This window comes from Podarcis erhardii, assembly GCF_964252035.2.
Source record: "Podarcis erhardii genome assembly, chromosome: 7".
In the NCBI taxonomy this organism is placed as follows: domain Eukaryota; kingdom Metazoa; phylum Chordata; class Lepidosauria; order Squamata; family Lacertidae; genus Podarcis; species Podarcis erhardii.
This window is the reverse complement of record NC_138511.1, coordinates 88,406,565-88,667,308: the sequence shown is the minus strand read 5'-3', so window position 1 is coordinate 88,667,308 and position 260,744 is coordinate 88,406,565. Positions and strand designations below refer to the sequence as shown.

The following is a 260,744-nucleotide window of genomic DNA, read 5'->3' as shown; positions in this document are numbered from 1 at the left end:
CTGTCAAGGACAAAAAGAAAAATGCCTGGAATTTCCTTTCCTCTTGGAGCCAAGCCAGTCCAACGCCAATAATAAGCATGTGTGCATTTTTTAAAAAAGAACACAATAGAATAAGCTAATCGGGGAAACGGAGAGATAAATTTGCCCTCCGGGAGTGCCTTCTGCATTGAGCTGCGTTGCCAAAGCTGTGATTTTGAGGGAATGCAAGTTCAACTGAGCGAAGGGGAGGAAATGTCGGGTCCAGTTCTTTCTCTGCTAGGGAGTGTGTGTCTGGCCTTGGGTGAGTCACCCCTCTCGGCCTCAGTTTCCCCACTGTAAATGGTTCCCTGCTCCCCACGGCTGCATGCCTGTTCCGAGTGCGGAAGATGGAGGTTGGAAAGCACTTTCAAAAATTAAAAGAGATAAAACAGCAAAGGAGTGGTAGTTTTGTGCCTCGAGAGATCTCTGCGTGAAAGGATTTGCCCCAAGGTGTGGAGTGGTTCCTGTTTTTGAGGGTGAAACCACTCCTAGGAGACTGCTGGCTTTGGGGGTGCTTTGGGGCCCGGAAGGAGCAGCGTTCAGGGTCCGTGGGGTCCCTTAATAATTATTATTATTTTTTATTTATACCCCACCCTCCCCAGCCAAGGCTAACAGGGTGGCTAACAAGCAATAATAAAAACAAGTTGAATGAATACAACTTAAAAACAAAATTAAAATACATTAAAATATTAAAATATTAAAATATAGCCTCATTGCAGGAGAAAGGAAACGAAAAAAAGAGGGGGAGGGAATCAAATTGGCTCCAAGCCAAAGGCCAGGTGGAACGACACTGTCGTACAGGCCCTGCGGAAAGAAATCCGATCCCACAGGGCCCTGGTCTCAGGAGACAGAGCCTTCCACCAGGCCGGAGCCAGTGTTGAAAAGGCCCTGGCTCTGGTTAAGGCTAATCTGACTTCCTTAGGGCCCGTGACCACTAGGGTGTTGCTGTTTATGGACCTTGAGGCTCTCCGTGGAGCATACCGGGAGAGGCGGTCCCGTTGGTACAAGGGTCCTAGGCTGTGAAGGGCTCTAAAGGTCAAAACCAGCACCTTAAATCTGACCCTGTACTCCACCAGGAGCCAGTGCAGCTGGAGAAGCACTGGGTGAATATGCTCCCATGGCAGAGACCCTGTGAGGAGCCTCGCTGCAGCATTCTGCACCCGCTTTGACATAAACCACAGCTTGCCCCTCCCCCAATTCTATTTCCATCTCTCCCTCTCCTGCTCCACACCCCTTCCTGGGGAGGGTCTCTGGTTGTGGCAACGGGAAATGGGGCAGTCTTTGTGTCCTGCTCCCAAAATAGCTCCCCTTGTTGCACGCAGGCTAAGATTTCCAGGGTGACAGTTGTCTTCTGGTCCCTCCCTGCTGGGACCTTTGAACCCTCACAAATAGATCTCAGTCACGAAAGCTGTCTCGCTGTGCAGGATTTGGGGAAAGGCTTGTAGATTCTCATGCAAATTGGGCTGGGGGTCTTGCCTGTCATGCCTCTGTGTCTCTGCTGGGCAGTCTTCCAGCCCTCTTCTCTGTGGGTCACAGTCCCATTCTCATCTGTGCATGTGCAGATGAAAAACTAGGGGGCCAGGGGCCAAAGCAAAGGGGGTTGGGCTGGATGACCTCTTGGGGTCCCTTCCAATTCTGTGGTTCTGAGAAGTACATGGGGACAGGTGGGCTTCTTTCACCATGGGCTGGGGAGGGAGGAATCTAGTCCCCCCTGTTGCAGGAAACCGCCCCCCCCATCTTTCAGTTTGTACAAACTTACTCACACACAACATATGTGACGCTTCTGTTATAAATTCACAGAAAATCAACCATACATCGGATCTGCACCGTTCCACTTTTATTTTACTCCCATGAAGGAAGGACTACAAAATGGGGAATGTTTGATACAGGCCAGCCATAATCCCTTCACCATCCCAGCACATCCACAGGAGCCCTGCCCAGTTGCTATGCCAACCCTGATGGTCCTAGACAGAAGACCATCAAGATCACAAAGAACTTGCATATGGGAGTGGATTCAGCACAGGGACTGGAACAAAGGACAATGATCAGATCTTCCCTCAGGGGGCAGGAAACTGCGACTACCTTTTGTCTTCTGAAAATGACTCATGGGGAGGGGGAGAGAAGGGAACCAGCCAGGTGACAGGACACTCAGGTTACCACCACAACTCCTCCCTCAACACCTCCTTTCTGTAATGTATGCATGCTGTTTCTGGGGGTGGGCTTGACCTACAGGAGGGGAATTTCAAAAGTTTTTATAAGGTCTTGCACACCATTTTTCTGTGTCTTTCCTCTCACCTGCAAGTGAGGGGAGCACCCTGTTGCAACAGTTCAATAAAGGCCAAGCCTACAGGCTGCTGTTTTGCTCCAATTTACTCTGGTTGGTGTCTTTACTTTTTGTCCAAGGGAGCCCTCGGATTTTTCCAGTAACACCCCCCCCCCCATCATTCAGTTTGTACAAACTTACTCACACACAACATATGTGACACTTCTGTTATAAATTCACAGAAAATCAACCATACATCAGATCTGCACCGTTCCACTTTTATTTTACTCCCATGAAGGAATGTTTGATACAGGGCAGCCATAATCTCTCCAGTGTACCGACCCAGTTGGCATGCCAACCTTGATGGTCCCAGACAGAAGACCATCACACTCACAAAGGACCTGCATATGGGAGTGGATTCAGCACGGACTGGAACAAAGGACAGTGATCAGCTCTTCCCTCTGGGGGCAGGAAACTCTGTACTCATGGGGAGGGGGGAAAGGGGGAACCAGCCAGGTGACAAGACACTCAGGTTACCACCACAACTCCTCCCTCAACCCCTCCTCTTTGTGATGTAGTTATGATGTAGTCTTGGTGTAGCATGGGGGATTAGTAGCTAATAAAAGTTGCCTTTTGTTCTGGGCTTCCATCTTGTTCCATCTTGTGGCGACAGTCTTCAATAAAGACCAAGCCTCCTGGCTGCTGTTTTGCTCTGGTATTCCTGGCTGTTGTCCTTGTTTTTTGTCCAAGGGAGCCCTCAGATTTCTGCATTAACACCCCTAAACAATCAACACTTTGGTAAAGGCTAAGCCACAATCTTCTGAAGATTCATTCATTCATTCTCTCTCATTATGCAACCTTGAAATGAAATAAAGCTAAGACGCAACAGCACATCACTTGTAGTTATTTATGTCCCTTAAAAAAAAGAAAAACTTTTTTACATATAAAAATTTACAGAAACACATACATTCAAATACAGAGGAGCAGCTCCCTTCGAAGGACAGCCACAATCCTCTCCCAACCACCCAAAAAAAAAACCACAACCACACACAATCACACCCAGGGAGATCCTATCCGCTGGTTTCCGATTGTTAAAACTAACCCAAATTCAGCACCCAAAAAATAGGCAGCCTGGCCCTGCCAAAGCAATTTGGAGGGCAGTCGAACTCCACTATTTATTTCTGCAGTGATTGGGAAAGGTGTTCTCCCCCAAGCCCTTTGGTGCGTCAGGTTGTAAAAGCAGCAAACTGCTCCTGTTTGCCTTGGGCAGTTAGGTTATCTGGGTGCCAGGAAAGTTAACGGTCAAAGCAGTGGGAAGACATAAGTTTCTCTTTACTCCCCCAAACCCTGAAGAGAAACGCAAGTATTTTGCTTGACCGAGGCCCGCAAGCTGTGGCTCAGGTGTGGGTGGGGCTTATTTGGGGGAGGAGCAGAGGCAAGCTCCGCCTCCAACTCCCCCCACCCCACCCCGCTTTCCAGTCTCTCCCGACATTTGGGAAATGCGCACAGCCAGCACCATGTCCGTCACGCCAATAAATAAACTTAGCGGTGCAAAAACCAGCTGGCCCCTTCCAAAAGGCCCCTGGGGCTCTTCCAGTTCCGCCCCAGGCCCTGTATCCCCCTGGTTCCAGTAGCATATCTGGCTGAATAAATTAAACGGCAGAGTCCCGGGGGAGCCAAGGCGGCCCCCGTCTCGACGTGTCGGCTGCATCTTCCTGGCTCACTCCCCCAACATCCTCTCCAAGATGGCGATAAGGTTGTCCAGGCCCCAAAGGTATCCGTCCTCGCGGTTGCCTTCTTGCCAGGGCAGGCGGTGAGTCAGAGTCTGCTTCTCGGGCAGCGGCACCGTCTTGCCAAAGTCGATCATCCACACCCGCGCCAGACCCGTCTGGTCGTGGACGAAGAGAAGAGAGCTGCCCACTACCTGGGAGAGAGAAAGGAAGAGGAAAAAGAGAACATTAATGACTGTGCCTTTCGGCGCCTGCTAAAAGCACTCTTGCTTTGGCAAGCCTAACATCATAGCTGTCAACTTACAGATTTGAAAATAAGGGAGCAGCAGCCTCAAAAATAAGGGATCAGCAGCCAAAATAAGGGATCTTCCAAGGGGCACAGGTATGTTCAACTTCTGAGCCCCTCTGAGCCAAAGGCAGAAAGCCCAGCCAGCAGCCAAACGAAGCCTCAAGCGGTGGTTCCCACAGCACAGCAACCCGGCAAAGGGGATGCGGCAAGGAAAACCACCGTCACCTCTCCGCTGGGAAGCGCTGAGCAAAGGCGAGTCCTCAGTCAATGGGGCTGATTTGATTGGCACAAGGCATGCAAGCTCCACCCCCCAGTCGTTCTTAGACTTCTCATTGGGTGAGCAACACAGCCAAGCAACACAGTTAGAGCCGGCAGGCAGGGAGGGAGGGAGGGAGGGAGGGAGAGGAGCTGCTTCCTTTGAAACCTGGGAAATTTAAGGGACATCATCAAGAAGGGACAGCAGTGGGACATGGCGTTGGGATAATGGACTGTCCCGCCAAATGAGGGACAGTTGACAGCTATGCCTACCATCATTAATGTGACATACCGGTATATCGCAATGTTTCGCCGGTGAGATATTGCGACGATGAAAAGCAGATATTGGCCAACCCAAACGCTTAGAAATTGCTGGTGTGAATCTTTTTATTGCAACTCTGGGGTTTTTTTTTTAAGAGTTGCAATTCTTTCTTGCTTTTAGTTTTTTTGCAAACCACTTTGAGGGGTACAATCAAGCGGTGAATGGATTTCATAAAATATAGGAATCAGTGACCCACTGGAGGAGAATGGTTATGTAAGCTTTCAGAATATTTACAATTAGCCAAACTGACAGATACAATAAGAGGAAAACCAAAAAAGTAAAGTGAAAAAGGAATGGGAGTGCCTAAATGAACACCTTAAAAGCCAAGGTTCGAGGACAGAAATCTGGCTGACTTTGGAATAACCTTGTGAAGTGAAAGGATAAGAAAGAGGGGTTTATATCTAGATGTTAGGATAGAGATGATAAGGAAAACAGGAAGACACAATGAGAGGTAAATGAGGTGCTATGGGATTGGTGGAAGTCAATGTTTGTTTTCCTTTTTAGTGTTTATATTATTAATTTGTAAGATTTAGATTTGTTTTTTATATATGCTTGTTTTTGTGTTTTGTGTATTGTTATTTTTTGCTTTTGTTGTTGTTGTGTGGAAAATACCCCGCCCTCCCCAAAACGGGGCTCAGGGCGGCTAACACCAGATATAAAACAATTGCTTGAAATACAACTTAAAAAACAAGATTAAAATACAACATTAAAATGCAGCCTCATTTCAGAAGAAACTCAAACTTTTTGGGGGATGAAAACGTCAAGTCTTCACCAAGGCTAACTATCCAGATCCTTGAAAGTTAATTTTATTGCGTACTGTCCTAATGGACTGGGATCCATTTAAGCCTTTGTTTTTAGATTAAGGCTTGTTGGCATTGGATCAGATTGATGTGCCGTCTTCCTTGCGTATCCTGCACTTGCAAACCTCCTTTTACCTTGGAAAGCGAAAACGAGATGAAAAACCACCCCTGGCTCCTGAATGGCGGGGGAATGAGAGGCAGGACCCCGAAAGTCAAGCGCCCAAGACCCTGCAGCAACCCACCAGATGCCCTCAGAAGTTCCCCCTTGTTCCACGGAAAGAGACCCACCTCGTGCGTCTTGAAGAACTCGGACTGTTCGAGAGCCCGCCTGACTTCCTGCAGCCGCTCCAGGTAGCTTGTCTGGGGAAAGAAGGAGGAGAGACCTGAGAGGATATACGATGTTCCCTTCCCAAAGACACGACTGGGGCAGGTGCCAGGAATACCCTAGAGGAGATGGGCTGCCTTTTCCCAAAAGTACACAAAACAAATACCGCGAAAATCCCTGAAACGAGAAGTAATCGACTAGAAATATTACCTTGTGGAAATCAACTAAATAATAAAAAATCAAAAAGCTTGAGGGGAAAAACCTAAAATAAAACAAAGCCTTAACGGGATGCCAGCTACAAACCTTGTTTCACTGAACTATTCAGTTTCCTCAGAAGGAAATAGAAAAACCATGAACTTTAAAGGACCAAAATTCAAACAAGGATAGAACCCCCAAAATTCTGACGTATTATAATCCTAGCTTGGCCTAGGTAAAGCAAAGCGCAGTAATAAAGGATGGAAGACTCAAAAGTACAGTTTCTAATACTGAATTTACAAACCTAAATAGGAAGCTTTAAAGAAAGTCAAACTTGAAGAAGGCAAAGCACAATAATAAGGGGTTGAAGACTCAACTGTGAAAATTCTAGTGCTGCTTTTACAAAAAGGTTTAAAAACCTAAACTAAAAGTGGGCAGGGAACCGCGGAAATCTAAAAAAAGCGGCATGTCAAGGAAAAGCATGGAAAGTGTCAAATGGGGCCCTCTCCCTGCAAAGGGCTTAGTGCCCCGGGACAGAATCTGGACCCTCACCAGGACTCTCCTGTCTCGGTCCACGAAGTCCCAGAAGGCCTGTGTAACCTGGTCCGGGTGTCGAGTCTTCTTGAAGCTGGTGTTGCAGGTGCCGTCCGCTTTCTTGAAAAGATAAAAAGAGAGAAAGAATGTAAGGCTATCGGGAAATGAGGCAGCCTTAAAAGCCAGCGCTGTGTCGCCAGGATCCAACGATGATGAGAGCCAAAGGGACTTAGAGGCTCCACCTCTGTGCTTGTGTCTGGAGGCGGCTGGAAGATGAATGGCGGCTAACAGATTGAGGTTGAATCCTGACAAGACAGTAGTACTGTTTTCAGGGGACAGGGGGTGGGCTGGTGTGGAGGACTCCCTGGTCCTGAATGGGGTAGCTGTGCCCCTGAAGGACCAGGTGCGCAGCCTGGGAGTCATTCTGGACTCACAGCTGTCCATGGAAGCGCAGGTCAATTCTGTGTCCAGGGCAGCTGTCTACCAGCTCCATCTGGTACACAGGATGAGACCCTATCTGCCCGCAGACTGCCTCCCCAGAGTGGTGCATGCTCTGGTTATCTCCCACTTGGACTACTGCAATGCGCTCTACATGGGGCTACCTTTGAAGGTGACCTAGAAACTGCAATTAATCCAGAATGCGGCAGCTAGACTGGTAACTGGGAGCAGCTGCCGAGACCATGTAACTCTGGTCCTGAAAGACCTACATTGGCTCCCAGTATGTTTCTGAGCACAATTCAAAGTGTTGGTGCTGACCTTTAAAGCCCTAAATAGCCTCAAAGGCCCAGTATACCTGAAGGAGCGTCTCCACCCCCATCGTTCTGCCCAGACACTGAGGTCCAGCTCCGAGGGCCTTCTGGTGGTTCCCTCATTGTGAGAAGTGAGGTTACAGGGAACCAGACAGAGGGCCTTCTTGGTAGTGGCGCCTGCCCTGTGGAACGCCCTCCCATCAGAAGTCAAGGAAATAAGCAGCTATCCTACTTTTAAAAGACATCTAAAGGCAGCCCTGTTTAGGGAAGCTTTTAATGTTTAATGCATTTCTGTAATTTTAATACAGTATTTTGTTGGAAGCCGCCCAGAGTGGCTGGGGAAGCCCAGCCAGATGGGCGGCGTATAATTAACTAACTAACTAACTAACTAACTAACTAACTAATTTCCCGGTGGCTATGGAGAAATTATTTTTAAAAGGCTGTGAGGACAAAGCTGTGCCTGGTTTGTTTTGGGGCTGAATTTATTCAAGCGCAAAGGTTGGTGCATTACTACAAATAGCCCTGGCAGCTTCAGGAACGGGACCTTCCCTCCGTCACAGCCATTAGAGCGTAAGAAGAGGCCGCTGGATGAGGCCAATGGCCCACCTAGTCCTACATCCCGTCCTCACAGTGGCCAGATCCCCATAAGAACCCAGGAATCGTGATAGACTGCTCTTGGAGCTGGAGGCTCTGTAAGACAGGCTTTTCTTTTGGTCATACAGACCCTCCAGCTGCAGGAGCAGTCTATCTTCTCACAGGGCCTAACTAGATGCCCCAGGCAGGCCCCCAGCACCAGAGCAGTTGGAAGTGTGAAACAACACCAACAATAATAGATTGGCAAACACTCGTGATCGAGTATTTTCAATTAGCAAAGCTAAGACTGGAAAAGTCAGGGGAGCCCCGAATCAAAAAACATACAGAGAATGGAAATTATTCAAGGAGTATGTAAGATTATATTGTAAAAATGATATTAACCTAGCAGAACTGAATGATACTTGTGTGTATTAAACAAATGGAATAAAACATCTTAGAGGAATATATAGAAAAGGGCATAAAATAAACTGTGCGATAAAACCAAGACAATATAAAAAGTACAATGAAAACGATTGGAAGATTTCCTAGAAGACTTAATTGGCTAAGATATGATGCTGTATAAATGATTGGCTTTTTTAACCGATTTTTTTTTGTTATTATTAATTCTTTCTTTTTGTTTTTCTTTCCTTTTTCCTTTTCTTTTTTTATCTCTTTTCTTTTTCATTCTCGTGTTTAATTCCATTGTAATGTATGATTGTATTTTAAATCAATAGAGACAATACAGTGGTGCCTCGCAAGACGAAAAGAATCCGTTCCGCGAGTCTCTTCGTCTAGCGGTTTTTTCGTCTTGCGAAGCAAGCCCATTAGCGGCTTAGCGGCTTTTAACGGCTTAGCGGATAAGCGGCTTAGAAAAAGGGGGGGGGGGAAGGAAAAAAAAGTCGGAAAAACTCGCAAGACATTTTTGTCTTGCGAAGCGCCTCCAAAACGGAAAACCCTTTCATCTAGTGGGTTTTTCGTCTTGCGGGGCACCACTGTATATGAGTGCCTCTCCCTGCGGCCGCTCACCTTGATGCCTTCGATGCGGAAGCCCAGCGTGGTGGTGGAGCTGAGGGTTTCCCTCCACTGCATGTAGCGGGGCTTCAGGACGGCACTCTGCGCATGCTCTTCCGCCGTGGGAGCCGCTGGGTCCACGGCCACCATCTTGTCGTACATGTCTCTGCGCGGACAGGGCTGCTGCCTCGCCTTCTCCAGCTCCTCCTCGAGGTACGTCCTGCGCCGGGGGGAGAGAAGAGAAGCACAAGGTCAGGCACCCATCTTGACGCTGCTCCTCTGGCTCGGGGTCAGGCTGGATGACCTCCTGGTATCCCCTCCCCAGGTGGCTTGAAGGGCTCACCTGACTCCCATCTTGCAGTCCATGATGGAGGGCGCGTCAAAGCCAGACAGCAGGTCCTCCATCTGGATGTAGGTCTCCCCATCGCGCTCCACCACCCCATAATAGGCCGGGACGTAGGGCTGCAGCGCGTCGCACACCAGGCGCTCCAGGCATTGCTGCTCGCTGGGGCAGTACTTCTTCAGGATGCGGCCAAAATCGCCGGCCCTGAAGTTGCCTGCGGGGGAAAAGACACAAGCTATCAAGAAGAGTTGGGGGAAAAACATTGTTCTGAATATGTGTATATGTACGTAATATGTGTATATGTATGTAATGATTTGGGACGCGGGTGGCGCTGTGGGTTAAACCACAGAGCCTAGGACTTGCTGATCAAAAGGTCAGCGGTTCGAATCCCTGCGACGGGGTGAACTCCCGTTGCTCGGTCCCTGCTCCTGCCAACCTAGCAGTTCAAAAGCACGTCAAAGTGCAAGTAGATAAATAGGGAAGGTAAACGGCATTTCCGTGCACTGCTCTGGTTCGCCAGAAGCGGCTTAGTCATGCTGGACACATGACCCAGAAGCTGTACGTCGGCCCCCTTCGCCAGTAAAGCAATATGAGCACCACAACCCCAGAGTCGGCCACAACTGGATCTAATGGTCTGGGGTCCCTTTACCTTTAACTTGTCGGGGGGGGACTTGTCTTCCCTGCCCCCACCAGATTCCAAGGTCTGCCTGGAGACCTGGCCAAGATTGCACACATGCTCCCCCCACATGACCCCACCCCCACCCCAACCAGCCTCCTCCCCTCCAACCCCAGAGTTACCTGCATGGCCAGCCAGCTGGACCCAGGGGTAGCGCTTGCGGAAAGAAACCACACAGGGGGACCATTGCACCATGTTCCTCAGCTTCTTCCAGGGCTTGTTCTGCAGAGCAAAGGAAACGCACCGTGAGCCTTAGGTGAATTGGGGCCCTTTAGGGAAGAGAACTGTGACCCTTTCCACTTGGTCAAGAGCAAGAATTTTGTATCTGAAACGTCAGGCAAAACGCTCTGCTCCAACGCACCCTGTGCTGATTAAGCAGATGCCACGGCATAGTGGAGTGTGCAAAACTCAGGCAGGCTCTCACCCATTACAGAAACAGCTGCTCCAAGCCCCCGGGGTAGTCTCTCCTTCACTGGAGGTGTTAAACAGAGGTTGGGCTGGCCATCCGCCCGGGGTTCTTTAGCTGCAATGCATGTATTGCAGCGGGTTGGACTGGATGACCCCTGGGGTTCCCTTCTAACACTACAATTCTATGATTCTACACAAAGAGGAGAAAAATCTGCTGGATAGTGAAGATGTCCGGCTCATTTTGGACCTGGGGGTCTACCTTTTATCATTTATTTATTTATTTATTCCTGAAGGAGTGTCTCCACCCCCATCGTTCTACCCGGACACTGAAGTCCTCCTCCAAAGGCCTTCTGGCAGTTCCCTCCCTGAGAGAAGCCATGTTACAGGGAACCAGGCAGAGGGCCTTCTTGGTAGTGGCACCCGCCCTGTGGAACGCCCTCCCACCAGATGTCAAAGAGAACAACAACGACCAGACTTTTAGAAGACATCTGAAGGCAGCCCTGTTTAGGGAAGCTTTTAATGTTTGACACACTATTGTATTTTAATATTTTGTTGGAAGCCGCCCAGAGTGGCTGGGGAAACCCAGCCAGATGGGCGGAGTATAAATAAATTATTATTATTATTATTATTATTATTATTATTATTATTATTACCTCTGCCCCCAGAGTTTCTGTATGATGCCTCAGTGTAGAGGCAGGAAACAAATTCTGTCAAATCCACCTTAATCTTACAGGAAAGGAGGAATTTCACCCATTACACTCTTCTCCAAACAGTCAAACAGGCATCCGAATTACAGGTCTTTAGAAGCCTCCAGGAGGAGAGTAGTTTTTCATAGAATCACAGAGCTGGAAGAGACCCCCAAAGGTGCTCTAGTCCAACCCCCCGCAATCTAGGGATCTCCACTAAAGCATCCAGGATAGAGGGCCACCCAACCTCTGCTTAAAAACTTCCAAGGGAGTCTACAAGCTCCCCAAAGAACTCATATTTTAAAAATACATATATAATAAGAAGCGAAAAGAGAAAGACAGGGAACTTTGCATCTTGGGTTCCATCTGCTCTTCCCCAAATTCACCCCACTTTGAGGGGAGGCAGTGGGTCTGACAGGTTGAGATGGACGCAGCTGGGGCAGCCAGATAAGCAGAGCCGGAAGCAGAATGCGGCCACACCTCCACCAAATCAACCGGCATTTATTTCTCCAGCGCCGTCTGTGTGCAATGTACAAAACAAAGTTGAGATGGAGGTCTCTGCCCTGAGGGGCTTACAATCATCAGAACTAAAACAGTGGTGGCCACAGAGGAAGCTGTCTGAAGAAAGGCCAGATCAGACCGCTATTAGCAAAAAATTGGAAATCTCAAGAAATACCAACGGTAGAAGAATGGCAGATGAAGATGTTGGAGTTTCTGGATTTGGCTGACCTGACTGGAAAAATCTGCGAGCAAAAAGAGGAGGAATACCAAGAAGACTGGATGAAATTTAAAGACTATTTAGCTAAATATTGTAATATAAGATAATTGAGAAGGTTCTTGAAAGTACTAAACAGGCCTAGGATAACAATAAGAATGTGGCATAGTAATATGGATTTAAGACAATAAGAAAAGAGTTGAATATAGTTAACTGAAGGAACTAATTAATTAGAAAGATGTTTGAGAGAACTGTTACAAGGTGATATAACGAAATTCAGTTGGGGGGGGATTTGAGGAAGTCACTTAACAATGGAATTGAAAATGAATATAAGAAGGAATATGTGTTTTTATTTTTATTTTTTAGTATTGTGACGTGTTTTGTTTTGTGTGTTTTATATGTTATATTTGTTATAAATGTGTAAAATTAATAAAAAAAATTGGAAGAAAGGCCAGATCAGACTGCTTCAGGGGCTAGATCCAGCCCACAGCCGGCCTACCCTCCCTGCGTTCTCCGTTTACTTTTGAAACCTAATTAGACCCCATATTTCCAAAAGCAGAACTAGAATTCACGGGGGGGGGGAGAGAGGGGGGGCGCACACGCGCACACACACACACACACACAGCCTGCAGAGGAGTCATTGCTAAATTAGTTGGGGAAATTGTCCCAAGCTCAGTATTGATGTATGGAAGTGAGAGCTGGACCATCAAGAAGGCTGATCACCAAAGAATGGATGCTTTTGAATTCTGGTGCTGGAGGAGACTCTTGAGAGTCCCATGGACTGCAAGAAGATCAGACCTCTCCATTCTGAAGGAAATCAGCCCTGAGTGCTCACTGGAAGGACAGATCCTGAAGCTGAGGCTCCAAGACTTTGGCCACCTCATGAGAAGAGAAGACTCCCTGGAAAAGACCCTGATGTTGGGAAAGATGGAGGGCACAAGGAGAAGGGGATGACAGAGGACGAGATGGTTGGACAGTGTTCTCGAAGCTACCAGCATGAGTTTGACCCAACTGCGGGAGGCAGTGGAAGACAGGAGTGCCTGGCGTGCTCTGGGCCAGGGGGTCACGAAGAGTCGCACACGACTAAACGACTAAACAACAACAACAGTATTGTCCATGCAGCCAGGCTGTGGCTCTCCAGCGGTCATAAAATCACAGGAATGTAGAGCTGGAAGGGATCCCAAGGATCATCTAGCCCAACCCCTTGCAGTGCAGGAATCTCGGCTGGTCTTCTTCCCCAGCCTGGCTAAGAGACGCCAGCAGAGTTTGAAACCCCCCCCCCACCTTCAGTGGATCTCAAAGTGGGCAGTGGCAAACCCCACCCACCCCGGGGTGGAATGAGATTCCCTGGGGGTTCTCAGTTTTTTTAAAAATTAAATTTGCATACATCCAAAGATCACAGGGCGGTTCATGTCATAAAGAACAAAACGAGAACACAAAATACATAACAACCCAAGTAATTGAGCCAAATAGTTTTAAATGGATTTTGAATACATGCGCAATGAATCGTCACCGTTTTGTTTTGGATTTTATGGCATTCTTATCTTCCTAAGAAGCCCATGCAAATCACTGTTCTGAACAATGCTTTCCATAGGGTCAGGAAGGGCTCACAGGGGGTGAGTTTATAGAACCAAGGGGGTGGGGTGGGGGCCCCCCAAAAAAGTCTGGGAACCACTGGCATGATTGAAGCTGCAAAAAGCCGAAAGGGGCTGGTATAGGCATCCTGCACAAGCCTGGAGGCCACCACTAAAGGGGCCCTGCCTCTTTATTCCTGCTTTTGCAGGGGGTGGACTAGATGACTTTAGGGGACCCTTCTTCACTCGCAGCCCCCACCCCAGGCACTCCTACTTTCGTCCCCCACCCCACCCCACCCCACCGCAGCGATCTGCTGTGATCCGGGTCCATCCAGTTGCAACTCAGCTCAGCGGAAAAACCTCCCTCTTCCTCCCACATCTCTAACCACAGCATGACAGAGTTTCCACTGCGAGCAGGAGGCAGCAAGGGGGGGTTGCTCAATTTGCCACAGCTGAAAAACAAACAACTGCCTGGGGGGCAGGGAGTTGACACCTGCCAAAGGGCCAAGCCCAGGTGAGACAAGGAAGACTTGCTCGGGGTGGTAGTGAGTGGCATTCTGCACATGCTCAGAAGCACCCTTGGACTGCAAGAAGATCAAACCTCTCCATTCTGAAGGAAATCAGCCCTGAGTGATCACTGGAAGGACGGATCCTGAAGCTGAGGCTCCAATACTTTGGCCACCTGATGAGAAGAGAAGACTCCCTGGAAAAGACCCTGATGTTGGGAAAGATGGAGGGCACAAGGAGAAGGGGACGACAGAGGACGAGATGGTGGGACAGTGTTCCTGAGGCTACCAGCATGAGTTTGACCAAACTGCGGGAGGCAGTGGAAGACAGGAGGGCCTGGCGTGCTCTGGTCCAGGGGGTCACAAAGAGTCAGACACGACTAAACGACTAAACAACAACAAAGGAATGCCTTCCTTTGAGCAGTCCTGAATCTTCCAGTATTCCCCTTCTTACGACGGACTCGGTCCACTTTCTCCAGGCCATGACTAATTTTCCCACTTCTCTTTCCTCCTCTGACTTGCTCTTTCTCTCAGCTAAACAGCCCCAAACGTTGCTGCATCCTCTCTATCATTTTGGTTCCCTTGAGCTGACCCTCTTCCAGCTCAGTAACTTCCTTTTTCAGGTGGTGCCAGGCTCAAATCACGACACTTACGGACAGCGCATAGAGTGCTTTCTCTTTTGTCAACAAAGATCTAGTCGGAACCCACACAACTGGGACTTGGGGGAAAGTTTCCAGCTTTCAGGTTAATATGAGGAGGAGGATAGTAATTTTATTATTGATACCCAGCTCATCTGGCTGGGATTCAAAGCCTTTGGGCCTTCTTGCAAAAATGAGCTTTGGTAGGCGAGCAACGCAGCCACAGCCTGCCACCCTCGCCACTCCCCCCAAACCTGTTCCACGCCCAGGCTGCCCTTTTGCCCTCTCTCTCTCTGTCTTTCCAAGATCTGCTTCCAACTGCCCCCCAGGCAGGATGGGGGAAAAGCACGGGAAAGATCTTCATGGGAAATGGCAACAGCAGAAACCTCAGCCGTTCCACCTGCCCTGACAGGTTGGGTTGGTTGGCACGGGCCTGCGGGCGCAGCGCCCTGAGCGGCTGATGCCAAGTTTTCCACCTGCCTTTTGTAAACAGTCAGCGGTGAGAGTAGACCCTGTTCTCTCCCTCCCACCCCACAGAATCCCACAACTGCAGAGTGGGAAGGGACCTCAAGGGACATCAAGTCCAGCCCCCTACAGTGGAGGAAACGTCAGCAATGCATTTCTCACAGGGGAAACCGAGGCATGCCAGGAGGGTAGTAAGTAGTGATGCTCAGGTTCAGAGGCCTGCTAGGTTCATGCTCCAGTAGGAAGACCAGTCACCCCCCCCCAGCCAACATTTTGGCTCACCCCAAAACATCCACGACTATTAAAGGATGGAGAACAGAGGCGGCAGAAATGCGGACAGATTCACAGCGCTGAAATCTCCTTACATTTTTATTCCACCTTTTCTTCAAGGAGCTCAAAGTGCCACTCTCCATTTTTATTCTGTGAGCCGCCCTGAGATCTTACGATCTAACTAACAACAAAAACAACACAAACTTTATCCTCACAATAACCCCATAAGGTAGGTTAGAGAGACTGACCCTAATGAGAACCACTGAGAGTCGAGGGGGTGAGGGACGCACACAACACTTTTTTTACGCCCTCCCCGGCAAAACTCTTCGCTTGCACTTCACATTGGGGCGGGAGGGGGTGCTTGGATGCTCCACCCCTCCCTGAAGACTTGCATCCAGGATCCTGCCTGGCCGGAGCCACGGCGCTGAGCCCTCCTACTCCGAGTAGACTCCTCCAACTGCACCGGCACGACGGACTCCAACCAGATCCCTGGCACTTAAACCGGTCCCAGTAAAATCCTGCGCGTTGCTCCGAGTTAAGACTTCGCTGGGACCGAGCGACCCCGCCAGCAGCACAGCTGAGCCTCTAAGCGCGGCTGCAACGTGGTGAAAACCGCTTGCAAACACGATATTCCGCCTCCCTCCGAAGACCCCCCAAGGCGCTTTCCAACACAAAAACCCACGCGCATTTAAAAGGCTACCCCCTGGGCACGTGCAGAGCGCGCTCCACCGCACGCAGCTCCTTGCTTTCCAACCCCCACCCTCCCTGAACCCCAAAATTGCAGAGCAAAAGCCTCACCCTGCAGGCGCTCCGGTCCAGCTTTCTCATAGCCCCCGCGAGGCCCGCAGCCGCATCCAGACGTGCGCGCAGCTCGTGCGCCAGAGGGAGCGTCCGCATAGTCCTCTGCGGCCGGGCTGCGCGCGGGGCCCTTTTATGCTCTCCGCTCCTGCTCAACCCCGCCCCCTCCCGCGCAGGGCGGGGCATTTGGTGCTGATGATGCTGATCCCATCGCGTTGCCTGGCAACGGGGGGATCTTGCGGCCGATTTTTCCATGACAGCAAAAGCAGAGAGAGAGAGAGCGCGCGAGACGTTGCGCGCGCGTCCTGTACGCAAGGAGGCAGCGGCTGCGCAAAGGAAGCTGCCCAGGATGGGAGCGAAGAAGCCGGGGCAGAGCTGCACCCAAACACACAAATCATAGCTGTCAACTTTTCCCTTTTCTTGCGAGGAATCCTATTCGGAATAAGGGAATTTCCCTTTAAAAAAGGGAAACGTTGACAGCTATGCACACACTCCACTTAGCTTGCAATCCTTTGTGTGCCGCCTTTCCAGAGCTAAAGCCATGCTCAACGGCAACTTGCAACATAGAAAAAATTGACAATTTTTGGATGGCCAGGTTGAGATCCCTGCATCGTGCAGGTTGGACTAGATGACTCTCAGGGTCCCAGGGTCCCTTCCAACTCTACATTAATTCTAAGGTTCTAGGTAAAGGTAAAGGTAAAGGGACCCCTGTCTGTTAGGTCCAGTCGTGGCCGACTCTGGGGTTGTGGCGCTCATCTCTCTTTACTGGCTGAGGGAGCCGGCGTACAGCTTCCGGGTCATGTGGCCAGCAGGACTAAGCCGCTTCTGGTGAACCAGAGCAGCACACAGAAACACTGTTTACCTTTCCACCAGAGCGGTACCTATTTATCTACTTGCACTTTGATGTGCTTTTGAACTGCTAGGTTGGCAGGAGCAGGGACCGAGCAACGGGAGCTCACCCCATCGCGGGGATTCAAACAGCTGACCTTCTGATCGGCAAGCCCTAGGCTCTGTCTAAAAGGCTAAATGCAATTAATACTAGGACACTTCAAACAGAATCAAAATATAGAATATTTAATATTCAATCAACTATCCCAATTTTGTCATCTGTGAGCCCTCGCTTCCCAATTTGTTTCTGGTTTCATGGTTATTTTATGCATTGTGTTCTGCCGTTATTTTTAGTGGTTAAAAGGTAAAGGTAAAGGGACCCCTGACCATTAGGTCTAGTCGTGACCGACTCTGGGGTTGCGGCGCTCATCTCGCTTTATTGGCCGAGGGAGCCAGCGTACAGCTTCCAGGTCATGTGGTCAGCATGACTAAGCCGCTTCTGGCGAAACAGAGCAGCGCACGGAAACGCCGTTTACCTTGCCACCGGAGCAGTACCTATTTATCTACTTGCACTTTGACGTGCTTTCGAACTGATAGGTGGGCAGGAGCTGAGACTGAGCAACGGGAGCTCAACCCATCGCGGGGATTCGAACCGCTGACCTTCTGATCGGCAAGCCCTAGGCTCTGTGGTTTAACCCACAGCGTCACCCGCGTCCCTAGGATTCTAGGAGTCCCTTCCAACTCTAGGATTCTAGGAGACATCGTCACAAACATGACAAAAGCAGTTGGAAACAATATGAGCATCCAAAAAGTACACAACCCAGTTGGGGGGAAATCCACATAAATCCTGAGAGGATTGAAAATAAAGAGACCAAACATGGATATCAATAGCAGTAGCAATACCCCGTCCCCTTCACTCAAACTCCCTAATCAAAAGCCCAGTTCAACAGTCTGTTCAGCAAACTCAGCTTTTGCAACTGGAGTCAGTCAGGGCCTTCCCCAGGTGGGGAAAGGCCAGGAAGCAGGGAGCAGGTTTTCCCAGACGCCAAGCCAAAATGCAACTTGCTCAAAACTGAGGTTATAGGCGCAAACCTAGACAGCATCTTAAAAAGTAGAGACATCACCTTGCCAACAGGTGAGCTCACGTTGCTCGGTCTCTGCTCCTGCCAACCTAGCAGTTCGAAAGCATGTCAAAGCACAAGTAGATAAATAGGTACCGCTCCAGCGGGAAGGTAAACGGCAGAGCCTAGGACTTGCCGATCAGAAGGTTGGTGGTTCGAATCCCCGCGACGGGGTGAGCTCCCGTTGCTCGGTCCCTGCTCCTGCCCACCTAGCAGTTCGAAAGCACATTAAAGTGCAAGGTAAACGGCATTTAAGTGTGCTGCTCTGGTTCATGATGGCCACATGACCCGGAAGCTGTACGCCGGCTCCCTCGGCCAGTAAAGCGAGATGAGCGCAGCAACCCAAGAGTCGTCCGCGACTGGACCTAATGGTCAGGGGTCCCTTAACCTTGACCTTTACATAGCACTTTAAGCCGCCACAGCTTTCCCCAAATTGTCCTAGTTACAGATAGGTAGCCGTGTTGGTCTGCCATAGTCAAAACAAAACAAATTCCTTCCAGTAGCACCTTAAAGACCAACTAAGTCAGTTCTTGGTATGAGCTTTCATGTGCATGCACTTCTTGGTATCTGAAGAAGTGTGCATGCACATGAAAGCTCATACCAAGAACTGACTTAGTTGGTCTTTAAGGTGCTACTGGAAGGAATTTGTTTTGTTTTGCCCAAATTGTCCTGTGATCTGTAGCACCTGGTGGCCGCTAATCTTTTTTGCAAGGAGCCAGATTTTGTTGCAGACCAAGGTAGAGCCCCAAAGGGAGGGGAGGTTTGGTAGAGAGAAACCAAGTTGTCAAACTGAATCACATTAATTCTCAAGTATCACTGGCTGGAGGCAAGCACAGCTCACGCTGAAGTCACCATGAGAGCCCATTCTACACTCCTTTTCTTTCATTTTCAAAGCAGGAGGCAGCCTGGGAGCTCTCAACCTGGCAGAAAGATCTATTTTTAGCTTCAGTAGCACACATCCACACCTGAGGGGGGAATCCCAGGATCTTGCAATCATCTCAGCAACCAAAGAGATCCCGCTCATGGGTCTTAATTCATGCCAATGCTTAATCCGTCCACGCACCCTGCAATTTCCATGCCCATCCCAGTCCCCCTGAGGGCAGACGCTGGAGACAGTCCTCGAGCCCTCTGGGTCTTTCCCACAAACCCTCCTCTTTCTCTCTCACAGGCCCCCAAACCAGATCATCCATTGGTGGCACCTTGGGAAGGACCACAGCTCAGTGGCAGAACACCTGTTTCCTGCAGGAAGCCCCAGGTGCAGTCAGGTAGACCAGGAAATGTCCCCCATCTGAAATCTGGGAAAGCCCACCTGTGCGGGGAATACTGAGCTCAATGTCTGCGTAAGGCCTGGACAGGTTCATGAGTTTCCAACTCCTGCCCCACTGGTGACAGAGTGGCAGGGAGTGGACTTCTCCTTTGTTTAGAGCAGGGGTAGGCAATCTAAGGCCCATGGGCCAGATGCAGCCCAATTGCCTTCCCAATCCGACCCGCAAATGGTCCGGGAAGCCACTTGCTGGGGACCCCCTGAGAGGCCTGCGCCCTGGCACAATGCACCACTAAGCCCTATGGGAATGATGGCTCTGGCTGATATAGCAAAATTTGGGGTTGGCTTTTGCAGCCCAACTCTCCATCAAGGGATTCGGTGTCCTCCTAAGTTCGTTATCAGAGAAAACTGAGTGGTGGCATGATCCAGTGAATGTGAGGAATGTGTTTGTTTTCCTGTAGCAACCGAGTTCCTAGAGGCGAGGACCCAGAGCAAAGGCGTGCAAGAACCTTTGAAGACTTTTGAACCTGCCCAACTCTTTTGCCAAAGACCACCAGAAAGCATCCTGCATACAGACATCACAGAAAGAGGCCGTCTGCAACAGAAGTTTGGGTAAAACAAAATAAAAAAATTCCTTCCAGTAGCACCTTAATTTTTTTATTTTGTTTTGACTGAATTTTTTTATTTTGTTTTGACTGAATTTTTTTATTTTGTTTTGACTATGGCAGACCAACACGGCTACCTATCTGTAACAGAAATTTGGGTGTGTGCCTTGACACCTGATAATGGTCACTGGTTGCATTGCCTGGCCAGTTTGGCCATTCTTTTGAGACGGTAAATACTTTAGTTCTTGAATTCAGGGATTTCGCCCCCCCCCCCCCCCGCCCGCCTTTGTAATGCACACTGTATTTTGAATTGGAGCAGGAACCGGCAAGCCACTCCAGTATCCCTGCCAAGAAAACCCCATGGACAAAGACAACAGGAATATAAAAGTTATGATGCTGGAAGATGAGCCCCTCAGGTCGGAAGGCGTCCAACATGCTACTGAGTAAGAGCGGAGGACAAGTACAAGTAGATTCAGAGCTGATGAAGCGGCTGGGCCAAAGCTGAAAGGACGCTCAGTTGCGGATATGCCTGGAAGCGAAAGGAAAGTCCAATGCTGTAAAGAAAAATATTGCATAGGAAAGATTGAGGGCACAAGGAGAAGGGGACAACAGAGGACGAGATGGTGGGACAGTGTTCTCGAAGCTACCAGCATGAGTTTGACCAAACTGCGGGAGGCAGTGGAAGACAGGAGTGCCTGGCGTGCTCTGCTCCAGGGGGTCATGAAGAGGCGGACATGACTAAATGACTAAACAACAACAATTTTGAATATCTGCTCCAGCCTTTGCCAAGCTGGTGCCCTCCAGACATTTTGGACCACAACTCCCACCAGCCCCAGCCAGTTTAGAAAAACACGGCTGTCTAATCTGTGCCATGTCGATCTGAATATAATAAGCGGAGGCCGCAGGGATTCCCCCACCCGCCCCCGGCATCACAGTCTCTTTCTGACAGGGGAGGTGAATGGATCTCCCCAGATCACACACGGCCAGCTCATCCCCAGAATCACGTGCCCTTTCATTGACACAGACGTGCCGATATTTTCTCCGCCACCGCGAGTGAGATCTCAGGTTGGGGGCAGATGGAACATGAGATGTTTATTTCCAGTCCATGCTCAGAGAACCCCAGATTCTCATAAGACAGTCAGCAGAGGGAAAATGAAAGCTTTCAGCCTGCCTCAATTCTTCCCTTTGGGCCTTTGAAGTCTCATTTTCATGCATAGGAAACTCTGAACCCACAGGAATCTGCAAAAAGACAGCCCTCATTTTGTCAAATGCATTTTGTCAAATGCTTCTGGGTTGTTGTTTTTAAAGGGCTGCTGCCGTCGCTGCAGCCCTTTATAGCATCTAGATCAAGGGAAGTAATAGTGCCACTGTATTCTGCTCTGGTCAGACCTCACCTGGAGTACTGTGTCCAGTTCTGGGCACCACAGTTCAAGGACACTGACAAACTGGAACGTGTCCAGAGGAGGGCAACCAAAATGGTCAAAGGCCTGGAAACGATGCCTTATGAGGAACGGCTAAGGGAGCTGGGCATGTTTAGCCTGGAGAAGAGGAGGTTAAGGGGTGATGTGATAGCCATGTTCAAATATATAAAAGGAGGTCACATAGAGGAGGGAGAAAGGTTGTTTTCTGCTGCTCCAGAGAAGCAGACACGGAGCAATGGTTCCAAACTACAAGAAAGAAGATTCCACCTAAACATTAGGAAGAACTTCCTGACAGTAAGAGCTGTTTGACAGTGGAATTTGCTGCCAAGGAGTATGGTGGAGTCTCCTTCTTTGGAGGTCTTTAAGCAGAGGCTTGACAGTCATATGTCAGGAGTGCTCTGATGGTGTTTCCTGCTTGGCAGGTGGTTGGATCGATGGCCCTTGTGGTCTCTTCCAACTCTATGATTCTATGATTCTATGATTTTGTGGTTGCAAATTCCAAAAGTTCACCTCAACCTGAACTCAGACCTCCATGCTTGAGCCTCCCTGCCAGCCAGCAGCCTCCATCCATGAACCATGAGGAAAGTTTTATTCCTACAGGCCTCCAGGAACTGACAGCTTTTTGAGAAAAGGGCTTTTAACAAGCTGTGGTGCTTTATTTGCTATATTTTAATAGATTTGTTTTTTATATTGCTTTAACTTTATGAGTGTCTCCTTACCTTTTAATGATTGCCTTTTCTCTATTTTCTAATTTAATTTTCTGCACGTTTTAAAGCATCTTGATTTTACTGTTTTCTCTTTTTGTAAACCACTTTGGGGTTTGCCTGATTTTACAATCAAGCCACCTGGAGGTTTCACAGAACAAATTAATGAAATCTGTCTTTATGCATTTAAAGGTAAAGGGACTCCTGACCATTAGGCCCCCGGCGTGGCCGACTCTGGGGTTGCAGTGCTCATCTCGCTTTATTGGCCGAGGGAGCCGGTGTACAGCTTCCAGGTCATGTGGCCAGCATGACTAAGCCACTTCTGGCGAACCAGAGCAGCGCACGGAAACGCCGTTTACCTTCCCGCTGGAGCGGTACCTATTTATCTACTTGCACTTTGACGTGCTTTTGAACTGCTAGGTGGGCAGGAGCAGGGACTGAGCAATGGGAGCTCACCCCGTCGCGGGGATTCGAACCTCTGACCTTCTGATCGACAAGTCCTAGGCTATGTGGTTTAACCCACAGCGCCACCCGCATCCACTTTAAGCATTTAGCTTTATGCATTATAACCGTGTTGTTTCTAGTTTTGCGCAAGCTGCCTCGAGTCCCTGCTGCAGGAAAAGGGTTGAGATATAAATAGCTTTAGTTGTAATAATAGTAGTATTCGTGCCCCAAGCAACATCACCATCACAGGAAGAAACAAGAAGGAAACAATGCGATCCTTTTCACGCTTAAATGCGCAATTGAAAGGCGCTCCTGGATTCGGTTGGCATCCGCCAGTCTCGGGAGACCCAGATCGACGCAATGCCCAGTCTGGAAATGAGCGTAAGCAAAAAATCCCCCTCAATTCCCCGCAGCTCCTGCCCTAACAAGCCACAAAAGGGCAGCATCAGAGCCAGGAAGAAGACGGCAGCAACCTTCCTGGGAAAACAGGTATCTCCAGTCCCGGGTGAGCCATCTCCTTCAGGGTGAGTCAGCCCGCTGGCATCTCCGAGTTCCAGGCCACATCCAGCCCTGCCAGGCCTGGTTTCGGTGCCTCTGAGAGAAGCGTGAGTGAATCACCGGCAGGTTGGTGCTGCCTTTGGAAATGGGAATTATTTGTGCAGCAGGAAGTGAACACCTCCTTTGCAGAGCGAACAATTCCACCCGGATGCTGCTCACAGAAAGAGGCGCTGAGGCCACATTGTGACCCAGAAGCCCGGCCTGTTATCCCTGCTCCCCACATGTGGCGGTTTCGCGGTGGTGCGGAAATGGACTCTGCACATTCTCAGAGGCACTGCCGGGAACGTTAACAGCGTTAACCCTAAGCCGGTCAAGCCTCTAGGATGATCAGTAACTTCATCTAAGGAGCTTCTGCCAGGGTTGCTGGCCGCCGCAAGAACTTCTTTGGCACAGAAATGGAAGACACTGCAGACCTTGAAATCTCTCATTGCAAGAGAGGAAGATGCTATTGTAGAGGAAAGAACCCACAAACTGTGTGTTTCTAAGAAGAACCAGGACGTTTCCACACTGATCGGTGGAATTTCATTTATGATGTGTCAGATTCATATATACAATATCCTCTCCCACCCAACCCCCATCACAAAATATTGGGATCTGTTTTGCTGCTTTTACTTTACTCTGCCTATTTGGGAAATATACCCTCTGTCATTTGTGACTTTGTTGATGTTTCCGCTTTTGTTTGTCTATATCTTTTGACACAGGGATGCAGGTGGCGCTGTGGGTTAAACCACAGAGCCTAGGACTTGCTGATGAGAAGGTCGGTGGTTCGAATCCCTGTGACGGGGTGAGCTCCCGTTGCTCGGTCCCTGCTCCTGCCAACCTAGCAGTTCGAAAGCACACCTGTGCAAGTAGATCAATAGGTACCACTCCGGCAGGAAGGTAAATGGTGTTTCCGTGCGCTGCTCTGGTTCGCCAGAAGCGGCTTAGTCATGCCGGCTCCCTCGGCCAGTAAAGCGAGATGAGCGCCGCAACCCCAGAGTCGTCTATGACTGGACCTAATGGTCAGGGATCCCTTTACCTTTACCTTTTGGTTTTACGTTATGAAAAGAAGGAGAAACCAGAGGTCTTTGGCCTGTGCAAGATAGCAACCTATAGAATCGCAGAAGTGCAGAGGTGGAAGGTACCCAAAGGTCATTTAGTCCAACCCCGGCAATGCAGGACCCATTCTCCTATGGTAGCAGAGATCTGTGGTCAAATGAGCAGTTCTCAAAAATTTGCAGAATCCCAGCTAGGTTTTTGAACAATCCTTTGAGAAGCCATGCTCTCTAAGGCTAATCTCTCCCTCTCCCCTAAATGAGAAAAGCTCCAGTCTGTTGCTGCAAAAGATCACACACAAATGGACACTCATTCTGCAAGTGCCAAAGTTCAAAAAGTGTCATCAGGAAGGGAAACATTTTGCTTTGTACCCGGGCAAGAGCTGCCAGCTAATGTGGAAATGTTTTGGTGAGAGAGAGAGTAAAGGTGCAAGACTTCATGGTTCAGCCTTTTTTAAAAAAAAAAAAAGTTTCAGTGTTGTCAACTAGTTGTTGTTGTTTTAAAAAAGACACCAATACTTTCCTTGAACTCCAGCGAGGGCCGGGGAAACCCTCTCGGTTTGGCTCACCCAAAAGCGCTTTCGCTTCACAGGAGGAAAAATATATAAGGTTAAGAGTCAAGTTTCTGCCTTTTCTCCCCAAGACCTTTGTTACGAAAAACGTATGTTAAAAAAACAGGAAAGTGTGACTGTAAATTGCCAAGAAGCAGCACAAGGTCCAGGATTCAGAAAATAAAGGACTGGGGGTGTTGTTGTTGTTGTTGCTATTTTTTGCTTTGGCGTTCAGATCTCAGGTTGACAAAAATCACTTCGCATGTCAGTGGCTAACTGGGTCAGGGGAACAAATTATGAATTGAACAATACGAGATAAAGTCATGGGGAAGGGCTTGCTCCTTGTCTGGCCGCCTCCTGGGTTATAATTAGATTTGGTTAATTGCATTTCCCCCAACTTTCCAGACCAAGAGCCTCACACCATCCATCACATGACTCTGTCAGCTCCATCTCACCTGCAAAGGACGGAGGACAAGGTGTTTTTTTGCTGAAAGGCCCTTTGTGATAACACACAAACACCAGCACAGCATCTTCTCTGGTGGCTGGTTTTCAAGCAAAAATCTCCCTCAGTTCTTCCTGGAGAGGAAGCCAGCGAGGATTGAACCTTCGGGAGTTACTGGGTTGCTTTTGTTTTGCTTATGTATTTTGTGCTTTTATATTGTGGTTTTATCCTGTGAACTGCCCTGTGACCTGTGGGAATAGGGTGGTACACAAATTTATTATTATTATTACTATTGTTGTTGTTGTTAATCATATAGCTCAGTCAGTAGAGCATGAGGCTCTTCATCTCTGGGTTGTGGGTTCGAGCCCCACGTGGGGCAAAAGATGCCTGAGTTACACGGGGTTGGACTAGATGACCCTCAGGGTCCCTTCCAACTCTAGGGGACTGCAAAAATGACCCCATTGCATGCTAAAGAGATGCTCTCCCACGAACCTACCCCACAGGTTGTTGATGTGGCTACAATATTGCTTTTTTTAGGATGAAACAGCCAGCTGGTGTAGTGGTTAGAGTGCTGGACTGTGACCTGAGAAAGGTCAGGGTTCGAATTCACCCACTCAGCCCCCAAGCTCACTGGTTGAGCGTGGGGGCCAGTCCCTGCCTCTCAGCCTAACCCACCTCACAGGAAAGGATTAAATCATTGGGGGGGGGGTGATAGGAATTTTGAGGTCTTAGATATTAGTTTAATGTTCATAAGCACATACATAGATCAGCACAGGGAGACCAACCTGGAACCATTTTGATTCCCAAACTGAGCAAATGTTTTCTCTGCCTGGTCAAAGTGGAAAAGCCCCTCCCCATTGTCTTTTCCTTCACAAATCCTGTCTTAAGGGTATGTCTGTGTTTGAATAGGCTGTGAGCCTGTGACCTGGCCCAGGAACTAAGTATTTATCACTACAAAAGACTGGCCAGGCTACAGAGGCAATCCAATCAAGTAACCTGCCAGACAGGAGATAAACAAGGACAGGAGAAAAACAACATTCAAATGTCTGTTTTAGACCGCCTTTTCTGTGATGTAGGTGTGATGTATCTGAGGGGTGGTCTTAGGTTACACCCCTTCTTTGATGTATGTATGATGTTTCTGGGGGTGGTCTTGATCTACAGGGTGGCAATTTCAAAAGTCTTTATAAGGCCTTGCACACCATTTTTCATGGTCCCTCCTCTCTCCTGCGGGTGAGGGGAGCACCCGGTTGCAACACATCAATAAAGGCCAAGCCTACAGGCTGCTGTTTTGCTCCAAGTAATCCTGGTTGGTGTCTTTGTTTTTGTCCAAGAGAGCCCTCGGATTTTTCTGTTAACAGGGGAGAACGGTGTATGCCACTTTGAGCTCCTAGCAGAAACTGGTGGGATATAATAAATGCAACACATAAATATAATAAGTTTCAGGAATCCTTGCCACTGAGAAGCCAACCATTCATATTTCTATGAAGCAGGCAGGATCTGACCAGTGGGAAGGCTCCGTCCTACAAGTGTGTATGGGATGTGGGTAGCGCTGTGGGTTAAACCACAGAGCCTAGGACTTGCCAATCAAAAGGTCAGTGGTTTGAATCCCTGCAACATTGCTCGGTCCGTGCTCCTGCCAACCTAGCAGTTCGAAAGCACGTCAAAGTGCAAGTAGATAAATAGGTACTGCTCCGGCAGGAAGGTAAACGACATTTCCGTGCGCTGCTCTGGTTCGCCAGAAGTGGCTTCGTCATGCTGGCCACATGAAAGCGAGATGAGCGCCACAATCCCAGAGTCGGCCACGACTGGACCTAATGGTCAGGGGTCCCTTTACCTTATACCTTCCATAACGTTACAAAACTCCCATCAAAGCCTTCACCAACTTGGTATACCCTCTAGAAATTTGGGCTAAAAGTCCCAACTAGCATGGCTGATGGGCCAGGGCTGATGGGAGTTGTAGTCCAAAACATCTGGAGGGTGCATGGGCAGTTCATGAGTGAGTATGGAGCTAATTGGGGAAGTGCTATAGCTCAGTGGAAGAGACACGGATGGCGCTGTGGGTTAAACCACAGAGCCTAGGACTTGCCGATCAGAAGGTCGACAGTTCGAATCCCTGTGACAGCGTGAGCTCCCGTTGCTCGGTCCCTGCTCCTGCCAACCTAGCAGTTCGAAAGCATGTCAAAGTGCAAGTAGATAAATAGGTACCGCTCCGGCGGGAAGGTAAACGGTGTTTCCATGCACTGCTCTGGTTCGCCAGAAGTGGCTTAGTCCTGCTGGCCACATGACCCGGAACCTGTATGGTGACTCCCTCGGCCAATATAGCGAGATGGGCACCGCAACCCCAGAGTCGGGCACGACTGGACCTGATGGTCAGGGGTCCCTTTACCTTTACTTTACAAGTGTGCATATGGGGGAGTGCCCCAGAGCACAGCTTCAGCTAGCAGGGCCCGCCCCAACCCCATACAAGGCCCAAGAGGCCAAACAAAGGCCCTTGGCAGCACAGTGTGAGCCCTTGCGCCTGAGCGAGAGAAGCCCATAAGATGGGTGAGGACATTTTTCATGGGTTTCGGGGGGGGCAGAAGCCCCCACTGCAGGCACCTCGAGCAACAAGCTGGCCAGAGCAGCAAGAAGAAAAAGGACCCAGGTTCAGTCCTTGTCAGCTCCTGATAAGCCTGGCAAGAATGTCCCCAGTCAGAAACCCTGGCAAACTTTTGTTGCTGGCGGTCAGTGCTGACAATATTTAGCTGACCATATTTAGCTAGACAGTCACGAAATTAAAAGACGCCTGCTTCTTGGGAGAAAAGCAATGATAAACCTAGACAGCATCTTAAAAAGCAGAGACATCACCTTGCCAATAAAGGTCTGTATAGTTAAAGCCATGGTTTTCCCAGTAGTGATGTATGGAAGTGAGAGCTGGACCATAAAGAAGGCTGATCGCCGAAGAATGGATGCTTTTGAATTCTGGTGCTGGAGGAGACTCTTGAGAGTCCCATGGACTGCAAGAAGATCAAACCTCTCCATCCTGAAGGAAATCAGGCCTGAGTGCTCACTGGAAGGACGGATCCTGAAGCTGAGGCTCCAAGACTTTGGCCACCTCATGAGAAGAGAAGACTCCCTGGAAAAGACCCTGATGCTGGGAAAGATGGAGGGCCCAAGGAGAAGGGGACGACAGAGGACAAGGTTGTGGGACAGTGTTCTTGAAGCTACAATCATGAGTTTGACCAAACTGCGGGAGGCAGTGGAAGACAGGAGTGCCTGGTGTGCTCTGGTCCAGGGGGTCACGAAGAGTCGGACACAACTAAACAACAACAACAACATTTAGCTAGACGCACCAGCAGCCTGATTTGAGTATAATGCAGATTCCTCTCCTCTGCTCCACCTCCCACCATGCGCTGGGCCAACGGGAACATTTTTCAGGTGAGCCAGCGGCAATTGCAAACATTTGCCTACCGGTGTAATTTTCCCTTCCCTTTTGCAGCATGCAAAGCAAACCGAAACTCCGGTTTGAATGCATGTGTCTGTGTGTAGACTATGTGCCAGATGAACTGCATCCAAGAGTATTAAAAGAACTGGCAGATGTGATCTCAGAACCACTGGCACTCATATTTGAGAATTCCTGGAGAACAGGCGAAGTCCTGGCAGACTGGAGGAGGGCAAATGTTGTCCCTATTTTCAAAAAGGGGAAAAGAGAGGACCCAAATAATTACCACCCAGTCAGTCTGACATCAATACCAGGGAAGATTCTGGAGCAAATCATTAAGCAAACAGTCTGTGAGCACCTAGAAAGGAATGCTGTGATCACCAATAGTCAGCATGGATTTCTGAAAAATAAGTCATGTCAGACTAACCTGATCTCGTTTTTTGACAGAATTACAAGCCTGGTAGATGAAGGGAACGCAGTGGATGTAGTCTACCTTGATTTCAGCAAGGCATTTGACAAGGTGCCCCATGATATTCTTGTAAAGAAGCTGGTAAAATGCGGACTTGACTATGCTATCACTCAGTGGATTTGTAACTGGCTGACTGACCGAACCCAAAGGGTTCCTCAATGGTTCCTCTTCCATCAATGGTTCCTCTTCATCCTGGAGAAGAGTGACTAGTGGGGTGCCACAGGGTTCTGTCTTGGGCCCGGTCTTATTCAACATCTTTATCAACGACTTGGATGATGGACTCAAGGGCATCCTGATCAAATTTGCAGATGACACCAAACTGGGAGGGGTGGCTAACACCCCAGAGGACAGGATCACACTTCAAAACGACCTTGACAGATTAGAGAACTGGGCCAAAACAAACAAGATGAATTTTAACAGGGAGAAATGTAAAGTATTGCACTTGGGCAAAAAAAATGAGAGGCACAAATACAAGATGGGTGACACCTGGCTTGAGAGCAGTACATGTGAAAAGGATCTAGGAGTCTTGGTTGACCACAAACTTGACATGAGCCAACAGTGTGACGCGGCAGCTAAAAAAGCCAATGCAATTCTGGGCTGCATCAATAGGAGTATAGCATCTAGATCAAGGGAAGTAATAGTGCCACTGTATTCTGCTCTGGTCAGACCTCACCTGGAGTACTGTGTCCAGTTCTGGGCACCACAGTTCAAGAAGGACACTGACAAACTGGAACGTGTCCAGAGGAGGGCAACCAAAATGGTCAAAGGCCTGGAAACGATGCCTTATGAGGAACGGCTAAGGGAGCTGGGCATGTTTAGCCTGGAGAAGAGGAGGTTAAGGGGTGATATGATAGCCATGTTCAAATATATAAAAGGATGTCACATAGAGGAGGGAGAAAGGTTGTTTTCTGCTGCTCCAGAGAAGCGGACACGGAGCAATGGATCCAAACTACAAGAAAAAAGATTCCACCTAAACATTACGAAGAACTTCCTGACAGTAAGAGCTGTTCGACAGTGGAATTTGCTGCCAAGGAGTGTGGTAGAGTCTCCTTCTTTGGAGGTCATTAAGCAGAGGCTTGACAACCATATGTCAGGAGTGCTCTGATGGTGTTTCCTGCTTGGCAGGGGGTTGGACTCGATGGCCCTTGTGGTCTCTTCCAACTCTAGGATTCTATGATTCTATGTCAGAAGAGGCTGCAGCTGGATCAGGCCCAAGGGGGCCCATCTAGTCCTGTCTAATTGGGGCCAACCAGATGCCCATTTACTGCCTCTGACTGCGCAGGAAGGGCAGAGCCACCCTGGCTAGGGGCCATTGAGAGACCTCTCCTCCATGGGATTCATAGCACGATAGAGTTGGAAGGGACCCTACGAGTCATCTAGTCCACCCCTGCAATGCAGGGTCAGCAAAAGGGCTGCCGGGTCTCATCCTGTCCTCCTGGCCCACTTTGTAGAGCAGGGGTTGGCAAAAAAATTAGCAGCAGGCCGGTCCACAATCCCTTAGACCTTGTGGACGGCTGGAAAAGCGGCAATTGGGGGGGGCTGGAAGAAGAGGCCTCCTCCTCACTCCCCAGCCCCAGCGCTTGCCTACCCAGGTCGGCCTGATCCAGCCCAGGGGCCTTAGTTTGCCGACCCCTGTTGTAGATGGTCGTTTTCCAGGACAGTCACTCGCTAACCAAACCATACAGGTGGCCGGGGTATAAATAATAAATTCTTATTATTACTATAGGGCTATAAGACGCAGATGGTGCTGTGGTTTAAACCACAGAGCTTAGGACTTGCCGATCAGAAGGTCAGCGGTTGGAATCCCCGCGACGGGGTGATCTCCCTGCTCCTGCCAACCTAGCAGTTCGAAAGCATGTCAAAGTGCAAGTAGATAAATAGGTACCACTCCAGCGGGAAGGTAAACAGCATTTCCGTGCGCTGCTCTGGTTCAGCAGAAGCGGCTTAGTCATGCTGGCCACATGACCCGGAAGCTGTACGCCGGCTCCCTTGGCCTATAGAGCGAGATGAGCGCCGCAACTCCAGAGTCGTCCGCAATTGGACTTAATGGTCAGGGGTCCCTTTACCTTTACCTTATACTACCGCCAGAGCTAGCCCCTTTGGAATCAGTGGACTTGCCACCATGTAGACACGCATCTATCTATCATTTACTCCATGTACAGCCAGCGTGTACCTGATTCTCAACACTCATTCTGTTTCAACCTTACGACAACCCTCTGAGGTAGGTCAGGCTTGCAGAGAGAGGCCCTGGCCAAAGACGAGCGTCCCAGCTGAAGGAGGATTTGCATGTGGGTCTCTCTGGCCCTTGTCCAGCACCCTGGATCCCCATACAGGATTGCGGGGGGGGGGGGGGAAATGGGACAACGCTGAAGGCGTGCGACTTGTTGCAAGAGTTCAAAGTGCTTTGCATTATCTCGGTAAAACACGAGAGTCCTATAAGCCAGAGCAGCCCAATCTGCACCTTCCATATCTCAAAAATACAACTACAGCAAGGGGAAGTGTTAACGCATCCCTAGAACGTGCTTACTCGAAAGTAATCCCAACCGATTTCAAGGGGATGCAAGTTAGTCCATGGCAATTTAAGAAACAAAACCCAAGAGACCAGCTTCTGGATTGATGCCCTTGCGGATCTCTTCCATTTTTAGATATTCAGCCTCTTTCCCCGCCTGAAAAACGTGCAGAAATGAAGGAAGGAAGGAAGGAAGGAAGGAAGGAAGGAAGGAAGGAAAAAGAAAGAAAGAAAGAAAGAAAGAAAGAAAGAAAGAAAGAAAGAAAGAAAGAAAGAAAAGCTCCGCTGGGTCTTTCAAGCGCACGCGGAGTCCCCTCTGTAATAAGGGGAGAATCACAGACCTGTGGAGTTGTTCGGGACCCCGAGAGTCCATCTAGCCCTACCCGCTGCCACGCAGGTAATCCCAACTCAAAACCACAATTCTGGAAATCGGACCAAGCCAGGCGCATTGGCTTAGGACCGGACCGCCCTCTCGGGGCTGGCTCCCCAGAAAGCCCGCAAGAGGATGGGGACCCTTGCCCGGCAGGATGACCCCGGAGCGAGGAGGGGACGCCTCACCTGGACATCTGCGGACCCGCCGGTTCCTCCGCCGCTACTGGGACCGGGACAGGGGGGCGCCGAGGGCGTCGGGGGTGCCGTGGCAGCGGCGGTTCCCACGTCGAGGCGCATCGCGCGCTCCGTCCCTCCGGCCGCGGGGCTGCTGCGCCCCAGCTGCCCGGCTGGCTCCGCCGCCTGCGCTCCGCCCCGGGAGGTGGAGCCGCCGCCCTGGGCGCGCCCCGCGGGAGGAGCCCCGACGGCGGCCTCGCTTGCTCTCGCCGCCCGCCCCAGGTCTACCCTCGCAGCAACAACCCTGCGAGGATGGCCGGGAGCCCCAGTGGCGAGGGGGACGGGGGACAGGCGGCTGGCCCAAGCCAGCGCCCTCCCCGGCGGCGGAGGGGCTGCATCGGGCCAGCCTCCCGGTCACGCAGTAGCCAAATGCCCCCGAGAACCCAGGGAGGCAGGTAGACTGCGCCTGGCTTGGAGGCTTCATCAGGACGTAAGGAGAGCCTGTCAAAAAACCGAAGATCATGGCCACTGTTCCCATCACCTCCTGGCAAATAGAAGGGGAAGAAATGGAGGCAGTGAGAGATTTGACTTTCTTGGGCTCCATGATCACTGCAGATGTTGACCACAGTCACGAAATTAAAAGACTCCTGCTTCTTGGGAGAAAAGCAATGGCAAACCTCGACAGCATCTTAAAAAACAGAGACATCACCTTGCCAACAAAGGTCCGTATAGTTAAAGCCATGGTTTCCCCAGTAGTGATGTATGGAAGTGAGAGCTGGACCATCAAGAAGGCTGATCGCCGAAGAATGGATGCTTTTGAATTCTGGTGCTGGAGGAGACTCTTGAGAGTCCCATGGACTGCAAGAAGATCCAACCTCTCCATTCTGAAGGAAATCAGCCCTGAGTGATCACTGGAAGGACAGATCCTGAAGCTGAGGCTCCAGTACTTTGGCCACCTCATGAGAAGAGAAGACTCCCTGGAAAAGAGCCTGATGTTGGGAAAGATGGAGGGCACAAGGAGAAGGGGACGACAGAGGACGAGATGGTGGGACAGTGTTCTTGAAGCTACCAGCATGAGTTTGACCAAACTGCGGGAGGCAGTGGAAGACAGGAGTGCCTGGCGTGCTCTCTGGTCACGAAGAGTCAGACTAAACGACTAAACAACAACCATATACATATCCAGCATCTTGTTCTCGCCATGGCCTAATGGCCTAAAAACATAGGAAGTGAGATAGAGTGCCTCTGGACCTGGAGGTTCCATAATATCCTGGCTGGTGGATCAGGCCAGTGGTCCTCCCAGTGCAGCATCCTATACTCACAGTGGCCAGCCAGACATCCCGGGGGGGGGGGAGCCCACAAGCAGGATCCGACCACAAGGAACTCTCCCCAATTGGGATTCTCAGAAACTTAGGAAAGCTGCTTTGGTCACGGCAATCGCCTCTCCAACCTGTGCAGTCAAATGTGAAATGAAAGCAGCCATTTGCTGTCCTTATATTGTTCTGTTATGCGCCATTCGATTTATTGGGAATTTTTAAGAGAAATAACACAGCATGGTACCCAAAACACGAATCACCCACAGACATAACCCTGTCACATTTTTAAATAATTATTTTAAGTTGCTTTGTGTCTCATCGGAACCACTTGCCACCGCAGCCATCTTTGTGGGCCAGAGCCCAGCACATCAAGAGATATCTGGTGCCACAAGATCTCATGGGCTTCTACAGTTTGAAGGGACCAAGAGGGTCATCTAGTCCAACCCCCTGCAATGCAGGAATCATAGCTCAGTCTGAGCCACAAAAGGTCATGGCCCCTTTGCGAGCATCGTGAGGCTCTTAACTTTGCAGCCTGAACTTAACAGCGCTTAGCTTATTTTTTTACTTGCTGTTTTGTTAATGTTGTCACAGTTGTTTTATAGATCATAAATGCCGTATTGATTTGCTGATCAAATAATAATTAGACTTCCTGTAATTTTGATGTTCAGCTTACTTTTTAATTGCTGTTTTGTTAATAGATTGTTGTTGTTAATTCAATTTACCGGTATATACAGTACTGTCCTTTATCAGAAGATCCCAGGGTGGTGTGCAACATTAATTGTTTCATTGATGGTTTGCTAATTGATTTATGCTGTATTTGTGATGTCCTATTCTATTTTACTAGGTTGTTGTTATTTATTGTCTGTCAGCCGCTTTGAGATTCATGTGAGTGAAAAGCAACCTAGGAATCAAATCAAACTCTGAAATGACCAAAATACGGCATGAAAGAGACGGTGGTGACCTAATTATTGCTATTTATTTATTTTTTAAATGTATGCATCATTTGATGACTCGATGTGTCTTGTGGGGAGAAAAGGCAGATTTGGAAGCTGGTTGTTCTCTAAAAGTTCATAGTTCAAATCTCTGAACTTTAACAAGAACTTCATGGGAGGAAACTGGCTGGCATGTGTGGGTTACTCAACTCCCCGCTGGGGCGATTCGTCTTGCAATGACAAAAGAGAGCCTTTTTCTCAGCTTTGTGGCATTTGCTGACACATTCAAGAGGATGACGGAGGCAGGAGACATCCATCCGGCACACGACTCCAGAGGATGAGTGACATAACCCCCCCAGGGCAGAGTGAGTCACTCTGGGGCAGAATGCGGCCCTTGCCATTTATGGCTTCCGGAAAGCTTAGGAGTGACTAGCTCCCTGGTCATTAGGATGAGTACTGTCCACCTTTGAACCCAAGTCTTCCCGGTCCAGGTCAAACGCTCTGTGTGCTGCACCATGTACTCAGGCATTCTGTACATGCTCAGGGGCACTCTTTCTTTAAATAAATGGTTTTTGATAAAGTATACAAATTCCATAAAGAAGGCTGATCGCCGAAGAATGGATGCTTTTGAATTCTGGTGCTGGAGGAGATTCTTGAGAGTCCCATGGACTGCAAGAAGATCAAACCTCTCCATTCTGAAGGAAATCAGCCCTGAGTGCTCACTGGAAGGACAGATCCTGAAGCTGAGGCTCCAAGACTTTGGCCACCTCATGAGAAGAGAAGACGCCCTGGAAAAGACCCTGATGTTGGGAAAGATGGAGGGCGCAAGGAGAAGGGGACGACAGAGGACGAGATGGTGGGACAGTGTTCTCAAAGCTACAAACGTGAGTCTGACCCAACTGCGGGAGGCAGTGGAAGACAGGAGTGCCTGGCACACAACAACAATTGTGGAAAGAGGAAAGTTTCTCTCTCTCTCTCTCTCTGGCGTGCTCTGGTCCAGGGGGTCACGAAGAGTCGGACACGACTAAATGACTAAACAACAACAACAAATTCCAGTAAATGCCTCTTCCCTCATTCCCACCCCCTCCCTCCAGGGGAGAAAATCAAGGAAATACACCATGCCATTGTGGCAGATGTGACTTTGGTGTGTGCCAGCAGGCAGAGTGCCCAGTTGTGGACTCTCCTTCCTTTGAGGTTTTTAAGCAGAGGTCAGGTGGTCATCTGTCCTGGATGCTTTAGCTGCAGTGGCGTAGCGTGGGGGGTGCAGGGGGGGCCGGCCGCACCGGGCGCAACTTCTGGGGTTAGGGCAAATCCACGGGTTAGGGGGCGCAGATTACTTGCCTTGCGCCGGGTGCTGACAACCCACGCTACGCCACTGTTTAGCTGAGATTCCTTCATTGCAGGAGGTTGGACTAGATTACTCTTAGGGGTCCCTTCCAGCTCTACAATTCTATGAGTCATTCTGTTGCAGGAATTTATATATAGGTTGGGGGGGGGTTGCCCCTCCAGCAGATATCATGCACATGCAGCCCACTACCAAAACCAGCACAATCACTTTTGTGACTTTTGTTATTTGTCCCCACAAAACACTTCACAGTTTCTTCTGATCTATTCAAAGGGCCTTTGCTGCACGATACCAAATGTAACAACGGGACGCGGGTGGCGCTGTTGGTAAAACCTCAGTGCCTAGGACTTGCTGATCGTATGGTCGGCGGTTCGAATCCCCGCGGCAGGGTGAGCTCCCGTCGTTCGGTCCCAGCTCCTGCCCACCTAGCAGTTCGAAAGCACCCCTAAGTGCAAGTAGATAAATAGGTACCGCTTTCTAGCGGGAAGGTAAACGGCGTTTCCGTGTGCTGCGCTGGTGCTGGCTCGCCAGCTGCAGCTTCGTCACGCTGGCCACGTGACCCGAAAGTGTCTTCAGACGGCGCCGGCTCACGGCCTATAGAGCGAGATGAGCACGCAACCCTAGAGTTGGACACGACTGGCCCGTACGGGCAGGGGTACCTTTACCTTTTTACCTTACCAAATGTAACAATTCACTGATAAATGTTCCTATGTACTGGCTCACTGGGAAAACTTCAGAAATTCATATAAACATGTGAGCTCAGCTCCTCAGCAGCCCCTCTGCCTGAGTGATAATTCCTGGCATCCTGATACCTGAGTGCCAGACAGGTAGCCATTCCAGAAAGAACAAACCCAGATGAAGACAAAAGGGTGGGATTAACTTGGCTGGGAAACAGGGAAATGTAAATATCTTTTTTGTTACACTTGATGGGTGTTTGGTGGAGGGCAAGGAGAACCATGGGGCAGGGTCCAGGATGCTCAGATTACTGCCACCAGACCTCCCCTTTCATGATATAACCGTGATGTATGAGTGATGTAGTTTGGGGGGGGGGTAACACGGGGATTAGCAGCTAATAAAAGTTTGGGTTCTCTCTTGTTCGGGGCTTCCATCTTGTTCCACCTGGTGGCAGGTGGGAGTCCTGTTGCGACAGTCTTCAATAAAGACCAAGCCTACTGGCTGCTGTTTTGCTCTGGTATTCCTGGCTGGTGTCCTTGTTTTTTTGTCCAAGGGAGCCCTCAGATTTCTCTGTTAACAATTCTATGATTGAAAATGCAATGAAAGGGCACCAGATTTCGAGAAAGTCGTCATTGTCCCCAATACTGGCTAATGTATGCTTTGAGGCTTCTTGTCGGCCACTGTGAAAACAGGATGCTATACCAGATGGGACCCCTTAGGCCTGATCCTGCAGATGCTCTTCTTAGGTTTGCGTCCTTGCTCTGAATTTATTTCTGGGTGTTTAATACTGTAATAGGAATTTTATGGTCTTAGATATATGGTAATGTTCATAAGTGTACCAACCAAGCACATACATGGATCAGCACAGGAAGACCAACCTGGAACCATTTTGATTCCTAAACTGAGCAAATGTTTTCTCTACAAGGTCAAAATGGGAAACCTCCCCATTGTCTCTTTCCTCACAAATCCTGTCTTAAGGACACATTTAAGATATGAATAGGGTGTGAGCCTGTGACCTGGCCCAGGAACTAAGTATTTATCATTACAAAAGACTGGCCAGGCTCCCCAGGAAATCCAATCAAGTAATCTGCCAGACACGAGATAAACAAGGACAAGAGATAAACAACATTTAAATTTCTGTTTAGACCACCTTTTTTGTGATGTAGGTGTGATGTATCTGAGGGGTGGTCGTAGGTTACACCCCTTCTGTGATGTATGTATGCTGTTTCTGGGGGTGGTCTTGATCTACAGGGTGGCAATTTCAGAAGTCTTTATAAGGCCTTGCACACCATTTTTCTGGGTTCGTCCTCCCTCCTGCGTGTGGTGAGTGAGGACCCTGTTGCAACAGATCAATAAAGATCAAGCTTACTAGCTGCTTTGCTTCTCAATATTCTCTGGTTGGCCTCTGTTATTTTCTCCTACCAATAGGGAACCTATGTAAGGACTCTATATGGGCTCTTGGATACCCCATAAGGGGAAAGGGCAATTTTTGTTTACAACAATACCACAGAGGTTTCCGGCAGGCTTGGGGCTATTTCAGGCACAGCCTGTTGGAAATCAAAGTCATAAGGGTCTTTAAAAAAGTACAAGCAAATAAAACAGGGAGCCAGTTTGACCAAGATAGCTCTTGCAAGCTGCTGTAAGGGGAGGGGAAGCAGCAGAGCTGCTCTCCGCACCGCTCCCTGATTTTGCTCCTTGCCCCAGTGACGCTCGGCCAAGTGCAACATAAACCGCACACAGGAAGAGTCTTGAGAAACAGGCTCTTGTACACTTGCTTGGTGGAGAAAACATCTTCCTCTGCGCAGCAATTCCGTCTTTGTCCTGGCGCTCTCTCGAGCACACCCCTTGAGCATCTCTTCCTCTTATAAGATCCCTGCGAAAGGAAGAAGGAGCGGAAGAAACTGGGCGTCCTTCTCACCCACAAATTCCGGCAGGAGCAGAACCCAGGAGTCAGGGCTCGCTCCCAGCCTCGTCCAAGGCCCTGCGCCAAAAGCAGAAAAGCAGACCTCGGGCAAGGCTGCTCTTCGCTCTTTCCCTGGAGCCATGAGCAATTTCATTACATCTTAACCCACCTATTAGGGGCCATGGGGAAGCAGAGAATGAAAAAATCCTTCATGCGTTGACACAATGGCATTCCTGAAATTGCACTCCTCTCTGGGAAGGTAAAAAAGTAAATAACTTCTGGGAAATGATATATACTGATATGAAAAAGATGTTGAAATATACATTTTTAAAAAAAAAACCAGAAGCATTTTTACTTGGTATTTTAGGTCAGGGTTAGGCGCCTCAAATATCATAACAGCATTGCCTAAAATACAGTATGCCCAAAACAACAGAAAGGTGTTTTGTAAAGCAAAGGCTTAAATCAGCTGGGTGGAGTTGGTGGCAGTTTTAAGTCCGAAACCACAGGAAGCAGCAGGCTGTCAAAGGCTGATTTCGAAGCTTTTCTGCCGCTGCCAAACCCCTCCGCTCCCTTCTGTCAAATCTTGCCTCCCTTCCCTTATTCTGTTTGTGCATTGCGGATGTTTTCTGGATACATCAGAGTGGCTAGCCGGCAGCTCTGCAGAGGAACATCGGAAGTTGTCTTCTACTGAACCCATTATTTCATCTAGTTCATGATATAAGGTGCAATAAACATAAATCTGCCCTTATTCCCTTATGGGGGACGCGGGTGGCGCTGTGGGTTAAACCACAGAGCCTAGGACTTGCTGATCAGAAGGTCGGCAGTTCAAATACCTGCAACAGGGTGAGCTCCCATTGCTCGGTCCCTGCTCCTGTCAACCTAGCAGTTTGAAAGTACATCAAAAAGTGCAAGTAGATAAATAGATACCGCTCTGGCGGGAAGGTAAACGGCGTTTCTGTGTGCTGCTCTGGTTCGCCAGAAGCGGCTTAGTCATGCTGGCCACATGACCTGGAAGCTGTACGCCAGCTCCCTCGGCCAATAAAGCGAGATGAGCGCCGCAACCCCAGAGTTGGCCATGACTGGACCTAATGGTCAGGGGTCCCTTTACCTATTCCCTTATGGGGGACACAGGAGCCTTTATAGAGTCCTTTGTAGTGATATGGAAAGGGGGGCATGTCTTCACCCCTTCCGCCGGTCACCAGAGGGTCTGAGGCAATGACCTCAAGGGCACCCGGCCCCACATGGACCCCTCAGCCCCCACACCGTTGCACAAGCACCTATTTTCTTGCTTTTGGTGCCAATCTGCTCAATTTCTCTAGGACACCTCCCCTGTCCTCCATAATCCCTCAAGCGAGGTGTCACGTATGCTCAGGAAGACCCTAATCCCGTCAAATCACTCTGCCAAGCCTTTCCTCCGGGCAATGCCAGGTGGCAGACTGCATACATGGACCATTGTCTTCTCATCACCGGTACTCAGGATGTGCTTATCTGCGCATATCTCCAGCTCTGCATATTCCCCCCTCCCTCCTCCACATGTTAATCCGGTGTAACCCAACCTCTTCTTAATGTATTCATGATGTAACTGTGATGTATTTTGCACTGTATTCTGGGACATGGAGGGAAGTTTTAAAAGTTCATGTCACCCCTTTCTCACGGTTCAATCTCGCCTTGAACCTGTTGCGCAATAAACTTGGATCTTCTGCTGCTTGCTCCGGTCTCCGGCTGAGCTCATTTTCCTCCGCAGGGACCCGCGGACTTAGTCCGACGAGCTGGGTGGCAGAGCAGCCTCGCACCCAGATTTTACCGTAACAGTAGGTTCTCCACTGGTCGGAGAAAATAACAGAGGCCAACCAGAGAATATTGAGAAGCAAAGCAGCTCGTAAGCCTGATCTTTATTGAACTGTTGCAACAGGGTGCCCCCTTCTCACGCAGGAGAAGGAGGAGGACCCAGAACTCAGGTATGTCTCCCTTATATAGACATTTTAAATTGCCGGCCCTGCAGTCCAAGACCACCCACAGAAACATCATACCTACATCACAGGAGAGGCGGTCTACAACAAAAATCTGAGTGTGTTGTTTACCTCCTGTCTGGCAGGTTACCTGTTAATGGTCACTTGATTGGATACCCTGGGGAGCCTGGCCAGTCTTTTGTAATGACAAATACTTAGTTCCTGAGCCAGGTCACAGGCTCACCCTACTCATACACAGACATACACTTAAGACACGATTTGTGAATGAAAAGACAATGGGGAGGCTCCCCCACCTCGTCCCTCCTTGCAGAGAAAACATTTGGTCAGTTTGGAAGTGAAAATGGTTTCAGGGTGGTCCTGCTGTGCTGCTCCAGACATGTGGTCCACACATCTATGTATGTGCTTGGTTGGTACATTTATGAACATTATATATATATAAAACCTTTTTTTATTATTTCTATGGGTTGACACAATGACATTCCTGAAATTGCACTCCTCTCTTGCGGAGAATTAAAAAAGATCTATCTAAATGAAAGAAACTACATCTCTCGACTTGGGACGCATTGGGGTCTAGCCAAATGATGATAATTCCTACATTTTTAGATCCCTTTGTTCTGTTCAACTTCCACCCCATTTGCTTAGAAAGTGGCAAACAAAAGCAGACCTTGTTACAGATAGGTAGCCGTGTTGGTCTGCCATAGTCAAAACAAAACAAATTCCTTCCAGTAGCACCTTAAAGACCAACTGAGTCAGTTCTTGGTATGAGCTTTCGTGTGCATGCACACTTCTTCAGATACACTGAAACAGAAGTCACCAGACCCTTCTATATAGTGAGAAGGTGGGGAGGGGTATTACTCAGAAGGGTGGTGGGAATGGGTGATTGGCAGATAGCTGTGATGAGCCTGCTGACGACTCTTAACGACTGCAATAGGTCTTACAGGAAAAAGCAAGGGGTGAAAAGGTGAAAAATGGCTTTGTCATGTATAATGAGATAAGAATCCAATGTCTTTGTTCAGACCAGGTTTCTCCATGGTTTTGAGTTTGGTGATAAGTTGTAATTCAGCAGCTTCTCTTTCCAGTCTATTTCTGAAATTCCTTTGTAGTAAAACAGCTACTTTGAGATCTTGTATAGAATGTCCTGGGAGATTGAAGTGTTCTCCTACTGGTTTCTCTGTCTTGTGATTCCTGATGTCCGATTTATGTCCGTTTATTCTTTGGCGTAAGGTCTGGCCTGTTTGTCCAATATAGAGAGCTGAAGGACACTGTTGGCATTTGATGGCATACACAATGTTAGACGATGAGCAATTAAATAGTCCCGAGATGGTATGTGTGATGTTGTTGGGGCCAGTAATGGTGTTGTCCGGGTGTATGTGGCAGCAAAGTTGGCATCTGGGTTTATTGCAGGCTCTGGTGCCAGTGTCCGTGTTAAGTCTGGTTGTAGTATTATTGTGGGTTAGGAGTTGTTTAAGACTGGGCTGCCCTTTCTGGCTAGCACCTCTGAGGCAGAGAGAGAAAAGATAAACCCCAGCCCTGTTTCACTGGAGATCCTTCTGCATGAGCAGGGGGAGCACTGACCCTGAAGCTTTTTGCATGCAAAACACTTACTCTACTATCACACTATGCCCGACCCCAAGTCTTCGTTGTAATAATAATAATAATAATAATAATAATAATAATAATAATATATTTATACCCCGCCCATCTGGCTGGGTTTCCCCAGCCACTCTGGGCGGCTTCCAACAGAATATTAAAATACAATAATCTATTAAACATTAAAAGCTCCCCTAAACAGGGCTGCCTTGAGATGTCTTCTAAAAGGCTGGTAGTTGTTGTTTTTCTCTTTGACATCTGGTAGGAGGGCGTTCCACAGGGCAGGTGCCACTACCGAGAAGGCCCTGTGCCTGGTTCCCTGTAACTTGGCTTCTCGCAGGGAGGGAACCGCCAGAAGGTCCTCGGCGCTGGACCTCAGTGTCTGGGATGGACAATGGGGGTGGAGACGCTAATTCAGGTACACAGGACCGAGGCCGTTTAGGGCTTTAAAGGTCAACACCAACACTTTGAATTGTGCTCTGAAACGTACTGGGAGCCAGTGTAGGTCTTTCAAGACCAATGTTATATGGTCTTGGTGGCCGCTCCCAGTCACCAGTCTAGTTGCCGCATTCTGGATTACTTGTAGTTTCTGGGTCACCTTCAAAGGTAGCCCCACGTAGAGCGCATGGCAGTAGTCCAAGCGGGAGATAACCAGAGCATGCACCACTCTGGCGAGACAGTCTGCAGGCAGCTAGGGTCTCAGTCTGCGTAACAGGTGGAGCTGGTAAACAGCTGCCCTGGACACAGAATGGACCTGCGCCTCCATGGACAGCTGTGAGTCCAGAATGACTCCTAGGCTGCGCACCTGGTCCTTCAGGGGCACAGTTGCCCCATTCAGGACCAGGGAGTCCTCCACACCCGCCGGTTCTCTTCTCTCTCCCACTGTCCACCTAGAACTGTGTCTGCATTTTGAGCATACCCCCCAGCTCTGACCTCTTGCATGATCCTGCCCCTCTCCCCACCAGGGGAGCCTACAATTCTACTGCCCACCCCCCATTATTTCTCCTATCCGTTGGCACCTCAAATATCATAACAGCATTGCCTAAAATACAGTATGCCCGAAACAACAGAAAGGTGTTTTGTAAAGCAAAGGCTTAAATCAGCTGGCTGGGGTTGGTGGCAGTTTTAAGTCCCAAACCCACAGGAAGCGGCTGATTTCGAAGCTTCTCTGCCGCTGCCAAACCCCTCGGCTGCCTTCTGTCAAATCTCGCCTCCCTTCCCTTGTTCTGTTTGTGTATTGCTGATGCTGTCTGGATACATCAGAGTGGCCAGCCGGCAGCCCTGCAGAAGAACATCAGAAGTTGTCTTCTACTGAACCCAATATTCCATCTAGTTCATGATACAAGGTGTAATAAACGAAAATCTGCCCTTATTCCCTTATGGGGGACACAAGAACCCTTATAGAGTCCTTTGAAGGTTCTTCATCGGTCAGAGAAAAGAACAGAGGCCAGCCAGAGAATACTGAGAAGCAAAACAGCTTGTACGCCTGATCTTTATTGAACTGTTGCAACAGGGTGCCCCCTTCACACTTAGGAGGAGGAGGAGGAGGACCCAGAACCCAGGTGTGTCCACCCTTATATAGACATTTTAAATTGCCCACCCTGGAGTCCAAGACCACCCCCAGAAACATCATACCTACATCACAGAAAAGGTGGTCTACAACAGAAATCTGAGTGCATTGTTTACCTCCTGTCTGGCAGGTTACCTGTTAATGCTTACTTGATTGGATACCCTGGGGAGCCTGGCCAGTCTTTTGTAATGACAAATACATTATTCTCTGACAAACGTAGGGGACACGGGGTCCCTTGATGGGGAGTTGGGCTGTAATATTTCCTTTGAAATAAAGAAAATCAAGGTTTTATATATATATATATATATGTTCATAAATGTACCAACCAAGCACATACATAGATGTGTGGACCACATGTCTGGAGCAGCACAGGAAGACCGCCCTGAAAACCATTTTGACTCCCAAACTGACCAAATGTTTTCTCTGCAAGGAGGGACGAGGTGAGTGAACCTCCCCATTGTCTTTTTGCTCACAAATCCTGTCATAAGGGTATGTCTATGAATAGGGTGAGCCTGTGACCTGGCCCAGGAACTAAGTATTTGTCAGAGAAGAATGATTCCAAGCAAGGCAGGCTTTTATTTTCTGTTGCAACAGAGCCCCCTGCCCTGTGCTCTTGCAAGAAAAGGACCCAGAACAAAGGAGTGTGGCAACTTTTAAAGACTTAAGAATTTGCCCAACCCTTTAGCCAAAGGCCACCCAAAAGCATCATATCAGCATCACAGAAAGAGGAAGAAATGCAACAGAAATTGGAGTGTTGGCTTGTCTCCTGTTTGTCAGGATACCTGATAATGCTGGCTGATTGCATTATCCTGACCAGTCTGGACATTGTTTTGAAATGGTAATTACATCAGTTCTGGAATCCATTGTTACTAGCCCATTCATGTGAGAAGTTTATCTATTTATAGGATTTTGAAGGATTTGCAAGTGACAAGAATTCAGCCAGTCTATCTGAAAGGTTTTTCCGTAGTAAATCCTTCTACTGCAAAGGAAATATTTGGGGTCATTAATGCCCTTTTAAATGTGTTGTGGAAGGGGGAAATTATTGGGTTGCCTTTGTTTTTGTTATTTATTTGGTGTTTTTTATATTGTAATTTTATGTTGTGAGCTGCCTTGAGATCTACAAGTAGAGGGCGGTGTAGCAGCAACCCCCCCCCCATCATTCAGTTTGTACAAACTTCACACACACTCACACTCACACACTACATACGCTATGCTTCTGTTATAAATTCATAGAAAATCAACCGTACATCGGATTTGCACTGTTCCACTTTTATTTTACTCCATGAAGGAAGGACTACAAAATGGGGAAGGTTTGATACAGGGCAGCCATAATCCTTGAGCATACCAGTACATCCACAGGAGCCCTGCCCAGTTGCTATGCCAACCCTGATGGTCCTAGACAGAAGACCATCAAGATCACAAAGAACTTGCATATGGGAGTGGATTCAGCACAGGAACTGGAACAAAGGACAATAATCAGCTCTTCCCTCTGGGGGCAGGAAACTGCCAACTCCCCTCTGTACTCATGGGGAGGGGGAAAGGGGGAACCAGCCAGGTGACAAGACACTCAGGTTACCACCACAACTCCTCCCTCAACCCCTCCTTTCTGTGATGTATGTATCTGAGGGGTGGTCTTAGGTGATGCCCTTCTGTGATGTATGTATGATGTTTCTGGGGGTGGTCTTGATCTACAGGGTGGCAATTTCAAAAGTCTTTATAAGGTCTTGCACACCATTTTTCAGGGTCCCTCCTCTCTCCTGCAGGCGAAGGGAGCACCCTGTTGCAACAGTTCAATAAAGGCCAAGCCTACAGGTTGCTGTTTTGCTCCAAGTAATCCTGGTTGGTGTCTTTGTTTTTTCCGTTAACAGCGGTATACAAATGTAATTATTTGTTCAATAATATTATTAATAAACATAAGAGTCAAGATAGCTCTGGGACTGCTCTGTGAACTCAAATAAAGTGTCTATCTCCCCCCCCCCAGGAATATTTCAATATTTTGAAAAGTGAAGGATTGGTTTTCTCTGGAGCCTGTGTCCGCTAGGTGTTCACCTTAAAATCTGTGTAACATTCTCAGCGGTGCATACTCTGCACTGTCAATTTTTTCAGCACTCCCTGAATTGCTTGGTGATTGACCTTGAACCTGAAAACTTCTGCATGCAAGGAAGAGTCTTTGCCACTGAGCCACGGCCCTTGCCAGACATTTTACAGATGTTGTAGCGCCCCTAAGTCTCACCAGCCCTGGCCAGCAGGGCCAATGGTCAGGGATGGTGAGGGATTTGAAGTCTGATCTTTATTGAACAGTTGCAACAGGGTGCCCCCTTCACACACAGGAAAAGGAGGGGGACCCAGAACAAAGGTGTGCCTGCCCTCTATAGACATTTTAAATTGCCAGCCCTGGAGTCCAAGACCACCCCCAGAAACATCATACCTACATCACAGAAGGGGTGTAGCTCAAGACCACCCCCCAGACACGTCATACCTACATTACAGAAAGGGTGCGTTGTTTATCTCCTGTCTGGCAGGTTACCTGTTAACGCTCACTTGATTGGATACCCTGGGGAGCCTGGCCAGTCTTTTGTAATGATAAATACGTAGTTCCTGAGCCAGCTCACAGGCTCACCCTATTCATACACAGACATACCCTTAAGAAAGGATTTGTGAAGGAAAAGACAATGGGGAGGCCTTTCCATTTTCCATGACCTTGCAGAGAAAACATTTGGTCAGTTTGGGAGTCAAAATGCCTTCATGGCTGTTTTCCTGTGCTGCTTCAGACACGTGGTTTATATATTTATGTATGTGTTTGCTTGGTACATTTATGAACATTACACACACACACACACACACACACACACACACACACAATCTTAATTTTTTTATTTGAGGATGCAGCCCAGGGAACCAGGTTAGCCATCCCAGAAACACACAGATCATCACATCCCTTCTGGGGGCCTGTATCCTTATAGCACCACACCTTCTGGAATAAATGTTTAGGAATGAATGTCTTGTAATATAACCCCAGGAGGTTTTCGTTTGGTTTTGGAATTTTGGGACCTGACTTATCCAAGGCTGATGTTCACAAACTTGACCCAAATGTTTTATCCACAATATGTGCAGTCAGGAATTGTGAGCTGGGAAAATCCGAGGTCTTGTTAAATGCCTGGTGCTTTTCCCGATTCCCTGTGACTTGCTTCCTCCTGAGTCACTGATGGCAGCCTTGCGATTCCGCCCCTTCCAAATCTCCATCTGATACTTTCCATCTGCTTTGCATTCACGACCCCAGCTTTTTCCAGGATGCTGCTGAGGACATCTTACTCCCAAGCTGCTCAAGCGCTGGACCAAAATATCGGTTCCACTTCCAGCTCCTTTGTGCGCAGACGGGAAGTCCCTCGCGAGAGCGATGTCTTTCCGGATAAGCTTGAGAATGGCAGGAAATGTAGCTGTACCAGCACCTGGGTGGCAGAGGAGAAGGCAGCCAAAGCAGGCAGGCAGTGATACAGTGAACCATAGAATTGGAAGGGACCCCCAAGGGTCATCTAGTCCAACCCTCTGCGATGCAGGAAATCTGCCTGGAATCTGTCGCTGGATGGGCTCAAACCACCAACCTTCTGGTTAACAGAAGTCAAAGCAGTGGTGATCCACTGGGCTAGAGATTTTGGATATAATATCCAACTTTCATCTTGGGAAAAGTTACGGAAAGAGGAAATACAGTGGTGCCTCGCAAGACAAAATTAATTCGTTCCACGAGTCTCTTCGTCTTGCGGTTTTTTCGTCTTGCGAAGCACGGCCATTAGCGGCTTAGCGCTATTAGTGGCTTAGCGGCTATTAGCCGCTTAGCGGCTTAGAAAAAAGGGGGGGAAAGGGGAAAAACTCGCAAGAACTCGCAAGACGTTTTCGTCTTGCTAAGCAAGACCATAGGCAAATTCGTCTTGCGAAGCACCTCAAAAACGGAAAACTCTTTCGTCTAGCGAGTTCTTCGTCTTGCGAGGCATTTGTCTTGCGGGGCACCACTGTAAAGTTTACTGCATGCTGTTCGTTGAAGGAAAACTATATGAAAATGATGTATCGCTGGTATCTAACACAGAGTAAAATTGCGAAAATGTACAGAACTAGTTCAAATCTGTGTTGGAAATGTAAAGGGAAGGATGGTACTTTTTTATCATATGTGGTGGACGTGTGCTGGTAAAAGCTTTCTGAGATGAAGATGATGGATTTTTCGGAGCTAGCCGACCTGACTGGAAGAGTCCACGACCAGAAGGAGGAGGACCACCAAGAAGAATGGATGAAATTTAAAGAATATTTAGCTAAATATGCTAAGATAACTTAAATAGAATTATTTGCGAGTACCAAATAGGCCTAGGATTTAAATATGTGAGGTTGTAGAACATTATGGATAAAAGTCAATATGAAAAGAAAGAAAGATGTTAATAGGACTATGCAAATTTTATGTGAAATTAGTTTTGGAAAACTGCTACAATGATTTATATGGAAACTCAGCCAGGGAGATTCGAGGAAGTCACCTAATAATGTCAACAAAAATGGAATTTATATAGTTAGGGTATATGTTTGTTTGTTTGCTTGCTTGCTTGTTCTCTTTTTTGATTTTTTTTCTTCTTTTATGGCTGTTGATGTGTTTGCTTTAAACTTGGAAAATCAATAAAAAAATTTGAAAAACAAATAAAAGCTTTCTGGGAAATGATATATAATGAATTAAAGAAAAATTTTAAGAATACATTTGTTAAAAAATCAGAAGCTTTCCCGTTAGGTATAATAGGTGGTGGGATACCAAAAGAGGATAAAAGACTTTTTATGTATGCAAGGACGGCAGCGAGAATGCTTCTAGCCCAGAAATGGAAGGAAGAAGTACCAACAAAAGAATAAAACAAATTCCTTCCAGTAGCACCTTAAAGACCAACTAAGTCAGTTCTTGGTATGAGCTTTCGTGTGCATGCACACTTCTTCAGATACAACAAAAGAATGGCAGACATATGCGGAGCATGCGGAGATGGCAAAACTAACGGGGAAGATCAGAAACCAGGAAGATCAAGTATTTTTAAAAGACTGGAGTAAATTCTTCATTTATTAAAATCACTGGCAGGGATGTAATGACACTTGTAATGTGGAATTATTTATGGTAACTACAGATATATAACAGATGTATAAGGAAAAGATGCAGAAAACTTTATCTTAAATAGGGAACCCATGGAGGAAGGGAAGGAGGTCCGAAGGTTCAAAAGAACCTTTTATTTTAATGTTTGAAATAGTTAAAGTTAAAATGTATAAGATTATGTACAACCAATAAAAACCTTTTCTATCTATCTATCTGCAAGAAGATAAAACCTCTCCATTCTGAAGGAAATCAGCCCTGAGTGCTCACTGGAAGGACAGGTCCTGAAGCTGAGGCTCCAAGACTTTGGCCACCTCATGAGAAGAGAAGACTCCCTGGAAAAGACCCTGATGTTGGGAAAGAGCTCCCGTTGCTCGGTCCCTGCTCCTGCCAACCTAGCAGTTCGAAAGCACCTCAAAGTTGTTGTTGTTTAGTCGTTTAGTTGTGTCCGCCTCTTTGTGACCCCCTGGACCAGAGCACGCCAGGCACTCCTGTCTTCCACTGCCTCCCACAGTTTGGTCAAACTCATGCTGGCAGCTTCGAGAACACTGTCCCACCATCTCGTCCTCCGTCGTCCCCTTCTCCTTGTGCCCTCCATCTTTCCCAACATCAGGGTCTTTTTCAGGGAGTCTTCTCTTCTCATGAGGTGGCCAAAGTCTTGGAGCCTCAGCTTCAGGATCTGTCCTTCCAGTGAGCACTCAGGGCTGATTTCCTTCAGAATGGAGAGGTTTGATCTTCTTGCAGTCCATGGGACTCTCAAGAGTCTCCTCCAGCACCAGAATTCAAAAGCATCCATTCTTCGGCGATCAGCCTTCTTTATGGTCCAGCTCTCACTTCCACACATCACTACTGGGAAAACCATGGCTTTAACTATACGGACCTTTGTCGGCAAGATGATGTCTCTGCTTCTTAAGACGCTGTCTAGGTTTGCCATCGCCTTTCTCCCAAGGAGCAGGCGTCTTTTAATTTCGTGACTGCTGTCACCATCTGCAGTGATCATGGAGCCCAAGAAAGTAAAATCTCTCACTGCCTCCATTTCTTCCCCTTCTCTTTGCCAGGAGGTGATGGGCCCAGTGGCCATGATCTTCGTTTTTTGATGTTGAGCTTCAGACCATATTTTGCGCTCTCCTCTTTCACCTCAAAGTACAAGTAGATAAATAGGTACCGCTCCGGCGGGAAGGTGTTACGGAAGGGGGGGGGCATGTCTTATTCACCTTCTTCGCTACAATATATCTGCTCAATTTCTCTAGGACTCCATCACCCCTCCCCTGTCCTCCATAATCCCTCAAGGTGTCAAGACCCTAATCCGTTCAAATCTCTGATCAGTTTCCTCCAGGCAATGTCAGGTGGCAGGCTATGCATATTTGAGACCATTGTTTTCTCATCCCCAGGAAGTGTTTATCTGTGCATATCTCCAGCTCTGCATATTCCCCCCTCCCTCCTCCATATGCTGATCTGTGTAACCCCTCCACCTTCCTGAAGTGCTGATCTGTGTAACCCCTCCACCTTCCTGAAGTGCTGATCTGTGTAACCCCACCTTTCTGTGATGTATTCATGACGTGTTTTGCACTGTATTCTGGGACATGGAGGGAGTTTCAAAAACTCATGTCACCCCTTTCTCACTGTTCAATCTCGCCTTGAACCTGTTGCGCAATAAACTTGGATCTTCTGCAGTTTGCTCCTGTCTACGGCTGAGCTCATTTTCCTCCGCAGGGACCCACGGACTTAGTCCGATGAGCTGGGTGGCAGAGTAGCCTCGCACCCAGATTTTTGCCGTAACAAAGGTAAACAGCGTTTCCATCCGCTGCTCTGGTTTGCCAGAAGCGGCTTAGTCATGCTGGCCACATGACCCGGAAGCTGTACGCCGGCTCCCTTGGCCAATAAAGTGAGATGAGCCCGCAACCCCAGAGTCGGCCACGACTGGACCTAATGGTCAGGGGTCCCTTTAAAACCACAAAGGAGGCAGCAGTTGCAAGTTTCCAGCCTCTGTATCCACAGGGGGGCGCTGTCTTTCTCCAGGCAGCGGTTCTCAACCTGTGGGTCCCCAGATGTTGTTGGACTACAACTCCCATCATCCCTGAGCTCTGGCCTTGCTAGCTAGGGGTGAGGGGAGTTGTAGTTCAACAACATCTGGGGACCCACAGGTTGAGAAAGGCTGTTTCATGGACACATCCCCACTTTTGAAGTTTAAAAAGGAAGGGAAGGGGGCAGTGACAAACAATTCCTTCCTTGCACGTCCCCTTTGCCTCCTCCAGCACCCACCCACACCCAGCTCCACCCCATGTTGTGCCGCTGGGCCTGCCTAATCCTGCAAGGGTGCTGCACCCAGAAAAGGGTATTCGAACGCAAGACAGGAGATCCCTGGGGCCAAGCCCTCCTTCCTGGCCGATTCGAGGTAGGGCAGCGCCCCCTAGTGAAACCCAATGGCTCTATCTCAGTGGTTCTCAAGCTGTGGGTTCCCAGATGTTGTTGGACTACAACTCCCATCATCCTTGAGCTCTGGCCTTGCTAGCTAGGGGTGATGGGAGTTGTAGTTCAACAACATCTGGGGACCCGGTTTGACTTCAAACCGCCCCCCCTGCTCGTCCCTGTCTCTTGAGATCGACGGATGCCGACAGCAATACAAAGTCCTTCTTCCCACAGCGCCTAGTTAAACGGTGGAACTCCCTGCCCCATGAGCCAGCCAGGGTGGCTTTAAGAGCGGATTCGAAAGATTCACGGAGGAGGAGAGGGCCAGGGAGAGTGTTGCCCCTGTGCCCGGATCCTTCACGCGGGTTTCCCCGGAGAGATGTTTTGCAAGGCCACCTGGAGATCAGGAGGCTTCATCCGACAGGCTCCATCTCTTTCTAATATTGCCAACCCGCCCGGTGATCTTCGGGCGGGTGATAAATTAAAAAGCTAAGAATAGCAGCGCGGCCTCCCTCCTCCCGTGGCAGTGAGTTCCACCGGCGAACGGATTCCTCCTGAATGGGCGCGGGAACGAGGGCGGGGCGAGCGGGAGACAAATGAATGAATCAAAGCGGGCGGGGGCGGATCCTCGAGCCCTGATTGGCCGACGCCTTCCAGCGCCCGGGAAAGCACGCGGGGCCGCCGATTGGACGCCCGCCGCGCCCGTCCGGAAGGGAGGCGGGACTAGCCGGACCCGGAAGCAGATGCCGGTGGCCAGAGGAGGGGAGAGGCGAGCGGCCAGGGTCGGACCGCGGTGGGAACAGCCTCCTCCCCATACCCGGACCTGGTGACCTTTGACCCCGCTCTTTTTGGGGGGGGGAGGTCTCTCTCATTCACCCGAACCCCTCTCTCTTGGCGCCCTTTGACCTTTGCCCCCCCTCAGGGCCTTTTGGGTCCCCTCCTCTCTCCCCCCCCCCCGGGCCGAGATGCCTTGGAAGCGGGGGCTCCGGTTCCTGGGGAGCTGCTCTGCGGGGAGGGTGGCCCCTGAGGGGGTCAGGCTGGCACGACCCTCCTTCGGGACCCACAGCTCCGAGGGGAGACCTGACAGCTGCAGGAAGAGGAGGGTGAGTCAGTGGGGGGGGTGGAAGTGTGTGTGGGGGGAGAGTCCTTGGGCTGGGGCTCTGGGCACCAACCCACACGTCAGAAGGACCCTGCCGGGTCAGGGTCAAGGGTCCAGCAGCCGGTGCTCATTCATAAATGTGCAACAAGTCTAGCTCACCCTTGTGAGTGTGAAACTGCGCATCGGACTCTGTGATTGTGCTGATCTCAGCAGGGCAGAGGCCTCTGTGCGGCTGCTTTTATTTACAGTGGTACCTTGGGTTACATATGCTTCAGGTTACAGACTCCGCTAACCCAGAAATAGTGCTTCAGGTTAAGAACTTTGCTTCAGGATGAGAACAGAAATCATGCTCCAGCGGGGCGGCAGCAGCGGGAGGCCCCATTAGCTAAAGTGGTCCTTCAGGTTAAGAACAGTTTCAGGTTAAGAACGGACCTCCGGAACGAATTAAGTATTTAACCCAAGGTACCACTGTAATGTGTTGCACATGCAGCCCTCCTTCTTTCCTCCAAGGAGCTCTGTGAAGTTCTTCTCTCTACACCCTCGTTTCATCCCCACGACAACCCCAACCCTGCAAGGTGGGTTAGGCTCAGAAAAGGCAGTGGCTGTCCCCCAAGATCACACTCCCCCTCCATAGCCAAAGTGGGAATTCGAACCCCTGCCTCTCCCAGTCTGACACTTTAACCACTATGCCATCGCTGCCTCCCTGCTGGAAGAGGCTGACTCTGCCCAAAGGTGGCTGGAGAGCAGGGCTGAAATGGAGTTGAAACTCAAACACCTGCCCTTAACTCTTGGCTTCAGGGATGAAAATCAGCTCCAAGAGACGGACCCAACCGGTTAAGCATGTTGACGCCTGCAGCCAAAATGGAAATCGCTTGCCACTTAAACAGCATGTGTGTGCGTGCTCTGCTCTACACAACCTGGGGAGGTCACTGCTACTGGGAAGTGAGGGGTTCGGAGGAGGATGCTGTTATTGTGTATTAAATTTGTATACCATCCTTCATCCGTAGTTGTGTCCACATGGCACAAGTCCAATCCGCCTCCTGTAAAGGTAAAGGGACCCCTGACCGTTAGGTCCAGTCGTGGCCGACTCTGGGGTTGCGGCGCTCATCTCGCTTTATTGGCCGAGGGAGCCGGCGTACAGCTTCCGGGTCATGTGGCCAGCATGACTAAGCCGCTTCTGGTGAACCAGAGCAGCGCATGGAAATGCTGTTTACCTTCCTGCCGGAGCAGTACCTATTTATCTACTTGCACTTTGACGTGCTTTCGTACTGCTAGGTTGGCAGGAGCAGGGACCGAGCAACGGGAGTTCACCCCGTCGCAGGGATTCGAACCACCGACCTTCTGATCGGCAAGTCCTAGGCTCTGTGGTTCAACTCATGGCGCCACCCGCATCCCAATCTGCCTCCTGGTGAACACACAAAAGCCACTGTGCCTTGTGGAGCCCAGGATGTCCACCTCCACTGGGAACTGCTGTCCCAATATTATATATTTTTATAGATAGATAGATACATGTCTAGCACACAGGCAGGCTCAGTTTTCACTGCTGGGTAATGGCCTTGAAAGCTCAAGAAGCAGAAAACGAGGTCACCTTTTCCCTGGATGCTGAATTGCTCCATTACTTGACCTCTGCAATTTCCATTCTTGGGGGGGTGGGGGGTGGCGGCGTGTGGTACATGTGGGACTCCCTGCCCCATGTAGGCTGGTTTAACCTGCCATTGATAATAATAATAATTTATTATTTGTACCCCGCCCATCTGGCTGGGTTTCCTCAGCCACTCTGAGCGGCTTCCAACAAAGATTAAAAATACATAAAAATGTCGCACATTAAAAACTTCCCTGAACAGGGCTGCCTTCAGCTGTTTTCTAAATGTCAGGTGGTTGTTTATCTCTTTGACATCTGCTGGGAGGGCGTTCCACAGGGCAGGTGCCACTACCGAGAAGGCCCTCTGCCTGGTTCCCTGTAACTTGGCTTCTCGCAGGGAGGGAACTACCAGAAGGCCCTCGGCGCTGGACCTCAGTGTCCGGGCTGGACGATGGGCGTGGAGACGCTCCTTCAGGTATACTGGGCTGAGGCCGTTTGGGACTTTAAAGGTCAACATCAACACTTTGAATTGTGATCGGAAACGTACTGGGAGCCAATGTAGGTCTTTCAAGACCAGTGTTATGTGGTCTCGGCGGCAATGATGCTTTGCCCTCTGCCCCCTCAATATTGGGGGGGGGGCAGTGGCTGAGTACCCTGCTAAGGAATACAGTGGTGCCTCGCAAGACGAAAAGAATCCGTTCCGCGAGTCTCTTAGTCTTGCGGTTTTTTCGTCTTGCAAAGCAAGCCCATTAGCGGATTAGCGCTATTAGCGGTTTAGGGGCTTAGCGGATCAGCTGATAAGTGGCTTAGCGGCTTAGAAAAAGGGGGGGAGGAAAAAAACCCCGCAGGAACTCGCAAGACATTTTCGTCTTGCAAAGCAAGCCCATAGGAAATTCGTTTTGCGAAGCACCTCCAAAACGGAAAACCCTTTCGTCTAGCGGGTTTTCCGTCTTGCGAGGCATTCGTCTTGCGGGGCACCACTGTATTGAGGGGGCTAGTGAAAGCTCTGCCCCTGAGAGTTGGGGCACCTTTTCCCTGCGCTTTAGAAGAAATTGGGTTTTGGGGGCTGAGAGCTCTGTGTCCCGGACCCGGCAGGAAACAGCAATCTGCTTTCTGCTTTTAGCAGGAAACCGTGGCGCTCCCAGCATCTCCTTGGGAGGAGCAGGAAAACCTGCCTTGCCCGGGAAGGTGGTTCCTGCAGGGGGCAAACTCTTGTCACACCGCAAGCGCCACAGGATGGACTGCCGATCTTTCCGGTGACCAGCCGCTTCCCATGCCCACAGGGGCACCCGCGCTTTGGGGAGTCTCCAGCTTTGGTTGCCCCCGTCTGATTCATCAGAGTGCGCCCCTTCGAGGTCTCACGGTGGAGGACATCCAGAAAGCGAGGGAATCTCGGCCGAGGAAAGACCAGGAGAGCCTGGGCAAAATGAGGCAGAAGGTAAGGTCTGGGTCTCTTGGGGGGGGGGGAGTGGTGGCTTGAACCCTGAGCCCACCAGGATCCAGCAGGGATGCAACATTTGGCACAACGCTTAAGGTAGAAGTTTCCAAATGTTCCCTGTTTGTGACACACTTTTTCATTTTGCAAGACACCCACACGCTGCAGCCGACAAGCAAGTGTGTTGCGGCACACAGTTTGGAAAGCTCTGGCTTAAGGTGTATGCACAGGTAATGCTGCTAATTGCCTCTATCGGCTGGGGAAATAGTTCAGATCGCAACTGTAGAAACTTTATGCTTAAGAGCATAAAAATAAGCTGGTTGGTTGGACGTGCCAAGGTGGACCCATCTTGCCTTAACGTTCTGTTCCCAGATGTTTCTGGAGAGCTCGCAAGAGGGGGTGAGCCTTCCTTGTCCCCCAACATCTGGCTGGCTTAACTTTTCTGCTGTCTGCTTTGTTCCTCAGCTCAGCGAGAGAGCCCGTGAGCGGAAAGTACCAGTGACCCGCGTTGGACGCCTTGCGAATTTTGGAGGTGAGATCCTCCAGGCGGCAGCATTCACAGTTGAGGATTTGTTGCATCACAGAGAGGGAGGGAGAATGGCAGGGTGATGCGACTGAATTTTGCCTTTCGTTTGCCTGCTTTGCTGCCATTGGTTTGGCTGCTGTGATGTCACGGAATGTTTATAGACAGACACCAGTTGCTCAGAGGAAAGGGCCAGTCGTGGAACAATGTAAACGGCTGCAGGAGCGTGGAAGTTGAATGCACATCTACAAAAACTAACGCAGACAGGTCCTCGAATTGTAGCAAGTTCCCCCCTGAAAAAGAAGTATTAAACCATGACAATAAATCTTGTCATTTGGGAATTGTAGAGGGCTGAGAATGAATGGCTTGAAATGAATATTCCACTCACAAAATTACAATCCTAAGCATTTCTTGAGGACGATCCTAATGTAATTTATGTTTGCAGAGTAGACCTTCCTATGGGTTCCACATTGGTGGGGTGGGGAGGGGCAGTTGGAGCTGGTGGTGGGAGAGACTGGGCTGAGGGGGAGACTGGACTCATTCTACAGTGGTGCCCCGCAAGACGAATGCCTCGCAAGACGGAAAACTCGCTAGACGAAAGAGTTTTCCGTTTTGGAGGTGCTTCGCAAAACAAATTTCCTATGGGCTTGCTTCGCAAGATGAAAATGTCTTGCGAGTTCCTGCGGGGTTTTTTCCCTTTCCCCCCCTTTTTTCTAAGCCGCTAAGCCGCTTATCCGATAAGCCGCTAAAAGCCGCTAAACCGCTAATAGCGCTAATCCGCTAAGCCGTCAATGGGCTTGCTTCGCAAGACGAAAAAACCGCTAGACGAAGAGACTCGCGGAACGGATTCTTTTCGTCTTGCGAGGCACCACTGTATTCCACACACCCCCTGCCTGCGATTCATACAGTCCTTTCTCCCTTCCAGGTCTGGCTGTGGGCCTGGGCTTTGGAGCCTTGGTGGAAGTGGCGAGGAACTCCCTTAATGGGGAGCAAAAAATCAAGGGTAAGGAAGGTGCGAGAGAAGGGCCTGCCCCTGTGTACTCGTGCTCTCTTGCACATGTGTGTGCGAGGCCACAAGGGGCTGCTTTACAAGATTTTGAGGGCTGGGGTGTGCGGCTGGGGCTGGCCTTGCCTCAAAAAGTGGCTGGACTCTTTTTCTGCTCTCAAGGGAAGAGGATGCCAGACTAGCTGGGCCCCTTTGGCCTGACCCAGAATAATAATAATAATAATAATAATAATAATAATAATAATAATAATAATAATTTATTTATACCCTGCCCATCTGGCTAAGTTTCCCCAGCCACTCTGGGCGGCTCCCAGTCGAGTGTTAAAAACAATACAGCATTAAATATTAAAACTTCCCTAAACAGGGCTGCCTTCAGATGTCTTTTAAAGATAAGATAGCTGCTTATTTCCTTCACATCTGGTGGGAGGACGTTCCACAGGGCGGGAGCCACCACCGAGAAGGCCCTCTGCTTGGTTCCCTGTAACTTGGCTTCTTGCAATGAGGGAACCGCCAGAAGGCCCTTGGCGCTGAATCTTAGTGTCCGGGCTGAACGATGGGAGTGGAGACGCACATATTCTGCTCTCATGAGAGACCTGCTACCCCAGGCACAAGCGAATCTTTCTTCCCTCTCCCTCTGCAGACGCAAGCTTCCTGCTGGACTCAAACCCCTTCCTGTCGGAAGCAAACGCCGAGCGGATTGTGGACACCCTCTGCAAAATGCGTGGGGCTGCCCTCAAGATTGGCCAGATGTTGAGCATTCAAGGTATTGGGGGGGGAGAAGGGGGTGTTCCCATTTCCTGCCAGCATCTTCCCGTGGGGGGCTGCTCAGAATCGATGGGAGGGTTGATGGGGCTGCTGGCTGGTTGGCATTGGGAAAATTCCAAAGAGATCCATCCGTTGTCCCCCACCCCCCAAATCTGGAAGGTTATACAACAATAATAATAATAGTTTATGATTTATACCCCACCCATCTGGCTGGGTTTCCCCAGCCACTCTGGGCTGCTCCCAGCAGAATACTAAAAACATAATAAAACTTCCCTAATAGGACTGCTTTCAGATGTCTTCTAAAAGTCAGATAGTTGTTTATTTCCTTGACATCTGGTGGGAGGGTGTTCCACAGGGCGGGTGCCACCACCAAGAAGGCCCTCTGCCTGGTTCCCTGTAACCTTACTTCTCACAGTGAGGGAACCACCAGATGGCACTCGGAGCTGGACCTCAGTGTCTGGGCAGAACGATGGGGGTGGAGACGCTCCTTCAGATATACTGGTCCGAGGCCGTTTAGGGCTTTCAAGGTCAGCACCAACACTTTGAATTGTGCTCGGAAACGTACTGGGAGCCAGTGTAGGTCTTTCAAGACCAGTGTCATGTGGTTTCGGCGGCCGCTCCCAGTCACCAGTCTAGCTGCCGCATTCTGGATTAGTTGCAGTTTCCGGGTCACCTTTAAAGGTGGTCCCATGTAGAGTGCATTGCAGTAGTCCAAGCGGGAGATAACTAGATCATGCACCACTCTGGCGAGACAGTCTGCAGGCAGCTAGGGTCTCATCCTGCGTACCAGATGGAGCTGGCAGACAGCTGCCCTGGACACAGAATGGACCTGTGCCTCCATGGACAGCTGTGAGTCCAAAATGACTCCCAGGCTGCGCACCTGGTCCTTCAGGGGCAGAGCTGCCCCATTCAGGACCAGGGAGTCCCCCACACCCGTCAAAGGACTGCCCTCCCGAGCCAAAACCAAAGAGCCTCTCCAGGCCAGCCGGGTGGGTTGCAGCACCGCAAACGGTATTTAAAAAACAGTTTCTTTGGGACGCCCGCTTCTCCCCGCAGACAACAGCTTCATCAGCCCCCAGCTGCAGCAGATTTTCCAGCGCGTCCGACAAAGCGCCGACTTCATGCCGCCCTCTCAGATGATGGTGCGTTGCTGTGGGGTGGGCCAGGGGGCCGCGAGGGAAGCCGCCTTTGCCCTCCGCCTGTGGTTGGGTGGGAGGGTTGGCATGGATGCTCTGAGCAGGGAAGTCCGGCTCAGCTGCCACACTGAGACGCTGCCAGCGCAGGGAGATGCCCGCGGGGTTTGCCTCAGTCCAGGTGGCAGCCACTGATGTTGTGAATCAGCTCTCCAGCGTCTTGCTTCAGGGACTCTCTGCTCTTCCCCTTCCAGGGCGTCCTGGTGGAAGAACTGGGTGCTGACTGGCGGAACAGAGTCGCCTCCTTTGAGGAAACGCCCTTTGCGGCCGCCTCCATCGGCCAAGTGCACCTTGGGGTGCTGAAGGACGGGACCGAAGTGGCCATGAAGATCCAGGTAAACGTTGGCTCAGATGTGGAGACGTTGCCGGGATTTGAACCCAGGACTGTGCATGGAAGGAAGATGCTCTGGCCACGGGGTGAGGGCAGAGCCTGTAGGGAGAGACTTTGACTGCGAGGCAAGTCTCTGGTCTGCTGGGGTTGGAAGCCCTTGGCAGCGCAGCCGGTCTTGACGTTCCATCTCTCTCCTCTTCTCCTACAGTATCCAGGCATTGCTCAGAGCATCCGGAGTGACGTGGATAACCTGTTGGTGGTGCTCAAGATGAGCATGATGCTCCCAGAAGGTAAGGAGAATGCAAGGTGAGCCAAAGGGGGTCCATCTAGTTCCATCTTCTCTCTTCCTCTTCATCATCATCATCATCATCATCATCATGTTGTTGTTGTTTAGTCGTTTATTCATGTCCGCCTCTTCGTGACCCCCTGGCCCAGAGCACGCCAGGCACTCCTGTCTTCCACTGCCTCCCGCAGTTGGGTCAAACTCATGCTGGTAGCTTCGAGAACACTGTCCAACCATCTCGTCCTCTGTCCTCCCCTTCTCCTTCTGCCCTCCATCTCTCCCAACATCAGGGTCTTTTCCAGGGAGGCTTCTCTTCTCCTGAGGTGGCCAAAGTCTTGGAGCCTCAGCGTCAGGATCTGTCCTTCCAGTGAGCACTCAGGGCTGATTTCCTTCAGAATGGAGAGGTTTGATTTTCTTGCAGTCCATGGGACTCTCAAGAGTCTCCTCCAGCACCAGAATTCAAAAGCATCCATTCTTCGGCGATCAGCCTTCTTTATGGTCCAGCTCTCATTTCCATACATCACTACTGGGAAAACCATGGCTTTAACTAAACAGACCTTTGTTGGCAAGGTCATCATCATAAATTTTATTTATACCCTGCCCTCCCCAGCCAAGACCGGGTTCAGGGCTGCTAACACCAAATATAAAACAATTGATTGAAATACAGCTTAAAAACAAGATTAAAATACAACATTAAAATGCAGCCTCATTTCAGCGGAAACTCAATTTTGGGGGGATAAAAACGTCAAGTCTTCACCAAGGCTAACTACCCAGGCTGGTCCTACATGGGCCAGAAAAAAGCCAGGGGAGTCCCCAAATAGGAGTTCCAACACAGAAGGAAAGAAAGGGAAAAAGAAAGAGGGGGAGGGAATCAAATTGATTCCAAGCCAAAGGCCAGGTAGAACAACTCTGTCTTACAGGCCCTGCGGAAAGAAATCAGATTTTTTGAAAAACCGTTTTTATTTGAAATTTATAACAAAACCATATACAGTGGTGCCCCGCAAGACGAACGCCTCACACGACGGAAAACCTGCTAGACGAAAGGGTTTTCCGTTTTGGAGGCGCTTCGCAAAACGAATTTCCCTATGGGCTTGCTTCGCAAGACGAAAATGTCTTGCGAGTTCCTGCGGGTTCCCCCCCCCTTTTCTAAGCAGCTAAGCCGCTTATCAGCTGATCCGCTAAACTGATAAGCCGCTAAACCGCTAATAGCGCTAATCCGCTAAGCTGTCAATGGGCTTGCTTCGCAAGACGAAAAAACCGCTATACGAAGAGACTCACGGAACGGATTAATTTCGTCTTGCGAGGCACCACTGTACATATCCATATAGAGAGATTTATCTGAATCTTGAGACTTCCCCCCCCCCATCCCCTCCATAGGTCCTATTGTCAACATTTTCAACTGCATATTATTTCATAATCTATATTTTACATCTGTCCATAGTCTTTGTTACATTACAAGTGAGATTAAAATCCTGTTTTCATCTGCTTCCGGTGGTCTCCTAAATAAATTATAATTTCCCCCCATTCTTTCTTGGAAGTTTTTGTCTTCTTGGTCCCTGAGCTTTCCGGTCAGTTTTGCAATTTCAGCGTAGGCTAATAGCTTGGTTTGCTATTCCTCCCTGGTAGGGACTCAAATTCTTCTTTCCATCTCTGGGCTAGTAGCATCCGTGGTGCTGTTGTCGTGTACGTGAAGAGTTCCTTTGGGATGTCGGTGTCAGGGAAGAGTTAGAAGTTTTCAATTTATCAGAGGGAGCAAGCATTCCCCAAGGGGGGAAGGAGAGCAGTGAATCTAATAGAAGGGAGCGTTCAACATTTTGAGAGTGGCTGGTCACAGAGAAGCAGAGCTCAGAAGGTATCTGAAATAAGCGACTCTGAGGAATAATAGTTAAGAACTGTTTATAAGATTATTTTGTTAATACACAATAAAAAGTTATAAAAGAACAAGAAGCGTTTGTGTGGTGATCTGAAGAGGACAACAACCAGTTCTGACAGTCGGTACCTACAATTCCTAATAAGAAGGCTTCTGGATTCCCCCCCCCCCCCAAAAAAAAGCTATTTAAAACATGTTTTTCAGTTCATTGTATAATCATTTCCCAGAAAGCCTTTCTTATACCACCACCACATATGATAAAAGTTACCTTCTTTTCCTTTACATTTCCAGCAGGTATTTGTACTTGTTTTATACATTTTTGCTAGCTTACTAGGATTGCTAGGAGTCAAATACCACCGACACATCATTTTCATATAATTTTCTTTCAGCCTACAACATGGTGCAAATTTCAAATCTGTTTTCTATAACCTTTCCCAATCTGCAATCTGAATGTTATGCCTCAAATCCCTTGCCCAGTGTACCATTACAGAATTTACCTGTTCACTTTTTATATGACATTCCAAGAGCAATCTATACCTTTTCACATCTAGTCCGTCTTCTCACAAGGGCCTACCAGGTAGCAACCTGCACACAGGACCTGAGCGCCAGAGCCCTTTCCTCCTCCCTGAATCTGTCCAGTCCTCCTTGAGAGCTGCCCAGGTGGGTGGCTGGTCTTTTCCTCCTGCACCAGGGAGTTCCCCAGTTTTGTGCTCTCCTGGGTGAGCAGCCTCTGCCCGTCTTCTTCCTTGCAGGCCTCTTTGCTGACAACACCCTGCAGGTGCTTCAGAAGGAGCTGGAGTGGGAATGCGACTACCAGCGGGAGGCTCAGTGCGCCCGGAAGTTCAGGTACAAATGAATTTATTATTTCGGTCACAGCCCAGTTCCAGCCCACATACAATATCAAGGAAGTCATAAAACACAATACGGATACATTTGAATTTGCAATTAGGTATAACAGGGACAATACAGATGTAGCAACAGTTAAAAATATATATACAGTGGTGCCTCGCAAGACGAAAAGAATCCGTTCCGCGAGTCTCTTCGTCTTGCGGTTTTTTCGTCGTGCGAAGCAAGCCCATTAGCGGATTAGCGCTATTAGCGGCTTAGCGGATCAGCTGATAAGCGGCTTAGCGGATCAGCTGTTTAGCGGCTTAGCGGCTTAGAAAAGGGGGGGGGAGGAAAAAAAACCCGCAGGAACTCGCAAGACATTTTCGTCTTGCGAAGCAAGCCCATAGGGAAATTTGTTTTGCGAAGCACCTCCAAAACGGAAAACCCTTTCGTCTAGCGGGTTTTCCGTCTTGCGAGGCATTCGTCTTGCGGGGCACCACTGTATAAAAATTAAAACTTAGTCACTAACATGTAACCTAAAATTATCATTTAAGGCTTTACTCATTACGATAGCATAGCTTGTTCCCTACGTTTTATGGCAGTCGCACAGAATTTGGCTACCCTTAACGTGATCTCAGGATCCTTGTCCTCTACAAGGGATTTTAGACATTGAAGTACAGATTCGTTTGGAGATTTTTGCATAGCAGGGGTAATAAATACCGAGGGTATATTCCCGTAGAAACGGCATGAGAGACAGTTTCTACCTCCATCAATCCGCAGGGGCAGACGCGTTCCACGTATGGCTTACCCTCGAATCTGCCCTGCAGTAAGGCAGATGGCAGCACGTTGAATCTAGCGAGAGTAAATGACCGTCTGTATTTGGGCATTTGTAGGAAGTTCAGGTAGCTGAGAGCACACCCCTGGCCTGGCCTTGCTCCTCCCGGGAGACCCCCCCGCCGGCCTTTCAAGAGCCTTCCCTGCAAACCCTTCCCCTAACAAGGAAATGCCAGCACAGCTGCCCCAGTGGTCCTGCCCAGGGCTGCCAGCTCTTGGAATTGACTCAGGAAAGTGGGGATTTGCCTTGCCCTGCGAGTCAACCCTGGCTGGCAGCAACAGCACGACCTGGTTTCAAGAGTTCTTGCCAGGGACTGAACCCAGGGACTTCTGTCTCCATAGCGGGCGCTGTGCCACATTGAGCCACGGGAGTGGGCGGGAGCTGGGGCAGAGCCCACTATTACTCTTTATTTATTTAATTTATGTACCACCCTATACCCGAGGGACGCGGGTGGTGCTGTGGGTTAAACCACAGAGCCTAGGACTTGCCGATCAGAAGGTCGGCAGTTTGAATCCCTGCGACGGGGTGAGCTCCAGTTGCTCGGTCCCTGCTCCTGCCAACCTAGCAGTTTGAAAGCACGTCAAAGTGCAAGTAGATAAATAGGTACCACTCCGGCAGGAAGGTAAACGGCGTTTCCGTGCGCTGCTCTGGTTCGCCAGAAGCGGCTTAGTCCTGCTGGCCACATGACCTGGAAGCTGTCTGCGGACAAAACGCTGGCTCCCTCGGCCAATAAAGCAAGATGAGTGCTGCAACCCCAGAGTCAGCCACGAATGGACCTAATGGTCAGGGGTCCCTTTACCTTTACCCTGCACCCGGAGGTCTGAGGGCAATTCACGTAGAAACATCACAGTATATAAAATAAAATAAAAGTAATAACCCAATAGCACCTCCCCCAAAAGGAGGTGCCTTTTGGGACCCGGCTGGAGGACCCCTGTAGCCTCAGGACCAGCCACCCTTTTTTGGGGGGGCCTTGGTGTCTTGCGGCCCTCCCCCTTGGAAAGAGCCTCCTTGCTGAAGCATCTCTCCCCCCAGGCGCCTCCTGGAAGGAGACCCGTTCTTTGAGGTGCCCAAGGTGGTAGAGGAGCTGTCCACCCACAGGGTCCTGTCGATGGAGCTGGCGGGGGGCGTCCCGCTGGACCGCTGCCAGGATCTCAGCCAGGAGCTGCGGAATGAGGTGAGGTGGGGGCCAGGAATGCAGGGCTCTCCTTACGGAGAAAGCTTGGGTGGAGGAGAGGTCTCTGTGTCTGTGGATGGCGTTACCCCCCCAAAAGGAGCATCTCTATAGGAGACCTTCGTAGCATTTACACACACACCCGGCGGCTGCAGCCCCCTTTCCTGCCTGCCCAGGGAAGTCTACATAAATGCATAGCTGTCAACCGTCCCTTATTTGGCGGGAAAGTCCCTTATCCCAGCGCCGTGTCCCGCTGCTGTCCCTTACTGATGATGTCCCTTAAATTTCCCGGGTTTCAAAGGAAGCAGCTCCTCTCCCTCCCTCCTTGCCGGCCAGGGAGGAGGAAGGCTCCAACTGGGTTGCTTGGCTGCGTTGCTCACCCAATAAGGAGTCTAAGAACGACTGGGGGGGGGTGGAGCTTGCAAGCCTTGTGCCGATAAAATCAGCCGCATTGCCTGGGGACTCGCTTTTGCTCAGCGCTTCCCAGCGGAGAGGTGACGGTGGTTTTCCTTGCTGCATCCCCTTTGCTGGGTTTCTGCGCTGTGGGAATCACCGCTTGAGGCTTCGTTTGGCTGCTGGCTGAGCTTTCTGCCTTTGGCTCGGAGGGGCTCAGAAGTTTACCATACCTGTGCCCCTTGGAAAATCCCTTATTTTGGCTGCTGATCCCTTATTTTCGAGGCTGCTGGTCCCTTATTTTCAAATCTGTAAGTTGACAGCTATGCATTAATGCTGCCAAATGGCAAGCACCGTGCAATAGGATGATCTCAAGGCTGCAGATTTCTGGGCCAAGGCATTAAAGGAAACACCTCCAATCCCCGATCGAACCGTTGTTCCTTCTCTGTATTTGGCGCTTTGAAATTGATTTTCTGAAGCCAATAAAGAGATGGAAAAAAACAAAGAGCTCATCTCTCGCAGTGAGAATGTCTCTAGTGAGGTTCTGGGAAACGCTTTAGCTAGTCATTCTCTGGACTAGTGGCACTCAAGAGTCTGGCAGGTAGCCTGGCCGGAAAATAATAATAATCAGTCTCTAGTAGGATCTAGTAAAAGAGGAAGGGTTCTTGCAGTATGGTTTGATTTCACATCATTTATGAATGAGGAGGCAAACGGACGGATGGCCATTCCAGGTTACGCTAATGGGTTACATGAAAATAAGTCACAATTCGCCCATTCTCTTCCATTTTATTCTTGCCGTCTCTCCATTCTCGTGGTGCACACATGATAAGAATTAATATTAACGTTTTTGTTCAGTCCACCATGTGTTCAACATATTGGTAATATTTTTAAAGTATTTATTAATCCACAATATTCGTGTTCCGTGTCTGCCCTGATACCGCCTAATGCTTCTCTTCTGGTACCTTCTTTCTTTTCTTACTTTCTTCCTTTAAATTTTGCCTTTCCTTCCACTAAAAGTATCTAAAAAATAAAGGAGGGCTCCCTCTCTTCCTTCTCTCCGCAGATCTGTTCCCACATCCTTCGCCTGTGCCTCCGAGAGGTCTTTGAGTTCCGCTTCATGCAGACCGATCCAAACTGGTCCAATTTTTTCTATGATGCTGAGAGGCACAAGGTGGGAGTTTGGGCTGGATTCTTTGGGTGGGGGGAGATGTTTGCCAGGTGCGAAAGACTGCAGACGCGTCTAACCCCTCGTCTTCTTTCCTCGCAGGTGACCCTGCTGGACTTTGGGGCCAGCCGAGACTTCAGCAAAGAGTTCACTGACAATTACATTGAGGTGAGTGCCAGTTATCTTTTCCTCCTCCTTTTACAGCATCTCACATCCCTCCTGGGGTAGATGCCTGCTTTCTAGATGTCCAGGCATCACACAGGTGGGCGTCCCCTCGGCCGTTGGAAAGGGCAGGGTCTCCATAATAACCCTACTTTAATCCATCAGCCTGCATGTGTCCATTTTAACTTTCTAGCCTTTTCCATCACCTCTGTAATGTGTTATCTCTGTCGTTTAGTAATAATAATAATAATAATATACTTCAGAGCATAATAATAATAATAATAATAATAATAATAATAATAATAATTGTTTATATGCCACCCATCTGACTGGGTTTCCCCAGCCACTCTGAGCAGCTCCAAACAAAATATTTACAACACAATGAAACATTAGATATCAAGGAGATAAAGAACTATATAACTTTTAGAAGACATCTGAAGGCAGCCTTGAACAGTGGTACCTTGGGTTAAGTACTTAATTCGTTCTGGAGGTCCGTTCTTAACCTGAAACTGTTCTTAACCTGAAGCACCACTTTAGCTAATGGGGCCTCCTGCTGCCGCCGCGTCGCTGGAGCACGATTTCTGTTCTCATCCTGAAGCAAAGTTCTTAACCTGAAGCACTATTTCTAGGTTAGCAGAGTCTGTAACCTGAAGTGTATGTAACCTGAAGGGTATGTAACCCGAGGTACCACTGTATCGGGAAGTTTTCAATGGTTGATGTTTTACTATGGTTTATATATGCCATGGGATGCGGGTGGCGCTGTGGGTAAAACCTCAGTGCCTAGGACTTGCCGATCGCATGGTCCCTGCGGCGGGGTGAGCTCCCGTCTTTCGGTCCCAGCTCCTGCCCACCTAGCAGTTCGAAAGCACCCCTAAGTGCAAGTAGATAAATAGGTACCACTTTATAGCGGGAAGGTAAATGGCGTTTCCGTGCGCTGTGCTGGTGCTGGCTCGCCAGAGCAGCTTCATCACGCTGGCCACGTGACCCGGAAGTGTCTGTGGACAGCGCTGGCCCCCGGCCTCTTAAGTGAGATGGGCGCACAACCCTAGAGTCGGACATGACTGGCCCGTACGGGCAGGGGTACCTTTACCTTTTATATATGCCATAAGCTGTTCAGAGTGGGTTTCCCCAGCCAGATGGGCAGGGTATAAATATTATTATTATTATTACAGGGCTGCCTTCAGATGTCGTCTAAAAGTCAAATAGTTGTTTGACATCTTATGGTATTCCACAGGGCAGGCTACCCAGTCCCTCTGCCTGGTTCCCTGTAACCTCATTCCTCACATAACACACAAAATAATAATAAAATAATAATCCTAATAGCAGCACACACCCCACACATGTAGCAGGTTGGGGAAGTGGGGCTTCAGTGGTGGCTATATAATGCCAGCCGCTGGCTAGAGCAGGGCTGAGCCCCCCAATATCCACCCCCTCAGCCCCTCTCTTTCCTCTCTGCGAAGGTGGTGAGGGCCGCGGCGGATGGAGACCGGGCCAAAGTGCTGCAGAAGTCCAAAGACCTCAAGTTCATGACGGGGTTCGAGACCAAGGTGAGTGTGTCCGTCGGGAGATATTAATCTCAAAAGCTGCCCCAGGCTGAACAGGAACCAGCGTTTTGGGTTGGCACTGAGGGGCACTGGGCAGAGCGGGTTGATTTCAAGAGGCTGTGAGCCGGAGGGGGGGCAGGAAGAGGAGAGGAGGTTTAAATCTCTCCCCCACCCTGCCGCCGATCTGCTGCGATCGTCTCTGTCCCTGCCTGTCCACCATAGGCTAGTTTAACAGTCGCAAAGATTCTCAAGGAGCACCAGAGCTCTTGCTGCTTACAGAGAGGAGATTATAAAATGATCTGTGATGTATGGAAGTGAGAGCTGGACCACAAAGAAGGCTGATCGCCAAAGAATGGATGCTTTTGAATTATGGTGCTGGAGGAGACTCTTGAGAGTCCCATGGACTGCAAGAAGATCAAACCTCTCCATTCTGATGGAAATCAGCCGTGAGTGCTCACTGGAAGGACAGATCCTGAAGCTGAGGCTCCAAGACTTTGGCCACCTCAGGAGAAGAGAAGACTCCCTGGAAAAGACCCTGATGTTGGGAAAGATGGAGGGCACAAGGAGAAGGGGACGACAGAGGACGAGATGGTGGGACAGTGTTCTCGAAGCTGTGAATATGAGTTTGACCAAACTGTGGGAGGCAGTGGAAGACAGGAGTGCCTGGCGTGCTCTGGTCCAGGGGGTCACGAGGAGGCGGACACGACTAAACGACTAAACAACAACAATCGTGGGAAGAGAGGAAAAAATCTCTCTCTCTCTCTGTCTCTCTCTCTCATAACTCTAGAACTCATGGTCATTGTAATGAAGCTGAATGCAGATAAAAGAGAGACTTTCTTCATGAAGCGCATAAACTGTGGAACTCCCTGCCACAAGAGGCAGTGAAGGCCACCCATCTGGATGGCTTGCACAAATTCATGGAGGAGGAGAGAGCTATTGGCATCTACTAGCCAGGATGGCGGGTCTCTGCCTCCACAGTCAGAGGCAGCGACACTTCTGGGCACCATTTGCCCTGAACCGCAACAGAGGAGAGCCCCCTTATCCTTGTGGGTTTCCCCAAAGAGGCACCGTCTCCTTGGCCACTGTGGGAACAGGACTGGATGGGGCCGCCTTTGGCCTGATCCGGCAGGCTCTTCTCACACTCTTGTGGAGCCTCCAGATCCAACGGCAGTCTATCTGGAGTCCTCGGTTCTTTTGGGTAGAATAGGAGGCTGGACTAGATGGGCCTGATCCCACAGCCAGGCTCTTCTTAGGAGGGCACCAGGTTTGCAAAGTCTGAGTCCCATACTGTCCGGAGTGGGGTGCCATTCTCTGCCCCCCCTTCCTCTGGGCAGTTGCTCTGCCACGCCTACCATTTTGTGATTTAGCTGGGGGTGGGGGGCTGGCTTGTTTGTTTTAGATTCTTTGAAGGTTTTATGGCAGCGGTTCTCAACCTGTGGGTCCCCAGATGTTGTTGGACTACAACTCCCATCATCCCTGAGCTCTGGGCTTGCTAGCTAGGGGTGATGGGAGTTGTAGTTCAACAACATCTGGGGACCCACAGGTTGAGAAAGGCTGTTTCTTGGACACATCCCCACTTTTGAAGTTTAAAAAGGAAGGGAAGGGGGCAGTGACAAACAATTCCTTCCTTGCACGTCCCCTTCGCCTCCTCCAGCACCTACCCACACCCAGCTCCACCACATGTTGTTCTGCTGGGACAGGCCGAATCCTGCAAGGGTGCTGCACCCAGAAAAGGGGATTCGAACGCAAGACAGGAGAGCCCTCCTTCCTGGCCGATTCGAGGTAGGGCAGCGCCCCCTAGTGAAACCCAGTGCCTCTATCTCAGTGGTTCTCAACCTGTGGGTCCCCAGATGTTGTTGGACTACAACTCCCATCATCCCTGAGCTCTGGCCTTGCTTGCTAGGGGTGATGGGAGTTGTAGTTCAGCAACATCTGGGGACCCACAGGTTGAGAAAGGCTGCTTGTGGTCTGCAAGTAGATTCATATTTTTTATCTCATTCCCCTTATCAAAGCATTCAGTCTCTGCTTTCCCAGGCTAAACATTCCCAGCTCCTTCAACATCAGGCTTGGTTTCCAGACCCTCAATCATCTCTGTCTCCCTCCTCTGCCTGCCTTCCTTGTCAACACTCTTCTAAAACTGCAGCATCCAGAACTGGACACAGGTGGGGTCTGAACAAGGCGGAAGAAAGTGGCCAGGGCAGTCTGCCCATGCCCAGGAACCCCTCTTCCCCTTCCTGTCAGGCCCTGTGGCCCCTACCTGTGCAGCCAGTCCCAGAAACCCCTCCCCTTGGACTGACCTCCCCCCTTCTCCCGCCAGGTGTTTGAGGACGCCCACGTGGACGCCGTGATGATCCTGGGAGAGGCCTTCTCCACGCCGGGCCCCTTCGACTTCAGCACCCAGCGCACCACTCGCTGCATCCAGGACCTTATCCCCGTGATGCTGAAGCACCGACTCAGCCCCCCTCCGGAGGAGAGCTACTCGCTACACCGCAAAATCGCCGGGTCCTTCCTCATCTGCGCCCGACTTGGGGCCGCCATCCCCTGCCGTGAGATGTTCGAGGAGGCCTATGCCCGGTACTTGGCCGGGCAGCGGCCAGCTCCCATGGCCGGCAGGGTCTAAGGGGATCCTCCGCTGTTTCGATGAGTGGATCCTGCAGCTCGCCGGCCGGAAATCTCCGCGAGGGAGCCCTGACCATTCTGCTGCCGGGACAGCTTGTGTGGGGCAGGGGCCCTCTGTGGGGCAGCATCTCGGCCAAGCGGAGGTCTTTCTTCGGACCAGCCTCTGGCCGGTATTAGAGCTGCCCTCTAACACAGCCGCCTGCCTTGGCACCTTCATCCTCGACCCCTCTGGTGGTCTCCTCTGAGCAAGGGAAGGAGTAGCGCCAGCTGGCTCTGCCCCACACCCTCGCTTGGCCTCCTGCCTGCTCTCCTGCCCCCTACAGGCCCCGTGTCCCTAGGGCAGCAATAGCTGAGGTGCCGCCGCCGTCCAAAGGGTACGGTCAAATCAGCGAGGTTTGGCACTCCCTGCAATCGACTCCCTTGGAGGAACTGACGGTTCTCATTGCCAAGCAAAGAGGCTTGAAGAAGCTCAAGTGATTTGGGGGCTGTCAGTCTCCCGGGAATGATAAAAGAGCTTCGCTGCTGCTCCCAAGGAGATCCATCCGTCCCAATGTCCCTTTCCGGTTCCTAACTCCAGCCAGGAGAGTCCTGGCTTCCTTCGTTTTGTGGCCTTTGGAGCAGGAGGACATGAATGCTCTTAGGCTGCCCTTGAGCTGGGGCGCATCCCACCCGTGAAAAGGACCCCTCCCCTCCTTCTGCTTTTAATATATAAACTTGGGTGTGACTTTAAACTGGGGCAGCTAGACGAAGGCTTAAGTGTTGTAAAAGAGAGAAAGGCAGCGAGAGATCTGGGGGGAGAGGGATCTGGCAGAAGTAACTGGGTCTCAGGCCTGACTTGGGTGGCCAAAGTGTGTGTGTGTCTGTATGTGTCTCTGCCCATTACAGCTACTGGGTGCTTTTTAAAATGAAAAAACGGTGTCCATGTGTTTTCTCTGCCATCCAAATGGGGAGGTACTGAAGACCAGAAAAGCAAGCGGCTGTTCCTTGTGGGCCAAAAGCGGGCAGGGAAGCCACGAGTTGCAGTTTGGGGGCATTTTTTGCGCAGGGAGGGCCTCCCAGCCCCACCCCAGAGCGTCCAAAACAGCCAACACCCAGTCTGGGAAATGAAAGAAGCATCTGATCCATCAGAACGACCTGTCACACTTCTGCAAATTTAGCAAGGCTTGGTATCTGTTTTTATTGGAGAAGGGGCTCCTCCCTCTCTCTCTCTCTCTCTCTCTCTATCTATATATATTTAATCTTTTTTAAAGCTCAGATAAATGCTTTGATATTGTCCTGTGGCTCTGAAGTCTTAGCTCCTCATCCTTGCTTAATTTTTTATTATTTTTTAGGGCAGAGGGAGTGACTGAAGAATGGAAAAGTTGAAAGCAAATAGGGAGAAACATAGCACATCTCATTAGACAACGATCACATACTTGATGACCCCATCTGTGGGGAAATTATATTAGGATAATCAAATCCGAAAGACACAAGGAAATGAGAGAAAGGCGTATATAGAAACAAAACTAGGGTTAGGAATAATTAAGAGAGAGGGAAGCACGGAAGGGAGAAAAGAGGGGGAGAGAAAGGAGAACGAAAACATAGAAAGAGAGCGGGATAAAAAGAGGCAACTGATTTCTGGGACTAAAATGTGTTAGAAATGTGATTTACCATATTTTTCGCTTCATAAGACACACTTTTTTCTTCCTAAGAAGTAAGGGAAAATGTCTGTGTGTCTTATGGAACAAATGCGTGGTCCCTGGAGCCAAAAAACTGCCCCAGCTAAGGAAAAGACACTAAGGCAAACAAGAGGGAAGAGGGTGTTTAAAGGAAACAGCTGATCAGTAAGCAATCAGGAGGGAGATAAGGGTCGCTAGAGATAAAGGAGACTGCCTAGGAGGGGGGAGGTAAAAGCCCATGGATCCTCAGGATTTTTGCATTGGGTCACCCTAAATTCACTATCAGATCACGTAGCATGTCCGTGGCTACAGCCTGTACCAAAAAAATCACACACCCACTGTTGAGTGGGGCCACAGTGGCGCAAAAATGTGGTTACAAAGCACGGATCCACATGGATTCTCAGGATTTTTGCACTGGGCTACCCCAAACTCAACGTCAAATCACATGTCTCTGGCCACAGCATGAACCACAAAAATCATGCATCCACTGTTTCGTTCAGAATATTTTTTTCTTGTTTTCCTCCTCTAAAAACTAGGTGCATCTTATGGAGTGAAAAATACGGTACCTCCCTGGGAAGGTTCTTTCACCCAGCATGCAGTGGAATTCCCCCATGTTGAAAGACACACTAAAAACAGATTAAAAAATATAAGGAGAGTCCCTTTATGCAGTGCATAGTTAAACTACAGAACTCCCACCCCCAGGTTGCGGGGTTCCCATAATGGGCATCTGGTTGGCTCCTGTGAGAACAGGATCCCAGACTCAATGGGAGGCCCCCTTTGGCCTGATCTAGCCTGCTCAACTTACGTTCTGACTTCCCATTGATCACTAGCTTCTCCACTCAGGCTGCACACCCCTTTTTAATCCAGCAGAGGGCAGAGCAGGTGGTTCCAGGCGGCTCAAGGAAGTGAGCTGGGCTGCACAGCAGAGCAAAGGAAGCTACTATTTGGATTTTACCCAGGAATCGCTCCCCTTGTGTTTTCATGGGATTACTTGCCAGCTGAACGGGCCATGGGGGTCTGATCCAAGCACACACAAGACCCATAGCTGTCAACCGTCCCTTATTTGGCGGGAAAGTCCCTTATCCCAGTGCCGTGTCCCGCTGCTGTCCCTTATTGATGATGTCCCTTAAATTTCCCAGGTTTCAAAGGAAGCAGCTTCTCTCCCTCCCTCCCTCCCTGCCGGCCAGGGAGGAGGGAGGCTCCAACTGTGTTGCTTGGCTGCATTGCTCACCTAATAAGGAGTCTAAGAACGACTGGGGGGTGGACCTTGCAAGCCTTGTGCCGATCAAATCGGCCGCGTTGCCTGGGGACTCGCCTTTGCTCAGCGCTTCCCAGCAGAGAGGTGACGGGGGTTTTCCTTGCTGCATCCCCTTTGCCGGGTTGCTGCACTGTGGGAACCACCGCTTGAGGCTTCATTTGGCTGCTGGCTGGGCTTTCTGCCTTTGGCTCGGAGGGGCTCAGAAGTTGAACATACCTGTGGCCTGAAAATCCCTTATTTTGGCTACTGATCCCTTATTTTCGAGGCTGCTGGTCCCTTATTTTCAAGTCTGTAAGTTGACAGCTATGACGAGACCAGCTCCTGGCCATCCTTGATCTCAGGACCACAGAGGGTGCATAGAGATGGAAAATCCTTGGGCTTTCTCCCTCCTAGGAAAACAGGAAGGTGGGTTTCATAAAGCCAGGAATGGCAAAACGAAAAAGGACATTTTGCTTGCCTTTCTGCTGGAGCTAATGGCAGGCTCGTGCCAATCAATACCTCTAAAGTTCAATTATTTATACCTCCATTTTCCTACGATGGGAGCTGTTGCTGCTGCTGGGCTCTGGTTTGGCTGGGCATGCAAGTTTGCCTGGGGGTGGGGGGTTTGCCTCCTTTTTAATAAAGACCCACTTGGCATCTTCCTCCTGTTCCAGGAAAGGAGCCAGCCAAAGGGTTAACCGCTTTTGCATCTCAGCAGATGTTTTCCCAGCTAACAGCTGGTGATATTGGAATTGATCCATACAGTTAATTTATATGAACTGCTCTGGGGGGTTTAAAGCAAGAAGCTTCACAAAGATGTGGGCAGTTAAAAATGTGTGTGCTTTTTTTTTTTTTTTTTTTTTGATATTGGGAAATCAATTTTAAAAGTGCAGAAACACAGAAAATCCCAGCCATTCCCATTCATAGTGCTGATTCCACTATGGAATAGATTTTCACTGTTTCGTGGGATAACCAGCCTGATCTGATCTCCGCTGAATCATCTCTTCCTAGTTATTTGTACCATTGTGACATTTACCCAGGGGTGCCAGGTGGTCTGCAGACTCCCCCCCCCCCCCCGCCTACATGTTATCTTCACAACGACCCTTTGAGGTAGGTCAAGCTCCCAGGAAGAGAGGCCTGTTCCACTCATGAGGCAATAATAATAATATTAATAATAAGAAGAAGAAGAATTCCCTCCCATCTGGCTGAGTTTTCCCAGCCACTCTGGGCAACTATAATATTAGCAGCAATGAGATTTGCTATTAAAGAATTAGAATCCCAGAGTCCCTTTCCTGTAAGCATTAAATTATTATTATTTTTAAACCTCTGTAGGTTTAAATGTCTGCTTGGGTCTACAGGCTCAAAATGTGAAGGGCACAGCACAACCATCCTGGTTAGTAGCCATTGATAACCCTCCTCCTCTATGAATTTGTCTAAGGATAGCTCTACACACAGGGAAAACCCGCGCTATAAATAAGTCAGAAATTAAATCGTAACAAAAGAAGAAAACTATGTAAAAATTGCATATAATTTTTTTTGCTCTTTGGCGCCATCTGGTGTTGCATGTTTATAATGTTTATTGACTAATGTAAAGGTAAAGGGTAAAGGGACCCCTGACCATTAGGTCTAGTTGTGACCGACTCTGGGGTTGCGGCGCTCATCTTGCTTTACTGGCCGAGGGAGCCGGCGTACAGCTTCTGGGTCATGTGGCCAGCATGACTAAGCCGCTTCTGGAGAACCAGAGCAGCGCACGGAAACGCCGTTTACCTTCCCACCTGGAATTGTACCTATTTATCTACTTGCACTTTGATGTGCTTTCAAACTGCTAGGTTGGCAGGAGCAGGGACCGAGCAACGGGAGCTCACCCCGTCACGGGGATTCGAACCGCCGACCTTCTGATCGGCAAGCCCTAGGCTCTGTGGTTTAACCCACAGCGCTACCCGCGTCCCTTATTGACTAATGTATCTGAGTCCTAATCATCTTTTAAGACCATCTAGGTTGGTGGCCTCCTGTGGCAGAGAGTTCCGCAGTTTAACTCCATCTGTCCTGAATCTTTCCGCTATTCAGCTGCATTGGATGTCTGCGAGTTCTTGCATTAGGAGAGAGGGAGATAAGCTTTCCCCTCTTTTCTGCATGCCTTGCCTCCTTTTAGAAACTTCTGACCTGCTGCCCTTCCTCGCCTTCTCTCTAGGCGAAAAAGCTACGGTCTTTCTTTGCGGGAGAGTCTCTCCATCACCTGGGTCCCTGTGGCTGCCCTTTCCTGAACTCAGCAACACAATATCTTCTGCAGAGCGATGTTTGCAAACGCCCGCGAGTGCTTTTGTTATTGTGCCGGGTTCAGGAGCTGCCCACTAACCAAACAATAACTTTCCCCGACCTGCTCCAGCAAGTGGCTTTACCCTGAGCCCCAGGCCACAGGCCTATCTGGCTCCATACTGCCCACCCTGGCTGGCAGCTGCAACCACCGCAGCCCTCCAGGATTCCAGCTGGTGAGTTTCTCCAGCTCTGGCAGGAGACGCCAAGACGACGGAAGCCGAGCCTATCAGCATGTAAAGGAGATGCTCTTATCACGTCTGCGTGAGCGTTTTGGAGCTGCTCCAGAGAACCCGATACTGCGGCTGAAGGGAGATGGGTTTTCAGGATCGCTTCCACTTTGCACCTCGCGCTTGGCTCCCCCGGCAGCATCGCAAAGGCAAACGGCATCCAGGCTGCCCCACAGGTGTGGGGGGCTGCTTCCTGGCATGTTTGGCCATGGAAGCAGTGTGGTGTAGTGGTTAGAGTGTTGCACTAGGGCCTGTGAGAGAGCAGGGTTCGAATTCTGCCACTCAGCAAGGAAGCTCACTGGGTGTGGCCTTGGGGGGGGCCAGGCACTGTCTTCTCTCAGCCTAACCTACTTCATAGGGTTGTTGTGGGGATAAAATGGAGAGGAGAATTAATAATAATAATAATAATAATAATAATAATAATAATAATAATAATAATTGTACCTGCCCATCTGGTTGGGTCTCGCCAGCCACTCTGGGTGGCTTCCAACAAAGATTAAAAATACATTAAAATGTCACACATTAAAAGCTTCCCTGAACAGGGCTGCCTTCAGATGTCTTCTAAATGTCAGGTAGTTGTTTATCTCTATGACATCTGATGGGAGGGCGTTCCACAGGGCGGGAGCCACCACCGAGAAGGCCCTCTGCCTGGTTCCCTGTAGCTTTGCTTCTTGCAGTGAGGGAACCGCCAGAAGGCCCTCAGCACTGGACCTCAGCGTCAGGGCAGAACGATGGAGGGTGCTGACGCTCCTTCAGGTATACTGGAGATCCTTGGTGGAAAAGGTGTGGCATAAATGCAGAAATAAAATGAAGAAGAGTGCATCATAAGGTGATAAATGGCTAGCCAAGCCAGAACTTCCTGGGGATGTGTGTGTCCTGTTTTGTTTCTGTTAGGGAAAAATTCCAGGGTGAGAGCCTACTCAACAGCCCAGCTCCTCGGGGTGTAAGTCTCCCGTGGCTCTATGTGGTCAGTAAAAGAAGGAAGTTCCAGCCAAGTAATTTGGAGCTAAACAGCGGTCAGTAGACCACGATCTTTATTGTTGCACAACAGGTCCCCCCAGGAGTAAGAACCCTGAACACGGGGTCACATCCTCTTTCAAAACTTCCCTCTTTCCCCCTGAATACACTTTGAGCAGCATCATTGATACATCATCACTACATCACCAGCGTGTTACAAGTGGGGAGGGGTATACAAGGGTTACACAAGTTCAACATTAGGTCACTTGATCAGACACCTTTCCCAACACCTCTTAAGTGTTGTTTAGTCGTGTCCGACTCTTCGTGACTCCCTGGACCAGAGCACGCCAGGCACTCCTGTCTTCCACTGCCTCCCGCAGTTTGGTCAGACTCATGCTCTTCTCCTTGTGCCCTCCATGTTTCCCAGCATCAGGGTCTTTTCCAGGGAGCCTTCTCTTCTCATGAGGTGGCCAAAGTATTGGAGCCTCAGCTTCAGGATCTGTCCTTCCAGTGAGCACTCAGGGCTGGTTTCCTTCAGAATGGAGAGGTTTGATCTTCTTGCAGTCCATGGGACTCTCAAGAGTCTCCTCCAGCACCAGAATTCAAAAGCATCCATTCTTCAGCGATCAGCCTTCTTTATGGTCCAGTTCTCACTTCCATACATCACTACTGGGAAAACCAGAGCTTTAACAACACGGACCTCTTAAGTACCCATCACCGAAAGAACAATAAAACTCTTGACATCTCCTTGCCCTCAGGACAGGTCTGGAGATGGGCTTTCAGAACACCTGACTTGCTCAACTGCCTCTGCGGATGTCTAGGTCACTCCCTGGGTGGGGGGCCGTGTATATGCTCTCACGCTTGGGGAATTATGGCAGGATGCCCTGTTCCTGCTGCCTGCTTCTTGGTCCATGGAGGGAGGTGGAGCCCAAATTCACCTTTCTTTAAGTGTTAAAATGGCATTGGAATGAGGAGAGACGGTTAAAGTATGGATTTTCTTTTCTTTTCTAAATAATATTTATTAAGATTTTGGAAATTACAAAAAGCAAAAAGAAAAATTGAACATACAAAGACAAAAACAAAAACACTACATAAAACATTAAATTAACAAAACAAAACAAAAACAATTAAAAACACTTCCAATATTTTCAAATCTTAACTTTCATACACTTGTTTCATTGACTTCAACGCCTCCCTTTTTGTATTCCACTTCAATTAACTATTTCAGCAAGTCCTTTCCATCTTTATCTATTTTCTATCTTAAAGTTAATTTTGACATATTGTAACCTAGTTTTTTCCCTTTTAATGCATTAACAATCTATCTATACCTAGTTCCTTCTAACATTTCTGCCAAAGCCATATAGCTTCATTCCACCTTTTTTCTAACATTCATTAATTTTACAATATTTCCGTAGATAATCTTTAAACTTTTTCCAGTCTTCTTCCACCGACTCTTCTCCCTGGTCTCGGATTCTGCCAGTCATTTCCGCCAGTTCCATATACAGTGGTGCCCCGCAAGACGAATGCCTCGCAAGACGGAAAACTTGCTAGACGAAAGGGTTTTCCGTTTTGGAGGTGCTTCTCAAAACGAATTTCCTATGGGCTTGCTTTGCAAGATGAAAATGTCTTGCGAGTTCCTGCGGGGTTTTTTTCCTCCCCCCCCCCTTTTTCTAAGCCGCTAAGCCGCTTATCCGCTAAGCCGCTAAAAGCCGCTAATAGTGCTAATCCGATAAGCCGTCAATGGGCTTGCTTCGCAAGACGAAAAAACCGCTAGACGAAGAGACTCGCGGAACGGATTCTTTTCATCTTGCGAGGCACCACTGTAGTCCATCAACTTCATCTGCCATTCTTCCCAGGTGGGTAAATCTTGTGTCTTCCAATACTTCGCGATGAGTATTCTTGCTGCTGTTGTTGCATACATAAAAAATGTTCTGTCCTTCTTTGGCACCAATTGGCCGACCATGCCCAGGAGAAAGGCCTCTGGTTTCTTCAGAAAGGTATATTTAAATACCTTTTTCATTTCATTATAGATCATCTCCCAGAAAGTCTTAATCCTTGGGCACGTCCACCAAAAGTGAAAGAACGTACCTTCAGTCTCTTTACATTTCCAACATTTATTATCGGGCAAATGGTAAATTTTTGCAAGCTTGACTGGTGTAATGTACCACCTGTAAATCATTTTCATTAAATTCTCTCTTAAGGCATTACATGCCGTAAATTTCATACCTGTGGTCCATAACTGTTCCCAGTCAGCCATCATAATGTTATGTCCAACATCTTGTGCCCATTTAATCATAGCAGATTTCACCGTTTCGTCCTGAGTATTCCATTTCAACAGCAAGTTATACATTCTTGACAGATTCTTAATTTTAGGGTCTAACAATTCTGTTTCCAATTTTGATTTTTCCACCTGGAAGCCAACTTTTTTATCCAAATTATATGCCTCCATTATTTGATAATAATGGAGCCAATCTCGCACTTTATTTCTTAATTTCTCAAAGCTTTGCAGTTTTATTCTGTCTCCAGCTTGTTCCAAAATTTCCCAATATTTCGGCCAATTGGCCTCCATATTGAGTTTTTTCTGTGCCTTTGCTTCCATTGGTGACAACCATCTTGGGGTTTTGTTTTCTAACAAATCCTTATATCTTATCCAAACATTAAACAATGCTTTTCTAACAATATGGTTTTTAAATGCTTTATGTGCTTTGACCTTATCATACCACAGATAAGCATGCCAACCAAATACATTGTTGAACCCTTCCAAGTCCAATACATCCGTGTTTTCCAGAAGCAGTCATAAAGTATGGATTTTCTATGAATTTATAAAGCTAGGTATCTTCCCTGAGCTGTCAAATCAAAAGGCTACATTTAGGTATAATATTTGTGTAGCTATGGCTGATTTTTGCTAAGGGGAAAACCATAACTTTAACTATACGGGCCTTTGTCGGCAAGGTGATGTCTGTGCTAGGAAAATAGGAACATCCTATTCCGTCCCCTCCATTTCTCCAGTGAAAAGAGGGACGTCTGGTTCCAGAAGATGTCCCAGGCCTGCTCAAGGACACCCGCCCCCCCCCCAGCTCTGGACCAAGCAAAAGGTGCAAAGGGAGCTGAGCTCACTTCCAGGCTGAATCTGAAGGGGATTCACACCAAAACCTGGCTGCCCACTTCAGCTGCCGCTGCAGAATGGCTCAGGGACATTAGTCTGGAAAGAGGAGCAGCTGTAGACGGAACGGGGGGGGGGCTGTTTCTGGGGGAGCCCTGTGCATGTGGCGGGGACTACGCCGCAGGGTTCCTAGTGCAAAAGGGAGCTCTTACCTGGGCTTAGGATTTGAACCCAAGGCTGCTGTGCCAGGGGAACCACTCCTTCTGGTATGGCCGAGGGGATCGATGGGCAGAGGCTGGTAGCCAACGAATTGGCTGGCTCTCCTTCCTTCCTTAGGCGAGTATGTGTGGAATCAGAATCATAGAGCTGTAAAAGGACCCCCAAAGGTCATCCATCTAACCCTCTGCCATGCAGGAATGTAACACCTTGAACTTGGCCCCCAAACAGCTCTGATCTCTGAGCACAGGTGTTGCATATTGACAAGGTCTCCCTCCTGTCAGCAATTGCGCTGCAGCATCCTGCACTAACCGTAGCGTCCAGATCAAACAGGGGGGAAGCCCCACATTGAGCGCATTGCAGTAATCTCTTCTTCGGGGCAGGGACCTGCCATAGTTCTTATGCTGCTCCTCAAAGGCCTCCCCCCCCCCCATTCTCCAGCCTGGAGTCGGCCAGATGTTCGGCACCGCTGCTCCCAGGCAGCACAGCCGTGTTGCCCCAGGGGCTGATGGGAGTCGTAGTCCAAAACATTCCCAGAGGGTGCACATCAGTGACAGGCCATAAATAATATCCTAAAGGGTTGGCAGCCCTGCAAAACAGCTCGCAGCCTCCCCTCCGAACAGCTGGACGCTTAAAATCCTAAATCCGGGAGCAACACTGGCCCAGATGGGATTAGTTTGTGAATGGAGGCTCCGGCGAGGATTAAGGTCCGAAAGCACTCAAAGGGAAAACCCCCGGGAGATCAAACACAGCGAGGGAAAGCCCCAGGAATGGAGTGGAGGCGCGGGGCAGAATTTGTCCAGGGGTCCGGTTCCTCCCTCCAAGGAAGCATGGGGGCAAAGAAGAGCAAGGTCAGGCAGAGTTTCCAGAGGAAGCAGAGCTGTGGAGGAGACCCTGTGAGAGGCAGTGTGGAGTAGTGGTTAGAGTGCCGGACTAGGACTTGTGGGACCAGGGCTCGAATCCCCACTCAGCCACGAAGCTCCATGGGGTGTGACCTTGGGGGGCCGAACACTGCCTCTCAGCCAAATTACCTTGCAGGGTGGTTGTGGGGATTAAATGAGGAGGGGGAGGGAAGCTCTGCTCGCCTTGAGCCCCTTGGAGGAAAAGGGGGGGGGGAGAAGAAATGGAAAGCGCTTCCAGAGGACACTTTCTCTGGCCCCGCCTTAAGAGATCTCCCGGAAGAAGGGAAAAGGGTCAGGGAAGAAACCCCAACAGAGAACTGCAATTATGTGTGTGGCATAGCTGTCAACCGTCCCTTATTTGGCGGGAAAGTCCCTTATCCCAGCGCCGTGTCCCGCTGCTGTCCCGGACTGATAATGTACCTTAAATTTCCCGGGTTTCAAAGGAAGCAGCTCCTCTCCCTCCCCCCCCCCCACCGGCCAGGGAGGAGGGAGGCTCGAGCTGTGTTGCTTGGCTGCGTTGCTCACCCAATAAGGAGTCTAAGAACGACTGGGGGGGGGTGGAGCTTGCATGCCTTGTGCCAATCAAATCGGCCGCGTTGCCTGGGGATTTGCCTTTGCTCAGCGCTTCCCAGCGGAGAGGTGACCGTGGTTTTCCTTGCTGCATCCCCTTTGCCGGGTTGCTGCGCTGTGGGAACCACCGCTTGAGGCTTCATTTGGCTGCTGGCTGGGCTTTCTGCCTTTGGCTTGGAGGGGCTCAGAAGTTTAACATACCTGTGCCTGGAAAATCCCTTATTTTGGCTGCTGATCCCTTATTTTTGAGGCTGCTGGTCCTTTATTTTCAAATCTGTAAGTTGACAGCTATGGTGTGTGGACCAGGGCAGCCACGGCACTTTTTAAAGAGCTTTATGGTATCTTAATAAGGACTGCTTCTCAAAGCACTTTAAAGCCTTTAAAACAGCTCCGAAAAGATGGTTTGGAATCATAAAGTCAGAAAAATCTAGAGTTGCAAGGGATCCCAGGGACCAGTTCAACCATCACATTGCATCTAAAAAAACCACTGGAAGGGCCATCCAACCTCTGCTTAAAACGAAGAAGAGTCACCACCTTCTGAGGTAGTCCTAGCTGTTGTCTCCTTCCTGCTCCTTTGCCAAGACCTGAACCTGATGGCCAGTGCTTTTGACGCTGAAATAAAAATTTTAAGGTTATATATATAATGTTCATAAATGCATATATAAACCACATGTCTGAAACCCCACAGAAAAAGTCCTGAAACCATTTTGTCCCTCCCAAATTGACCTCAAATATTTCTCTACAAGGTCGAAGGAAAATGGAAAAGCCTCTCCATTGTCTTTTCCTTCACAAATCCTGTCTTAAGGGTATGTCTGTGTATGAATAGGGTGAGCCTGTGACCTGGCTCAGGAACAAAGTATTTAGCATTACAAAAGACTGGCCAGGCTCCCCAGGATATCCAATCAAGTGAGCATTAACAGGTAACCTGCCAAACAGGAGGTAAAACAACGCACTCAGATTTCTGTTGTAGACCGCCCTTTCTGTTATGTAGGTATGATGAGTCTGGGGGTGGTATTGAGCTAAACCCATTTCTGTGATGTATGTATGATGTTTCTGGGGGTGGTCTTGAGCTCCAGGGCAGGGAATTTAAAATGTCTATATAAGGGTCTCCTCCTCCCTCCTGCGTGGGAATATGAGCACCCTGTTGCAACAGTTCAATAAAGATCAGGCTTACAAGCTGCTTTGCTTCTCAATATTCTCTGGTTGGCCTCTGTTATTTTCTCCAACCGATGGAGAACCTACGAAGGACTCTATAAGGGCTTTTGTGTCCCCCATAAGGAAATAAGGGCAGCTTTTTGTTTCTTACAACACCCTTTCTTCCTTTTTAAAATAATTCTCTTTATGGGTCCCTGGCGCTGTGGGTTAAACCACAGAGCCTAGGACTTGCCAATCAGAAGATTGGCGGTTCAAATCCCCGCGACGGGGTGAGCTCCCGTTGCTCGGTCCCTGCTCCTGTCAACCTAGCAGTTCAAAAAGCATGTCAAAGTGCAAGTAGATAAATAGGTACCGCTCCGGCGGGAAGGCAAACGGCGTTTCCGTGCGTTGCTCTGGTTCACCAGGAGCGGCTTAGTCATTCTGGCCACATGACCCGGAAGCTGTACTCCGGCTCCCTCGGCCAATAAAGCGAGATGAGCGTTGCAACCCCAGAGTCGGTCACAACTGGACCTAATGGTCAGGGGTCCCCTTTACCTTTACCTTTACAGCAGCAGTGCCACCTTCCAACAGTCTATCTTCTCCCACAAAGGCGCACTCCTCCTCCGTTGACTCCCAAGACGGACGGACGGATGCCAACAACGACAGATTGCTCCAGCCCAGGCAGAGCTGGGACTCTCCCAACCAAGCTGACTCAGATTTGATATGGCTGTGGGAGACGTCTGCATCCACGCTTGGGCTGGGCGGATGAGAGCCTGCGCCCACAATCCAAGGCATGTCCGAGGGTTTGTGGGCGAGGGATGTGGAAGAGACGGCCCTGACCTGGGAAGAGGCAGGACCCAAAGCCCCAAAAGGAGCAAGGGTGGAGGACGGCAGATGAAAGGGACTCCGAAGGAGCTTCTAGACCAAACAAAGGCTGGAAGGCTATCTGTCCGGGATTCTTTGGCTGTGATTCCTGCACTGTGGGAGTTGGACTAGATAACAACATGACAGGCTGCTGCGTAAGTCGAAGGACTATCTCGTTGAGCATCCTTTTCTCACAGTTGCCTGTGCGGCACCAGCAAGCAGAATTCCAAGCATTGCTGCCACCACTGTGGGAGGGAGTTCCAACTACGGGCTGCATGAATAAGGACCTTCTTTTTATCTTCCAGCAGACTCTTGGGGATCCCTTCCAACTCTACAATTCTGTAATTCATTAGATGTTTTCAAACACATGTTGGATGGCCATACCTGAAGGAGTGCCTCCACCCCCATCGTTCTGCCCGGACACTGAGGTCCAGCTCCGAGGGCCTTCTGGCGGTTCCCTCACTGCGAGAAGCCAAGTTACAAGGAACCAGGCAGAGGGCCTTCTCGGTGGTGGCGCCTGCCCTGTGGAATGCCCTCCCATCAGATGTCAAGGAAATAAACAACTACAGTGGTACCTCGGGTTACATACGCTTCAGGTTACAGACGCTTCAGGTTATAGACTCTGCTAACCCAGAAATAATACCTCGGGTTAAGAACTTTGCTTCAGGATGAGAACAGAAATCGTGCTCCAGTGGCGCGGCGACAGCGGGAGGCCCCATTTGCTAAAGCGGTGCTTCAGGTTAAGAACCGTTTCAGGTTCAGAACGGCCCTCCAGAACGAATTAAGTTCTTAACCAGAGGTACCACTGTACCTGACTTTTAGAAGACATCTGAAGGCAGACCTGTACAGGGAAGTTTTTAATGTTTGATGTTTTATTGTTTTTTAATATTCTGCTGGGAGCTGCCCAGAGTGGCTGGGGAAACCCAACCAGATGGGCGGGGTATAAATAATAAATTATTATTATTATTATTATTATTATTATTATTATTATTATTATTATTATTTTCCGCCAGGGATTCTTTAGCTGCAATCCCTGCATTGCAGGAGGTTGAAATAGATGATCCTTGGGTGTCCCTTGCAACTTTGCAATTCTATGATTTTCCTGCCGTGCCCCCCACTTTCTGCCCACCCACAGCAGAGGGTGACTGCAAGGCACAAAGGAAGCCAAGCTCCTTCGCCCTCTGGTGGGCTGAGCTTCCTTGCCAGCGTGTGCCAACGCACCAGCCCCTGCCCTCTCTTGTCCTCCTTCTACCCAACAATTGGAAGAGAACCGGGTGTTCATCATTGCTTTATTGATCATCTGGCATTAAATGCTCTTGCATTAAATGCATTCCCAATTGATCTGAGCTCAGGCTCTGCACAGCTCCTGCCAACCCTCCTATATTGTGGCTGGTTTGCTGGGGAGAGAGAACAGGGCGTGTGTCCCAGTTCCGTGCCAAGCCAGGGCCCACGAGCCCCTTTATAACTCTTCCTCCTCCTAGCGCAAGGACTGGATGACCCCGGTGTGCCATTGTGGGGCTTCCCTCCCACTTGGCCCAGAAGCTGCGGTCAGCGCAGAACAATTCCTGGCCGGAGGGAGGCCTTCTCTTCAAATCTGCCCTGGTTCCCCATTTACTACTGGGCCAGGTTCAAGATGTTACAATTAGCATATAAAGCCGTTAACAAGCTTCAGACCACTTTACCTATGAGATTGCTTGACTCCTGATTGCTTGTGAGAACCTGGCCATTTAGTGCGGCACTTTGGAACTCCCTGCCTATTGATATCGAACGGGCGTCTTCGCTGCACTCTTTCCCACCGCCTGCTAAAAACACTCTTGTTTGGGCAAGATGCTGAGAAATGCTGGTGCGACTTTTAACCTGTTTCGAGTATTTTTAGTCTTTTGTATGTTCTAAACGTATTCTTGCATTCCACACACCCCTTGATTTTCTTGTTTTATTCTTTTTTCATAAAATGCTTTGAGCCATGGGTAGGCAAACTAAGGCCAGGTGGCTGGATCCAGCCCAATCGCCTTCTAAATCCGGCCCACAGACAGTCCGGGAATCAGCATGTTTTTACATGAGTAGAATGTGTGTGTTTAACTAAAATGCATCTCTGGGTTATTTGGGGGGCATAGCTGGACCATAAAGAAGGCTGATCGCCGAAGAATTGATGCTTTTGATTTATGGTGCTGGAGGAGACTCTTGAGAGTCCCATGGACTGCAAGAAGATCAGACGTATCCATTCTTAAGGAAATCAGCCCTGAGTGCTCACTGGAAGGACAGATCCTGAAGCTGAGGCTCCAAGACTTTAGCCACCTCATGAGAAGAGAAGAGGGGGGTCACGAAGAGGCGGACATGACTAAACGACTAAACAACAGGAATTTGTTCATTCCCCCCCAAAAATATAGTTGGGCCCCCCATAAGGTCTGAGGGACAGTGGACCAGCCCCCTGCTGAAAAAGTTTGCTGAGCCCTGCTTTGAGCTTTTTCGGCTTCTTTTTGCAATCAATTATTTCATGAAATACCGGTAACTAAATTGTGGCTGGTGTGGAGTGGGGCCCTTATTCCTCACGAGGGCTTAGCAGGGAGGAAGCAGTGTGGGTCCCTTGGTTAGAGCAGCAAGAGTTTTGCTTTTTATTATTATTCCTGAGCAGTGTTGACTCAAAGGAGCATCTCTGGGGGGCTTTATGGGCTGCTTCCAGGATCAAATGCCACCAAATACCTGTTGCTGGGAAACAGAGATGGAGAGGGGCTTGGGTGTTTTTTTTGGGGGGGGGTGTCTATTGTCATCCTGCCCTGCTTGTGGTCTTCCAAAGGCATCTGGTTGGCAGAGCAAAGGAGAGGGGCCTTTAGCCTGATCCAGCTGCAGCACTTTTTCTGATTATCTTGGCTGTGGGTCCTGCCAGACAAAGCTTCTCACGAGGGCTGCAGATTCTTGGGCCTGGGTATCGTTTATGGGCTTTCATCGGGGTCAATATTCAATCGTGGTTGAGCTCTCACTTCCATACATCACTACTGGGAAAACCATAGCTACACAAATATTATGCCTAAATGTAGCCTTTTGATTTGACAGCTCAGGGAAGATACCTAGCTTTATAAATTCATAGAAAATCCATACTTTAACCGACTCTCCTCATTCCAACGTCATTTTAACCCTTAAAGAAAGGTGAATTTGGGCTCCACCACCCTCCATGGACCAAGAAGCAGGCAGCAGGAACAGGGCATCCTGCCATAATTCCCCAAGCGTGAGAGCATATACATGGCCCCCCACCCAGGGAGTGACCAAGGGGGCAACACTAGACATCCGCAGAGGCAGTTGAGCAAGTCAGGTGTTCTGAAAGCCCATCTCCAGACCTGTCCTGAGGGCAAGGAGATGTCAAGAGTTTTATTGTTCTTTCGGTGATGGGTACTTAAGAGGTCCGTGTTGTTAAAGCTCTGGTTTTCCCAGTCGTGATGTATGGAAGTGAGAACTGGACCATAAAGAAGGCTGATCGCGAAAAATTGATGCTTTTGAATTATGGTGCTGGAGGAGACTCTTGAGAGTCCCATGGACTGCAAGAAGATCAAACCTCTCCATTCTGAAGGAAATCAGCCCTGAGTGCTCCCTGGAAGGACAGATCCTGAAGCTGAGGCTCCAAGACTTTGGCCACCTCAGGAGAAGAGAAGACTCCCTGGAAAAGACCCTGATGGACTGCAAGAAGATCAACCCTCTCCATTCTCAAGGAAATCAGCCCTGAGTGCTCACTGGAAGGACAGATCCTGAAGCTGAGGCTCCAAGACTTTGGCCACCTCATGAGAAGAGAAGGCTCCCTGGAAAAGACCCTGATGTTGGGAAAGATGGAGGGCACAAGGAGAAGGGGACGACAGAGGACGTGATGGTGGGACAGTGTTCTCGAAGCTGCCAGCATGAGTTTGACCAAACTGTGGGAGGAAGTGGAAGACAGGACTCCCTGGAAAAGACCCTGATGCTGGGAAAGATGGAGGGCACAAGGAGAAGGGGATGACAGAGGACGTGATGGTGGGACAGTGTTCTCGAAGCTACCAGCATGAGTCTGACCAAACTGCGGGAGGCAGTGGAAGACAGGAGTGCCTGGCGTGCTCTGGTCCAGGGGGTCACGAAGAGGCGGACATGACTAAACAACAACAACAATTTTCCTAGGAGGGGGTGGAATAGGAGAAACGTTGGAGGGGATGGATTAGGATGTCCCTCTTCTCAAGGGGAACACCGATCTCGCCCAAGCTTTCTCTTTCTTTGCAGTTTTGGCTCCCCATGTGCAGCCAGCTCCCCCCCCCCCCCCGCCTCGCCAGCACACAGCTGGATCCAATCTAAGCATCGTCTTCCGGAATAAGGAACCACAGCTCCCAAAAAGAGAGGCGCATTTTTCCACTGCAGAAACGCCTGAAAACATCAAGGCTGCCAACGGCTCCCTTTCTCCTCTTTCCCTCTCAGAACACGGGCTTTTGGGACACTGGAAGAATTCCTTTTGCACTTTTTCAATTTCATTTCACTTTTCATTCGTATGCAGTCTTTCCATATTGCTACACATGAGACGGTTTGCAAGCTGGGGAAACCACGGGACGCGCGTCAAAAATGGCACACCAGTGTTGGGGCTGGCGGGAGAGGCCGATGGACGGGCCCCAGGTTTGCAGAATCTGCCCTAATAATAATAATAAATAATTTTTTATTTATACCCCACCCTTCCCGGTTCAGAAAACCCGGCTCAGGGTGGCTAACAACAAATTTAAAACACTTAATTGATACAACAAAAAACAGCATAAAATACAGTATAAAACGTGAATAACAATAAATTCAGAATTCAAAAATCAATTTAGGGTGGAAATCCATCCAATAAACATTAGATGATGCCCTAGTGGCAGCGGGAGAGGGGCAGGCCCTTCCTAGCCTTTGCCCCCCCCCCCTTGGCCTGGCACGGGTGGGGCTGGCGCAGGCTGTTTGTTTTGAGAGCAAACAATTCCTTCCTTTCCACCCTTTGTGGGACCCACCCTGGCCGGCAACAGCAGCCAACACCCGGGGGGGGGGGTGTGCCCAGGCAGAACGAGGGAGACTGCACATCTGGGGACAAGGGCAGGGGAGGGTTTACCCCCATCCTCCCTCCTTGGGGTGCCTTGTCGCCGTTTTTTAACCCTCTCCCCCGCCCCCAGCTGCCAATTTTATGTATTTTTATCTCATGAAATTTATACACCGCGCGGCTATACACAAAGCGGTTTACAAAAGAAGGATACAAGAATAAAGTTATCAATAAGAAGCATTTAAGGCCTTCGGGATGTCAGAACAGCGATAGACGAAAAACAGACCCAAACTCACATCTGCTTTCTAAGCAGCTCAGCCAAGCGAGAATGTTTCAAGTAGGCCCTGCTTGTATCAAGAGGCAGGGAGTTCCAAAGGCTCAGGTTCCGGCAAACACTAAAAAAAAAAGGGTTCGGAAAAAGGGTGATCCGCCCTTGGGGGGGTCTAGGCCAGTGGTCCACAAGGCATGTACAGAGTTTGGCTCTAGGGAAGCCCCAAGGTGGGGCCCATCCAGGCAAAAATCAGGAAAAAGCGGTGGGGCAGAGAGGAGACAGGCGCCGCCCGCTGCGTTTTGCTGTGAAAGGGCTTCTGCGAGCATGTGCAGAGTGCCTCCCTTGGACCAGCCTTGAGAAAGAAGCCAGCGGGGCTTGCAAACGGGGTGAGAGAGCCTTGAACCCCGGACACCTCTCCGCTTTCCCTTTCATGGGGTGGGGGCGGGGCTTAAGACAGGCATAGGATTTGCATAGTCGCATCCCGACCAGGTGGGCGGGCTGAGAGGACGGGCTAATTTGCATGCGGGCCAATAGCCAGCCTCGGTGGGCGGGGTCGGCAGAACTTTGTAAATAACACCGGGCGGGGAGGGAAGGAAGGAGAGCGAGAGAGAGCGCGGCGGTGACGTTTTCACTTTTGCATATTCAGGAGCGCGGAGCCAATAAAAACCAGCGGAGGCGCGGGAGGCGGAGTTTTGCGGCGAGAAGAGCGCGCCGGCGGGGGAGGGGGCGTGTCTGTATTTGCATATCGCAGAGCGGCGGGGGCGGGGCCGAGGCCAGCTGGACTCCAGGCGCGTGCGCGGAGGAGCCGAGGCAGCGGCGAGACGAGACGGGGCGTCCGCAGCGGAGAGAAGAGGCGGATCGGGAGGATCGGGCGGGGGGCTGGCGGAGGAGCAGCAGCAGCAGCAGCAGCCGGGGAGGGGCGGCCCAGGGCGGCAGCAGCGGAGGAGGAGGAGGACCCGCGCCGGGCTCACCGTGGATGCGGAGCCGGGAAGAGGCGGCGGAGGAGGCGTCGGAGCTCCGCCGCACCCGGGTAAGGCGAAGCGGGCAGGGATGGGATGCAAGGATGGATGGGGCGGGGGGGGGCTGGCCGGGGAGTCTCCCCTCCTCTCTCCTTCTCTCTTCCCTCCTCTTTTTCCGCGCACCGACGACGCCCCCCCTCCTCCCGCGACGCCTCTTTCCGGGGATCCCCGCCGCCCCCGCCTTTCCGCATCCCTCTCCCGCGCCCCCTCCCCTCCAACAGATCCCTCCCTCCCACCCCGCCTCGAGTGACAGCTGCGAAGGGCACAGGCCCACCTCTTGCTCCCCCCCCCCCTAAAAAAAGAAAGCAGCCTTGCTCGGAGATCAAAGCGGACGGAGGGGAGGGATCGCATCTTTCTGTGTCCCCCCCCCCCCACAAGCGCGCCGCCTCCGCCTCCTCCTCCTCCGGGGTTCGCTGCTTCCGTCGGCAGGCAGCGGCGCCCCCGGCTGGATAGGGCTGCGCCCCTTCTGCCTCGCCGGCCCCCCGATGGGGCCTCGCGGGATCGTGGTCGGGGAGGGGGTGGGGAGCAGTTGCCCCACCCAGTCCTGGGCCCGGGGACGGGAGAATGGGGCTCCCCCCTCGCCAGTACTTCAGGATCGACGTAACTGGGTGGGTGGGGTCAAGAGGGATTGCGCAGGGCCAGGCGTTTGGGGAGGGGGCCTTCTGGAAACCTGGCCAGCGCCGAGCGTCCCCTCCCCGTTGTTCCGGAGAGATTCGGGATGGAATTCCCCCGCGGATGCCAGGAAAAGGCCCGTGGGGACATTTGGGGGGCTCCCCCCCCCCATTTGAGAAGTGCACAGGTTGGGTAACGGAATAGGTGGTTTGTTTGGGAGGGGGTGTCAAAGTCAACGAACCTTAAGGGGGAGAGTCGTGGGGAGTTGGTTTCCCTGTGGCAAAAAACGACCTGATGTGTCCTGCAAATAAGTTGGGGAGCATTATTGACCTCCATCACCCCAAATGGCTGGTAGCATTGGGTGGAACTCTTCAATTTCTCTGTTCTTGGCTGTCGGGGAACAGATTGTTTTAATTCTGGATCCTAAATATACACACACACACACACACATGCCTGGGAGCCTGTTTGCACCCTTGGCAGGCGTGTATTTAAAGGTCGTCCCCCCCAAGGGGTCCTTCGGGGCCTGTTGATGACTGCAGGTGAGACCCCACTGGTGAGTCCTGGCTTCACGCCTGGCACAATGAGCATCTGGGTCTGATCTTGACCCCAACCGCTGGATTTGGGATTGGGAGCTCCGTCTGCCCTCCGAGGCTGACTTTTGGAAGGTTCTGCGGTGTAGAGCAGGTGGCCCCCAGCAAGCCACACCCTGCCCTTGCAGTGGGCAAAGGGGGCTGGGTGCTAACGACGCTTCAGCAATCCCTGGGCAGAGCCCCAATGCAGAGCCTGCCCTTTTCCCCTGGGTGCTGGGTGCCCAGGGCTTGGGGAGATTCTGCCTCGGCTATTTTGAGGCCAGTCTAGAGCCCCACCCCTGGTTTTATTTCCCAGCTTCTCAACTTGCTTCTTTCAAGATAAACTTGGAGGTCATCTTGTCCCAGGCCCCTCTGTGCCCAGGAACTGCTTTGTTTAAAATGTTGTGCCTCTGGTTAGATGGCAAGATAAGAGCATGGCCGCCTCTGAACATGTGCAAAGTGAATTTCTAATGCCCACCGACCCTGGTGCATCTGGGACTTGCGAGTGTCTTGCTTCCAGGTGTTCCTGTTTGAGCCTCAGCGCTCCCCACCCCAGAGGAAATCTCTCCTTAAAGGCCAGCCCAAGTTTGGATGTTCAGGTCAGAGTTGGGGGTCAAAGGAAAAGCCGTTGCTGCGAGTCTGTGTAGACAACACTGCTTTGTATGCAACAGGGTCCTGGCTAGGTTTAAAGAATCTTCCAGCCTTCCTCTCATTTTTCTGCAAAATCTTAGCCAGAGGGAAGAGAGACTTGGAGTGGATTTGGAGAGCTCAGTAGCTCCTCAAGCAGAGCCTTGCGAAATTACAAGCACTCGTCAAGAGTGCCTCTGAGCACATTCAGCGCTCTTTTCCTTTCTCCGCTAAACATCTCCTTGGGCTCTGCTTGGAGGACGTTCTTCCTGTGGCACTTCCAACTCAACATGCTGCTTTTTAGAAGAAGAAGAAAAGAACTTGAGAATCGGCCTCTCCATTCCACCCCAACCAGTGATTTTAGACTCTCGGGCTTCGCTCACTTCCAGGTGCAGCCAGACAGCTGTGCTGCATTGTGGGGCGGGTGCTCCCCACATTAGAATATATATACCAGAGCCTGGGGACGCGGGTGGCGCTGTGGGTTAAACCACAGAGCCTAGGATTTGCCAATCAGAAGGTCGGCGGTTCGAATCCCTGCAACGGGGTGAGCTCCCGTTGCTCGATCCCTGCTCCTGCCAACCTAGCACTTCGAAAGCACATCAAAGTGCAAGTAGATAAATAGGTACCGCTCCGGCGGGAAGGTAAACGGCATTTCTGTGCGCTGCTCTGGTTCGCCAGAAGCAGCTTAGTCATGCTGGCCACACGACCCGGAAGCTGTACGCCGGCTCCCTCGGCCAGTAAAGCGAGATGAGCGCCGCAACCCCAGAGTCGGCCACGACTGGACCTCATGGTCAGGGGTCCCTTTACCCCTTACCATAGGATGCTCCCTATGATCCACCCATCTCAAAATTGTCTGCTGGAGCAGTGGAGTTCCTTTGCTTCTCCAGAGGTCAATGGGCCAATCAATCAATCAATCAAACCTTTATTGCATTAGCATACAGCCATAGCAGGATAAATAAATAAAATAAAAATAAAAATAAAAATGCTAGAGACAAACAACCAAACAAAATTCAAAGCGATATTACTGCGAATGTGTATAAAGCATATAATGGCCCCAAAATAGGCTCGGGACATTAGGTTAAAAAGGTAATAAAAGAATTAAGACAGGTCCAGGTCTAGGACACCCACCCCCACCAGCCCGGTGTGGCCATGGGTGTGGCAACCAGGAATTTCTGGAGTGGTCTCCACAAGTACCCCAGCCCTGGCCGGCAGCAGCCCCCTCGAGAATCCTGGGCAGTGAGATTCTTATCCCGACTTGGTTGTGATGTTGTCCATTGAGTCTGGGTCCTGCGCTCAGGCGCTCGGTCGCTTCGCTATGGCCTCTTCCCAAATGGAGAGGCATTTTGCACATGCCCAGAGGTGAACATGAGCTGCTTTGGAGCACCCAGAAAAGACACTTTTCCCTCCTTGCAAAGATGCTCTTGCTGTTTGGGGGAAGGAAAAGGGAATGAGCAGATGGCGATGGATCCAGCCAGGGCTGGTCTAAGGGAGGTTCCAGCTGTGTCCTTGGGGTGTGGGGAGGCCCCCGACCTTTATCTCCGTGGCTCTGACCCTGACCCTACTCTGAGTAGGTGGGAGCAGCCCAAGGCCCCATGACAAGAGCTTCCAGGGACCCTTTTTCCAGAGGGCCAAAAGGTGTGACTCTGCTGCTTATGGGGCAGTTTCGAAAGGAACCCCTCTGCCTTGGTTAGCAGCTGGTGGGGTTTGGGGGGCCGGCATCTGAGACAGGGGATTGTTTCTCTGCCCCTCCCATGCCTGGACGCAGAAGGGCAGCCGAGTTCATGGCTTCCCAGACCAGGGGCAGCAGGCAGGAAACTGGGAAATAATCTGCAATTATTGCTGCCCATTAAGGCGGCCCAATTAGCTCCGGAGAGGCGCAGCTGCTGTTTCTTTGCCGCTTTCCTCCACAGGGGGAGCGGAAGGACTCCTGGGGTCTCCCCTGGTGACGCAAGGGGAGATGGGAGCTAGGATTCCTGGGTTCTCTGCTGAAGGGGGGGGCGGTGTTTGGACAGGCCAGGCTGCGGCACAAGGGCGGAGAATCCGGCTCCTGAGATTTTCTGGTCTGTTTGGAGCAGACACAGTGGGCGGGAGGGAAAGAGGAGTCTGTTCCAATTTGGCAGGCAGTGCATGTGAGTCATTGGGCATCTGTTTCTCAATTATTATTATTTTGAAGCGGGGGGGGGATTGTCCTCTCCCTAACCCTATGGGGCTGGTCACTCTTGTTCCCATTTTGCAGACAGGGTGATGAGGTCTGTTGTAGCTTCTCCCTTCGGGTGCACGGCCCTTTAGAAGCCTGTTGGATCAGGCCGTACAGAACAGTCCAGCGTCCTGTTCTCACGGGGGGGGGGGCAGCCAGGTGCCCCTTTTGGGAAACCCGCAAGCAGGAATTGAGCACGGAAGCGCTCAGCCTTCCTGTGCATTCCAGCAACTCATATTCAGAAGTATTGCTTCCTCTGGATATGGGAGGCAAAGCACAGCCGTGGTGGGTAATAGCCGTCAATCGCCATCTCCCCATCCATGAATTGGTCTAATCCTCTTTTAAAGCCATATATCTGTAGTTTGTTTGTGGCCATCACTTTGTCCTGTGGGAAGGAGTTCCACAGTCTAACCCTGTGCTGCATGGAGAAGGACTTTCTAAATGTCTATTCATAATAAGAATAAGAATAAATTTTATTTATATCCCACCCTCCTAGGCCAGAGCCGGGCTCAGGGCAGCTAACACCAATAAAATCACAGCAAAATCATAATAGGGAGGAAAAAACCCCAATTTAAAATACAGGTTAAAATGCAGCCTCGTTTTAAAAGTAGCCCATAGATCAAGACCATAAGGGGAGGGCAGCATAAGGGTCAGACTGAGTGCAAACCAAAGGCCAGGCGGAACAGCTCTGTCTTGCAGGCCCTGCGGAAAGATGTCAAGTCCCGCAGGGCCCTGGTCTCCTGTGACAGAGCGTTCCACCAAGTCGGGGCCAGTACTGAAAAGGCCCTGGCCCTAGTTGAGACCAATCTAACCACCTTGCAACTTGGGACCTCCAAAACGTTGTCATTTGTGGACCTTAAGGTCCTCCGTGGGGCATACCAGGAGAGGCGGTCCCGTAGGTACGAGGGTCCTAGGCTGCATAGGGCTTTAAAGGTTAAAACCAGCATCTTAAACCTGACCCTATACTCCACTGGGAGCCAGTGCAGCTGGTAAAGCGCTGGATGAATGTGATCCCGTGACAAGGACCCCGTATTGCTTCTTCCTCGACTTTTCCAGAAAGCCAACAACCCAAAATGCTGCAACCTTTTTTCCTTGGGGAATCCTTCTGTCGTTCCTGTCCCCCGCCTTGTTCCAATTGGCCGCTCCTTCCTTTATTTGGAGCCCCCACCCACCCACTTCCATGCTGGCGGAGGGGAAGCTTCCTGTAATGGGCAGCCTTTTGTGGGGTGGGGGTCCCACAGATCTTGCACGCAGAGGGGTCAAGTCTGGGGCTGACGCCCCACGTCATCCTCCTGAAAGAGGAGTAGGGGCGTAGGCAAACTGAGACTCTCCCCCATCTTGTCCCGACTGGGGGTCCCGTATGGGAGAGAATCTCCCAGCCATGGGGCCTGCGTCTTGCCTGGATGGGGTCTCTGCCACCCCCTTCCAGCTGACTCAGCTTGGCTCCACAAGCTCCAGGATTCCCTGGGGTTTTGATGCCTCTAAGTCAGGGGTCAGCAAACTTTTTCAGCAGGGGGCCGGTCCACTGTCCCTCAGACCTTGTGGGGGGGGCAGACTATATTCTGGGGGGGGGGGGGAATGAACAGATTCCTATGCCCCACAAATAACCCAGAGATGCCCCACAAATAACCCAGATAAATGTCTTCCGATGAAGAATATCGGTGCTATGGGGTCACTCAGTCTAGTTCCCAGTTTGCCAGGCTTTTGAGAAGGATTGGCTTGAAAATGGTGCTTCCTTTGTATGTATATAATAAGGGAAATGCAAATAATATAAAAAGCACCTGGAGGTTCTAGTGCCTGTCAAAATCTCAAAGAATGCGTAATTTTCTCTGTTCCAGAGCAAGTGGCCCTAAATGTCCAGCGTTTTCCATAGAGCTGCAATGACTATTTGAGCTGCCTGTGTCACACATAAGACCAGGGGTCAGCAAACATTTTCAGCAGGGGGCCGGTCCACTGTCCCTCAGACCTTGTGGGGGCCTGGACTATATTTTGAAAATAATAATAATGAACGAATTCCTGTGCCCCACAAATAACCCAGAGATGCGTTTTAAATAAAAGGACACATTCTACTCATGTAAAAACACGCAGATTCCTAGACCATCCGCGGGCCGGATTGAGAAGGCGATTGGGCTGGATCCGGCCCCCGGGCCTTAGTTTGCCTACCCATGCTGTAAGTGGCTCAGAGGCAATGACTCTCCAGGTTTCCGTGGGTCACAAGGAGCCTTCTGTTTTGCTTTATGCTCCCCAGCAATCGGCTTTAAAATGGGTGGGTGGGACAAGAGACTGTTTCTGGGGCAGGCTGGGGCAAGGTGCGACGACCCTAGTGAGTGGGGAGGTGCCCAGGTTGTGGGGTGAGGATCCTGGTCTGTGGCAGCCCAGAGTCACCGCCGAGTTGGGGGTCTGCGATTGCTCTGATCCACAGTGGGGCTCAGTCAGCAGAGCGTGAGGCTCTCAATCTCACAGTCGTGGGTTCAAGCATTGGACAAAAGATTCCTGCATTGCAGCGGGTTGGACTAGATGACTCTCGTGGTCCCTTCCAGGATTCTGTCCTTCCCTGGCGCTGCTGTGGATGGCAGCCGGACTCTATCCCTGACCGAGGGAGCTGTGGCCTTTTTGTCCAAGGCAGTGTCTCTGGTTTGGCTGCCAAACGGCGAAGGCTGGGAATCCCAGGCGTGGATCTAGAGGGTGGGGGGGTTGATGCCCCCACAAGAGGGTGATTATGCTGAGGTGGGAAGTAGCTCAGACACAGAACAGCTGTTCTGCTTGCAGAAGGTCTCAGGTTCAGTACTGAGCAGCCTTGCCTTGTCTGAAACTCTGTTGCTGGAAGTCAGGGTAGGCAATACTGAGCTACCTGGACCAATGGCCTGGCTCTGTAGAATAATAATAATAATAATAATAATAATAATAATAATAATAATAATAATAATATAATTATTAAGTATTAGTAGTAATAATAATAATAATAAGTAGAGACATCACCTTGCCAACAAAGGTCCATATAGTAAAAGCTATGGTTTTCCCAGTAGTGATGTATGGAAGTGAAAGCTGGACCATAAAGAAGGCTGATCACCGAAGAATGGATGCTTTTGAATTCTGGTGCTGGAGGAGACTCTTGAGAGTCCCATGGACTGCAAGAAGATCAAACCTCTCCATTCTGAAGGAAATCAGCCCTGAGTGCTCACTGGAAGGACAGATCCTGAAGCTGAGGCTCCAAGACTTTGGCCACCTCATGAGAAGTGAAGACTCCCTGGAAAAGACCCTGATGTTGGGAAAGATGGAGGGTGCAACAGAGAAAGGAAGAAACAGAAAGAAGGGAACAACAGAGGACGAGATGGTGGGACAGTGTTCTCAAAGCTACCAGCATGAGTTTGACCAGACTGCGGGAGGCAGTGGAAGACAGGAGTGCCTGGCATGCTCTGGTCTAGAGGGTCATGAAGAGGCGGACACGCAAAAGGGAAACAGTTGACCTCAGAGGTTCTAAGAAGTTTTTTTTTGAGGCTTGCCAGGGAACTGAGCAAGTTGCTTTGATATTGGACTGGGATAAGAAAGCCACTTTCCCCCCAGAAATATGGTTGGACCAAGGCGGTGCTGAGTGCACTGGCTCTGGAGCCTTTTATAAGATAATAGCTTTGCTTCAGCCCAGGTCCCCTCCCTCCTGGGCTGCAGGAATCATAAAGTCACAGAACCTTAGAGCTGGAAGGGACCCTGGAGTCATCTAGTCTAGCCCCCTCCAACGCAGGAATCTCAGCTATTGAATCCCTGACAGGTGGCCACACAACCTCTGCTTAAAAACCTCCAAGGAAGGAGAGTCCACCGCCTCTCGTGGGAATCTGTTCCACAGCTCGTACTGTCAGAAAGTTTTTCCAAATGTTTAGTCGGAATCTCCTTTCTTGTAACTTGAAGCCCTGGGTTCGAGTCCTACCCTCCAGAGCAGGAGAAAACAAGCTTGCCCCCTCTTCCATGTGACAGCCCTGAAGGTATTTGAAGGTGGCTAGCCTATCTCCTCTCAGTCTCCTCTTTTCCAGGCTAAACATACCCAGGTCCCTCAACCGTTCCTCATCAGGCTTCGTTTTCAGACCCTTGACCATCTCAGTTGCCCTCCTCTGCACACCTTCCAGCTCGTCAAAATCCTTCTTAAATTGTGGTGCCCAGAACTGGACACAGTATTCCAGGTGTGGTCTGACCAAGGCAGAAGGGAGCAGGACCATGACTAGTAATAATAATAATAATAATAATAATAATAATAATAATAATAATAATAATTTATTATTTATACCCCGCCCATCTGGCTGAGTTTCCCCAGCCACTCTGGGCGGCTCCCAATCGAGTGTTAAAAACAATACAGCATTAAATATTAAAAACTTCCCTAAACAGGGCTGCCTTCAGATGTCTTTTAAAGATAAGATAGCTGCTTATTTCCTTGACATCTGATGGGAGGGCGTTCCACAGGGCAGGCGCCACAACTGAGAAGGCCCTCTGTCTGGTTCCCTGTAACCTCACTTTGAGTAGGGAGGGAACTGCCAGAAGGCCCTTGGAGCTGGACCTCCGTGTCCAGGCAGAAATATGGGGGTGGAGACGCTCCTTCAGGTATACAGGGTCGAGGTCTTTAGGGCTTTAAAGGTCAGCACCAACTCTTTGAATTGTGCTCGGAAACGTACTGGGAGCCAATGTAGGTCTTTTAGGACCGGTGTTATATGGTCTTGGCGGCCGCTCCCAGTCCCCAGTCTAGCTGCCGCATTCTGGATTAGTCGTAGTTTCCGCGTCACCTTCAAAGGTAGCCCCACGTAGAGTGCATTGCAGTAGTCCAAGCGGGAGATAACCAGAGCATGCACCACTCTGGCAACACCCACTGTCAGCCCTGCAGGGTTGTTGTGTTGCAATGGGGCCTTTCTTGGGTGTCTCCCTCCCCTTGGCACCCTGGGCTGGGCTGAAGGGGGAGAGCAGGAGACAGCCTAGCTGATGTCTCCGTGTCTCCGGGAAAACTCTCCAGCGGAGACATGGATAATGGTTGTGCTTCTCTCCCTTTCCACCCCCCACCCCCCTGCTTTCTCCTAGAAGGCTGAGTGATGCGCAGAGAGGATGAAAGCCATGAAAGCCGATAAAAGCTGTTCCGCTAATGGGCCAGGGCGGAGGAGGCAGGCAGGAAGCCAGGAGGGGGGCGCTGGCGCAGGTACCAAATGCAGGAAGTGGGGCGGGGAGGCGTCCCTTTGGAACCAGCTTGGAAGGGCATCTGCTTCCACGATCTTAGGAGAGTAGAATCGCAAGGGCCCCCCAAAGGTCCTCTAGTCCAACCCCCTGCAATGCAGGAATCGCAGCGGAAGAATTCCTGACAGGTGGCCGTCCAACCTCTGCTTGAAAGCCTTCCAGGAAGCTCTTCCTAATGTTTAGTCGGCGTCTCCTTCCTTGTAATTTGAACCCATCGCTTCGTCTCCTCCCCACTGGAGCCACAGAAAGCAAGTTTTGCTCCATGTTCTTCCCTGTGAGGGTCCTTCAGGTATGTCATGCCTCCTTCCTGAACCTGCGAGGATCTGCATGGACCATCCGTCCCGGGGCTCTTGCAGCACCAGATGCCAGGATTTGGCCCCAGGAGATACTGGCTAAATCTCAAAGAAGCGTAACAGCAAGCATGCACAGAGTGCTGGGCAGGTGTGGGGGACTCCCTGGTCCTGAATGGGGTAACTGTGCCCCTGAAGGACCAGGTGCGCAGCCTGGGAGTCATTTTGGCCTGACAGCTGTCCATGGAGGCACAGGTCAATTCTGTGTCCAGGGCAGCTGTCTACCAGATCCATCTGGTACACAGGATGAGACCCTACCTTCCCGCAGACTGTCTCGCCAGAGTGGTGCATGCTCTGGTTATCTCCCGCTTGGACTACTGCAATGCACTCTACATGGGGCTACCTTTGAAGGTGACACGGAAACAGCAATTAATCCAGAATGTGGCAGCTAGACTGGTGACTGGGAGTGGCCGCCGGGACCCCATAACACCGGTCTTGAAAGACCTACACTGGCTCCCAGTACGTTTCTGAGTACAATTCAAAGTGTTGATGTTGACCTTTAAAGCCCTAAACAGCCTCAAAGGCCCAGTACACCTGAAGGAGCATCTCTACCCCCTATCATCTGGCTCAGACACTGAGGTCCAGCTCCGAGGGCCTTCTGGCGGTTCCCTCCCTGCAAGAAGCCAAGTTACAGGGAACCAGGCAGAAGGCCTTCTCAGTGGTGGCACCCACCCTGTGGAACACCCTCCCACCAGATATCAAGGAAATAAACAACAACAGTGGTACCTCGGGTTACATATGCTTCAGGTTACATACGCATCAGGTTACAGACTCCGCTAACCCAGAAATATTACCTCGGGTTAAGAACTTTGCTTCGGGATAAGATCAGAAATCGTGCTCTGGCGGTGCGGCGGCAGTGGGAGGCCCCATTAGCTAAAGTGGTGCTTCAGGTTAAGAACAGTTTCAGGTTCAGAACGGGCCTCCGGAGCGAATTAAATACGTACCCAGAGGTACCACTGTATTTGACTTTTAGAAGGCAGCTGGAGGTACACCCCTGTTCAGGGAAGTTTTTCATGTTTGAAGTTTTATTCTTTTTTTTAGTATTCTGCTGGGAGCTGCCCAGAGTGGCTGGGGAAACCCAGCCAGGTAAGTGGGGTATAAATATTAAAATATTTTTTAAAAAATTATTATTATTATTATTACTACTTAGTGAGTGTGTGGGGGGGGGGTAAGGTTTGTGCATGACCCCCCGCGGAGAGTTCTGAGTCTTGCTGTTGACTCCTGAAAAGACGCAATTCTTGAGCCCCAGCACCTATTACAACTCACTCTAGCCTCTGCCCAGGCTCCTAGCTCTGAGACTCACCCCACCACTGTCTCTTGGTTTTGTCCTGGGCTTGAAGGTCCCTGGAGGAGGAGACCTCCCTCCCCCCCCCTTTAGAGGGGGCACATCTGAGGACACCCCCCCTCTCCCGCCCCCCCCTTGCTTGTCTGGGACTGGCTCCCATCTGCTGAGCCAGCGGCTGGTGGCAGCTGAGGAAACAATCCCACCGTCCGTCGCCCCCCCCTTCTGCCTTTTGGCCAAATGTTTGCCCAGCCCCAGTACAGCTGGTGTGCTTGGACCAGGCACTGGGATGGGGGCATAGAAACAAGGGAGGGGGCTTGTCAGGACACACACACAGCTGTTGGCTCCCCAAACCCATTCAGGGGCAGCTGTCTTGCCCGGCAACGGGTTCGGGGGGGGGGGGCTCCGCAGGATGCTCTTTTGTTTCAAACAGGTCTGGTGCAGCTGTTGCAAGGGAAAGTTTGACTTTGCAAAAAAGAAAGGGGGGGACTGCCTTTACACCGGCCCCCCTCCCCATTCCCTGTAGAGTCTTTTTTAAAAAACTTTTTAAAATTCAAAATTAAAACAAAACATATTATCCAGAAACATATCACCCTTATTCCCCCTCCCCATTTTTCCTCCCTCCCCCCACCCTCCCACACAAAACCCACCTACCCCCACCCCACCCCGGCTTCCCTCAGTTCCAGTCTCTGATTTCTCTAAGAATGTTGTTTTCTGCATCTTATAGATCCTCAAACTATTTAGCGGATTATCATCAATTAAAAGTTTGTGAATGTTTATTCAGAGCCAGCCAAGGAGTCCAGTTTGCTTTGTTGCGTCTTCAAATACTTTGTAAAGGGTTCCCATTCGTCTTTAAAGTTACCATTATCCTTGTCCCGTAGCTTATATGTCAGTTTTGCCAGTTCTGCATAGTCCGTCAATTTTTCTTGCTATGGTTCTTTAGTTGGCGGTTCTTCAGCCTTCCATCCTACCAGAACTCTTGCGGCCGTTGTCGCATACATGAAGATGTTTTTCAGCTTTTTTGGCAGATCTTTCCCTACAATCCCGAACAAAAATCAGGTTTTTTAACAAATATTAAATGGAATTCCCTGTAGAATCTGCTTGGGGGTCTCCATTCATTTTCTCTGCTCCTCGGCGCACCCCCCCATGTTCACAAGCGGGGTCAGAGTTACAGGGAGGGGGGCTGTACCAGCCCAGTGTTTGTACCCTTTTTGTGTCTCTCCGCAGCCGGCCGTCTGGTGGGGGTTGGGGGGGGAAAGATTGGCTTTGTGGCCATTGTGTGGGGCACACGCGTCACACAAAAGAGAACACTCCATCTCTCCCCCCCACTCCTGCTTGTCCTTTTCTGTTGTCCTCGTCTGGCTATTTTTTTTGGGGGGGGGTTGCCTTTAACAGCTGGCCGGGGCCATCTGTGAGATGAGAGGAGCCGTGGGGTGGCGGCCGCAGTGGGGAGGGAGGGAGGTATCTGCAAGCTGCAGAGAGGCTGGTGCAGCAGGCAAAGGGGTCTCTGTGAACTTCCTCTGCAGTTCAAGAGTAAGAATGAGGATCCGCGGTTTCCCTCTGTTGTTGGGGTTGGGCTGGATGACCCCACGGGGGTCCTTTCCACTCTGCAATTCTGTGACTTGCAGGGATTCCTGCTAGAGGGGGAGACGACAGCTCCTGACCACAATTCAATGACCTGGGAAGGAGCCTCGGCAGTTAGCGGAGTTGGTGAGGGCATGGTGATAACGCGCAGGCCATGGGTTTGATCCCCGTGCGGGTGCATTTTCCTTTATTGCAGGGGGTTGGACTAGATGACCCATGGCGCCCCAAGTCTCCTTCTTCATGCAGCGCAAACAGTGGAACTCCCTGCCACAGGAGGCAGAGATGGCCACCAATATGGGTCGCTTTAAAATGTTCAATTTTTCACTCCATAAGACGCACCTGACCGTAAGACGCACCTAGTTTTTAGAGGAGGAAAAGAAGGGAAAAAAATATTCTGAACGAAACAGTGGATGTATGATTTTTGTGGCTCACGCTGTGGTCACAGACATGTGATTTGACAGTGAGTTTGGGGTACCCAATGCAAAAATCCTGAGGATTCATGTGGATCTGTGCTTTGTAACCACATTTTTGCGCCATTGCGGCCCCAGGCAACAGTGAGTGTGTGGTTTTTTTGGTGCGGGCTGTAGCCACGGACATGCTATGTGATCTGATGGTGAATTTGGGGTGACTCAATGCAAAAATCCTGAGGATCCATGGGCTTTTACCTCCCCCCTCCCAGGCAGCCTCCACTAGCATCCCTCATCTCTCTTCCTATCCCACCGATCAGCTGCTTCCTTTCAACACTCCCTTCCCTCTTGTTTGCCTCAGTGTCTTTTCCTTAGCTGGAACAGTTTTTTGCTCCTCCTTTTCTTCTAATTTCTCTTCTCATTGCTTTAGTCTTCCTGTCTCCTCTCCTTGGAAGTTCCCTGTCTTTACCTCCCCCCTCCCAGGCAGCCTCCTTTATTGCTAGTGTCCCTTATCTCTCTCCCCGATCGCATGCCAATCAGTAGCTTTGTTTCAACACCCCCTTCCCTCTTTCAAAAAAAAAAAAAAAAAAAAAAGCATGATATGCTTCCCGCTCCAGGGACCACACATTTGCTCCATAAGGCGCACAGACATTTCTCCTTACTTTTTACGAAGAAAAAAGTGTGTCTTATGGAGCAAAAAATACGGTAGGACTAGACAAATTCATGGAATGATGCTTCTGAATCCCAGTTGCTGGAAACCGCAGGAGGGGAGAGAACTCTTGTGCACGGATCCTGCGTGTGGGTTTCTCTTTGAGGCCCCTGGGAGAAGAGGTTGCTGGGCCGGAGGAGCCTCCTTGGGCCTGATCCAGCTGTCCTTCTGTCCAAGGCCTCTTGCTCAACTCCTGAGCATAGCTGTCAATGTTTTCCTTTTTTTAAAAGGGAAATTCCCTTATTCCAAATAGGATTCCTCGCAAGAAAAGGGAAAAGTTGACAGCTATGCTCCTGAGTGATGGCTCTTTTCGGCTTCATGGCCTCTCTACCCCCACCCCAAGAAATCCTACCCTCCATCCACCCCAGGGAATGCAGGCTGTGGCTTGGAGCCCTTTTGGAGAATGTGGGGCAGGAGCTGACCCCTCCCCAGGCGATGGCTAAGTAGCTTTGACCTCCTGGCCTTGGGCCGGGTCAGGGGGGGAGCAGCTGGTGGCACCCAGCCCCTTTCGCTGCAAAGATGGCCACTTCCCTACTTTGGTGGGGCTCCTGTGCGCTTAGCAGCCTTGCTGCAGGAAGAAATGTGCTGTCAGGGCAGCAGAGCCCCCTCCAGGAGGAAAAGGGGCAGCCCCTTTTTCCCTCCCCCTGCAAAGTGGGTGGGGGCCCTACCATCTGCAGGTTTAATGCTCAACTGTGGCAGGGGGCTTGTTTAAGCATGTCAGGAGTTCAGTGCTAGCACTTTGCCTTGTGAGACTGCTCCTGAGCACGTGGGAAGTGCCCTTCCGCCCATGTCCAAAATTTGTCGGGCACATTTTGCGCTTGGCTACCAGCCACTTGGGACAGGGGTGGCGCTGTGGGTTAAACCACAGAGCCTAGGACTTGCTGATCGGAAGGTCGGCGGTTCGAATCCCTGCGATGGGGTGAGCTCCCATTGCTCGGTCCCTGCTCCTGCCAACCCAGCAGTTTGAAAGCACATCAGAGTGCAAGTAGATACATAGGTACCTCTCCGGTGGGAAGGTAAACGGCATTTCCGTGCACTGCTCTGGTTCGCCAGAAGCGCCTTAGTCATGTTGGCCACATGACCTGGAAGCTGTACGCCGCTCCCTCGGCCAATAAAGCAAGATGAGTGCCGCAACCCGAGAGTCGGCCACGACTGGACCTAATGGTCAGGGGTCCCTTTACCTTTACCTTTACCTTTACCAGGCTCTTGCTGCCACCAAGTGAAGATGCCCAGGTGCCAGGATGTCTGTCAACTGACATTTCCACCCTCTGGAGGTGCCTGCCTGGTTCAAAATTCTACAATCTGGACTGTTTTCTCACACCAGCGACACGTCCTGTCGAATTCTGTCCGTGATACTTTGTCTGCACCTGCAGAACGAATTTCAGGAAACCAAAAAGTCATATTGAAAACTTCCAGCTTTTGAGCCAAACGGCAACCAGCCGTTCCGTTTTGGCGACTGGAAACCCTGATTTAAGAAGCCACCTGGCTTATATACCTGAGTTTCTAACCGTCTCCTGGCCTCTTGTCTGTGCATCTCTGGGTCCTCCAGGGTCCTAGGTCTCAACATCTTTATCAACGACTTGGATGATGGACTCAAGGGCATCCTGATCAAATTTGCAGATGACACCAAACTGGGAGGGGTGGCTAACACCCCAGAGGACAGGATCACACTTCAAAACGACCTTGACAGATTAGAGAACTGGGCCAAAACAAACAAGATGAATTTTAACAGGGAGAAATGTAAAGTATTGCACTTGGGCAAAAAAAATGAGAGGCACAAATACAAGATGGGTGACACCTGGCTTGAGAGCAGTACATGTGAAAAGGATCTAGGAGTCTTGGTTGACCACGAACTTGACATGAGCCAACAGTGTGACGCGGCAGCTAAAAAAGCCAATGCAATTCTGGGCTGCATCAATAGGAGTATAGCATCTAGATCAAGGGAAGTAATAGTGCCACTGTATTCTGCTCTGGTCAGACCTCACCTGGAGTACTGTGTCCAGTTCTGGGCACCACAGTTCAAGAAGGACACTGACAAACTGGAACGGGTCCAGAGGAGGGCAACCAAAATGGCCAAAGGCCTGGAAACGATGCCTTAGGAGGAACGGCTAAGGGAGCTGGGCATGTTTAGCCTGGAGAAGAGGAGGTTAAGGGGGGATATGATAGCCATGTTCAAATATATAAAAGGATGTCACATAGAGGAGGGAGAAAGGTTGTTTTCTGCTGCTCCAGAGAAGCGGACACGGAGCAATGGTTCCAAACTACAAGAAAGAAGATTCCACCTAAACATTAGGAAGAACTTCCTGACAGTAAGAGCTGTTCGACAGTGGAATTTGCTGCCAAGGAGTGTGGTGGAGTCTCCTTCTTTGGAGGTCTTTAAGCAGAGGCTTGACGACCATATGTCAGGAGTGCTCTGATGGTGTTTCCTGCTTGGCAGGGGGTTGGACTCGATGGCCCTTGTGGTCTCTTCCAACTCTATGATTCTATGATTCTATTCTATGATTCCCCTTAGCAGCTCCCATCTGGGTTTCAAGGACTATGTGTTGTTTGTGTGTTTTCTTTTTCTTTCCTCTGCCTGAGATTGAGGCGTCCCAGTTAAATCAGCCAAGGCAAGATCAAGGGTGTTTGTGTGCATGCTCAGAGATGGTTATAAAAGCCCCGGCTCCCTAATGCTCCTTTGATCTTGGGGATGTGAAATTTGCTGGAGATTCGCCTCCCAGAAAATCCTTGCCAAAAGGGTGGGGGGAGGCAAAAAACCCCCACCACCTTGCTGTGCTTCTTTTTTTTAAAAAAATATCTTCTTTATAAATTTAAAATACCATCTTACGAATACATTACAGCAAAGTTAAACGCGAAAATGAAAAAAAAAAGAGATAAAGAAAACAAAAATAAGGAACATAAAAGAATTAACAATAACAAATGAATATCCGTTAAAAAGCCAGTTATTTATAGTGATATTATCCTAGCGGAATCGAATGATACTTGTGTACAGTGGTACCTCGGGTTACATACGCTTCAGGTTACATACGCTTCAGTTACAGACTCCGCTAACCCAGAAATAGTGCTTCAGGTTAAGAACTTTGCTTCAGGATGAGAACAGAAATCGTTCTCCGGCGGCGTGGCAGCAGCAGGAGGCCCCATTAGCCTAAAGTGGTGCTTCAGCTTAAGAACAATTTCTGGTTAAGTACGGACCTCCGGAACGAATTAAGTACTTAACCCGAGGTACCACTGTATAACAAACAAATGGAATAAATACCATACCTTAGAGGAATATACAGAAAAAGCAATGAAACAAACTGTGCGATAAAATGAAGACAATATAAAAAAGAAGGATTGGAAGTTTCTTCCAGGAGACGTTATTGGATAAGATATGATGTTATATAAACATCTTGCAGTGTTTCACTCCCAGTGAGATTGGGGGGGGGGAATGAGACGGGACCCCCAGGGTTATTAACCCTTGCTCTGCCAGAGGCTTCCGGGTCTCCTGAGATTTTGGTGAGCTGCATCCTGGGGTCATCATGGCAGCAGCGCTCCCTGCTGTGAGTCCTGCCTCCCCTTCTCCCTCCTTTGGGGTCCTGAGGGATGCTGAGCGCGGCCTTTTCCCCTCTCTGCCCCCTTTGCAGGCCCGGGGGGGTCAGCGATGAACAAGCTGCGGCAGAGCCTGAGGCGCAAGAAGCCAGCCTACGTCCCGGAGGCCAGTCGTCCCCACCAGTGGCAAGCCGATGAGGAAGCCGTCCGGAAGGGCCGCTGTAGTTTCCCAGTGCGGGTGAGTCTGGCGAGGGGCGCCGGTGGGGGGGGCAGAGTTGGAGGGAACAGAAGGAGGGGGGGTGCCTTTGTTTTACATTATTTCGTGAGATCTATACGCCGCTTGTTTTAAAGGCGCGACAGCTCCAAAGCCGTTTACAGGAGGAATGAAACACGATCCGTACAAATAACTCTTCGAAATATTCAGAAGGTAAAATTGGGCAATGGATGGAAAACTCGCACAAGTCTCTGGAAGGCTTTTCCCAAACGGAAATGGGTTTTTTGTGGCTCCCCCCAATTTTTAAAAATTGATTTGCCATATTTATAAACAAACAAACAAAAATCTTATATGTAATGATTCCACTTTTGTTTACATTGTTGGATAACTTCCTCGACTGAGTTTCAATGTATATCATTGTAACAGTTTTCCAAAACTATTTTCCTATAAAATTTACTTAGGCAATTAACATCTTTCTTTTCATTTTCATTTTAGACATGCTATTCTATAACATCACATATTTAAATCCTGGGGCAGTCTGGTGCTCGGAAATATTTCTGTATAGATTATCTTAGCATAATTGGTTAAATAGTCTTTCTTAAATTTCTTCCATTCTTAAATTTCTTCCATTCCTCCTGGTACTCCAGGTTTTGTTTTTGGTATGGTTGTTTGTTGTATGGTATATCAAGAGGCAGGGAGTTCCACAGGCTGCGCTGCCACACTCAGGATCAAGTACTAATAGTTAACCTTTGAATTTGGCCCTGTGGCAAATCGGCAACCAGCGTGGATCTCTGGGTAGCAATGGTTTGATGTTGGTGACAGGGACTTGCTCCCGTCAGCAATCGTGCTGCAGCATTCTGCCTGCAGCTTCCAGATCAGGCTCAAGGGAAGCCCCACAGAGAGCTGTGGCAGTCCAGTCTTGAAGAAACCCATGCATGAACTTCTGTGGCCAAACTTTCCTGGTCCTGGAATGGTTTCAGGTCCTTTGGGGATCTTTCATCGCTTTGCCCAGGATTTCCCGAGAGCAGCTGCCCAGGCTCTCTGCCATACCCAGCGCCTTTCCTGTCTGTGAAATGGGAATATCAGTGGCGACCCTGAGTGATGGGCAGGGAGGTGAGTCCAGCTGTCTGGACTCTGCTCTAGGAACATGTGTGTGTGTGTTTGGGGAGGAGAATATAAAGAAGTATGCCTCTGAACATGTGCAGAGTGTCTGTTCCTCCACTGGGAATTGCCAGGGCTTGGTTTTCAAAGCAGGTGGGAGCTCCGTTATCCAAACATCCATCATGGATATTATTTGGGGTGGGGGGTGATGTTCATGTCCGTCTTTTGACTAGAGGGGGGGGTTCGGAGCAGGAGGCAGAAGCCTGGCTTCGTTATTTATTTCATAAATTTTTACACTGCTTGATTGTTTTGAAAAAATGGAGCAGTTTGCGAAAAGAAAAGAGAAGGATAAAGCGATAGAATTATCAGTAAGAAGGATGAATAAGAATTTAAGACTTTTGAAAAGTTTTAAATGCCCTTAGACTAAAAGCAAGTTGAAGCTTAAAATGGGTTTAAGCAGGTGCTGAAAGGAGTACAGTAAAGGCACCACTGCTATTATTATTATTATTATTATTATTATTATTATTTTGTTTGTTTGTTTGTTTGTTTGTTTGTTTGTTTGTTAGCACCCCGCTCATCTGACTGGGTTGCCCCAGCTGCTCTAGGCAGCTTGCTATCAAGTGGCAGGGAGTTCCAAAGTATAGGTTCCATCAGACGAAAAGATGGATTTCTGAGAAACATGGAGCAGGTTTCCATGACCCCTGCAACAGGGCCAGCTCTGCCGATCTGAGGGGGGTCGCATGTGGGGGGAGGCGATTTCGCGGGCGAACTGTTCCCAAGTTTATTTTTATTTTTTAAAGAATATTTATTAGGTTTTCCGAAATTAATACAAAAACAAAAAGAAAAAAGACAAAAAATAACAAAAATACAAAATTAAAAAACGATTAAAACAAATACCATTTCCATTACTTATTTCCATTAACTTCCATTAACTCAGACCTCCTCTCACCTCCCCTTCTTGTATTCCAATTTAAATTGTTAATTCAGCAAATCCTTATATCCAAATTTAAACATCAAACGGTTCCCAAGTTTAAAGGGCTTTTTACCTTGACCCCTGTCCTTGTCCCCGTAGTACCTGGGTCATGCTGAAGTCTCGGAGTCTCGGGGAATGCACGTTTGCGAAGAAGCCGTGAAGAAGCTGAAAGCGGTGAGTTGCTGGGGGGTCTCGCAGGGGGTGTGGGGCAGGGTCTGGTTTCTCTCCAGGAAACGCATTGGGGGGGGCAGAGAAGAGGTTAGAGGGCAACTTGTGTGTGGAGCAAGGCACTGGCTGCTTCAGTAGGGCCTCTCTGCCCTGGGATGCGGAATCGTGGAGTTGGGACCTCCAAAGGTCCTCTAGTCCAACCCCCTGCAATGTGGGGAATGGCTTATGTGTGTTTCGTGGGGGTGGGTGGGTGGGGGGTTGCTGGCCTGGGAAACAGGGCCTGGACCATTTGCGCTGAAAGGGTGACAGCAGATCTGTGCAGTTACCTAACAGCGTTGCCAAATGACTCAGCGTCATAAAGCAGATGGTCAAAAGGGAAATAAAAAAAACCAGGGAGACAGGGAGAATCATTAAAAATTAGCTTGGTGCATGTTTTTAATTTTTGCGATTTGAAGGCTTCTAACTAGAAAGCGGGACGCAGGTTAAACCACAGAGCCTAGGACTTGCCGATCAGAAGGTCGGCGGTTCGAATCTTCGCGACGGGGTGAGCTCCCGTTGCTCGGTCCCTGCTCCTGCCAACCTAGCAGTTCGAAAGCACATCAAGTGCGAGTAGATAAATAGATACCGCTCCGGCGGGAAGGTAAACCGCGTTTCCGTGCACTGATCTGGTTTGCCAGAAGCGGCTTAGTCATGCTGGCCACGTGACCCGGAAGCTGTACGCCGGCTCCCTCGGCCAAGAAAGCGAGATGAGCGCCGCAACCCCAGAGTCTGCCACGACTGGACCTAATGGTCAGGGGTCCCTTTACCTTTACCTTTAACTAGAAAGCAGAGTTTGCCCTCCTTGTCATTTTGGACGGAGAGTTGGGCAGGGATGGGGAGACTTCTATGCCCTCATGAATTAGAAGGTTGAATTTTGCTCTGATTTTATATTTCTAGCCTACCTTTCCAGCAACAAATGTTGCGCTCAGTGTGGCTCCCAACGATCACAAAAGCATTGAAAAAACAGCCAACGTTGCAATCACTGTGCCATCAAACACAATAACATATAAATGCAGAAAACAGCAACCAATTCATTGAAATGACTTTTGCATTTCAATACAGTCTTAGTCATTCAGAAAACCTCAAAAATCATTCATCGAAATGATTAATACAGAGCTGAAGAAACCAGTGAGTTGAGCAAATGAGCTTTAACCATTTGTGCTAGTTAAATCTTCCAAAATGTAGAGGCAGCGATGCGTAGTGGTTAGTGTCGGACAAGGACCTGGGAGACCAGGGTTCGAATTCCCCACTCAGAAGCTCACCTTGGGAGCCCAGTCCTTGCCTCTCAGACTAACCTACCTTGCGCGATTGTGGGAATTAGGTGAGGACGAGAAGGACCATGTTTGCTGCCTTGAGATCCTTTGAGAAAAAGTAAATTGATAAAATCCTACAGGACGAAATCCATAGTATTCTTGAGGAAGGGAGAGAGAGGTTGGGGGTTATGGAGGCAGCCTGAGAGTGATGGTGGTGCAAGGCCTCTGCTGCCCCCTGCAGCTTTTAAAAAGTAACAACAAAGCAACAAACATTTTAAAAAGGTAAAGATAAAGGACCCCTGACAGTTAAGTCCAGTCGCAAACGACTCTGGGGTTGCGGCGCTCATCTCGCTTTACTGGCCAAGGGAGCCGGCATTTGTCCGCAGACAGTTTTTCCAGGTCATGTGGACAGCATGACCAGCCGCTTCTGGTGAAACCAGAGCATCGCACGGAAACACCGTTTACCTTCCCGCCGGAGCGGTACCTATTTATCTACTTGCACAGGTGTGCTTTCGAACTGCTAGGTGGGCAGGAGCAGGGACTGAGCAACGGGAGCTCACCCCGTCACGCGGATTCGAATTGCCGACCTTCCGATCGGCAAGCCCTAGGCTCGGTGGTTTAGACCATGGCGCCACCTGCGCCCCATTAATAAGCATTTTACTGTATTTTAATTTTTAAAAGCTGAGCAATTTTTAAATTGGAAGATGCCTGCTAAGCAGAGTCAAGCCAAGCGACTTCTTTTTAAACCCAATGCTTTGTGTTTTTATGTCTCCATTCTGTTTCAAACCCTTTTCCTCTCCCTCTCTGACTCCCCCCATAAATGTACAGTGGTACCTTGGGTTACATACGCTTCAGGTTACAGACTCCGCTAACCCAGAAATAGTGCTTCAGCTTAAGAACTTTGCTTCAGGATGAAAACAGAAATCGTGCTCCAGCGGCGCGGCAGCAGCAGGAGGCCCCATTAGCTAAAGTGGTGCTTCAGGTTAAGAACAATTTCAGGTTAAGTACGGACCTCTGGAACGAATTAAGTACTTAACCCGAGGTACCCTTGATTCCCAAACTTAATCCATTTCGGAAGTCCGTTCCAAAACCAAAGCGTTCCAAAACCAAGGCGCGCTTTCCCATAGAAAGTAATGCAAAAGGGATTAATCCATTCCAGACTTTTAAAAACAACCCCTAAAACAACAATTTAACATTCTAACGAGACCATTGATCCATCAAATGAAAGCAATAAACAATGTACTGTATTATAAAATAAATAAGACCGTATTGTAGATGATAAAAATTAAAATTTATTTTTTTTCTTACCTGCACTGATTTCCGCAGTCACACAATCAATCAATCAATCAATCAATCAGGAACTGAACTGGGTTCCACACAGTCACAAAAACAAATTCAAAAAAGCTTCAAAAACAAAAACACAAAATAAATAACAAAAACAAAAGCCCCAAACTTCATCAGTTCTGGAAGTCCATTTGACTTCTGAAATGTCCAGAAACCGAAGCACAGGTTCTGATTGGTGCAGGTGCCTCAGAAACAATAGCCAACAGCATCGGATGTTCGGCTTCTGCAAAATGTTTGAAAACCAGAATATTTACTGGGTTTTCAGAGTTTGAGAACCAAGGCATTTGAGAACCAAGGTACCAATGTATACCCAAAAGGCCTTTTCACACATTCTATGAGGCACAAACTAGTTTTGCCCTTGAATGTGTGCTCAGCCGGGGGGAAGGAGCTGTTTGCCGCCCTGGGATCAGAAGGACAGACATGTTGATGTGCATTGCCCGTTCCCCAACATCTGATGCCCTCCAGATGTTGCCAACCACTCCTCCCTTTGGCCCTGACCTTCTGCCTCGCTGGCTGAGGCTGCTGAGAATTGTCGGTCCAGAACAACTTTGTGGGTGGGGGGAGACTGTGATCCCCGCTTGGGCGCAGCGGCCTGGTTGCAACAACCAGTGCCATCTCCAAAATCCAGGAGGGCAGAAGCAAAGAAATTCATTCTGTCCTCCCTTGTCCCTGAAAGAAAACCAGAGAGCCTATGGGGCTGTAGCAAGGCTGGCGAGGTGGAATTCTGTTAACTTTGCTGCCCTCCCTCTCATTGCCCCCCTCCCAATAGAGCGGCCGCAAATCGGTGAAGTCCGTGCTTTGGGTCTCGGCGGATGGCTTGAGAGTTGTGGACGACAAAACCAAGGTACGAAGTTGCTGCAGCTCAGAGCGCCTGCTCTGGGTACGGAAGATTCTGGGTTCGAGTGGCTTCCTGGGAGAGCCGTGGCGGAGCTGCCTTCCGCTGGCCTGAGGGCTCCTTGTGCTCCAGCGTCAAAGCGGCGACATGGAGGAGCTTTAGCCTTGGGGAACAGCAGCCTCTGGGCGTGCGCAGAGAGCCGCTTCCGCTCGCACGATGCAAGCTCTCCCTTCCGCAGTGTCACACCTGCCCTTTGCCTTTCCCCTCCCCCCAGGATCTGATTGTGGACCAGACGATCGAGAAGGTCTCCTTCTGCGCCCCAGACCGCAACTTCGACAAGGCCTTTTCCTACATCTGCCGGGACGGAACCACGCGGCGCTGGATCTGCCACTGCTTCCTGGCGCTGAAGGATTCGGTGGGTGGCGCCAGGGGGGCACACGGACTTTGCAGACCTGTGCATATGGTGCTCTTAACCATAGCTGTCAACTGTCCCTTATTTGGCGGGACAGTCCCTTATCCCAGCGCCGTGTCCTGCTGCTGTCCCTTATTGATGATGTCCCTTAAATTTCCCGGGTTTCCAAGGAAGCAGCTCCTCTCCCTCCCTCCCTCCCTCCCTGCCGGCCAGGGAGGAGGGAGGCTCCAACTGTGTTGCTTGGCTGCGTTGCTCACCCAATAAGGAGTCTGAGAACGACTGGGGGTGGAGCTTGCATGCCTTGTGCCGATCAAATCGGTCGCTTTGCCTGGGGACTCGCCTTTGCTCAGCGCTTCCCAGCGGAGAGGTGAGGGTGGTTTTCCTTGCTGCATCCCCTTTGCCGGGTTGCTGCGCTGTGGGAACCACCGCTTGAGGCTTCGTTTGGCTGCTGGCTGGGCTTTCTGCCCTTGGGTCGGAGGGGTTCAGAAGTCGAACATACCTGTGGTTGGAAAAATCCCTTATTTTGGCTTCTGGTCTCTTATTTTCAAATCTGTAAGTTGACAGCTATGCTCTTAACGGTTTCTGATTTTTTTTGCATTGTTACCGCACCTTTTCCTCCATGGGGCTCACAGTGTGGTTTGCCTTTGTCCTCGCTTTATTATGCATTTTGTGTTCTCACTTTGCATTTTTAGGTTGTGGTCGTCGGGTGAAGGGCGGAATATAAACTTAATAAATGATTACAACAATAATAATCACGGAATCATAGAATTGGAGAGTTGGAAGGAACGCCAAGGGTTCTAATGCAGCTCCCTGCAGCAGCAGCAGCAGCAGCAGCAGCAGCAATAATAATAATAATAATAATAATAATAATAATAATAATAATAATAAATTCCTTCCAGTAGCAGTGTATCTGAAGAAGTGTGCATGCACACGAAAGCTCATATCTAGAACTAACTTAGTTGGTCTTTAAGGTGCTACTGGAAGGAATTTTTTGTTTTGACTATGGCAGACCAACACGGCTACCTATAATTATTATTATTTACAAATAATAATAATAATAATAATAATAATAACAACAACGTACATGGTTCTCTCCCTTCCTCATTTAATCCCCACAACAACCCTGTGAGGAAGGTCAGCCCAATAGGCAGGGACCGGCCCCCAAGGTCACTCCCTGAGCTTCATGGTTGGGTGCGGGGATTCGAACCCTGGTCCCAGTCCGGCACTCTAACCACTGCACTACCGCTGCCACTCTCCTCCCGACTGGCACCGCCAGAACCATAGATGCTGTTCTGGATGTCCTCCTGCAAAGGGTGAAGCCTCAAAAATCACTTTGCCCCCCCCCCTTGGCACCCCAAAGTACCTGCTGGCCCTCCAAGGGCAACCCTAGAGCTGTGCGGATGCCATGGGGTCCCCTGTCCCCTGTGAGACCCCTCTTGTCATTGGGTGGAAAGGATCAGGTTTAAAGCCTTTGATGCAGAGAGTCGCCACCTCTCTCACCCCAACCTACCTCACAGGGTTGTTGTAAGGAGGGGGACAAGTGTTCTTCAGCAAACGTCCCATAAATCTGCCTAGCCCTTTCTCAAAGCCGTCTAAGTGAGCGGCTGCTGCTGCACCTTGTGGCAGGGAGTTCCGCAGGTTATCCACCGACCGGCATTTGGCGTGGTGCGCAGAGCGCAGGGGCCCGTCTTCCTCCTCAGCCAGTGTGAGGGCCGCCCTTGCCCCCTGGCCTTCCTTCTGGGCTGTTCTTGATAGCCTCGTCCGCCTCTTCCCCTCGCAGGGAGAGCGCTTGAGCCACGCCGTGGGATGTGCCTTTGCCGCTTGCCTGGAGCGCAAGCAGAAGCGGGAGAAGGAGTGTGGCGTCACGGCCTCCTTCGACGCCACCCGCACCAGCTTCGCCCGTGAGGGCTCCTTCCGCCTGCCAGGACCCCCTGCCTCGGCCAGCCGACCCTCGGGAGCCAGGCCCCCGCAGGACAGGAAGAAAGGTAAAACCCCCGGCCTTTGGGTGCTAAGAGCAGGCGACCAGGATCAGGACCATCTGGTCCAGCATCATTTTCTCACACTGGCCAAATACCCCAAAGAACCGAGGAATCGAAATAGACTGCCTCTCCAGCTGGAGGTTCCATAAGAGTATCAGAAGAGCTTGGTTTGCTGGATCAGGCCCATGTCCCATCGAATCCAGCCTCCTGCTCCCACAGTGCCCAACCAAATGCCCATTATGAGAAACCGTGCAGGCAGGATTCGAACCCGAGCCTTCTCCCCTCTTTTGGTTTCCAGCAATTGGCATTCAGAAGCATTTGCTGCCTCCAACTGCAGAAGCAAGTCAGAGCCTTCGATAGGCCTCTCCTCCTCCCTGACTTTGTCCAATCCTCTTTCAAAGCCATTCCTGTGGGAGGGAGTTCCGCAGTTTAACTCTGGGCGAAAAAGCCTTCTCTTTTATCTGCCCAACCTACAGGCTCATAGCACAAGTTCCAGTCTTAGTAGATGTAGCGTTCCCAAAGCAAGGAAGGATTGGACTCTGATTAATAAACTACACATGAGACTTGACCAGCAAGACTCTGGGAGGAGTGCGTATAATAATAATTCCTGTCCACCCCTCGGCCCAGGTCGTTTTATTCACAAAAGAACTTTTTACACAGTGTTCGTAAGAACCAATCAGATTTCCTCTGAGCATTTCGAAAACCCCCACATGGGGACAAAGTTAAAGTTAAAACTACAAAGAGCTAATTTGAGCATGCATAGTAAAAACGTAAAGAGACCCCTGACCATTAGGTCCAGTCGTGACCGACTCTGGGGTTGTGGCGCTCATCTCGCTTTATTGGCCGAGGGAGCCGGCGTACAGCTTCTGGGTCATGTGGTCAGCAGGACTAAGCCGCTTCTGGCAAACCAGAGCAGTTCACAGAAATGCTGTTTACCTTCCCGCCGGAGCAGTACCTATTGATCTACTTGCACTTTGACATGCTTTCGAACTGCTAGGTTGGCAGGAGCAGGGACCGAGCAACAGGAGCTCACCCCGTCGCGGGGATTCGAACCGCCGACCTTCCGATCGGCAAGCCCTAGGCTCTGTGGTTTAACCCACAGCGCCACCTGCATGCATAGTAGTTCAAAGTAAATAAAAAAAGTCATAAACAGCAGTAAACGGGAGAAGAAGGATGGCAGTATTTGCCATCTTGTGAACTCTCTTCCTGGCCCTTAATATCTATCTAAAGGTTAAACTACATCAAAGCGACCTTCTATCTTTATGACCCAGGATGCCTGGTGAAGCAACTGGCCTGTGTTTTTTGAATGCTTATACAGTGGTGCCCCGCAAGACGAATGCCTCGCAAGACGGAAAACCCGCTAGACGAAAGGGTTTTCCGTTTTGGAGGCGCTTTGCAAAACGAATTTCCCTATGGGCTTGCTTCGCAAGACGAAATGTCTTGCGAGTTCCTGCGGGTTTTTCCCCCCTTTCCCCCCCTTTTCCTAAGCCGCTAAGCCGCTTATCAGCTGATCCGCTGATAAGCCGCTTAACAGCTGATCGCTAAAAGCCGCTAAACCGCTAATAGCGCTAATCCGCTAAGCTGTCAGTGGGCTTGCTTCGCAAGACGAAAAAACCGCTATACGAAGAGCCTCACGGAACGGATTAATTTCGTCTTGCGAGGCACCACTGTACATGCCTGTCAGGCGTAGAGAAAGCAAATGGCAGAGGTGCAGAGGCTTGTGGGATTCGATCAGAAATTATTGTCAACGAAGCAAGCCCAGTCAACGCGATGCTTTCATCGTGGACACAATGGCTTGCTCCGTGTTTCATAATTCCTGACCCCCACACTCTGGATATTTGCACCCCTACAAAGAGGAGAATAAAAAACTGTCTGCTTTCTCCTTTCCATACATAAATCGTATAAAGGCGACCCCTTCCCCAAGACCCCAGAATCTGGGCACTTCAGAGGGGCAGGGGAAGGCGGTGGCAACCAGGGAAAGCGGTGCCAAGACTCGTTTGCAAGAGAAGCGCGAGGTCCTGGGTTCAGGGATTCCTCTAAATCTTTGCTTTCTCCCCCTTCAGCCGAAGCGGCGACGGTGCCTGCGCCCCCCTCCCCAGCTCCCGCCCAGCCAGGCAGCGCCTCCCCTCCGCAGGGGGCCACGTCGCCGGAGGAGAAGGCCGAGGTGGGGGGCGCCCATGCCATCCCACGCCGCCATGCGCCCCTGGAGCAGCTGGTGCGCCAGGGCTCCTTCCGGGGCTTCCCCACCCTCAGCCAGAAGAACTCTCCATTCAAGAGGCAACTCTCCTTGCGGCTAAACGAGCTGCCCTCCACCTTGCAGCGCAGGGGGGACGCAGGTGAGGAATGGGGGGGGGGCAGAGGGAGGTGAAGCTTTGGGTGCATGGGTGTCATTCCATAGAGGTTTTCAAATGTGCTTCCTAAATGGAGCTTCCACATGCCATGGCAGTCTACCTTCTGATTATGCTGGTGGGATAAACCATGCCGGGGCGAGTATAAAACATTTGTTATTATAATCATAATAATTAATAATACAGTGGTACCTCGGGTTATGTGCTTAATTCGTTCTGGAAGACCGTTCTTATCCTGAAACTGTTCTTAACCTGAAGCACCACTTTAGCTCATGGGGCCTCCTGCTGCCACCGGAGCACAATTTCTGTTCTCATCCTGAAGCAAAGTTCTTAACCCGAGGTACTATTTCTGGGTTAGCGGAGTTTGTAACCTGAAGCGTATGTAACCCGAGGTACCACTGTAATAATAATAATAATAATAATAATAATAATAATAATAATAATAATAATAATAATAAATGTATTATTTGTACCCCACCCATCTGGCTCGATTTCCCCAGCCACTCTGGGTGGCTTCCAACGAAGATTAAAAATACATTAAAATGTCACACATTAAAAACTTCCCTGAGCAGGGCTGCCTTCAGATGTCTTCTAAATGTCAGGTAGTTGTTTATCTCTTTGACATCTGATGGGAGGGTGTTCCACAGGACGGGCGCCACTACCGAGAAGGCCCTCTGCCTGGTTCCCTGTAGCTTTGCTTCTCGCAGGGAGGAAACCACCAGAAGGCCCTCGGCTCTGGACCTCAGTGTCAGGGTAGAATGATGGGGGTGGAGACGCTCCTTCAGGTATCCAGGGCCGAGGCCGTTTAAGTCTTTTTGTTTCATTCTTGGAAATCTTTTCTTTTTCATTTCACACCGTATATAAAGCAAGAGGGAACCCTTATAACGACAGGTGAAACTTAGCCGTACCCCTTTGTGATTCGGGGTAGATTACTTGCAAGATTCACGACAGATAAACATAATTATTATTATTTTTGTATAAAAAAGAGAGATAAAATTAAAAGATGGGGGAAAACCAAACTATAAAATAGGCACGTAAACTGAGTACGGATGCTCAGAGGTTAAAATAATAGTCCAGTTCGTGAAAGACAAAAGCACGAATAAATGTCTTCCGATGAAGAATATCGGTGCTATGGGGTCACTCAGTCTAGTTCCCAGTTTGCCAGGCTTTTGAGAAGGATTGGCTTGAAAATGGTGCTTCCTTTCTATGTGTATAATAAGGGAAATGCAAATAATATAAAAAGCACCTTGAGGTTCTAGTGCCTGTCAAAATCTCAAAGAATGCGTAATTTTCTCTGTTCCAGAGCAAGTGGCCCTAAATGTCCAGCGTTTTCCATAGAGCTGCAATGACTATTTGAGCTGCCTGTGTCACACATAAGACCAGGGGTCAGCAAACATTTTCAGCAGGGGGCCGGTCCACTGTCCCTCAGACCTTGTGGTGGACCAGACTATATTTTGAAAATAATAATAATGAACGAATTCCTATGCCCCACAAATAACCCAGAGATGCGTTTTAAATAAAAGGACACATTCTACTCATGTAAAAACATGCTGATCCCAGACCGCCCCTGGGCCGGACTGAGAAGGTGACTGGGCCGCATTTGGCCCCCGGGCCTTAGTTTGCCTACTATGCATAAGACCAATTCTTTTGACATTAGGACCCCTGACCATTAGGTCCAGTCGTGGCCAACTCTGGGGTTGCGGCGCTCATCTCGCTTTATTGGCCGAGGGAGCCGGCGTACAGCTTCCGGGTCATGTGGCCAGCATGACTAAGCTGCTTCTGGCGAACCAGAGCAGCACATGGAAATGCCGTTTACCTTCCCGCCGGAGCGGTACCTATTTATCTACTTGCACTCTGACGTGCTTTTGAACTGCTAGGTTGGCAGGAGCAGGGACCGAGCAACGGGAGCTCACCCCGTCATGAGGATTCGAACCGCTGACCTTCTGATCGGCAAGTCCTAGGCTCAGTGGTTTAGACCACAGCACCACCCGCGTCCCATATTTTGACAATACATCTCCATTAATTAATGCAACAGCAAAAAATAAAATAAAATACTTAGCAGCATTTCTCATTTATTCTCGCTGTCTTTCTGCTGACAGATGAAGTCCTTTTTATTCCGACAGGGATTTAGGAACTGCCTTTTTTTTAAGCAAAGGGTGCTGAGATGTTTTTATCGCTCTCATAAGCTGCATTTTTAACAGATATTTAAAATTTATATTGTTTTAATTCTGTTAGTTTTCAATTACTTTTTAATGGTGATCTATGTTTTTAGCTTTTTCTGTCTTTCTATCCTGTAAGCTGTCTTGCCAAAAAAAAAAAGCGGGTATGAATTTCCTTTTTTTATTGCGTATAAGGTATGCACGGCTTGATGGTAGAAAAACAACCCTAGCACGGTTTAGAAAAAGCTATACAATTATCAATTTGAATTTTTTTTTCTGACAGCCGTAATTAAAAACATACAAAAAGTTAAGACTTAAAACATGCATCTAACATCTAGGTAAGGCTCGTGGGGAGACTGAGGTCTAGGGGTTGTCTGTATTGTTAGGGGGCCTCTTGATGGGGATGTTAGTTGGAAAATGTGGGGCGCAAGCTGATTGGGGGGGGCAGGCCCTTCTGAAATCCTCCCCTCCCTCCCGCCAGTCATTGAGCTCGACTCGACTCCCAACGGCGACTCCGACAGCATCACTGCCCTCTGCAGCCAGATCGACTCCTCGCTCACCCAGCCGGCCGGGGACGCCCCCAATGGCACCCCACTTAACGGCACCCCTGGACCCACGGCAGCTGCAATGCCCATGGAAGGGGGCAGCACAGGTATGTTGCCACCGCCCCTCCCCAGAAAGGCCTATGCCCCACAGATGATGATGATGATAATAATAATAATAATAATAATAATAATAATAATAATAATAAATATTTATACCCCGCCCATCTGGCTGGGCTTCCCCAGCCACTCTGGGCGGCTTCCAACAAAATATTAAAATACAGACATACCTCGAGTTGAATGTGCTTCGGGTTGAGCGTGTTCGAGTTGCGCTCCGTGGCAACCCGGAAGTAACGGAGCGCGTTACTTCTGGGTTTTGCTGCATGTGCAGACGCTCAAAATGACGTCACGCACATGCACGGTAGTGGTGAAACGCGACACGCGCAGACACGCCATCGCGTCTTGTGTTCCGTTTGGGATTCAAATGGGGCTCCAGAACGGATCCCGTTCGTATCCCGAGGTACCACTGTACCGTAATACATCAAACATTAAAAGCTTCCCTGAACAGGGCTGCCTTCAAATGTCTTCTAAAGGTCTGGTAGTTGTTTTTCTCTTTGACATCTGGTGGGAGGGCGTTCCACAGGATGGGTGCCACCACTGAGAAGGCCCTCTGCCTGGTTCCCTGTAACTTGGCTTCTCGCAGGGAGGGAAACGCCAGAAGGCCCTCGGAGCTGGACCTCAGTGTCCTGGTAGAACGACTGGGAGGTGCAAAACCTGGCTTGACTAGCAGCGCAGGGCGAAAGGATCTTAGGGGTTTTAATATAGACCACAAGCCAACCGCGAGATGCAGCTGCAAAAAAGGCGAATGCTATTCCAGGCTGCATCCGCAGAAGTCGAGTGTCCTGATCGAGGGAAGTCCATAGTCCCACTCTTCTGCCTTGGTTCAGGCCATACCTGGAATACTGTGTCCATTTCTGGGCACCACAATTTAAGGATATTGAGAAGCTGGAAGGTGTGCAGAGGAGGGCAACCAAGATGATCAAGGGCCTGGAAACTAAGCCTGATGAGGAACGGTTGAAGGAGCTGAGTATCTTTAGCCTGGAAAAGAGAAGATATGAAAGCCATCTTCAAATATCTCAAGGGCTGTCAAATGGAAGAAGGAACAAACTTGTTTTCTCCCACTTTGGGGAAGAGAAGGATGCTATCCTCTGGCTTCAAGTTGCAAGAAAGTATTGCAGATATTAATAGTTTGCAGCACGGATGCATAAAAACTGACTCCTTTCGGGATGTAACATTGCCCAGACCCAGGCATAGGCAAACTCCGGCCTTCCAGGTGTTTGGGACTACAATTCCCATCATCCCTAGGTAACAGGACCAGTGGTCAGGGATGATGGGAATTATAGTCCCAAACATCTAGAGGGCCGGAGTTTACCTATGCCTGGCCCAGACCCATACAGATTGACTACTGTAATTCGCTCTACGCGGGGCTGACCCAGAAACTCCAGCGAGTGCAGAATGCTGCAGCGAGGCTCCTCACGGGGTCCCTGCCATGGGAGCATATTCACCCAGTGCTTTTCAAGCTGCACTGGCTCCCAGTGGAGTACATGGTCAGGTTTAAGGTGCTGGTTTTGACCTTTAAAGCCTTTCATGGCCCAGGACCCTCGTACCTACGAGACCGCCTCTCCCGGTATGCCCCATGGAGGACCTTAAGGTGCATAAATAGCAACACCCTAGTGGTCCCGGGCCCTAAAGAAGTTAGATTGGCTTCAACCAGAGGCAGGGCCTTTTCAACACTGGCCCCGGCCTGATGGAAGGCTCTGTCTCATGAGACCAGGGTTCTGTGGGATCTGATTTCTTTCCGCAGAGCCTGTAAGACAGAGTTGTTCCACCTGGCCTTTGGCTTGGAGCCAATTTGATTCCTTTCCCCTCTTTCTTTTTTCCTTTCTCCTCCTGTGATGAGGCTGCATTTTAATGTTTTTAATGTTTTAATGTAGGTACGAGGGTCCTAGACCGTGAAGGGCTTTAAAGGTCAAGACCTTGCCTGGCAGCGGGTTGGGCTAGATGACCCCTAGGCGCACCCCCAGCCCTACGACTCCTCCTCTCCCGTCCTCCTGGACTGAGCTGTTTTTCTCTTCTCCCTCTTGCCCTCTGCAGGTCCCTCGGCCGGAGCCCCCGTCACCCCCCCGTTCCAGCCGGGCCACAAGCGGACGCCCTCAGAAGCTGAGCGCTGGCTGCAGGAAGTGGCCAAGGCCGCGAAGGCCCAACAACAACAGCAGCAGCAGCAGCAGCAGGTGCCCATGGCGCTGCCCGCCTTCCCCCTGAGCTACGACGTGGGCCCCCCACCCCTGGGCATGTTTGTGCCGCCCCCTCCTCAAATGCCGCCGGCTTTCCTCCCCATGGGCATGCAATACGCCCCGGGGATGCCCTACGCTGCTGCTGCCGCCGCGCCCAGCTTGCCCGTGGTGGGCATCACCCCCTCCCAGATGGTGGCCAATGCCTTCTGCTCTGCCACGCAGGTGCCCACCGCAAACTTGGGGGCCAAGGCCAGCCCCTTCCCACAGAACCTGCTGGGCCCGGCCAGGCCCAGGCCCAACGGCGGCTCCTGGCCCCCCGAGCAGAGCCTGCCGGCGCCCTCCGCCCCCCGCCAGGACCCCCCCACAGACCCCTTTGAAGCACAGTGGGCGGCGCTGGAGTCCCGGGCTCCTTCCGCCACCCCCAACCCCTTCTCCGGCGACCAGCAGAAAACCTTCGAGATCGAGCTGTGACCGCCACGTTTCCGCAACTTGGACTGCCGGGGGCCGCCCTGCTCTCCTTTCCGGCCCCCTCCCCGCCACAGAGTCCCGCCTGCGGGCTGTCAACGTTCTCGGACTCCATTTCCCATCAGCCCCCGTAGGCTGGCATCCGCCAACAGCCCGGGGGTTTGGGGAGCTTTTTGTTGCTTCTGGTGGGGTGTCCCTCCTTGTCTGGTTGGGGGGCTCAGTTTATTTCTCTCTTCCTCCCCAGAGGAAACGAAAGAGGGGGCCGAGGTGCGGGTGCAGGGGGAGCCCTTCTCTTGCCATAACGTCCAGAGTTTCTGCCCCTGGGCATTTGGGGCGACGGTGAATCCAGCTGGCCTGGCGCTGCCTCGTTTTGTGCTTCCTTTACTCCCCTTTGTTTGGTTGAGCAGCCCAAAGACTCTCTTCCCTAGCTTGTCCCGACCCGGCTGCCTTCTGCAGAGCCCCCCTTGCCCCCCTACATAATCCATTCCTCAGGCAGCACCTTGCAAGCGACAGAGTCATTCTTTGGAGGGCTCAAATCCCTGCAGCGGGGAGTTCCCCAGCTCCCTGAGCACATGAAACCTCTCTCCTTGCAGTCCGGTGGTAGCAAATGCCCTGAAGCAGAAGCCTGAGACACCGTGCGAGTGGCAGAGTCGTGCCCCATTTTGGGCCGTGCTCAGGTGGGAGTCAAGGCCCCTTTAGTCCCTCCAGTGGCTTGAGTGGGGAGGGGGAACTCTTACTGCTTAGTAGGCTTATGTGCATTGCAGGGGGGGGGGCGATCTCACCTGCACAACATTTAGATCGGATCGTGCCCAAGCAAACAGTTTTAACTCACTTTCGTCTGGTGGAAACATCCGTTGTTTTTAAACGACATTCCCAGCTATGAATGGCACTCGCATTACAGGGAATCTGTGGGGTGTGGCGACTGACACCCCCACTTCGAAGCTGCTGGTTTTAGAAATCTGCCCGATCACCAACAGCGTGGATAAAATTGGTGGGGTGGGCATGTGGGTTTCCTACCTTCCTTCCGCCCCCCCTTAATAATTTGATCTCCGCTGTATTTTATTTTTTGGAACGGGGGAAGGATAAAAGCCCCTAGGATGTAAAATTATATTGAATTCGGCAAGGGAACCGTCTTAATTTTTTATTTTGTTTTTAACCGTGCCTCAAAGTCAAATTCCAGTAATGGAACTGAACAATTTCAAAACGTGGTTCAGCAAAAAAAACACGTGGTTGTGCTGCAGAAAAAGTGAATGTTAGGAGAGGAAGGGGGGATTTTGGTTCTGCAGCTGCAGGGAGCGCCGGACATGGGGGGGGGAGGAGGAAGTACAATGGAGCTGGACTGACCCCCCCCCCCCAGGAAAACAAGATGTTGGACTGCAGGTTCAGTTTAAGAAGAATCCAGCCGCGCTTCTGCCGTTTGGGGTCTGTGGCAAACGCCCCCGCCCCGGCTGCGATGGAGCTGGTGAGCCTGGTACCATTTGCACCGGGGGGGGGCACACATCACGCTTGATGCCCCCTCAACTGAGTAGCCATTCCTTCCTCTGCCCCCTCCCACCTAGAGAGCACCTGGGTCACATACAAGGGGGGTGGGGCTGGGGGTGGAAAGGGGCTCTGGTTCTCCTGCCCCCCCCCAAAAAAAACTGCCTGGACACAGAAAATCCCTCCCCCCCACTTTCTATTTTCTATCTTATTTCCAAATGTTTTGTATCTAAGAATTCCACATATTTGTATTATATAATAAATGACAAAATAAAGCCAGTAATATAATAGCCCAATTTTGAGCCTTGTATGTTTATGTGGCATTTTTAAAAAAAGCAGAGACATAAAAAGCAGAGATATCACCTTGCCAACAAAGGTCCGTATAGTTAAAGCTATGGTTTTCCCAGTAGTGATGTATAGAAGTGAGAGCTGGACCATAAAGAAGGCTGATGGCCGAAGAATTGATGCTTTTGAATTATGGTGCTGGAGGAGACTCTTGAGAGTCCCATGGATGGCAAGAAGATCAAACCTCTCCATTCTGAAGGAAATCAGCCCTGAGTGCTCACTGGAAGGACAGATCCTGAAGCTGAGGCTCCAATACTTTGGCCACCTCATGAGAAGAGAAGACTCCCTGGAGAAGACCCTAATGTTGGGAAAGATGGAGGGCACAAGGAGAAGGGGACGACAGAGGACGAGATGGTGGGACAGTGTTGTCAAAGCTACCTGCATGTGTTTGACCAAACTGCGGGAGGCAGTGGAAGACAGGAGTGCCTGGCGTGCTCTGGTCCAGGGGGTCATGAAGAGTCGGACACGACTAAACGACTAAACAACAACAGCAACAATATTTATGTCTAGGTTTTTTGTCGTCGTCATTCCCCCCCCCCCCCCGGGAGCAGCAGGAGGAACTTGAGGAGAGGGGCTGTCTGAGCGTTTTGTAGTATTAATGCATTTCCAAAATAAGGAACTTTTAGGTGAGCTTGTAATTTTTTACTTTTCAAAAAGCTTCCGGGCATTTTGGAGGAGCATCTGGACACAGACACACACTTGCACAAACACATCTCTGCCAGTGGGCAGCCTGCTTTTTGTTTTTATCCTGCAGCATGAAATGGGTAATGAATCACAACAGTTCCCACAAAAAATCATGAGAGCCTTTTAAAAGCCACGACGGAAGGGGCAGATGAGTTTCTCGTCTCCTGCATTTGGGATCCTCTGTGCATTTCTGGTCGCTTCTCTGCCAAAAAAAAGGATGTTGCAGGAGTTGGGGAAAGTTCAGAAAACGGCAAACGTTCCGGCTTGACTCCCCGTGAGGAAATGTTGCAGCATTTGGGACTTTTTGGAGATAAGGCAAGTATGGCGATGGGGCAGAAGTATATATGCCTGGAATGGGAAAAGTAGAGAAAAGTTTTTTCCCTCTCTCTCTCAAAGCATCCATACTCCTGAGCAAGCAATGGAACTGAAGGCTGGAAGATTTGGGAAAGATGGAAGAATTTTTTTCACGAAACCGATAGTTAAACGGGGGAACTCCCTCCCACAAGATTCACAATAACTAGGGTGGCTTTGAAAGAGGATTGGGCAAATTAATGGAGGGCTTGGGGTGGCTACTGGCCAGGATGTTTGGGGGCAGCCATGCTTCTGAATCCCAGTTGAAGGGGACCTCAGGAAGGCCCAATGTTTTCCTGCTCTCACCCTCCTCTCGGGTTTCCAGTTTTACATTGCAATTTTTAGATTTAAACATCAACATCATCATTTAGGAATTCCTGAATCCTTTGACTCCCCTCCGCTCTTCCATGGTTACCATTTTCAATCTTTTTTCAACTGCTTCACTTATTTTCTCTATTTTTCTTAAACAATCCATTTTTACCTTAATTTTTTACCTACATTACAAGCGTCACTCAAATCCTGCCAAAGTTTTTAGTTGTTTACAAGTGTTCTCTTAAATACATTGTAAATTTTCCCTGTTCCTTCTTAAAGTTGTTCTCTTCCTGCTTTCTGATTTTCCCGATCATTTTTGCTATTTCGGTGTAGTCCATCAACCATTTGTCTCCGGTCAGGACTTTATCTTCTTTCCATCTCTGGGCCAGTAGTATCCAGGCTGCTGTCGTTGAATAAAATAAATAGTATTTTCTGCTCCTTAGGTATCTCCGCACATAAAATTCCTAATAAAACAGCCTCTGGTCTAGAACTCCTTTTCCGTGCCAGCTTGCCTCTGAGGATATGCAGAGTGCCCATAGGCAGAGCCAGGCAACCCTGGCCGTCTCTCTTCAAGGCTTTTAGGTTTCCTCTTCTTCAGTGGTGACAATGACCCTGCCACACACACTGGTGGGCCAGGGTCTTCTTGCCCCTAGTCCCCACATTGGCACCCTGCAGCCCCCTACCCCATAATAATGTGGGGCTCCCCACCTAGCAGGGGCCTGTAGGCAGAGGGAGAGGCTCAGCTGGCCCTGAAACAGGAGTGGAAGGATGCTGACAAGGACTCTGAGCATGTACAGAGAGCTGGACCCTGAACAGCTCTCAAATTTGCATTTGGGGCACACAGGTGGGCTTGAGCTACAGGAAATTCGACGTTAGCGGGATGGGATGTGCCCTCACCTTCAGAGTGACCCCCAAATAATATATATATCGGCTGCACACACACAAATACGACCCCCCCAAATAAATTCCTTCTCCCCACCCAGCAGAATCTAGGCTGGAGAAGGCAGGTGTGTGTGGTTTTTTCTGGTTTTTTCCTCCTGATGTTGCTGCTGCTCCCAAAATCACCCCTGACCTTTGACCCTGCTGGCTGATGGGGGTCCAACCACCTACCTAGGGCAGGCACCCTCCAGATGTTTTGGGACTACAACTCCCATCATCCCTAGCTAACAGGACCAGTGGTCGGGGACGATGGGAGTTGTAGTCCCAAAACATCTGGAGGGCTGAGTTTGGGGATGTCTGATCTAGGGCCACAGGATTCTGTAGGGAAATGCCCTGATCACCTTGGGGGGGGGGGTGTGTGAGTGCTAAGGAATTCTCCATGCACAGGCACGCGCCCCCCCCCCCGCATCTGTAGAGAAATGGGGCAGTGTGTGATGGGCTCAGGAGGTTCTGCGCCCCCCCCCAAGCTCCTGCTGCTTCTGTGCCTGGGCTCTGAACTGGGGAGGGGAAATGCACTCTGCACTCGGTTAGGAGCACCCTCGTCTTCAGCACAGCTTCCCCATTAACTGGGTTGGTGGGGCGGGGGAGGGGGTGGGCGCGCGTGGGCATGGAATTAAGGCGAGATTCCAGAATCCCCTTCTTCCGACACAATCGAGATACCAACACACACACCCAAAAAATAATAATAACCCCACACAGAAAGGGCTTCCAGCTTGGAGATCAAAGAAAGCCAGGATTTAGGATTCCTTCCATCCCTCTTACACCACAATAATTGATGATGACCCCTGCACCTGCAGATGCTTCTGCAACCGCCTCCCTTGAAATGCAATCGCACAAAAGTGCGCGCTAACCAGATGCAAACTGCATTTTTATTTATTTATTTCAGCGCGATTTATACGGGGAGCTGCCACCCCTCCTCTCCCCTTCCCCCTCTTTTTTTTTTCGCTTTCCATCCCGCACCCAACCTCCCTCTCAGCTGTCAAACGCAAGGCCCTCTGGGAGGTGTAGTCCCCTGGTGGCAGCCGCCTGGCACTCTTCCCCACCCCCTGCCGCGGCTTGCAAAGGAAGGAGAGAGAAAATAATAATGCAAAACAGAAAAAAGGAAAAGAATTGGGGTGGAGGCGGAGAAGAAGGTTTCTGTGCAACCCTGGGACTACATTCCCCATGGTGCACCGGGGCTCAAAGGAGCTGGGCTGTGATTGGGCCCCCCCTTCCTGCAGGCTGCTGGAGAATGAATAAAATTGTACAGTATATTCTGATGTGAGAGGTTTAAAAAAAAAAAAAAAAGCAAAAGAAAGAAAGAAAGAAAAGGAGAAAAAAAAAATCCTCTCTGCTCCTACCAACCCGCAAGCCCTGGGAGGCAGAGGCACCTCCACATCTTCCCAAAATGGCTACAGCTGTGCACAAGCCTATCAAATGGTGAGTGGGTGCCCCACATCTGGGGGGGGTGGCAGGTCCCCCCACCCTCAGGCATGGGGGGCAGGCGAGCGCAGGGAGGAGAGCGATGGATGCCTCGCCTTCTCCCCTCGGCGTGAATGGCTTTGCAGGGCGCGCGAGGGAGAGCGGCGGACAGCCGAGGGGCTCCGGCGTCGCGGCTCCTGGTCCTTGCGAGGGAGGGAGGGAGGGAGGGAGGGGAGGGCGAAGGGGGGCGGAGTGGGGGTGGGTGAGGGGCTCGGGATGGGAGAGGCCGGCCGGGCTTCCATTGCAGCCGCACGGTGCAGCTGGGGGGCGGCTGCTGCTGCTGCTGCCAGAGGGGCACGCCGGAGATGGGCGCACCGGGAGAGGGTGCCAGCTTGCGCGCGCCCCTGTACAAAGCGCCCGGCAGTTGTGGTGGTGGTGGTGGTGGTTGGCGGGGGGGGGGCGCCTTGGGGAGAGACTCCCCCGGGGGCAGCGCGAGCGCGCGCGCGGATCCTGAGCGTGGGCAGGGTGCCCGCCGGTGTTGTGTCTGGGTGCCCTCCGTGCGTATTTGCGCGTGCAATAAAGGGTCTTGCACGACCGGCAGCCGGGCATGCACCAGCTCCAAGGGAACAGGTGTGCGGAGGTTGGGTTGGGGGGGTCACCTCGGCCGCCCCCCCCAACCTCTGCGCCCCTTCCCGACTGCCCCTGTTGTCAGAGGGTCTGTGTGCAAAAGGATTACTCTGCGGTGGGTCGCTTCCCAGCACCATGGGGTTTGGACATCTGGGGTGGGGTTTGTTTTTCTCCCCTCCCTCCGTCTCCCCCCCCCCCCAAAAAAACCCCCAGGATGTAGGAGCTAAAGGCCAGAGCCGCTTGGCCTCCCAGCCCCGGTGTGTGTTTAACAATTGCTATAACATTTTAACGTGAAGGTTTGGTTTCCCATGAGGTACCAACCGTTCTGCTCTTCCTGGACCCCTTGTTTTGCGTTTTATCATAAGGGACCCACAAGGGACATCTAGTCCAACCCCCTGCAATGCAGGAATCTTGGCTGAAGAACCCCTGACCTCTGTTTCAAAGCCTCGAATGAAGGAGGCTCCACCACATTCCTAGGGAGTCAAATAGCTCTTACCACCAGAAAGTTCTTCCTAGCATTTCATCAGAATCTCCTTTCTTGTAACTTGAATCTATTGGTTCAGGAGAAAACAAACTGCCCCCTTATTCCGTGGGACAGCCCTTCAGATATTTGAAGACGCCTGCCCTACCCGCTCTCAGTCTTCTCTTTTCCAGGCTACACGCCCCCAGCTCCCTCAACCGCTCCTCATAAGGCCTGACACCTTCCCTGCCTTCATTCTGGAGCCCTGTCCTCACTTTGTGGCGAGTGGTTCCACAGGTGAAATCGCCTCTTCCCCCTCACCTGCCTTGCCCCTCTGCAGTACAGAAAGGGATACTCCTCAGACACCATCATCCCCCATACACCCCAGGCCTGCTATTTCCTGATGGCTCCATCAAGGCACTTCTTCTGGCGCAGTGCAGAGTTCACCTATGGAACTCCCTCCCACAAGGCAGGGATGGCCACCAAACTGGATGGCTTTAGAAGAGGATTGGCCAGGATGGCTCTGCTCTGCCTCCAGTGAACGATTCTGCAAACAGCAGGAGGGAAGAGTGGGGCTCTTGCAGTCAAATCCTACAGGAATCTGGTTGGCCACTGCGAGAATAGGATGCTGGAATCAGTGGGCCACTGGCCGCATCCTGCAGGCTCTTCTTAAGGGTGCATATGAGGCTTAGCTGCATGGGCCCGGGGCACACATTTGCATGATGTTTGCATATGTGAAGTTGTACATATAGATGCAATTTCCAGCTGACTTTCGGGGGGACACATGACAAATTCTGGCTGGCAGGGCATCCTCTGTGCAATGGGATGGTGTCAGCAGGTTTTCTGAGCCTGGGACGCTGAATGTGGTGGATTGGGCCCTCCTCTGCTCCACCCATAATCTGTGGTTTATGTTCCCTGGAAAACTAAGAGGCCTCTGGACAGATTAAGATGGCTTTGTTGGGGAGAGGGGAGCTGCCTCTCTGGCCCTGGGCTTTAATAAAAAAAAAGTTACTTATAGGTCATTTTATTTTGAAAAAAAAAAAAAGGGAAATGAGCAGGAGATCTGGGCCCCTTGCAAAAGGACAGAGTTTCAGGTCTCCTGAGCTACCCCCTCCACAATATCCCTAGGCTCCACATGTTCTTTGTTATTGCCCTAGAACCAAAAAGGGATGTGGGTCACCTCCGCCCGTATCTATGTTTGCAGTTGTTTCTTTGGAGAGAGTCTGCTTTGGGACTGAGCATCTTGCTGCAGTGGTGCAGCCAGCTGGTTTGCGCTTGGTCTTCCGTGAGGCTTCTTTTGGTAGAGTTCCAGGTCAGAGACCTCTCCAGGTTTTGCTGCTTTGACTATTTGTCAGCAAACGTGTGAGGGATTCGGGGTCGAGTTTCTGTTGCTTCATACGTTTGGCCTTCAAGTAGGACAAGAGAAAAGCATTCAGGAGCAGCTGGTTCAGCCCAGAACTTCTTAGCAGAGCTGAGCTGCAGTTTAATCAGCATGAGCTTTGCAAGAGCTGAGCTGCAGTTTAATCAGCATGAGCTTTGCAAGAGCTCAGCTGCAGTTTAATCAGCATGAGTTTTGCAAGAGCTCAGCTGCAGTTTAATCAGCATGAGTTTTGCAAGAGCTCAGCTGCAGTTTAATCAGCATGAGCTTTGCAAGAGCTCAGCTGCAGTTTAATCAGCATGAGCTTTGCAAGAGCTCAGCTGCAGTTTGGGTTAAGAAGCATGAGCTTTGCAAGAGCTCAGCTGCAGCTTGCCAAGCAGAAAACACTTATGCCTTGTAAGGTGTAAATATGACAACTGTCTGAGTGATCTCGGCTCTTAAGAGAGGTGCAGAAATGTGGGCCTTTCTCCTTACAGTTTAGGTGAAGATTTCTACCGGGAAGCCATTGAGCACTGCCGCAGCTACAATGCCCGGCTATGCGCAGAGCGGAGTATGCGCCTGCCCTTCCTCGACTCGCAGACGGGGGTCGCCCAGAACAACTGCTACATTTGGATGGAGAAGACTCACCGGGGACCAGGTATGGGGTCTAGGGGCTGCGGGTGCTCTCTGAGGAGGGCACCCTGTGCTGGGCACTGTACATAGAGCGGACCCTTCTCTGGAGGCCTTGGGGGTCCGCATGTGTGTCCGGAAGAGGGTGGGGGGAGAGAGGAGAAGGAATGTGCAGCAGCCACGGAAAGGGCAAATTCCATGCAAGGGATCCTTAGGCAAGCAATTGAAAATAAAACTGCAGGTATCGTAATGCCCTTAAACAAATCTATTGTGTGGAGTAATGCATTTGGAATAAGCGGATCCAGTTCTGGTCTCCTTGACTCGAAAAGGAGTTGGAAAAGGTTCAGGAAAGGGCCACCGAAATGATCAAGTGGGTGGGATGTTTGGGACTCCAAGAAAGGTGGCAACGTTTGGGACTTTAGTTGGGATGAAAGTAAACGAGTCGTGCTATGGAAGGGAGGACAGAGGAAAGTTTTCCTTCCCTCTCTCCGTACGCTGGAACTCTTGGACATTCCAGCGGAGGTGAATGCTGGAAGATTCAGGGTGAATAAAAGAAAGTCTTTCTTCAGGAGAAAGTTAATCTGTGGAACTCCCTCCCACAAGATGGCCGCCAACATAGATGGCTTTAAAAGAGGCTTGGAGAAACTCATGGAGGAGGAGAGGGCTAGTCAGCTTCCGAATCCTAGTTACTGAAAACCGCAGGAAGGGAGAGCATTTCTCTTGAGTTCGAATCAATCGAACAGCTGTTCAGCCTGGGCTGGATGGGCCCTTGGCCAGATCCAGTAACCCATTCTCATGTTCTTGAGGAACTGCGTGAAGGGGAGGCAAAACGCAGCCAGGAAGCTGAGAGACAGAGAACTTTGACCTCATATGGACTAGAGCCTTGAAGGTGGCATTGGAGGGATGCAGGCTGTGAGACGCAGGCGGCCCCCACTGTCTTGACTCTTCCCTCTCACAAAGTAGCTGGACAAAAACGAAAATCTAAGTTTTGCCTCAGTGGCGGGAAAATGACGAGGGATTTTTCAAGGGGATAAATGGACAGCAGGTAGCCATAGCTGTTTAGCCCAGGCCAAATCCCAATTCCTTCCTCCACCCCCCTGTCCTGCAAAGTTTTGTGGGAGGGGGTATTTTTTGCTGCTAACCTTGCCCTCCTTTAGGGCTGGCTCCGGGCCAGATCTACACTTACCCGGCTCGCTGTTGGCGGAAGAAGCGGCGGCTCAACATCTTGGAGGATCCTCGCCTGCGGCCTTGTGAGTTCAAGATTGGTAAGGAGTGGGTGGGCAAACAGGGTGGGGAGGGGGGTGCCAGGGCAAGTGTAGAGCCCAAAGGCTCCCAAAGGTCATCCAGCCCAACCCCAGCAGGGCAGGAATCACAGGGGATGGGCTGTGTGTGTTTGTAAAATAGTTTTTATTGAAAATTTCAACATGACAAATTATCAAAACATACATCTTCTTTTCATCCCCTCCCCATTCTTATCCCCTCCCCAAAAATAAACCCTCCCTCGCACCCCCACCCCGAGACTTCCATCAGTTCCTCTCTCTGATTTTTCAACACATATTATTCTCTGCATATTATCAAACTGTCAAGATCCTTGAATCGTCTGTCTATTATGTTAACAGCCAATAAGTTTGTGTATGTTTATTTGAAACCTGCCAAGGAGTCCAATTCATTTTGCTGTTTCTTTAAGTACTTTGTAAAGGGGTCCCATCATTCTTTAAAGTCACAGTTGTCCTTGTCCCGTTGTTTGTGTGTCAGTTTTGCCAGTTCCGCATGGTGCATCAATTCTTCTTGCCAGGGTGTGTGTGTGTCCGGTGTCCCCCCAGGAAAGTAATCTCAGTCTGGTAAGGTTGCAGATCAGAAGCAGAGCGGGGCAGGGAAAATACTTAAAGATTGTAGCTAAAATACGGGGCCAGAAGGCTCTCATCGTTATTTTGGCCTTTTAATAAATAATAATAACAATTTTTTATTTATACCCCACCCTTCCCAGTTTAAAAACTGGGTTCAGGGTGACTAACAGCAAATATAAAACACTGATTAAAATGCGACTTAAAAACAGCTTTAAAAAATACAACATAAAATGCACATCAATATAAATAAAATTCAAAAATTCAGGGGTCATTGGCGGTGGGGGGGACCCAGTCAGTAGACATCAAATGATCACCAGGGCTAACTGGCCAAGTTGTTTCTACTAGGGCAGCAAGGAGACCAGGGAAGAATTTAAATGTGGGGTCCCAGAAAGAGTTTCTTCATAGAGGAGGAAGGGGAAAAGGGAAATAAAAGATCAGGCTGAATTCAAATTAAAGGCCAGGCGGAATAGCTCTGTCTTACAGGCCCTGCAGAAGGAGGTTAAATCCTGAAGGGCCCTGATCTCATGGGACAGAGCATTCCACCAGGTCGGAGCCATCACTGAGAAGGCCCTGGCCCTGGTGGAGGATAATCTGACTTCCTTAGGGCCCAGGACCTTTAAGCTATTATTATTCATGGACATTAAGGTCCTCTGCGGGACATACCCACTGGAGATTTGGGCCTGTGGCTTCTCTCCATTCTCCAGACACCCAGTTAGTTCCGCAGTGTCTCTTGAGCATGCAAACAGTCCCAGGTGTGGCATCTGGAAAAAAGGCCCCTCTCTGAGACCCTGGATAGCCTGTCATGGCCATGTTGAGCAGGGGGACCTGGGGGCTCTCAGCCCCAGAAGGAAGTGCAAGAACAGCCCTTTGACCCCTCCCCTAGGCTGCACACTCCCTGGCCCCAGTGCCTTCCCAGGGGGCTTCAGCCTGGCTGGGATGTGTCCTTCACCTGAGACTTTGGAACTCCCAGCCTCTTGAAATCAGGCAGCTGCATTTACTCTATTCTCTTTGGCTCCTGATTTTTTAAAAAAACTGTTTAGCCTATCCAGATATCTAGAAGTTACCTGAGTTTTATTTCTTTTTAGCTACCTGTTTTCCTGCTTTTTATTTATGATCTCAGTGTTTCATTTTATACTTTGGTAAACCGTTCAGAGGTTTTCTTGCAAGCAAGCGGCAAATCTAGCTATTGTTAAATGAAACGAATAAATGATGTATTTTGCTTGCCTAGATGGATGCTGGAAATGCAATTTTTTTTGTGGGGGGGGGGAAGGCTTGTAGAAAACCTTGACTCTGACTGTACCTGGGAAAGAGCTCCTCCCACTTTTGCCTCTGGCTCCGCCCACCAGGGATACCTGCCTCCCTGGAAGATTTCCCAGAGGAAATGCATCCATTGCCTGTTTTGCTCAAATGGGCTCCTCACCCCTGGTGTAGGCAATGGGTCTCCCCTGGTGGATCGGGGCCCACGACTTGGCTGCAGGCTGGCCTGCAAAGGCCGGCTTGGTTCAAGGCAGCTCCCATCAATGCAGCTGTTCCCTGCAGCCTCAAGGAGGATTTTTACCGAAAGTCAATTTGGACCTTTGGTTCCTAAACTTTTCTGGGCCTGCTTGGTTCCATGAACTCATCTCCAGTGCCCCCCACCCTAGGGGAAAAAACACACTATTGGGAATAGTGGTTCGCGTGACCTACTAAGGAAGATCACATCACAGTAGGATTCAAAAGAGCCACGATTAATTGCACACTTATTAATTGCACACTTATTCAAAATGCGCTTGCAATCAGTCCGTTAAAGCTGGCGAAATTGAGACAGCGATACTCGCTTTTAAAAGTTTGCATTGCAGGGCGTTGGACTAGATGGACTTTGGGGTCCCTTCCAACTTTACAATTATATGACTGATGTTTTCTAATGTTTTTATATCTGCTGGAAGAGTGGCCGGGGCAACTCAGTCGGATAGCCGGAGTACAAATAATAAAACGATGATGGAGAAAATGATTATCTTTTACTCCTCCAGCCCCTGTTTGCCTCCCCCTTGCCTCTAAGCGTCCCTCTAGGTAATAATAGGGACGCAGGTGGCGCTGTGGGTTAAACCACAGAGCCTAGGACTTGCTGATCAGAAGGTCGGCGGTTCGAATCCCCGCGATGGGGTGAGTTCCCGTTGCTCGGTCCCTGCTCCTGCCAACCTAGCAGTTCAAAAGCACGTCAAAGTGCAAGTAGATAAATAGGTCCCGCTCCGGCGGGAAGGTAAATGGCGTTTCCGTGCACTGCTCTGGTTCGCCAGAAGCGGCTTAGTCATGCTGGCCACATGACCCAGAAGCTGTACGTCGGCTCCCTTGGCCAATAAAGCGAGATGAGTGCTGCAACCCCAGAGTCGGTCACAACTGGACCTAATGATCAGGGGTTCCCTTTACCCTTTAGGTGATAATAGAATTGTAGGATTGCAGAATGGGAAGGGACCCCCTGAGTCATTTAGTCTAACCCCCTGCAGTGCAGATATCAGCTCCACCCCAGGGGAGGTCAAGACCCTTCCCCAAGCTGATGGCCTGCAGGAGATTAGGATGGCCGCTCCCCCCAGTGAGCCCCCAGGTAGTTAGTAGGGGCTGGTGGGAGTTGTAGTTTTCCCCCTGGGGGGTGCCCAGGTTGGCCAGAAGCTGCCCTGGAGAGTTGGGGGTCTGTATCTGCATGACTGTGTGCAGAGGATCTCTGTGTTGACCAGATTCAGGCAGAAAGGATGAATTGGGGGCTTCTCCTCCTCTGACTTGGTTTCTTTCCTCCCCCAGACTGTGAACCCCCCTTGAAGAAGGAGGGGGGGCTGCCCGAAGGTCCCGTCCTGGAAGCCTTGCTGTGCGCCGAGACGGGAGACAAGAAGCCGGAGATGAAGGAGGAAGAGCTCATCCTGGACTGTCCGGTGAGAGAAGCCAGAACCGCCAGGCTCACCCCTAAGCAGGCCTAGTTGAACTGTGGGACTCCCTGCCACAAGAGGCAGAGGGTGGCTTTGAAAGAGGATCGGGCAAATTCACGGAGGAGAGGAGGGCCCAGATGGTTAGATGCCACCACAGATGGAGGCAGCGATGCTTCCGAATGTCTGTCGCTGGGAACCGCAGGAGGAGGTGGCACTCTTGTGTTCGAATCCTGATTCCAGGATTTCCCATAAAACAGTCATCTGGTTGGCCACTGTGAGGAACAGGATGCTAGACTAGAGTGTCCAGTCAGCAGGATCATATTATGTTGTTGTGGAACCTCCAGCTCCAGTCGCAGTCTACCTGCATTCCTAGGTTCTGTGGGGCATTTGGTCCCTGGGAGGACAGGAGCCTGGACTAGAGGGGCCCCTTTAGTCTGATCTTGAAAGCACTCCTTGGGTGCTCAGGAATAATCCAATCAGTGCAGCGATCATTGGGCAGCCTGGGGCTGTTGACTGCGAGAGGAGGGGTCCCTGCCCCTCTCACTTCTCTCTCTCTCTCTTTTTCTTTTAAATAAATTTTTATTAGTTGTTTTTTTTTAACATACCATTATCAACAGTAATTAAACATATTTTTACATCTTATTCAATTTTTTTGACTTCCATCAGTCCAGATGGGCGGGGTATAAATAAATAAATTATTATTATTATTATTATTATTATTATTATTATTATTAGTCTGGAAAATTTCCAGTCTAATCCCTTAGTATACATTTCTTATTTTCCCTGTTACATTTAAAACTCATAACCAATATCTATTTTCTTTATCTATCTGTAACTTTATCTACTTTGTAGCACTTCATATATTCCTCCGTACAAAAGTTCTTGTAGTTCTGCTAGCGTAATTTGTAGGTTACAATTGCTCTTCAAACGGTTCATATACTTCTTCCAATCTTCTGCAAATCTCTGGTCAGCGATCATTGGGCGGCCTGCCTCCTGGGCTGTTGACTGCGAGAGGAGGGGTCCCTGCCCCTCTCACTTCTCTCTCTCTCACACTTTGCAGAAGGCGCCGATTGGGGAATTTCTCCACGACTTGGACACGGACGACCTGGAGGATGACGTCCCTCGCCGGAAGAACAAGGCCAAGAGCAAGGTGGGGCAAGGAAAGGGGGCAGGCAGGGGGCAAAGGCTTCTCAACCTTCTCAAGTCCCAGCCTGAAGAGCCAGCAGACCCTTCACTGTTAAAGCAATGGCGGCTCAACGGAGCCTCCAGAGGCAGGGGCAGTCTACCTGCAAGTTCCCAAGGCAGGGCCTCGGCAGCAGGGAAAGGCCAAGGTTTGCTTGGGGGGCTTCTCAGAAGCGACTAGCCAGCCCCTGTCAGGAAAAGGAAGCTGAAGCTTCCGTTCAACCCTGCAAGTGCTGCTGAGCACATGCAGAGTGCTGCCGCTCCCCTCCTTGGAGCAGAGGACAGGGCAGATGGTCCTGGGATCAAACCCTGCCGGCCTCTCCTGGTCTGGGAAAGGATCCCTCTCTCAAGCCCCTGGGAGCCTGCAGCTGCCGGTCAGAGTAGACGGCCCCGAGCTGGAGGCACCAGCGTCGTGGCTCAGCGTAGGGCACTTTGGGTGAGAATCATAGATTCGTAGAACTGCAAGAGGCCCCATGGGGTCATCTAGTCCAAACCCCTGCAATGCATGTTGGGCTGGGGGGCCCCCACTTTGGGGGGGCATCTGAGGATTACCGCCCCCCCCAAAAAAAACAGCTGGCAGCTGTGCTGGGACAACAGGTGCAAAGCTCCTACCAGGAGGCATCCCCTTCTCCTTTCTCCTCTCGGCTCCAGAAATTTGGGGCCCTCAGGCACACTGCATGCTGTGGGGGCCCCTGACAAAGGCAGCCCCCTGTAAAATGAGGGTCCTCTTCTGCTGCAACTCTGGCCCCTTTTTTGTGCAGAGTGGGCCTGGGAGGCACCCTAATCTCTCCCCCCCCCCACTCCTCTTCTTGCAAAATCATCCAAAGTAGGTCAGCCTCTTTTAGGATTGGCTTCTGCTCAAATCACATTCCTTAATCTGCAAACCACAGAGGCATGTTTTTGGATTTCGACAAGATCAGGCTGAATTTGCCTTTTGTTCTGCCCACCCCACCCTGGCCTTGTTATTTTGCTCGACGTCTGCATTTCGACCTTAACCGACTTGCAGTTCAGCTCTTGCAAAGCTCAGGCTGCTTATCTCGGCTCACCTGAAGCTCAGGGAATTTGGGGTCTGCTTCTGCTCAGCTCTTGCCGAGTTCCCCCGGTTGGTTGGGATAATTGCCGGGAAAATTTGCAATGAAAGCAACATTGAAGCTGGCAGCTGAACCAGTTGGCAGACCCTTCTTAGGTTCTTATGGAGCCTCCAAGCTCAGGCGCAGTCTATCTGGATTCTGAGGTTCTATGGGATATTTGGCCACTGTGCATAGCTGTCAACTTACAGATTTGAAAATAAGGGACCAGCAGCCTCGAAAATAAAGGATCAGCAGCCAAAATAAAGGATTTTGCTTAGCTTATACAGAAATCCGCCACTGATGGAGCCATGCTGCTTTGGCTGCGACTGACTGTGTTTTGCAGGGGGCTGGACTAGATGAGCCTAAGGGTCTACAACTCCCACCAAAGAAGAGGGGCAGACAAAACTGATGAACGATGTCGAGATGGCAAAGCTTACAGGCAGAATTAGAAACTAGGAAGAGGACCTCTTTAATAAAGCATGGGGAAAGTTTATAAATTAGTTGAAAAGCTATTGTCAAGAGTTACATACATTGGTAGGATTGACAGGAAACTTGTAGTAAAAATTTGAACTGTGGATGGACAAATGATTTATAAAAATAGAGTTATGAAAGGGATACAGAGGGGGAAATCACTACATTAAGATGCTGCACTGGTTGGAGGGGATGCTAAGCAGCACATCGTGGCGGAAGTCTCGCAGGAGAGGGGCTACCTGCCCGCCCGTTGCCACCCATCACCTCACGACGCGCCCCTGAGGGGGAAAAGGGAGAGACGGAGACGCGGCAGCTCGTGCACGCGCTCCCTCGCGGCGGAGGACCTTGAGCCACTGCTTCCCTCCCGAGCCGGGCGAGCATGAAACCCGGGAAATTTAAGGGACATCATCAATAAGGGACAGCAGCGGGACACGGCGCTGGGATAAGGGAGCTTCCCGCCAAATAAGGGACGGTTGACAGCTATGCCACTGTGAGAACAGGAGGCTGGACTAGATGAGCCCCCTTTGGACCTGAACCAGCTGGCTAGTTTCATCTTCTCATGAGCTCAAGGCAATCTCTCCCTCTCCCCATCCGCCATGCCCATGAGGTCTAGGAGCTTGCTTTTTATTTAAAAACAGAATGTATCAGCACTGAGAGCAGCCTGTCTCTCTTCCCCAGGCCTACGGCATCGGGGGTCTGCGGAAGAGGCAGGACGCGGCGCTGCTGGAAGACCGAGACAAGCCTTATGTCTGCGACAGTGAGTGCCCCTTTGATGGCGGTTTGGGGCAAAGGGTGGAGGTGGGTTGCAGTGGGGCCAGGGGAGCGTTCCTGCTGCCACTTCCTGGCTCAGGAGAAGCAGCCCCCAGGGGTGTCTCCAAACGCTTAGAGGAGGGGTCAGAGCACAGGGCGCTGAATGGGCAGCTCTGTGGGTCTGGGGGACTTCGGGGTGGAAGCAGGGGGCAGGGAGCTGTGGCCAAGAGCCAGGGATGGTGTGGAAGATGTGAGGAAGCTGTTGGGAGTGCAGAAGGCTGCAGCGCGAGTGCTGAGCGGAGACAGGTCTTGTCCGCATGTAACTCCGATGCTCAGATTGCCAATTTGCTCCTGGGCCGAGTTCCAGGAGTTACTCTTAGTGTATTGGTTGTAAGTTGCTTTGGGCTAGCAAATTTAATAAATATAACCATGAATAAATAAGACCCCTTAAACACTTGGGACCAATTTGCCTGTGAGATTGAATTGGCCCTACCACAAAATCCCCCTTCTGCATTTGGAAAAACTCCATCATTTAGTGTGGCAGCACCTACACTTTGGAACTCCCTGCCTCATGATAGTAACCAGGTGCCTTCACCACAATCTTTGCAAACCTGTCTGGATTTTACAGTTTTATCCTTTAGTAAAGCGCTTAGAGGTGTTCTTTTTGCAACTGAGTGGTACATGGGGTGGGGAGGGGAATTAGAGACAGGGCTGCATTAGAGGCAGGGGGTAGGGTTGATGGGTGACCCTCTTCCAGGGGGTTAAGGGCAGGGGTTGCCTCTTCCAGGGGATGGGACACCCCACCCCCAGTTTACCCATTTTGAGAAAGTCCCCTGGGTGCCAGCTCAGTGGCAGAGCACATGTTTTGGATGCAGAGGGTTCTGGGTTCAATTCCTGCTGGCATCTCCAGTTACAGATGGGAGAGAGCCCAAAGTTCTGTAGAGTTGCTGCCAACCAGTGTAGGCAGCACTGAACTAGATGGACCAGTGGCATAAGGGAGATTCCTATGTTCCTGTGCCCTGTGGGTTCTTTTCACCTGCCAGGGATTCTTGAGCATGGCGGGGCAGGGGGTTGGGCTGGATGACCCTCTGGGGTCCCACTCCATCTCCACAATTCTACGCTGCTTCTTCCTTTTCAGTCTGTGGGAAGCGCTACAAGAACCGCCCGGGACTCAGCTACCACTACACTCACACGCACCTGGCAGAGGAGGAGGGCGAGGAGGGCCCTGAACGCCACACCCTCCCCTTCCATCGCAAGAACAACCACAAACGTGAGTGACCCTTCCTGGCCACCTCTCCTTTGGCTGCAGGGAACGCTTAACCCCACCACCCGAAAGAGGGATCAGGGTTCGAATCCCCACTCATTGACCATGAAACTCCCCGGGTGACTAGAGCCTAACCTACCTCGCAGGGTTGTTGCTGCTGCAGGGATTAAATGAGAACTAGGACTTGGGAAAGACCTGGGTTCGAGTCCTCCCCTCACTGGCCACAAAGCTCCCCAGGTGACCTTGGGCTAGTCACGGTCCTGCTCAGCCTAACCTACTTTGCAAGGTTGTTGTGAAGACGAAACGGGGAGGAGAAGGACCTTGGAGGGAAAAGTGGCATATAAATGCAATTTTCCTTGGGGGGGAAAGTGGCATATAAATATGCAATGAAGGAACGAATGAGAGCGTAGTTTGCAGGCCTCCAGCATCTCCGGCTAAGGAAAGGGCTTTGGTCTGAAACCAGGAGAGCCATCGCAGGACTACATCTCCCATCAGTCTCCGCTGCGGTGGCTGGGGAGGGTGGGAATTGTGGTCCACAGCATCCCAAGGGCACCAGGTGGGCGGAGGCTGCTGAGAATGCCCAGCCAGATGAGCCAAAACGCAAGAGTCTGTCCAAGAAGCGAGCGAGGAGCCACTGCTGCCTCTGAAATAGTGCCCAAAGGGGAGTGCCCAAAGGGGAATATTTTATTCCTATGGGCGATGCCTTGGAGGACGTGTGGTTTTGATGCCAGCCTCAGGGGCAGTGGGTGTTCCTGAGGCTGTTCCCTGCGTGGGAGGCCTTTGCCCCTCTTGCTGGACTGACCCAAAGGCCTCTTCCTCTCAGCCTGTGCTGCTCAGGGGCGTCCCAGTTCGATGCCAAACCCCCTCAGGCCCAGGAAAGGTCTGTTTTGGCAAGGTGTTGCCAGCTGGTCTGAATCAGCAGCAGAAGCCCGAAGCTAAGTGGGTCCCTGCTGGCAGCTTCCGATCTTTCTTCCGTGTCAGAGATCCTTAGGAAAAGGAGCTGAAAACTGAACAGTTTGGGCAGGTGGCAGGTTTTTAATTGAACAAAAAGAAAACTCAGATAATTGTCAAAAATATGAAACAGGACCTGGTAAAAGTATTGCAGCAACAAATAGGTATAGAAGTTGTTAAAAGAGTTAAGTTTTGGGGAATTTGGTTAACCTCTAAAAATATTGATCTATTTCAAAACAATTATACGCCAATGTGGAATAGTGTTAAAAGAGATCTAGAAATATGGGGAAGGTTGAAGTTATCATTTTGTGGTAGGATTTCAGCTATTAAGATGAATGTGCTACCAAAGATGTTATTTTTGTTTCAGACAATTCCAATAATCAAAGGGGCAGCCATTTTTAAAGATTGGCAAAAAACAACTTCAAGGTATATCTGGCAGGGAAAGAACCCGAGAATACAGTTTAAGCTGTTAGAGATGCAAAAGAAAGAGGAGGCTTCGCCCTGCCAGATTTGAAATTGTATTATGAAGCATCTTGCCTCTGTTGGTTGAAGGAATGGATGAAATTAGAAAATATGGAATTGCTGGATTTGGAAGGTTATGATAATAGATTTGGGTGGCACGCATATTTATGGTATAATAAGTCAAAATAAACAAAGCAGCCCATTTCACAGTGCTCTGGCGTGAACACGTTTGGGGTGTCCCGTGTACAGTCCCGGTTGCTTTACCTCAAAAGCAGAACCGGGAAAGATTTGGGAAAGGACAGCTAAAAGAGGGAAAGGGTGCCACATTTTGTGCCTTTCTGGTTTCAGAAAACTCTGAGAAGTTTATTATTTTTACTATGAGTTTTAAAAAATTATGCACGTCCTGGAGACAGCGGATAGAGAAAAGCTCCCCTCCCTCTCTCATAACACTGGGCATGCAAGGAAGCGGAACGTGGGAAGGTTTGCGACAGACTTCTTTCAAATCAGAACCAGTGAAGGTGGTGAAGGTCCTGTGTGAGTGTCTGGAGGCAGTTGGAGGATGGATGGCGGCTAACAGATTGAGGCTGAATCCTTACAAGACAGAAGTACTGTTCTTGGGGGACAGGGGGCAGGCATGTGTGGGGGACTCCCTGGTCCTGAATGGGGTGACTGTGCCCCTGAAGGACCAGGTGCGCAGCCTGGGAGTCATTTTGGACTCACAGCTGTCCATGGAGGTGCAGGTCAATTCTGTGTCCAGGGCAGCTGTCTGCCATCTCCATCTGGTACACAGGATGAGACCCTCTCTGCCCGCAGACTGTCTTGCCAGAGTGGTGCATGCTCTGGTTATCTCCCACTTGGACTACTGCAATGCGCTTTACGTGGGGCTACCTTTGAAGGTGACCCGGAAACTACAACTATTCCAGAATGCAGCAGCTAGACTGGTGACTGGGAGCGACCGCCGAGACCACATAACACCGGTCTTGAAAGACCTACATTGGCTCCCAGTACGTTTCCAAAAACAACTTGAAGTGTTGGTGCTGACCTTTAAAAGCCCTAAAGGCCTTGGGCCAGTATATCTGAAGGAGCGTCTCCACCCCTATCGTTCTGCCTAGACACTGAGGTCCAACGCCAAGGGCCTTCTGGCAGTTTCCTCACTGCGAGAAGCCAAGTTAGAGGGAACCAGACAGAGGGCCTTCTTGGTAGTGGCTCCTGCTCTGTGGAACGCCCTCCCACCAGATGTCAAAGAGAACAACAACTACCAGACTTTTAGAATTAATCTGAAGGCAGCCCTGTTTAGGGAAGCTTTTAATGTTTGATGTATTACAGTATTTTAAATTTTTTTTGGAAGCCGCCCAGAGTGGCTGGGGAAGCCCAGCCAGATGGGTGGAGTATAAATAAATTATTATTATTATTATTATTATTATTATTATTATTATTATTATTATTAATGCAGCACAGAGTGAAGCTGCGGAATTCCCTCCCACTGGAGGCAGGAATGACCACCAACTTCTGCCCTCCAGTCGGAGGAAGCAATGTCCCCGCATGCCAGTTTCTGGAAACCCCAGGAGGGAGAGAGTTGCACTTTTGCTCGGATCCTGTTTGCGGGTTTCCCATAATGGGCGTTTGTCTGTCTGCTGTGAGAACAGGATCCTGGACTGGCTGAGCCTTTGCAAGGCTCTTCTGACATTCCAACACAGCCGCATCCCAATCGGCAACACTCTTTTAGAAACACAACCTGCCACCTCACCTCCTTGGCTCCCTGCTTCTTGCAGAAGCTCCACCTCTGCCAGGCTGGTTTGGTTGAATTAGCATATGCAAAGTGCAATTACTGGGTGTCTTCACATGCACGCTGCCACCTTGAGATGGTGGCTGCACTGTTCCTTTCCCTTCCTCTTCCTTGCTAACACCCCCCCCCTGCACTGAGTGAGGGTCTTCATTTTTAACACCCCCACCCACCTGCCGGGATGAGGTTGCCACGGCAACCTGGTGGGTGGAGTTGGCAGGTGTAATATTTCCCCCGTTTGGTCTGATTTATCATTTCAATTAAGTTGGAGACGCTTGGAGGAGCCTTGCTGTTGGTGGGGGTTGTTGTGAGGAGGGGGCCTGGGGTGGGGGTGGGGTAGACATCCCTGAGGGAGGGAGCAGCTGATCTGCAAACAAGGGAGAGGCAGAGGTGGTTGTGTCTTGTTCTGGTGCTTCTGATGGGTTTGTGTGTTGGGGGGCACAAATATGCCCCCGAAGGTGGACTGAATGCATATCCTGGAGCCAGCTCCAGGGGGGCTGTGGGTGTTTGTTGTTGTAGTTTAGTCGTTTAGTCGTGTCCGCCTCTTCGTGACCCCCTGGACCAGAGCACGCCAGGCACTCCTGTCTTCCACTGCCTCCCACAGTTTGGTCAAACTCATGCTGGTAGCTTCGAGAACACTGTCCCGCCATCTCGTCCTCTGTCGCCTCCTTCTCCTTGTGCCCTCCATCTTTCCCAACATCAGGGTCTTTTCCAGGAAGTCTTCTCTTCTCATGAGGTGGCCAAAGTCTTGGAGCCTCAGCTTCAGGATCTGTCCTTCCAGTGAGCACTCAGGGCTGATTTCCTTCAGAATGGAGAGGTTTGATCTTCTTGCAGTCCATGGGGCTCTCAAGAGTCTCCTCCAGCACCAGAATTCAAAAGCATCCATTCTTCGGCCATCAGCCTTCTTTATGGTCCAGCTCTCACTTCCATACATCACTACTGGGAAAACCATAGCTTTAACTATATGGACCTTTGTTGGCAAGGTGATGTCTCTGCTTTTTAAGATGCTGTCTAGGTTTGTCGTTGCTTTTCTCCCAAGAAGCAGGCGTCTTTTAATTTAATGGCTGCTGTCACCATCTGCAGTGATTATGGAGCCCAAGAAATATATATTATTATGGGTGTTTTGCCACCCATAATAATATATTCGTGGGGACTGCCCCCCCCCAAGTCAATGGGCAAAGCTGAAGCCCTTCCTTGCGAGCACCCACAATCTTCAGCATGAGAGGGCACCTATTCCAGGGTGGGTGCCTTTGTATGAATGCACACAGAGGTCCGTCTTCCAAAGGCTCAGTTTGTGTGAAGGCACACGAAGGCCTCTTGATTCTGAAAAGTCTTGTGTGTGTGAGAGAGAGAAAACCCTTCCTTGGAGGTCAGAAACGAAAAAACAAGTGGCACGGATGTTTATAGACGCAGAGAAGGCCTTTGACAATGTTTCGTGGACTTTTTATGAAGAAGACAATAGAAATGATGAACTTTGGGGAGGTATTTGGCAGAGGTATTGAGGCAATCTGTTCAGAACAACAGGCCGTGCTGATTGTGAGCAATGTGATAACTGAAAAGTGTAAAATAATCAAGGGGACAACAGAAGGATGTCCCTTGAAACCGATATTATTTATTTTGCCCACCTGTCAGTGATCCTTCAGCTGCGATCCCTGCATTTCAGGGGGTTGGTGTGGATGACCCTTGGGGGCATCTTCCAACTGTACAATTCTATGATGCCATGAAAACTCTGTGCAACTTTCTGAATATCCCATGCTCTCTCTGTTGTGTTGTTGTTGTTGTGTTGCGTTGTTGTGTGTGAGAATCTTTTCCCATTGGCTGAGTCCCATCTCTGTGAATAATGAGACTGAAGCAGTGTGTTCTCTGTGTTCTGTGTTATACATGTGATGGAAGGGAAGTTTGTTTTCGGGGAGGGGGCGGACAGGTGCATTAACACCCCCCCCCAGCAACGATCTAGGAATCTGCTGTCTATTAGGCCATTTAAAATTGCTGTGTTTGAGAGAGCACTGAGGCAGTGGGGGGGGAGTGTGTGTGTGTTTGGGGGGTGCATTGCAAAGGGAGACTGAATAGATGTGATTTTTCCCCTCCCCCTTTTTTTGAGGAGGGGGGAACATCATGATGGGGGGGCATGAACTGCATAAGGAAACGGGGTGTGGTTGGCGGAAGTCTAGCTTTCAAAGCTTGGGGGGGAGACAGAGAGAGAGACAGAGAGAGAGTGGGGGGGAGAGAGAGGAGAGTTCTCTCCTGCCCCCCCAACTAACATGCATCCCATCCTTTTTTTCTAGACAGTTGCCATGGCGACCACCAGTGCATACTGATGTAGTTGGATCTGCACAAAGAGCAGGAGATTGGGGGAAGGGACTTGGTTAGCACCACAATCTCTGGAGAACGAGGGCCAGGACGCCAGGGTCCCCCTCCCCACCTCAGATGGGTTGGAGGGTGGGCAAGAAAATTTGCCCCATTCTGACCCAGAGGGCTGTGCCTGCTTCTCTCTGGGCTGCCCCCTCTGGGAACTTGGGGGCTCAATCCTAGAACTGGATTTTGCCTGTTTCTTAGCTACCAGCGCCTCTTTTGCTGTTGTCCCACCCCCTTGCGCACCCCCCCACCCCCCAATTACAATGCCAAAGACTCACTTCCGTGCGCCTCCACCCCACAAACCCCTCCATCCTTTCACAAAGCTCCCCCTCCCTCTTTTTACATATTCATTTCTTTGCTTGCTGATTCCAAAGATGCAGATATATATATATATATATTTATTTTTTTAAAAAACGATTCCTTTCATGGAAACCCGACTGGCTTCTTCTCACGCGGCTGATTTTGATGTGCTCCATTTTTATTTTTATTTTCCCCCTCCTGCTTATTTCCATTTTTTTTATATATATCTTTTTGCATGTCTGGCTTCCTCCAGAGTTTTACAAAGAGCTGAACTGGGTCCCTGAGAACCAGCGCAGGCACACAGGTAAAACCATCCCTATGAGGCGGGGAGGCAGGAGGAGGAAGAGGTGGCCTTGGCAAGTGTGCCTGGTTCTCCCCTCTGCCCACCGTCTCCTGGGGGGGCGGCGGTGCAGGTTCGAGTCCTGGGGGAGCCACCCTTTTCGTGCCTTGGTTCCCCCTTCCTCACCCTGCGGGCTGCTTCTCCAGAGTTGTGGTGATCCACCTGCGGGGGCTCTTGTTTGAGAGAGGCCCCCCCCCCGAACCAAAACCCAAACGCTTCCTCCTTCTGCAACCAGGAGAGATGAAATTCCTCTATCTGGGGGGTGGGGGGCACTCCCTTGCTCTGCTGATTTCATCCCCCTCCTGCGATTCTGGTGCATTTCAAATGAATTTGGGCCAAAGATGGGCTGCAGGGCAAGGGAGAAGGAGGTCTTGGGGAAGGAGGCCTTGAGGACCAGAAACTTAGGGTACAGAGGATGAAACTGCATGGGCTGTATAATCCTTCGTGATGGATGCATGTGTTCATGGGCTGCCAAGCCCCCTGCATGAGCTGATGATGGCCCAGTGGGGCATTTGTCATGTGTGAAAGGAAGCGCCAACAACCTTCCCCGGCTGCATGTGGACCAGGGGCCAGCAAAAGTCCTGCACCGCAGCGGGTTGGGCTAGATGACCCTTGGGTCCCTTCCCAGCTGTCCTATTCTGTGATGCTGCAAAAACTCTCCATGCACTGGGAGGAGGCGGCGAATGTGTGGCCAGCCAGGCAGGAAGGAGTGGGACTCCCCCCCTCCTGCCTTGGGGTGGCTGGGGGATTTTGGGGTGCACAGGGAGGCCTGTGTGGCTTCCCCCCTTGATTTCGGCCTCTCCTTGCTGTTGTCTTACAGCTAAGAAAGCACCGGACGGCACAGTCATACCAAACGGTTATTGTGATTTCTGTCTAGGCGGCTCCAAGAAGACCGGCTGCCCCGAGGATCTCATCTCCTGCGCGGATTGTGGCCGTTCAGGTGAGGCCGGGGCTGGCAGGGCGAAGTAGGGGGAAGGGCTCGGCCCATGCGGGGCAGAGCGGTGGGGGAACCTGCCTCCAGGGTATAAACGTGGAGCAGCATCAGAGAATCTCTGAGTTGGAAGGGGCACTCAAGGGCCATCTAGTCCAGCCCGCCGCAATGCAGGAATCGCAGCTAAAGAATCCCTCACACTCTTAACCTCTGCTCTGAAACCTCCCAGTGGACTGGCTACTGCTGTGTTTTATACATTGGGCTTCCCTTGAAGAGTGTCTGGAAACTTTTGAGTGGTGGAGCTGAGGGCAGCGAGGTTAACTGGGACATGCCGTCAGCAAGCATCTCCCTCCAGCATTCAGGAGCCATTGCTTGACACACACCCCTTCGTTGCCACATGATAATTTGGAGGGGTAAAATCACTCTCTGGATCAGGCCAAAGGAGGCCCATTCAGTCCAGTCTCCTGTTCTCCCAGTGGCCAACAAGGTGCCCCTTTTGGGAAACCTGCAAGCGGGACCTGAGTGCAAGAATCTGGTCCTTTATGAAGGAGCCTAGTCCTCTTTTAGAGCCCTCCGAGCTGTGGCAGGGAGTTCCATAGTTGAATTTTGAAGGCTTTCTTTTACAGTCATACCTCATGTTACGTCCGCTTCATGTTACGTTCTTTCAGGTTACATCCCACGGTGACCCAGAAGTACCGGAAAGGGTTACTTCTGGGTTCCGCTGCTTGCGCATGCGCAGAAGCACAAAATGACATCATGCGCATGCGCAGAAGTGGCGAATTGCAACCTGCGTGTGTGCAGATGCACCGCTGCGTGTTGCGCTCTTTTCATGTTGCGAACGGGCCTTCGGAACGGATCCCATTCGCAACCAGAGGTACCACTGTACAATAATACCTCGGGTTGAAGTTGCTTCAAGTTGAGCGTTTTCGGGTTGCGCTCCACAGCAACCCGGAAGTAACGGAATACTTCCAGGTTTCGCTGCTCATGCATACGCAGACACTCAAAATGAGGTCACATGGATGCACATAAGCGGCGAGTTGCAACCCGTGCACATGCAGACGTGGGTTGCATTCGCTTCAGGATGCGAACGGGGATCCAGAACGGACCCGGTTCGCAACCGGAGGTACCACTGTATCGGAATCACGCAGAAAAACTCTCTTATCCAAGTCATGCCTGATTTTATCCGCTTCCACCATGTCGCCTCATACTTTCCTCTAAAAAGCCCGAGACGCTGCAGGTTTTCTTCCTGGAGAAGTTGCTCCCTCCCTTTTCTGAACCTTACCCACCTCTGCAATATCCTTCTTGAGTGCGACCAGAACTTCACACTTTCGGACAATAGGCGTCTGACCCCGGAGTGGACTCCCTCTGAAGACTCTCCTTCACGGGAAGTTTTGAAGCAGAGGTTTTGTGTCAGGGATGGAAGTCTTAAAGGGCTTTTCCTGCAATGGACAGCTGGCCCATTCATTCAGTCATTCATTCATTCCATTTATATTCCACCTTTACCCCCAGAAGCTCCTCCCCCTCCTCATTTACTCATTTGACCCCCCAACAACCCCACCCCCCAGCAAGGGAGGTGAGGCCGAGAGGGTCGGTGACCAGCGCAAGGGCACCCCCAGCGAGCCTCACTCAGAGCCGAGTGGCGAGATTTGAACCCAGGTCTCTCCCACGTCCTAGTCTGACACTCTAACCGCTGCACCCGCTGGCTGGCTGCTTCTGCGTGGACTCATGTGCTGCTCTGTGTGTCTCCCTCCCTCCCTCCCTCTCTCGTGCGCAGGGCACCCATCCTGCCTGCAGTTCACCGTCAACATGACAGCTGCTGTGCGGACTTACCGGTGGCAGTGCATTGAGTGCAAGAGCTGCAGTCTTTGCGGCACCTCCGAGAACGACGTACGTACGTGAGCCACCGGCCGGGCCTGGATCTGACCGACTCCCCCCCACCCTTCCAGGAGCTCAGCAAATGCTGAGACCCCCCTCCCCATCATCTCCCCAGCCTCTGCCTTCCCATCCTTAGAATGCCTTATTGCTCTATCTGTTCTTGGGGTTGATCACCTGCCCTTAAGGAGAGCCTGCAGGATCAGGCCAGGGGCTCCTCTAAGCTACCACCCTGTGACCCCCCAGGTGACCCTTATGGGAAGCCCACAAAAAAGCTTTGGATGCAAGAAGAGCTCTCCCCCTCATGCAGTTTCCCACAACTGGGATGCAGCAGTAGTGCTTGCCTCATGTGGCAGAGAGTTCCGCAGTCTTAACTCTGCACTGTGCAAAGGACTTTTTATTTCCTCTGTCCTGAATCTTTTCTCTTGTTCCTTTGGCGGAGAAGTACAGTTCAGGGGATGAAGACTCCCTTTGCCTGCAGAAGCCTTTCTCCCACCCCCACCCCCCCACTGAAATCATGGAATTGTAGAGTTAGAAGGGATCCCGCGGGTCGTCTAGCCCAACCCCTTGCAAGGAAGGAATCTTTTGCCAAAGGTGGGACTTGAACCCGCAACCCTGAAGATGAAGAATCTGACCCTCTACTAGCTGAGCTCTCCCAGGAGATTTGTGTTTGTGGAAGACCCGTTTCTGCCTGAAATGAGCCCTCGTGGGCGTCAGGCTTCCCTGTCCTCCAAAGAGGAGCTCCTGCTCAGTACACCCCCATCGTCCAGCCCAGACACTGAGGTCCAGCACCAAGGCCTTCTGGTGATTCCCTCACTGCGAGAAGCCAAGTTGCAGGGAACCAGGCAGAGGGCCTTCTCAGTGGTGGCTCCCGCCCTGTGGAATGCCATCCCACCAGATGTCAAGGAGAAAAACAACTACCAGACTTTTAGAAGACATCTGAAGGCAGCCCTGTTCAGGGAAGCTTTTAATGTTTAATAGGTTATTGTATTTTAATATTGTTGGAAGCCGCCCAGAGAGGCTGGGGAAACCTAGCCAGATTGGTGGGGTATAAATTATTATTATTAATAATTATTACAAGTACACCCTTGCAGAGGGACGCGGGTGGCGCTGTGGGTTAAACCAGAGCCTAGGGTTTGCCAATCGGAAAGTCAGTGGTTCGAATCCCTGTGACGGGGTGAGCTCCCGTTGCTCAGTCCCTGCTCCTGCCAACCTAGCAGTTTGAAAGCACGTCAACGTGCAAGTAGATAAATAGGTACCACTCCGGCGGGAAGGTAAATGGCATTTCCGTGCGCTGCTCTGGTTTGCCAGAAGGGGCTTAGCCATGTTGCCCACGACCTGGAAGCTGCACACCGGCTCCCTCGGCCAATAAAGCAAGATGAGCGCCGCAACCCCAGAGTTGGCCGCGACTGGAGCTAATGGTCAGGGGTCCTTTTACCTTTACTACACCCTTGCAGAGCAGCGATTCCACGCCCTTCTCTCTTTTTCTACTGCAGGACCAGCTGCTGTTCTGCGACGACTGTGACCGGGGCTACCACATGTATTGCCTGAGCCCACCCATGGCTGAGCCCCCCGAAGGTGAGGAGGGACCCCACCCTAGGCAAGGGGACTTGGGGAGGGGCAGTGGGGAAAGGCGCCCCCATCTGATGCTTCTCTGCCTTTCTCCACTCCCCGTTTCCAGGAACCTGGAGCTGCCACCTGTGCCTGCGGCAGCTGAAGGAGAAAGCGTCTGCCTACATCACCCTGACCTAGGCTGGGAGCCCGTCGGCCCCCCCTTTTCCCATCCTCGCCCCCCCTTCCTCCTCCATGCCCTTAGCCGTGATGGTGCTGAGCCCTGCCAGGCCCTGGGGCGTTTCTTGCCCTCTCGCCTGCCACAAGAACCTTTTCTCCTCCATCCCCATCTCTCTCCACGCCCCCCCACCAGCTGCAGCGATGGCGGGGGGCCCAACCCTGCCTGCGTCTCCTGCTGGCTGTCACCAAAACTCAAGACTCAAAAGCCATAAAAGCCAGGGGTAGGCAGCTGACGGCACAGCAGCCGCTCCTGGCCCTTTGCCCCCTCTAGATGCATGTGAAAGTGGGCAGGTCCTGCCCCCCCCCACAAGACAAGCCCCTGGGAGGATGCAGCCGCCGCCCCCCTCACTTGGGCTGCAACCCAGTTCTCTGCTCCTGTCTCTTTCGGACCTGGCACAACCTCCGAAAAGGCGGCCAGACGAAAGAGGAGTTAAGCTTCTCAAAGAACAGTGGAGTGGGGGGGGCAGGAAGAAAAGCAATGGTTTTTTGGGGGGCGGTGGGGGTGACTGGCTGCAGCAATGGGAGGACAGAGGGTCACAGCTGGAGCTGGCAGGGCAAGGGGAGGGGGTCGGAAAGGGTGGGTGGGTGATGCTCAGCTGTCACAAGGCAGGATTTTTTTCAGTGTTGCTGGATTTTACAATTTTGGGGGAATGAAAACTTGAAGGGAAAAAATACACCCCCCTGGAAAAGGGGGTTAGGGTGGGGAAACTACAGCCCCCCCAAAAAATTAAAAAAATGTGTCGGGGGCTAGCAGGGGCTGTTCCCACTAAGCCCCCTCCCCTTGTGTACATGGTGTTGTTCTGTTGCCTGCATCTGCTAATGTGCTTGGATTGTTTTTGTGCATTAAATGTGGTCTGAATTACAGCTCCTACAGCCGCTGCTCCTTCTTTTGCCTCCTCCTTCCCCCCCCCCTAGTCATGGTGTCAAGTTCCAGGTGTGTCTAGACTGATGTTATATGGGGGGGGGGAGAGAGAAAAAGATGGAAGGGGCAGTTTTTCCTTCCCACATGGCGCTGCCATCATCCTCATCCTTGCACCTGGCAAGGCAAGGCTGGTGTCTTCTAGCAAGAGCTGTTGCCATGACAACAGGACAGGAAGAAGAGGATGTTTGGGTACCAGGCTGAAGATACTGCCCCCCCCTTTTGCCTCGATGCTCAGGCAAAATCTGGGGTCTCTGTGCAAGAGAGAGAGAGAGAGAAGGAATGAAGGAAGGAAAAGAGAGAGGAAGGGGTGAGCTCAAGGAAACACACAAAGTTTTCTATGAAATGTTTATTTTATTTCTCTCCTTCCCCACCCCAACACCCAAGAGGTGTGTCGCCCCAAAGAAACTATCATTGAGGATTCCAGAGAATTATACTGGGGGAATTTATTCTTTTTTTCCCCCTCCTCCTTTTTTTTCTTTTTACAAAAGGCTGGTTGTTGTTCTTTCCTATCAGCAATTTTTAAGACAAAAAAATAATAATTAAATAAGACAAGATCTGATCCCAAAAGATTCTTATAAAATTAACACAAGAAACAACTCACACAACACGACTGACAAAAAAAAATGAAGGCGAGCCCCCCCCCCACTCCTCCCACCCTGATGGAGGGGCCGGGGGGCTTCCATGTCACAGAGAGGAACGCTAAAGGATAGATTTATTCTTATTTTTAAAGTGGGAACGGGGGGAAGACAATAATCCGTACAAATTGCAGTGAGATACTGGTACAAAATTGAGGGAGAGTTTTGGGGAAGTGGGTGCTGGCAGGGGTGGGGGGGCTGGGCTTTGCCACTTCTGGCTGAGACACTGCCTGGCATTTGAACCCCTAAGTTGGCTCTGGAGAAGGTCTCTCTCTCCGCCAGGCTCTATGGCTCTATTGGGGGGGGGGCAGGCTCCTTAAAGGTTGAGCTGGGGGTGCAAAAGGGGGTTAGCACCCCAGGGAGTTAAGACGATCATGGTGTAAGTTCCTGGGATGCTGTCGGAGCTTGGAGATTCTTCCTCACTTTCCTGGCTACCTGCCCCCTGCAAAAAAAACCCACATTTTTTCTTGCAGCAATTCCAGTGGCCCTTGCCCCCCCCTTCCCTGGGGAAGGGCAGGTAGTGGAAGGCCTTGTCGTTGTCGGGGGGGGGGGAAGGAAGGGCCAGGAAGCCCCCCACCGCTGGGTGGGTCTGGGGTTTGCATAGTTCAAGACGCTGGCTTGGCAATTTGGCGAGGGGTGCACAACATCACAATTCGGGGCGTCCTGGGAGGACCCTGCGCCCTATGCTAGCAGCCAGAAGTGCCCCCCCCGGCTTCCCTTTCTTAACCCTGCTGGCCCCCACCAGGCCTCCAGGACACCCCCCCCCTCCGAGCCCAGCCGGAAAAGGGGTCTTGTTCCTCCTGCAATGGACCCCCCTCCTGCTCAAAAGCACCCCCAAAATGGCTCTGCTGGTCCAGACCATGTGCTTTTATCACACAACAACAATAACCTGTGAACAAGGAGAAGCTTCAACAGGGTCTGCATTTCACAACCACGACATACCAACTGCCCGCAGGCAATTCCTTATTGCCGAATAGTCGCTCAGGCACAGGGGTGCCCGGTGTGTGTGTGTGTGTGTGTGTGTGTGTGTGTGTGTCAGTACCAGAGGTCGGGAAATGTGGGAGGCCCCGATTCCCAGGAGGAGCTGGAGGGAAGAGTGGCACCCAATGGCAGAACACACACAAGAGGCAAGCGCCCCCCCCCTGGCCAGTGGGGCAGGGGCACCACTCCTGCCCCGATGCCCAGGACTGTCCAGGTCCCACGGCTCCCAACTTCTGCTGCCGCTGTGCAACCGTTTGTGTGTGTGTGTGTGCTGAGTTCTGAAGCATGCACAGAGTTCTCCAGAGGGGCGGGTGGGTGGAGTTACAAACAGTACCATTTATACAAATATAGTGTTTTATAAAGAACATATACATTTAAACTTCTTTTTTTTTTTACTTCCTGAGCCACTCCCATCCTTGTGTTCTCTAGAAAATAATTTAGTCGTGAGAAAGTGCTCTTTTGAGATTCTCGGTGGTCACGCTCGAAGGCCCCCCCAAACACCCCGAGTCTGTCAAGCGCCAAGGCGCCCCCTGGTGGCGAGCCAGGATGGGCAGAGGCGGCAAGGGCAGCGGCGGCCCCCTACCCTGCTTGGGGTGGGTGAGCCCAGGTGCCCATATCGCAGTTCTCTTGGCAAATGCCCAAGGAATCACCTGAGAGTACACTTGTGGCAAGAGGTGCCCTGGGCCCCGAGCGCCACGCCTGGCGCCAGGCTGGGAAGCGGGCACGCAGGAGGGCGGGAGGAGAGGGGGCCCTGCTCCCCAAGGAAGAAGGAGGGAGGCTGGCCAGGGCGTTGTTGGGGTCCCGCACCAGAGGAGCCACCACCAGCAAGCCCCTCATCTCTCGCTTCCAAGCAGCCCCGCTCTCCGGCAAGCTCACAGCTCCTTCTTCTCCACGGCGCTGGAGAAGATCTCAGCAAACTTCCGCAGCTGCTCGTTGGCCGTCTGGGACTCCTCCTGCAGGCGCTGGTTGTTGTGGCGCAAGTTGGCCACCTCCGCCTGCAGAACCACCTTGTCCTGCTTTTCCTGGGAAAAGAGAGAGGGAGGTGGGAATCGGGGCCGTTGGAGGGGTGTGTGTGCAGTGGTCCGCCTCGTCCAGTATCCTCTTCTCAACAGGGGCCAAATACCCCCGAGAACTTAGGAACGCAGATAGACTGCCTCTGCAGCTGGAGGCCCCATAACAGCCGAAGAAGAGCCTGGCTGCCGGATCGGGCCAAAGGGGGCCCATTGAGCCAGCATCCTGTTCTCACAGTGGCCAAAGAGATGCCCATGATGGGAAACCCGCAAGTGTACCTGAAGGAGCGTCTCCACCCCCATTGTTCAGCCCGGACACTGAGGTCCAGCGCCAAGGGCCTTTTGGCGGTTCCCTCACTGCGAGAAGTGAGGTTACAGGGAACTGGGCAGAGGGCCTTCTTGGTGGTGGCGCCCGCCCTGTGGAACGCCCTCCCACCAGATGTCAAGGAAATAAACAACTATCTGACTTTTAGAAGACATCTGAAGGCAGCCCTGTTTAGGGAAGTTTTTAATATTTAATGCTGTATTGTTTCTAACACTCTATTGGGAGCCGCCCAGAGTGGCTGGGGAAACTCAGCCAGATGGGCGGGGTATGAATAAATTATTATTATTATTATTATTATTATTATTATTATTATTATTATTAAGCACAAGAGAAACTCTGCCCTCCCAGGGTTTCTAGACCCTGGGATTCAGAAGCATGGTTGCCTCTGGCCGTGAAGGCAGCTGAGCAGAGCCATTGTGGCTAGGAGCCACCCAAAGCCCTCTCCTCCTCTGTGAATTTGCCCAATCCCCTTTTAAAGCACCTCTGCCTCCTGCAGCAGGGAGTTCCACAGTGTAACTAAACACAGGGCGAATAAGTCTTTCGTTTCGTCCTGAATCTTCTGTGAGTTCTAGGGAGAAGCCCCCTTCCTCTGCACAGAGATCAGAAGCCACAAGAGGCTCCCTCAGACGGTGGGGGCCTCTCCATTGCTGGAGGTTGGACGGCCGTCTGTCGTGGACGCTTTGGCCGCGATGCCTGCGTTCCAGGGGGTCAGACTAGATGACCCCTGGGTGCCTCCCAACTCTATTCAGTGAAGCAGGAGGCAGGCACGGCGGCTCAGTCAAGCCGCACCAGCAGATGAGAAGAGAACCCAGGAGTCCGGGCTGCCTTCTTGCCCCTTGTGTGTCAACCTTCTGGGGGTTCTTCTGTCGTCCCTCCCCACTCCCAAGTAAGTATCACAAGCAAACATCCCTTTAACATCACTCTACGTGGGGCTGCCCTTGAGACTGACCCAGAAACTCCAGGGGGTGCAGAATGCTGCAGCGAGACTCCTTACGGGGTCCTCGCCGTGGGATCACATTCATCCAGTACTTTACCAGCTGCACTGGCTCCCGGTGGAGTACAGGATCAGGTTCAAGATGCTGGTTTTAACCTTTAAAGCCCTATATGGCCTAGGGCCCTCGTACCTACAGGACTGCCTCTCCAGGTATGTCCCACGGAGGACCTTACGGTCTTCAAACAAAAACATCTTGGAGGTTAGGCTGGCCTCAACCAGAGCCAGGGCTTTTTTTGCTGTGGCCCCGATCTGGTGGAACGCTCTGTCACAAGAGACCAGGGCCCTGCAGGACTTGACATCTTTCCGCAGGGCCTGCAAGACAGAGCTGTTCCACCAGGCCTTTGGCCAAGGCACAGTCTGACCCCCCTCCTTTGGTCATCCTCACAGAAGTCTACCCCAATGGTTGCCATTAATTTGATTCTGAATGATTTTAGAATGAATTGATTTTAGAACGCCGTGTTACTTTTATTGCTGTTAGCCGCTCTGAGCCCGGCTTTGGCCGGGGAGGGCGGGACATAAATAAAATTTTATTATTATTAAATGAAGAGGGCATTTCAGGGGGGCAGCTTCGCCTTAGGCGGTACCAGGGCATGATGGGAAAAGATCCCCCCCCCTTTGAGCCATCCCCTGGGGAGGGAACGACAATCTTACTTTCTGCAGGTCGCTATGGAGCTGCTTCAACATGGCCTCCAGCTGGTAGACTTTGCCCGTCAGGTCCACAGAGGGCTCCTCGCTGCAGAGGGAGGGGACAGCAGAGCGTCAAGAGGCAGCATGGCCCAGTGGTTAGAGCATTGTACCAGGGACCTGGGAGAAACCAGGGTCCAAATTTCGCCTACTCGGCCATCACCAAGCTCACGGCGTGGTTCTTTGGGCCCAGTCCAAACCTTTTCTCAGCCTAGCCTACCTCGCAGAGTGGTTGTTGTTGTTTTTTTTGGGGGGGGGTTAAATGAGAAGGGGGGGGAGCCGTGTTGGAGGTCACCTTGGAGGAGAAGGCAGGATATAAACAGAGCAAATGAATGGATGAGATACCGTATTTTTCGCTCTATAAGACGCACCAGACCACAAGGCGCACCTAGTTTTTGGAGGAGGAAAACAAGAAAAAATATATTCTGAATCTCAGAAGCCAGAACAGCAAGAGGGATCGCTGCACAGTGAAAGCAGCAATCCCTCTTGCTGTTCTGGCTCCTGGGATAGCTGCGCAGCCTGCACTCGCTCCATAAGACGCACACACATTTCCCCTTACTTTTTAGGAGGGAAAAAGTGAGTCTTATAGAGCAAAAATATGGTAATTAGAGAAAACGAAGGCCTAGATCCCTCCTTGGAAAAGATGGAAGATGGCGAGTGAAGGCAGATTAGCGCTTGCATCTCAGGCCCCCCCCCTTATGAGAACAGAGCCCCCCTGCCAAGACCCCCAGCCGGTGCCCTGACCCCAAAATGTCCAGAAGCAGGTTGAGATGGAAGCACACCCCCCCACCCAAAAAAACCCCAGAGCTGTGCAAAAAGGGCAGTCCATTATTTTAGGTCGATTCTCCTCCACCCTGGCCATCCAGGGAAAGTGTACCGGCAGCTCTCCCCCCCGCCCCCGCATTTTTTTGCCCCCCCCCCCCACCAGAGACCTTGTTCCCCTAGGGAGAAGCAGGAGAGGAATCCCAGTGTGTCCCCCTGCCCCCCAGACCTCCAAAGGGCCCACATTCAGTGCCAGAAACACGCTCCTGGCTAGGCAGTCGGAGGCCAGGGCCTGCCTTCCCCAGATATAAAAGCGAGGGGGTGGAGGAAGGGGCTTCTGCTGGGAGAAGGGGGGGTCCCTCTCTCACCTCATGGTGGGTGTCGTGCGGGACGTCAGCTGCCTCTCCAGGCTCAGGTGCCCCAGGACGGGGCTGTGGGCAGAGGGAACGTCCGGGCTCAGCGTGGCGTCATGGAGGGAGAAGAGGGAGACGGCTCTTTGCACTGAAAAGGGGAGCAGGAAGAGGAGGGTTTTGAGGTGCGGTCACCCCCACCAGGCAAAATAACAGACCCCCACCCCTTTTTTCTGCACGTTTCCGAGCACAATTCCAAGGGCCTTCTCGGTGGTGGCACCCGCCCTGTGGAACGCCCTCCCACCAGATGTCAAAGAGCACAACAACTACCGGACTTTTAGAAGACATCTGAAGGCAGCCCTGTTTGGGGAAGCTTTCAATGTTTAATAGGTTATTGTATTTTAATATTCCGTTGGAAGCCACCCAGAGTGGCTGGAGAAACCCAGCCAGATGGGCGGGGTATAAATAAATTATTATTATTATTATTATTATTATTATTATTATTATTATTATTATCATCATCATCATCATCATCATTATTATTATTATTATTATTATTATTATTATTATTATTACAATTACACCCTTGCAAAGGGACATGGGTGGCACTGTGGGTTAAACCACAGAGCCTAGGGCTTGCCGATCAGAAGGTCAGCAGTTTGAATCCCTGCGACGGGGTGAGCTCCCATTGCTCAGATGGGTGGGGTATAAATATATTCTTATTCTTATTCTTATTCTTATTCTTATGATGCAGGAAATGGGGCTGTCAGGGCTGTGGGGCAGGGAGTCATCCCCCTCGGCCACCTGCCTGCCTGAGGGCGGCAAAGGGTGTGTGCCCTTCTTTGTGCGCCGCAAACAGCGGAACTCCCTCCCACAAGAGGCAGCGGAATGGGCAAACTCATGGGGCGGAATGCTGTCGACAGCGAGGAGCCCCAGGGGCCGTGCTCTGGCCTCCTGGAAACGGCAGGAGGGGAGGGGGCTCTGGCACTCAAATCCTGCTTGCAAGTTCCCCACAGGCACTGGGAGAACAGGATGGAGGATGAAACGGACCATTGGCCTGATCCAGCCGGGCTAATCTTATGGACCGATGGAACCTCCATGTCCAGGGACAGTCTATCTAGAATAACATTTGAAGCTTTCTTATGTTTTTATGTGTGTTGGAAGCTGCCCAGAGTGCCCAGATGGGTGGGGTATAACATATTAATAATAATAATAATAATAATAATAATAATAATAATAATAATAATAATGATGATGCTGCTGCACTATATGGCCTAGGACCCTTGTACCTATGGGACCGCCTCTCCTGGTATGTCCCACAGAGGACCATACAGTCTTCAAACAAAAACATCTTGGAGGTCCCGGGCCACAGGGAGGTTAGGCTGGCCTCAACCAGAGCCAGGGCTTTTTCGGCCGTGGCCCCGATCTGGTGGAACGCTCTGTCACAAGAGACTAGGGCCCTGCAGGACTTGACATCTTTCCGCAGGGCCTGCAAGACAGAGCTGTTCCACCAGGCCTTTGGCCAAGGCAGTGTCTAACCTTCTCTCTCCCTCTGTAATCCTCATAGAACTCTAGCCCAATGGTTGCCATTGATTTGATTTTGAATTGATTTTAGAATGAATTGATTTTAAAATGCATTTCAATCAATTGATTGTGATTTTATGTAAACTGTGTTATTTTTATTGTGGTTAGCTGCTCTGAGCCTGGCTTCGGCTGGGGAGGGCGGGGTATAAAAATATTATTATTATTATTATTATTATTATTATTATTATTATTATTATTATTATTAATTCACAGGTTCTTAGGGCCAGGTGATAACCCACCTGGTGCTGCCGCCAAAGTCTTTGGAGTGCAGAAGGGAGTCCCAGCCCATTTTCCAAGGCTGCAGCGCTGGGGATGCAGGTGCAGCTGGCCCAGCGCTGTGGGGCTCAAACCGGCCGGGCAACACACTGGGCCCAGCCCTTCCCTGGCAGGCAGCCACTGGGATTTGCTGCTGCCGCTTTGACGGGCGACTTGGGATTCGGGTTCTGCAACAGCTCTGGGCCTGGAGGAGTCAGGGCGTTTGCTCCCTCTGAGCTCAGGGCAAAGGCCGAGGCTCCCGTGCCCTGGTGATCTCAGCGCTGTCTGCTTGAAACCTGCTGCCACCGCCACTGAGCATCAAAGAGGCTTGTGGGGGGGTCTCCACCCCCCAGCGCTTTCCCTCCCCTCTCACCCAATTAGCTGCTTCCCCAGCAAAGCCTTTCACCTCCCCATTTAACACGCCCCCCCCAGCAACTGCTGAGCTCTTCCACTCCCCCCAGCGCTGTGATCAACCCCTCCCATCTGCCTTTCCCTCAATTAAAACAGCCAAGTGCTAATTAAGGCAGGAACGCTGAACTTCCAAGGCACAGGAGCCTAAATATAGAGCGCCTGAAATGTCAAGAGGCAGGGAGTTGCCGGGGTGCGTGGTTTGGGGGCCGTCGGCCAGAGAAGCCTCAGCTGAGATTCCTGGGTTGGACTAGATGGACCCTGGGGTCCCTTCGAACTCTGGTTCCAGGGGGAAAGAGGGGGGAATGCTGGACGGAGGCAGGAGGGGGTCCCTGCTCCCCAAAGCACCAGAAGATGCTGGGCAGAACACTCTTTGGTGGCACTTGGACAGCTTTAAAACCCCTCCCCCCACGGCCTTTGTATGACCCACACCTATGGGTGCTGTGCGTTGCCAGGCCAGGGACTCTGCCCTGCCGTGGAACAGGGGCAGATGCCACCAGCTCTGTGCCCGCAGAGTCCTGGGCTTTTGCCCCAAAACGCTTTCAGCTCCCATCTCCTGCTAGCCCCTGGATAGGTGGGTCATCTGCCTCTCCATCTTCCAAGCCACAGGGCAGAAGGGCAAGGGGCTGCTGCAAAGGGCAACAAGAGGAAGGGCCCCTCTCTCCCCCTCCATGGCCACAGGGCACCCGAGGGAGACCCGGGTGCTTCCTGGAGGGCGTTTGCCTGCTCCTACCTTTCCCCGCCGGGCTCCCGGGTACCAGAGCAGAGCAGGAGGCACAGGTGAGCTGAGTAGCGTGCGGCCGACGATGGGAGCCGATGGCCCGTCTCCTTCCTCTGTGCTCGGACGAGTGGCTGCTCTGCTCTGGAGTCGGGAGGCAGGCAGGGAGGGTGGTGCCGGCATCGTGACGCAGATGGCAGGCCTGAGCAGATTGCCGAACCTCCTCCCCGTCCCCGTCCCCCCCCCCCCGCCGGCAGGGAGGCGGCTGCTCCTCCTTGCTGCCAAGGGAGATCCCTGCCGGAGCCGGGCCTTGCCTGGACATGCAACCACCGCTCTCCACCCCCCTGCCCTACTTTCGGCTCAGTGACAAGAGCCGAGCCGCTGCTCCTCCTCCAGCCCAAAGGAAAGCAGGTCACGGAGGCAGGCGGCTCCCCCAGGGGCAGAAACTGCAGCCAGGTCCTCATTAGCTTGCCTGCCTGGAAATGAAAGCAGCCGTGCGGGGGGGGGGGCAGAGAGGGAGTGGGGAGGGGGCTCAGGGCGCCCCAAGCTGCTCAGGGGCTCACCTGGGTCACTCGCAACCAACGGTGGTATTTTAATGTTTTGTGACACGGCTGTTGCTCCTCTACCGATTATCAAATTTCTGATATCTGGGTTTCCGAAAGGGTTGTGGAATTTTGCTCCGTTTGATGTCGTTCATTCGGAAATCATTTAAAAATAAATTGTGACTTTATGTGCACCGGATCGGATGCTACAAGGCGTGCAATCCTCAATGTTTTATTGCGTTTTCCAGCTTGTGCATTATGGAGTGGCAATTTAAAACTGAAATGGAAGCGCTGGGGCAGAAGGAGGCTGGGGCTTTGCAGACAAGAGGCTCAGCTGAGAAGCCAGCAGGGGTGGGGGCTAATCCAGGATGCTGGAGACCAGGAAGAAGGGGGGGGGGAGGTGTCTGGGAAGACTAAGCCCAGAGCAGACGGCAAGCGGAGTGCCTGGGATTTTTCTTTCATTTTTTCAAGGAGGAAACTCACTCCCCTACCCCAAATCCAAATTCAGCGCTTTTTTCACAGATGCAATCACATTTATTCATTCGGGTTTTTTTTGTTTTTTTTTCCATTTCAGGAAATTTACACACGGCTTGATCGCAAAACAAAAACCCTCAAAGAAAAGATAAAAGCATAAAATTTGAAAGATGAAATGCCGTATTTTTCGCTCTATAACACGCACCTGACCATAACACGCACATCGTTTTTAGAGGAGGAAAACAAGGGAAAAAACATTCTGAATGAAACAGTGGATGTATCATTTTTGTGCTTCATGCTGTGGCCACAGACATGTGATCTGATGGTGAATTTGGGTGCGTGATTTTTGGGGGGCAGGCTGTAGCCATGGACATGCTATGTGATCTGATGGTGAATTTGGGGTGACCCAATGCAAAGATCCTGAGGATCCATGTGGATCCATGCTTTTTAACCACATTTTAAGTGGGGAGGGAAGGAAAAACACAGAACGGACAAGGAGCACGAGAGGGGTGTGCAGAGAAGCAGCTGACTAAGAATGCAGGAGAGGGGTATAACAGGAGGGAGGAAAGGAAGGCAAAAGTTTTCCCTCACCTACCCACCCAAGCCAGCCAGCCAGCTCTCTCTCTCTCTCTCTCTCTCTCTCTCTCTCTCTCCCTCCCTCCCTCCCTCCCTCCTGCATGTTTTCAGCAGCACGGAGCACAGAGACGACACTCTGCTTTCCCCTCTGCTTGCCTGGAGGGGAGGGGCTTTCCCTGCTCTTTGTTCCGTTTGAGCTAACACAGCAAGGAAACAGAGGTGGGTGGGCAGTAAGACCCTGAGGCAGAATGCAGGAAAGCAGCCGCTTCCTCTTTTCAGGTTTCCCTTCTCCGAGACGCGCAATTTGATTTTTGCCTGATTTTTTTTGCCTCCCCTCGCGCCATTTGGCTCCAGGGACCACACATTCGCTCAATAACACGCACAGACATTTCCCCTTCCTTTTTAGGAGAAAAAATCTGCGTGTTATAGAAGGAAAAATACGGTAGACTAAAAACAGGTCCAAACTCACGCCAGGTTTCTAAGCATCTGGGTGAGGCTTGTCTAAACAAGGATGGGTTTTAAATGGGCCCCCAAAAGGAAGGGAGACTGCTTGATATCAAAAGGCAGAGAGTTCCAAAGTGCAGGTGTGGCCAGACTAGGAACGGCCGAGCTCTTACACAGGTAGGGCAGGCATTACCTGGTACCTGCAGCAGCGCCCGTTCTGCTGATCCAAGTGGTTGAGTGGGCATGGATGGGTGAAGGGCCACCTCGCAGGTAAACTGGTCTCAATTTGTTGAGGGGTTTTTCTATACGGACAGTAACACCTTGACGTTGACCCAGGAGGAAATGACCTCCAGTGCAGATATCCCTGCAGCATTCTGCACTGACGGTTCCAGGAATCCAGCCTTGAACTCAGCAACCCATGACTTAAGACAGGGGTGTCCAACTTCCAAGAGACTGCGATCTACTCCCGCTATAAATAAACTGGCGGTGATCTACTCATTGGATTGACCAGAGTTGTCAAGCATTCTTGGGGGGGGGGAATTGCAGTCACGCGATCGACCAGGATCGACCAGGGATGCCCCATGATTGACCGGTAGATCACAATCAACCTGTTGGACACCCCTGACTTAAGAGATCCCTAGAGGTGCCCTGGCAGGCCCTGAGGGGTCTGGAGATCTCAGTCTCCACCTTGGTCCTCCGCCTGACTTTGCAAGCAACGGCTTCAGGTCTGCACTGCCAAGAAGGCAGCTAGGGCACCAGGAGAGGCAGGAGGAAACTCCCCATTAAGCAAAACTGGAGGGGAATGCTCCACGGAGGACCATAAGGTCCATAAATAGAAACACCCTAGAGGTCCCGGGCCCTAAGGAAGTCAGATTAGCCTCAACCAGAGCCAGGGCCTTTTCAACACTGGCCCCGGCCTGGTGGAACGCTCTGTCTCATGAGACCAGGGCCCTGCAGGGTCTGATTTCTTTCCTCAGAGCCTGTAAGACAGAGTTGTTCCGCCTGGCCTTTGGCCTTTGGAATCAACTTGATCCCCTCCCCCTCTTCCTTTTTCCTTTCTCCTTCTGTGATGGAACTCCTATTTGGGGACTTCCCTGGCTTTTTTCTGGCCCACATAGGACCAGTCTGGATAGTTGGCCTTGGAGAAGATTGGACGTTTTCATCTCCAAAAAGTTTTTGATTTGAGTTTCTACTGAAATGAGGCTGCATTTTAATGTTGTATTTTAATCTTGTTTTTTAAGTTGTATTTTAATCAATTGTTTTTATATCTGGTGTTAGCCGCCCTGAGCCCAGTCTTGGCTGGGGAGGGCGGGGTATAAATAAAATTTATTATTATTATTATTATTATTATTATTATTATTATTATTATTATTTCCTGGGACTCGGGGACGCCCCTTCTTCCCCTCCCAGGCTCTCAAAATGAAGTGAGAGAGGCGCCTAGAAAGAGCCACAAGCCTCCTAGTTCAGCTGATGGAATCACAGAAGTGAAGACTTGGAAGGAGGGCAACCAAAATGGTCCAAGGCCTGGAAACGATGCCTTATGAGGAATGGCTAAGGGAGCTGGGCATGTTTAGCCTGGAGAAGAGGAGGTTAAGGGGTGATATGATAGCCATGTTCAAATATATAAAAGGATGTCACATAGAGGAGGGAGAAAGGTTGTTTTCTGCTGCTCCAGAGAAGCGGACACGGAGCAATGGTTCCAAACTACAAGAAAGAAGATTCCACCTAAACATTAGGAAGAACTTCCTGACAGTAAGAGTTGTTCGACAGTGGAATTTGCTGCCAAGGAGTGTGGTGGAGTCTCCTTCTTTGGAGGTCTTTAAGCAGAGGCTTGACAACCATATGTCAGGAGTGCTCTGATGGTGTTTCCTGCTTGGCAGGGGGTTGGACTCGATGGCCCTTGTGGTCTCTTCCAACTCTAGGATTCTATGAAGGGACACCAAAGGCCACCTAGTCCAACCAGCATGCAGCTGTTCACAATTAACAACATGGGTCCAGTTGAGCTGCGAGATCTTCCTCGCCCCCTGGGTGCCCACTCGACCGCTTCCATGGGTGCAACTGGGCCTGTGACAGGGGCCACATAATTCACCCCCAACCCTCCCTGGTAAGAAATCAACCTTACAGAGTGGTGGTGCCCAAACTTCAGAACTCCCTGCCTTTTGATGTCACTGCACTGCTTTCAGCTAAAACCGTATTCCTGCTTAGCCGAGTCTGCTTGGGAAGTTCTTGTGCATCTTTTAGTCTGTTGTCATTCAAACTTTTTGAAAGTCTTAAATCATTGCTCTTAGCTTTTCTCATGTGACAATCTTACACTTTCATCTTTTCTGTAAACGGCTCTGATAACAACCAAGCGGCGTGTAAATTTGAGCAGATAAAAGCAATTACGGAAGAAGGTGCTCAGGTGCACCCAGGAGCCTGGCAAGGCCACAAGCCGCTCCCGGAAGTGAACCCAGGAGCCGGCCTCTTTGAGGACTAGTAACCCTGCACCAGCCAAACACAGGCCCCGGGGAGCCTCTGCCCCAGCGCAAGGAGGGTCAAGCCCCCCGGAGACCCCCTGGCAAACACTTCTACATGCTGGCATCTGGCCATGCTCCCTAGGGAGGCAGAGGGAGCAGTGGGCAGGAGGGAGGGGCTCCAGCCCTTTCGCCACCGGCCTTCCCTACCTTCGTAGGCCTTGGCTGCGTTGACCAAGCTGGACCACTCCAGGCCGGCAGCTGTGTCCGGAAGGGGCATCAGGCCCGGGTCAATGCGCCGCAGAGGCTTTTCCCGCACGTCTGTCAAGGAGAGCTCAGAGGCCGAAATGGCGCCTGCAGGGAGAGCAACGCATAGCTGTCAACTTACAGATTTGAAAATAAGGGACCAGCAGCCTCGAAAATAAGGGATCAGCAGCCAAAATAAGGGAATTTGCTTAGCTTATACAGAAATCCGCCACTGATGGAGCCAGGCTGCTTTGGCTGCGACTGACTGTGTTTTGCAGGGAGTTAGACTAGATGTTCCTAAGGGTCTACAACTCCGACTAAAGAAGAGTGGCAGAAAAAACTGATGAACGACGTCGAGATGGCAAAGCTTACAGGCAGAATTAGAAACTAGGAAGAGGACCTCTTTAATAAAGAATGGGGAAAGTTTATAATTTAGTTGAAAAGCTATTGTCAAGAGTTACATACATTACAGTGGTGCCCCGCAAGACGAACGCCTCGCAAGACGGAAAGGCCGCTAGACGAAAGGGTTTTCCGTTTTGGAGGCGCTTCGCAAAACGAATTTCCCTATGGGCTTGCTTCGCAAGACGAAAATGTCTTGCAAGTTCCTGTGGGTTTTTTCCCCCTTCCCCCCCCCTTTTCCTAAGCCGCTAAACCGCTTATCAGCTGATCCGCTGATAAGCCGCTTATCAGCTGATCTGCTAAAAGCCGCTAAACCACTAATAGCGCTAATCCGCTAAGCTGTCAATGGGCTTGCTTCACAAGACGAAAAAACCGCTATACGAAGAGCCTCACGGAACGGATTAATTTCGTCTTGCGAGGCACCACTGTAGTAGGATTGAGAGAAAACTTGTAGTAAAAATTTGACCTATGGATGGACAAATGATTTATAAAAATAGAGTTATGAAAGGGATGCAGAGGGGGAAATCACTACATTAAGATGCTGCACTGGTTGGAGGGGGTGCTAAGCAGCAGTCGGGGCTGACGTCGTCCAGGTGCGAGGAGTTCCATCAACCCTTCCCCACCCAAGGAGGAGGGGGGAGGGAGACTCTCGCCCACGCTGCCCAAGAGCCTGGCATGAGGTGGTTGCGGTGCTGTGGTGGCCACTGAAGCACTGCCCTTCTGCATCCCTCCCCATCCCCTCCTCTTCCTCCTCCCTCAGGCCGCCTCCTCAGCTGCCGCCGCCGCTTCCGGCTTCCCCTGGCAGCGCGGTGGAAGTCTCATAAGAGAGGGGCTACCTGCCCGCCTGCTGCCACCTGTCTCCTCACTACGCACCCGAGGGGGGAAAGGGAGAGACGGAGATGCGGCAGCTCATACGCGCTCTCTCTCGTGGCAGAGGACCCCAAGCCGCTGCTTCCCTCCCGAGCCGGGCGAGCATGAAACCCCGGAAATTTAAGGGACATCATCAATAAGGGACAGCGGCGGGAAACGGCACTGGGATAAGGGAGTTTCCCACCGAATAAGGGACGGTTGACAGCTATGGAGCAACGGCCTCGTCAGGCGGCTGCCAACGTCTCCCCAGACAAGACCACCATCCATGCCAAGCACACCTGGTTTGGAGGCCCGCCCACCAGGTGGAACCAGAGCCAAGACACAGCCTCTCCAGTCAGCAAAAGATTCTGGGGCTCTGGGGAGCCAGTGTCAACTAGGCCCTGGGAGAGACCAGGGTTCAAATCCTGCCACATGGCCACAAAGCTCATGGGGGGGGGGCTTTGGGGCCAGTCACTGCCTCTCTGAGCTCAGGCTACCTCCCAGGGTTGTTGTTGTTATTATGGGGGTGAGAGGAGGGGTGAACCACGTTGCCTTGGGGGGGGTGTCCCCTCTTTGGCTTAAAAAGGATGCTTATATAATAATAATAATAATTTATTATTTGTACCCCGCCCATCTGGCTGGGTTTCCCTAGCCACTCTGGGCGGCTTCCATAGAAACCAAAAATACAATAAAATATCACACATTAAAAACTTCCCTGAACAGGGCTGCCTTAAGATGTCTTCTGAATGTCAGGTAGTTATTTATCTCTTTGACATCTGATGGGAGGGCGTTCCACAGGGCAGGCTCCACTACCGAGAAGGCCCTCTGCCTGGTTCCCTGTAGCTTCGCTTCTCGCAATGAGGGAACCGCCAGAAGGCCCTCGGAGCTGGACCTCAGCGTCCAAGCACAACGATGGGGGTGGAGACGCTCCTTCAGGTATACTGGGCCGAGGCCGTTTAGGGCTTTAAAGGTCAGCACCAACACTTTGAATTGTGCTCGGAAACGTACTGGGAGCCAATGTAGGTCTTTCAAGACCGGTGTTATGTGGTCTCGCCAGCCACCCCCAATCACCAGTCTAGCTGCCGCATTCTGGATTAGTTGTAGTTTCCGGGTCACCTTCAAAGGTAGCCCCACATAGAGTGCATTGCAGTAGTCCAAGCGGGAGATAACTAGAGCATGCACCACTCTGGCGAGACAGTCCGCGGGCAGGGAGGGTCTCAGCCTGCGTACCAAGTGGAGTTGGTAGACAGCTGCCCTGGATACAGAAAGCTTTTCTCCCTCTCACAGTGCTCAAACTGGTGACATCCAAAGGAAGGCGGATGTTGGAAGATTCAGGAGGATAAAAGGAAACCCTCCTTTATACAGCAGTATACAAAATAATAATAATAATAATAATAATAATAATAATAATAATAATAATAATAATTCCTCCTTCACGTAGCACAGAGTTGAACTGTGGAACTCCCTGCCACAGGAGGCAATGAAGACACCTGGATGTCTTTAAAAAAGAGGGTTGGGCAAGTTCACAGAGAAGGAGAGGCCTTTGGAGGGCTCCCAGTCAGGATGGTTCTGCTCTGCCCTCCACGGTCATTGGCAGTGAATGCTCCCGAAACCCTGGGAGGGAAGCTAATTCTCCCCTGGCCTCCTCGCTGGCCCAAGTAGGACTAATTCAGCAAGCTAGCCCTGCTGATTATCTAATGCTTATTAGATGTAAAAGGTAAAGGGACCCCTGACCATTAGGTCCAGTCGTGACTGACTCTGGGGTTGCGGCGCTCATCTCGCTTTACTGGCCGAGGGAACCGGCATACAGCTTCCGGGTCATTGGCCAGCATGACTAAGCCGCTTCTGGCGCACAAGAGCAACACACGGAAAGGCCATTTACCTTCCCGCCAGAGCGGTACCTATTTATCTACTTGCACTTTGACGTGCTTTTGAACTGCTAGGTTGGCAGGAGCTGGGACTGAGCAATGGGAGCTCACCCCGTCACAGGGATTCGAACCGCCGACCTTCCGAACGGCGAGCCCTAGGCTCTGTGGCTTCCCCAAATTGATTTCTGAACTTTGAATTTTATTGTTATTCATGTTTTTATACTGCCTTTTATGCTGCTTCTACAATTGTTTTAAATTTGTTGTTAGCCGCCCTGAGCCCGGTTTTCTGAACCGGGAAGGGCGGGGTATAAATATTATTATTATTATAAATGTTATTATTATTATTATGGTCCCCCCAAAGCAGAACTCACCCTTCCTCTCCGAGAGGCCCCCGTTGCTGGGGGTGGGGTGCTGCTTCCGCACGGGGAGGGTGCTGAAGGTGCTTGTGAAGAGCACATCGCCCGGCAGGGGCTGCTCAAAGCCGTAGGCGCTGGCATAGCTGGGGTCTCGCCTCCCGCTGCACAGGCTCTCGTCCGATAGCGTCCTCTGCAGGGTCTTCTGAGGGGACTGAGGGCAGGAAGAGAGACACGGTCAGAGGAGACTCGGGAGAGGAAAGACCCGCTGAGACCGGGGACACTCTTTTTTTTTTTTAAGAATATTTATTAAGATTTTACAAGATCATACATACAAAAATACATAATAAAACAGAAAAACAGAAAAAATACAAAATAAAAAAATAAATAAAAATTAAAAAAAAAGTTAAAACAAATCCACTTTTTTTTTGTAACCTTAAACTCATTAGCTTGTTTCTTTGACCTCCTCACACCTCCCGTTTTTGTATTCCCATTAATATAATCAAATCAGCAAATCCTTACCCTCTTTCAATTATCTTAACTCTATATCTTAACATGTTAAAACTCTATGTTTTCACCCATTATCAATTCACTTTTGCATACTCTTTTTAACTTTGTTGCTAATACCACTTATTTTCAATCCAACATCATTTTAACATTCATTAATTTTACAGTGTTTCTGCAGACAGTCTTTGAATTTCTTCCAGTCATCTTCCACCAATTCTTCTCCCAGGTCTCGGATTCTGCCGAGACCGGGGACACTCTTTCTCCCACAGGGGCCAGAGAGACGCTCCTGGGAGGGCCAGGAGCAAAGAGGATGGAGAGCGCATCACCTGGAATCATAGAGCGGAAAGGGAACCCTGGGGGCCATCTAGTCCAGCCCACTGAAATAACGCAGGAATTACAGTGGACAGAGGGCTTAAGAAGGAGATTCCCGCACAATTGCAGAGGAGTCAAAACGGCTCAGAAAAGTCTTCCCAAAGTTTAGGCAAAGAATTCCCTTTGCTGTCATTGGAGCCCCTTGGTTCAGATCCCAACCTCTGGAGCCATGGAAAGCAAGCTTGTTCCCTCTTCTATGGAACAGCCCTTCAGGTACAGTCATACCTCGAGTTACAGACACTTCAGATTGCATTAGAATAATAGAATCATAGAGTTGGAAGAGACCACAAGGGCCATCGAGTCCAACCCCCTGCCAAGCAGGAAACACCATCAGAGCACTCCTGACATATGGTTGTCAAGCCTCTGCTTAAAGACCTCCAAAGAAGGAGACTCCACCACACTCCTTGGCAGCAAATTCCACTGTCAAACGGTTCTTACTGTCAGGAAGTTCTTCCTAATGTTTAGGTGGAATCTTCTTTCTTGTAGTTTGGATCCATTGCTCCGTGTCCGCTTCTCTGGAGCAGCAGAAAACAACCTTTCTCCCTCCTCTATGTGACATCCTTTTATATATTTGAACATGGCTATCATATCACCCCTTCACCTCCTCTTCTCCAGGCTAAACATGCCCAGCTCCCTTAGCCGTTCCTCATAAGGCATCGTTTCCAGGCCTTTGACCATTTTGGTTGCCCTCCTCTGGAGGGTTGTGGACTGCCGAAACCTGGAAGTACCGAAACGGGTTACTTCCGAGTTTCGGTGGTCTCGCATGTGCAGAAGTGCTAAATTGCGCATGTGCAGATGCGCTGAATCACAACCTGCACATGCGCAGACGTTCCGCTGCGGGTTGCGAACCATGTGGGTTGTGAACGTGCATCCCGGATGGATCATGCAACCCAAGCGTCCACTGTATTTGAAGAGGGCTGTCACCTCTCTGTAATCTCTTTTCCGCGCCAAACAGCCCCAACTCCAGCAACCATTCACAGAAGTGTAGAATCAGGGATTTGGAAGTGACCTATTGGGTCATTTAATCCTACCCCCTGCAACGCAGGAATGTCAGCTAAAGCACTTGTGCCACGTGGCCATTCCTCATGAGGCTTAAGTTTCCATCTGGTACGTAGGCTGAGACCCTATCTGCCCGCGGACTGTCTCGCCAGAGTGGTGCATGCTCTGGTTATCTCCCGCTTGGACTACTGCAATGCACTCTACATGGGGCTACCTTTGAAGCTGACTCGGAAACTACAACTAATCCAGAATGCGGCAGCTAGACTGGTAACTGGGGGCGGCCACCGAGACCATATAACACCGGTCTTGAAAGACCTACATTGGCTCCCAGTACGTTTCCAAGCACAATTCAAAGTGTTGGTGCTGACCTTTAAAGCCCTAAACGGCCTCAAAGGCCCAGTATACCTGAAGGAGCGTCTCCACCTCCATCGTTCTGCCCGGACGCTGAGGTCCAGCGCCGAGGGCCTTCTGACGGTTCCCTCATTGCGAGAAGCAAAGCTACAGGGAACCAGGCAGAGGGCCCTCTCGGTAGTGGCGCCCGCCCTGTGGAACGCCCTCCCACCAGATGTCAAAGAGATAAACAACTACCTGACATTCAGAAGACATCTTAAGGCAGCCCTGTTTAGGGAAGTTTTTAATGTGTGATATTTTATTGTATTTTTGGTTTCCATGGAAGCCGCCCAGAGTGGCTGGGGAGGCCCAGCCAGATGGGCGGGGTATAAATAGTATATTATTATTATTATTATTATTCAAATCCCTTGGTCACCCTCCTCTGCACACCTTCCAGTTACCAACATCCTCCTTAAACTGTGGTGCCCAGAACTGGACACAGTATTCCTCCAAGTGTGGTCTGACGAAGGCCAAATAGAGAGGACTATGACTTCCCTCGATCTGGACACTAGACTTCTGTGGGTGCAGCCTGGAATAGCATTCGCTTGTTTTGCTGCTGCATCACGTGGGTGACTCATGCCAAGAGATTCCTAATCGCTCCGCCTTGCTTCCTGGGCTCTGGGAAGGTGGCACGAAATAGCGGCTGGGCCCTCCCGCTTCCTGCCCCCCCCCAGCTCACCATTTATTCAATTCCCTGCCACCTCCGTGCAATTCTGCAAGCGTGCCAAGTACAGTCATACCTCGGGATGAATACGGTTCAGGTTGAGTGTTTTCGGGTTGTGCTCCACGGCAACCCGGAAGTAACAGAACACGTTACTTCTGGGTTTCGCTGCTCGTGCAGATGCTCAAAATGCTGTCGCGCGCATGCGCAGAAGCAGCGAAACGCAACCTGCACACGCGCAGTCGCGTGTTACGTTCGCTTCAGGATGCGAACGGGACTCCCGTTCACGTCCAGAATTCCACTGTACAGTCATACCTCGCGTTGAATGTGCTTCAGATTGAGCGCTTTTGGGTTGCACTCTGCGGCAACCCGGAAGTAACGGAGCGCATTACTTCCGGGTTTCACAGCTCGCGCATGCGCTGACGCTCAAAATGACGTCACACGCATGTGCGGGAGTGGCAAAACGCAACCCGCACACACACAGGGGCGCCGTCACATCTTACGTTCCATTCAGGATGCGAACGGGGCAATGGGAGGGATCCCGTTCGCAAGCCAAGGTAGCACTGCACTGTATTTTTCGCTCCATACGACGCACATTTTCCTCCTAAAAAGTAAGGGGGGATGTCTGTGCGTCCTATGGAGCGAATGTGTGGTTGATTGCTGTCTCCCTTTCTGGCCCCTTGCCCTGGCCTCCGTTGTTGAATGTTCTGCAGACGGAGGCCATTTGTTTCCCCAGTGACGTGTGACTGGCTGATAAGATTACCGTGGTACCTCGGGTTAAGTACTTAATTTGTTCCGGAGGTCTGTTCTTAACCTGAAACTGTTCTTAACCTGAAGCACCACTTTAGCTAATGGCGCCTCCTGCTGCCACCGCGCCGCTGGAGCACAATTTCTGTTCTCATCCTGAAGAAAAGTTCTTAACCTGAAGCACTATTACTGGGTTAGCAAAGTCTGTAACCTGAAGCGTATGTAACCCGAGGTACCACTGTATCTGTCTGGAAACTGTAGAAACGGCTCCCTTTCCTTTCCTAAAGCTGCTGCAGAACTGTGAGTTGAACCCCATAAAAACAGGATTTTTTCCCTTTGCAAAGTAAGCTAAACAACTTTGACCTGATCCTCAAAAAAGGGGCTTTCCCCCTTTCCTCCTCTAAGAACTAGGTGCGCCTTATAGTCGGGTGCGACTTATGGAGCGAAAAATACGGCAACTCACGCAGTGAGTTGCATGTCTGCTGGACTCTGCGTGCTGCCAGTCCCCTCTTCCTCCCAAACTCACCAAATCCCTCTCCTGCTCGGCGGAGCCGCCGTCCATGATGATCAGCTTCTTCAGGTCGTCCTCAATGGTGGACTTGTAGGTCTTGCGTGGGGAGCGGAGGTCACGCAGGGAGGCCCTTAGGCGTGGCTGCCCAAAGACATTCTTGGTGTTCAGGTCCACTTGCCTGGGGGGAGAGAAAAGGGGGTGATGGAGAGGAGAGGCTGCAAAATTCGGGGCTTTTTCACTTAGGGGAGAGGCAGTGTTATCGGAGAACTCTGAGGGCTCCCTTGGACAAAAAACAAGGACACCAGCCAGGAATACCAGAGCAAAACAGCAGCCAGTAGGCTTGGTCTTGATTGAAGACTGTCGTGACAGGACTCCCACCTGCCACCAGGTGGAACAAGATGGAAGCCCCGAACAAAAGAGCCCCCAAACTTTTATTAGCTGCTGATCCCCATGTTACACCCCCCCCCAAAACTACATCACTCGTACATCATGAAAGGGGAGGTCTGGTGGCAGTAATCTGAGCATCCTGGACCCTGCCCCACGGTTCTCCTTGCCCTCCACCAAACACCCATCAAGTGTAACAAAAGAGATCTTTACATTTCCCTGTTTCCCAGCCAAGCTCATCGCACCCTTTTGTCTTCATCTGGGTTTGTTATTTCCGGAATGGCTACCTGTCTGGCACTCAGGTATCAGGATGCCAGGGATTATCACTCAGGCAGAGGGGCTGCTGAGTAGCTGAGCTCACATGTCTAGATGAATTTCTGAAGTTTTCCCAGTGAGCCAGTACAGAGACACATTTATCAGTGAATTCTTACATTTGGTGTCGTGCAGCAAAGGCCCTTGGAATAGATAGGAAGAAACTGTGATGAAGTGTTTTGTGGGGACAAATCACAAAAGTCACAAAAGTGATTGTGCTGGTTTTGGTAGTGGGCTGCATGTGCATGATATCTGCTGGAGGGGCAACGCCCCCCCAACCTATACATAAATATCTGCAACAGTAATACAGCTTGTTCCCTAAGTTGCACAGACTTCATTGGCTTTCCAGAAGCACACCTCAAGAGCCACCTGGTTGGCCATGGTGGGATATGCTCCTTGCTCCCCCCCCCCAGCAGCCCACCCCCCCCATGCCCCAGATGCAGGCCAAGCTGCAGAGCAGCAGGACCGCCTTCATCCATCCAACGGGAGCTGATGCGTTCAAGGGCTGCTGTGGCTGATCTGTCTCTCTGCCCCCCAGCCCCCAACCCCAGGCAGGAGTGCTGGCAAGGGGTCTGCACATGCTCAGAGGCCCTCTCATCTTCGCTTCTGCCTTGCGCGCTCCAGGGGGCGAGTCCTAAACAGACCTCAAAAATCAAGCCCAGCCAAAATGGCTTCGAATGCGCCTCCCTCTTTCCCCGCCCCCCAGCAGAAGGAGAAGGCCAGGCCCCCTACTCACTTCTTGGGGTCTGCAAAGGCCGTGGGCCTGGCAGGGGTCTCCTCGCCCCTCTTCCACCCAGCTGGGAGGTGCTTGTTCCTGCTGCTCTGCTTGGAGAAGAAGGACTTGGGAACAGAGGCCGAGAGCTGGAAGGAGCTGGACTGCGGCATGTGGGGGCCCCGTGTGGCATCAGCCGGGGGCGCCTTATACGCCTGGGCGGGGTACGTGGCCCTGCCGCTGCTGAAAAACAGAGAGGAGGCTCAATTCACCATAGGGAGGGTGTTGGGGACACAGGCAGAGATCGCTAGTGTGATAGGAATTTTGAGGTCTTAGATATATGTTAAATGTTCATAAGTGTACCAACCAAGCACATACATAGATCAGCACAGGAAGACCAACCTGGAACCATTTTGATTCCCAAACTGTCCCAAACTGAGCAAATGTTTTCTCTGCAAGGTCAAAGTGGAAAAGCCTCCCCATTGTCTTTTCCTTCACAAATCCTGTCTTAAGGGTATGTCTGTCTTTGAATAGGGTCAAAACAAAATAAAAAAATTCCTTCCAGTAGCACCTTAAAGACCAACTGAGTTAGTTCTAGGTATGAGCTTTCGTGTGCATGCACACTTCTTCAGATACCTGGTATCTGAAGAAGTGTGCATGCACACGAAAGCTCATACCTAGAACTAACTCAGTTGGTCTTTAAGGTGCTACTGGAAGGAATTTTTTTATTTTGTTTTGACCATGGCAGACCAACACGGCTACCTATCTGTATTTGAATAGGGTGTGAGCCTGTGACCTGGCCCAGGAACTAATTATTTATCACTACAAAAGACTGGCCAGGCTACCCAGGAAATCCAATCAAGTAACCTGCCAGACAGGAGATAAACAAGGACAGGAGAAAAACAATATTCAAATTTCTGTTTTAGACTGCCTTTTATGTGATGTAGGTGTGATGTATCTAAGGGGTGGTCTTAGGTTACACCCCTTCTGTGATGTATGTATGATGTTTCTGGGGGTGGTCTTGATCTACAGGGTGGCAATTTCAAAAGTCTTTATAAGGCCTTGCACGCCATTTTTCTGGGTCCCTCCTCTCTCCTGCGGGTGAGGGGAGCACCCGGTTGCATCAGAGCAATAAAGATCAGGCTTACTAGCTGCTTTGCTTCTCAATATTCTATGGTTGGCCTCTGTTATCTTCTCCTACCAATAGGGAACCTATGTAAGGACTCTATATGGGTTCTTGGATACCCCATAAGGGAAAAGGGCATATTTTTGTTTACAGCACAGACATGCAGCTCCCCCGCAAGGGGGCAGGAGTTCTGTGGGGAGAGGCCACCTGACCAAAGGTGTCTTGCTCGTTCAGCTGCTACCTGGGACCTGTGAAAAAAAGACAGCTACGGAACCCAGAAATTACACAAAACAAAACAAAAGAATTGCCGTGAAAATCCCTGAAACGAGAGGTAATCGACTATGGAATTGAATAAAAAAAAATTAAGGAAAAATTAACCAAAGACTTAACGAGATGCCGGCTACAAAACTCATTTCACGGAACTAATCAGTTTCCTCAGAAGGAAATAAAGAATTTTAAACCGTAAATAATTTTAAGTGATATCAAGCAAACTCAAGAGCAGGTCTGAGACGCTTCCTTGAGTTTACAAAAAAGGTATAAAAACCTCAATGACAAGTTTTAAACATAGCCCTATTTAAGAGAACATTGTAAACCTTAAATGGTTTTCAATGATTCCCAGCAAATTCAAGAGCAGGGCTAAAACACTTCCCGGAGTTTACAAAAAGAAAAACTTACAAAGGAATACTAGATAAGCTGTTTTAAGTTTCAAACAAACTCAAAAACAGGGCAGAAACTCAAAAACAGGGCTAAGTGCTCCTGACTGCTGATGTTAAAGACTGCTACCTGGGACCTGGCGTGCTTGTGGGGAATGGCCACCAGGGGGCAGGAGGGACTGCTGTTTTAGGGCGCCCATTAGGGGGTGATTTGGGGGAGGTGGTTGGGTGGCGTAGGGTTAAAAACATGTTTTTCCATGGTGCATGTTTTAAGCATCACCATTATTATATTTGTTCATATCCCACTTTTCTCCCCATACGGGGACTTTAAGGAGGCTTACGGCTAAAGTAAGAACAGCCACAAACAGAAGGGGGAAAGCAATAGTTGAAAACAATTAAATGTTAACAGAATAGCAGTATCTATATAAAAACATGCAGAATCGTGACAATGAAAACATCACCACCCTGATTAATGCCCTCCCCTCAGATGTCAAGGGAATAAACAACTATTTGACTTTTGGAAGACACCTGCAAGGCACTCCTGTAACTTCTTAATGATTGGTGCTTTCTTGTGTTTTTAATATTTTGTTGGGAGCCGCACAGAGCAGCTGGGGCAACCCAGTCGGATCAGAGATATAAATAATAATAATAATTAGTTAAAGGAAAGGAGGGAAGTCCAGGAGATTCTTTGGAATCTTGTTTCTGTGTTGTATGTTGGATATTTGACTGTAAAAGTTTGATCTGAAAAACCAAATAAATAAATACAGTGGTACCTCGGGTTAAGAACTTAATTTGTTCTGGAGGTCCATTCTTAACCTGAAACTCTTCTTAACCTGAGGTACCACTTTAGCTAATGGGACCTCCCACTGCTGCTGAGCGATTTCTGTTCTCATCCTGAGGTAAAGTTCTTAATCCGAGGTACTATTTCTGGGTTAGCAGAGTCTGTAACCTGAAGCATTTATAAACTGAAGCATCTGTAACCCGAGGTACCACTGTATTATTATTATTATTATTATTATTATTATTATTATTATTATTAATGTCATCAGGATTGTATAAATACAGTGGTGCCTCGCAAGACGAAAAGAATCTGTTCCGCGATTCTCTTCGTCTAGCGTTTTTTTTGTCTTGCAAAGCAAGCCCATTGACAGCTTAGCGGATTAGCGCTATTAGCGGTCTAGCGGCTTTTAGCGATCAGCTGTTAAGCGGCTTATCAGCGGAACAGCTGATAAGCGGCTTAGCGGCTTAGGAAAGGGGGGGAGCGAAAAAACCCCGCGAGAACTCGCAATATTTTTTCGTCTTGCGAAGCAAGCCCATAGAGAAATTCGTTTAGCGAAGCGCCTCCAAAACGGAAAACCCTTTCGTCTAGCGAGTTTTCCATCTTGCGAGGCGTTCGTCTTGCGGGGCACCACTGTAATAGTAATATTATTATTATGATTATCATCATCATCAAAGCACCAGCCTTTCCGTTATCCAAGAGGGACAGGGAGGAGCAAGAAGGCCTTGCAGAGGGTTGAACCCCTTGCAGAGGTTTCCTTTCCAACCCTACAATTCTATGGTTCTAGCAGGGGCGCTCGGGAGAGAGGGGCCAGCCCCAGAGAGGCCCCGCTTACCTTGGCTGCTTGAAGTGGTGGTTCCCGCTGCCACCCCGGGCAGCCCCTCCGGAGCCCACCCCAAAGGCCTTGGGGCCGTGGTAGCCCCAGCTCTGCCCGCTGGAACTGACGGCCGGGGACGTGTCCCTGCGCTTGCCGCTGGCCGCAGCCTCGTGAAGGGCGCCGCCAAAGGGTGGCGGGGCCTTGGTGGCAGGCTTGTCCCTGCGCGAGGAGGACTTGGCGCTGGTGGCGTCGATGCCGCTGTCGCTGGAGCCCCCCTTGGCCAGGGGGTCCGGGTCGGCCTCGGCCGGGTCGGGCGTGTCGAACCAGCGCTCGTCGCTGTGGCTGCTGGAGGCGTTGCTGGAGAGTGTGTTGCTGCTGGAATGGCTGCTGGAGTACTGCCCTTCACCCTGGAAGCGGGGAGAGCAAGGGCGTCAGGCCTGCGGAGGGGGAGGCCTCTGCGGGAAGGGGGTCCCCCCGCCAGCGCGCACCCCAGCTCACCTTGGAGTGCCGGTTGGGAGAGTCCTTGCCCGCCAGCTCCTGCCTGCTCGACCGCTTGCTGCCAGACGGTGCCGACACCCTGGGCTGTGCGGGCACGTGCCAAAGAGGCTCTGCCAAGGTCAAAGGAAGCGGGGAGTCACACCTTCAGAAAGAGCCCCTTGTTCACACACACACACACACACACACACACACACACACACACACACCAGCCTGCCACATGCTCCAGCGACTTCCAATAACGGACTTCTGGCTGCTAGATGAGGCCCAGGGGAAGCCTAAGGGGAAGTCCGCAAGCAGCATTCGAACACAAAACCCTCGCCCCTCCTGCGGCTTCCAGAAGCACAGCTGGGTCCCGTGAGAGGGGCACCCTTAAGCCTGGTCCAAGACGTGAGAGATGGGGCTGAGGCTCGCTGGCAGGGGGCGGGCACGACAGGCCTGCGCTTCTCTCATGAAGCCTCCTTTCCTTGCCCAGAGGCCAGGGCAAGCGCTGCCGCCTCGGTCTCATGGGATGAGTTGCTCCTAGGCCAGCACAGAGCTAGGAATGATTATTTATAATAATAATAATAATAATATTTTTTTATATATACCCTGCCCTTCCCGGTTCAGAAAACCGAGCTCAGGGCAGCTAATAACACATTTTAAACACTTAATTGATGCAACAAAAAACAGTATAAAACATGAATAACAATAAATTCTGAATTCAAAAATCAATTTGGGGGGGGGGAATCCATCCAACAAACATTAGATGATCACCAGCGCTAGCTGGCTAAATTAGTCCTATTTGGGCCAGCAAGGAGATCAGGGGAGAATTAGCTGTGGGATCCCAGAGCGGGTAATCTTCATAAAAAGGGGAGGGGGGGAAGGAAGGGGAATAAAGGCTACATTCAAATTGAAAGCCACGTGGAACAGCTCTGTCTTACAGGCCCGGCGGAAGGAAGTTAAATCCTGCAGGGCCCTGGTCTCATGGGGCAGAGCATTCCACCAGGTCGGAGCCATCACTGAGAAGGCCCTGGCCCTGGTGGAGGATATTTATCACATTTAGATTTATTACCTTTCCCTCCAAGGAGATCAATGGGCTGTACATGGTTCTCCCCCCCCCCCCTTATCCCCACAAAAACCTTGTGAGGTTGGTTGTAATAATAATAATAATAATAATAATAATTGATTATTTATACCCCGCCCATCTGGCTGGGCCATCTGCCTGCCACTCTGGGCAGCTTCCATAGAAACCAAAAACACAGTAAAATATCACACGTTAAAAACACATTAGAAACTTCCCTGAACAGGGCTGCCTTCAGATGTCTTCTGAATGTCAGGTAGTTGTTTATCGCTTTGACATCTGCTGGAAGGGCGTTCCACAGGGTGGGCGCCCCAAATCACCCACATGGGAGCATAGTCTCAGCCTGCAGGTGACCGGGGGGGGGGCATGCAAGTGAAACCCCTTTCCTCCCAGCATCCTTAGATGAACAACCAGAAGCCTGACCCAAATACCTCCTGCCCGCCTGCCCCACGGCTGCGTCCTCAGAAGCCCCATGGAACAGTCTCTCTGGGTGCACCAAAGATTCCTGCATTGCAGGGGTTGGGCTGGATGACTCCTGGGGAGCCCAACCCCCCAATTTTACGATTCTATAAAGGGCTGAGTCCAGGCCCAGACAGAGGGGGGGGGTCCACATGGGCCACTTGGCCCGGGCCTCCGATTCCAAAAGGGGGCCTTGGTCAGCATATTCATCTATATTTTCCATTTTGTCTTTATATGCAGATACGGTTCAAGCCTTGAAATAAAATTACTTGACAGCATAACTTTTGTGAAAATTATTTATATACTTACTTTAGTTATAAGACTTCAGTTATCCCGGGGGTAAAACAAAGGGGGGGCAGTATATCTGAAGGAGCGTCTCCACCCCCATCGTTCTGCCCGGATACTGAGGTCCAGCGCTGAGGGCCTTCTGGCGGTTCCCTCACTGCAAGAAGCAAAGCTACAGAGAACCAGGCAGAGGGCCTTCTCGGTAGTGGCACCCGCCCTGTGGAACACCCTACCAACAGATGTCAAGGAAATAAACAACTACCTGACATTTAGAATAAATCTGAAGGCAGCCCTGTTCAGGGAATTTTTGACATCTTAGTGTATTTTTGGTCTTTGTGGAAGCCGCCCAGAGTGGCTGAGGAAACCCAGCCAGATGGGCGGGGTACAAATAATAAATTATCATCATCATCATCATCATCATCTTCATCATCATCATCATCATCTACCTGGCCCAGGCCTCTGCCTGGCTCTGCAAGGCCCTAGCTGACCCCAACTCAGTCCCACAACCCGCCGCCGCCCCCTGGAAACCCCACACCCCCTTACCAGGCTTGGGCCTCTCCATGGTGCTCTCCTGGCTGGCCACCCCCCCGGAGGAAGAGCAAGAGTCGCCGTTGGAGGCTGCCTCGTGGGCATAGAGGGGGTCGAAGGGCATCAGGGGCCGCTGCGCCTGTGGGGCTGCATACCTGTGTGTGGAACTGGGAGAGAGAGAAAGGAGAGAAGGAATGAGGCAGGTGGCAGCTCAAGAAGGCAAACTGAGGTGGGGGGGGGGCAAATAACACCACCCAGGCTGCCTTCCCCGTTCATTAGCAGGTTTTAAAAATACCAAATTTGTGGCAGGGGGGAGGAGAGGGAAGGAGGGGAATGAAGATGCGCAGCGCTCCTCAGTTCGGTGGCCCAGGCAACGGAGGAACAGCCCAGAAAGAGATGAGCAGAAGCGACAAGGGGAGGCTCAGCACACAGCCCCCCCCCCGACCACCGTTCTCCAGCCCCCCCCCCCAGAGCAGCAACGCTTCACGGCCAGACCTCTCGGGGCAGGAGCTGCAGCGGAAGACTCAAGTCAAGTCCCAGGCCAGAGGAAGAAGATGCCCTCTTCCCCAGTCAGGTGGGCAGGGGGCAGCAAGGGCACCCCCCCCCCAGACCCTCCTCCTGTCCCAAGCTTCAGAGGGCGAGAGAGCAAGGAGAGGTTGCAGCAGGACCCAGTTTCTGAGGCCCTGACTGGTGCCCTGCGAGAGTCCCCATTCACTAGGCGTGCCAGCCGACGGCTAATGCCAACCAGGCTGGATGGAGTGGCAGCAACGGCCCCCTGGAGAAAGGGAGAGGATGCTTCTCTCGAGCACCATGCCATGATGCCAGCCAGCGCCTCAAGCTCAGCCTGCTGCCCCTTCCTGGCTCAACCCCTTCACTGTCCTCTCCGAAGTGGCCCAGCACATGCCAGGCCGACCCGTCGCTCCCCCACACGCCAAGTGCTGCCCGTCTGGCTAGTGCCCCCCCACCTCAGCAGGACTTGCGCCCCTTGTGCTCAGGGTGGGGCCTGGCACTGAAGCGTCCAAGCATTTTGCAGCGGGCACAGTTTGAAGGGGAACGGAGAGGAAAAAAAGGAGATGGAGGATGCAAAATGCCCTTTCCCAGCCCAAACACCTCCACCCGCCCACTTCGCAGGGTATCACAAGGTGCCAGCCAAACCTTCTCTGCCACTTGGCACCTTTTTGTCACACGTTGCAGCGCTAAGAAAAACCTGCGCCAACCAAGGACATCGCAGGAAACAGGTAGGTGCCTCTGCAGCTTTGCTACTTCTTGTCCCTATATCTTTCACAACTGCTTGCCTTGCAGAGTGATGGGTGAAGCCCCCTGCCCTGCTGCCCCCCAACCGACCTGGCAAGACGCCCCTGCTGGGGTGGGGTGGGGAATCTTCAGCAGCCTGGGAACGAAGGCCAGTGCTCCCAGGGCTGGGGTCCCAAACTCTCTCTGCGCTGAGAATCGAACCCTCTGCCCTTCTTCCCCCCTCGCTGCAGGGCCTTGCCCGGTTTCCACCTGAGAAACCGATGTGCAGAGACCCCCTTGGGGTTGCCCCCCGCCCCCGGTGCCTACCTTTCCGGAGATGGCTTGTAGCGGGCGTAGGCCGACCCCGCCGCTGCCCCAGAAGAGCCTGGCATGGAGAAGCTGCCCGAGGGCTGGCGATAGGACAGGATCCTCTCTGCCCCAGGCTGCGAGGAAGAGAGCGCTGGGGGCGTTTCTGGGAAGCTCACTGGCCTGGCGGGGGAGAGAGAGATAGAGATAGAGATAGAGATAGAGATAGAGATAGAGATAGAGATAGAGATAGAGATAGAGATAGAGAGATATGTATCAGGAAGAGGGACTTCAGCGCTCTCCCTGGAGCCCAGCAGCGCCTCGGCAGGCAGCTCCGCACATGGGCGTGACGCCAGAGCCTCTTCTGAACATCCTCAGCAGAGAGAGATAATGGAGCAATTAGTCAAAGGGGGGGGGGAGGCAATGGGAGAAGGAAAGAGCTTGAGTCATGACCCACAGGGCACATGCGCTCTGCGGCAGGACCGTCCAAAGGGCACTGGCAGGCAGGGAGCGCCACCGGGAAGCTCCCAAGATGTTGGATGCAGCAGCAGCAACAGGAGGGCGAGGCTGCCAGGGGGGAGAAATTGAGCATGCCAAGCGCCCCCCCCCCACGCCCAACCATCCTCCTCCTCCTCCTCACCTCTTGCCATGCAGGGACTGGGGCTCTCGGTAAGGGGCCACGGCGCTCTGCTTCGGGGTCCTGGTCAGGGACTGGGACTGGGCGTGGCTCGGCTGCGAGGAGCCGTGGGTGGCAGAGCTGTTCCACTGCCAGGCGGAGTTGCTGCGGTAGGGGGGCCGGTAGCCCACCGGCAGGCTCTCCTGCTCCCCCTTGGCCTCCAGGGTGCTCATCTTGAAGGACTCGGCCCAGCCCCTGCAGAGGGAGAGAGCAGAGCAGAGGCGCACTGAGCAAAGCTCTCCACCGTCCACACGGCACGGGGTTGGGCTGGATGACCCTCCGCACCCCTTCCAACTCTTCCTTTAGAGCAGCGGTTCTCAACCTGTGGGTCCCCCTGAGCTCTGGCCTTGCTAGCTAGGGGTGATGGGAGTTGTAGTTCAACAACATCTGGGGACCCACAGGTTGAGAAAGGCTGCTAGCACCATCGAAGTTGCCCTCATGGCCTCCACCAGGCCAGAGGCAACGTAAGCAGATCCTAACCCTAACCTTAAGAACCCAGGAATCATGATAGACTGCCTCTGGAACTGGAGGCTCCACAATAACAAGTAAGAAGAGCTCGGCTGCTGGATCAGGCCCAGACTCCTGTTTTCACAGGGGCCAACCGGATAATGCCAAGGTAAACCCGCAAGCGGGATATGAGCACAAGAGTCCTCTCCTCATCTCCTGTGACTTCCAGCAATTAGCACTCAGGAACGCCGCTGCCTCCAACTGTGAAGGCACAGCATAGTCATCCTGGCTAAGAGCCATCGACAGCCCTCCCCTCCTCCTCCATGTATTTCTCACATCCTCTTTTAAAGCCATCCCTTGCTCCTGTGGGAGGGAGTTCCACAGTCCAACACTGAGCTGCATGAGGAAGGACTTTTCGGTTACCTGAGTCATGCACACGGCAGGGGCTGCCAAGATGTGCGGCTTATGAAACAAGGAGAGAGACATGTGCTCAGAGAGATGGTGGGGAGCTGTGCTCATTGACACCCCCCCAAACACACACTTTGCAGCTCCGATCCTCCAATGGCCTGATGTAAGAACTTCCATGCAATTCTTGGAAGCAAAGAATCACGCTGAGTCAACCTTTGCAAAGATCTCTTGCCATGACTCACACTCCACTCTCCCCATCCAGCACGTGTCTCTGGGCTGCCCCCCAATTCCAAAAGGAGCCCCTCTTTTCTGGCTCTCTCTTGGGAGACCCCAGGAGGGTTCAAGGCCAGCGGCCACCTCTGCACCAAACCAGAGCTTCCGGCGCAGCGGGAAGGCTGGCTTTCAGAACGGGAGGGACAGCCTCCAGGCTCCGTGGGATTGATGGAGACACCCTCCCGCTTCGTGATGGGCTCCCGCTGGCCAGGTGGGTCTGCACCCATTCCTCTGGGGTGCTACTCTTTGCTGGGGGGGGGGCACAGCAGACGGAGCTGCAAATTTCACTCACCCAGGCAAGTCTCTAGCAAAAGCGAGCATCTGATTCCTCCCTCCACCAGCTGGATCTCCAAAAAGCAGTGCTGGGAAGGATGAAGTCATTGGCAACAAGCCTTGGCAGGGGGAGCCTCCCGCCCCCCGGCAACACCTAGCGCCGGAGCCGGCTTCCAGGGCCCAACAGCACCACCCCACTCAAATTTCAAGGCCGCCAATACCTGCCTCTGCTGTGGGAGCCCCACTGCCCACCCCCTCGGCTCCGTGGTGAGCAAGGACAAGCAGCCGCCTTAGTGTCAGTTCAGCCATTGTGCTCGTGCGCTCTGTTCGGCAAGGGCAATTTGGTTGGGGGGGGGGCGGAAGGAGGGCGGACTTGCCGGCAAGCCGAGGGGTGCCTCAACTTGCTCTCCCAACCACACCTGGCGAATCAGGCAGGAAGCTGGAGAGGCCAAGGGCACAGCTGGTGCTCGCGAGGATGCTACTTAACTCTTTGCAGGCTCTATGCACCCGCCTCCTCTAGAGGAGATGAGTAAGAGCAGCCCACTCGCAGGCGGGAGCGGAAAGGGGCCGTGCAGGGTGGAGAACTTCCCAACAAGGGGAGTCTGGGAAAAGCCAGCATGAAACGCTCGTCGTCCTCACCCCCGGCAGCCTCGCTCGCTGCAAACGCAGCTTTTCACATCTAAAGTGCTTAAAAAACAGGAATCACAAAGCTCGCTTTCACCCCTTGCTGTGGAATTCCCTCCCCGCAGCTTCCAGCCGGATGCTGAAGTCACACCTGAGATGTGTGTCTGCAGGACGCACCCTCTTCCCATGGCCATTATTTGTTCTGGCTGCTTTTAATTCTGGGTTTTAAAGTGCCGTGAGCTGCCCTGGGGACGTGCCGGTGAAGGGCAGGTAATAAACCTCTGACAACCACAACAACGACAACATTAATGTTTACAGATGGGAGGCTGAGTCGGCGACCTGCCTGTGGTCAGCTGTGGCATGAAAATCCAGAAGCCCCCCCACCCTCACCCCCACAAAGGGTCCATGTGTAAAACTCTTCCCCACCGCTTGGCCATGCAAGAAGCTTCTGGCAAGAAGTGTTTGGATGCTGTTTAGCGCAGGATCAATGTCAATAGGACAATGGCTTAAGAACCAGAAATACCATATTTTTCGCTCCATAAGGCACACTTTTTTCTTCCTAGAAAGTGAGGGGAAATGTCTGTGCGTCTTATGGGGCGAATGCATGGTCCCTGGAGCCGAATTGCCCAGGGGCGAAAAGCAGATCACGCAATGGCGCAAAAACATGGTTACAAAGCACGGATCCACATGGATTCTCAGGATTTTTGCATTGGGCTACTCCAAACTCACCATCAAATCACATGTTTGTGGCCACAGCATGAACCACAAAAATCTTGTTTTCCTCCTCTAAAAACTAGTTGCGTCTTATGGTCAGGTGCATCTTATGGAGCGAAAAATACGGTAACTCCATCTCTACCCCCCCCCCCCGCCGACGTCTTGCTCACCAGAATAAGAGTTTGCTCAGTAACTAACAGGACATCTACCACTGGTCTTGCAACGACTGCTCCCAAGCATCCACTGACTACAACCTGGGAGAGATGATGCGCAGGGGCCGGGCTCTGTGCTGCCCCCCCCCCCCCCGCCAGACCCTGGACTTGAGCTGGGGACTGTTCCCTCCTGCTCTGGTGACTGGGAGGCCAGGAGCGGATCTGAATCCTTAACCAACATCTGAAACGGCTCCTCACTCTCCTCCCCCAGACTCCTCAGGCGCAAAACAGCTGTACGCCGGCATGGTTACGTTCCAGCAATGCAGGGTGCGGCCCGGATTCTCCCCCAGGGAGCCCTCATTCCTGAGCAATGCAGTCAGTCCTGAGTAGGGTGTCAGCACACCCGTCCTCACTCTCTGTTAGCCTCTGCTCCCGGGAAACGGGCGGAAAGCATCGTCCCAAGACAGAATGGCCAAGCCTTTGGAAGAACAAGTTTTGTTGGAGGAGGGCCAGCAAGGCTTCTTCAGGGTCAAGTCACAGAATTCTAGAACTGTAGAGTTGGAAGGGAACCCTACAGTCACCTAGTCCAACACCCTGCAGTGGCTAACCTGAAGGAGCGTCTCCACCCCCATCATTCAGCCTGGACACTGAGATCTAGCTCCGAGGGCCTTCTGGCAGTTCCCTCTCTGCGAGAAGCCAAGTTACAGGGAACCAGGCAGAGGGCCTTCTCAGTGGTGGTGCCCACCCTGTGGAATGCCTCCCACCAGATTTCAAGGAAATAAACAACTATCTGACTTTGAGTAGACATCTGAAGGCAGCCCTGTACAGGGAATTTTTAATATTTGATGGTTTATTCTGTTTTTAATCTGTTGGGAGCAGCCCAGAGTGGCTGGGGAAACTCAGCCAGATGGGCGGGGTATAAATCTATTATTATTATTATTATTATTATTATTATTATTATTATTATTATTATGTTCTATAAGCATAGGGACGTGGGTGGTGCTGTCGTCTAAACCACTGAGCCTCTTGTGCTTGCCGATCAGAAGGTCAGTGGTTCAAATCCCCGTGACGGGGTGAGCTCCCGTTGCTCAGTCCCTGCTCCTGCCAACCTAGCAGTTCGAAAGCACGTCAAAGTGCAAGTAGATAAATAAGTACCGCTCCGGCGTGAAGGTAAATGGCATTTCCGTGCGCTGTTCTGGCTCGCCAGAAGCAATTTAGTCATGCTGGCCACATGACTCGGAAGCTGTTTTTTAATATGTGTCTAGATTCCACCATATGCGGTTTTTTTATATGTGTCTAGATTCCACCATGGACTGGTAACTGGTTAAGGAACAGGAGAACCAGGGAAAAGGATGGAGGTATGTGGAAAATTCCTCAAGCATCGCCTGGGCCTCTGCTTGCTAACTTGTTCACATATGACCTGGAGTTGGAGGAGAGCAGAAGGGGGCCAAATTTACAGATCACATACAGGAGCAAAAAGGGATTGTGAGGAATTGAAACTAGAGTAATGTGAAGCCCATTGGCTCAAGATATTTCCTCACTTGACATGTGTTTAGGGGGAGCTGGAACTGGCAGTGACTGACCAGGAACAAGATTGTGGGGGTGTACTGAATTAGCAAAATCCAAACGTTGACCCAGCCATTCTGACTTCCGTGCACAAAGCTTATTGCAGAGATTAGATGGTAGTCAGTCTTTATTGAGTCTTTATCTTCACTGAGCATTTGCTCTGATTGCTTTATGGGGCGCTTAGACAACACTGGGGAGACATGGGTACGCTGTGGTCTAAACCACAGAGCCTAGGGCTTGCCGATCGGAAGGTCAGCGGTTCGAATCCCTGCGACAGGGTGAGCTCCCGTTGCTCGGTCCCTGCTCCTGCCAACCTAGCAGTTCGAAAGCACGTCAAAGAGCAAGTAGATAAATAGGTACTGCTCTGGCGGGAAGGTAAACGGCATTTCCGTGCGCTGCTCTGGTTCCCCAGAAGTGGCTTAGTCATGCTGGCCACATGACCCGGAAGCTGTCTGCAGACAAATCTCGGCACCCTCAGCCTACAGAGCGAGATGAGCGCGCAACCTCAGAGTTGCCTGCGACTGGACCTTACAGTCAGGGGTACCTTTAGACAACACTGAGCCTCCATCCTGCCCCTTTCCTGATTTCTAGGTTTCCCCTCATTGCTCATCCACCCACCTAACATTTCTCAATGCATTTCTCTGTCACTTTCCAAACTGCAAGAAGTCTCTTCTGAAAGATCTGCTGCGCTAGGGAGACAAATGCCACAAGACACACAAAATCCCCTCTCCCCACTGCTCCACCACTTGGGGCAAGGAGCAAGGTTGAGCGACCACCTCCCCACACACCCTGAAACGTCCTGGGCCTGCAGCAACTGGGACCTTAGGGTGACGGCTGGGCAATTAATAAAAACTGTAACAGCACAGCTAAAGGTAAAGGGACCCCTGACCATTAGGTCTAGTCGTGGCCGACTCTGGGGTTGCGGCGCTCATCTCGCTTTATTGGCCAAAGGGGCCGGCGTACAGCTTGTGGGTCATGTGGCCAGCATGACTAAGCCGCTTCTGGTGAACCAGAGCAGCGAATGGAAACGCTGTTTACCTTCCCACCGGAGCGGTACCTATTTATCTACTTGCACTTTGACGTGCTTTCAAACTGCTAGGTTGGCAGGAGCAGGTACTGAGCAATGGGAGCTCACCATGTTGTGGGGATTCGAACCGCTGACCTTCTGATCGGCAAGTCCTAGGCTCTGTGGTTTAACCCACAGCGCCCAGGCCTAAATGGATATGTTGCTTGAGGCAGAACTGAGCGTCCACTGCAACATCAGCCACAAGTCTTGCCCATCACTCACGGGGACAGTAATGGAGACCTGGGCACCACCCAAATGATGCTGGGACTCCAACTCCCATCAGTCCCAGCCAGCATGGCCAATATGGGAGATGTAGTCTACCTGATCGCTGAAGAATTGATGCTTTTGAATTCTGGTGCTGGAGGAGACTCTTGAGAGCCCCATGGACTGCAAGAAGATCCAACCGATCCATTCTGAAGGAAATCAGCCCTAAGTGCTCACTGGAAGGACAGATCGTGAAGCTGAGGCTCCAAGACTTTGGCCACCTCATGAGAAGAGAAGACTCCCTGGAAAAGACCCTGATGTTGGGAAAGATGGAGGGCACAAGGAGAAGGGGAGGACAGAGGACGAGATGGTGGGACAGTGTTCTCGAAGCTACCAGCATGAGTTTGACCAAACTGCAGGAGGCAGTGGAGGACAGGAGTGCCTGGCGTGCTCTGGTCCAGGGGGTCACAAAGAGTCGGACACGACTAAACAACAGTCTAACTGAACTTCAGGATGGCCCTTCCTCAGGAGAAGGCAGGATCTCCTCCACCAGAGGCTGCACAAGCTGTTTGCCAGGGACCCTGAACCAGCCTCCTGCCTTGCAGATCAGGCACTGACAACACAGCTTCCGCAGCCCTTGTCAGCTCTGCAATGTGCAGCGGGAGCAAAAGCGTGCAAAAGGGGTCCATGCGAAGCCACCCGATGGGCACAGCACAAGGGTTTGGTGCAGAAAAAGACAGCTGTGTGGTGCCACAGGGGTCCTTTTGCTGCTGCCAGCCTGCCAGGTGTTGGACGCAAAGCAAGGCCGACGTTACCTGCGAGGGACGCCATCCTCATGCGGCGGGACGATGACCACCTTCACCGTCACAGAGGTGCGCAGCCAGTCAATCATCTGGTCGTGGCTGAGCGTGACCACGGCCACCTTGCAGATCTCCACCAGCCGGCTGCCCTGGCGCAGCCCTGCTTGCCAGGCAAAGCCGTAGTCCTCCACCTCGGCCACCGTCCCGTCAAACTTCACGTGGAAGCCCAGCTGCCCCAGCCCGTTCCTCCGCAGCGTCATCTCCACCGTCTCGCAGCCAGAGGTCATGACCTAGGGAAAGAGTCGGAAGGGGCAAAGAAGAGTGGAACCGTAAGGAACCCCAAGGGTCATCTAATCTAACCCCCCAAATTGCAGGGATCACCGCTCAACCTCTGCTTAAGAAACTCCAATGAAGGATTGCACCCCATCTTCCAGTGGCAGGCGGTGAAATTTTTCGTAGGGGAACAGTTACGTCCAGAGGCACTGGTTTGCCAGGACACGTGTGTGATGTTGTGACGTCCCAATGTTCCACATGTGAGCATCATGCAGAAGCTTTCCAGGCTCTGGGAAGGAGGCGCCGGGCTTTAACACTTTATTAATTTACTGGGAGGGATGTGGGTTGCGCTGTGGGTTAAACCCCAGAGCCTAGGGCTTGCCGATCAGAAGGTCGGCGGTTCGAATCCCCTTGACGGGGTGAGCTCCCGTTGCTCGGTCCCTGCTCCTGCCAACCTAGCAGTCCGAAAGCACGTCAAAGTGCAAGTAGATAAATAGGTACCGCTCCGGCGGGAAGGTAAACGGCGTTTCCGTGCGCTGCTCTGGTTCTCCAGAAGCGGCTTAGTCATGCTGGCCACATGACCCGGAAGCTGTACGCCGGTTCCCTTGGCCAGTAAAGCGAGATGAGCGCCGCAACCCCAGTCGGCCACGACTGGACCTAATGGTCAGGGGTCCCTTTACCTTTACTTTAATTTACTGGGAACATTTAGGGGACCAGTCTAGCCCTCGCAGTCCACCAATCACATGCCACTGCCACCTTCCGAAGGAGATCGTTCCACTCTGCAGCGGCTCTGACTATCACAAAGTTATTCCTAAGCTTTAGTTGCAATCTGCTTTCCTCTCCCCCCCCCCAATTTTATTTATTTATTTATACTTATCAGGTTTATACATTTCATTAATTTTACAATCATTTTAGCATTTCAAAGCTTCCCCCTCTTTCTGCGGTTCCTTGAATTTATTTTTTAATATCTTCTGCATATCCAAATTCATTTAATTTGCTCATTTAAGTAACTACTTTAAATATATACCCTTATGAAACTACAGGTTATTACAATAACCCTGCCAATGTTTTTACCTGTCTGCAATTTATCTGTAAATATTCAGTAGACCAGTTCCGTTTATTATCTCGATTTCTCTGTAACGGCTCTGATCATCAGGAAGTTATTCCTAAGCTTTAGTCGCAATCTCCTTGCCTGTCATTTGAAAACACTGGCTCATTTGAAAACTCCCACTTCCATGGGACAGCCTTTCAGATACAGTGGTACCTCGGGTTAAGTACTTAATTTAATCTGGAGGTCCGTTCTTAACCTGAAACTGTTCTTAACCTGAAGACCACTTTAGCTAATGGGGCCTCCCGCTGCCGCCCCGCGATTTCTGTTCTCATCCTGAAGCAAAGTTCTTAACCCGAGGTACTATTTCTGGGTTAGCGGAGTCTGTAACCTGAAGCGTCTGTAACCCGAGGTACCACTCTATTCTTTCACATCAACCCCAGTTCTCTTTCCCCCAAATCCTTCTACCACTCCTCCTAAATATGGCTTGGTTTCCCAACTTGGTTTTAAAATCCCATCCGCTCCACGCACGCAAGCAAAGGGCCCAAGGAGCCACGGGTCCTATCCTGACTTAACGTGGATGTCACTGACCTTCAGCCGCTGCACAATCTCCTTGATGTCCTCCGGGTTGCTCTCCAGGGCCCGGATGAAAATGTGGTCCCCACGCCCGTAGAAGATCTTGATGCTGAACGCGTCCGGCGTCCACCCGATCACGTCCGCGCAAAAGCAGTTGAAGACCACCTCCTTGGTGCCCAGGTCCAAGAGGACGACAAACTCGTTGGAGATGCCCAAGATGCACTCGATCTCCAGCCCCTGGGTGTAATCCTGCGCCTGCACGTGCCACGCAATGGCCCCGGCGCTGTGCTGCTCGGCCCCCGGCCGGGCTTTCGTCTTCTCCTTCTTCTTGGAGGCCAGCGAGATCAGGTTAAACTTCCCTGTGGAGTCAATGGGCGTGCTGGTGACGCAGTTCTCCGCCAGGTCCTTCAGGTACTCCTGCCGTGTCCGCGTGGCCATCGTGTGGAACTTGTCCGACTTGTGGGCCGCGTTCTCGGCGTTGATCACCTTGGCCAGCAGGAAGTCCCGGAAGACGTCGGATTTGTGGAAGGCGGCTCGGCTGGGGATGGCTGGCCCAAAGGGAGGGACGTCTTTGGAGCGGGTCACCGCCACACTGGGGACATGGAAGGAGGGGGGGGTAAGCACAGCTTGGACCAAGCAGAAGGCAGGAGCCAACCGGCAGTAAATCACTGTAAATCAGTAAATCACAGTAAATCATTCTGGGCTGGATGACCCTTGGGGTCCCTTCCAAGTCTATGACTTGGCTGAGGGTCAAGCCTCATGAGTCCAGCAGTTCATCCCTGATAGGTCTTGCCCCACGGATCAGTTGCCCAGACTGAAAGTTCCCACCTCCCCACAGCCATCTCAGTCTCCACCTCTCCAGGGTTTCCCCCAAGCAATCAGAGACTTAGCCTGCGTGAATCCAACCTCCTCTCCGCTCTTTTCATGCCTCTCCTGGTTCTGGGAGACCAGGGAGGAGGGGAGCTGGTCACAGCAGGAGGGGGAGACACCTGGGCCACTTCAGCGGCCGAACTCATCTCTGCATCTTGGCTTGCCTCTTCTCCTGCCTCTGAATCTGGACCTCTTGCTACCTCCTGTTTCAGCTGAATGATGTCGTGATGACCTCATGTGACGGGCGGAAAGGTGGCCTCGCCCACTTGTCAAATTTGGCCCTGGTCACCTCCAAAGCTCACTTGGCCCATAGGATAAGCATTCCTCCTGACTAGCATCAGCTCTGCCTGAGGGGCTTCCTCCCTCCTACCAGACCCTTCTAGAACGACTATTGCAGGGGGTTGGACTAGATGACCCTGGAGCCCATTCCAACTGCACCATTTGATGATTCTGCCAGAGAGTCTGTGGGATGAGCTTGGGGCCCCTTTCAGGGAGGGGGTGTTACCTGTAGCAAACGTTCTCTGTGCAGGGATTCTGGGCCCGGACGATGATGAAGACATGCTGGAAATGGGAGCGGATGTTCTGGGGGGTAAAGGGCAGAGCCCCCGGCTCCTGGAAGATGATGGTGACAATGTCGTTCCCAATGTGCCTCTTCCTGAGCAGCTGGAGGAGGAAGGAGGAGACAGACAGAGGGGGTCTCAGTTATTCATTTGAAGTGTTCCTCAAACGCATTTTCATTCCGACCCAGGGTCACGCTTGCAAACAATACTGTCCGATCGCATCCTGCATGGGGGTTTGGGCCCAAGGGCTCCACATATGCGCAGGAATGCACATACTCAAACTACCCCTGTGCTAGCATCCCTGAGCTTCTATCTGGAGCAGGCCTTGCCCCCAAAAGCAAGGCAGAGAGTTTAAAACAGGGGTAGGCAACCTAAGGCCCGGGGGCCGGATGCGGCCCAATTGCCTTCTCAATCTGGCCGGTGGACAGTCCAGGAATCAGCGTGTTTTTACATGAGTAGAATGTGTCCTTTTATTTAAAATGCATCTCTGGATTATTTGTGGGGCATAGGAATTCATTCATTATTATTTTTTCAAAATATAGTCTGGTCCACCACATGGTCTGAGGGACGGTGGACCGGCCCCCTGCTGAAAAAGGTTGCTGACCCCTGGCTTAAAAGCTCGCCTTGCACCGTGTGCTCCAAGCACAAACAGCGCTCTAAGCTCTCTGCCTTGCTTGCATTCAACTCACTTGCCGTCATCCGTATAAGGTGGACATTGCACAAGTTAACTAACAAGCTTCCAACGAAACATTAAAAATTCAGTATTAAAAATACAATAAAACATCAGACATTAAAAACTTCCCTAAACACATGAAGTTTAGGGCAGTATTAGGACAGTAAGAAAGCAACACTGCCAAAGAACAACGCCCCAAATCTCAATAGACCTCTGCGTCCAGATGTGCCGGTGGGAGGGAAGAAGAGAGCAGAAACGCTTAAGAGGTTTAGGTGGTGGCAGGGCAGCGCCACTGAGGGCATCCCTGAACGCAGGAACACATTTGGACACCCAGCCAAGGGGCGCTGGATATGCGACAAAGAAGGTGGGATTGCCAGGACCCCCAGAACGCCACAGCTATCCCCTCAGAACATGTCCGGCATTCCTTGCTCTCTGAGGTCAGGGGCCCCGAATGTTTTTATTTCATTTTCCGTTTTAATTTGCACGCCGCTTTTCTTCTATGTTGCCAGAACACAAGGCGGTTTTGCAAGCTGCAGAACCAACAAAATAGGCAGCGAAGATCCCACATCTTATAATCTGATCAAATAAGTCGTTTTCTTTAAAAAAAAATGCAACCCCCGCTTGCGTGGAGCCCATCTCGTACCTGCTGCCTATTGTTCGGGGTGTAAGGAAGCATCGTGGAGACATGGAACATGATCTCGTAGCCCTGGTAGGTGGTGTAGAGAGAGTGGGTACCCGTGGAGTCGGCTGGAAGGCAAAAGCAAGCAGGAGAGAGGCTCAGGAGGGACTGGCAGCGGGGACTAGTGGGTGGAGAGGAGGGATGGACTGGGTGGCTCCTTCACAGCCTCCCCCCCCCCAAGCAGCCAGAGAGAGTTGGGGAACGGGAGGTTTCGGGGGGGGGGGCAGAGAGCAGCCGGCCTTCTGCCTGCCCCCAGCAAACGGCCGGAGGGACCTACTTTTGGTGTCCAGCTGGGCGGCATACTTGTCGAAGCCCCTGAGGCACACCTTCTCCCCCAGCAGCGCCAGGAACTCCTCAAAGGCAGGCCCGGCCTCTTCGTTGTTGTACATCTCCTCCTCGGAGCTCTGGTCAGCTTTGCAGTACAGGACACCCACCTTGTGCTTGCGGCAGAGCTGAGGGGGCAGAAGAGAGAGGGATACACACAGCCGGGTGAGAAGCGCCAAGCAGGGGGAGCCCACCGGGCAGAGGCCTCGCGAGAGACACTTCCCCTGCCATGCGTCGCAGGATCCGGCCACGACGGGGCCAGCCTCCTTCTTCCCAGACTGGCAGAAGGGCACGAGCAGGCAGTGGCGTAGCGTGGGTTGTCAGCACCCGGGGCAAGGCAAGTAATTTGCGCCCCCTAACCCGTGGATTTGCGCCCCCTAACCCGTGGATTTGCCCTAACCCCAGATGTTGCGCCCGGTGCGGCCGGCCCCCCCTGCACCCCCCACGCTACGCCACTGCGAGCAGGAAAGGGAGGCAAGGGCGTCCTCAGAGGAATGCCGCAAGGTGTCCTGAATCTACCCGAGCATGTTCAGAGCGTTGAGACAGTAGCTGGAACAGGCCACAAAGGGGAGCCCAGCACCCCGCTTCTCTCTTTTTTTAAAAAATTTTTTTATTGATTTTAACATATAAATTATAAAATGTACCACAAAACTTATCACTTATACAATCTTTTTAGACTTTCATCAGCACCTCTGATGATCCACTGTTTTAACCACTTCTTATGCATTTCTTAGGGACACAGGTGGCGCTGTGGGTTAAACCACAGAGCCTAGGACTTGCCGATCGGAAGGTCGGTGGTTTGAATCCCCATGACGGGATGAGCTCCTGTTGCTTGGTCCCTGCTCCTGCCAACCTAGCAGTTCGATAGCACATCAAAGTGCAAGTAGATAAATAGGTACCGCTCCGGCGGGAAGGTAAACGGCGTTTCCGTGCACTGCTCTGGTTTGCCAGAAGCGGCTTAGTCATGCTGGCCACATGACCCGGAAGCTGTATGCTGGCTCCCTCGGCCAATAAAGCGAGATGAGTGCCGCAACCCTAGAGTCGGTCACAACTGGACCTGATGGTCAGGGGTCCCTTTACCTTTTATGCATTTCTTAACTTTAAATTGCCTTTACATCTCTTAACAAATCATCCTTCCCCTTCTCCATTTTAGCAATACTTCCAATACTCCTCCTCACAAAACTTGTTGCAAACCTACAAACGTCGTCTGACCTACGGCACCCCGCTTCTCAAAGATGCCAGCCAGCGGCCCAAATGCGAATCCTGAAAGCAGGACCTGAGCAGAACAGCAGCGGAGGGAGAGCAAGGCCCCTGCGGCTCGCAGCCCTCGACAGTCATCTCCTTTGCCGTCGATTTGTCTATCTTTGCCACCCAAGTTGAGGCCACCCCCTGCCTCCCAGGGAAATGAGTTTCAGAGTTTATGTCTGCCGTCTGAAGCATGACCATCATCTCTCCTCTTTCTCCACAACAAAGGTCACCATCGTCTGCATCTCGGCCAGGTCTTCTCTTGCTCAACTTTTTCCGAAACCACAAAGTCCCAAATGCGGCAACCTTCCCTCGCCCCGCGGGGATCCCCTGATCTCTCTGGCTGCCCTTTCATCTCAAACCGCCCTGAGCCGGTCTTGGCTGGGGAGGGCGGGGTATAAATAAAATTTATTATTATTATTATTATTATTAAATAATATTTATTAAAGTTTTAAATGTTACAAAAAGAAAAAGACATAATTCCAAGCTGAACAAAAACATAACAACACATCACAGTAAAAAAAGAAGAGGATAGAATAATAATAATAATAATAATAATAATAATAATAATAATAATAATAATAAACAGAAAAATAGAAACAATTAAAAAAACACAACGAACCTTCCCATAACTTATCTTTCATTAACTTGTTTCCTTGACCTCCTCGCACCTCCCTTTTTTTGTATTCTAGTTCAGTTAGCTATTTCAGCAAATCCTTTCCATCTTTCCCAATTTTTATCCTATAATTTATCTTAATATAATGTAACTTTACCTTTCCTCCTTTCATCCATTAACAATCTATTTTTACTTAATCCTTTATAATATTTCCGCTAAAGCCACATAACTTCATTCCAGCCTCCTTCTAACATTCCTTAATTTTACAATGTTTCTGTAAATAAACTTTAAATTTCTTCCCATCTTCTTCCACCGACTCTTCTCCCTGGTCTCGGATTCTGCCAGTCATTTCGACCAATTCCATATAGTCCATCACCTATTATTATTATTATTATTAAATCCCACAAATTGCTGACATGTCTTTTCTTCGTCTGACACCCCCCAAGCTCTAGTATTATTTGGCACATGCGTGTTTCTCTCCACCCCGTCTCCTGCCCTTCACCCCACTGACCAGGGAGCAAGGATGGAAGAGGGGCCAATGCCCACCACCCCCCGGCCATCCCACCCCCCACCTCCCCCCGCCTCGCTCACCCCCTGCTCGTCCAGCTTCCGCAGCTGCTCCGTGACTTTGGGGACGCTGAGGGCCAGGCGGAGGCAGTGGATGTTCAGCTCGGGGACCACGTTCTCCAGCACGTCCTTGAGGGGGAGCCCGCGGACAGTGCCATGCTTGGTGGAGGTGGGCGTGGCATCCTCCAGGATGGAGCCGCGGAGGGTGGTCAGCTGCAAGGAGAGAGAGAGAGTCTGGTCAGAGGAGCCTTCTTGGCATTTCCTGTCCGGACCTGCCATGTGGGTGGAGCTAACCGACACGGACCGCTTTGTGGTGGCTCCCGCCCCCAGCAGAGCGGAAAGCCAGCGGGTGAAACCGGCCCAACAGGGCAGGCTGCCTGCCAGGCACCGGGGAAGAGAGGCTGCCCACATGGCTCGGGAACAGGGGCCCCTGGAGACGGTGCTTTCCTCCATTTTGGTCTCAGAGTGTTGGAAGAGAGGGATAATAAACTGTTTTTATATGCAGTAACGGCAGCAAGAATATTACTGGCACAGAAATGGAAATGAGAACTACCGACCAAAGAAGAATGGCAGACGAAATTAATGGACCCTGCAGAACTAGATAAGATGACAGGAAGGATACGAAACCTGCGGGACCAGAGACTCTCAGAGGACTGGAGTAAATATCTGAACTATTTGAAAAGCAATTGTACTAAACAGATTACGCTAGCAGGACTTCAAGAACTTTTGTAAGGAAGACTATGCGAAATATTGCAGAGAAGATTATGAAGAGAGTTAAGGATAATTGAAGATTATGAAGAGAGTTAAGGATAATTGAAAGTAATAGAGAAATTAAGAAATGTAGATTGATAAAGATTGAAAAATATTCAGATGTGGTTGATGGAAGTCCAAAACATTATATAAGATAAGAAAGTATGTGATATGATTTTTGGAAATTATTTGGAAAAATCTATATATCTATATCTATATCTATATCTATATCTATATCTATATCTATATCTATATCTATAATCTATAATCTATATCTGTATCTATAAAGCTAAAGGGACCCCTGACCATTAGATCCAGTCATGGCCGACTCTGGGGTTGCGACGCTCATCTCACTTTACTGGCCGAGGGAACTGGCGTACAACTTCTGGGTCATGTGGCCAGCATGACTAAGCCACTTCTGGCGAACCAGAGCAGCGCACGGAAATGCCATTTAGCTTCCTGCCGGAGCGGTACCTATTTATCTACCTGCACTTTGACGTGCTTTCGGACTGCTAGGTTGGCAGGAGCAGGGACTGAGCAACGGGAGCTCACCCCGTCGTGGGGATTTGAACCGCCAACCTTATGATCGGCAAGTCCTAGACTCTGTGGTTTAACCCACAGCGCCACCCGCGTCCCATATCTATATCTATTTAAGCTATGTATCTATCTATCTATCTATCTATCTATCTATCTATCTATCTATCTATCTATCTATCTATCTATCGGAGTGTTGGAAGAGAGAGGCAACCTCGAGACACACCTCAGGACCCAATTCTGAACATTTAAAGGTTTGTCTCCAATTCACTTTGCAAATTTCAAAGCTTTGCGAACAGAGATTAAGAAACAGGAAAGCTGGAAGAGGAGATGTTTGGGCTCCAGTTTTCAAATAGCAAGGTGGCTTCTTGTAGGGAAGACAGTTCACTTTCCCTAGATAATGGAAATATGCATCTTGAAAAGGGCAGTCAATTCAAACGGAGGGTTGGAAGCTCTCGCAGATAAACGATCTGGAGAGCTGCAGAACAGATTCCGAAGAGCATCTTGGAATCCACGCTTTTGCTCTGAGGTTGCAAAACAATCCAGAGCAAAGGACCCCTGGGAAGGCGGAGGGCCAGCCTACGAGCCCCACGGAGACCCCAGCCTCAGAGCAGTCAAGGCCTGATCTCTCTCCCCCCTGCCCTTTTATTCATGAGACCCGCTGCTGGTGTGCTCCTCCTCTGGCTGAAGCAGCAAACGCAGGCCCTGCGCTGAGTTGCAATGCCCTCTGCTGGGCTCTGGGGAGCTCCTCACAGCTCAGAGAGAGGAGGTGATAGCAATGGCTGCTTAGGACCCCAGGCCACGCTTGTGACCCCTCTTTTCAGAGCACAGTAACATGGGGGGGGGAGGGGGCAACTGCTTTCCACAGGAAGCTGCCTTATATCAATTATCCCTTGGAAGGTGGGGGACTTGCCTTTGTTGGAGGTTTTTAAGCAGAGGTCGGATGGCCCTCTGTCAGGAATGCTTTGGCTGTGATGCCTGCAGGGCAGGGTGTGGACTAGATGACTCTGTGGGTCCCCTTCCAACTCTCCAATTCTGAGGTTCTACGATCCACCTATCTGCTGACATCATGGGGGTGAAATCAGCCGGTGAGCAGGGCTCCAAGCTGCTGGGATCGTGCTGGTGGGACTGACTTTTGCAAGCCAAAGGACTGAACCCTCTGAAATCCGCTTGTGAGCAGAGAGGAGATAAGGATTTGGGCTGCCCACCAGAAAAGTATCCAGTCCCATTTGTTGCAGGAATTTAAGGAATTATGTATAGGTTGGGGGGGGGGTTGCCCCTCCAGCAGATATCATGCACATGCAGCCCACTATCAAAATCAGCACAATCACTTTTGTGACTTTTGTGATTTGTCCCCACAAAACACTTCATCACAGTTTATTCCTGCCTATTCAAAGGGCCTCTGCTGCACGATACCAAATGTAAGAATTCACTGATAAATGTTCCTATGTACTGGCTCACTGGGAAAACTTCAGAAATTCATCTAGACATGTGAGCTCAGCTACTCAGCAGCCTCTCTGCCTGAGTGATAATCCCTGGCCTCCTGATACCTGAGTGCCAGACAGGTAGCCATTCCAGAAATAACAAATCCAGATGAAGAGAAAAGGGTGGGATTAACTTGGCAGGGAAACAGGGAAATGTAAGTATCTCTTTTGTTTCACTTGATGGGTGTTTGGTGGAGGGCAAGGGGAATCACGGGGCAGGGTCCAGGATGCTCAGATTACTGCCACCAGACCTCCCCTTTCATAATGTAACCATGATGTATGAGTGATGTAGTTTGGGGGGGGTGTAACATGGGGATTAGCAGCTAATAAAAGTTTGGGTTCTCTTTTGTTCGGGGCTTCCATCTTGTTCCGCCTGGTGGCAGGTGGGAGTCCTGTCGCGACAGTCTTCTATCAAGACCAAGCCTACTGGCTGCTGTTTTGCTCTGGTATTCCTGGCTGGTGTCCTTGTTTTTTGTCCAAGGGAGCCCTCAGATTTCTCCGATAACACAATGCAAACAAGCAAGATGCCAAAGGGCAGCTTCTCAGGGTCCTGCAGCTCATGAGGCAGCAGCGCCCACTTTGCAGAGAAGGCAGCCTGGCAGACAAGCTCCCCAATGCCGCTCAGTCGCTAAAAGGGACCGCAGAGGAGCCGGAGGGGCAGAGCTACTGCTGCTTCTCAACAGAAGCATCCTAAAAGAGACATCCTAAAAGAGACAGCAGCTGGCATAGCAAAGGCTCATTGGGGCGGTGTGTGCCCTGGATTAGACCCGGAGCACCCGAGAACTTGCTCGCACCACCCGAAACTTTCCCCGAGTCAAGCAAAGCACTGCTTTTGAGCAGAAGACAGTAAGAAAGGATTCAGTTACGCAAGATCCAGGTTTCAAATGGAAGTGATTGAAGGGAAAGTGAAACTACTGAAGGCTGCAAATAGCATACTGCTAGAATGGGAGACGGAAGATGAAGAGGTAAAATCAGTCATGATTAAATGGGCACAAGATATAGGTCATAACATTATGTTGGAAGATTGGGAAAGGTTCTGGAAAATTGGCTTAAAATTTATAGATTGTTCTCTGTTGAAAGAAAATTATATGAAGATGATGTATAGATGGTATATGACTCCAGTGCAGTTAGGAAAAATGTATAAAACCAGTTCAAATATGTGTTGGAAGTGTAAGGAGAAGGAGGGAACATTTTATCATATGTGGTGGGATTGTAATGAAATTAAAAAGTTTTGGGAAATGATATACAATGAATTGAAGAAAATGTTCCATTTAGCATTTGTTAAGAAACCTGAAGCATTTTTGTTAGGGATTGTAGGAAAAGACCCGCCAAGGAAACTGAAAAATATCTTCCATGTATGCGACAACGGCGGTGAGAGTCTTAACAGCACAAGGATGGAAGAATGAGGAAACCCTGACTAAAGAACTATGGCAAGAGAAGCTGATGTACTATGCAGAATTGGCAAAATTGACTTATAAACTACGGGACAAGGATAACCGTGACTTCAAAGATGAATGGGAACCTTTTACAAAGTACTTAAAGAAACAACCAAGTGAACTGGACTCCTTGGCAGGTTTTGAATAAACAATAAACAATATTGACAATAACCAGTCAGATTTATACAATTTTGTAAAATACAGAGAACAGCTTCTCTAGAGAAACCAGAGATTGGAGCTGAGGGAAGTCAAGGGGGGAGGGGAGGGTGGGTTATTTTATGGGGGGGGAATCAAGGATGATATGTATTAAGACAATATGTTTTGTTTAAATTCTTAATAAAAACATTTTTTTTAAAAAAGCACTGCTTTTGAGCAGGAGGTGCCGTTATGCAACACAAACACACGCAGGGCTCAAGTGCAAAACCAGCCTTGGGCTTCCGAGGACCAGGCACACAGCTCAGAGAGATGTTTGGGGGGCCAGAGATTTGGGAGGCGGGGAGAAAGCAGCAAGGTGCTCTGCGGCCCAGCAGTGAGGGGTCTGTTACCAGCAAATGAGGGGCAAACTGCCCACCCACTTCGGCACACAACTTCTGTGGGACAGGGAGCCATATGTTTCCCTCCCTTGGTGGATTCTGTGGCTTCTTCCAAACCCCCCCCCCCAAAGCTCAGCATTCCTTCCCCCCCCCCCGTCAGCCTCCAAGGGGCTTAGGTTAGACTCTCGCTCTGCAGACATTTATGGAGGAAGCGGATGCACTGCATGAACCCTGGGAACTCAGTGGGACAGGACAAAGGCCAGCGGGAATGCAGCTAAAAAGCCTGGGAAGGAAGTGGGCCCAAGAAGAGGCCGGTTGATAGATCAGACCAGAGAGCCCTCAAGCCCAGTGTCCTCCTCTCACAGCAGCCAGCCAGAGGGAAAATCAAGACGATTAAGGAAATCAAGAGGAGGGTGCTAGGGAAACTGAGAACACAACACCTCCAACAAGAATCAGCAGCAGTCCCTCTAGCAGAAGCTCTGGGGAAGTCAATGCCAGGCAGGAACACAAGAACCGCAGAACTGTCGAGGTGTAAGGGGCGCCCAAAGGTCATTCAGTCCAACCCCCTGGAACGCAGGAGTCACAGCTAAAGAATCTCTGACAGAAGACCAACTTCTGCTTAGAAACCTCCAGGCGGTTGGAGGATGGATGGCGGCTAATGGATTGAGCTTGAATCCTGACAAGACAGAAGTACTGTTCTTGGGGGACAGGGGGCACGCTGGTGTGGAGGACTCCCGGGTCCTGAATGGGGTGACTGTGCCCCTGAAGGACCAGGAGAGCAGCCTGGGAGTCATTCTGGACTCACAGCTGTCCATGGAGGCGCAGGTCAGTTCTGTATCCAGGGCAGCAGTCTACCACCTCCACCTGGTACGCAGGATGAGACCCTATCTGCCCGTGCACTGTCTCGCCAGAGTGGTGCATGCTCTGGTTATCTCCCGCTTGGACTACTGCAATGCGCTCTACGTTGGGCTACCTTTGAAGGTGACACGGAAACAGTAATTAATCCAGAATGCGGCAGCTAGACTGGTGACTGGGGGCAGCCGCCAAGACCATATAACACCGGTCCTGAAAGACCTACACTGGCTCCCAGTATGTTTCCGAGCACAATTCAAAGTGTTGGTGCTGACCTTTAAAGCCCTAAATGGCCTCGGCCCAGTATACCTCAAGGAGCTTCTCCACCCCCCTCCATTCTGCCCGGACACTGAGGTCCAGCTACGAGGGCCTTCTGGCAGTTCCCTCCCTGCGAGAAGCAAAGCTACAGGGAACCAGGCAGAGGGCCTTTCTGGTAGTGGCACCCGCCCTCGGCGCTGTACCTAAAGTGTCCGGGTAGAACGATCCAGAGGTCCGTTTGTAAACCAAAACAGGTTGTAACCCAAGGCGCGCTATCACCAATGGGGCCTCAAAAAAAATAATTGTTCGTAATTCCCCCCCAAAATGGGTTGTAATCCAAAGAAAGGTTGCAAACCGGGACACACGTATTTGTAATCCAAAACGTATGCAAACCAAGGTACCACTGCATACTTGCCTCGACAAGCTTTTCCAGTTGGGTGAAAAGGCCTCGGCCGCAGGTTTCATAACAATGCCGGTTTTTTTAAAGCCCTTATCGTTAGATGTTTTTGTTTTCAAAACTATCTTTAAGCCGCTTTTCTGTGAACTGAGTTGAGACGCACGTGGAAGGCGATCCGTAGACAAACAAAGCAGCGGCCATAGCAGCAACCTACCTCACTGGTTCGGAAGATGATCCTGTACTGGTACTGAGGCCCGTGCTCTCGGTGGTCCTCCAGCTTCTCTCGCCGGATGCTGACGGCCACCGGGCCCAGCTTCTCGTCCACCCCAAAGTAGTTGGCATGCTCTGCAGAAAGAGAGGGAGGGGGGTATTCATCCAGAACAGTAGCAGAGGCTCCCTGTCTCAACACACACACACACACACAGCATGCTGGAAACATGGGAGGCCAACTTTGGCTGAGCCCAACAGCGCCCAAATTGGGGAGTACCACCCCCTGGGGTGCTTTGGGATTACCTGTTGGGGTGCTAAGAGGCAAGGAGGTGATCGAGGACGAGCACGGGAGGCTGAACCCTCCATGTGCATGGATCACTTGCTCCTGCCTTGCAGCGGGCTGGACTAGAAAACCTCTGGGGTCCCCTCCAACTCTGCAATTCTAGGACGAAACACCTTCCTCGCTTCATATTTGAAGTTCTCCTGCTCTCGTTGCTTTCAAACCGATTTCTTTTGCACTTGCGAGTTCTCACAAGAGAGCCAGTCACTGGTAATAGCGGTTGATTGACTTATTAATTAGTTATTGTACATCTGTGGTTTGTTTATGTTTGGCAAGTAGCTATATATAAAGATTTCACGCTATGAATTTTTCCCCACCCTTGTGCTTTTCGTAGGAATGCCTAACAATATTTTTTCATGCAAATACTCTTCGCTGAACGTTCTTTTCATTTTTAGCTAAGAATATCAGATCAGACCACAGTTTAAAAACGTCTGCCATAGTCCAAAGTTAATTCCATTTTCACTGTGTGTGTTTCTCCTTCTTGCATACTGGGCCAAGTGAATTGTTGCGAGAGCAAGCTACAGTCCAGCGATGTAGTTGAGATCATAGAACTGGCACCCCAGGGGTCATCTAGTCCAACCCCCTGGCGAAAAGACATTCCGTTGTTGAAATTGTAATCTAGATTGAAGGTGCCGGTTGCCACCTAGCTTATATATCTGAATTTCTAACACTGCTGTCAGGGATTCTTAAAGAGAGCCATCCAAATTTTGCTTAGAAACCTCCAAGGAAGGGAGAGTCCTCTCCCTTCCAAGGTCACAGAACTCTAGAGCTGTTGAGGAAAGAAACAACTATCTGACTTTTAGAAGACATCTGAAGGCAGCCTTGTGTTGGGAGGTTTTTCCATGTTTGACTGTGCTTATAGTTTTTAACCTGTTGGAAGCTGATCAGAGGCTGGGATAACCCACCCAGGAGGGCAGCATATCAATAAACAATTATTATTATTATTATTATTATTATTATTATTATTATTATTATTAACCCCAAGGGTCATCTAGTCCAACCCCTTGGAGAAGAGACATTCCGTTGTACCTGGCTTCTATATCTGCCTTTCCAACACTGCAGATAAATACATCATAAATCCACTTTTAGAAGACATTTTTCTTTTTTCCTTTCTCCTCCTGTGATGAGGCTGCATTTTAATTTTTATGTTTCAATGTTGTATTTTAATCTTGTTTTTAAGTTGTATCCATTCAACTGGGGAGGGCAGGGTATAAATAAAATTTATTATTATTATTATTATTATTATTATTATTATTATGGCCACCCTGTATAGGGAAATCTTTAATGTCTAATGTTTTACAATTTTTAATGTGCTGGAAGCCACCCAGAGTGGCTGGGGAAACCCAGCAGGATGGACAAGGTATAAATAATAAAATAATTATTATTATTATTATTATTATTATTATTATTATTATTATTATTCCAACTAAGCCCAAGGAAGTACTTCCTTGCGGCAAGAGCTGTTTGAGAGTGGGACGGACTCCCTCGGAAGGTGGAGGAGACAGCTTCACTGGAGGTTTCCCAAGCAGAGGTTGGCTGGCCATCCATCAGGGATTCTTTCGCTGAGATTCCTGCATTGCAGGGGGTTGGTCTAGATGGCCCCGGGTGCCCCTTCCAACCCTACAATTCTGTGCTCCACCTACTGAGCAAAGACCCTCCCTCCTGCTCCTGGCCCACCCTGCCAGGGCAACCCCGGAGCGGTGCCCACCTTTGCCGCAGAAGTGCTCCTGGTAGTAGCGGGCGCCCAGGTCGACGTGCTCAATGCTGTAGTGCTTCAGTCGCGCTACGTTGCGCTGCAACTCCTTGGGCACCTCCAGGACAGAGACGCTGGCGTTGGTGCAGCACGGGGCGGGGGATGCCTCCGCCAGGCCGCCCCCTCCTGCCCCTACGGCCTCCCCGCCAGGAGAGCCAAGAGAGGCGGGCGAGGCCCGTGAGAAGCTGACGTCGCGCTCGCGCTCCCCGCCCACCTCGTTGCGGAAGTGCGGGCAGCTGAGCAGCAGCCCGTTGCTGCGGCTGTCTCCGGGGTCGTGCCCCAGGTGCTCCTTGAAGTTCGGGTCCTCGGAGCTGAGGAAGGGGGCCGCCGCAGGCTCTGGGGGGCCGCAGGCCCGCGAGGCGGAGGAGACTGCTGAAGCGGCCGAGGCCCCCGTGGCGGTGTTCCTCCTTTGCGCCACGTAGGCCCGCCGCGCCACCACCTCGTTGAGGTCAAAGAGCATGCTCTGGACGTCGTAGTGCGCGAATCTCTTCTGGCACAGCCAGGGCCGCCCGCCTGCGTCCTCGGGGTCTGGAGGGCCACCCTTGCCGCCTTCGGGGTCTCCCCGGCCGCTCCGCAGCTTCCGGAAGATGGAGTCCCCGCCGCTCGCATCACCCCGGGGTCCCTTCTTGCGGGACTTCTCCTTGGGCTGCAGGGGGAACTCGTCCGCGCCCAGGAGGGAGAGCCCCTGCTGCTCGCTCCGGGCCTCGGCTTTGCTGCTGCCCCGTGCCGCGCGGAAAGACCCCGCCTGCTCCTTCCGCCGCGCCTTCCCACTGCGAAACTCATCCAGCATTTCGTAGAAGCTTTGCTCCGAGACGCCCTGAACGTCGATGGAGGAGGTACTCCCGTACTCCCGAAAAATGGGCAGCTTGGCGCCAGCCCCCCGGGGCTCAAACGCCTCCTGCGGGTCGCACTCACTGAGTGTGACCTCGCTGCTGCTCCGGTTCCGCAGAGGCAGGAAGCCCCGGGCCGGGGACCGCGGCCAGCCGTCAGGGAACTCCGCGTCCTTAGAGCGCCGCCGGGCCAGGCGCTGGAAGCCCCGGGACGTGCCGGCAAAGGCAGCCCCATTCTGGAAGCCGCGGGAGCCCGTGGTTGGCGTCTCCAGGTCTCTCGAAGTGCTGCTGGTGGCAGTGGCGGGATCTTTCAGCCCTTCTCTCTTTGGGGGCCAGTCGGCGATCCTGGCCCGCACGCCCATTTTGGGCATGGCTGGGGTGGCCGTTGCCGGCCGCGAGGAAACAGGCGCCTCCGCTTGCGCGGCACAGCCATTCTGGGCCCAGAACCCCGGGGAGTAATAGTCGCCGCCTTTCAATCCGGGGCCCCCCACATCACCGCTCTCGTGAACAGGCCGGTACGATGTCATAGTCCAAGGGAAGAGAGGACTGTGACTCCCTGTTCGAAGGGGCCACTCATCCCCATCGGGGAACGCAGACGTCAGCCGTGACTGGGGGGCAAGGCGCCATGGGACGCCAGCCCGCGAGAGCCCCCCTCGGGGCTCCCTGCTGGGGGACCGGCCCCTGCGGCCATCGCACTGGCGAGCAATCCTCAAGGCGCCCCGGCATTTGCAGGAGGAGGCAGCTGGGGAGGAGGGCCGTCAGAGCTTCTTCTGAAAAATCCCAGGCTAATCCGGTGACGTTAACCGTGGGAACGTTTCACTCTGGGCCATCCCTGCAGGAGAGGAGGGCAGAAAAGAAAGAGATGTTAGTGCTCATGTCACTGGTAGCTTCAGATTCACAGAAAGATTGAACTGTGGGGTTGGAAGGGAGCCCTAAAAGCCATCTAGCCCAGCCCCCTACAATGCAGGAAACACAGGTCAAGAATCCCTGACAGGTAGCCATCCAGCCTCTGGTGAAGGAGAGTCTGCCACCTTCTAATAATAATAATAATAATAATAATAATAATAATAATAATAATAATAATATTTATTTATTTATTTATACCCCGCCCATCTGGCTGGGCTTCCCCAGCCACTCTGGGCGGCTTCCAACAAAATATTAAAATACCGTAATACATCAAACATTAAAAGCTTCCCTAAACAGGGCTGCCTTCAGATGTCTTCTAAAAGTCTGGTAGTTGTTCTTCTCTTTGACATCTAGTGGGAGGGTGTTCCACAGGGCGGGCGCCACCACCGAGAAGGCCCTCTGCCTGGTTCCCTGTAATTTGGCTTCTCACAGGGAGAGAACCGCCAGAAGGCCCTCGGCGCTGGACCTCAGTGTCCGGGCTGAATGATGGGGGTGGAGACACTCCTTCAGGTCAACTGGTCCGAGGCCGTTCAGGGCTTTAAAGGTCAGCACCAACACTTTGAATTGTGCTCGGAAACACAAGGATGTCTGCCCTTCCGTCAAACATCTCCTATCCTCAGAAAGTTCCTCCTCATGTTTAGTTGGAGTCACACGCTGGCAAGCTCAAACTCCACGACCACGAGGGACTCGCACTCCACCCCACCCCTACGCTGTTCCCGGCAACACAGACTCAGGAGAAGTCCGGACAGAGTGTGGGCGGCTCCAAAGGACATTTGAGCTCTTTCCTGCTCTTCACAGTGAGTCAGTAGATGCCGTAGTCCACAGATGCCGGATGAGTCCAGCAGCATCACGACATCTTGGAAACCCTATGGGGCACCTGAAATACGTCCCAACCATTTCACGCACTCTCCTAAGAACGTAAGGCAAGGATCTGCTGGATCAGGCCCAAGGGGGCCCATTGAGTTCCAGCACGCTGTTCTCATAGCAGCAAACAAGATGCCCCACTATCCCCATGGAAAGATAGATAAAACTTTACAGTGGTACCTCAGGTTACATATGCTTCAGGTTACAGACTCCGTTAACCCAGAAATAGTGCTTCAGGTTAAGAACTTTGCTTCAGGATGAGAACAGAAATTGGGCTCCAGCGGCATGGCAGCAGCAGGGGGCCCCATGAGCTAAAGTGGTGCTTCAGGTTAAGAACAGTTCCAGGTTAAGTACGGACCTCCGGAACGAATTAAGTACTTAACCCGAGGTACCACTGTATTCACATTAGCCAATGGCCATAGCAACAGTAAAACACTACAGTATACGCAGAAAAGGAAGTCTGATATGAGAGCACAATTTACAGTCCTGAATCAGCCGTCAGTTAGTGGCCCTTATTCTGATTGCCCCTGCTACGAACCTAGCAACCTTGGCTGTTATCTGCTCATTTTGATCTGATAGAAGAAAAGACATTGTGGCAGTGGTTGGGCGCCCTGGGGTGGTTAGTGCGAGTGGCGTGAGGATCTCGTTCCTCAGGTCTTTGTAGAGAGTACAAGACAGGAGGACGTGTGCCGCTGTTTCGGTGCTGCCGTCTCCACAGGGGCAAAGACGTTTCTCAGGCAGGATCTTTTGGAATCGACCTTCGAGTACCGCAAGATGGCAAAACATCCAGTCTTGCAAGTGTAAAAGCACGCCTGCATTTTGGGATAAGAAGTTTGTGCAGATATGGGGCCAGAGAATCAAAACGGAGAGGTGGAAAATGAACATACCAAGGGCAGAATTTCCTTATAGTGGCCAGGTTGTTCTGATGCTCGATATCTTTTAGGCGGTGACCGATTAGACGGTTTGCCTTAGTAGGGCCCATAGTGAGTAGGTGTGGTGGGGCCTATCCCCGTGGATCTAGGGGCGGTTCACAACATAAAAAGCCCTCTCCTCTGTGAATGTGCCTGGGAGAGTCTGTGGGGCGGGCAGCATCAGGGGTTGGATTCCCCTTTGCAAAGCCTTGGACTGAAACCACAAGCCCTGCCTGCACAGGAAAGAAGTAAGTTGGCACTTCACACAGAGTCAGGCTTTGGGTCCTCTAAGCTCAGGGCAGGCTACACTGGCTGACATCAACAGTCCTCCTGGGTCTCACACAGGGAATATTCCCCCCACCTAGAGACGCTGTCACCAAACATCGCCCCTTCCCCATGAGCAAGAAAATAAAGGAAAGCATACATTCACACAGTGCCTAGTTAAACTGTGGAACTCTCTCCCACAGGAACCTGGATGGCTTTGAGAAAGGACTAGGCAAATTCACGGGGGAGGAGAGGGCTGCTACTACTACTACTACTAATAAATTTTTATTTATACCCCGCCCTTCCCGGTTCAGAAAACCAGGCTCAGGGCGGCTAACAACGAATTTAAAACACTTAATTGATGCAACAAAAAACAGAATAAAATACAGTGGTGCCTCGCAAGACGAAAAGAATCCGTTCCGCGAGTCTCTTCGTCTAGCGGTTTTTTCGTCTTGAGAAGCAAGCCCATTGACGGCTTAGCGGATTAGCACTATTAGTGGCTTTTAGTGGCTTAGCGGATAAGCAGATAAGTGGCTTAGAAAAAGGGGGGGAGGGGAAAAAACCCGCAGGAACTCGCAAGACATTTTCGTCTTGCGAAGCAAGCCCATAGGAAATTCGTTTTGCGAAGCACCTCCAAAACGGAAAACCCTTTCGTCTAGCGGGTTTTCCGTCTTGCGGGGCACCACTGTACAGTATAAAACGTGAATAACAATAAATTCGGAATTCAAAAATCAATTTAGGGGGGAAATCCATCCAATAAACATTAGATGATCACCAGGGATAGCTGGCTAAATTAGTCCTATTTGGGCCGGCGAGGAGACCAGGGGAGAATTAGCTGTGGGATCCCAGAGCGGGTAATAAAAAGGGGAAGGGGAGGGAAGGAAGGGGAATAAAAGATCAGGCTAAGTTCAAACTGAAAGCCAGGCGGAATAGCTCTGTCTTACAGGCCCTGCGGAAGGAGGTTAAATCCTGCAGGGCCCTGGTCTCACAGGACAGAGCATTCCACCAGGTCGGAGCCATCACTGAGAAGGCCCTGGCCCTGGTGGAGGATAATATGACTTCCTTAGGGCCCTGGACCTCTAAACTATGGTTATTCATGGACCTTAAGGTCCTCTGCGGGTCAGACCAGGAGAGGCGGTCCTGTAAATTCTAGCCACGAGGGCTAGGCTCTGCCTCACATGCTTCTGAATCCCTGCTGCTGCTGGAAACCGCAGGAGGGGAAAGAGCTTTCGCAGTCGGATCCTCCTTGCATGTTTCCCCACAGCCCCTGTGAGAACAGGAGCCTGTGCTAGATGGACCACTGGGCTGATGCAGCAGGATCTTCTTAGGATCTTTAAGGGGTGTGTGGAACTACATCCTTTGCCCATGTCCTGCCTGCAACCCTCTGGGCCATCTTTCCCACAAAGCCAAGCCTCAACTGCGCCCCTTCTGCACCCCTGCCTCCCTTTCCCATACAGAGACAAGTTGCTCTTTAGAAATGTCAGGCTGGGGGTGTGCGGCCCACGTTCCTCACCCCAGCAGCTGGTGAAAGAGGCTCCTACCCAGAGGATGGCAGCGTTTTCTCACCCGGGAGGCACAGATCTGTACTTTCACAGCCTGCCACCAACCTGCTGGGGAGGTGTGTGTGCTCCTCTTAATTCTATTCCCCCAGCCCCCCCCCCTCAAATGCCCCCCACCCAGGTGGTGTCTCCGCTGATGGCAGCAGCCTCCTCTTAGAGGGCAGGGCTCCCTCCTCCCCATAAAAAGCCCTTTGTCTGGCTCTGGGAACAGGACACCTTGGCACGGCCACCGCTACCCTCCTTCGCAGCCTCACCGTGTCTCCCTTGGCTCGGGTGCCCAGCGCCCTGCGAAGCGGAGGCAGCTTGGGTGATGTCACCCTCGCAGGTGGGGAGTTTCCTTCCGTGGCATAGGGATGCCCCGAGGCCATGTAGAGGCGGCCTTCAACCAGCTTCCCTCTCGGCCTGCTGGGGCTTGCTAGGTTCAACGAGGGCAGAGGAAGCTCTTCTGCCACGTTGGCCCAGGCAAGTAGCATCATAAGCAGAGCCTGCAGGATGAGGCCACATCTAATCCAGCGGCTCTCTCAGAGGCCAAACAGTTGCCTGTGATCAGAAACATTATTCTGCCTTTGCAGCTGTAGGCAGCAGAGTTATTACCATGGATAGCAGACATTGATAGTCTTGTCTTCCATAAATTTGTCTAGTCCTATTTTATAGCAACCTATGCTGGTGGCGGGATGCGGGTGGCGCTGTGGGTTAAACCACAGCGCCTAGGACTTGCCAATCGGAAGGTCAGCGGTTCGAATCCCCACGACAGGGTGAGCTCCTGTTGCTCGGTCCCTGCTCCTGCCCACCTAGCAGTTTGAAAGCACGTCAAAGTGCAAGTAGATAAATAGGTACCACTCTGGCAGGAAGGTAAACGGTGTTTCCGTGCGCTACTCTGGTTCACCAGAAGCGGCTTAGTCCTGCTGGCCACATGACCCAGAAGCTGTACGCCAGCTCCCTCAGCCAATAATGCGAGATGAGCGCTGCAACCCCAGAGTCGGCCACGACTGGACCTAATGGTCAGGGGTCCCTTTACCTTTTATGTTGGTGGCCTTATCATGGCTGGCAGCCATCAGCAGCCCTTTCCTCCGTGAACTTGTCTGATCTTCTTTTCAAGTTATCCAAGTTAGTGGCCATTGCTGCCTCCTGTGGCAGGGAGTTCTAGAGTCTGCACTGCATACACATACACTTTATTTAATCCGTCCTGACTCTCCCAACATTCAGCTTTGTGGGATGCCCATGGGTTATGAGAGATGGAAAACGCCTTTCCCCTCTCTGCACCGTTTTATAATGTCACCTCTTCCTCGCCTCTTTTCCGAAGGCCAGGGAGGGTCAAATATCCACAAGGAAGGGGAAGTTCACTGCCTAAGCAGGAAGCGCACTTGCAGTGCTGGAGAGGCTGCCTCTACTCCACAACGGCCCCGCCTGCCTCTTTGGAGAAAACCTGACCAGCTTCCAAGCTGCATATTTGTCAAGGGCGCAGTGCTCTGAGCGAACAACCCTAGGCTGCCGGAAGTTCAGGTCCCACAAGCCACTTCAGTCCAACTCAATAGCTTTATTGTTCTAGCCCAAGGCCATGACAACTTCGTAGCAATAGTATTGATGAAATAATGCAGAACAGACATCCACGAGACAAACCAACATCCGGGCAAGAGAGAAAGAAGATACCAGAAGCAGCAGCGAGTTTAAATTACAAATTAGACCTCCAGATCACCAAAAAACAGCTTACAGAGATTTTATCTAACTCATTTTTCCTGGGCTTTTTCTTGCGGTCAATGTATGCACCACAAAGCTATTATCATCCCTCAGAAGGAAGTGAACTGTTTCAGCAGAATAAACCTGCTTTCCTTTGCGAGCAAAGGTTCCCGAAAGCGATCTCTTGGGTCTCCATACAAGGGGCAGGTGAACAGATGGCAAGAGGTGCCTTCCACCTGAGGCTGACCACAAACTCAAAAGCCTGCCTGCGTGCGGGACTGTGTTGCAGGGGCCAACACAAGCTGCGTGCGAACGCTCTGCACAAAGCTGGGAGCCACGAGGTCTTGGAGCTCCGTTCAAAGGAGAGGCTCCCTGCTTGAGACACACAGCAGGAGCCTATAGGCTAGGGGTTCCCAGCATGGTGCGCTGCAGATGTGCTCGGGCAACAAGTCCCATCAGCCCCTGCCCGCAGGACAAGATGCTCGGGGATGATGGAAGCTGAAGCACAGTGACATCTGCAGGGCAATCAATGCCTTCATGATAAAGTTCTAATTCTGTTAGGGTAAAGCCCCCCCCCCCCCCCGGCTCTATAATTATTTGATGTTTGATTCTTGGTTTCCTTCCATTCCAAATAAATCTAGCGATGTCTTTCCTCCAGCTTTTAAAGCATTTCATTCCTCCCAATATTGGAATGGTTTGGAACAGGAAAATCATTTTTGGTAGAATGTTCATTTTGACTACAGTCATACCTCGGGTTCACAGACGCTTCAGGCTGCGTTTTTTTGGGTTGCAGACCACCGAAACCTGGAAGTACCGAAACGGTTTACTTCCGGGTTTCAGCAGTTGTGCATGCGCAGAAGCACTAAAAACATGTTCTGTCGAGTCTGTCGGCTGTTGAGTCCCGAGCACCCACGCAACACTTTGGGTGCAGTTCATGGTGGAAAAGCAGTATCTAAGGAAACTCAATCCATCATAGTTAGAGGGTAGTGCTAATGACACCAAGGTTGCAGGTTCAATCCCATATTCCTGCATTGCAGGGGGTTGGACTAGATGACCCTTAGGGTCCCTCCCAACGATTTTAAGATTGTATGTTGTGCCACAGATGCCCATCAGGGGAACCTCCGGTGCAAGCAGCCACTCAAGACACCCACGCCGGGGCTCACCCTACAAAGCCTTCACAGGACCCTCTTCTGGGCAGAAGGGAAACGGCTTGCTAGGAGGCCAGCAGAATCCCGGGAAACAACTTTAACTGAAGCAACCCTGGCGGGAGGGAGAGAGGGAGGCGGGCAGCCGAGATAATTCAAGACGACAACCTTCATGCAGAATCATCCCTGGCTGCTGATCCGTTTGCGGCCGCCCCACAAAGAAAATTGCAGTGTCTGATTTCATTTGGGGGAATCGCGGGAGTTGTCAACCCCAAAGCCTCCTCAGGCATGGCAGGACTCGGCAGGAAAGCACATTTGCTCTCTCTCCCCACCCCCCCCCAAAAAATATAGCAACGGGAGGATTCCTCAGCCTGCCTCTGCCGGGAGGGAGCAAGCAGCCCAGCTCCAGGCCTCACTCTGTGGCCTGCATGCCTCATTTTGCACCTGGCCATCTGCCACCTGCGACCAGGTGAAGATGCTCAGCTCCCAGGTTGTCGCCTGACGTCTCCACCATCTGGAGGTGCATCCTGGGAATCCTTGGACCTGGACTGTTTTCTCACACTCAGACCACATCCTGTGGAATTCTATCTGTTGGATTTTATCTGAATTTCAGGGACCAAAAGTCGTATTGAAAAATACAACTTTCAAGCTGTCTGTCCCCAAAATGGCAACTAGGTGCTCCATTTTGGCGAAGGTAACCCTGGTACGACAAGGCTGTATATGGTCTCCCTGCTTATTTAACTTATATGCAGAATTCATCATGCGAAAGGCTGGGCTGGATGAATCCCTAGCCAGAATTAAGATTGTCGGAAGAATTATCAACAACCTCAGATATGCAGATGACACAACAATGATGGCAGAAAGTTAGGAGGAATTAAAGAACCTTTTAATGAGGGTGAAAGAGGAGAGCGCAAAATATGGTCTGAAGCTCAACATCAAAAAAACGAAGATCATGGCCACTGGTCCCACCACCAAATAGAAGGGGAAGAAATGGAGGCAGTGAGAGATTTTACTTTCTGGGGCTCCATGATCACTGCAGATGGTGACAGCAGTCACAAAATTAAAACACGCCTGCTTCTTGGGAGAAAAGCAATGACAAACCTAGACAGCATCTTAAAAAGCAGAGACATCACCTTGCCAACAAAGGCCTATATAGTTAAAGCTATGGTTTTCCCAGTAGTGATGTACGGAAGTGAGAGCTGAACCATAGAAAAGGCTGATTGCCAAAGAATGGATGCTTTTGAATTCTGGTGCTGGAGGAGACTCTTGAGAGTCCCATGGACTGCAAGAAGATCAAACCTCTCCATTCTGAAGGAAATCAGCCCTGAGTGCTCACTGGAAGGACAGATCCTGAAGCTGAGGCTCCAAGACTTTGGCGACCTCAGGAGAAGAGAAGACTCCCTGGAAAAGACCATGGTGTTGGGAAAGATGGAGGCCACAAGGAGAAGGGGATGACGGAGGACGAGATGGTGGGACAGTGTTCTCGAAGATACAAACATGAGTTTGACCAAACTGCGGGAGGCAGTGGAAGACGGACACGACTAAACGACAACAACCCCAGTTTGGTGGACAGTAACCATTTGGTGTCGTACATCCAAGCTTCTAGCACTGCTTTCCCCCCATCCCTGAAATCCATCTGCCTTAGACAGCTTCTGCAGCATGCTGAAGACATGCCTCCAGACCCCTCTGACCACGGACAGCGAAGGCTTTTCCTTTTGGGGGGTTAGTTGATTACGTGCTGCTTCTGTCTGCCCAGAAGCACTTTACCTGCTTTTACAGTTGCATGCAAACGGTTCTGCTTCTTTAATTTGCTTATAATTGCACGGCCACAATGCCGTCACCCGCGCTGGGACCTTCCAGAGAAGGGCGGGTAATAAACCATTCAGCAAGAGTCATGCCGGGACGAAATGGTTGTTGTGGAGACGTTCTTAGCTTTGCATAGCAACGCCACAGGCCACTCCCCTCACATTCCAGATTTGGGGCCAGGGCTTGCATTTCCCCCTACAGTTATGTGCACCCATATGTGCAATGGGGGGGGGGAGGTGGGGAGAAGAGACATGAGATGACAAAGTGTTGTGCCCCCACGGCAAATCTGCCAGTCTTCTCAAGGTGCCACAACAAGACGGTTTGATGATCTCAAAAAGGCACCTGCTTCACGGGCCCAGGCCTAACTCCTTTGGCCGGCCAGTCGCTGGGAGCTCAGCCAGCTTTGGGAAAATTCAATCACAGTCGCTTCTGGTCTCTGACATGCGTTAAGGAGCGCAAGAGCGCGTGTCAGCACACCAACAAGGTGGCAGCAGCAATTCAAAAGCTGGCAACCACCACGTAGCTTAGGGCTGACTCATAGAACTGCCCGAACTCTGCTTAAAAACCCTCAGCAAAGGCACCCTTTGCTAGCCAAGCCACCTGTGCTAGTTGCCCTCCTCAGATTAAAGGCAAGCCGCAAGAAAAATGGGGCTCTTGGGATCACCTTTCTCTTTTGGCATGGTTGGGAGAACACACACAACAAGGTCCATTTGAAGCACACCTCAGGAGGAAATGACAGTAACAAATAATAATAATAATTTATTATTTATACCCTGCCCATCTGGCTGGGTTTCCCCAGCCGCTCTGGGTGGCTTCCAACTAAATATTAAAAATACAATATACAATGCAAAAATACAAATACACAATGCAAATCTGCCCATGGAGGACTCGGGCAAGGATGGATCGCCTATTGAAAATGCTCGCCAGGGTCGATTTTTCTGGCAGAACGAAAGGAGGGAGGGAGCATCCATTTAAGCAATTCTTCAAACAATGACCCTTGCAGGGGAAGGCAGAGAACAGGTGCCCCCCTCCCTCCCCAGCCATGGAGTCAGATGGCCAAGCAGCAGCCGCTATGCCTGGAACAAGAACACGGAAATATGCAAGCTTTCTCCACAGGCAATTAAAACAGGCTGAATTAATCAGGAAAGTGTAGGAAATGGCCCTGTCTTTCAGAGAGGGACTCACAGGCAGGCCAGGCCTCAGAGGGGAAGGGGGTGGGACTCAAGGAATGGACAAATATACAATGGCCTCTCCAAGTCAAAAGTTCACAGCCCAGAAGCCAAAGGCCCTGAACTAAGGGCTGGGTGAGCATTTTGGCTTCATTAGCCCAAAGCCAGTGGCTGCCCCCTTGCAAGCAGCCGCAGACACCCTCAGGCAGAGTAGAACAACCTGGGGACGTGAAGGTATACAGTGGTACCTCGGGTTATAGATGCTTTAGGTTATAGACTCCGCTAACCCAGAAATAGTACCTCGGGTTAAGAACTTTGCCCCAGGATGAGAACAGAAATCGTGCAGCAGCAGCGGGAGGCCCCATTAGCTAAAGTGGTGCTTCAAGTTAAGAACAATCTCAGGTTAAGAACGGACCTCCGGAACAAATTAAGTTCTTAACCCGAGGTACCACTGTATCTGGAATTTTCTAAAATATAGTGGACGCTCGTGATCTGTGCAGGAGGCACGTTTGCAACCCGCAGCGCCACGTCTGCGCACGCGCGGGTTGCGATTTGGCACTTCTGCGCATGTGCAAAGCGTGATTTAGCGTTTCTGCGCATGTGCGAGCCCCAAAACCCGGAAGTAACCCGTTCCGGTACTTCCAGGTTCGGCGTGGTGCGCAATCCGAACACATACCCTGAAGCGTCTGTAACCCCCAGGTATGACTGTACAGGCATGCATTGCAATATGTTGGACGTGCTGTTTTTTGACAAGCACCATGAGACGAGGGCTTTCAAAGGCTTCCCCTGCAGCAAGGAGAGTTCCCCGTATTTCTTAAAGAAATCAGCGAAATGGCAGGTCTCCTGGCTTGCTGGAACGGATTGCAAAACAACAACAACAGCCCGATTCCACAGCTAGTGCAGTTTCCTCGCACCTCACTATATTGAGATGAAGATGATTTATTACTCGCCCTTCACCCAAGGGTCCCCAGACGGGGTCGTAAAGATTTAAAACAAAACATTAATTGCTTTAAAAAAACAACAACAACAACTTTGCAATTGCAAAAAAAACCAAACACCTAATAAGAAGCGACAAGAGCTCATACCATTGCTTATCTTAGATTTAGATTTCCAATCTTTCTGTGTTAGAAGCCTTCGAGTTTGTTTTCTCAAAGGAGATTACTTTCCCCCGCCACCCACACACTTGCTTGCAGACCTGCATTTTACTCCTCATTGCAGGGGGTCAGGCTAGATGGCCCCTGGGGTCCCTTCCGACTTGTGATTCTACCTTCTAGGTAAGAAGCAACGAATAAAGCAGCGATGGCCACCGACCTGGCTGGCTATAAAAGAAGATGAGAAGACAGCTGTCAATGTCTACTAGCTAGGAAGGCTGAGCCACAGCCTCCCAGTTGAATCCCAGTTGTGGGAATCCAGAGGAAGGGAGAGCGTTGTTCTCGCACTCAGACCCCGTTTGCAGATTTCCCATAATGGGCATCTGGTCTGCCACTGTGAGAACAGGATGCTGGACTCGATGGGGCCCTGGATGGACCAAGCGGGCTCTTCTTTTGCTCTTAATAAATCCTCCTGCCCTCTTATGGACCTTTTTCACGAAAGGGGAAAGGAACTTGGTTAATCTGGATTTGATTTTTTTGGGGGGGGGGGTAATTAGCTTATAGAATGTTGTTGTTTAGTCGTTTAGTCGTGTCCGCCTCTTCGTGACCCCCTGGACCAAAGCACGCCAGGCACTTCTGTCCTCCACTGCCTCCCGCAGTTTGGTCAAACTCATGCTGGTAGCTTCGAGAACACTGTCCCACCATCTCGTCCTCTGTTGTCCCCTTCTCCTTGTGCCCTCCATCTTTCCCAACATCAGGGTCTTTTCCAGGGAGTCTTCTCTTCTCATGAGGTGGCCAAAGTATTGGAGCCCCAGCTTCAGGATCTGTCCTCCCAGTGAGCACTCAGGGCTGATTTCCTTCAGAATGGAGAGGTTTGATCTTCTTGCAGTCCATTGGGACTCTCAAGAGTCTCCTCCAGCACCATAACTCAAAAGCATCAATTCTGCGGCGATCAGCCTTCTTTATGGTCCAGCTCTCACTTCCATACATCACTACTGGGCTTATAGAATAGCTGGGTGTTAATGAGTGAATACTATATTTAGCTAACAGAGAACCAGAAGTCTTCTTACCCCCCCCCCCCGTTTTCTTTTCATCCTCTCTCTTTTCCCTTTCCCCCCTCCCTTTCCCTTCTGTTCCTTTTCAGATGAGATTTTAAGAACATTTTTATTATTATTATTCTGGTGCATTATAAAAAATAAACTTTGCATTGGGTGTGGACTTTTGCATATCCTTGGGCAAGTATCAATAAAAACAGGTACGAAAAATAAAATGAAAATAAATTCTCCTCCCTCCAAGGGGTGCAGGACCACAGCAAACCTGCTCTGGCCACCATGTTCCTTGGCAGAAATGCCTCTCAAAGCAGTTTCTTTGCCTGCCCATGCTCTGCCCACCATTGGGACCCTGGGCGGCTTCCAATCAAGTGTTAAAAACGATACAGCATTAAATATTAAAAACTTCCCTGAACAGGGCTGCCTTCAGATGTCTTCTAAAAGTCTGGTAGTTATTTTTCTCTTTGACATCTGGTGGGAGGGCGTTCCACAGGGCGGGCGCCACCACCGAGAAGGCCCTCTGCCTGGTTCCCTGTAACTTCGCTTCTCGCAATGAGGGAACTGCCAGAGGGCCCTCGGCGCTGGACCTCAGCGTCCGGACAGAACTATGGGGGTGGAGACGCTCCTTCAAGTATACTGGACCGAGGCCGTTTAGGGCTTTAAAGGTCAGCACCAACACTTTGAATTTTACTTGGAAATGTACTGGGAGCCAGTGTAGGTCTTTCAAGACGGTGTTATATGGTCTCAGCGGCCGCTCCCAGTCACCAGTCTTGCTGCCAAATTCTGGATAAGTTGTAGTTTCCAGGTCACCTTCAAAGGCAGCCCCACACAGAGCGCATTGCAGTAGTCCAAGCGAGAGATAACCAGAGTGCGCACCACTTTGGCCCTCAGCGCTGGATCTCAGTGTCTTGGCCATGTTGCCTTGGCCAACACGTATTCCTGTATGGCATGAGGTTCGACTGGATGGCGGTCATGGTCCCTTCCAACTCTATGATTCATGGTCAAAACAAAATAAAAAAATTCCTTCCAGTAGCACCTTAAAGACCAACTGAGTTAGTTCTAGGTATGAGCTTTCGTGTGCATGCACACGAAAGCTCATACCTAGAACTAACTCAGTTGGTCTTTAAGGTGCTACTGGAAGGAATTTTTTTATTTTGTTTTGACCATGGCAGACCAACACGGCTACCTATCTGTAACTGGATCTATGATTCATGGTTCATGCTTTGGGTCATTTTACATTCAGTGGGCTATTTAATTTTTTTAAAATAAAGCTGTTGTTTTTTTTAAGAGTGACCTGACATTGGAAATGAAAATATATTCCATGTTACAGGCTGGAAGAAGGCAGTGGCAGAGAGAGGGAGCACAGAATACAACCCTCCAGTGTAGCCTGGCATCATTTGTCTGCACACAAGCGCACACTAGTTGCAAGGGTGGGTGTGCGAAGTTTCTCAGAGGGGCAGCATTTGGGAGAGCATGCTTAACCCTTTCCTGCCAGGCACACCCTCTGCTTCCTCACTCAAGGGAATCTTTCCTGTGGGCAAGAAAGCAGATGGGGACAATTCTGATCTCAAGCAGCCTGCAGGAATATGGTTAATTGCTCCTTCCCAAGGGTTGGGGGGGGGATGAGTAATTAACTGTTTAATTGCCAGCCACTTAAGACCCAAACTGTCCCCCATCTGCTTTCTTGCCCACAGGGGAGACTTCCATTTCCCGGAGTTCATCTGCTACTCACAATGACAGATGCAGTCCCTCTTTGGCTGTGGCTTTAAAAAACGCTGCAAAGGAAATTACGGTTTGGATTTCCGGCTCCAAACCCCCAACACACACACAGCTCCCACCCTCAAATTCAGCAGCTCAACAGCATGCTCCTTTAAATCACAGAATCGTATAGAGTTAGAGGGGACCCCAAGGATCATCTAGTCCAACGTGCTGAAATGCAGGACAACGCAGCTGCCCTAGATGGGGATCAAACTCGCAACCTTGGCATTCTCAGCACCACGCTCTAACCAACTGAGTGATGCCGCCACCGCAGTTTAAAATCCTCCGAGGGGGAAGAACCCACCAATATCTGAGGGAGTCCCTTCACTTGTCAGAACACGCTGCCCTACTCCTGGCACTCGTAAGGCGCCGAACTAGCATTCCCAGCCCAGCTGGAAAGGGAAGGAGCTTCGCACCCAGGACAGAAATCCAGGCACCTGCAACAGCTGCTGCCTCTCTGGTCCAGGTGGGGGCAGCTGTGGCCACACCTGAGCACAGCCAGGTGATCCTCAGTCCTGCTTCAACCCTAACGGGGCTTCAGAACCACCGCCAAAGGAACACAACTGAACAGCAAAAAGAACCTGCACAAACGACGCTGACACAAAAACCCACACATACATTAAGCAAAGTAGAAATATCGCCTTCCTGACCCCACCCCCACCCACCATGGCCTCCTCCACCTCTTCCCCCCTTTTTTCATAATAATAATAATAATTTATTATTTGTACATCGCCCATCTGGCTGGCTGGGTTTCCCCAGCCACTCTGAGTGGCTTCCAACAAAGACAAAAAAATACACTAAAATGTAACACATTAGAAACTACCCTGAACAGGGCTGCCTTCAGATGTCTTCTGAATGTCAGGTAGTTGTTTATCTCTTTGACATCTGGTGGGAGGGCGTTCCACAGGGCGGGCACCACTACCAAGAAGACCCTCTGCCTGGTTCCCTGTAACTTGGCTTCTCGCAGTGAGGGAACCGCCAGAAGGCCCTCGGAGCTGGACCTCAGCGTCTGGGCAGAACGATGGGGGTGGAGACGCTCCTTCAGGTATAATGTAACCCTAAGCAGCCTTTCTCAACCTGTGGGTCCCCAGATGTTGTTGAACTACAACTCCCATCACCCCTAGCTAGCAAGGCCAGAGCTCAGGGATGATGGGAGTTGTAGTCCAACAACATTGGGGGACCCACAGGTTGAGAACCGCTACTTGGCCTAACGTCTCAACACATGAAACTGACCTATGGAAAACGTAACCGGGGAAAAAGAGACATTGCGCATACCTTTGTAAACCAAGAAAACTTTAATAAAATATTTTTAAAAGGAAAAAAGAAAGGACTCAAGACCCAGGGTTTGCAAGCCAGGGCCAGTCCTGACCTCAGCCATGGAAAAGGGAAAGGCCAAACCACTAACGTACCTCTGCTGCCCTGCAACCACGGAAGTCCTCTGTTACCATAGAAACCTGGAGCGGCCCAGCCAGACGGTTCAAAGTCCCGGCCTCCGAGGCTCTGATCCGATCAATTCCTCTTGCAACCTGCCTGCAACTGAGCGGTGATTTATGGCCGGGCTCTGGAGGGCTGTGCAGGCCAGAGCTCAGCCGTGGTTCGTGCCATGAGAACGCCGCCCCTGCGGCGGCCAAACACCTTGATTCTTCTTTCCCACCTGCCTTCGAGGTCGCTTAACTCCCACCCATAGCTGTCAACTTTTCCCTTTTCTTGCAAGGAATCCTATTTGGAATAAGGGAATTTCCCTTAAAAAGAGGGAAAGGTTGACAGCTATGCTCCCACCGTCAGCTTTATAAATGACACAGCCTGGTAACTCCAGGCAAAAAGCAACCAATTGCTCAGTTGGTGGAGCACAGAATTGTAGGGCTGGAAGGGGCACCCAGGGGCCATCTAGACCAACCCCCTGCAATGCAAGAATCTCAGCGAAAGCATCCCTGACGGATGGCCAGCCAACCTCTGCTTGGAAAACCTCCAATGAAGGTAGACCACCACCTTCCGAGGGAGTCTGTCCCACTCTCAAACAGCTCTTGCCGCAAGGAAGTACTTCCTTGGGCTTAGTTGGAATTTATTATTATTATTTATTATTATTATTATTATTATTATTATTATTATTAGTACCCCACCCACTCTGGGCGGCTTCCAACAAAGATTAAAAATACATTAAAATGCCACACATTAAAAACTTCCCTGGCCAGGGCTGCCTTCAGATGTCTTCTAAAAGTCAGATACAGTGGTACCTCTGGTTGTGAACAGGATCCGTTCCGGAGCCCCATTCACAACCTGAAAGGAACACAACCTGTGTCTGTGAGTGCCGCGGTTTGCTGCTTCTGTGCATGCACATGACGACATTTTGCGCATCTGCACATGCGAGTGGCAAAACCCGGAAGTACTTTTGGGTCGCCACAGGATGCAACCTGAAAAAATGTATCATGAAGCAAACGTAACAAGAGGTATGACTACAGTTGTTTATTTCTTTGACATCTGGTGGGAGGGCGTTCCACAGGGCGGGTGCCACTACCGAGAAGGCCCTCTGCCTGGTTCCCTGTAGCTTGGCTTCTCGAAGGGAGGGAACAGCCAAAAGGCCCTCGGAGCTGGACCTCAGGGTCCGGGCAGAGTGATGGGGGTGGAGACGCTCCTTCAGGTATCCAGGGCTGAGGCCGTTTAGGGCTTTCAAAGTCAGCACCAATACTTGAATTGTGCTCGGAAACGTACTGGGAGTCAATGTAGCTCTTTCAAGACTGATGTTATGTGGTCTCGGCGGCCGCTCCCAGTCACCAGTCTATCTGCCGCATTCTGGATTAGTTGCAGTTTCCAGGTCACCTTCAAAGGTAGCCCCACGTAGAGCGCATTGCAGTAGTCCAAGTGGGAGATAACTAGAGCATGCACCCCAGAAATCACCCCAGAATTGGCCCAACGAAACATCTTCCAAGACAACAATGCCCACTTACACCACAAATAACTCATAACCCACCTACTTTCAACAGCCAGAAACACCATAACCAGACACTAGAGAGACCTGTCAGCAGTAAGCATGGACCAATGGTACCAAATAGTATGGGAAACAGCCCTGCTAGAAAAATTAACCAATAAACTGAAACTGGCACGGGGACAAATAGAAGAAGACCCCTTCACCCCGGTATGGCTCCCCTTTATCACATACACAGCCCAACAAGACAATGACAAAAATCCACCAACGGCATACAAATCAATATGGCTAACCTGATCCAAAACACCCACCCACCCCACTCACACGTGAAAACAAGGACCACCACAGCCAACCACAAATGAACAACCACAGCCATGGCCAACCCCAACCTCTCTCACCACCAAAGGAACACAAGCGAACAGCAGAGAACCTGCCCAAGCAACGCTGACACCAAACCCTACATACGTTAAGCAAAATAGAAACATCGGCGCCCAACCCCACCCCACTCATCTTCCCCCCCTCTCCTCCTTTTCTTCCGAATGTCTCAACAAAGGAAACTGATTTGTAAAAAAGTTATGTGGAAAAAATACGAGAGACATTACACATACTTCTGTAAATCAAGAAAATCTTTAATAATAATTAAAAAAGACATATTCTACTCATGTAAGAACACACTGGGTCCCAGGCTGTCCGCAGGCTGGATTTAGAAGGCGATTGGGCCGGATCCGGCCCCCGGGCCTTAGTTTGCCTACCCATGGACCAGAGGGAGGCGCACAGCACCCACAGGTGCTGCTCCGTGCTTGCAGAGGGGCAGAGGGAGGGGGTCAAGAGCCTTGCAGGCCAGGAAGAGCAGTGGGATTCACCCCTTGCAGCAGCAGCTGAGCCCCGGCTGAGCTCCCTCAGCCAAGCCAACCTCCCTTGCAGGACACATCCCCTGCGGCAGCGGCAGCAGCAGCTTAGGGGAGAGCAGACAGAGAAACCCGTCTGCCGACAGCCCAAATCCCCTCTTCCTCCAAGTCAATCCCCAAGCCAGACTCCTTAAGCAGAAGCCCCCCAACCCTTGGGAAAAAAAATAGCCATTTTTTGCAAAGCACACAAGCTGAACAGGCTCTCCCGACTGCCGGCGGTGTGGGCGTCATTCTCATGCCCAGGAACATCTGCCCTGGCCCATCCATGCTCTCACAGTGGAGGTGGCCCAGTAAAGGAGGACCTTGATATTATTTGTGTTGTTGTTGTTTAGTCGTGTCCAACTCTTCGTGCCCCCTGGACCAGAGCACGCCAGGCACTCCTGTCTTCCACTGCCTCCTGCAGTTTGGTCAGACTCATGTTGGTCACTTCGAGAACACTGTCCCACCATCTTGTCCTCTGTCATCCCCTTCTCCTTGTGCCCTCCATCTTTCCCAACATCAGGGTCTTTTCCAGGGAGTCTTCTCTTCTCATGAGGTGGCCAAAGTCTTGGAGCCTCAGCTTCAGGATCTGTCCTTCCAGTGAGCGCTCAGGGCTGATTTCCTTCAGAATGGAGAGGTTTGATCTTCTTGCAGTCCATGGGACTCTCAAGAGTCTCCTCCAGCACCAGAATTCAAAAGCATCAATTCTTCGGTGATCAGCCTTCTTGGTGGTCCAGCTCTCACTTCCATATTTTGGATATTATTTGTAGTATTATTAATATTATTATTATTACAGTCATACCTCAGGTTGAAGTAGCTTTGGGATGAATATTTTCGGGTTGCGCTCCACGGCGACCCAGAAGTAACGGAGCACGTTCCATCCGGGTTTCGCCGCTTACGCATGCGCATCTTAGGTTTACCTCAGGATGCGAACAGGGCTCCGGAACAGATCCCATTTGTATCCAGAGGTACCACTGTATAGCTCTGGAAGAAGCAGTCTGGGCCATGGAGGTTTTTCAAGGAGCAGGTTGACACTAGCCTGTCTCAGGGCACAGGACCAGGTCTCCAGTGTTAGAAACACAGATATATAAGCTAGTCGCCAAATGGCACCTTAAATATAGGTTGCGGTGGCCACAACGGAATGCCGGTTCACCAGGGGGCTGGACTGGATGACCCTCGGGGGCCCTTCCAGCATTACAATCCTATGATCTCAACTGCTTGGCTGCAGCCTGATCTTACAGCAATTCCCTTGTGCCAGTGTTCAAGAAGAAAAAACACGCACCCTGGAAATGGAATTAACTATGGACTAAGGCGGAGGTTTTCAAAGTGTGGTCGCCAACATGGATCCTAGAAATCTCCACGTAGTCGCAGCTGGACCAAAATGCGCCTGGGGGGATTTCAAACACTACTGGGCTCCAGATCCCCCAGGTCTGCTACTGGTAACCTTACAAGCCTTCCTTCCAAAAGTTTGCACCGAGTCCCAGAATTCCTCAGGGTTTCTCCCCAAGGGCCAATGTAGCCTTGACACTGCAAGATGAGTGTGTGTGCAAGACGCCAGCCCTTTGGAGCAGCCCTGCTGGCGAAAACCTTGCTTGGGAGCCTGGTAAAAAGCAGCAGCTGAATGGGCTACATGGCAGCCCTCTTGCCTTTGGAAGGGAAATAACAACAACAACAACAACAACAACAACAGCAACAACAACTTATTATTTATACTCCGATCATCTGGCTGGGTTTCCCCAGCCACTGTGGGCGGCTTCCAACAGAATATTAAATTATAATCTATCAAATATTAAAAGCTTCCAAAAAACAGGTCTGCCTTCAGATGTCTTCTAAAAGTCAGGTAGTTGTTTTTCTCTTTGACATCTGGTGGGAGGGCGTTCCACAGGGCAGGCGCCGCCACCGAGAAGGCCCTCTGCCTGGTTCCCTGTATCTTGGTTCTTGCAACGAGGGAACCACCAGAAAGCCCTCGGAGCTGGACCTCAGTGTTCGGGTGGAACGATGGGGGTGGAGACACTCCTTCAGGTATACTGGGCCGAGGCCGTTTAGGGCTTTAAAGGTCAGCACCAACACTTTGAATTGTGCTCGGAAACATACTGGGAGCCAATGTAGGTCTTTCAAGACGGGTGTTATGTGGTCTCAGTGGCCGCTCCCTGTCACCAGTCTAGCTGTCGCATTCTGGATTAGTTGTAGTTTCCGGGTCACTTTCAAAGGTAGCCCCACATACAGTGCATTGCAGTAGTCCTAGTGAGAGATGATCAGAGCATGCACCACTCTGGTGAGACAGTCCGTGGGCAGGTAGGGTCTCAGCCTGCATACCAGATGGAGCTGGTAGACAGCTGCCCTGGACACAGAATGGACCTGCGCCTCCATGGACAGCTGTGAGTCCAGAATGACTCCCAAGCTGTGCTCCTGGTCCTTCAGGGGCACAGTTACCCCATTCAGGACCACGGAATCCTCCATACCTGCCCTCCTCCTGTCCCCCCCCCAAACAGTACTTCTGTCTTGTTAGGCCATGTCTCGGAGGCCAGGTGCTCCGTTTCAGGCTCCAGCTGAGTCTACAAGGGCAGCCCCGTGGTCCCTGAGGAAAGCGTTCCCGGATTGTGGAGCTTGGCTGCCGCAGAGAGAACAGCTTGTTTGCTTTGTGACTCAGTGAGCAAGGGAGGAGGAGAGCAGGCGGGCGAAGGCACACAGCCCTTTGCCAAAGCATCACTGTATGCTTGCTAAGCTGCAAAGCCACAGTTGCACACCTATGGCTCTGCCCGCCTTGACTCTGGCCGAAAAAGCCTTTCTGTGCTGTTTTCCTCTTTGCTCTGTCTGTTCCCCAGCAGGGTGTGAGAAAATGCAACCTTCACAAAGGCCATTCCTCTCTCCAGGAGGGCGGAAGAAGCAAGGCTTGTCATGGGATCCTCTCCACAAACACCCCCCAGAAACAAGCCCTATGCTGGGATACCCTGCTGCATCCAACCACTGAAAGGTAAAGGACCCCTGACAGTTAAGTCCAGTCGCGGACGACTCTGGGGTTGCGGCGGTCATCTTGCTTTACTGGCCGAGGGAGCCGATGTTTGTCCGCAGACAGTTTTTCCGGGTCATGTGGCCAGCATGACTAAGCCGCTTCTGGCAAAACCAGAGCAGTGCACAGAAACGCCGTTTACCTTCCCGCTGGAGTGGTACCTATTTATCTACTTGAACGTGACATACTTTCGAACTGCTAGGTTGGCAGGAGCAGGGACTGAGCAACGGGAGCTCACCCCGTCGCAGGGATTCGAACCGCCGACCTTCTGATCGGCAAGCCCTAGGCTCACTGGTTTAGACCACAGCGCCACCCTTGTCCCCCCCCCCGTCAATCCACCGAGGCACCCCCTAAAAAGGCACTGGCACTTGTCACAAGCAGACAATGACAAGGGGGCGAGAAAGGGGCTTGTCCAGCAAATGCCAAGGACGCTGCCTCCATTTGCACAGTTGCGAGTTGGACAGAGACCAAAGCCGCCTCCGGAGCCGGCCCGGGATTGCAAAGCCGAGAGAGCACAACAAAGAGCCTGCTCTGCAAAGCAAAGTCTCGGAGGCATCTGACCCCGACACTGGCAATGCCAGGCAGAAAAGATGTTTACACCAGAATAATCACACTGTGCAGATCCCACTGAACCAGTCAATCAAAAAGGGCGACAGATGGCCCGGCCGAGTCGTAGCATGAATTAGGTACCGCACGGACCTAGGTGAGAGCCCTTGTGCAGGCGAAATAGGACAGCAGTCCCCATAAATGGGCCCAGAATGGCAGTAGCAGCTCATGGTCAATGCTCTGGGCATCCTCTCGCCAGTGTTTGAAATTCCCCAGGTGCCAGGCGCATTTTGCAACTGCCCTGAGTCCAATTGCAACCCTGTGGAGATCTCTGTATGCCAGGTTGGCACATGGTTATAACAACAACAACAACAACAACAACAATTTATTTATGCCCCGCCCATCCGGCTGAGTTTCCCCAGCCACTCTGGGCAGCTCCCAATCAAACGTTAAAAACAGTACAGCATGAAACATGGTTCACTCCCCTCCTCAATTAATTCCTACAACGACCCTGCGAGGGAGGTTAAGGAGGCTGCGACTGACTCCAAGGTGACCCAGTGAGCTTCATGACAGAGTGGGGATTCGAACCCTAATCTCCCAGGTCCGACACTCGAACCACTACACCACAATGGCTTCCTAAGGCAGCTCAGGAAATTAAGTAGGTGAATAAATATGGAGGAAGGCAAACGTCACTTAGAGAAGGATCTGAAATATTTTCCTGGTTTATTCCGGATTGTTTTATTTGATGTGTTGATGTGTTAATGTATTGTAACCCGCTTTGAGGTTTCCCCCCCTTTAAAATATGAATCAGCATAGAAATGAAAAGAATACTACTAATAATAATAAATCTCATGGCAAAAAAAGGCACCTAGACATTCTGTTGTGGCGACCGTAACCTAGGTTTAAGGTGCCATTTGATGATTAGCTGATGTATCTGAGTTTCTAGCACTGCCTCTCTCTCTCTCTTTTTCTCTTCCCCAGAGGAGAGTTTGCCTTCAAACAGAGCATGCATTTTTGGTTAGGCTGTGAGACTCTCTGGGGCGCAGGCTCCGAACAACAGCCCCAGGCTGAAAGATGCAAGCTGTTTCAGAGCAGCAGCTCCTGCGCAAGGCTAATCGAAACGAACAGAAGCTCCTCCGATGCAGGCAGGCCAGAGAAAAAGGCACCCTCATATTCATCAGAGGCCAGACTGGAAAGGCAGATGCACCCGGGTTCGAATCACCCGGTCCCAGGGTGCTTCCAACACCACGACGTTCTCCTGGCAAAACGAACTCTGCGGCTAATTGCTTTCCCAGGGCTTGTAGGAGGAAACAGGCACTTGATTCATTCACAAACATCTTAGAAATCCATGTGAAATCCATTCCATGCATTCCCCCTAGATACGCAGCGCTGCATCCGAAATGTTCCAACATGATCAGAATACCAGCTTTTCTAGACTCGTCGGCCAGGGGGAAAAAACTGGCAAGCCAAGAGGAAAAAGCTCGCCCCCGTCAAATCCTCTCGCACTGAACTCCACACAGAAATTGATGCAGGCAAAACACCATGTGGGAAAGGGGGCTTCAGAGGGACCGCCTCAGGGGACCAGGCCAAACCCAGACCCTGCAATCGCCACCTGAGCTCCTTCTTTGTGTGAGAGTTCCTTACGTATATTTAGGTGCCAGGCAGAAACATTCCTCTTTAACCAGGTATTTTGGCTTCTAATCAATCTATGGCCTTTTAAAGCAGGGGTTTCTTCTTCTTTGTTCTCCCCCCCCCCCCCGGAAATAAAACATTTAACGAATGTACAGTCATACCTCGGGTTGAAGTAGCTTCGGGATGAGTATTTTCGGGTTGCGCTCCGCAGCAACTCAGAAGTAACAGAGAGTGTTACTTCCGGGTTTCGCCACTCGTGCATACGCTCAAAATGACGTCACGCGCATGGGCGGATGTGGTGAATCGCGACCCACGCACTCGCAGACACGAGTTACGTTCGCTTCAGGATACGAACAGGGCTCCGGAACAGATCCCGTTCGCATCCAGAGGTACCACTGTATGGGTTTGGGGTTTTTGTTGCTATTGTTTTGCTTTGGTTCTGTAAAGACGCACGGAGTTGCCTGCAGCGAGAGAAGGAATCTAATAAATTTAATAAATAAAGCAAACCCGGGCCAAACTGGGTTCAGAACAAGCATAAGGGGAGCAAGGCATGGGTTCCACAGGGGACAGGAAATCACACCATCCCCTGAGGTAAGCAGTGTTAGAAACTCAGATACAGAAGCTAGGTGCCAAATGCCACCTTAAACCTAGGTTGTGGTCTATTCACCAGGGGGTTGGACTAGATGACCCGGGGTCCTTTCCAACACTACGATTCTACAGTCTCAGCTACACTGCTTGACTCTAGCTTGCTCTTACAACAATTCACTTATCCCAGAAGGAGAAACACACACAGCAGAAAGGGAAATGGAATTAACTATGGACTAAGGCAAAGCTTTTTAAACTGGCACCCAGAAATCTCCAGGTATTCACAATTTGGCATGTGCTCATAGCAAAATGTACCTGGCGCCTGGGCAACTTCAAACCCTGGAGGTGAGCTATTGGTAACTAGCTCCTGCAAGCCAAAGCCCACCTCAAGAATACGGATGCCCAAGTTGGGCACGGATAGTGACCGAGTCAGCAGCACACAGAGCCACAAATCCCCCTGGACACAAACCTGTCTCTCCCTTGTGGTCCCTTATGACACTGGGACGAACGGAAACCTCCTTGCCTCCTTAGAACGCCCAAACCCAACATGTGGTTTCTTGCAACGAGCAGAAAAGCAGGCTACACAAAGTGATCACTCTCAAGCACTCAAGGACCATTCTCCTATCAAGAAGGTCAGCAAGAAGTTGAAAGTGTTTGCACATGCAAAGGGAGACACAAGTACAAGCTCCCGCCCTGAATTCCTGGCTTTCCCCTTCACACTTGGCCTCCGAACTGCTTATCTGGAGACCCTGTTCCTTGTGAGCGACATCATCAGCTTTCTCATCCTCCTCTCTGGGCTCCTTCCAAACCCGTCTTCCCCGCACGGCTCTTTCAAGGAGAAGGAAGCTCACGGTATGTCATCCCCATTACTCATGTCTTGCCGCTGTGACATTTCCTCCAGGAAATGAGACACGGTTGGAAGGCGGGAGAAGGAAAAAAAGGGAGACAGGGCAGATGGCCGGTGTGGTCAAGTCACAGGCATCAGTTTGCGCCGGGGAGAAAGCACCCTTGGTTGGGGAGGGTGGCTGGCTTCCTCCTGAACCCAAGTCTCTCCCAGGCCCTGTTTCCAACGCTCTAGCCACTATACCACATGCTGGAGAGCTGCTCCACGAACCCTGGGAAAGCTGGGATTCCAGTGCCAAAAGAATTGCTTGGGGAGAAATATATACAGTGGTACCTAGGGTTAAGAACTTAATTTTTCTGGAGGTCCGTTCTTAACCTGAAACTGTTCTAAACCTGAGGTACCGCTTTAGCTAATGGGGCCTCCTTTCTGTTCTCATCCTGAAGCAAAGTTCTTAACACAAGGGTTTTCTGGGTTAGTGGAGCCTGTAACCTGAAGCGTCTATAACTCGAGGTACCACTGTATATATTTCTGATTCTGAAATGTCAATATACAGTGGTGCCTTGGGTTAAGAACTTAATTCGTTCTGGAGGTCTGTTCTTAACCTGAAACTGTTCTTAACCTGAGGTACCACTTTAGCTAACGGGGCCTCCCGCTGCTGCCGCGCCACCACTGCGTGATTTCTGCTCTCATCCTGAAGCAAAGTATTTACCGTATTTTTCGCTCTATTGGACGCAGTTTTTCCCCTCCAAAAATTGAGGGGAAATGTGTGTGCGTCCTATGGAGCGAATGCAGGCTTCTGCCATAGCCACACGCAACCCCTCTGGCAGGGAGAGGCTGCACGGGGCTATGGATTCTTTAGCCCTGCGGAGCGTCTCCCGGCAAAGAGAGGCTGCACGGGGCTAAAGGGGAAGCCGGAACAGCGAGCGGGATCCATCCCGCTCGCTGCCTTGCCTTCTTCCATAGCTGTGCGCAACCCCTCTGGCAGGGAGAGGTTGTGTGCAGCCTGTACACTGCTCTTTGGGCCTGGGGGGGGAAAATTTTTTTTTCCTTGATTTCCCCCCCCCTAAAAACTGGGTGCGCCCTATGGTCCAGTGCGCCCTATGGTACGAAAAATACGGTAACCTGAGGTACTGTTTCTAGGTTAGCAGAGTCTGTAACCTGAAGCGTCTGTAACCCGAAGTACCACTGTAATAAGTATTAGGAAACTAGTGGCTAAAGGAAGGGACCATGTGTTAGTTCTTGAGCCTCTCCGTTTGCTCCTCCTCCGAAGGGGCACCCACAGATTCCCTCTGGGATCCCCCCAGTCTGCATGCTGCGGCTTCCTTCCCATGGGCGAACTCCCGGGGCCACCGATCCATCGCTACTAGGCTCCAGGGACAGCGTCTCCATTCTCAGGAAGCACAAATCCCCACTCCAAGCAGAGCTCATGGAAACTGGCTGGTGGGGGGGGGGGGCTCTCCTTGGCTTGGCAGCCACTGGAAGCCAAAGGAAATTCCACGGAGCCAGAACATAACACTGTGGGGCTGGGCAGCTATGGGAGGGGAGAGAGAGCAAGGGAGGGGAAGGGCAGCGGCAAAAGGAAAGAGCAAAAGCTTTTTCGAGGAGGGGAGAGAAGACACAGCTGGCTTTTGAGGCAGCTGTTGAAGGTAGCAGATTAACTTCCCTGGCCAAGGGGTGGATTGCAATAAGCGAAGGATTAAAGGAAAGGAAAGAAGAGGGGCCAGGGAGCTCAGGAGGAAAGGCTCAACAGCCGCAAACCAGGAAGGCATGCAAAACTGGCCCCACAGCCTGCAGAAGGGGAACAAGGCTGCCTTGGCGGGGTATGAATAAAGATATATCAATAGTAACCACCAGCAGAACAGGGGCACTAGGCCGACAGCCCCTTCAAGGACTGCTGCTGCCTCCCTTCTAAGCTGCCAGGAATTTGCACTTGCGATGAGGAAGGACCGGCCTCGTTTCAGTCCGTTTCCCTACCCGATCCTTTACAAAATGTCCAAGATTGATTCAGCACCTGCAAGGCTTCTTCTCCGTGGAAGGAGGTGGAGGAGAGCGTGGTTGTTGCAGGGGCCGCAGAGGTCATGGCGACTGGCCTTGCCAGGTGCCCAGGAAGGGGCTTTGTCCTGCTGCCGCTGCCTCCTGGCCAGCCTCACCAGCGAGAGACAGTCCCAACGGCCAGGAAAGGCTCGGCTCTGCGATTCCCACGCTGCCAGCCAGGAGCTGGGCTGCGGTTGGGGAGAGGCAGACAAAAGGCCAGCACTGGCTGGCTGCTGACCAGTGACAGTGCCAGGCCTCTGAGCGCTCCCAAGTGGGAGGCCGGTCAAGCCCAGAGGGCGGCTGACACAGCACCAGAAAGGAGCAGCCCAGGGGGAGGAAGCAGCCAAGGAACCGACAACAAGGCCCAAGGTCTTGCCAAAGCAGACAGAGCTCGCACCTCCAGCTTCACCGCTGCATATCTGCCTGCGCTGGGATCCTGCAAGCCCTACACCACCAGCCCCTTCCAGCCTCCCTCTCCTTCACTACTGGCTGGGCCAAGATCCACCCCACAACTCAGTCCCTGGCCCACAGCAGACCCCACGAAAGGTGGGTTTGCACCAGCACACAGAACATGCTGAAATCAATCAATCAATCAAGGTCTTATGTATATAATAAAGGTTCATAAATATAATAGGCAAACACGTACATAGATATATAGGCCACATGTCTGAAGCTACACAGGGGAGCAACCATGGAGCCATTTTGACTCCCAGGCTGACCAGGTGTTTTTTCTGCAAGATCAAATGGAAGAGCCTCCCCATTGTCTTTTCCTTCACAAATCCTGTCTGTGTATGAATAGGGTGAGCCTGTGAGCTGGCTCAGGAACTAAGTATCTATCACCACAAAAGACTGGCCAGGCTACCCAGGGTATCCAATCAAGTGACCATTAACAGGTAACCTGCCCGTCAGGAGGTAAACAACCCACTCAGATTTCTGCTGTAGACCGCCTTTTCTGTATGATGTTTCTGGGGGTGGTCTTTGACTCCAAGGTGGGCAATTTAAAATGTCTATATAAGGGCAGACACACCTTGGTTCTGGGTCCCCCTCCTTTTCCTGTGTGTGAAGGGGGCACCCTGTTGCAACAGTTCAATAAAGATCAGGCTTACAAGCTGCTTTGCTTCTCAATATTCTCTGGTTGGCCTCTGTTTTTGTCCTCCGACTGATGGAGAACCTAGAAAGGACTTTATTAGGGCTCTTGTGGGAATAAGGGCAGGTTTTCGTTTATTACAGTGCCCTGCAGGGTGAAGGAATCACACCAAGGGAGACACTCGGACCCTCAAAAGCGGCATAGAAATGGGATGGAAAATAATTTGAGGATCCTGAGGAGGCAGCTGTTCCCTTGACTGTGCCTGGAAAGCAGGCAGGGCCCGGGGGGGGGGGGGTCTGCCTCAGCACATTCCACCTTCGGCTGCCAAGACAAAGTCCCTGGCACGTGCGGCACCGTGTCCCCGTACCTAGGTGGCTCAGGTGCCACTTTGCCCTTGAAGTCCCTTCCTGCTGCCAGCAAGGGGCAAGTATGCCCTGCCAACGGCAGCAGCGTTGCATGCCGACTTTTTAGGTCCATTAGTGTTTCTACGTGTTTGGTTTCACTTGCTTTCGTTTCTGTTCCGAGGCAAAATGACTCACTCCAACGGGTATTGACAGGCTGGAAGGTGGGCAGAGGAGGGCGGCCAAGATGGAGGAGGACGTGGAAGCCAAGCCTGATGAGGAGCAGACGGAGGGAGGACATGACGGCCATCTTCAAATATCTCAAGGGCTGTCCCTTGGAAGATGGAGAAAGCTTGCTTTCTGCTGCTCCAAAGGGGAGGACCCGATCCAAGGGATTCACATGGCAAAAAAGGAGATTCCGACTCAACATTAGGAAGAACTGGGAGCCACGCATGGTGGCACCTTCCATCCAGTGTTAGAAACTGAGATATGAAAGCTAGGAGCTAAACAGCACCCAAAACCTAGGTTATAGGTGTCACCGCAAGGGAGTGTCTAGGCGCGCTTTTTTAAATAGCAAGAAAACAAAACTGAAGATGAATGAACTGTAGCTAAAATCTTACGTTCATTTTTCACATGGTCTAGTCGTCATCTGAAGACTGCAAAAAACAAAGCCATAGTTCCTTTCAAACGCCCCCCCCCCCGTAATATTATTACGAGGGTCCCTTCTCCAGTCTTCAGAGAGTGGCTGGAAGTCGATAGGCAGAAAAAGGTCATTTTTACAGTGGTACCTCTGGATGCGAACGGGATCCGTTCCGGAGCCCTGTTCGCATCCTGAGTAGAATGTGAAACACGACTGCGCGTGCGCAGGTCGTGTTTCGCCACTTCCGCACATGTCATTTTGAGAGTCTGTGCATGCGCGAGCAGCGAAACCCGGAAGTAACGTGTTCCATTACTTCTGGGTCGCTATGGAGCGTGACCTCAAAACGCTCAACCTGAAGCACATTTAACCCAAGGCATGACTGTAATCTGAAATCTTAGGCTCAGTACTGCACCCAGAGCTCAGAAACCGCTCGCGCGAATGAAATTCCCCATCGCAAAATGCGCCTAGAACAATGGGAGTTTCGAATGGCTGCTTCCTTCACCGGTGCTTCCCAGCTCCTCCCAGGAGTTGTGCCAGTATTTTTGTCTGCCTGAGATTTTCTGCATTCAGAGGCTTATCCCCTTGCCGGACTTTCGCCCCCTCCTTCCGCGCCCCCCCCCCCCGGGCCCGCAAGCCAGGCCCCGGCCTCCTCCTCGGAAAAGCCTTCCTCTGCTCCAAGACCACCTCCTACCAGTAGCTGCCTGGCTGTCGGCTGGAAGCGGCAGCAAAGGGAGGAAATTTAACAAATCTATGACTGGAGGGGAAGAGGCGGCGAAGGGAGCAGTTAATGAAGAGTGGTGGGAAACTGCAGGGAGGGCGGCCTGCCAGAAACATCCCCGACGCAAACTGGAGCAGGCATCAAAGATTTATGGGGGCATTAATTTTTTATTAGGAGGGAACGAGCGGCTCTTCGTGTACATGCGGCACACAAACCGGGAGTGGGGGGTGTTCCAGGATTTGAAAAGGCAAAGAATTACGCCGCTGCATCAAAGGGCGGGGGGGAGAGATTTGCTGGAGATAGAAAAATCCCACAGCCACCTTACAGGCAAAGCTTAATGTCTGCAGAAGGCAGCAAGGGAGGTAGGATGGGAGGAAGGAAGGAGAGGAGGAAGAAGAAGAAACAGGGAGGGAGAGGAAGAAGGAAGAGAGCCAGATTCCCAAAGACAATTCCATCACTGGCTGGAAGCTTCCATTCATTGCATTGCCACCGTACAATACGATACGATAATCTTTATTGTCATTGTCCCATACAGAACAACGAAATTGGGAGGTGGGGGATGGAAATCAACATAAGACATTCAAAACCAACAAGCCTGCTACCCCAGCTATCCCAACCTAGTTAGCCCCCTAAAAACTCTGATACCCCATTTTTAAATACAATATACTCCCATAGAGACTCCTTACACTGCATTTAAAACCAAAATCGCATGTGGATAGAAACTGTTTCTTAGGCGGCTAGTGCTAGTCTTTATAACCCTGTACCTTTTTCCAGAAGGCAGAAGCTGAAAGAGATCATTTCCGGGGTGTGCACTATCCTGCGCTATCTCTGCAGCTTTCTCATGACACCTGGAAGCGTAGATTTGATCCAAGGTGGGAAGAGTGCACCCAATTATTCTCTCCGCAGTCTTTACAACCCTGGACAGCATTGTTTTTTCCCCGGCCGTGCAGCTCCCAAACCACACACACAGACCATAAGTTAATACACTCTCCACAGTACAATGGTAAAATGCCATCAACAGGTCCTTTGAGAGATTGTTTTTCCGGAGGATTCCCAGAAAATATAACCTCTGCTGTGCTCTCTTCATCAGGTCTTTGCTGTTTTCTCCCCGGGTTGAGCTCCTTGCGGGAGAGGGCACCTTCTCAAAAAGCGATCTGCTTCTTTTCCGCTGGCCCAGCATGTAGCACGGGAGGGAGATGATCCTGCAAACAGGATGCAGGGCATTTTACCTCGGCTCTTGTGAACGCCACACTCCCTCCCTACAGGGCATGGCTGAATTTCCCAGTGCTGGGGAGTCTTGCCATCTATGGACAACCTTGTAGGGTTCTCAGCCGACCTCCATCTCTGAGTCCCAGGTGGGGCTTTCAAGCGCAGCGCAGCCACTGTCGGGTTGAGGGCCTCCCAGTAGCCCCAGGCTGTCCTGGCATGGCAGTTTGAGGATAATAAATAATAATAAAAAAATTTATTTATATCCCGCCCTCCCCAGCCGAAGCCGGGCTCAGAGCAGCTAACATCAATAAAAGTAACACAGCATTCTAAAATCAGTTCAGAATCAAATTAATGGCAACCATTGGGCTAGAGTTCTATGAGGGTTACCAGAGGAGGGGGTCAGACTGTGCCTTGGCCAAAGGCCTGGTAGAACAGCTCTGTTTTGCAGGATACCAAGGAACCAACCAAGTGCCCTCCAGCTGTTGCTGGACTACAACTCCCATCAGCACAGGGCCAGGGATTATGTGAGCTGGAGTCCTACAGCAACCAGAAGATAGCAGTGTTCAAAATTGGCCAAGCCCCATTTTATACCTGGTTATTGGCCACTTGCAACCAAGTGAAGCTGCTTGGGCGCCAGGGTGGAGCCTGACATCTCCCCCATGTGGGGATCCTTGAATCGGGACTGTTTTCACACACTCAGACCCCTTCCTGTAGAATGCTATCAGTTATATTTCATCCGCACAATCGGAAGGATTTGCTTCTTCTGCGCAGCCTGAGCAAGAGAAGTCACCATTAAGAAAAAGAGGTCGGGGTAGGCAAAATATGTATGTGGACTGTCTCCGGATCAAGTGATTTTCCTCTTTCAGTTCTTAAAGCTCTTAACTTAGCTCAAGGTTATAATCTGAACTAGCCAGATGTTTAATGGAGAATCAATCACAGTCAGCCCATCAGGCAACTAGACATTTCGTTTTGGCAACAGCAACCTTGGTTTAAGGGAGCTGTTTGGAACCTAGCTTATATATCTGAGTTTCTAACACTGCCCCCCCCCCGGCAAATCTTCAATAATGGCCAAACAAGCAAGTGTTTGGCAGACAAGTGATACAGTGGATGGAGAGGAGAAAATGAGCTTCTCTGTCCTGAAAAGCTGGCCTTGAAGACTCCATCTCACAGATTCCTACTAAGCCCCAAGTAAACGATAAACTTTAAAGCTGAGTAGCGAGGTGGCAATGCAGCCCAAACCTAATGCAATTACCTGTTCTGTTCAGTGGAAATGTTGCCTTGCTCTGAGACAATGCCAAAGACAAAGGACTTTCAAGCTCAGAAGCCTTTCTTGTGGGCACAGCACACAAACGTCCTTTCCAAAGAAGGCTATTTATTAAACCTGAGTTCTTTATCCAATTGCTCACTCACTCAAGGAATTATCGGTCGAGTTATTCCCTCCCTTGAGCACGCACCACAGAGAATCAAGTCTGGCTCTGATTCAGGGGGATTAGAGAAAGAAAGAAAAAAGGATTGTGGAGAGCTCCAGAAGGGCCTCTCCAAATTGGGAGAGCAAGCTGCAGAAAGGCAAATGCAATTCAATGTAAACAAGGGCAAAAAGATCTGAATTTCGCATATACACTCATGGGATCTGAGCTGGCTGTGACTGAGGAGGAATGAGGCTTGAGGAAGACGTCAACCCCACGTGCAGAAGCCATGAAAAAGGCCAATTCCATGATGGGGATCATTAGGAGACGTAACAAAGGTGAAGCTGTCCATTATACATAGCTATGGCCCCAACACCACTGCATAGAGTTCTGGCTGCCTCGTCTGAAAAAGGGCATTGCAGAGCTGGGAAGAAGCTCAGAAAAGAGGCTACCAGAATGACCAAGGGGCTGCAGCAACTTCGCTCTGGGAAGAGGGCATGATGTTTGGAGCTTTCTTGTTGAGAAAAAAGTTGAAAAAGAGGGGACATGGCAAGAACCTGGAAGTCTGGGGAAAGTGGAAAGAGAAAAAAAGATCCTAAGAAGAGGGTGTTAATGTGTTTATCTGCTTGTTCACCTGAAGTTGCAGTGATTTCAAGCCGTAGAAAAAAAGAGAGAGCCCAGAAAGCCATTGATCAAAGCGAGCCAGGACTGCGAAGAACAGCTTTCAGCAAATGTGCACTTGGGAAAAAGGCATTGTTGGGGTCCCCGACAAAGCCTCAGTCCTGCAGAAAACTTCCTCTTGCAGACCAGCCCCTGCCCACAGTAAGCTCAGACCCTTCTTCCAGACAGACAGGAGAGCCATTGAGAAGCAGAAGCGTCCCATGGGGGCAGATTCCTCCAACTGTCACAACCCTCAGGGGGTGCCTTCCGACAAGGCAGGCATTGTATGAAGATAAGGGCCCATTGTGCCCACCCTGGCATCCCTGGGTAAAGGCTTCCTGCAGGCTTATTTTCATATCCGGCATAAAAATAAACTGCGCTCTTCGAGAAACAGAAAAGTTTCCTATTAAAATATTTCAGGAGTGCCATGAAACATTTAAAGGGAGAGCTTCCAGGCCAAGAAGTTTAAAACTGGACCCCAGTAACCTTGGACGCTGTGTCGCGCGCTCCCAATTCCAGGGAGAGCAGCTTGCCGGCCACTGAATCACCGCTGAAGGATGCCAGGTCTGTGGCACGGTGAAGGCACCGCCACGGCCACCGTCTCGAGGGACACCCTTGTCTTGGGCTGGCAGGCGCAACCTCAGTCATCTAGACCAGTGTTCCCCAACCTTGGGCCTCCAGCTGTTTTTGGACTACAATTCCCATCATCCTTGACCACTGGTCTTGCTAGCGAGGGATGATGGGAGTTGTAGTCCAAAAACAGCTGGAGGCCCAAGGTTGGGGAACACTGGTCTAGACCACCCAGAGTGGCTGGGGCAAACCGGGCAGATGGGCAGCATATTCTTATTCTTATTCTTATTATTATTATTATCATCATCATCACTACTATTACTACAGTGGACGCTCGAGTTGCGAACGTGATCTGTGCAGGATGCACGTTCGCAACCCGCAGCGGCATGTCTGCACACGTGCGGGTTGCGATTTGGTGCCTCTATGCATGCATAAAGCACAATTTAGCACTTCCGCGCATGCGCGACCTCTGATACCCAGAAGTAACCCGGTCCGGTACTTCCAGGTTTCAGAGAGTCCATAACCTGAAAAAACACAACCTGAAGCATCTGTAACCGGAGGTATGACTGTATTATTATTATTATTATTATTATTATTATTATTATTATTATTAGCACAAATGTGCAGAACCAGGCCTCTGGAGCTCCAGCAGATTCAAGGGACACAGATACGAAACGACACAAAAAGGGCACACGGTGAGATGGCCAAAAAAAAAAGGATGTCCACTTGTCAGGGATGCTTCAGCTGTCCTTCATGTACTGTGGGGGGTTGGGCTAGATGACCCTATGGGGTCCCTTCCAACTCCACAATTCCAGGAAAGATACTCAAAAAGAGCGGTTTCGCACACTGGAAGTACAATCCAACAGCCTCTCTCCGTGGAATGGAGTTTAATAATATTTGAGTGCAAAATATTTGACAAGTTAAACGTGCATTTTCTGCAAAGAAGCGCAACAAGGATGGTGAGCAGCAGGAATCCAGCGACAAGCCGTGTGGAGGCTGCAGGGACCCAATTCTGCTTTATTGGGGGGGGGGGAGGGGACCCAACGTAGCACAAGCTATCACCCAGACATTTTTAACCATCTTTTGTCCTTAATGCAAAGCCCCGAGCGGCTGGACTGAGCCCAGAAAATGTCCCGGCAACCCAGCAGGCAGTTCCACATGCCACGTTAGAGCTTGAGGGGGACCTCTGAAAGTGCATACCCCCCGATCTGAAGAGCAAATGTAATCCCAGCAGAGCAGCCCTGCAGAAGAGAAAAGCTTTTCTCTCACCCCCTACTCAGCTTCAAGCATCTGCACGGCTGGCTGGGCTGCGCGAGAGAATGAGCAAGGCGGGCACACAGGCCCTCTCCTCCTGCCGCGGGAGTCCAAAGTCTCCGCAAAACAAACAGTCACACACCAAGCCTGAGAAGCACAACCCACACACCTTCTGCCCTCCCAGCTAAGGACACCTTCAGATCACAAGCAAAATCCTCGGGGGGAGACCCACTAGTTTCCCCAACACAACCACCAAACTGGCTATTCAGACACAGCCCTGAAAAGGCACCTGCTGCCTGGGGGTTGCCCACTGCGGGAGCCAAGCCGCAGGCAACTGTCACCTGGCGCCATTTCCCTGTGTTACCTGAGTCAGGTGAGTCTGGGCAGGTGCTGGGCCTCTCTGCCTGGCTGCTGCAATGAGCTGGATGAGAGCCAAAGCACCGAAACTGAGCCCCAAACAAATGGTGGCTTTAGAGGCTGACAGGCAGGCAGGGCTCCGGTTCTGGAATTCAGCAATCAACTTCCTCTAGGTGGGACTGCGCTGCCCCCTCCCCAAGGAGCACAAACATCGCCTGGGAGTGCTCCTCAGCTCAAGAGCCTCTGGCCAGCTATGACCACTCCTGGGCAGAGATAGCCTGGCCATGGTAGTCATAGGAGCCAACTCCTAGGGGCAGAGGGAGCTTCCCTCCTCCAATAAAAGATGTGAGGGGGCTGCCTCCCCCGGTAGATGGGTAAAAAAAAAGGTAAAGGGACCCCTGACCATTAGGTCCAGTCGTGGCCGACTCTGGGGTTGCGGCACTCATCTCGCTTTATTGGCCGAGGGAGCCGGCGTACAGCTTCCGGGTCACGTGGCCAGCATGACTAAGCTGCTTCTGGCGAACCAGAGCAGCACATGGAAATGCCGTTTACCTTCCCGCCGGAGCGGTACCTATTTATCTACTTGCACTTTGACGTGCTTTCGAACTGCTAGGTTGGCAGGAGCCGGGACCGAGCAACGGGAGCTCACCCCGTCGCGGGGATTAGAACCGCCGACCTTCTGATCGGCAAGTCCTAGGCTCTGTGGTTTAACCCACAGCGCCACCCGGTTAATTAGTTGGTTAATGGGTATTGCCATTCAAATGGTGCGCATGCATCGTGTCATGTGACCAATTATGTGTGGCATGGCTCACCTGTGTGCACCCCCCAAAATTTATTCATTGGCACCCCATGCTCTGGTAACCTCCCAACCAGATAATAATAATAATAATAATAATAATAATAATAATAGTAATAATAGTAATTTTTTTATATCCTGCCCTCCCCAGCCGAAGCTGGGCTCAGAGAGGCTAACAACAATAAAAGTAACACAGCATTCTAAAATCAATTCATTCTAAAATCAATTCAAAATCAAAGTAAATTAATGGCAACCATTGGGCTAGAGTTCCATGAGGATTACCAAAGGAAGGGGGTCAGACTGTGCCTTGGCCAAAGGCCTGGTGGAACAGCTCTGTCTTGCAGGCCCTGCGGAAAGATGTCAAGTCCTGCAGGGCCCTAATCTCCTGTGACAGAGCATTCCACCATATCGGGGCCACAGCCAAAAAAGCCCTGGCTCTGGTTGAGGCCAGCCTAAACTCCCTGTGGCCTGGGACCTCCAAGATATTTTTGTTTGAAGACCGTAAGGTCCTCCATGGAGAGGCAGTCCTGTAGGTACAAGGGTCCTAGGGCTGTATAGGGCTTTAAAGGTTAAAACCAGCACCTTAAACCTGATCCTGTACTCCACCGGGAGCCAGTGCAGCTGGTATAGCACTGGATGAATATGATCCCGCAGCGAGGACCCCATAAGGAGTCTCGCCGCGGCATTCTGCACCCGCTGGAGTTTCTGGGTCAGTCTCAAGGGCAGCCCCACGTAGAATGAGTTACAATAATCAAGTCTGGAGGTGACCGTCGCGTTGATCACACTGCAATGTGCCCTTGGTGGGGCCCCGATTGGTGCAGAAAGGGTATGACAAAGGAGAGAGGCATGTGTAGGGTTGGAAGGGACCCCACGGGTCATCTAGTCCAACCCCCAGAAAGGCAGGAATCGCAGCTACGTGTCATTGTCGCTCATCGAGTTTTTCACACTTAGGCAACACGCCAAGCCTCATGAAGTCACCGTTCGTTGCTGTTAATGCTACAAAGGCAAAATAAGAGAGACAGCTTCCTATGGGATCCACGCAATCCCAAAGTAACAGTGCTAGCCCCCCTGCCAGGCTGCAGTTCCACATCTCATTTGCCCCTGCAATGCGCAGCACAGGAACCCCACCAGTCACAGTAAGTCAGCCGGCCTGTAAATCCCTGGAAGAGCCACATCTGCGCAGATGAGCTGCAGGGAAGCAAGCAGTCATCGGATAAAACAAGAGGTAGCAGAAACTACAGCGGGAGCCTTGCGGCCCGCTCTGAGAAGCTGCCGCAAAACCTGGGCCAACCCCCTGGATCAACCCCCACCCCACCGCAAGACTACTCAGGAGCCAGCTGCAGGAAGGAGAGACTGGGCCTTCCAAAGGAAAAATCCTTGCAGCTTTCCTTTGTTGCGTTACACAGTTTTAAGCTTATTTTAACATAACCTGCTCAGCAAGGTAGAAAATCAGTAGACAAAAATAGCTTAAATAAATAATCACAGCACCGTGTGGGTCTGCGATGAAGGGAGTCCTCGGGCTGCTAATCCAGATGTTTCGGCCCCTGATAGGAAGAGGGCGATTCATCCCAGCCACAATCCTTTCCCCACTGCCCTGGCAAAAACCATGAATGGGTCCTTTGGGCCAGCTGCCAAGGCCAGGGCAAGGGCATTCCTATGTTTACAGTCACCACCTTCTCCTTGCAGAAGCAGAGAGCAGGGGTGGGCTTTGGCTTAAGCAGCAACTCCCAAGGAAAGCACGGATCCTGACTCACCTCCCTGAAGGAGGAGGACTTCCTTGCAAACAACGCCTCTTGCACGGGGAAAGAGGGCAAAAGATCGCGAGACCGAGCCCAGACCTCTTGAGCGCAAAGGTCGGCAACTATATCGCTGCATCACGGAAAGGAGCCGGCTGGGTTTTGGCCCCGGCAGCAAGGGATCCCCCTCCGCAAGTGGGTCGCAGGAAAACAGCAAGCAAGTGGGTCTCTCGCAGCTGGCTAAACGCCAAGATGTCTGGGTGATCCCAAACAGGAGTTTTATGAATGGCCAACAGCCAACAACTTAATTCTATCACAGCCTGTGCTATCTGCCTTTCGGTCCCTCCTTCCGCCTGCCTCTCCAAACACCCACAGCTATAAAAAATCAGGATAAGATAAGACCCCTTGCAGCTGGCCGCCTGACAAAGTGGGACTCCCATGAGCTGATATCATGGCAAAGGCGTTAGTTATGTCTTTAAGGTGCCCCACAAAATCGGTTGTCTTTGGAGACACGCCACAAGTTGCCATCTACTGAACAACTCTTCCCCCCTTCCGACCTGGAAGACAGCTTTACAAGCTGGCAAACTTGCTTCCGCTCAATCATTATTTGGGTTTTCTGAATGCAGGCAGCTGGAGGGGGGGGGGAACATAATGAAGACCTTCATTTATCTCCGCCAACACAAGGAAGTCCCAGGGTGCTGAGACGCAGCAGCAACTGGGCTCCTTCATGCGGCCGCTTGGTTTGCTGCCAAAAGGTTCCACAAGGCAACCTGAGCTTCTGCTGATACTGGATGTATTTTTTGGGGAAACACAGCAATATAATAATAAAAATGTATTATTTATACCCCGCCCATCTGGCTGAGTTTTACACGCCACCAACCCAGCACCGACACTCCTTTAAATCAGAACAGGAAGTAGACATTTTTGAAAGTTTGACATCCATTTATTGAACACGGAAGCGAAGGAACTCCCGGGAAAAACATTCTTGGATAACGTACTTAGGAAAGACATCTGTCTGGAACTAGGGTGCTGTTTTTGCAATGCTACCACTTTCTCCTCATAGCCTTCCTTGATTTGACTCTCTTCTCTTTATTGCTGTTGTTATTGCTTGTTGCGTATTAGAAACACAAATAAAAGCAATTACAAAAAAAGGATAATTATAATGATAACAACTTATTATTTATACCCTGCCCATCTGGCTGGGTTTCCCCAGCCACTCTGGGCGGCTTCCAACAAAGTACAGTGGTACCTCGGGTTAAGTACTTAATTCGTTCCGGAGGTCCGTTAGCCGAGTCTGTAACCTGAAGCGTATGTAAGCCGAGGTACCACTGTATTAAAATACAGTGGTCTGTTAAAGATTAAAAGCTTCCCTAAACAGGGCTGCCTTCAGATGTATTCTAAAAGTCTGGTAGTTGTTTTTCTCTTTGACATCTGGTAGGAGGGCGTTCCACAGGGCGGGCGCCACCACCGAGAAGGCCCTCTTCCTGGTTCCCTGCAACTTGGCTTCTTGCAGTGAGGGAACCGCCAGAAGGCCCTCGGAGCTGGACCTCAGTGTCCGGGCAGAACGATGGGGGTGGAAATGCTCCTTCAGATATACTGGACCGAGGCCGTTTAGGGCTTTAAACAAATGCTGCTCCTCTGCTGCACAGACCGAAGTGCTGCTAAAAAGAAATCGCTGCTTGACTCTGGAAAGACGCAGAACCACTGATGTGCAGGGGAACCAGAAGGATCTAAGAGGAGCCTGCAGGATCAGGCCAGTAGCCCACCTAGTCCAGCATCCTGTTATCGCGGTGGCCAACCAGATAGAAGCATAGAACTGGAAGGGACCCCAGGGGCAATCTAGCCCAACCCCTTGCAATGCAGGAATCACAATAAAACTGAGGGCCATTTTCACAGATGCCTGTGGGAAACCTGCAAACAGAACCAGAGTGCCAAAAACGCTCTCCTCTCCCGATGGGGCAATCTGGCAGTTGCTCTAAAGGAACCAGACGTTCAGAGCCTTGGGGACTTTGGACGAACTCCTCTTGCACGCTGCCTCTGCTGGGGAAGGATCTGGCCTGCCCGCCCCAATGCAAACAAGCTAGAGGCAAAAGGGCAACTTCTCTGCGTCTGGAAGCACACGAGGCAGCAGTGTTCTCTTTGCAGAGAAGGCGGCCTGGCAGACAAGCCCCCAAATGTTGCGCCCTTGCCAAAGGAGACCCCAGAGGAGCAAGAGGGTCTTCTGCCGTGGCAGAGAATGTCGCTTGTGAAATGGTCCCCAGCAAGCGTCCTAAGGGCAATGGCAGGATCCAGGACTTGACAGCAAGCTTTGCCCTCTCCTGAGCAGTCCACAAGGAATTGGGTGGTAGGCTTCTCAGAGGAAGCCAGGTAGTCTCAGCAGCCAGGGCAGGCCCACTGGACACAAAGGAATGACCCCCAGCACATGACCCACTTCTTAGAGGAGGCTGAGGGGCCCACCAGCAGCCAGCCAGGAAGATGTCCTACAAAAAAACCCAAACCATCGCTGTTGCTCTCTGTGCCTTCACTCACAGCCACTTCAAACGCTATCAGTTTCCCACATAGAAGCATGGGGGGGGGGGTTGTATCCATCTGAGTTCTTTCCATTAAAATTAATGGACCTAAACTAGCCACATCCATTCATTTCCATGGGTCTAGTCCGAGAATGTTATTAGTGCTGGACACAAGCCACCGTCTCTGGAGGGCTTGGAAAAAGAACAATTGCCTTGGAGGACTGGACGTGTGTGTAATTGGAGAGTCCTCAGGACAACCTTTTTACAAGCAGAAAATTATTTTCATTTCTGCCAATTGAGAGGCCATTCTGACATGGTCCAGTGCGTGGGACTCTGACCTGCCTCCCTTTGTATTTCCTCCAGAAACACGGGCCGCTTCACGTGCTCTCTCACTCGCACAGTATTTTCGCGATGGAAGAGCCTTCCTGATGGAGCTGCAGGTCACCTGGTCCTCAGCATTATAATAATAATAATTTATTATTTATATCCAGCCCCTCTGGGGGGCTTCCAACAAAATATTAAAATTCTTTCAGCACCAGGGGGAAAAACATTTTCTGTCACTACAAGGAAGCACAAAACTATTTTGCCACCTGGTTCTCTCAGCCCATCTATCTCCCAATGCCTCAGACACCCTTCCACCCACATTCAAAAAACACACAAAAAAACCAGATATAGTTCTTATTGAGAAAAAACAAAAAATCACAAGCATAGCAATTCACCAGTTACAAGCTGCATGTCTAGTGACACAACAGCATACAAAACGATCTTTATTTCACCCTCTCTAAAGGCAAGGTGACGCAAGCTCTGCCGTCAAGTGCAACACCTGTCAGATATATCAGCTGGGCCCCAGACGACACCTTAAACTAGGTTGCAGTCACCATAGCAGAATGTCGATTCACCAGGGGGTTGGACTAGATGACTCTCAGGGTCCCTTCCAACACTACAATTCTGTGATCTCAACTACACTGCTTGACTGTAGCTTGGAGTCCCAGAGTGCAAGAAGGAGAATACACACAGTTGAAATGGAAATGGTGTTAACTATGGACTACTGGATTCAATGGGGCTTAATCCCAGGAAAGTAGAAGTGAGTTTAGTTGAACTGAGTGGGGCTTACTCATGCATAGAATTGCAGTTGGCTCTCTGAGTGGGGAAGGAGATACAATGTGACTAGTAAATTACATGAATTACTCTTAAACTTGTAGAAAACAGATTATATTGTTAATCGTATGCAAGTTTAATTAGTACTTTTACTAAATCTTCTCTTGTAAATTTTAAATTTGCCCCTAAAACTGCATAGTACATTAATATATTCTCCAGAAATCTTTAATGGTTTAGTTGAAGCATGCTATCGAGTTAATTTTCATATAATGACATGCATCAAATTTAGATTTTTTTTTGTTGCTGTTCAGTATGTTCCCAGATTGTTTGCATTCACTATGACTCATCACTGTATTTTATATTGTCCTGGACCTGAATACCACCATTTGGTATTCAAGCCCCAAACCAAAGTCCTGATTGGATGCATTTTGGCTTGCCTGCTGATGAAAGTGATTATTTCATCAGTACGTGGTGGTTTACACAGCTAACTTAGTAGCAGTTGCCAGGACATTACAACGTTCGCCTCTAGGTAGCGCCATCTTATTTTAGAAATCAGTATATCGTGGTGTTTAGCTGGCGATATATCACGAAGTTGAAAACCAGATATCGCCCAGCGCTAGCCAGGAGGCTAAGAAGTTGACAAAGTTGGGCCTCCTTAGTGGTGGCAAAAGTCAAGTAATCCTCATTGGCATGGAATGATTCTGCCATTTGTTTTCTTGTTCTGCTGGGCAAAAGCGCAGAGCAGGTGCAAATGCCCAGACGACAACATGGAGCCAGAGAACAGACCCCAGCCAACAGAATCACCCGGGAGAGGCGGCAGGAGGGCCTCCCAGGCTGTAGGTTTACAGTCTATTCCCATGCAACACCTGATGGGATGCAAGATAGAGAAGTGGGTTTTACCTGCCGGCCTCAAAAAGAAGCTGGCTTCCCTCATCTCTCCCTCTCCAACCTCTGCTTAAAAACCTCCAAGGAAGAAGAGTCCACCAAAGGGGTCCCTTCCACTGTTGAACAGCTCTCACTGTCAGAAGATAATTCCTGATGTTTAGTCAGAATTTCCGAGAATTTCCGTTCTGGTAACTTGAAGCCATTGTTTTGGTCCTCGCCTCCTGAGGAGGAGTAAACAAGCTTGCTTCATCTTCCGTGGGACAGTCCTTGAGATATCTGAAGGTGGCTCATATCTCCTCTCAGTCTCCTCTTCTGCAGACGAAACATACCCAACTCCTTCAACCGTTCCTCATAAGGCTTCGTTTCCAGACCTTTGATCATCTTAGTCGCCCTTCTCTGCACACATTCCAGCTTGTCAACATCCTTCTTAAATTGTGGAGCCCAGAGCTGGATACAGTATTCCAGGTGTGGTCTGACCACGGCAGAAGAGAGTTGCACTATGATTTCCCTTGTTCTGAACACTAGACTTCTGTTGATGTTTCTTAGAATAGCAAGTGGTTTTCCCCCTGCTGCATCACATGGTTGACTCATGTTAAGTTTGTGGTCTCCTAAGAACCCTTGATCCTTTTCACACCTACAGTACTACTGGAAAAACAGGTGTCCCCCATCTTATATTGGTGCAGCAATTCTTCCTTACGTTTGTCCCTATTGCAATTCATTTTGTTAGTTTGGGCCCTTTGTTCAAGTTGTTTTAAGGACGCTGAACAACAACGGGCCCAGGACAGAACCCTGCGGCACCCCACTTGCCACTTTTTAATGACGAGGAACCATTAATGAGTATGGTACTCTTTGGGTTCAATCAGTCCTCCAGCTACAAATCCACCTAACAGTTACCGTATTTTTTGCACCATAACACTCACTTTTTTCCTCCTAGAAAGTAAGGGGAAATGTCTGTGCGTGTTATGGAGGGAATGCCTACGGGTGGCATGCCTACGGATTTTCCTCCTCTAAAAACTACTTGAGTGTTATGGTTGGGTGCGTGTTATAGAGCGAAAAATACGGTACCTTGTCTAGCCCACATTTTACTAGCTTCTTTGCAAGAATATCATGGGGGAATTTGTCAAAAGCCTTACTGAAATCAAGATACACTATGTTCACAGCATTCCCCTGATCCACCAAGCTTGCAACTCTATCGGGAAAAGAATTTAGATTCATCTGGCATGAGTTGTTTTTGAGAAAACTATGCTGGATCTCAATCATAGCATCATTTTCTAAAGGCTCAAACCGATCTTTCTAGGACCTTTCCTGGTATCAATGTTGAGCTGACTGGTTGGTTGTTATCTGGGACCCCCCCCTTTTCTCCATTTGCCCACCTTCAATCTGTAGGGACCTCACCTATTTTCCAAGAATTCTCAAAGAATGATAGACAGAGGCTCTGAGATTAGATCTGCAAACTCCTTTAGTATCCTTGGGTGCAGCTCATCAAACTCTGGAGATCTGAATTAATTTATAATAGCTAGGTGTTTCCTTACTACCTCTTTTCCTATATTGGGCTGCAGCTCCCTCCTTACGTCACTGATTCTGTTATCACCAGGTTGGGCATCACGTTCCTTTTGGGTGAAGACAGAGGCAAAGTAGGTGTTGAGCAATTCCGCTTTCTCTCTGTCACCTGGTTGCATTTCTTTGTCTTCTCTGTGCAGAGGAACTGCTACTTGCTTGTTCTTCCTCTTGCTTCAAACATAGCTGAATCAATCTTTGGTTATTATTTTTAACCTCTCTTGCAAGCCTGAGCTCATTCTGAGCTTTGACCTGCTTGTTGATCTCCCTGCAACTATTGCCTGCTTGTTTATACTCTTTATTTGTGATTTCCCTTTTCTTCCCTTTCTTATACATGCCCTTTTTAAATCTCAGCTCATCTGTAAGCTCCTTATGCTGCCATACTGGTTTCTTTAGATCCTCTTCTCTTTGTGGTTGAAATTGTCTATGTTTGTGTCTTCAATATTTCACCTTCAAGAAACTCCCATCCAACTTGGACCCCCTTCTCTCTAAGTATTTCTGACCATGGGAGCTCACCCAGTAGTTCCTTAAGCTTTTTGAAATTGGCTTTCTTAAAGTCCGCAGTTATGTGTCCAACTACACGCAGCTTTCCCTTGCCAAAACCAAAGAGGACATGATCACTTCCTCCCAAGATTTCCAGTTCCAACCTGTTTCAATAATTTGGGGGCAGCAGCTCTAGCACTAGGTGAGTCTTGGGGGCTCGAAAAGCTGGAAGCTTAACTCAGAAGCCCAGTCCTGCGCCAGGCTAATTTTCAGGGATCGAGAGATTTGCCTTCTTCACAGGAATGGAGGTCCTGGAAGAAGGAATTGGCAGAAGCTCTCTCTCTGCTATTAAACAACCTTGTTCCTGCAGCCTGCCATTTAATTAAGATCTACTTATCTTCAGCACGAGAGAGACTGCTTGCTACATTCCTGGAACTCACCATCGCAGGCTGCCTGCTAATGTGGACATTGGCGGACACCTTCCCACTGGCAGAATACCAATCAAAGACAAGCAAGCTAAACCTCAGTCCCTCCTGCATCCGACAACAATTGATTGTCGGATGCAGGAAGGCCTTGGAATGGAGGGAAATTGCCAAGGCCCTCGGAATGAAACCCAACTGCTGAAGCCAAAATCCAGTCTGCAGAACCGGACACCTTTTGCCACTCACTGCCACCAAGCAGATCTGGATACTGCCAGGCAAACTGGAAAGGAGAACCTGCACCAAAGTCCTCACAGCCTAGAAGGGTCAGGAAGGAGGAAATGGGACTGGGTATAAACTCCGGTTTCCAGGCCCCAAACCAGGGCATCACCCACCAAGGAAGACTCCCCAAGATACACTGAGCTCTGTGGCTTTAAGAGCTGCCCTTGGAGACCAACGTGTCATTGTGCAACAGAAACACAGGAAGCAAAGTACCATATTTTTTGCTCTATAAGACTCACTTTTTCCCTCCTAAAAAGTAAGGGGAAATGTGTGTGCGTCTTATGGAGCGAATGCAGGCTGCGCAGCTATCCCAGAAGCCAGAACAGCAAGAGGGATTGCTGCTTTCACTGCGCAGCGATCCCTCTTTGCTGTTCTGGCTTCTGAGATTCAGAATATTTTTTTTTCTTGTTTTCCTCCTCGAAAAACTAGGTGCGTCTTGTGGTCTGGTGCGTCTTCTAGAGCAAAAAATACGGTAAAACTAATGGTCCATTTGCCTCAGTACTGTCTACTCTGACTGGCAGCAGTGGCTTGCCAGGGTTCCAGGCGCAGGAGTCTCTCCCAGCCCCAGCTGGAGATGCCATTGGGGATGGAGCCCGGGACCTTCTGAGTGCAAGGCAAGTGGCCCCACCACTGAGCTACGGTGGTCCTTCCCCAACAGAGAGGCACAGCACCAACAGTTGTGATCGACGGGAGTCAATCAAAGGGCTGGGATTCGAAGCTCAAGCGCCTGCTTTTGGGAAAGCTAGCACCAAACCCCCATGAGCTGACAGCAAAAAGAGAAAGCTTTGCTAGGGGGGGGGGGGTTGACGCCAGATCTTTTGTGGGTGGCTTACAGATTGATGGGCCACAGCTGAGTGGCAGAGCTCTCAAACGCAGAGGAAAGTGGGGGAAGGAACACTCTGTAACGCATCAATCGCAGGGGGCAGGAATGAAACAAATCTGATGGGGGGAAGAGAGAAAATTCAACAGGACACGAGTTGTAAAGTCTCTCTTCTCCTGCTCAAATCTCCCCAGATCCCCACACAGAAAAACTAACCACGCATCCTGTGAGCTCAACTGCAGCATGCCTCCAGAGAAGATTTCCGCCACGAACAGGAGGTGGAATTTGCAAGAACCAAGAGTCCAAGTTGAAAACAGCTTGTGAAGCTCTTGGAAACAGAGGTAGCCGTGCCAGAGCACCGGCACCCTGAAGCTCACGTCTCCACTGGAAGCCCCCTGCAATCCTCTGCAGGGCAGCCAGAGCTTCGGTTTGACAGGGACCTTAAAGACTTTATTATTATTATTAAGTTTTATTTATACCCCGCCCTCCCTAGCCGAGACTGGGCTCAGGGCGGCTAACACCAGTATAAAACAATTGATTGAAATAAAACTTAAAAACAAGATTAAAATACAACATTAAAATGCAGCCTCATTTCAGTAGGAACTCAAATCAAAAACTTGGGGGGGGCGGGGATGAAAACGTAAAGTCTTCACCAAGGCCAACTGTCCAGACTGGTCCTACGTGGGCCGGAAAAGCCAGGGAAGTCCCCAAATAGGAGTTCCATCACAGAAGAAGAAAGAAAAAAGGAAGAGGGGAGGGGATCAATTTGATTCCAAGCCAAAGGCCAGGCGGAACAACTCTGTCTTACAGGCCCTGCGGAAAGAAATCAGATCCTGCAGGGCCCGGTCTCATGAGACAGAGTGTCCCACCAGGTTGGGGCCATCACTGAAAAGGCCCTGGCTCTGGTTGAGGCTAATCTGACTTCCTTAGGGCCCGGGACCTCTAGGGTGTTGCTATTTATGGACATTAAGGTCCTCCGTGGGGCATACCAAGAGAGGCGGTTCCGTAGGTACGAGGGTCCTAGGCCATGAAGACTTGCAGATTTATGGGGTGGTCAATGACTTAGAATGAAGCGGTGGCACGGAGGCAAGAAAGACTTGACTGGCAAGCCCTGCTCACGTCTGCTCAAGAAGCAGACTGCAAAACTGACGGCAGACTCTATCTCCACCATTCTACCTTAAGCAGGTTAAAGTGGGGCGGGGGGGGGACATAACACAGAGGCAAGAGGGTGTTATTTTTTTCAGTAAATCCAGACTTTCATCCAGGTAAGGATGCTGTCTTGAAAGCTACCCTCAGAGGTGCCTTTTGACAGGTGAGTTCAGCAGCAGGGAGTCAATACGTTCAGCCTGCAGCAGTTCCCACCCGATCTGGGAACTGCTGAGATGTAACCTCTGCACAGGCTCCCCTTCTTCCCTACAGAAGTAAACACTGGTACTTACTCTAAGTTCCTTCTCGGTCAGGAGAAAGGCAGATTTCCAGCTTTTGGAATTAGCCGGGTGCCAGTCGCATTTTGAGAGTGTCAACTGGCATTCTGCGACAAGATGGAGATGTCCAGGTGCCAGCTACCCTTGGCACCTGGCTTAGCACCTCCACCTGCCTGGTCTGCCAAGGCACAGTGGCAGCAAAAGGCTTGTCATTTTTTTGCTGCCATGCGAATCTGGTCTTTGCAGGGTAGCGCACTAGCAAAAGACAGATCTTTTGCTGCCATGCTACTCTCCAGATACCGATTCACCCACAGCAATTGTTGTTGTTGTTGTTATTTTGGTGTGGGGCTGCCTGGTCTGGTAGCGGGGCAGAAACCAAGAAAATCTGGCGCCTAGCCATTTTGTTTTGGCACGCACAACCTAGGTCCCAGCAGCCACACGGCTCCTAGCGTTCCATTCCCATTTTCTAACCCTGGGAGTCTCACCCATCCTGACAGGCCTTGCATAGCAGACCCTCAGAACAGGGAGCGTGAAGCCCACAAGAGACCCTCAAGGCAAGGCGTGCACAGGGATTCTCACTGAATTGCCCCCGTATTTCTCTACGCATCAATATCCTTTCTTCCCTTTCTGGCCTCTCTTTGCTGCCTTTTCTTCTCTACCTCTTTTAACTCTAAGTTCAAGCCTCTCCCGTGCTTTACTTGCACATGAAGCGAACTGGGAGGCGGCCGTCCAGCCCACTCTCGCATTTCATCTTCCTGGCAGTAGAGTGAAGTGGGTGGTGGTAGCCCACATGCTCAGGCTGTTCCTGGCAGCGGTGTCTGCACAAGAGAACGGCCCGATGGATGGTTGCCCCAAGGGTTGTGCGTGCCTCCTCTTTCTGTCTCACTCAGTGGGGCAAGGGCAGCCCAGGCGATCCATGCACGACAAAGGTTTCGCTTTATTAAGGCTCCTGTCGCAAGCGCAGCCCCCTGCCTTGCTCCCGATCCAGAAGAGCCCCAGAACCCTGAGGGTCCAATCCCATTTCACTAGGTCCCCATTCTACAACCCCTCCTCTGAATAATGAAGGCACCTCACCAGGGGCAGAAGCCCTTATGGGTGGGTCTCAAACCCCGCACGTTCTAGGAGAGCTTATTGCAGTCACCGGGGGGTCACAGCAGGAGCACACGACAACCATGCAAACATATGGCAAAAAGATTACGAAATGCATCCCCAATTGCAAGCTTCCTGGGTCTGAGAAAGTTGAAGGTACCTGGACCACTGAATGCACTGTTTTTGGGAATTGCAAGTGGGCTTTCCAGGAAAGGTAGATGGGCCTCTTGGGCCTGATCTGGCAAAGGCTCTTCTTATGTTCTTAATAGGACGGAAGCTAGAGATCTCCAAATGCGTCCCACAGAAAAGGGAAAGCACGGAGGCGATGTTTCTCACACTGGAGAAGGGGAAGTGTGACCACCCCACACAAAAGAAATATTTTGAGGAGAGTTCACTGATTTCTAACCCTGTCTCCCGTGAACAATTTTGGCTATAAAATTGGGAATTTGATCCCAGGCAGCCATGTTCAAATATATAAAAGGATGTCACATAGAGGAGGGAGAAAGGTTGTTTTCTGCTGCTCCAGAGAAGCGGACACGGAGCAATGGATCCAAACTACAAGAAAGAAGATTCCACCTAAACATTAGGAAGAACTTCCTGACAGTAAGAGCTGTTTGACAGTGGAATTTGCTGCCAAGGAGTGTGGTGGAGTCTCCTTCTTTGGAGGTCTTTAAGCAGAGGCTTGACAACCATATGTCAGGAGTGCTCTGATGGTGGTTCCTGCTTGGCAGGGGGTTGGACTCGATGGCCCTTGTGGTCTCTTCCAACTCTAGGATTCTATGATTCTATGTGTGCAGATCAGAGGCAGTATTCAGGCAACGTATTAAGACTTCCGAGCTACAGACAATCCCTCACAGCCCATAACTGCCGCCCTGCACCTTCCGCCCATTTCACTTTCAGGTGCCTGCAGCAGGAATGTTTGGGAGGCAAACACTGCAGGGGAGTGGCTGTTTGCTTAAGGACAGCTACCCCTGCCTGGAGAGTCATTTGTGTACCTTTAGAACAAACAGAAACTCTCCCATTTGGACTCTCTGGCTTTGTTCCTCTTAAAGGCAGGCTGATGCTCACCCAAGCCTGGGAGCACACCTCACTCTTAACAAGTGCTAACTTTAGGCCTTGGGGACAGGAAGGTATCCGAATTCTCCCCAAGCTTCTGAGCCGAGCTGGACAACCGTTTCCGACACCTGGGCACACCTGGGCGTTTGTCCTGCTGGACTTACACCTATTTCACACGCGGGAAACCGTATTTTAAGTCTATGGAAGCGGACACTGCAGGCGACACAGCAAACATTTCAGCAGCCAGTTTTGCACCGGTCCCCATTCATGCCAACCCTCTGGCCTTTTCCCCACTGCACCTGAAAGTCTAACTTGTAGGGGTGATATGCAACTGACCTTGCCAGGTGAAAGGGGTGCAGATAAGGAGGGGTTTTTGGTTGCTTTCAGCCCAGTGATTCTGGAAGTTCCCTAACAAAGGCTGCAGCAGAGGAAACTGGCACCTGCCCTGGTCTGCCACTGCTAAGGTCCAGGTCTGGGCAACAGACATGGTCCCAGGCCTCACTGTGAGAGCAAGGTGCTGGCCAGATGGGCCCTCTTTGGCCTGACCCAAGGACCCTCTCTGGGTCTTCTTAAGGACTTAGGACACCTGCTTGCTCCAGCTGCATGCAACACACACCTGCAAGACTCGCATGCCAAACACCGAGTTGTTCACATGCCCATCACCACAGCATGTACAGGCCACCACCACAGACCAAGCACACAGCCAACCCCCAGCCTCCTCTCCCACATAAACCCAGAAGCTGCCATCCCAGGATTTCAAAGACTAAAACTATCCCCACACACGCTCTCTTTTGGTGCACAATTTCCAGGCCCTTATCAGACCCCTGTTTATTTGCCTCCCTTCCCTGGTAAACAATCCCAATCTTCCCAGACACTCCCAGGATTTTCTTTCTAAGAGCCACTTTCCTCCCCGGCATCTAGACAAACAATAGGGGGGTTATTAAGTCGGTGTCTGACAGTACCCTGCCCCTAATGCTGCAAATCCCCCTGCTCTGGCTGCTGCCTCCGCCTCCTGGTGCAGCTGTTCCTTGCAGAGAGTATAATGGAGCCAATACCTTCAGGCAAAGCGAGCAAGTTTAACCGCCCCCCCTTAAATGTCATTTTTGTCTGTTTGGATGCCATTTTTCCGATTCAGCTTCTCTGGCGACACATTGACCCTTTGATTGACGATCCACCCCACAGAGAAAACCCAGAGCTGTTTGTAAAGAGGGGGGTGGGGTGGGAATCACCTAGGCAGTCCGAACAGCCTCAGCCCCAAAGTTCACACGGCTAATGCCATCTGGAAATCAGTGTCATGTTTTGGCAGGTCAGCACAAGCGAGATTAGGAAGAGGGCCCGCTGCATTCCTCACTAAATCTCTCTCACAGCGCATCAAACTCTGTCCCCTTTGTAGTCACCAGTCTACCGACATTATGATAAAGCCCGGCCAAAGTCACCATGGAGGGAGACTTTATGGCAAGTTCGGGGCTGGAGCAGAACAACTGCTGTTCCTCTGGCAGCCAGAGAGCGACCCAACTTCCTGGAAGGAAAGTGTGCACCTTGGCCAGTCGGATGCTAGACAGGAGACCTGGCAGGCTTCACCCATGCCTCCAGTGCAACGCAAACCAGACTGCACCCCTTTGCCAGGAGGGGAGACAAAAAAATGTCAGCATGAGAAGAGAGAATTACACAACTTAGCCCTCTTCAAAGATGGGTGTTGGGCAAAGGCAAGCATCTCCCTATGCCAGCTCCTGCCCCACGGTACAGAATGGAGAGATGGCAAACAAAACCCAAACTGGAAATTGAGGCTTCCCCCCCCCTCCACCAATCATGTTTTCTCAGGCAGCACCAGACCCGGCCTGAATAGGCGATTGTCTGCAAAATTAGGTCAGGAAAGCCCTGCAGAGGCTCCCACTGGGGAGAAGCTCGAGCTGCTGCACCAGATCCCACATTTCGCAGTTGCTGGGGGCGGGGGCGGGGGCGGGGGGGTTAGGAGAGCTCACGGAGCCAGGCACTCAGCCCACGAGGACAAAGCTGCCCGGAGTTGGGTGGGAGAAGCGGGGCAGATGCAAAGTCAGCAAGGCAGATGGACAAGCAGCTTGCGGGGCTGAGCAATTGATGGGAAGGACGCAGGCATGGCGGGGGGGGGGGCAACTCCGAAGCTCTCCTGGGGGTGGCTTCGCTTTCGCTCGGGGACACGAGGAAAGGCATTCCCTTGAAAGAAATAGGGGGCCGTGCAGGCGCTCAGGGAAGTCCTGCTTCCCTTGCGATTCTTGCATTGCAGGGGGCTGGACTAGATGGCCCTTGGAGGTCCCTTCCCAACCCAAAGCCTCCGAAGCGGGTCCGGGCGTGTTTCCTGCCCGCTGCAGGAGCCGCCCGGCGCCCCGCCCACCCCCTCCAGGGACCGCCCCTTCCGTTCCCCCGGAGCCACGCGCGCGCCCTCCTCGCTCCCGCCCCCCCCTCGCAGCCCCGGTGGAAACGGGCAGCGAGGAGAAGCCCTCTCGCGCGGGGGCCGCCGGGAAGCGTAGTCCCGCCCGCGCCGCCGTCCCTGAGGGGCAGAAGCGAGCGGACTACGGCTCCCAGGAGGCCCCGCGCGGCGCCCCCCCCCCGCTGTGTTCGTGCGGCGAGGCGGGAGCGGGGACCGGAGCGGCGGGAATGGGGGGGGGGCGGCGAAGAGGAGGAAGCGGCGGCTCTGAGGGAAAGAAGGCGCCGGGGCGGAGGGGAGACGAGTCCGGGAGGCGGCGGCTGGGCAGTCGAGGGAGAGAGCGGAGGGCAGTCGCGGCAGGTCCCTTCGCCTTTCCCCGCGTGTGTGTGTGTGTGTGTGTGTCCCCCGTCCCCAGGGGGCGAATGGCGGCGCCCAACGGTCGCTCTGGGACGAGGCTGACGAGGCGCGCGCGGAGGAGGGAGGGGGGGTCGAGCGGAGGCGCGGACTCACCTGGCGGACTAGAGGGGGGGGGGAGCGCGAGGCGGCGCCGCGAAGGAGCGAAGAGAGGATTCAGCTGCTCTGGCCGGGCTCGGCCGCCCTCGCTCACTCGCTCAGGGGAGGGCGGGGCCACGGGAGGAAGCTCCGCCCCCTCGCGCCGCCTCTTCGCGCCGCTCAGGGGGGCGGGGGGCGGAGCCAGAGCGGAGCCCCGCCTTTTCCTCGCCTCTAGTGATTGTCGAAGGAGGAAGCGCGAGCGGAAGAGGGGGCGGAGCCGTAGAATAGAAGCCCCGCCCTCCCGTCTCCGGAGCTCGGGCCGGGTTTGCTCGCTCAGGGAGAGGGTGGCGCCGCCGCGGGAAGCTCCGCCCCTCGGCTTGAGGGGCCGCCGCGCGTCTTAAAGGCGCAGGGCTCCTCTGAAGCGGCAGGGGCGACCCTGGCCCCCCTTCTCCTCCGTGTTGCGGGGGATCCGAGGGAGAGGCTGCCCCTGACCATGTGCAGAGTTCCTTCTGCGGCCGCAGCCCTCTGCTAGGCTTCCCCGGGAAAGACTCGCATCCCTGGGCGACCCTGAAGCCACAGGAAGAAAGTGGGTCTTAAACACGGGGAAACGGGCGGAGTGAATGTGCACGCGCGAATCCTGTGCACTGGCCCACTCAAGGCCATGGCAGGAAGGTTTCCTTAATAATAACAATAACAACAACAATAATAATAATAAATTTTATTTATACCCTGCCCTCCCCAGACAAGACCAGGCTCAGGGCAGCTAACACCAAGTATAAAAACAATTGATTAAAATACAACTTAAAAACAAGATTAAAATACAACATTAAAATGCAGCCTCATTTCAGTAGAAACTCAAATCAAAAACTTTTGGGGGATGAAAACGTCAAGTCTTCACCAAGGCCAACTATCCAGACTGGTCCTACGTGGGCCAGAAAAAAAGTCAGAGGGAAAAATCCTACCGCCAAAACCCCCCTAGCACCCCCCTTTTCTGCCATACTCTGCCTGCAGCTATTGCTCCATACCAACCACAACTGGACACACACACACCCCACAAGCATCAGTATTGGAGACCTGCACTTTTGGCAAGCTGTGAGGTGGCCGAGGGCCCAATTAGGGCTGCCTGGAGAAACGAGCTCATGGGGTCACGACTGGACAAACGTGGGTTCCCTCAGCCTGAAGCGATATGGGCGCTGTACCCCATAGTCTCCTTTGACTGGACTCAACCGTCCAGGGGTCCTTTATCTTTACCTTTACCTGCTGCTATCACCACACAATTCAAATGCATTTGCATAAGGCAGCGGTTCCCAAAGTGTGCAGTAGAATGACCCAGGTGGGCACTGAGAGGCAAGTGGGGCACATGCTGCAGGTGCAAATAACTTTCCAGACTTTGAAAAGCTGGTCTCAATGGATCAAATCCACCAATTTTGTTGAATAGATTAAACTAAATAGTTTTAATTGGATTCTCAATAAACATGCAATTGATTTGTTTCTGTGTGGATAGTGGGCGATACAAACTGCTATTCCAAATAATCCTTTTTATAGGGTAAGGTGGGGGGCACTGGCAAGGAACTTGGGGAACCAGGTAAGGTAAAGGGACCCCTGACCATTAGGTCCAGTCGTGACCGACTCTGGGCTTGCGGCGCTCATCTCGTTTTATTGACCGAGGGAGCCGGCGTACAGCTTGCGGGTCAGGTGGCCAGCATGACTAAACCGCTTCTGGCGAACCAGAGCAGCGCACGGAAACGCTGTTTACCTTCCCGCCAGAGCGGTACCTATTTATCTACTTGCACTTTGATGTGCTTTCGAACTGCTAGGTTGGCAGGAGCAGGGACCGAGCAACAGGAGCTCACCCTGTTGCGGGGATTCGAACCGCCAGCCTTCTGATCGGCAAGCCCCAGGCTCTGTGGTTTTACCCACTGCGCCACCCGTGTCCCTTTAGGGAACCAAGCAGGCCCAAACATTTTTGGAAACGGCTGGCACAAGGTGTCCCCATGGGGCATGTGAACCGCGTGTGTGTTTCTGATTGGCGGTACATTTTAAAGAGTTGATTTCACTGATATTTATATTGTTTTATTCTCTGTAAACCAACTATAAATGTCATGAAATAAATTACACATCCTGTGTCATGAAGCACCTGTGGCTTCCGCTCTAAGCTCCCTAACAACATCCTCTCCCAGTTCAGAGGAATTTCCTACCTCAATAACAGCCTGCGCCACCATGCCTGTTGGACTGATCCTGGCATGCAACCCTGGGAGGGGGTGAATCCAGTTCTGCAGGTTCCGTGATGGGCTGGCTTCCTTTTATCGGGAGCCGATTCCACAGGCTGCATGGCCTGTTACAATATGTGTGTCTGAACCCATGTCTAGCACACACTCCCAAGAGCTTTAAGACGTTTTGCTAGAG

At 50.9% G+C, this 260,744-nt stretch overlaps 5 protein-coding genes and 1 long non-coding RNA gene across 13 annotated transcripts; 4 read left to right on the top strand and 2 right to left on the bottom strand.

Annotated features, from left to right (window-relative positions):
* Positions 1-3,800: 3,800 nt before the first annotated feature.
* Positions 3,801-16,264, bottom strand: ITPKC (inositol-trisphosphate 3-kinase C). Its single transcript, XM_081869406.1, has 7 exons — positions 16,144-16,264; positions 10,206-10,305; positions 9,408-9,621; positions 9,080-9,284; positions 6,750-6,851; positions 5,962-6,037; positions 3,801-4,201 (listed from the first exon to the last, which is right to left on the bottom strand). The coding sequence occupies exons 1-7, from the start codon at positions 16,240-16,242 to the stop codon at positions 4,002-4,004; spliced, it is 996 nt and encodes a 331-aa protein (XP_081725532.1). The 5' UTR covers positions 16,243-16,264; the 3' UTR covers positions 3,801-4,001.
* Positions 16,265-51,595: 35,331 nt separating this feature from the next.
* Positions 51,596-70,852, top strand: COQ8B (coenzyme Q8B). 2 transcript variants are annotated; one of them, XM_081869061.1, is made up of 14 exons: positions 51,596-51,974; positions 54,679-54,990; positions 55,453-55,519; positions 56,436-56,513; positions 57,157-57,279; positions 58,338-58,423; positions 58,669-58,809; positions 59,014-59,095; positions 61,711-61,804; positions 63,654-63,795; positions 65,249-65,356; positions 65,453-65,518; positions 66,973-67,059; positions 69,374-70,852. In XM_081869061.1, the coding sequence occupies exons 1-14, from the start codon at positions 51,837-51,839 to the stop codon at positions 69,674-69,676; spliced, it is 1,827 nt and encodes a 608-aa protein (XP_081725187.1). In that variant the 5' UTR covers positions 51,596-51,836; the 3' UTR covers positions 69,677-70,852. The 2 variants fall into 2 exon arrangements, with proteins under 2 accessions (XP_081725187.1, XP_081725186.1); XM_081869060.1 differs by having other exon boundaries at positions 54,676-54,990; positions 69,374-70,851.
* Positions 70,853-88,930: 18,078 nt separating this feature from the next.
* On the top strand, positions 88,931-123,579 carry NUMBL (NUMB like endocytic adaptor protein). The gene is made up of 9 exons (XM_081869259.1): positions 88,931-89,168; positions 106,323-106,465; positions 108,615-108,689; positions 112,089-112,163; positions 112,429-112,569; positions 114,347-114,551; positions 116,609-116,881; positions 119,534-119,704; positions 121,749-123,579. The coding sequence occupies exons 2-9, from the start codon at positions 106,340-106,342 to the stop codon at positions 122,357-122,359; spliced, it is 1,677 nt and encodes a 558-aa protein (XP_081725385.1). The 5' UTR covers positions 88,931-89,168; positions 106,323-106,339; the 3' UTR covers positions 122,360-123,579.
* A 3,893-nt stretch (positions 123,580-127,472) lies between these two features.
* DPF1 (double PHD fingers 1) lies at positions 127,473-152,068 on the top strand. 6 transcript variants are annotated; one of them, XM_081869334.1, is made up of 12 exons: positions 127,473-127,882; positions 130,806-130,966; positions 132,096-132,188; positions 135,561-135,688; positions 136,743-136,832; positions 139,084-139,162; positions 140,294-140,425; positions 146,524-146,574; positions 147,431-147,550; positions 149,316-149,428; positions 150,910-150,991; positions 151,095-152,068. In XM_081869334.1, the coding sequence occupies exons 1-12, from the start codon at positions 127,851-127,853 to the stop codon at positions 151,163-151,165; spliced, it is 1,152 nt and encodes a 383-aa protein (XP_081725460.1). In that variant the 5' UTR covers positions 127,473-127,850; the 3' UTR covers positions 151,166-152,068. The 6 variants fall into 6 exon arrangements, with proteins under 6 accessions (XP_081725460.1, XP_081725459.1, XP_081725462.1 ...); XM_081869333.1 differs by having other exon boundaries at positions 127,474-127,882; positions 132,096-132,203; XM_081869336.1 differs by having other exon boundaries at positions 127,475-127,882; positions 132,096-132,203; positions 147,488-147,550.
* A 389-nt stretch (positions 152,069-152,457) lies between these two features.
* On the bottom strand, positions 152,458-258,374 carry SIPA1L3 (signal induced proliferation associated 1 like 3). 2 transcript variants are annotated; one of them, XM_081868643.1, is made up of 21 exons: positions 258,357-258,374; positions 205,511-207,217; positions 203,467-203,597; positions 197,033-197,221; positions 194,534-194,708; positions 194,221-194,324; positions 192,850-193,007; positions 191,490-192,066; positions 189,593-189,867; positions 183,015-183,245; positions 182,396-182,557; positions 180,851-181,002; positions 178,504-178,613; positions 178,024-178,412; positions 174,656-174,874; positions 173,239-173,401; positions 169,055-169,250; positions 165,532-165,675; positions 157,886-158,018; positions 156,723-156,804; positions 152,458-154,764 (listed from the first exon to the last, which is right to left on the bottom strand). In XM_081868643.1, the coding sequence occupies exons 2-21, from the start codon at positions 206,910-206,912 to the stop codon at positions 154,615-154,617; spliced, it is 5,142 nt and encodes a 1,713-aa protein (XP_081724769.1). In that variant the 5' UTR covers positions 206,913-207,217; positions 258,357-258,374; the 3' UTR covers positions 152,458-154,614. The 2 variants fall into 2 exon arrangements, with proteins under 2 accessions (XP_081724769.1, XP_081724768.1); XM_081868642.1 differs by lacking the exon at positions 258,357-258,374 and adding an exon at positions 233,023-233,041.
* LOC309346293 lies at positions 165,686-166,437 on the top strand. Its single transcript, XR_014158574.1, has 2 exons — positions 165,686-166,038; positions 166,408-166,437. It is a non-coding gene; the product is annotated as an uncharacterized lncRNA (long non-coding RNA).
* Positions 258,375-260,744: the final 2,370 nt, after the last annotated feature.

What these genes read in the sequence shown, in the direction of transcription:
- ITPKC (XM_081869406.1), bottom strand. Translation starts at nt 16,242, where the DNA reads ATGCGGACGCTCCCTCTGGCGCACGAGCTGCGCGCACGTCTGGATGCG. An exon ending in TCCGCATCGAAGGCATCAAG is followed by an intron (nt 6,852 to 9,079) that starts GTGAGCGGCCGC and finishes TATCTTTTCAAG; the next exon opens with AAAGCGGACGGCACCTGCAA. An exon ending in ACCGAGACAGGAGAGTCCTG is followed by an intron (nt 6,038 to 6,749) that starts GTGAGGGTCCAG and finishes TTCTTTCCCCAG; the next exon opens with ACAAGCTACCTGGAGCGGCT.
- COQ8B (XM_081869060.1), top strand. Translation starts at nt 51,837, where the DNA reads ATGCCTTGGAAGCGGGGGCTCCGGTTCCTGGGGAGCTGCTCTGCGGGG. An exon ending in GAGCATGATGCTCCCAGAAG is followed by an intron (nt 59,096 to 61,710) that starts GTAAGGAGAATG and finishes TCTTCCTTGCAG; the next exon opens with GCCTCTTTGCTGACAACACC. An exon ending in TGACGGGGTTCGAGACCAAG is followed by an intron (nt 67,060 to 69,373) that starts GTGAGTGTGTCC and finishes TTCTCCCGCCAG; the next exon opens with GTGTTTGAGGACGCCCACGT.
- NUMBL (XM_081869259.1), top strand. Translation starts at nt 106,340, where the DNA reads ATGAACAAGCTGCGGCAGAGCCTGAGGCGCAAGAAGCCAGCCTACGTC. An exon ending in TCCTGGCGCTGAAGGATTCG is followed by an intron (nt 112,570 to 114,346) that starts GTGGGTGGCGCC and finishes TTCCCCTCGCAG; the next exon opens with GGAGAGCGCTTGAGCCACGC. An exon ending in CATGGAAGGGGGCAGCACAG is followed by an intron (nt 119,705 to 121,748) that starts GTATGTTGCCAC and finishes TGCCCTCTGCAG; the next exon opens with GTCCCTCGGCCGGAGCCCCC.
- DPF1 (XM_081869333.1), top strand. Translation starts at nt 127,851, where the DNA reads ATGGCTACAGCTGTGCACAAGCCTATCAAATG. An exon ending in AGAACAAGGCCAAGAGCAAG is followed by an intron (nt 136,833 to 139,083) that starts GTGGGGCAAGGA and finishes TCTCTTCCCCAG; the next exon opens with GCCTACGGCATCGGGGGTCT. An exon ending in CAAGCCTTATGTCTGCGACA is followed by an intron (nt 139,163 to 140,293) that starts GTGAGTGCCCCT and finishes CTTCCTTTTCAG; the next exon opens with TCTGTGGGAAGCGCTACAAG.
- SIPA1L3 (XM_081868643.1), bottom strand. Translation starts at nt 206,912, where the DNA reads ATGACATCGTACCGGCCTGTTCACGAGAGCGGTGATGTGGGGGGCCCC. An exon ending in CGCCCAGCTGGACACCAAAA is followed by an intron (nt 194,325 to 194,533) that starts GTAGGTCCCTCC and finishes TTTGCCTTCCAG; the next exon opens with CCGACTCCACGGGTACCCAC. An exon ending in CGCAGCCAAGGCCTACGAAG is followed by an intron (nt 158,019 to 165,531) that starts GTAGGGAAGGCC and finishes TCCCCTTTTCAG; the next exon opens with TGCAAAGAGCCGTCTCCCTC.